At 35.4% G+C, this 288358-nt stretch overlaps 3 protein-coding genes across 13 annotated transcripts; 2 read left to right on the top strand and 1 right to left on the bottom strand.

Annotated features, from left to right (window-relative positions):
• Positions 1 to 86600: 86600 nt before the first annotated feature.
• On the top strand, positions 86601 to 107718 carry prtp (thioredoxin domain-containing protein pretaporter). Its single transcript, XM_089639495.1, has 8 exons — positions 86601 to 86872; positions 90561 to 90700; positions 92060 to 92175; positions 92283 to 92423; positions 95793 to 95948; positions 96742 to 96941; positions 97776 to 97908; positions 107294 to 107718. The coding sequence occupies exons 1-8, from the start codon at positions 86724 to 86726 to the stop codon at positions 107423 to 107425; spliced, it is 1167 nt and encodes a 388-aa protein (XP_089495621.1). The 5' UTR covers positions 86601 to 86723; the 3' UTR covers positions 107426 to 107718.
• Positions 107719 to 114922: 7204 nt separating this feature from the next.
• Positions 114923 to 148676, bottom strand: LOC149417868 (solute carrier family 35 member F3). Of its 2 annotated transcripts, XM_089639494.1 has the most exons (12): positions 148306 to 148676; positions 141848 to 141972; positions 140470 to 140634; positions 138056 to 138221; positions 135011 to 135189; positions 134518 to 134646; positions 134131 to 134320; positions 133500 to 133589; positions 131695 to 131824; positions 122115 to 122144; positions 118592 to 118678; positions 114923 to 117633 (listed from the first exon to the last, which is right to left on the bottom strand). In XM_089639494.1, exons 1-11 carry the CDS (start codon positions 148442 to 148444, stop codon positions 118618 to 118620), a joined length of 1404 nt encoding a protein of 467 aa, XP_089495620.1. In that variant the 5' UTR covers positions 148445 to 148676; the 3' UTR covers positions 114923 to 117633; positions 118592 to 118617. The 2 variants fall into 2 exon arrangements, 1 of the variants encoding a protein (XP_089495620.1); XR_016303146.1 differs by lacking the exon at positions 122115 to 122144 and having other exon boundaries at positions 118592 to 118757.
• A 3298-nt stretch (positions 148677 to 151974) lies between these two features.
• mask (multiple ankyrin repeats single KH domain) lies at positions 151975 to 245623 on the top strand. Of its 10 annotated transcripts, none has more exons than XM_089639488.1 (48): positions 151975 to 152315; positions 153208 to 153249; positions 156548 to 156689; positions 164702 to 164858; positions 165771 to 165942; positions 167072 to 167219; positions 169633 to 169784; positions 173150 to 173374; positions 174713 to 174820; positions 182528 to 182686; positions 183843 to 184109; positions 184553 to 184868; positions 187507 to 187680; positions 188180 to 188475; positions 189177 to 189302; positions 189424 to 189520; positions 192188 to 192250; positions 193068 to 193456; positions 194292 to 194549; positions 195893 to 196051; positions 196559 to 196691; positions 198213 to 198394; positions 199834 to 200014; positions 200690 to 200998; positions 201190 to 202251; positions 203052 to 203206; positions 204966 to 205141; positions 205654 to 205786; positions 207482 to 207811; positions 210056 to 210591; positions 211159 to 211344; positions 211937 to 212059; positions 213169 to 213318; positions 213828 to 213984; positions 219612 to 219819; positions 221107 to 221381; positions 223987 to 224178; positions 225087 to 225488; positions 228147 to 228290; positions 229104 to 229254; positions 230649 to 230759; positions 235252 to 235343; positions 237851 to 238003; positions 239108 to 239278; positions 240590 to 240910; positions 241688 to 241850; positions 243230 to 243340; positions 243973 to 245623. In XM_089639488.1, exons 1-48 carry the CDS (start codon positions 152127 to 152129, stop codon positions 243984 to 243986), a joined length of 9960 nt encoding a protein of 3319 aa, XP_089495614.1. In that variant the 5' UTR covers positions 151975 to 152126; the 3' UTR covers positions 243987 to 245623. The 10 variants fall into 10 exon arrangements, with proteins under 10 accessions (XP_089495614.1, XP_089495612.1, XP_089495611.1 ...); XM_089639486.1 differs by having other exon boundaries at positions 184553 to 184883; positions 195905 to 196051; XM_089639485.1 differs by having other exon boundaries at positions 184553 to 184883; positions 195902 to 196051.
• The last annotated feature ends 42735 nt before the right edge of the window (positions 245624 to 288358 follow it).

The raw sequence follows: 288358 nt of genomic DNA, 5'->3' as shown, positions 1-288358 counted from the left end.
AATATTAGTATTACATTTAAGAACACAACGATATGTATACAAAACGACATTGAATGTGATACAGCTGAAATTTTCTTAAGGCATAGAATGCTACAATAATAGAAAGCACTTCATTTAAACAGGATAAAATATACAGAAAAGGTGACTTGCCAACAGATATAATCTAGCAAAATATTATAATAGCGCAAATAGTAGTGAGTTTATTGTTACAATCAAATTTATCTCCACTTTGCCACTATGGCCGGCGGGTATGGAAAAGTAGCTTCAACAATTCAGGGCTGTCAGAGACTTGACAATTAAAAATAACATTTTTCATTAAAATAATACATCCGTTAGCCAACACCATAAGACATCTGAAGCAAGCAGTTTATATAGATGCTATACATATACATTTCACATATATGTATATATGTGGAATGTATATGTATAAGAACACCATACATATGTTACACATAAAGAAGAACATGTCAGTATGATGCAGTGCAAACAGATATTTAACATTTCACAAACATATCAGTTACATTCACAACCAAGTATTTTTGCCTTGATGCAAGACGGTGAGGTTTTGAAAATATCAAAAAGGTCTGTATACGTGTTGGCAGTGCGGTGAAAACGCGCCAACGGTGAATGATACAAATAGCTAGTGCTATGATTGTCGCTGTGGAAAAGGTGGTGAAGTCGAGTTGATTTAACAGGGACACGAAAATTTATAACACTTAACATTTGAGGGCAGTCTATGAGATTGTTCAGTAATTTAAAAAGTATAAGAATGTCATTAATAGTTCTCCGGGTAGAAAGAAGTGGTAGATTTAGACCAGACATTAATGTATTGTAGCAGATATCAATTACAAGCTGTCTCAATTTGAATTGAACGTAACGAAGAAATTTTCTTTGTACTTTCTCCAAGCGGTGTAAGTTACAGGTATAAATCGGAGACCATACAGGAGATGCACATTCTAGGTGCGATCTCACAAGAGAGCAGTAGAGTAATTTAATTTACTCAATGTTTTGAAAAGTCCTTGTGTTACGCATAAAAAAACCTAGAATTTGCATGGCCTTATTAGAAATTGTTTCACAGTGACGATCAAAGATAAGTTTTCTGTCAAAAATAACACCAAAGTCTTTGATAAATGGTACTAATGCAATTTCATTATTGTTAAATGAATACGATTTGGTTATTGGAGTCCGTGAATGGTAAAAACACATGTAGAAACAATTTTTGACGTTTAGGAATATTTTTTTTATTTCACACCAGCTAGCAAGTCTATCTAAATTATGCCGAAGGATAAGTGCATCATTTAAACATTTTATAATCTTAAAAAGCTTTAGGTTAGATAACCTAAAGCCTTAGATAAAGTTAGATAACCTATTTCGTAAATGCAGATGCAAATAGAATGAATTTGACATTTACGAAACATAAAGATAGATCATTTATAAACAATACGAAGAGAAGTGAGCCCAGGTGAGAGCCTTGAGGAACTCCCGATGTTACTTTAAATTTATATGAGACTTTATTATTTAATTTTACCATCAGTTCGCGGTTACAGAGGTAACTATTCAACCATTTTAGGAATGATCCATGTTTACCAAGGACTTGCAGTTTCGCGAGAAGGATATTAATATTTACTTTATCAAAGGCTTTTGAAAAGTCAGTATATTTTGAATCTACTTGTGCACGAGACGTGAAAGCTTCACAAATATAGTGTTCATATAATAGAAGATTGGTTGTGGTAGACCGACCGGTCACAAAACCATGCTGTTCTGGAGTAATAATATGCCTAAACTTAACGGCAATTTTATGTAAGACAATACTTTCAAACATTTTCGGGGTGGTAGACAGTATGCAAATTGGTCTATAATTTAAAACACAATTTTTATCACCTGATTTAAATACAGGTGTCGAGTGATTAAGTTTCCAAGGATCAGGATATATTCCAGTTTGAAGTGACAGATTGAATATGTGTTGAAGTGGAGCTGCTATAAACTGAGCGCATTCCTTTATGAATACCGGTGGAATTTTGTCAGAACCTGACCCCTTCTTACAATCTAGAGATCTGATCTTCGTATTAACATAATCCAGAGAAATGTGGCATGTTGATATGTCAGTTATATTGGTGTGCTTAAATTCAAGTATAGTTACATTATCATTTTTCTGTTCATAAACACTTGAGAAATGATCAGCAAAGAGGTCAACTATTTCTTGATCACTGTCAGCATGTTTTCGCCCTGAATACATTGATCTGGGACAGCCGTTGTTGTCTTTAAAAGAATTCACATAATTCCAAAAATGTTTTGGATTTGACTTGATAGTCTGCTCTACATCTGTAATATAATCTGAATAGCATTTTTAAGATAGACTTTTACATTTATTTCGTAAAACAGAAAAAAATTTATGGCAGTCAGTGGAGTTATTGGATTTAAAGTTAATGTGGGCAATTTTTTTTATATTGAATGAGTTTTTTTAGTTCAGTACTAACCCATTTTGGATAACAGTCGTTACGTTTTACAATAGAAGTTGGTATGCAATTTTCAATAGTATCATAAAGCTTTGAGTTGAACACGTTTGTTGCTTCTTCTACGTTTGTAGACATAAAAATGCGGGACCAATTGAACGAAGAAAGATATAAGCGCACTTGATTATAATCGGCTTTCTTGTAGTTTAGTTTGTGAACGGGAGGTTGGGGAGTAAGTAGTTCAATGGGTGCCAAATAAATGATCGCTTGTGAAGGGGGATGGAGAGAGTCAATGGATACTATTGGTTCACGCGATTCGCTGACATTACTATTATTTATGTTTGATATGACAAGGTCAAGAATTCTGTCATTTATATTTTTAACATGATTTAATTGTTTAAGGTTGAGAAAGTTGATGATATCAATGATTAATTGGGCTTTAGCAGAAATGGGATTTGAAGACTCAGTGGGTTGTACCCAGTTTACATTTGGGAGATTAAAATCCCCAAAAATTATTAATTTTGCATCAGGATATTTCAATTTCAAAGATTCAATCTCATAACAATGTTTACAATACACATCAGCACTAACTTGGGGGGGGGATATACACACACACAATAATTATTTTTGTTGCTTTGAGTTTCACTAATATAGCTATTTGTTCAATGTTTTTATTTTTTAGTTTTAATAGTTTTTAATGGAACATCTTTCTGATCGATATTAAAACCCCGCCGCCAGTAATATTTTCACGATCCAGCCGGTAAACATCGTAGTTAGTGAAGCCTAATTCAGGGGAAGATATTTTTTCATGAAGCCAGGTTTCTGTTAGGCAGTACACATCGTTATTTATCGTTGGAATATTACACCTTAGGGTGTTGAGCTTGGTGCGCAAACCTCTAACATTTTGGTAGTAAAATGTTAGTTTCGTGGGGAGTTTTTTGTATTTACAATAACAGGTTTATTGTTCTTATATTTGATTGTTAGACCTATTTCACCGTCTTGGGTTCTTTGGTCTAGGGTTAATCGTAAATTGGCGAGATAGTTTCTTTGGGCTGGAGTTTGGTCGGAATAAATTTTAATGCCAGGGTACTCTGTTATGCTATTTTTTTTTTCAAAATATCAATGGCTTGGGTGGGATTGTCAAGCATCACTTTTAGAGGTCTGGGTTTGTCTGTTTTTTTTTATTCCCAGACGAAGGGTTGTGATGTTGGCTTTAGTGATGGTTGAGTTTATGGCCGTTACTTTATTTGATATTCTTGTCGTGTCATCGGTAATTTTGTCAATTTGAGAGCATACCAAGCTTTCAGGAAAGTTGAAAATAATAATGTTTTTCGAACGTTTTTTCCTCTCCCCGAGCTCGTCAGCAGCTTCGCACATTGTTAAATTTAATAAATATGAAGATTCATGTTGTGAGGTTGATTCTATCAATTTTTAGGATACCATTTGTTCATAAGACTTAACTTATCCCTCGAGGATTCCAACTTTGACACCAACATCCAGCATGGTGCCAGAGAGGTTGGAAAGTTTGTTGAGTAATAAAGTCATCTGATCTTTAGTTAGTTTTAGTGCTGGATCAGTAATATTACTATATAATGCACTGAATTCTTCCTTGGCCTTGTTAATATATGATAGTGCATCGGTGGCACTCATCTTGCAAGTTAGATTTTGTAATTTATTATTTTTTATAAGATGCGGTGACAACCCTGTTCCTTCGTTGTCACTAACGAGAAAGTAGATGGGCGTTTTTATGTACTCTTCCTTCCTTCTGTACGGCGTTGTATGTGTGTGTCTATTGCACTCTTGTGACAGTTGAAATATAAAGTTAAATAATAACGAATTACCAGTTTGGCAGCTGCAACTATTGATACACAGTGTTAAATTAGACTATGGTCAAGCACTCGCAAGTGTAAATCACCAATAAATGTTCTTAAATCGATAAACAATTGTTAATTTTTGTGGAGCAAAAAAATTTACGTGATCACTGAGACACTTAATATTGTTGTTTTCTTGTAGATTATTTAAATTGTGGATAAATTCTTCTTTATTTTTTTTGAGACTCCGTATATTTAGATGAAGTATTTCTATACTGCAGAAATAATTATTAATAAATAACTATCAGTGATAATTTCGTTGCAATCTTAAATTGACTCTTAAATTCATTGATTCTGAAGCTGTTTTCCAGTTGCGTGCTTACGAAGTCGTCCATATTGCTGTAAATATTATATTGTAGATGGGTATTGAAACGATACCTTATTTACACCATTTTTTGTTCCAGGTCAATGTGATTTTTTATTTTAATTATGCGCGAGTCTTCAGCGAAAAAAATATTAGCGTCTGTAATTTGAAGGAAGATTTTTTTTTTGGCATCATCGTTGTTATTTTTTTACTTTCTTCTTTAAATTTAAGTATAAGACGTGGAGGTTTTGTATCAGTTGGTTTTAGATATTTGAATTTGTCCACTGGTTCTAAATTTATTCCAAAAGCAGAAGTAATTCTGTTTGCAATTTCATACGGCGCGCGAAACTTCAAATCCGTTAACCTCAACTAAGTTTTTTATTTCTCTTTGTTCTGATTCAGCTATTTTAATTTCCAAAGCAATGATTCTTTTTTCTTTAATTTCCAAGTCTTCTAAAATTTTTTGGTGTTTTTTCGGTAAATCGAGATTTTTTTTAAATTTTCATTGATTTCATCGTATTTTTCGCTTACAAATTGAGTAGTTTTTTTTAAATCGGCTAATTCAGTCTCGAATTTTGAAAACATTTGTTATTTCAACTCACCTAGTTTTCGATCAATGTAGTCTGTGAGCGAGTCCACGATTTGTTGATGTTCCATAGCAGATCTCGTTGAAGACATAGTGTTTGTTATTTAATTAAATTAATAATTAAATATCCCAGTAGCGAGTGGCGAGAATCAGGTAGCGAGTAGCGGGTTTAGTTGGGAACGAGCGGCTAGACAATGTGCGGCGTACCTTCACGTCGCGCGACAACACAGTGCAAGAAATTGAAAATGTTTTTATTTTTATTTTTTTTTTTTTTATTAGGTACAATATTTTTTACAATTCAATTTTTCCAGTAATGTAAGCCTCACTGGGTGGCTTGCCCGTGCTGAGGCCTTCATTTTATAATATGAAATATAAACTACATAATACATTTTATGAGAAAAATTATACATTTAAAATTAAAAATACATAATAATATATTTATAATTTAAAAAAAAAATAGTAGATTGAAAACAATCTTGTGTGTTTGTGAGTGATGTGTGTTTATATTGGTTTTGTGTGTTACGTGTAGGTTTTATTTATTGATAACAATCGTTAGTGTTAGAGATAATAGCTCACTGCACTTTTGGTCACCTCAGACTGTAACTTAAGTTAAAGTAGCACTTCACTGTTTGCTTTATATTATGTTTTATGTAATAAGTGTAGATGGGATAATAAGTGGTTTACAATATGTTTTATACGTAAGACTTAACCATCATTGACAATGACATGTGGCATATTATTTGATAAATTTAACTAAATTAAAAGATATTTTATGAGTCGGCAACACGTTATCTGAAGATTTCGGAGTCAGAGTGTGCTTTCAGTTTTACGTAAATATGAATTTTATTGAAAATGTTGGCATGGTTCTGGACACGTATAATACAATAATTATAACGATTTTTACTGCGCCGTTTTTTTTTTAAATTCACCTCACTATCGGTTATAACATCAAGAACTAAAAATTATGAAAAACGAAAATAACATGACTTAAATTCAGAAGATTGGTTAAATATAAATAGAAAGAAAGACCGATATTAAGTACCTAGGCATAACAATAGACCAGCGTTTAAAATGGTTCCCACATATAAATATTCTGGACAACAGAATAAGGAAACTAACATATATATTTAGATGTTTAAGAGATATTTTAAACGAAAAATTACTTAGAACCACATACTTCGCTTTCTGTCAATCAATTATACAATACGGCATTATAGGCTGGGGCGGTACATATAAAAATCAAACTCAAATAATTTACATATCACAAAAACTAATAATAAAAACCATATTAAAAAAAACCTTATTCATATTCGTCCGAACTTTTATTCAAACAATTTAAGGTCAGAAAATTAAGTGCATTATACATCTACCATGCAACATTACAAATTTATAAAAACTATATTCAAAATAAAATTGCACCCTTTAAAAATAACAGAAATCTTAGACAAACGTCAATACTTCCTACTCCTAAATGTAAAAAAACAATAGGACAGTTCAACCATGAATATCTCGGAATTAAATTTTTTAACTCATTACCAGAAAAAATTAGAAACATGAATGCAAATATAAACGAATTCAAAAGCCACCTTAAAAAGTATTCCGAACAGTTGAACTGAATCATATCAAATATAAACCAATATCACAACACCCCCATACACACAAGCCCTGCTTATTAATGAGGGTACATCAAATACTAATATTATGTAATTAATAACTGTACTATATTGTGTAATTGTTATATTATGTAATTCGTGTATCTTTTTTTTACTAATAAAAAAAAATAAAATCTATTCCAAAAGAGCCATAATTAAACTTTCTTATGACGTTGACTCATAACATAAAAATATTTTTTTTTAAACATGAGATATTACTAAGGAAATGTGACATACCAACTCGAATATTTAAAACTTTTGTGGGTTTGCTTCACTTTCAAATTATATGTACGAGTATATTAAAAAAAGCCCTTAAACTATTTCTGAAGCCTTGCCTAAACAAATTCTATCTTTTCCGTGATTTGTGTATCATTCTTTCATACTCTATGTTTAATATATTTGACGCGTAATTAGTAAGTACCTCTTACTATTAAATATTTCAATAGATTGAATGTTGCTTACAACCAATCATCTACCTGCATAAAAGGCTTTCATTGTCATTGGCAATATGGTAAATTGATTGTTATATTGAAATAATAGAAAGGGTAATTAAAAAAAAAGAGCGAATTCAAACAAAACATTTCATTAGCTAAAGTTAGTTTCTACAGTTTTATTGCGAAATACACCAGTGCCTACCTACATAGTTATCAATGGAGGATCAAAATCTTCCTGGAGATAAACGCTAAAACATTGCATCCACCTACCGCCCAGTTCCTATATTATTATGTTTATTTGGATTGAGTAAATTTACTTACGTTAAAAATAGGACATCGAAACTGGGAAAGTTGTCGTTATTATGGGCTGTTACTTCGGGCATTTTCAATATTTATGTTACCTTTATTACCAACAGGCTAAATATTAGTCAGACTTTTTTTGTATTATTTATTAACCAATACATTAACATACATTTTTTTGGTATAATCCACCTCACTAGGCTGAGCCTGTTCCGAGGTGGCGGGAGTTAATATAATTTTAGATAATGCGAATTTACATAGAATCAATGATATAAATAAAAAGAAATATAGAAAAGATAAGTAAAAAAGATTAATAGAAAAGAAAAATAATTAGGTAGATAAAAAATAAAATAAAAACATAAGAAATAATGAAAATACAAATAAATAAATGAGAACAAAAGAGAAAAATACAGGCGTAGAGTGTGCTATAATTTATAGTATTGTAGATGTTATCTGTACGCAGTATACAATGCCTTTGTTGACTATTCATGTGTGGATTTTGTCTTATATTTACACTTGTTGCCAGGTCTTTAATATCTTTTTCCATCAAATTGAAAAATTTTGGAGCCAGATTATGAAAATGTCTTTGTCCATAGGTGGTATTTATCTTCGGGGTTATGTGTTGATGTCTGTTTCTTGTTTCGTAATTGTGTTGTATAGTATGATGGTTAAGTTTGTCTTTTTGGTAATATAAAGTTATAATTTGTATGTAAAGTTGCTGTATGTACAGTACGGTGAAGTCCTTAAATAACTGCATTGTCGCGAATCTGTAAGGTTTTTTTGTGATAACTTTAATTAAGGATTTTTGCGCTTTAACAGGGGGGTCCATATTGGTTTTAGCAGCACCACCAACCAATTACACCGTTAGTGATAATTGATTGGGCTAGTGCGTAATATATTGTTTTTAGAGTCTTCGTTTGCATTATGTTTCGTATTTTTAAAGAAATATATCAGTTTTCTAACTTTACCCGCTGTTTTATTTATTTGTTCTGTCCATCTAAAATAGTTGTCAATGTAAATGACTATTTGTAGTGGTACGCAACTACTTCATTCGAACGAAATTCTAGAAGTCTCGATTTTTCCAAACAAGCTTCTTGGATGTTCTTTTATTTATTTGTTTGGAAAATTTTACATAGCAACCAAATTGTTCCAGAAGTTTCTTCACCTTTTAAAAGCGACAGCATGAAGAAGTCAGTCAGTCATCAATCTGCCATCAGTTAACAAGGTGCTCAACGAGTGATCAAGGGCTTCGCCCGTATTCATCATGGACTCCATCGGGATATCGTCATAGCGCTTTGGCCCAGATCGCCGTCCCTAGCCAACGCTACATGGATTACAGCGCCCTGGTTCCAGCGTCTCTGACCAGCGCTTCATCCACGTACCATGACCACCACGAGGACACGCAGCATCCTCACTGGTCTACTCAGTTCCCTCTCAACCGCCTACAAGGTCCACCGCACCTTCGGCCTTCTCGTCAGCACTGGAGTACTGATTGCCAAGATCGCCAGTGCCTGACAGTCGACGAGTCCGGTCACCAGCGCCCGGCGTTGACTCACAGACCCGCGATTGACCAGCACATCACAGCGAGCATCCGGAGAATACCACACCTGTCCTACGTCATCTCATCACGGCTTCCTGACTCATCAAATAAACACTCTGACCTTCACGACACGTCTTTCATTCCGTGCCTCCTCCACCAAGATCCCCAAAGTGGTGACCCCGACGTGATTTAATTAATTATTTATTTCATTAATTATTTATTATTTAATTTAATTACCTGGGTCCGTGTTAATGGGTTGCATAGGCAGTTGTTTTTATATGTGCAGTCATGAATGGTTAAGTTTTCATCGAGTCTTGGTTGTAGTCTGAGATCTTTGCTTAATGTCATGTTCTTTGTTTTGTCTATATTTAGTATCAGAAGATTATTGTCTAACCAATATTTAATCTTGTTTATTCCTTCAGTTGCATTTTTATATACACTTGTCCAAGAATCGGAAGTAAAAACAAGAACAGTTTCATCCGCAAAGCAAATAACATCTCCACTTATGTCAAGCTGACATAAGGAATTAATATATAGCAAAAACAGGATGGGTCCTAATGTACTTCCTTGGGGAACTCCCTAAGTTATGTATCTATTTGGGATTGTTATACTGTCTACTTTTAGTGAGTGGCTGCGGTCAGTTATATATGATTTGAACCAGTTATAAGCTGAATTTTTAATACCTATGTTTTCAAGTTTTGTAGGACACTGTATCAAAAGCTTTGATCAGATCCAGAAATACCGCAATGCAACTTTTTTTGGGTCAATTTTTTTTAGAATGGTCTATGTTACTCTTAATATTGCATCTTGTACTCCCATATTCTTTCGAAAACTATACTGGTTTTCTGATAAGATTTTATGTTTGTCTAAGTAGTCTACAAATTGGATTTTCACTAAATTTTCGAATACTTTAGTGAGCACATTTAAAAGTGAGATAGGTCTGTAGTTTGTTGGATTATTTTTGTCTTCAGATTTATAAATAAGCACTATGTTTGCACTTTTAAAATGGCTGGGGAATATACCGCTAGTGATACTGAGATTACAGATGTATGTGAAGGGAAGAGCAATTTGATATTTTATTTCTTTTATGTTTCGTGTCAAGTTTGTCGAGTCCAGTCGCACAATCGTTAATCAGTTTGTTTATGTGATGTATTATTTTTTTTTTGGAAAGTTTTAATTCTAAATGTATTCATTTCTTGGGTATTCGTGATGTATTTGTCAGCAATGTTCATCAGTGTTCATTTTATTCAATAGTTTTCGGGATAATGTTTGACCAACGTCTGCAAAGTAATTATTTAATGTGTTAGCAATATCAGTCTGGTCATTTATTTTTGTATCATTAACTTCTATTTGTTTGAATTGTTCTGCTGTTTTCCTATTTATGTTGTTAATTTCCTTTACTGCGTTCCATAATACCTTCGGGTCTTCTTTGTTTTCTTCAATAATATTCTTCTTTAGTTCGTTTAACTATCGATCGGCAGATATTCCTATATTTTTTGTAGAAATTTTGGAGCCTTATGTTATTTGGAGAGTTTGATGCCTATTTATGTAGCTTATCGCGCTTATGTAAGCATTTCACCAGGTTTTCGTTGATCCAAGGTTTAATTTTTCAGCTTTTAGAATAAATTAAGAAAAACGGCCAAAATATTATATCCAGGTAAGTGACATTTTATTGAAGCATTTCTGTCATAAAAAAAATTGATCGTTTAAACGTGTTTTTGCGTACGATATTTAAGTATATTGTTACTTACTATTATATTCACCGAGAAGCTTATTCTTTATGACAATAAAAACGGCCAAATTTATATTTTATTAATTTAACGTGCAGCCATCGTACAAATGTTTGCATTGCTCAGTGAAAACACAAAGGCTCAGCTAAAATGTGGCGCGGCACATTACATTACAGTAATGATTTATTATAACGCCTTTATTTTATTATATTCATAGAAATATTAGCTAAGCACCATTCAATTATTTATCATAAACCAGCAATAAATATTTGAATTCGTTGTGAAACGGGTTATTTATTAAAAAGTCATTTTATGAATGGAATATTGGGACATCACTATTGTTGCCGAAATTTCCTACCAAAGTTTCGTAACGATTTGTTTTGTTTAGTACCTACCCTCATCTCACCTTTTCAGGTTTCCAGGTGGTGCCCGTAGCAACGAAAAAAATGGTTCTTCAAAGCTGTGTGACCTGAGCGTTGGAAGTCAACAAAGAACTTATCTGTCTTCAAAACGTTTTGAAGAACGTTTTGGCAACACACCGTCATACGTCGGTATAATTATGTTTATTAGGTTATGGAGTAAAACTGATTTACATATTAGGAGAAATTATTTATTAAAATAATTTATTTTTTTATAATTATTTCCCAGGCTTGCCAGAAAAAATATTATAAAATATAGTACTGTACAAACAAAAAAGTGGTTTATTTAAATGGAATATGTTATGATTAGTGATAAATAATTTTTGTTGTCCCAAATATCGAGCCACTGAATAATAACTATGGAAACTGTCTGGCGTTGCTACCATCTTGGCAGCCATTTTTGTGCTACCGTTAGGACATAATTTTTTATTGGTATGCCAAGTCCTCTTGTAGGTATTTTATTTATTTTATTTAGTCATTGTGTGTAGGTAAAATTCCCATGACCTCTGTGGAGAGGGAACGTTATTTCTCGACATTCAAGAGAAGTAAATCATTTCAAGAAGCAAGCATTTTTGTCACAAAAATAATGTGTATAGACTAGATTTTGCAACTGCTCAAGAATTGTTGAATGAATTTCATCTACAAATAGACGTACGTTTTTATTTCACCCCCCTGAAATGTATATCGTCGTGTTGTTCAATGAATCTGGTCAATGACCGCAATTTCCAAGGCGTAGAAACATTATTTACCCACCCGATTTTTGTCACCCTCACTTTGTGTCAAACAAACCTTGTATGACAAACACCTTGAAATGACAGGTTAAAATAATTATGGGGACGCGTAATTCGTTTTGTTTACTCATAAAGCCCTTTAATTTTACAAAATGCAATTCAATTCCACAAGGCAAATAATAACATAAGGAAAGTACAGTGTGAACTTATCTGCAAAAAGGCTAACACTCGAGTTAATCACACGAAAATAACAAAATACATACAATTGTTCCGATAAACTTGTCAGTCGACGATGTGCATGCAGTCGTCGCAGATGGTTGTAATCCGGCTGCTCCTGTTCCTAGTGTAGATTGAACTATGGACAGGTCGTATCCATACCTTTTGAATTCAATAAAGGGAAAAAACAAAAAATTTTGACAAATTTTTACCATAAATTCCAACAAATATATTTTTACTCATTATAGGTATTTAGTATATTCACCTGAAAGAACGCATCCACACCGGACGACATGGAAGCTTTCGAAAATCAAGTCACTCCTGAAATTGGATCAAATTTTTTTTCAATGAATTTTGAAAAACTGCGAGGGAATAAAACAGCTCCAATTGTAATACAAAGCAAAGAATCGCCATCTAATGCAAACACGGATTTGGTATTTTTGCTTCGAGTTTGTGCAATCTTTGGTAAACTTACTGGAATGCAAAAAAATACATTCGCTAACAAAAAACTAACGCAAGTTAGTCTAGCACACAAATTATACGCTGTATCTTTCACCGCGGTGATAGTTACAGTGACGTTTAGGGCAATAACGCATGAATTGAATTTTTTTTATTTTTTTTTTATTGTTGATACATTTTTTTTACAATATTTTATATTTCAATTTAGTAATGTTGGCCTCACTGGGTTGTTTACCCGTGCTGAGGCCCCCATTTTATTATTTAAGAATTTATACATTTAAAAAAAATAAAAGAAAAACAACATTAAAATAAAGATAAATTTAAAATAAAAAAATAAAGATTAAAAATCAAAATATAATTATAACACTAAAAGAAAAATATCAAAAGAGAATGTAAATCGGCATTTATAATGATATATGTGTTTGTGCGTGTTGCGTGTTTTATATATTTTTTTTTGTGTTGCGAGTATATGTTTTATTCTTTTATGTTATAGTATTTTGGTAATCTTGTCTTTTTGTTCTTTAATCCATTTTTTTATTTTGTGTTTGAATTTATTTTTATTTTCCTCAATTTTTGTTTCAAGTGGAAGACTGTTGAATGCTTTAATAGCGTGGTATTTATGGTGTCTTTGTCCAAAGGTAGTGTTTACCGTCGGAGTTTTTATGTTTTCTTTGTACGCTTATCTGACCGGTCTATTAGTGATATTTTGTGTTTGTTGGGGTTTGTTTTTTTGGTCGAAAATGTAGTTTAGTAGTGTTTTAACATATAATTGGCGTATATCAAGTACGTCACAGCTTTTAAATATTTGGTCTGTGTCGGTTAGTTTATGTTTTTTGAGTATTACTTTTAATATCGTTTTCTGTGCGATTTCTATTTGAGCGATAGCTGCGTTTGTTGCTCCTCCCCAAGCAATTATTCCATATTCTATTATTGATTGGCATAGTGCATAATATATTGATTTCAATTGTTTTATTTTATATATGTTTCTTATGTTTAGGAAAATGTGTATTGTTCTGAGGAGTCTATTTGTGATTTGTTTGATGTGATGTGTCCATCTAAGATTATGGTCAATTAGGATTCCTAGATACTTTATTTGTTCTGTTTTTTCTAGAGGGGGGCAATCGCAGATGTTGGTGTTTATGCATTCGTGTATTTTTATGGTGTTTGTATTGTTTTTTGGCTGTCCTGTGTTAGTTATGCTGTACGTTGTGAATTTTGTTTTCGATATGTTTAGTGTGAGTGTATTTGAGTCCAACCATTTTTTCACTTGCGTGATTCCTAGATTCGCTATGTTATAAACCTTATTCCAATCCTTAGATTTAAATAATAAAACTGTGTCGTCTGCGTAACTAATTATTTCTCCATCTATTTCCATGCTGCAAAGTTCATTTATGTAAATTATGAAAAGAACGGGCCCTAGTATGCTTCCTTGTGGAACTCCGTGTGTAATCGGCAGTGGTTTGCTAGTATAGTTATTAATTTTGACTTGTTGTGTTCTGTCGCTCATGTAGCTTTTTAATAGTTGTAGTTCTTTGTCTTTGATACCCATATTTTCTAATTTTTTAAAAAGTGTTTTGTGGCATATTGAATCAAAGGCTTTAGCCAAATCTAAATATATCGCTATGCATTTAAACCCTTGATCTAAGTTGCTATGTATATAATCTATTGTATTTGCTAAAGCTTCTTTTGTGCTTCTTTTTTCTCTAAATCCATATTGTTTGTCCGAGATTAATTTGTTTTCTTCCAGGTATTTTATTATTTGGTTTTTTAATAGTCTTTCGAAAATCTTTGATAGAGAGTTTAACAAAGTAATTGGTCTATAGTTAGTTATTTCCATTTTATCTCCGGATTTATACATAGGGATTACCAGTCCTTTTTTAAGAGTATTAGGAAAGCAGGCATGTGTTATGCTAAGGTTGATTAGGTGTGTTATAGGTTTTAATATTTCATTTTTTATTATTTTAATGCAATCCGTTGTTATCTCATCTAATCCAGGAGCAATCTGGTTTTTTAATGTATTTATTATTTTGTTTAATTTCCTTTTCCGAACTTGTTTTTAATATAAATCTGTGTTGTGTTGGTTGGGTATAGATGTTTGATCTGTTTGTTTGTGTTAGTGTGTTTGTGCTGTGTTTTTTACGATTCGCTAAAACTTTCCCTATAGTTGCAAAAAAGTTATTTGCGTGGTTTGCCATCATTTCTATATTTGTTTTGGCATCTATTTTTTTCGAGTTAATATTTAGATGTTCGATAGTATTTTTTTGTTTGTATTTTTGTGTGTATGTAACTTCCTTTAATATTTTCCATATTTCCTTTGGGTAATTGTTTGCTTTTTTAAGTTTTTCTTTGTAGTACATCTCCTTAGCTACTCTAATAATTTTCGTGCATATGTTTCTATATCTTTTATAGTAATTAAGTTGTTCCATGTCATACGGTGTTTGTTTAATTTGTTTGTGAATTTTGTCTCGTTTACGAATACAGTTTAATATTCCTTGTGTTATCCATAGTTTAATTTTTTTTGCTTTGTGTGTAAGTTTTATATGTTTTATTGTAGTGTAATTATTTATTTCTTGCGTTAACGTATTTGTAAATGTATTCCAGGCTTCCTCGACATTATCTATTTGGTATAATGTATTCCAGTTTATTTTTTGGAGTTTTTCTTTTAAGTTTGAGTAGTCAATTATTTTTTTTGTAAATATTTTATGTTGTTTCGAAGTAGTGTTTTCGGTGTCTATTGCTATCATATTCATGTAGTGATCAGTGATTGTGCTTTCAAGTACTACTGTTTTGGTTTTTAGTTTTGTCTTGATCATTATATGGTCTATGCAGCTTTTAGTGTTTTGTGTGACCCGTGTTGGGACCTTTATTATTGGCTCCAGTCCGTGTTGTGCTAGTATTGCTAGGTATTCTATGTTTTGTGGGTGTCCGTTTTGTAGAATGTTTATATTAAGATCTCCTATGATGATGATATTTTTGTATTTGTTGAGATCATTTAATGTATTGTTAAGATCAGTTAAGAAATTTGTGATGTTGTTTTTGGATGGAGATCTGTACATAGCTAGGATACATGTTTCTTTTCTATATGTAATTTGTATGCAGTTGGAGTCGATTATGTTTATTTCTTGAATGGTTGTGTTATTTTTATCACTGACGTATATAACTATACCATCATTTTGGTTTTTGTGTATTTTTGTATGGTGTGTATTATAGTTTTTGATTGTTTTTGGTATGTAGTTGTCATTCAACCAGCATTCTGTCAGTACAATGACATCAAAATTATTTTCAAGCTGTTGGAGGTATATAAAAAATTCATCAAAATTTTTATTGATCGATCTAATGTTTTGGTGTAATATATTGATTCTATGTTTTTCTTTTGTGAATTTGGTCCAGAGGTTAATATCATTTGTACTTTCACAGTAGTGTTGATTGTCCGAATCTATATATTCCATGTAATCTGCCATGTTGGTGTGTATTTGTGTAAGTATGTGATGTGAGGTTGTGTTAGATGTACAGTCGTGTTTATGTCAGTTTATTAGATATATCGTTTAGGTGTTTTATTTCCATAACCTTTGAGTCTTTGGATTTTCTGACGAGAATTTTTCCTGATTTTACCCAAACATATTTGTAGTCTTTTTCTTGGGCTCTTTTTCTGGTGTTCCAGTGCAGATTTTTGTAATATTGGGTTAATGCCGCATTAAGATAAACATATTTGGCTCCTTCTCCGTTGAATTTTTTTATCGGGTCATTGTGTTTGGATGCTAACATGGTTTGTGCTTTTGTGGTATCCTTAAAATTAATTGTTATTTTTGTTTGATCATTTGTTTTGTTTGTTGTGACTTTGTATGTATCCTCTGGGGACATCGTAACGCCTGCGAGTTCAGCGATCCGTGTAACAGCGTGGACTGGGGATATGTTGTCCTGTAATTTTAGGCCGTTTATCTCTATGGAGTTCAGCAGGGCTGCTTGTTCTATATCCGCCAGGTGGATTTCTACCGTAGATAATCTGATTTCTTTATCCGCTAGTTCCTCCTTGATTTTGTTGACGGTGTTTGGAATGTCCATGATTTGTTGAAGTTTTTGTAAAATGTCATCATATTTGTCATTGATGAAGTTCGTGAAGTTTTTTATTTCTTGCAGCTCTGTTTCAATTTTATTGAGCATTACTGTCTTCATTTCCTCGAATTTCGTATTGATGAATTCAAATATTGATTCACTGTCTATATTAATCATAGATTGATGTGTCGCCGACGGTGAGTCCATAGTGCTAGTTTGTGGTGAAGATGTGGTTTTCTTCGCGCTGGAGAATTTACTGCGAGATTTAGACATGTTGTGTTGTCCTTTTTTTTTTTTTTTAGGATTGCTCCTGTTGGTGGGCAAAAACAATGGCACTCTCTAGCGCCTAAAGGCAGGCAAAATCAATTACACCGGTTATGTATTTTGAGGGTTGCGCCTGTTGGTGGGCAAACACACTGGCACACTCTCTAGCGCCTATAGGCAGGCAAAACCAGTTACACAGGTTGCGTTTTGGTTTGAATCCGTGATGGTAGCTGATTGTGAAGCTGTTTTTAAAATCCAAGTGAGAGTTTTATATTCTGGGTTGAGTATTATTTATTAATATTTATTATTAATATGTATTAAAAAAAAAGATTTTTTTTTTTGTTCGCCGGTCTGAGGATTGAACTTGTATCGACAGAATAGCGCGGTGCTGACGTTTTAGACCACTGAGCTATGGAGCCTTGGGTGAGAGTTGTGGGATACGTTTAAATATACTTGTGTAAAGTTCATTTAGTACTTGTTTAAATTTTGTTTATGCTCTTGGGTAAAAACATGTATTTATTGTTGCACTTGTAACGTTTTTAGCACTTTTTTATTTTGTTATTTCACTTTTTATCTTCACCGAAAAACTGTGAATTATTTACTGTTGTTCTCTTTGTTTTGTATAGCTTCTTGTCGAAATACAGTCTATATGATTTTAATTTTTAATGAGATTAAACTGTGCAATCTAGTAGGAAGTTTATTGTTTTAATTTCAAAACACTATTTTGATACTTTCGGGTGTTACAGTTCAGGATCTAAGATCACGCGATGATAGTGCGCGAAAAACTACACTGTATTTCGTAGACTGAAGTGATCCACTTAACTTTTTACTACACTTTTGATTAGATTAATGTTGGAGCATTTAAATAGTCGTCTGACGTTTATGATTGTTGTTGTTGATTATCATCATGAATATAAGCAGTATTCCAGTATCAATTCGAGTTACATCTATCCTCCAATATGTATTCACTATGATGGCTCATGTGCTTTTGGTCCTCCAAAATATACTAAAGAGTCTCAAATATCTCTAAAGATTTATGGAACACTCAGTGCCGTTGATAACATCCTTCATCCAAACAAGGAAGCTGATATAGGATGTTTCAAATGTGCGATCATTGCTATCCACACAGGGCATCTTTTAATTGAAAGTTCGCTTTTGATTTCATTCATGTTTCTCTGGACTGAGAGTGTATTTAGCAATATTGCTTGCACGTCTGCTTACATCATTTTAGGGGAAGCTCTTCAGATTACTCTAGAAATAAGTACAATAACTAGAAGATATCAATACCTGAACTTCAGATTGAAAAATGTGAGTGCTGTCTTCACTGGGGAAGAAGTGGATCAAGAACACGACGTGAAGTTTGACTTGAATGACGGAATTGTAATGTTTTGCTGGGGAAACAACGATACAATAATATTAAAAAATCAACAAAAGAACGATGCAAAACGAAAGATGAGGACGTAAAAGAACTTTTAGAAATATACAATAATCTTGGTGACATTATCGACAACTTCAATGCAATGCACGGATTAACGGTAACAATAATTATTTTACTTTTACGAAAATTTACGAAAATTTACTTAAGTCTTTTCGACACTTATTTTAACCACCGTTTTTAATGATCCAAATCAACATGTTTCGGAACCAATTTTTCCTTCATCAGGATACAAAATTCACAAAAAATTAAAATGAAATACAAGTAAATCAACTGTGGAAATAATTTATTGTTACTTAGGAACAACATTTTCTTTGATTTTTTTATTTAGGTTATACACATCAATTTAAAATATCATAAAAAATAGAAAGTAAAAAGATAACGGCCACAACTTGGAATCAAACCCAGAATTTATTGTTTTACTGGGACAGCGTCTTAACCATTCGACCATTGGGGCCTAGTCATATTTAGAACGTTGTGATCATTTAAAAAAGGTAGCTGCCAAAAATAAGTTGTGAGATGACATTGTTAATTCTGAATTTAAAATATGAGATCCTCAATTATGGTATATCTTTTCATTTTCAGAATATAGTTATTAAATTTTTTTTTATTTTTTTTTTATTTTTCAGATAATGTGTTCGTTCACCCACGGCGTTTTTAGCTTTCTAACTGTAATTACGACGGCTTTGCTTGTTAATCCGAGTACGCTTGCAGTAAGTTAGACCTTGACGCGTTAATACATATGTTCTTATCTTAAAACCCATAACAACACTTTTATTATTTTAGGAATATTTGCAAATGATCCTTCCCGGGGTGTGGTGTTTTTACCAAGTATTCATTTTGGTGTTTTGTACGACGGCTTGTGAAGTACTTCAACATGAGACGTACAAAACAGGAGTTTTCATCAATAAATTGCTGACTTCTTCTCCGGTTGGTAGGTATCAATTAATGTTAACCTCAAAAACATGGAAGCCCTTTATTCCATCGTCGGAACTGTGTTAGTGTTGAAAACTTTCATCGTCAATTATCGGTCGGTTATTTCTTGAAAATGACTTTCTTTTGACTATCTTTGTTAGCTGAATATGTTCGCTTGCCCATAATTCCTGGCCGAAGCCAGATAGATAATAATTTCATACTTAAGCCAAACTTCAAGCTAAATATAAACATGAATAAATAAACTAGCAAAGTAAGTAGCCTCTCCTTACGTTACAATTGGCGTGTGGTTCACTCCTTTTGATTTGCTTGAATGCGACCGAAGCAATGGTTGAATTTTCATTTTCCAGTATTGGTCCAAAATAATTTTGTTAATATTGTGATCATCTAGATAGCGAAAGCTGGACATTGTGCATTTTTTTTTAGTTTGTTATGTATTTTGTATGTCTTATAAATTTTATTTGTCGTCAGATGCAGACACCGATCTCCTAGAAGCGTTTGCCAGAGTGGTGCAAAACCGCCAACCGAGGATTATCGCCCAGAACTTATTTAATGTTAATTACCGTTTCCTGTACTCTCTTGTCGGAACCCTCATTTCCTACACCATTGTTTTGAAGCAAATTTCAGTGTGGTAGTAGAGTTTCAAGGGGTAGAAATTTGTTTCAATTTGGGACTCGGGAATTGGTACCGCCGCCCCGGAAACAATATTTATTGGACACCTCCGCCATAAGTCACCCCAAGTGGTTCGCTACGTTTGGTGACTTAGCAGGGTTGTCCGGGTTCAAGGGGAGAGTTTGTGCGTGGCCCGCAGGATCAGGCGAGGCTGGTTGAGGGAGACCATTTGACCTCTCCAGCAGGACTCTCTCAGAACATCGTCTTGCACCGCAATGGGAGAGATGGATTCATACGTTCGTCATTCCTAGACATACTTTCCGCAAGATTCTTACCCATCCCCCATACCTTTTTTCTTCCTAGAACTGCATCCACTTCCTTTCTTAAAAAGACCCTCCACACAGCATCCCCAATTATGTCATTGAACCCGAGTGGAATTATTTTCCTCAGGGCCGTCTGTGTGGAGCTAATATATATAAAAAAAAACAAAAATGCTAAGGAAATCTATATAAATAAAAATGTAGTCTATGTTCGTTTGTTCAAAATCTTAAATCTCCAAAAGTTCTTTACCGATTGCTTTGAACGCAACGTTGCATTCGAATACGATTGTGTTTTCTTTACCGATTGCTTTGAACGCTACGTTGCATTCGAATACGATTGTGTTTTCTTTACCGATTGCTTTGAACGCAACGTTGCATTCGAATACGATTGTGTTTTCTTTACCGATTGCTTTGAACGCAACGTTGCATTCGAATACGATTGTGTTTTCTTTACCGATTGCTTTGAACGCAACGTTGCATTCGAATACGATTGTGTTTTCTTTACCGATTGCTTTGAACGCAACGTTGCATTCGAATACGATTGTGTTTTCTTTACCGATTGCTTTGAACGCAACGTTGCATTCGAATACGATTGTGTTTTCTTTACCGATTGCTTTGAACGCAACGTTGCATTCGAATACGATTGTGTTTTCTTTACCGATTGCTTTGAACGCAACGTTGCATTCGAATACGATTGTGTTTTCTTTACCGATTGCTTTGAACGCAACGTTGCATTCGAATACGATTGTGTTTTCTTTACCGATTGCTTTGAACGCAACGTTGCATTCGAATACGATTGTGTTTTCTTTACCGATTGCTTTGAACGCAACGTTGCATTCGAATACGATTGTGTTTTCTTTGCCGATTGCTTTGAACGCAACTTTGCATTCGAATACGATTGTGTTTTCTTTACCGATTGCTTTGAACGCAACGTTGCATTCGAATACGATTGTGTTTTTGTTTATCTGTATTTTATAGATCTCACCTGTGACAGGTAAAACATGTTTTTTTTTAAACAGTGCCATCTGTTGGACGTAAAAGAAAAACGCTCTATTGACAGGCGGAGACGGGCGGGGTACAGCTATTACATGAATAAATGCACTATGTTCGATGAGATCATACAAATTTTAATTCGTGAAGGTGACTGAGTTGTCAGATACTTAAGGATTGTGTATTATAGATTTTGTAATATACATTCGAGTAAACTTTGATGTCTTGATGGTTCCTTCGAATAAATAGGAACTCTACTTCTTTTTTTACAAAATTTGGACGTACGTGGATCAAATACATGTTTCAAAATGGACAAATGTACAAGATGGATAGGTAATATGCGTAAACCAGCTATGAAATAAAATATATGAACAATCAACATCTTAAGATAATCTTACAACAACACTGTTTATTTGCCAAATAATTTAACAAGTATGATATTTTTATCTGATGCATAAAAGATATTTCTTCAATCCATCCATTTATATAAAGACGAGAGTCTGTGGCCGGGCAGGCCGACGGGAAGCTTGGATTTGATATTTATGCAAATTTACAGTTTTATTCAAGAGATTGGTGAAATTTCGCACACTCGACCTTCAAAACAAGAATAAGGTCTCATTGATGTATTATACTAGATTAGCCCTGTCTAGTTAAATCCATTTTAAAAATGACACCACATAGCGTACGTCACCAACCAGGTCTGAATCAGGTAAAGGACTAATAAATAACACAAAATGATTTTTATTTTCACATTTTAAGTTTTGGATTCTGTACACTACATATTGAACCAAAACGGGAAACTTACACATATTTACTATTGAGTAGAAGTTATATGAATTAACAAAATTATTTATTTAAAATACTATATTTTATTTTTTGTTTATTGCAGAAACAAACAGTACATAATTACATTGATGACAATAGTTACAAAATTATAAAAGTTAGTACAATAATTGGTACCAATGACATGTCGCTGACATATATGCATATGAGGTATATTATACATTTTACGGTTAAGTTACATTTTTAAGTTAAGTTAAATTAGTGTGCTGGGGAAGGAGAGAGGTGTGTGTGAGTGTTTGTGTGTGTGTGTACGTGTGCATGTGTGTCTGTGTGTGGTTGTATGTGTTATGTGGGCGAATTCAGTGTGCTAAAAAAGTTTTTCTTAAATAGAGGGAGAGAATCAAAAAATATATCGGTATTTGTGCTTGTTTGAATTGAGTTGAATGTTTGAAGGATGCGAGAAATAGGGGAATTGGCTGCATTATTATTATCAAAGAAATCGTTTACTTTGTGGCTTGACACTTAATCAAATGAAAAGTTATTTTGTTTTTAACCGCTTTGTTAGGTTTATAAGACATTATAAAAAAACTAGTCTAGGTACAAACATTAATAATGTATAAAATATAGTATTAAAATAAAGCGAGAGAAATCATATTAGACGAGGACAGAGCTTCAGAGAGGGTGTGGTGGGGTGAGACAAGGGAGGTTGGGGGTTACATGGTAATAATATCAATTTATTTATGCCCATTAAACAAGCTTTTACATTTTTACATTGTGTTTGTCTCCTTTTTTAATATAGGCACAACTTTACATATCTACGGAAATAATTGTGATTGTACCTTACTCCCAAAGATTGGAGTAAACCGCGCCAACAACCTTGCCAAATGCATCTCGATCGGACCGACATTTATTTCGTATATTAACTTCTATAATGTCATACGATTTCAGAGAAATGCCTATTAAGTTTATTTTTGTAGTGCCATTTTTGTGAAATATATAGATGGTGCTTAATAAAAGCTAGACAATAACAACCAGTAATCAGAAATGCAACCTGCAATCCCTTTTTTAAATAAATTATCAAAACTCTGTTCCGACATCGTGATAATTAATGTATTCGAAATTTACTAAAAGTTCAACCTGAAACCTGTCCATTCGTTCGTTAAAGGCCTGCAATCCGCTTTTTAAAAATAAATTAGCAAATACTCTTTTTTCCATATTTGTAAATATACAATGTATTTAATAAATATTACCCATTTATTTTCACGAAATTGAATCCGGATTGCTTATATCCATTTCTCAATTTTTTCTCGGTGTGTGGGGAAACCTAAGCGAAAATAAGACCTTTTAAGAATAATTATCGGAATGTATATAGAAAATATTTATTCCTGTACCTAACATTTTAAGCCTACATGAACGTTCGTTTTACTTGTAAAATATCTTCCACCACCTTCATCACCTCTACAGCAATAGTTATAAAAAAAGGAAAGTGTAATATATATATAAATACTTTGTAATATATATTTTTCAATGAAAAGAAAAATTTAATTAAAATAGTAAACACAAAATAAATTACTCAACGACGCAATTTTTTCATATAATTTAACAAGCAATATTTACAAATACAACCCTGAGACAAGATTAAAAAATAACCCATACTTCTAAAGTTTTTTGCGCGTATCAAGTAAAAACGCGTGATTTTAACCAACACATCAATAATTATATAGTACCTACAATCTAAAATATTTTGAACTGGCTTATTTTTGTGACTGAAAAAATGAACTTGCCCAGCATAGCTGATAAGCAAAATAGCTTAACTCTAGACCGACAAAAGGTAAAATGCAATGCACAGTGCTCATTTCGCATTGCGACACAATGCGTGCGCCTTTTCATAAATGTGCACGTGAACCAAACCAAAATTGTGTTGAGGTTATTTTTCAATGGTTATGGCTCGTCTAGTTGTATTTAGTCTATGGGTCTCAGCCTATATGAGATTTCGAAAAACTTCCCCATTTCCTTTCTCCTCCCCTTAAAGGGAATTTTTATACACTTTCAAAATAAGAGGAAACTTAACTATCTACATGTGATTTCGCAAAACTCTGGGGTGGTTTTTCGAAACCTCGTATAGACAGTGTCCTTCCTACTGTGTGAAGGCCATGTGTGCAAAACTTCATGAATCTCGGAATAAAACTGTAGATTTGTATATAAAACGAATAAAATAATGTGTAAAAAAAGATGTGTTGTTTAAAACTGTAGATGATCAAACAAATCCAGGCCGCCACAAACACTCTAATCTATACATATACATATTCATATCGTTGCGTGTTTGTACGTGTACGTGTATACGTGTTAGGTTCTAATCTACTAATGCACCGTTGAAATAAAACAAATAATAGAATAAAGCAGGTTATGTTCATAACATTTCCTTGGTCATTTTTCTAATTGAAACCTTTCGATGTTTTTTTAATATATTTTTTAATTATCTGATAGTACCTTCAAATTAACACGAACAATTAATTTGTTACAGGAACAGTATACAGCGTATAGGGACGTATTTCTCCTGGCAGATGCAAGCATTTGTGTGACATTTTTTGCACAGTTTTAACTATCATTTTATGATCTGACTAGCTTTGCCTTAATTTCATCAATACGCTCTTATCATGTTTTTTTCTAACTATACGAGGACTTAAAATGTAAAACAATTAAACAAGCTAATGAATTGCCGTTAAAAATTGGAGTATTGAAGATTACAAAGATTTTTTAGAATATTTCATTTTTGATAATATGTCGAAAAAGGGTATAGTCGTTTTCAGATAAAATTATCACGATTCAAAAGTCAAAACTTCTAAAGCCATACGGCCCACTATTCTCCCACAGTGGTCTGATTCTATCAGTAGTCCGCCCCTGTCAGAATAGTATTCAGTTTTTATTGCTCATTAGAACAAAAAACGTCAGCATGGATGGTTTGAAAAACAATTTCGTTGTCCCTGAAAATAGACCAAATTTAAAAAAAAACCGAAGATTTGAGAGAGCACCCCAACTCATACGTCAAATTGCACAATCTAAACCAAATACAGACTTGAATTTTTTGATCCAAGTATATGGACTCTTCGGAAAACTAACCGGACTTCAAAAAATTAAAATCACTAACCAAAAATGTAGACAGGTTGGAAAAGTATATAAATTCTACGCTCTATCTGTCACCGCATTCATCGTGGGAGCAACATTTTACGGGATTTCTTATGAAATTAGTTCATATGTCATTACAAAGGTGATTGCGATACATCTCCAAGCCGCATTTATCATGATATTTCACATTACTATCATCCTTAAAAATATACTGCAGAATTCTAGTATATCCATAAAAATCTACAAATCTCTTGGTGTGGTTGATAAACTTCTTCACCCAAACATGGAAGCTGAAATATTATTTTTCAAAATTTTTGTCATAGCCATCCACACGGTGCATCTATTAGTCGAGGGTGCTCTTTTCATTGCTTTCAAATTTCTATGGAAGCATATAATTTTTGCTAATATGTATTGCATATCTGCGTACATCATCTTTGGGGAACTACTTCACTTCTCGGTGGGAATTTGTGCAATATCGAGAAGATTTCAATACATGAACTTGAGATTGAAGAACATTCTTATTGACATGTGTCGGGAAACGGTGGATCAAACGAATGTCGTGAGTTGTGAAATGAAAAACGGAATTTTGATGGACCTTTGGGGAAAACAGCGATATCATCATATTTTCAAATCAACGAATCAAGTACACAAAACTGTTGATGAGGACGTTGAAGAACTTTTAGAAATTTACAGTAAGCTGGCTGACATTGTTGAAAATTTCAACAGAGTATACGGATTATCGGTAAGAACTATTTTTAGGCCTTGAAATTCAGTTGATCGTGAATAATATAATTTAAAAAAGTTCTCTCGGTTTATTTTCAGATATTTATTGCATTTATTCACAGCATCCTCAACTTTTTGTCTACAATTTCTTTGTATACCATACCGCTTACATCTGCGACCGTAGTGAGTTTATCAATTACTATTAGTAGTTTTTAAAAATCGTTTTCGTTACATATCTTAATTCCACAGTTTCTAAAATCATTACATTTCAGGAGTACTTACAAATGATTCTTCCCCTGACATGGGGTTTTTACCAAATATTCGTTTTGTTGGTTTGTTCGACGGCCTGTGAAGTGCTTGAACATGAGACGTATAAAACAGGAGTTTTCGTTAATAAACTGCTGATTTCTGCTGCCGTAGGTAGGTACCATCGAAATGATACCTCAGAAGACATTGTTCCAAAAATCTTAGAACTGGGTTTCTTGTTCGAACCTTTCATGATCTGACTTTAAATATGTCAGTTGAGTTATACAGACACTTCGTTTTCAATAAGTCTCGATGTGTCTGTTGGTAAGAGAACACTTGGATCCAAACAACTGTGTCATTGGGTTCACTAACAGACCTTAGATTATGTACGTCTACGGTGATCAGTCAATCGGCGCTGTCTAGCAGAAATAACGTGAACGGTAAATTTACCGTTCTTTTATTTCCAACCTAATGCGACCAAAATTTTTAGAGTTTCGTTGATTTTTCTTGATGAAAGTATTTTGCCAAGTTTGGCTTTTTACATACAGTTAGTTTTTTTCAAATAATGTTTCAATCTGTGTAAAAATAATGTTTTTGCAGATGCAGACACTGAACTCCTAGAATCATTTGCAAGATTAGTGCAACACCACCACCCAGTCATCACAGCCCAGAACTTATTTTGTGTAAATTATCGATTTATATATTCTCTTTTCGGAACCTTGTTGACTTACTCAATCGTTTTGAGACAAATTTCAGAAAAATAAGAAAAAGCATGCACTTATAGATATTGTCGTGACTTATTGTTGTGAGTAGAAAAAAAAAGTGTAAGAACGATATCTTAATTCTCTTAGATGAACATTTGTTTTTTTTTATATATCGATCCGCATTTTACATATTTGTGCTACAATTATTACACATATTTGTATTACAATTATTGTTATCTCTTAAAAAATGACTGTCCAACTAATGACATTTCCCCTCTGTACAATCAATTTTACACAAGTATGTCGTATTTGTGAGTAAAGTATAAAACAATATAGTTGATAATTAAACATGATGAATCCACATTAATAATTGAATCATTTCATTATACTTGATGTCAGAAAACATCATTTTTTATTATTGATGTTTCTGATGAAACCACTATTAGTCGCTTGTAGCGCGCCGTTTTTACTCTCGCCACTACACCATCTCTTTCCCCCGTACAGCGCCTTCCCGCTCACCCATACCTAGGCAAACTAGGCTGCGCAGACGCCCTCTGCGCATCTCCCACTCTCGAGTCGCCACATAAGCCACGCCCCTCTACAAAGAATGGCCTATATAAGGAGCGACACGTCCTAATTCAACCTGTTCGTCTGCAGCTCGCCCTTGGCTAGTACACTCTCTTAGTTGCGCCTCGTCCTTTGGCACGACCCTCTAAGGAGTATTCTACTTCCATAAGCAAAGCACCAACCAGACCCCGACTGCTACCTTAGTTGCGCTTCGTCCTATGGTACGACCCTCTAAGCAGACCACAGTCGCCGCCGCTCGACACCATAACGGCACGATTCAGTTTTGTTGTTTCCAAAGTCTAATCGGCAAGGTTCCCTCCGACCCCTTGCTCAGTTGATTATTATTGTGATTTGATACATTGTGACTATTTTACTATATGTGATCTGTGAACCTACTTTAAATAAATAACATTTACTTAACAATTGTGTTACACGCTTCTGATAACGGTTTAATTTTTTTAGATGAATTACAAAACGTTTCACCTTAAAAGGAGAACAGGGGCAAACCGGTGATTAAGTTACACTCTTTTATAAAATGAGACGGTTGACGTAAAGTTCTCATGAGCACTTAGATCATAGGCTCATTGTACTATCTCCCACTCTACCTCATTTCTTTAACACTAACCCAGTCCCTTTTAAAAGGTTAACCAGGGTTGTCATTGGATACGTGACTATGTATTCTGGTTCTAAAATTTGTCTTTGTAGAGCGAGATATTGGAACCAAAGATGAATAGAAGTTTCATCATCCTCTTCACATTTTTTGCATCTGTTGGTGATTCTCACTTCCAACAACTGCATGTGTCTCCTGAGATGGAAGAGTCCCGTTAGTAGTCCTATCATTTCCCTTAGTGAGTTTCTGTCCATATTGGTTAGTTGTCTGGTTCGCCTTGAGTCTGGTCCATTTATGGGTACTTTGGATTGCCTCAGTCCAGGTGCCCTTTCCCAATCCCCCTAGCGTCGGGCTTTGACCTACCTTTCAATATGAATTTTGGTGTGGCAAGTTGCTACTCTTACGTCCGGCTTGGATCCCCCAAGAGGTGCTTTCGCCCCTTTCCTTGCTCGTCAATCAGCCCGCTCATTACCCTCAATTCCTTTACGTCCTAGTACCCAGATCAGGGTTATTTTATTGATGGAAGCAAGTGAGTTTAACTTAATTTCGGGAAATTATTACTTAAATGGCCTATATGCTTTTAAGACAAAGAAGATCACAATAATAAATGTTATACTTGTATTTGGAAGGTGTGAAAAATTAAAAGTAATGTTAGTTAATTGAGGGTCGGCACAGGTACTTGGTGATTTTAGATATAATTTCCCGGGTAGTTTTACTTTTGGGGAAATAACGTCATGTTGCTCTTACTCCTACTTCTTTAAGACAGCGTTTCAGACAACCCTCCATTGTCCATCATCAAGGCAGAGTTTATCCGAAAACAAAAAGAGCTTTCTGATAAAATAAGCAATAATTGATCAAAGATTCAAGAGTTTCGAGGTCTGTTTCCGGCCCTGATCCAAACGAATAAAACATGAATTGCCTATAGCCGCTGAGTTCTCTTCCTTGACCTGTCACTGAAATTAGTATTCAGTAATATTCAATTGAAAAGGCGCATTTACAGTAGAGGATGGAAGCTTTCGAGAATAATTTTACTGTCCCCGAAACCGGATCGTTCTTTAAAAAAATACGTAGATGTAAGACAGCACCTCTTCTAATACGACCCCAAGAAGCACTATGCAAAAAAAATACGGACTTATATTTTTTGTCCGATTTTATGCCATTTTTGGAAAAGTGACCGGAACCCAGAGAATAAAACTATCTGGCCAGAAACGCACCCAGATTGGAACATTTATGTGTTTAATATCACTATACCATGTTTTAAAAAAAATATGTACATGTATTGTTAGTTTTAGTAAAATTGTACCATAATTGGACTGACCTGTCTGTCGTACGATAAAATTTAAAATATATATATATGCTACGCTCTATTTTTCACATTAAGCATTTTTGGAGCAACGTTTTGGGGACTCATTACGGAAATAACATTTGACACTGCCAATTTATCAACGATTGTTACGACACTCCTCCAATTCGGATTTCTAATGATTGCCCACATTGCTATCATCCATCAAAGTATTCAGAATAGCCCTCCGATTTATTTGAAGATATTCGATTCTCTAGGTGCCGTTGTTAACATCCTTCATCCAAACATGGAAGCTGATTTTCGAATTTACAAAGTTAGGGTCTTAGTCATCCACATAGTGCACCTAATATTTAAGAGTACACTTTATATCGGGTTCATTTTACTTTGTGAACATGTTGTATTTAGCTACGCTTCTTCCATAAGTGCTTTCGTCATCACGGGGGAAATTCTTCAGTTTTCCGTTGGAATTAGTACCATAACGAGAAGATTTCAATGTCTGAATCTGAGATTGAAAAATGTTGCGATTGTTGTCAGCGAAGAAGAATTGGATCAAGAAAGTTCAGTGAAGTTTGAGTTAAATGATGGAATGATTAAGAATCGTTGGGGAAAACGGCGATATAATCGTATTCCAAATTCAACGAACAAAGATTCTAAAACTTCAGAAAAAGACTTTTTTTTTTATATTTACTCCACACAGGAGGCCCTGAAGAAAATAATTTCCCTCAGGGCCTATGTCATCTTTGGGGATGCTGTGTGGAGGGTCTTTTTGTGGAGAGGAAGGAGTGAACATGGGTCTTGAAGAGTCCCATGTTGTAGGAGGGAGGAAACACAGAGGCCGGCAGTTCGTTCCACAGCCGAGCTGTTGAACTTAAGAACGAATCGTAGAAGCGACCCGTTCTCATGTGACAAGTGTCAACTGTGTACAAATGTTGGGCGCGCGTTTGGCGTGTATCCCGACTACGCACCGGTGCCGAAGGGATCAATGACGCTAGTTCCTCAGAGCATCTTCCATTGTAATACCGATAGAACAAGGACAGCATACCTACCTGACGCCTGTGCTCTAAAGATTGCAGTCCGTTTGTTAAGATTGGGGAATCTATCAAACGGACCGCCCGTTTCTGCACAGAGTCAAGGGTTTTTTTCAGGTATTTTGGGGCTCCAGACCAGAGATGGCTGCCAAATTCTATTAAACTATTAAAGTATCTGCGGGCCCTGTACAGTACGCCCAGCTTCTGAGAGGCCAACTTTACTCTAGCTTCGATGGAGCCCCCGTACCTGAGCTGGTCACTTATAGTTACACCAAGCATATCAATGGAAGGCCTGTTCGGAAGATTGCTTCCGTTGAAGGAGACTAGATTATCATTTGGATCCCTTTTAGACGTAATCAGACAGGATTGGGTCTTTGAAACATTAAATTCGACGAGATTATTTTTACCCCAGGAGGAAATACTCTCGAGATAACCGTCCATTCTCTGCTTAGCAGAGCTTTAAGAAATTTACAATAAGTTGGTTGATATTGTCGAAGACTTCAACAAAATTAACGGATTAGCGGTAAACATTATGTTTTGACATCAATTCAAGTACGAAAGAATGCATTCTCTGAAATATTTTTTCTCATTTTTATTTGGTTTTAGATATGGTCATGTTTTATGCATACCGTTCTCTATAATCAACACGTTTGTGGTGACGGATGCACCGGACACCACAGTAAGTTTTTTCTGTTATGTAGTTAAAATTGACAACTGATTTTATTAAGATATTACGTTTAAAATAAACATAACTATTTTAGATGTATGTATAAGTAATCTTTCCCGTGGCATGGTCCTTATTCGAACTATTGACAGTGATGTTTTGTACGATCGCCTGTAAAGTGCTTGACTTGGAGACAAAGAAATCTGGAGTTATCGTCAATAAATTACTGACGTCTTCTGCTGTAGGTAAGTATCGCCTAACTAAATACACATTATAGTTGTTTAACTAACCTTTTAAGGATTTTTTTAAATTTATAAATTAGGAGACCGGACCTTCATTCGACGTCTCAGCCCCTTAACTTGCTCTTCTATTAGCCCGGTTGTTGTTCTCGTTCATTTATGCCCTGGCACTCGTTGGGAGATTTTCTCCCTAAAGGCTTTCTGATTTCTTCCGTAATATCTGAATACGTGACACTACTACTACTTTTGCAATTTTTCTTCCTGCGGGATATTTTTTGTCTCCCAGCAGTTTTTCCGAATTGTTCCCTTAACGGCCTTAATAGTGTTGCCCGTGTGAATTGAGGAGGGCAAATGATCGATTTCTAAAAACTCTCATTGTTTTATGTGCGACCAGATTACCATATATGTAGCTAATTGTAAAAAATCACCAGTAATTTTACCAGTGTTTACTTTATGTATTTATTTCTCGACAGATGCGGATACAGAACTTCTAGAAGCATTTGCTAGGTTGGTGCAAACGCGTCAACCAAGGATCACTGCTATAAACTTATTTTTCGTCTCTTATAGTTCCATACATTCTCTGATCGGCACCCTCATATCTTACACAATCATTTTGAGACAACTTTCACCGAAAAAATGAAACAAAAGTGCAAACATAAATAATCTTAATAAAATAATTGTACGAGACAGTTATGTGATCGTACAGATACTGTATCGATAGGGGGACTGGACACAACTTGTCTCGTTACCATGTTACCTTTATTATTAAGGAATTTGACAATTCAAGTGCATTACCAAGCAAATTATTATTGAAAGACGGCCTTCTAGAATACATGAAGTTATTTGACCTATTGGCTGATAATATTCTTATAATTTTTATATCTCTGCCTTTACTTGCAGATTTAGTGTGTTGAAAACTCTTGATAAAGTAAAAGGTTCTTTACAATAATTGCGTTTATTTACGTACAATGAATAAGTCTGTATTTAGCTATACTGTTCATTACCCGAGGGTTGGTAATTCTCTGTTTCTAGAAGCTTGAAGTCTGACAATGATACCCCATAGGCAATTGCTACACTCTAGCGACATCTGTCAGACTCTGGAGTAAGCTTTCTGACTAGTGCCATCTATCGCTTGAATACCCAACTTTTTACCATACATCACAATAATTAATAACTTCTTCGGTACATCGGTATGTTCTTCAAAATGTAGATTTAGAATATCTTGTCGTCGCAATGCTTAAACATTTGAACGTTTATAATATTTTCGTAATTATTGCAGTTAATTTTCGCTACAATAACATTGTTTCTTCATTTCCTTTCAACGATGATCGGTTTGATACTGATCGACATAATAACTGAGTTTTATGTAAGTAATAATACTAATAAGTAACATACATCTTACCATCTTACTTTCTATCTTCCATAATTTTTTTTTAAAAATAATATATAATATAATAATTTAATACCATCAACTTGATGATTTATTGTTTTATTATCTTATTCACATGTTTGTGATATAAGTTCCCTTTTCAGGTTTCCAGGTGGTGCCCGTAGCAACGAAAAGAATGGTTCTTCAAAGCTGTGTGACCTGAGGGTTGGAAGTCAACCAAGAACTTTTCTGTCTCCAAAACGTTTTGAAGAACGTTTCGGCAACACACCGTCATACGTCGGAATAATTATGTTTATTAAGATCATCGTCTAAAAAGAATTTACATATAATGAAAAAAAATAAAAAATTTAATTCATAATTATTTCCTTGGCTTGCCAGAAAAATTATTATTAAATTTAGTATAGAATATGTTATGATTGGTGATAAATAATTTTTGTTGTCCCAAATATCGAGCCATTGAATAATAACGATGGAAACGGTCTGGCGTTGCCACCATCTTGGCCGCCATTTTTGTGCTACCGTTAGGACATAATTTTTTATTGGTATGCCAAGTCCTCTTGTAGGTATTTTATTTAGTCATTCTGTGTAGGTACAATTCCCATGACCTCTGTGGAGGGGGAACGTTATTTCTCGACATTTAAGAGAAGTAAATCATTTCAAGGAGCAAGCAATTTATCACTAAAATAATGTGTATAGACTAGATTTTATTCTATACTGCTCAAGAATTGATGAATGAATTTTGTCTAAAAACAGACGTACGTTTTTATTTCACCCCTTGAAATGTAAATTGTTCTGTTGTTTAATCAACGTGGTCAATGACCGCAATTTCCTAAGCGTAGCAACATTATTTACCGACCCGATTTTTGTCACCCTCACTTTGTGTAAAACAAACACCTTGCATTACAAACACCTTGAAATGACAGGTTAAAATAATTACGGGGACGCGTAATTAGTTTGTTTACTCATAAAGCCCTTTTAATTTTACAAAATGCAATTCAATTCCACAAAGCAAATAATAACATAATGAAAGTACAGTGTGAACTTATCTGCAAAAATGACTAATACACGAGTTAATCACACGAGAATAATAAAATAAATACAATTGTTCCGATAAACTTGTCAGTCGACGATATGCATGCAGTCGTCGCAGAAGGTTGTATTCCGGCTTTTCCTGTTCCTAGCGTAGATGGACACTATGGACAGGTTGTACCATGCCTTTTGAATTCAAAAGTGGGAAAAAACAACACGCTTGACAAATTTTTTATCTGCGTTAAAGAGTAAATAGGTACTATTATTTTCCCGATGATTCACTGGACGTAGCCGCTCTGATAGTGATAAAAAAGTTTTTTTAGTATATTCATTTGAAAGAACGCATCCACACCGGAAAACATGGAAGCTTTCGAAAATTATGTCGCTCCTGAAAGTGGATCAAATTTTTTTTCAAGGAATTTAAAAAAACTGCGAGAGAATAAAACAGCTCCAATTTTAATACAAAACAAAGAATGGCTATCTAATACAAACGCGGACATGGTATTTTTGCTGCGAGTTAATGCAATCTTTGGTAAACTTACTGGAATGCAAAAAAATACATTCGCTAACAAAAAACTAACGCATGTTAGTCTAGCATACAAATTATACGCTGTATCTTTCACCGCTGTGATAGTTGCAGTGACGTTTAGGGCAATAACGCATGAATTGAATATAAGCAGTATTCCAGTATCAATTCGAGTTACATCTATCCTCCAATATGTATTCACTATGATGGCTCACGTGCTTTTGGTCCTCCAAAATATACTAAAGAGTCCTCAGATATCCCTAAAGATTTATGAAACACTCAGTGCCGTTGATAACATCCTTCATCCAAACAAGGAAGCTGATATAGGATTTTTCAAATGTGCGATCATTGCTATTCACACAGGGCATCTTTTAATTGAATGTTCGCTTTTGATTTCATTCATGTGTCTCTGGACTGAAAGTGTATTTAGCAATATTGCTTGCACGTCTGCTTACATCATTTTAGGGGAAGCTCTTCAGATTACTCTAGAAATTAGTACAATAACTAGAAGATATCAATACCTGAACTTGAGATTGAAAAATTTGAGTGTCATCTTCACTGGGGAAGAAGTGGATCAAGAACACGACGTGAAGTTTGACTTGAATGACCGAATTGTAATGTTTTGTTGGGGAAAACAACGATACAATAATATTAAAAAATCAACAAAAGAACTATGCAATACGACAGATGAGGACGTAAAAGAACTTTTAGAAATTTACAATAATCTTGGTGATATTATAGACAGCTTCAATACAATGCACGGATTAACGGTAACAATAATTGTTTTACTTCTTCGAAAATCGCTTAAGTCCTTTCGACACTTATTTTAACCACTGTTTTTAATGATACAATTTTTTTCCTTCATCAGGATACTAAATTCACAAAAAAAATAAAATGATATACAAGTAAATCAACTGTAAAAATAATTTATAGTTACTTAGGAAGAACATTTTCTTTGATTTTTTATAAAGGTTATACATATCAATTTAAAATATCATTAAAAAATAGAAAATAAAAAGATAACTTGGAATCGAACCCAGAATTTCTTGTGTTACTGGGACAGCGTCTTAACCATTCGACCATTGGGACCTAGTTATTATACGTCATATTTAGAACGTTGTGATCATTTAAAAAAGGCAGCTGCCAAAAATATGCGAAAAACTAGTTGCGAGATGACATTGTTAATTATGAATTTAAAATATGAGATCGTCATATATGGTATATCTTTTTATTTTCTGTTTCATGTTTCATGTATATATTTATTGGTATTAGAATACAATTATTTAATTATTTTTCAATTGTTTTTTAATGTTTTTTTTTTAATTTTCAGATAATGTGTTCGTTCACCCACGGCGTTTTTAACTTTCTAACTGTAATTACGACGGCTTTGCTTGTTAATCCGAGTACGCTTGCAGTAAGTTAGAACTAAACGCGTTAATACATATGTTCTTATCTTAAAACCCATAACAACACTTATATTATTTTAGGAATATTTGCAAATGATCCTTCCCGGGGTGTGGTGTTTTTACCAAGTATTCATTTTGGTGTTTTGTACGACGGCTTGTGAAGTACTTGAACATGAGACGTACAAAACAGGAGTTTTAATCAATAAATTGCTGACTTCTTCTGCGGTTGGTAGGTATCAATTAATGTTAACCTCAAAAGCATAGAAGCCCTTTATTCCATCGTCGGAAAAAAAGCTCGGAACTGTGTTAGTGTTGAAAACTTTTATAGTCAATTGTCGGTCGGTTATTTCTTGAAAATGACTTTCTTTTGACAATCTTTGTTAGCTGAATATGTCCGCTTGCCCATCATTCCTGGCCGAAGCCAGAAAGATAATAATTTCATACATAAGCCAAACTTCAAGCTAAATATAAACATGAATAAATAAACTAGCATAGTAAGTAGCCTCTCCTTACGTTACAATTGGTGTGGTTCACTCCTTTTTATTTGCTTGAATGCGACCGAAGCAATGGTTGAATTTTCATTTTCCAGTATTGGTCCAAAATAATTTTGTTAATATTGTGATCATCTAGATTGCGAAGGCTGGACATTCTGCAATTTTTTTTCTAGTTTGTGATGTATTTTGTATGTCTTATAAATTTTATTTGTCGTCAGATGCAGACACCGATCTCCTAGAAGCGTTTGCAAGAGTGGTGCAAAACCGCCAACCGAGGATTATCGCCCAAAACTTATTTATTGTTAATTACCGTTTCCTGTACTCTCTTGTCGGAACCCTCATTTCCTACACCATTGTTTTGAGGCAAATTTCAGTGTGGTAGTAGTTTCAGGGGGTAGAAATTTGTTTCTATTTGGGATTCGGGTATTGGTACCGCCACGGAAACCATATTTATTGGATAACCCACACCTTCGCCATAAGTCACACCAAGTGTTTTGCTACGTTTGGTGACATAGCAGGGGTGTCCGGGTTCATGGGGGGGAGAGTTTGTCCGGGTCTTGACGACGGATGAATCTGCCCACCAAATGCGTGTCAGGCGAGGCTGGTTGAGGGAGACCAATTGACCTCTCCAGCAGGACTCTCTCAAAACGTCGCCACCGCAATGAGAGGGCTGGTTTCATACGTTCTTCACTCCTGGACATAATGATCCCCAGATTCTTACCCACCCTTCATATCTTTTTCCTTTCTAGAACTTCCTTTCCTAAAAAGACCCTCCACACAGCATCCCCAATAATGTCATAGAACCTGAGGGAACTAATGCAAAAAAAAAACAAAAATGCAGAGGAAATCTATATAAATAAAAATGTTAATGTTCGTTTGCTTTATGTCAACTGTAGGTATTATTAATATGAACATTATACCTGTGTACGTGTTAGTTTTTAATCTACTAATGTACCCTTGAAATAAAACAAATATAATAAAACCTTTCATTATCTGATAGTACCTTCAAATTAACACGAACAATTAATTTGTTATAGAAACAGTAAACAGCGTATAGGGACGAATTTCTCCTGGCAGACGCAAGCATTTTTGTGACATTTTTCGCGCAGCTTTACTAAGGACGGGTTGTTTCAGAGAATTTGAACAATTCATCAAATTTCAACGTTCATTTACAAGTTCTGTGAAAGATTTTTTCAAGTTCTGTTTTTATTTCAGTTCTGTCAAGCAACTAGCCTATAATGATATAATAACAGAATTTCAATAAATCTTTCACAGAACCCGTAAATGGACGTTGAAATTTGATGAATTGTTCAAATTCTCCGAAACAACCCGTCCTTATCAATTTATGATCTGACTAGCTTTGCCTTAATTTCATCAATAAGCTCTTATTGTTGTTTTTTTCTAACTATACGAGCACTTAAAATGTGGAATAATTAAACAATCTACGGGACGCTAATGAATGTTATTGCCGTTAAAAATTTTAGTAGGTATTGGAGATTACAAAGATTTTGTGCAATAATTAATTTTTGATAATATGTAGAAAAAGTGTAGTAAGTATAAAATTTTGTTGTCCCTGAAAAAAGACCAAATTCCAAAAAAATTAGAAGAAATGAGAGAGCACCCCAACTCATACACCAAAGTGCACATTCTAAACCAAATATAGACTTGAATTTTTTGATCCAAGTATATGGATCTTCGGAAAACTAACCGGACTTCAAAAAATAAAAATCACCAACCAAAAATGTAGACAGGTTGGAAAAGTATACAAATTCTACGGTCTATCTGTCACCACATTCATCGTGGGAGGAACATTTCAAAGATAATTGCAATACATCTCCAAGCCGCATTTATCATGATATTTCACATTCCCATAATCCTTCAAAATATACGGCAGAATTCTAGTATATCTATGAAGATCTACAAATCTCTCGGTGTGGTTGATAAACTTCTTCACCCAAACATGGAAGCTGAAATATTATTTTTCAAAATTGTGGTCATAGCCATCCACACGGTGCATCTTTTTGTCGAGAGTGCTCTTTTCATTGCTTTCAAATTTCTACGGAAGCATGTAATAATTTTTGCTTACATGTATTGCATATCTGTGTACATCATCTTTGGGGAATTACTTTAGTTCTCGATGGGAATTTGTACAATATCGAGAAGATTTCAATACCTGAACTTGAGATTAAAGAAAATTCTTATTGACGTATGTCGGGAAGCGGCGGATCAAAGAAATGTCGTGAGTTGTGAGTTGAAAGACGGAATTTTGATGGACTTTTGGGCATCATATTTTCAAATCAACCAATGAAGTACACAAAACTATTGATGAGGACGTTGAAGAACTTTTAGAAATTTACAATAAGCTGGCTGACATTGTTGAAAATTTCAACAGAGTATACGGATTATCGGTAAGAACTATTTTTAGGCCTTGAAATTCAGTTGATCATGAATAATATTATTTTCAGATATTTATTGCATTTATTCACAGCATCCTCAACTTTTTGTTTACAATTTCTTTGTATTCTATACAGCTCACATCTGCGACCGTAGTGAGTTTATCAATTAAAATTAATGATTTTTAAAATCATTACATTTCAGGAGTACTTCCCTTACAAATGATTCTTCCCCTGACTTGGGGTTTTCACCAAATATTCGTTTTGGTGGTTTTTACGACGGCCTGTGAAGTGCTTGAACATGAAACGTATAAAACAGGAGTTTTTGTTAATAAATTGCTGATTTCTGCTGCCGTAGGTAGGTACCATCTACATTATGCCTCAGAAGACATGCTTCCAATAATCTTAGAACTGTTTTTCTTGTTGGAACCTTTCATGATCTGGATTTAAATTAGTCATTTGAGTTATACAGACGCTTCGTTTATGCTCTGTCTCGATGTGTCTGTTTGTAAGAGAACACATAGATCCAAACTTCTGTTTCATTGGGATCACTAACGGACTATAGATTATGTACGTCTACGGTGACCAGTCAATCGGCGCTGTCCGATTTGAGACGATAATTAAAGGAAGAAATTAGGTATACGGTAAATCGACCGTTCTTTTATCGACAACCTAATGCGACCAAAATTGATTTTTCCTGATTTCCCAAGATTGGGCTTTTTTCATACAGTTAGTTGTTTTTCAAATAATGTTTCGCACTATGTAAAAAAAAAATATTGTTTTGCAGATGCAGACACTGAACTCCTAGAATCATTTGCAAGATCGGTACAACACCGCCACTTAGGCATCACAACCCAGAACTTATTTTGTGTAAATTATCGATTCATATATTCTCTTTTCGGAACCTTGTTGACCTACTCAATCGTTTTGAGACAAATTTCAGAAAAATGAGAAGAGCATGCACATATAGATGCTGTCGTGACCTATCTGCAACTGCGGGAACATTTTTGACATTTTAGAAAAAAAAACTAAAAAGTGTTAGAACGATATCTTAATTCTGTGAGATGAACACTTCTTTTTTATATCGATCCGCATGACATAAATGTGTAGTATAATTATTAAACAAATTTGTGTTAATATTACAATTATCTCTAAAAAAACTGACTGTCAAACTAATAAGATTACCCCTCTATACAATGAATATTACACTACTATGTCGTATTTTTGTGAAAAGTATAAAACAAATTAAATAACAATTCAACATTATGAATACACATTAATTACTGAATCATTTCATTATACCTAATGTCAGAAAACCATACAATTTTTTTTAGTGATGTCTCTGATTAAACCACTATTAGTCGTTACTAATAATGATATTAGCTTAAAAAGATCAAATTAATGCTTCCGACCTTAAAAGGAGAACAGGGGCAAACTTGTAATTGAGATACACTTTTTTATTTAAAGATGCGACGGTTGACGTAAAGTTCCCGTGAGCACTTAGGCCATAGGACCATTGTACTATCTCCCATTTTACATCATTCCTTTAACAGTACCCCAGTCCCTTTTATAAAGTTCACCAGGGTTGTCATTAGATATGTGACTATGTCTTCTGGTTTTACAATTTGCCTTCCCGGGTATCTGAGCCGTGTTCCCAACAGAGCTGGATATTCGCACCAAAGGTGAATTGGAGACTCATCATCTTCTCGCATTTCCTGCATGTGTTGATGTTTTTCACTTCCAACAACTGCATGAGTCTCCTGAGATGGCAGTGTCCCGTTAGTACTCCTACAAGTTCCCTTAGTGAGTTTCTGTCCATATTGAGTAATTGTCTGCTTCGTTTTGAGTATGGTCCATTTATGAGTTCTTTGGATTGCCTCATTCCGAGTGCCCTTTCCCATTCCCCGGTGCCAGGATATGACCCACCTTTCGAAATAAATTTTGTTGTAGCAAGCGTCCGGTTTGGATCCCGCAAGTGGTGCTTTCGCCCCCTTCCTTGATCGTTCATCATCCCGCTCATTACCTTCAATTCCTTTATGTCCTTGTATCCAGATCAGGGTTATTTTATTGATGGAAGCAAGTAAGTTAAACTTAATTTCGGGAAATTATTACTTAAATGGCCTACATACTTTTAAGACAAATAAGATTACAATAATAAATGTTATACTTGTATTTGGAAGGTGTGAAAACTTAAAAGTAATATGAGTCAATCGATCGGCACGGGTACTTGGTGATTTAAGATATAATTTCCCGGGTAGTTTTACTTTTGGGGAAATTACTTTATGTTGCTCCTCCTCCTACTTCTTTTAGAAAGCGTTCCAGACAACTCTCCAGTGTCCATCATCAAGGCAGAGTTTATCCGAAAACAAAAAGAGCTTTATGATAAAATAAGCAATAATTGATCAAAGATTCAAGAGTTTCGAGGTCTATTTCCGGCCCTGATCCAAACGAATAAAACATGACTTGCTTATAGCCGCTGACTTCTCTTCCCCTGTCACTGAAATTAGTATTCAGTAATATTCAATTGAAAAGGCGCATTTACAGTAGAGGATGGAAGTTTTCGAGAATAATTTTATTGTCCCCGAAACCGGACCGTTCTTTAAAAAAATACGTAGATGTAAGACAGCACCTCTTCTAATACGACCCCAAGAAGCACTATGTAAAAAAAATACGGACTTATATTTTTTGGTTCAATTTTATGCCATTTTTGGAAAAGTGACCGGAACTCAAAGAATAAAACTATCTGGCCAGAAACTCACCCAGATTGGAACAATATACAAATTCTACGCTCTATTTTTCACATTAAGCATTTTTGGAGCAACGTTTTGGGGACTCGTTACGGAAATGACATTTGACACTGCCAATTTATCAACAATTGTTACGACACTCCTCCAATTCGGATTTCTAATGATTGCCCACATTGCTATAATCCATCAAAGTATTCAGAATAGCCCTCCGATTTATGTGAAGATATTCGAATCTCTAGGTGCCGTTGATAACATCCTTCATCCAAACATGGAAGCTGATATTCAAATTTACAAAGTTAAGGTCATAGTCATCCACATAGTGCACCTAATATTTAAGGGTACACTTTATATTGGGTTCACTTTAATTTGGGAAAATTTTGTCTTTTCCAATGTTTCTTCCATAAGTGCTTTCGTCATCACGGGGGAAATTCTTCAGTTTTCCGTTGGAATTAGTACCATAACGAGAAGATTTCAATGTCTGAATCTGAGATTGAAAAATGTTGCGATTGTTGTCAGCGAAGAAGAATTGGATCCAGAAAGTTCAGTGAAGTTTGAGTTGAATGATGGAATAATTACGAATTGTTGGGGAAAACGGCGATATCGTCGTATTCTAAATTCAACGAACGAAGTTTTTAAAACAGCAGAAAAAGACATAGCAGAGCTTTTAGAAATTTACAATAAGTTGGTTGATATTGTCGAAGACTTCAACAAAATTAACGGATTAGCGGTAAACATGACTTCTTGACATCAAATCAAGTACGAAAGAAATGATTTCTCTGAAATATATTTTGTCATTTTTATTTGGTTTTAGATATGGTCATGTTTTATCCATACCGTTCTCAACTTTCTATCTACAATCAACACATTTGTGGTGACGGATGCCCCGGACGCCACAGTAAGTTTTTTTCTGTGATGTAGTTAAAATTGACAACTGATTTTACTAAGATATTATGTTTAAATTAAACTTAACTATTTTAGACGTATGTGCAAGTGATCTTTCCCGTGGCTTGGTCCTTATTCGAACTATTGACAGTGATGTTTTGTACGACAGCCTGTGAAGTGCTTGAGATGGAGACGAAGAAATCTGGAGTTTTCGTTAACAAATTACTGACGTCTTCTGCTGTGGGTAGGTATCACATAACTAAATACACATTATACTTGTTTTACTGACCTTTTAAGGATTTTTTAAATTTTATAAATTAAGAGACCGGACCTTCATTTGACGTCTCAGCCCCTTAGCTGGTTTTCCTGTTAGCCCGGTTGTTGTTCTCGTTCATTTATGCCCTGGCGATTGGGCGATTTTCTGTCTACAGACTATCTGATTTCACCCGTAATCGCTGAATGCGTGACTTTGCTACTACTTTTTGCAGTTTCTCTCCCTGCGGGATACTTTTTGTCTCCCAGCAGTTCTTCCGAATTGATCTCTTAACAGTTTTAATAATTTTGCTTGTGTGCACTGAGGGGGGCAAATTATCGATTTCTAAAAACTCACATTATTTTATGCGCGACCAGATTATCATATATGTAGCAAAATTTTAAAAAATCATCAGTAATTTTACCTGCTTTTACTTTATGTATTTATTTCTCGACAGATGCGGATACAGAACTTCTAGAAGCATTTGCGAGGTTGGTGCAAACGCGTCAACCAAGGATCACTGCTATTAACTTCTTTTTCGTCTCTTACAGTTCCTTACATTCTCTGATCGGCACCCTCATATCTTACACAATCATTTTGAGACAACTTTCACCGAGAAAATGAATCAAGTACAAACATAAATAACTCTACCAAAATAATTATAACGATTTTTATTGCGCCGTTGTTTTTTTAATTGACCTCATTATTAACAAAAAATTATGAATAACGAAAATAACATGACTTAAATTCAGAAGATTGGTTAAATTCTATTCCAAAAGAGCCACAATTAAACTTTCTTATGACGTTGACTCATAATATAAAAATATATTTTTTTTAAACATGATATATTACTAAGGAAATGTGACATACGAACTCGTATATTTAAAATTTTTGTGGGTTTGCTTCACTTTCAAATCATATGTACGAATATATTAAAAAAAACCTTAAATTATTTCTGAAGCCTTGCCTAAAAGAATACTATCTTTTTCGTGATTTGTGTATCATTCTTTTTTAATCTATGTTTAATATATTTGACGCGTAATTAGTAAGTAACTCTTATTATTAAAAATGTCAATAGATTGAAGGTTGCTTACAACCAATCATCTACTTGCATAACAGCCTTTCATTGTGATTGGCAATATGGTAAATTGATTGTTTTATTGAAATAATAAAAAGGGTATTTAAAAAAGAGCGAATTCAAACAAAACATTTCATTAGCTAAGTTAGTTTCTACATTTGCATCGCGAAATACACCGGTCCTACCTACATAGATACCAATGGAGGATCAAAATCTTCCTGGAGATAAACGCTATAACATTGCATCCACCTACCGCCCAGTTCATATATTATTATCGTTATTTGGATTGAGTAAATTTACTTACGTCAAAAATAGGACATCGAAACTGGGAAAGTTGTCGTTAATATGGGCTGTTACTTTGGGCATTTTCAATCTTTATGTTACCTTTATTACCAACAGACTAAAGATTAATCAGACATTGAACAGTAAAAAGCATCTTCCTGCTGTTACTTACATCATTCATGTTCTTCTAACGTTATCAATTTCAATATCTTCAGTGTTTAGCATCTTTGCCTCAGTTTGCGCTGGTAATCAATATTCAGCGATGATAAACAATTTCGAGACTATTGATGTCAAACTGAATATACGCGGTAGAAAGGAATACACAGATTTGAAATTCACGTTGTTTTGCTTTGAACTATGTGTCCTCTTAACTTTCATAGCTAAGGTCATCAATCAATATGTTCACAAAGTCGAGGAACTCAATGTGTTGATCCTGTATTTGTATAGCATGGAGTTTTTCACTGTTCTGCAGATGCTAGATTTCATTTGTGTTTTTTGGATTACCATAACAAGGTTTGAGAAACTTAATGTCAGAATGGAGTCTTTGCTAAATGATGTTATTGACGCCAACAAAATTGAAAGTTCATCTGACAAACTCTTCAGAAATGATTTTAAAACCATAACAAGAGTTTTGGAGAACCGATCAAAGGAATTTGACAATTCAAATGCATCACCAAGTAAATTATTGAAAGACGGCCTTCTGGAATACATGAAGTTATTTGACCTATTGGCTGATAATATTCTAATAATTAATAACGTCTTCGGTACATCGGTATGTTCTTCAAAATGTAGATTTAAAATATCATGTGGTCGCAATGCTTAAAATTTTCTACTTTTATAATATTGTCGTCTTTATTGCAGTTAATTTTCGCTACAATAACATTGTTTCTTCATATTCTTTCAACGATGAACGGTTTAATACTGATCGACAAAATAACTGAGTTTTATGTAAGTCATAATACTAATAAGTAACATACATCTTACCATCTAACTTTAAAACTTCCATAATTATTTTTTTCTAAAATTATTTAGATTTATTTCTATTATGATAATATAATACCATCAACTTTATTGATTTGCTTTCAAATCAACATTTTTCACCATATAATAATAAACCGGGACGCACGGGAAAATTATTTATTAACGGCCATAAAGCTTAACTATGTTTTATCCATGTCTATTCTTTTAGGTGAACTACACAAGTTTCATATTTCTAGTTGAACTGATACCCCTTTGTTCTATTTACGTGTTTGGTGTCTACCTGGCAGAAAAATTGAATGAGAAATTATGTAGACTCTCCTCCACAATTGATAAATTGACCATCAAACCCTCAGTTGGTAAGCTTATATGAAGTAACTGTTTTTTTTTAACATATCCTTTAATTTACTCATTTCACGTGTTTAGTTTAACGTATTATCTTGTACTGTTCCCTTTCAGGTGATTTAGAGCTTGAGTTATTGGAGTGCTTTTCCCAAATTGTGACAGCACGTAACGTCTTCATAACGGCTAAATACTATTTTATCTATGATTTCACTTTCCTCTGTACTCTTCTAGGTAACGTTGCCACATACTCAATTATATTGTTGCAAGTCAGTAGTAAGACAAATTAATTAGTTATACAAATAAATGTATATCAGTGGAAAATTAAAAAGTATGTTTTAATGAAATTCTTTTCGATACACTTTAAAATCATAATGGTTTATGTTTTTGAACAATTCTTACTGTACTGCACCGTTTGAATGTGCCCAAATGTAAAATCAACACTTTCTAGCAAAGCGAATATTCATTACCCGATCAATCCAGAAATTAATATCTTTTTTAATCAATAAAATTATACATGCATTAAACTTTCAGAATCTCAACAATTGCCGGCAACCCACAGGGTTTGTAGCCAACATTATTTTGATTGCAGATTGATATATATTTTTTTAAACAGAAAATTGTTTGTTATTTCGAGAAAGATGCTTATTGGGCTAAGAAGAGCCCAGTAGAATGAATTTTTCAAATTATCAATCCTGTCTGATTGCGAATAATTGGGGTCATAAATAAGCCATTTTAAAAAATTGCTTAGATATCACAAGAGAAAACTGAAAATTAATTACTTCGGATATATTGAATGACAGTAGTAAAAGCAAAACTGTGAATGATTGTTATTTAAGTAGATCAACACATATTATCTTATGAATACCTCGCAATCATATAAATATTAACGCAGTCATCACTCTCCTAACCAATTTCATTTTAATATATTAATGTTCGTGTCTACTTATCAATCAAATTGCTTTATACGACTGACTGGTAAATTTGGTCAATCGCATTATAATGTGTTTATAAAATTGTTTGGGAACTAGTCACTATGTTTTTTTGAGAAAGTGGACATTCAACAGCGGAATAATCTCTAAAAGATTGAAGGTTAATTTAGTCAGTAGTAGTTTTGAGTGTGCTCTGTAAGAAAACAGTAAATTTATAGCAATGACTAGAAAAATGACTCCAATTAACGCGCATGATAAATTTTCAAGTTCTTATAAAGTGAAAGAACCAAAAGTTGAAAAACAATACAACATGTTCTATGTCTACAAATCCAACAATTATCTCAACAAATTGTTTGGTCTCCAAAAGATCACATATGATGGTGAAACTCATAAGGCCATTGGAGGATTCGCCAAGCTGTACGCTTTGATAATTATAGCGCTAGTAAGCACTGAAGGTTACTTCCTCATAGGAGATTTGATGAGTAGAAAAGGTGTTCAGGCAATTGTCGTCGTGATAGACATGTTGTCTAACGTCTGTGTGACTATCACAACCATTGTATCAATATTAATTTCAGCTTTCTTGGTTTCCCCTTTCATGCTGAGGGCTTTGCAGGGATTTGGCCCCATCGATGAAAAACTCGGCATCAAAGGAAATCAAAACTACATTTTTTTAAGAAAAAGGATTATGTTAGCCCAGTTTGCACTCATCACATTTACCGCGTGTCAATTTTCCTACGAATACTACATTGGTGTAGTACAATGGAATTTCGGATATCGGGCAATCACTTTACATCTAATAGACTTCAGCGTATATGTTCAGATGTTTGACTTTGCAACTGTCCTTTGGGTTGTTGTCGTTCGTTTCAAAATGTTCAACTCTCAATTGGTGCAGTTGGTGAATGAAGAGAATGAATTTGATAAAATTTATAGTGACGAAATGACAATATTTCCCACTGAAATGGGATTCACCAAAGTTTCTGATTTCTTTCTGAGAACAAAATCTTACAACAAATCTAAATCTGACCAAAAGAACCAGTCTCAGAACTTAATGCGGCTAATGAAAGTGTTTGACGAACTGGCGGATGTTGCTAATATAGTGAGTTCGTGTTTTGGACTATCAGTAAGTAAAAACAATTTTCATAAATATGTGAACGGATTTAGAAAACAGGCGAGGGTGAAAACGTTTTTATTTTTATTTTTACAGATTCTTTTTACATCAACAAAGACATTTTTGTATATTATTTCTACCGTAAATGGATTAATCATGTACGAAGATCTACTCAAGGAAGACGTGAGTATTATTTTAATGATGGACTAAATTATTAATACCGTAAAACCTACTGGTTACTATGGTATGTTTGGTTTTATGAGCTTTTGGTTAAATCTAGTACTGCTTGTCATAGCGAATATTAATTTCCAGGAAAATCAAACGATTCCTTTTATAATTGGTTGGTGTTTACCCGACACCGTTTACCTAGTTGCAGCAGCCTATGTAAGCGAAATGATGAAGACCGAAGTTGAAAAGACAAACAGTTATATAGATAAACTCAGCATCAACACAGAATACGGTAAAAATACCTATATCATTTTGAAATTTAATGCTAAATATTTTATAATGTATTGCACTCCGTCGAAAGTGGGCACTAGTAAATTTAATGATTTTTCCAGGTACGCAGAACAGCGAGCTAATTGAGAATTTTTCGCAGCTTCTGTCAGTGAGGGAAGTATTTGTCACAGCGAGTAATTTCTTTCCATTTGACATGACATTCGTCCTGTCCCTAGTTGGAGCTGTAGCAACATACACTGTCTTGCTTATGCAGGTCAAGCCATATAAAGAAGGCTTTACTTCTAACAGTACCATCGCCGGAAATTCCACCAATGTCACAATTTCCTGAAGAGTTTAGATATTGATGATCCAAATGTGAAGATTTTAGACGTGCAATGAAATTGTCACAGGTTTAATATATGGATTTATGGAATTGCATCACATTTCATAATTTTATTTATTTATTACACGCCCTAGTGGGCTTTTCTTTAAAAAAAATACAAGCATTTTGTATCAGAGTAAACACTTAAAAATTAAAACAATAAAAAAGAATGTAAACATAATGGCAAAAATGAATCCTCACGCATATAATTGAATTTAAAAGATTCAACAAAACAAAATAGTAGAAGCGGAGAAGTTATATTTGTACATAGGTCTATTTGTGTCTAGAAGATTAAAAGTGATAGAATACACAACATTTATACTGATGTTGTATATCCTATCACTTTTATTCTGATTAGTTTTCAAAAATTACAAATTACTGATTACAAATTACTGAACAATCTCATAGACTGCCCTCAAATGTTAAGTGTTATAAATTTTCGTGTCCCTGTTAAATCAACTCGACTCCACCATCTTTTCCACAGTGACAATCATAGCACTAACTATTTGTATCATTCACCGTTGGCGCGTTTTCACCGCACTGCCAACATAACACGTATACAGACCTTTTTGATATTTTCAAAACCTCACCGTCTTGCATCAAGGCAAAAATACTTGGTTGTGAATGTAACTGATATGTTTGTGAAATGTTAAATATCTGTTTGCACTGCATCATACTGACATGTTCTTCTTTATGTGTAACATATGTATGGTGTTCTATACATATACATTCCACATATATACATATATATATGAAATGTATATGTATAGCATCAATAAAAACTGCTTGTGGATGTATTATTTTAATGAAAAATGCTATTTCTAATTGTCAAGTCTCTGACAGCCCTGAACTGTGTACTTATAATCCAATGTTTCACATTACTGTAAAAGCCTTTTATGGCGTTTAATAAATAAATAAATAAATGCAATATATCACCCAGATCAGAATATTTGTTTCCGAGATTGTGAAGTCTCGGAATCGGAAAATTTTGGTAAGCTAGTGTCCTGGTGTTATTGAAGTAAAAAGGTAAGAAATTTCGGCATGATTTTTTGGGAACATGGATATTGATACATTGAAGTAATTCGGGACAGTCAATTTTAAAATCTAGTATTCTTTGTAACAGTATTAAATCTGTGCTTATTCTTCTTTCTGAAAGTTTCAATAGAGACATTTTATCCAAGAGGTAATTTTTTTTTTAAATTGCCGGAAACCCGGGCGTTTATTGCAATTACATGTTTAATATTGTTATTTATGTTTTGTATAGGAATATGCAATTTATAATTTATAAACCTTAGAAACTTCCGTTGAATCTTTTCAATGTTATCTGAATGAATATTGAAAAATGGAGACCATAACGTAGAGTTATACTCAAGTTGGCATCTGACAAGGGTTTTATATAACAAAATAAATGTTCCTAAATTATTGAAATCTTTTGCAGCTCTCAAAGCAAAGCCAAGAGTCTATAGGGCCTTGTTGATAATATTATTAATGTGACATACAAAGGTGAGTTTACTGTCGAACATAATAATGCCTTTATATAATTATTGTAAGTGCACTTTGTTCCAGTGAAAATAATACACTATCTCACCAATGTAATAGGTGAGAAGTTGATTCAGAATAAAGACGTTGGCAACGGATTGATGGAAACGATCTTACATGGATTTTGTAATCAGATCTGAATAACTAGGTTTTCCTGGCTCTAGCTAACATGATAAATACAAAAAAAACTAAAGCTCAGTTTCACTTTGACAAGTGATGTTCCGAGGTTTTTCAATACACACGTGCAGGACCGACAATTTCAGTTTTAACAAAAGTATGGCTCATATATTTTGAATAAATAAATTGACACAACATCTAAACGTTTTTTAATCAATTACGCATTTAAAACAGAAATAGAAAATGTATGAGTCTTCGATATGACACGTGTAAGGTGATTTAATCTTATCAATATGACTCATCGTGCGAAATAAGTCTCAAAGGATTCGGCATCGTAAAATGTGTGATATCAGAATATTCATTTTCTCATTTATTTAATAATAATTAGGTTCATCCATCTGCTCTCCGGTACATTACCTATGATAACTCATTTTATCAATTTAATTTTAGCACAAGTAGTTTTACCAGATGAACTTAAATGTAGCATCATTAGACCAATTTACAAAGGTGAAAAACACACAAATGTACAAAATAGGCCAATAATAATAATAACCAATAATAACTCTAGAAAAAATACTTGAAAATACATTTCCATTGAACTTAACAAATACATAGAATTCTTCTCTCGTAAGGATTCAAAAAACAATTGCGGAAAAGCTACTTCAGGAGTGTTCAAAAAACAAAATTATGAATTAAATTTTTAAAAAACATGTGTTGGTTTTGTTCATTCATCACTCTAAGGCAAGGCTGCCCAACCCCAGGCCCGCGGGCCACAATGTGGCCCGCGAACGAATTATAAGTGGCCCCGCCAATACAAAACCCGCCAATCCGCCAATTTGAAAAAGTGTCGTGGGCCCGCAGTAAAACAAACAATGCAGCTTGCGCGCGGTCACCAGTGTTGCCAACGAAGGCGATTTAACGTTATTTAGGCTACTCAGAACGAGAATCAGCGACGAAAAAATCTAAAAGCACTCATTTTGAATTTTTTTTGTGGGGAATTATGTTTTATTGAAATTCTCTAACAACCCCCCCCCCCCCCATGGAAATAGGAACCGTCAGGTATTCAGTGGCCCGCCAGTGATTCAAAATCGTCAATTTCGCCCAACTGTTAAAAAGGTTGGGCAGCCTTGCTCTAAGGCATTTGATACAATTGATACAAAAAAATAGAAACAATGGAGGCAATAGGAATCGGAGAAAAACTGCTAGCTTCATAAAACAATTACTAACTCATCGACAAAAAACAGTAAAAATTCTTTAAAAAATTATCAAAGTAAAATATATCTCAACAGGTGTCGCGCAGGGGTTAATTTTAGTACCAACCATTTATATTATTATATACATTTCAATTATAAGTAAATAGTTTCATTCGTTAGACATTTTATGTATGCAGACGATACGGCTCATAAACTGTATTGTAAAAGCCATTTTATGGCGTTTGAATAAATAAATTGTTAGTTCCCAGATCTTCTTATCCCTCCTCTCCTTCCTTTCGTTAAAAAAATCCTCCGCTTTATTATTATTTTTCTTAGGACCTCCTGTGTGAAGCTAATGTTGTCGTAATCAATAATACTCGTATGGTATTTAATCCTCCAAAGAATTTTACTCTTTTTCTAATTTTGAAACAGACTTTTGACTTTTTTTTGTTTACACATATTTTTTTTATATTTACTTATTATCCAGTATTTTATAACTGTTCAAATGTAACAAAAATTTTCGCAGGCGATAAAAGTTAATCTCCAAGATAAAACCAATAAATAATGCTGTCGATTTTCACAAATCAAAAACATAATAGAACATGCATAAACATACTTAATATTGGGCGTCGGAATCAAAATACTTAAGACAGATACGTTGGTCGCGTTATCCTTTCATAGCCCTGCATTCCCTCTGGAATAAATAATTAGTGATTAACATCTCCATAACACCTCAAATCAAATTAAATCATTCCATTCACGGAAGTGCTTGTCAAAACATTTTAAAATTATATTCATTTGCATGCAAATTACTTTTTTTACATTAGTTCCCCACTAACTAATCACTCACACTCACTCACTCACTCTATATATTCATTTTCAACAGCTGTTTAATTTGGAAATGGATGTTGTTAATAATCAAATTGTTTAGTTCTTGAACTATAAAAGCAGTGGATTTCTCACTCACAAAAAGCACTGATCATTAGTATATATTAATATTTATGTTGATCAAAACTTTCTTGCCACTTTGAAGTTCATTGCACTTAACATCAAATTACTTGGAGACATTAAATAAAACAGACTGATGCTATACGTAGATCAAACGCGTTACCATGTTTTCTTAAAAAAATGTAAAATATAGTCACAGTACACAAGTTTGTCTGGCTAAACGTTCACTAAGCAATTACGTACCAAAACAGTTACAGAAGCCGGGATGTGTGTTCAGTAATCAGTGGAACTAGAGAACATTTATTTAATATCTGGAAGCAAAGAGAGTTAAAACAATGACCAGAAAAATGAGCTTGGTGAATCCGATTAACGCACCAGAAATAATTGACAGTGTCAGTAAAAAAGAGATAGTACAGAAAGTAGAAAAACAATACGACGTATTCTATGTCTACAAATCCAACAATTATCTCAACAAATTATTTGGTCTGCAAAAGATCACATATGATGGTGAAACTCATAAGGCCGTTGGAGGTTTTGCCAAGCTGTACGCTTTGCTCATTATTTCACTCGTAATCACCGATGAATATTTTCTCGTTGGAGATTTGAAGGACAGAAAATCGGTTCTAGCAATTGTCGTTGTGATGGACATATTGTCTAGTATCTGTGTTACTACCACAACATGTGTTTCAATTTTAATTTCTGCTTTCTTGGTTTCACCCTTCATGTTAAGAGCTTTGCAGGGATTTGGCCCGATTGATGACAAACTCGGCATCGAAGGAAATCAAAATTATATATATTTAAGAAGGAGGGTCATGTTGGCTCAGTTTGCACTTATCACCGTTAGTGTGTGTCAAGTTTTCTATGAAGACTATGTTGGCGTAGAACAATGGAATTCTGGCTTCCGGTACATAACGTTACACCTAATAGACTTGAGCGTTTATGTTCAGATGTTCGATTTTGCAACGGTTATTTGGATTGTCGTAACTCGTTTCAAAATATTCAACTCTCAGTTGGTCGAGGTGGTGAATGATGAAATCGAATTGGAAAAAATTTCTGACGATGAAATGGCGAAAAATTCAAATGAATTAGGATTCAACAAAGTGTCTGATTTCTCTCTGAGAATGAAAACTTACAATGAACTAAAATTCAACCAAAAGAACAAGTATCAGAACTTAATGCGGCTTATGAAAGTGTTTGACGAACTTGCGGATGTTACTAATATTGTAAGCTCAAGTTATGGACTATCAGTAAGTAAAAAAAAATATTTTTTTTTTTTGGTAAACTAATGTTTAAGACAAAAATTTTTATGCATAGCACAAAGGGTAACAATTATTTTTACAAGCAATAATTATTCGCCTGAAACACTCATCCACATTGAAAAATCTCCTGATAAAGATACATGACGCCAACGGGACACGAACCCGTGTCCCTTCGATTTCCGGTATATTTCCCTTCGATCTTCGATAAAAAATATATAATAATGAATATTTATGGAACTTAGTAGTAAAACACAACTTTTAAATGAAATTATTTCATTATTTAAATAATTATCTAAATTTAAAAAATTGACTACTTATATTGAAAATGTGGAAAACTTGCTAAAAATTGTCGGAAAACATGAAAAAATATTTAAAATCGTTGAGAAACACATTTAGATGTCGCCATAACAGATTTACATAAAATAAAATCAATATGAAAGCATTGATTCATTTGATTATCATTGTCTTGTATTTACACATTATACATTTTGACAGGCAAAAAAATATAGTTTAATATGTAGGTAGATACCGAAAACCATAATCCGTAATAAGGATAATAATTAACTGTTAAACTTCGAAGAGCTCTTCAGAGAAGTATAAATTAAAGTGTACAGTAAAATAAAAGACATCATTTTAATAATTTAATTCGTTTACTTTTTGCGCGTTTTCTTGGTTAATTGTTATGTAACAATTCTTAGTACGCCATAACTACTTCACTAAAGGGATTTTTAAAAATACATAAGACTTTAGAAGTACTAACTAGGGAAAACAAAACAGTCTAGTCTTTATTTTAGACGATAGCAATACTAAATATCATTTAACCTGACGAAAATTACAATTTCTTTATTCTTTACAACTTTCATACAACAGATCATTTTTAAATAATATTTAAGACACTATAGAAGCGTACGCACGTGATTCTACATTTCGATTGATCCGAAGTATCTGCTTTTTTTAAATTTAATCTTGAATGGCTTCACACAATTATAATATCACTCTGGGTTGTGGTAGAAATAAATTTAGTATTGTAAATTGATCTAACCTTGATATTTCTTCAGATTCTTTTCACTTCAACAATGACGTTTCTATATATTATTTCTACAGTCAATGGGTTAATCATGTATGAAGATCTACTCAGGGAAGATGTGAGTATTGTTATTGACTTATGGATCTTATTTTAGTTGTAAGTAGTATTTTTTTATGTGAGTCAGGTGTTTTTTTGTCGAGAAACGTCCATTCAGGTCCAGTCCACTTCCTCAACCTTGACAATGTTCAACCTTTCTGTTTCTCGTTTCCGTCAACCTGTCTGAAACTTTTATGAAGCTGAAGGAGACGTTATTATTCTATTTCTTATTGATGACAAGGAGCTCCTAAATATGTAGATTGGTATATTAAGTATTGCCTACTTCGTGTATCTGTGTCCCTACAAAATGGTTTGAGAACTCTTCAAATTTCAAAGATAATGTTTGCTTTTTTAAATTCTTTGCGTGCAGTTTTGTTGGACTGTATCATATTGATTTTGATTTTTCAGGCACATCATACTATTCCATTTATAATTACTTGGTGTTCTCCGGACACGATATACCTGATTTCAGCAGCATACATAAGTGAATCGTTGAAAAACGAAGTCGAAAAAACCAACCGCTATATGGATAAACTCACCATCAATGCAGAGCATGGTAATTGTTATAATAATGGCCTCGTTAAATTAATGATACTACGAAATATAATTGATAAGTTTTATTCTTTAGAACACACATCACTGGTAACAAAAACGACCACCCTCGAATTCCGTAATTATTTCATTGTTGTTATTGATCCGTTATTTAGAGAGAGAAGAGAAAGAAAATGGGCTTGCAAGCCAATTTATAAACTAATTCATTTGAATGTATTGATACATAATCACAATTATTGCCCTTAGTATATATTGCCCTTATAATTGCCCTTATAATTTTTTAAAAATAACCATAATATAAACAAAAAATAATTTGAAAAATAAACATAATATAAATATGGACAAATTAATTTGAAAAACAATCATGAGATGAATATGAACAAAAAGTTCAAAAATAAGAGAATCATAATATGAACAAGTTAATTCGATGTTCCTAGGTCATCCTTCAGGTAGGTTGCTAATTCTTCTCCTTTTTATGACTGCTAGCAAAAATTTGATGGTCCAAGGTCATCCTTCAGGTGGTTTGTTGATTTTTCTCTTGTTTATGACTGCAGGAACTTATTTATTCAGTCCGGGGGGTACATCGGGCGTCCCTGTAGCAATGCTTGAATCCCTTTCCATGGGTAATAAACATATTTTGCTGATAGGTCTCTTCAATGTTCCTTGTGCGGTTTTGAGGGTAACCACCCGCACTTTCCCGTCAGCTCCAGGGTGAGTAGCTAGGATCCTGGCTAGTTTCCACATATTAGGCGGCAGGTTATCCTCCTTTAGTATGACCATGTCGTCCCTTTCAACAGTCCTGAGGCCCTTGTCTTCCTTCCATTTGGTACGTCTTTGTAATTCTGCAAGATATTCCAGTTTCCACCTGCACCAAAATGTTTGAATCAGTGCATTTAATTTTTGATATTGATTCAATCGATTATATTGTATCTCCCGAACATCCTTCTCAGAGATAGAAACTATCCCTCCTCCAATCAGGAAATGATTTGGAGTCAAAGGATTCAGGTCAGTCGGATCGTTGGACAGAGGAGTGAGCGGACGTGAATTTAAACAGCATTCTACCTGACACAATAAAGTATATAATTGTTCAAAGGTTAAACTTGAATTATCGGTTATTCTTTTTAAATGATATTTGGCGGATTTCACTGCTGCTTCCCAGAGTCCAGCGAAATTCGGTGACCGTGGTGGAATAAATCCCCACAGTATTGACAAATCAGCTAAATATTTTTGAATCTTATCATCAGATTTCTTTAACTTATCATACAATTCTCTCAGTTGATTATATGCTCCCTTAAAATTGGTCGCATTATCTGAATATATTTTAAAGGGTTTGCCCCTCCGCGCAATGAAACGTTTTAAACAATTTAAAAAGTTGTCAGTGGTGAGGTCCGTTACCAGTTCCAAATGCACAGCTTTCGTTGAGAAACAAACAAAAATGCATAAATAAGATTTCACCAATGGAGCCTTCCTGGTGATACCGCTTTTCATCATGATAGGACCTGCGTAATCAATCCCGGTAACCTCGAACGGCCTGCTAGGTGTTATTCTGTTTTCCGGCAAGTCACCCATGATAACTTGACTGGTTACTGGATTTTTTCTGAAACATACTATACATTTATGCAATATTTGCTTAACAGTGGTTTTTCCGGCAATCGGCCAGAACTGTAATCTCACTAGAGATAACAAAGTTTGTGTCCCTGCATGTAAATGTACATAATGAAGATGTCGAATAATTAATTCTGTTAACTTATTATTTTTTGGTAAAATTATTGGGTGTCGTTGCTGGTATGATAAATGTTTCGCCTTTGTTAGCCTGCCCCCGACACAAATTAATCCATTATTTATAAATGGATTAAGCGACAAAATAACGCTACGTTTATCCAGTGAACATTTATTACTCAAAGCCCTGAACTCATCCTTAAAATGGTAGCGTTGAATTATTGCTATTAGACGATGCAATGTATTGTCCAGCTCCGGCACGCTTAACCTCCCGGTTAATTTACAGTTTTTTGTGTTACAATTATTAAAGAAACGCAATATATATGCAGTTACTCTCTTTAGCTTGTTGAGAGAGGAAAATTTTGAAAAGATGTCCCACTCCGTGACATTAGTAGACACGCATACCGCCTTGGTTTTTATCTCTGGAGGATTTATACAGGAATTTTCTGGCTTCGGCCAGCGATCGGCCTCTCTTATTAGCCAATCTGGACCCTTCCACCAAATATCTGCTTGTAATAGTTTGTTTGCTGTAACTCCTCTTGATAAAATATCAGCGGCGTTTTCCTGCGATGAAACATGTCGCCAATGGGCGGGATCGCCGGCCTCTTGTATCTCGGCAACCCTGTTGGCCACAAAGGTATTCCATCTAGCTGGCTGTCCTCTTATCCAGCATAGTGCGGTGGTAGAGTCACACCAGTAGTATGTATCCACCTCAACCATGTTGAGCGCTTCTTTGATGTTTTTTTAATAATTTCGTTAACAGCACCGCACCACAAAGTTCCAATTTTGGCAGGGATATGCTTTTTAATGGCGCTATCCTGGACCTGGAAGATATTAACTGAGAGTGCATCTTACCCTCGGCGTCCCTGGATACTAGATACGCACAGGCTCCGTAGGCCTTTTCCGATGCGTCGCAAAAACCATGGATTTGTAGGCCGTTTTGACCCCACAAGATTCTTCTCTTTATTTTCAACAGGTTTATTTGAGATAAATTTTTCATGTAATTTTCCCAATCTTTTAATATTCCCTCGGGTATTTCTTCGTCCCAGGAAGTCTTAGATATCCATAATCTCTGCATAATTAGTTTTGCTACAACCGTTACTGGTCCTAGCAGTCCTAAAGGATCGAACGTTGAGGCGATACTTGACAATATCCGCCGTTTGCTTTGTACGGTACATACTGGTTTTTTCACTACATATGAAAAGTAATCAAACTCACTGTTCCAGATTAATCCTAGTATTTTTTCTTCTTGGGGTTCTTTAGATATCAATCCTTGCATATCTTGAACTGGTTCGGAAGATAATTCTGCCGCGTTCGATCTCCATTTTCTTAGATTCGTCCCTGCAGATTTTAGTAAACTGATTACCTGTTGTTTTAGAAGGTGGCACGATTCAACGTCATTTCCTCCCGTTAATAAGTCGTCCATGTAAAAGTCGTTTTCAATGACATTGCTTGCTATAGGAAATGAAAGTCTATTTTCAATACCTATTTGCTTCAGGCATCTTGTCGCCAGGAAAGATGACGGTCCTAATCCATAAGTCACTGTCCTTAGCTTGTAATGCTTCAAATCCTCACCCTGTGAAAAGCGCCAAACAATTTTCTGTAGATTGCGGTCGCTTTCCTGCACGTTTATCTGACGGTACATTTTCTCTATGTCCGCAGTTATGACTACAGGATGTTTTCTGAAATGTAAAATTTGAATATTTAAATCCTTTTGTATGTTAGGTCCGACCATCAGAGCATCATTAAGGGAAATACCAGAAGATGTTTTTGCCGATCCATCGAACACCACGCGAACTTAAGTGGTGGTGCTTGACTCCTTCATCACCGCATGATGTGGTAAAAAATATGATCTCGCATCGCATTCGGATTTTCGGCACTCTTCCATATGACCCAATTGTAAATATTCTCTCATAAACATGCTATATTGACATTTCAATTCTTTATTGGTGGAAAATTTTCATTGACAAAGAACTCCCTAGTTGGTCTATACAAGGGCGGGTTGGTAAGGCTACCGTAAATCTGCCCTCCGTGTCTCTACTATGACACTCTGTAAAGTTGACTTCGCAAGCCTTTTCTTCAAAATTCTGAGGTTTCATGGCATCCACCTCTTCTAGTTTCCAGAATCTTTCCATCTGGTTACCTATTTTATTAATGGCTAGATTACAATTAATTGATACTGGCCTTGTTTTAGTGATGATATCGATCGCTCCGGAAACAATCCAACCGAGTTCAGTCCTTTGAATAGTTGGCCCGCCCTCCGTTAAGCGTATTCGATCATTATTCATTATTTCCCAAAAAACTTCCGCACCCAACAGGATGTCAATTGGAGACGTGACATTGAAATCCTTATCCGCTAGTTGCAAGCCAGATGGGATCTTCAACTCTTGTTTCTTGAAGGTCATTTGGGGTAGGTCGGTTGTTATAGCCTGCAATACTAAACAAGAAATTTTCTTATTATAATCACTATTCACTGCTAACATGTCAATTGTAACTCTTCGATTGATATGTGTGATGCGATTTTGTATTCCAGACACCGGCGTATTTATTTTTTCTGTTTTTAATTCTAATTTTTTTGCAAAACTCTCTCTTATGAAATTCGATTGGGCGCCTGAATCCAATAATACCCTCGCTTTGTGTAAACGGTTGTCGCTACCTACGATATTCACGATCGCTGTAGATAATAAAATTATCTATTCATTTTTATTTAACACCGTATGATTTGCCACTGATGTCGAGCTGTGTGCCTCTTCATTTGTGTTTTCACTATTTAATTCATTAACATGTATCAAAGTATTATGTTGATCACTTGCACAGATTTTACATTTGAATTTATTTTTGCAATCTTGTGTAAAATGTCCTACCCTCAAACATTTGAAACAGGCTCGGGCCTTTCTTAAAAATTCTAATCTTCCCTGGATATTTAATTTGAGAAATTTTTTACAATAATACACTGGATGATTTTCTTTACATAGGATGCATCCGTGTATGTTTGCTATCAATGAGACAGACAAATCTTTCTTGCGATCATCACGTGTTGTAACATTCTTGTAGGTAGGCCTTTTTTCTTGCAAATTTGCGAACTCCAGTACCTCAACACGTTTGGTTAGACATGTAATAAATTCTTTCAACGTTGGGAGTGCACCATCTATTGGCTGCTCTTCCCAAAATCTACGAGTTGATCCATCCAATTTATTAGATATTAAATATATCATAATCGCGTCCCAGGAATCAACATGTAATCCTAGATTTTTTAACGCTTCTAAATTTATATTAGCCTGATCAATAATATGCCTTAACGCGACTGGACATTCTTGTTTCATATCTTTTAACTGAAATAAGGATGCAACATGCCTATGAACTATTATTTTTTTATTCGCTTACCGTTCCTGCAGTATCTGCCACGCAGATTCGTAATTGTCGTGCAATATGGTCAAGGAGGCAATCAATTTAGCTGCGTCTTTTTTAAGGCACGATTGTAAATAAAAGAATTTTTGAGAATTGTTTAACGTATTATTTTCATGAAGTAGTGCTTTAAAGGTCTCAGCGAATTTAGCATAGTCAGTAATTTCACCATGAAATTCAATAATTATCAAAGTTGGTAATTTAATTACACATTTTTCATGATTTACTGAATTCAATAAACCTTTTGCTAATGCAAGTACAGAGAAATATTGATTTTCAAAGGATTCACGTTGACTTACGTTTTCTGCCTCGTCATCCGAAAGTTCTTCGATTTGAGATTGAATTTTTTCAAAGTCATCTAACAATTTTTCGACCTTTTGATAACGTAATTCTAGTTCCGTTATATCGAGTGTCTTAAAAATATCATTAAACCTTGTCAATTTCGCTTTCAAAACTCCACGCTTGTTGATTAACGGCTTTAACTTTTCCATCTTTAATGGTAAATAATAAACAATTTAACTTTTAACCTCAAACAACTGACAGTTTACGAATGAAAATACTGCGGTGTTAGTAAAAATGCTTGCCAGTGCCAGGGCTGACAACTTTTTAAATCAGAAATTCGCTGAAATTATTTTGTAGCGAAATTTTACCCGGTAAATTTGAACATTCGCGTGAATTATTTTTAATTAAATAAATCCAATGACAAAACTCTTACAATTGAGATGCTCATTTAACAATAATCGTATCAATTTGCAATGTAGGTAGCTATTAAAATTTTATACAACTGAAAAATCAGAAACAACAATAATTTTTTTTCAATCTTTGTTGCATATTTAAATATTTCATTTGGGATAATTTGAGATAGGAAGGATTCGGGATTCGGTCACAGTTTTGATAGGATGGCATTGGGATACTTATCTGATGATGATCTGCATCTTCTTGATTTTTTGCTGGTTCATATTTCGGCTCTTTCTGGTGCACGATGCGGCTCGATTGGACCATATGTTATAATAATGGCCTCGTTAAATTAATGATACTACGAAATATAATTGATAAGTTTTATTCTTTAGAACACACATCACTGGTAACAAAAACGACCACCCTCGAATTCCGTAATTATTTCATTGTTGTTATTGATCCGTTATTTAGAGAGAGAAGAGAAAGAAAATGGGCTTGCAAGCCTATTTATAAACTAATTCATTTGAATGTATTGATACATAATCACAATTATTGCCCTTAGGGGAGACATCTGTCGGATATTTCAATTACTCAATACAGATACAGGTGGCATTTTCGTTGGTTTGATTCTTGGCTAAAGTCGTATACCATATTTTACAATATTGGCCTCGTTAAATTAATGATACTACGAAATATAATTGATAAGTTTTATTCTTTAGAACACACATCACTGGTAACAAAAAATGACCACCCTCGAATTCCGTAATTATTTTTAATTAAATAAATCCAATGACAAAACTCTTACAATTGAGATGCTCATTTAACAATAATCGTATCAATTTGCAATGTAGGTAGCTATTAAAATTTTATACAACTGAAAAATCAGAAACAACAATAATTTTTTTTCAATCTTTGTTGCATATTTAAATATTTCATTTGGGATAATTTGAGATAGGAAGGATTCGGGATTCGGTCACAGTTTTGATAGGATGGCATTGGGATACTTATCTGATGATGATCTGCATCTTCTTGATTTTTTGCTGGTTCATATTTCGGCTCTTTCTGGTGCACGATGCGGCTCGATTGGACCATTTTTGTGATATTGAAAAACCTCCAGGAAATGTTACGTTATAATGTGAAGATTATAAATAATATTATTTTTATTCCCCTTGACTTCATCAATCAAACACAATATTTTTATTTGCAGGTACTGAGATCGCTGAGCTTATTGAAAATTTCGTTGAACTTCTTTCAGTGAGGGAGGTATTTGTCACAGCGAGTAACTTCTTTCCATTTGACATGACATTCGTGCTATCTCTCGTAGGAGCCGTGGCTACATACACCGTCTTGCTTATGCAGGTCAAACCGTATAAAGAAGGATCAGTTTATAACGGTACCGCCTTCGCCAATTTCACCGCCAACTTCACTAATAATACAAATGGCTGACGTGGCTATGACAAAATAAGCGGACAAGAGCGGATACACTATATTTAACATAAATTTTGCCATTTGAATGTTCCATTGGCAAATTCGTCACTAATCAAAAGTATTTCGAGTTTTGACACTTTCACACCCGCATTATTGTTTCCATATATACAAAATATGTAATGCTTGATTATTATTATTAGGTATTCCTCAGAAAATTATTTGAAATTTGTTGGTATTTGTTTTTTTTTTAACTATTCATTTCTATTAACTAAGTTAATTTGGCTTAACATTGAACGTCAGAGGGTATTTTTTAAATAGTAAGGTAAACTAAACAAAACACAAAAGTAATACAAATAACTAAACTAAATGACCGGTCAGTGGTTGAGTGGGCATAGCGCTTGGGTCTCACCCGAGCGTCGCGTGTTCGATTCCTCGGCTGGCTAAGTCCTCCATCACAACACAAGCAACATTTTCGGCTTTCTGTGGTGGTAGTGGGAGCTTTTCGAACATTGTTGGGTTATTCCGTAACCTGGGAATGTTTGTCTTTCTTTTTAAAAAAAAAATAAAAATTAAATTAACTGTTTCATATCAAAAATGCACATTTACAATGTAGTGATAATCACTGTGATTTCAAACAAATAGCATGTCCACTAAAATTCGTTCAGAGATAAAGAAATAATCTAGGATAATAAAATAATAATATCTTTAAAAACTCGCCATACTAGTCAAAAATATGTCCGTCACTACCAGTGTTAATTTGAATGAACATTGAAATTCATTTACGATATTCTGGCAAATGACTGTGAACAGTGAATTGAACTGATGTTATTATTATATAACACATATTTATGCGTTAAAATATTTGTAATTCGAGTTGAAAATATTGATATCTCACCTTAAATGAAGTAATCAATGACGGCAGAAATTCGATGAAACTCACAATCAGCAGATGTTTAAATGTTAAAATATTTATCGTTTTGTGGCGGGAATAAGCATTTCAACAGAGCGGAAAAAATAGACGCCACAGAAAAGATTACAAGCTATATGAAAACAAAAACATGACTTTTCTAAATCGCTACCGTTATGGTAAAAAAAAATCACAAAGTTCGTGTTAATTTAAATTAACACTGGGGATGAAAGGGTTAAAACAATTTTTACGGGGCAAAGTAATGCACTTTCGTATATACTTAACGTTTACAAATTTTCTCTGTAATAATAGAATAAATATAAGCTAATTCAAGTCTGGTCGGTACATTAGAGTTTTATTTATGTTTTTCCAATGTTTCAAATTGACTCAATATTCGTAATAAGTAGGTACTTCTCAGCTGAACTCATATCTTTTAAATCACCAAGTATTTTCAATTGCGTGATTATGTATTTAATTTATTCAATTAGGTACCTGAAGTATTGGATGAAATACAGATCCCCAAAAGAAAGTTATTAATAATTAATTAATTATTGAAGACAATATTAGCGGTGTCCCGGCAAGACAAGCGTCCTGGGTTCGAGTCCTAGATGTGACCGTATCCTTTTCTGATTTTTCTGTTTCAGATTTTCGATTAGAAATCGCTTATATTGTCTTCAATAATTAAATATTTCAATTTGAGGTTTTACTTAATAAAGTTATTCCGAAAAATAAATAAATCAGTAAATAAAATTAAATGTAAATTTGCTGCGCTGGCGATCCATCCGACAAAAAATGTCGGATCCGTTTTCAAATCGTGTCGGACAAGTGTGAACAGCTCCATACACCCACTACAGCCACTAGGGCATCCGTTTTTAAAACGGGACCCGCCTCCGATTTGAAAACGGAAGTGGGAACGGGCCCTAACACATCAGTTCTCGTCTGGCATCAATGTGATGTCCATTTCTTCAGCTGTTATAACTATTGTTGTTGGTGATAGAATGGTCACTGACAATCCATAACACTGTTACACAGGTTATGTGTCCTAAAACAGTGGGATGAAGAATTGAGAGATTTCTTCACATGCAAGCTGTCACCAAATGTTTTTGTCATTATTTCAAATGACAAAAACAAAATTCGTTTAATCGACCTGCTAAAAATAAAAATTGAAAACCATAACATTCGAGTTCTGCAAGCAGAGGTAGATGCCGAAAGGCTCATCATTACTACAGCTGTCACTTTTGCCTCTTCTTACGATGTAGTGTCAGTGGCCGGTGAGGACATCGACTTGTTGATAAAGCTCACTAGGATCTCACACCAATATGAGATTTTTTTCAAGAAATGTGAAAGAAGTAAAGCCACAGATGTGATATATTCCAGCATCTTCTCCACAACATACACATCAAATCCGGAGATTTTCCTTTTCATCCATACCTTCAGTAAGTGTGACCAGTTCTTCGACCAAGGGACCATGAAAATTTTGCATGAATTGTAGACAGATCTCACAGAAGACATCGACGATCCTGCTGCAGGTGTTTCCAGTAGAGAAACCGACGATGCTCAACCGGGCCCTACCAAGATGGCAAAATCTACTTAAATAGTATCAGTCTTCTTCTGTTTTTCATTATTATTACTATTAACTTAACTTAAAGTTTTAGTTAATTTTAAATAAATGTTTTGAAATTTAAATAAAATGATCATTCATTATTCTCGTTTTTTAAATAAGATCCCCACATAATAAGTAAAAGGAGCAAAACAATATTACGTGATAAATATCACGTCCTTTTCAGAATTAATGATATGGATGGAGAGGAAGGGGTTTATGGTCATGAAACGTTCAGACAAGGCTGTGATAATGTAACACAAAGAACAAGGAGTAAAGAATAAAATGAGAGTGGTTATCTGTGGGTCCCCTCAAACCTCTTCAATTGGAATATGGGGGGACATTTCCGGAATAAAATATTCCTACAGGGTCGAAATTCCCAAAGTAAAACAAAATATTGCAAGAGTTCGAAAAAAATTATAAATTTTGAAAAGCTATATTTTGGAAACCATTGGGTCTACAGAGACGATTTTAGGCTCTATTGTAGAAAAATGTTGTCTACTTTGAAAACGTGTGACATGGATATAGTCGAAAACTACTCGTTCAGGGCTAAAATTGCCAAAAACTGAATTAAGGTAGAAAATTTCAAGGTTTTTTGGATTTTTGTCAATGTTGCGTTCGGAAACTTGGATTATTCATTGGATCAGCATGATAAACAACTCAAAAAAAACAGAACTAGCGGATCTGACGCAAGGTCTATTTTTATTTCGAAATCATAATGTTTTCTATGTAAAAAAAAAAATTATACTAACATGCGGCTACTAGATAAGTAATCACGTAAGTACCTACCAGGGTATCTAGCACGTTCGATTGATAAAGGTTTTATCAACAATGTCGGTAACTTGTCATCGTTCCCGAGCATGACGGCAGATCGTCAACATACAAACATCTCACAACGACCAAGTGTTCTTAATTTATTTGACGCGAAATATTTTTAGCAGGTTAGTGATTTGCAATCGTGCTCGGGAAAGATGACAATTTATCGACATTTTCGATAACCATTATTATTTTTAAAAATTACAAATCTATAGGTACTTACGGCATCGGCATTAATAGTATAAAATAACTTTGAAAATGTCTTTTTTTTTCTTTCCTTAATTTTTTTTAGATTATTTGTGCTTAATTACCTACCATTAATTACTACACTTATTGCCATGAGTACAGAAATACACAACACATGAATAGGTATCATACAGAGTGCAGCAAAACAGACAGTGCAGTTTTAAAGAACCGATACATTCCGTGTTGTGGGGGTAGGAACCTGGGAGGGTCTCATTATGTCGGGAAGGTCGTGACGTTTTCAGTCGTTACCATGGTTTGGTCAGAAAATGGCCGTTCTTTCGTCGCCCGTCGCCACCCAGCGGGCCTTTCGGCTGCAATTTGCGACTTCTTTCTGCGGGGCTACCTGAAGGAAAATGTTTTTGAACATCGGCCTCACACCTTGGGAGACCCAAAGGATCCAATTCGGGAGGAAATCATCGATATGCCCGTCGAGATGTGCCAAAATGTACTGGAAAACTTCAGAAATCGCCTTCATCAATGTATCGCTGCTGGGGGCCATCACCTTTCTGGTGTCATCTTCTGCATCAAAACTGCATGATATACCAAATAAAATAAACCCCACTCCGGTAAGTGTATTACTGCACCGTTTATTATAATAGCCCTTCAAAACTGCATTGTCTGTTTTGCAGCACCCTGTATATCACAAATATTTTCCATTCTATGTATACTGACAATTTCAACAGCTAGTCAATTATTAAAAAGGTGATAATGTTTATAATCATAATCAATAAAAACAATTAGATTACTCAGTGCTTACTTAAAAAAGCACTATTATTGATCATCATTATTTATGTTGAGTGAAATATTCTTGTCTCTTATTTGAATTTCAGAATTACACAAATATTCATTCATATGCAGCTATCACTCCCATAACCAATGCTATTTCATTAGATTAATATCAATTTCAAGCTGTCCATCAAATTACTTAGGACGGGTTGTTTCGGAGAATCTGAACAATTCATCAAATTTCAACTTTCATTTTCAAGTTCTGTGAAAGATTTTTTCAAGTTCTGTTTTTATTTCAGTTTTGTCAAGTAACTAGCCTACAATGATATAAAAACATAACTTGAATAAGTCTTTCAGAGAACCCGAAAATGAACGTTGAAATTTGATGAATTGTTCAGATTCTCCGAAACAACCCGTCCTTAGAGATCTTAGATAAAAAAATACTGATAGTTTAGGTCAAACACGTCATAAATGTTTGTTTACTAAACTTAAGTGAAACCCTATTCTTATTAAAACACTCAATTATTCACATTGTTAGTTTGACTAAGCTTACAAAGCAATTACTTACACACAGAAGTTGTTATAGAAGTGTGGATTGTTACTTAGTAAGTAACAAGAACATTTCGAAAAAGGTCCTGCATTTTTCAGAAGCAAAGCAAGTTAAAGCCATGACAAGAAAAATGTCCGGCGTGAATCCAACATCTGTACATGATAAATTATCCAGCGCTAAAGATAAAGAGCGAGTTGCAAAACAATACGACATGTTTTATGTCTACAAATCCAACAACTATCTCAACAAATTATTTGGTCTGCAAAAGATCACATATGATGGTGAAACTCATAAGACCATTGGAGGTTTTGCCAAGCTGTACGCTTTGGTTATTATTTCATTAATAATCACTGAAGGTTATTTCCTCATAGGAGATTTAAAGAACAGAGAAGCAGTTCAGGCGATTATTGTTGTGATAGATATTTTGTCCAATGTCTGTGTGACGATTACAACCATTGTATCAATTTTAATTTCAGCTTTTTTGGTTTCACCTTTTATGCTAAGGGCTTTGGAGGGATTTGGCCCCATTGATGACAAACTCGGCATCAAGGGAAATCAAAACTATATTTTTTTAAGGAGGAGAATTATGATGGCCCAATTTGCACTCCTTGTATTTAGTATATGTCATGCTATCTATGAAAACTATACTGAAGTAATGCATTGGAATTCTAGCTACCGGACAATAACGATGCATCTAATAGACGTCAGCGTGTATGTTCAGATGTTCGACTTTGCAACTATAATTTGGATTATTGTCACACGTTTCAAAATATTTAACTCTCAGCTAGCAGAGTTGGTGAATGAAGAGAATGAATTGGATAAAATTTCTAACGATCCAATAACAATATTCCCAAACGAATTGGGATCCAACAAAGTGTCTGATTTCTCTCTAAGAGCAAAAACTTACAGCCAAACAAAAATCAATGAAAAGAACAAGTCTCAGGACCTTATGCGACTAATGAAAGTGTTTGACGAACTGGCGGATGTTGCTAATATTGTGAGCTCGTGTTATGGACTATCAGTAAGTAAAAAAGTACAAGATCGAAAACGTAACACATCAATATTTGATTAGTTAAACTGCTAATGCATGGGCGTCGACAGGGGGGCAGCCAAATTGGTGAACAAAAAAAAAGAATAAAAAACGCAATGAATGAAGGACTAGGACCCCTACCTCGGGGTGGGTTCGGCGCCCGGAGCGGACTTCTCCAATTGCGCTAGCATAGGGCCGGCGCGGCCCTGAGTACTTTTATTCTGAATACTTCCTTCACATAAGCTGCCCCCCTGCCAACGAACGAGCCAAAGAACGAGAACAGTTTATGCCTTGTCAGGGGCGTGGCCCATAATAAAAAGGGGCGTATACTGAAAATAGCAACGTGTAGCTACAGAGATAATATTTAATTTGATTCATATTTTTTCCAGATTCTTTTCACTTCAACAATGACATTTCTGTACATTATTTCAACAGTCAATGGATTAATAATGTATGACGATCTGATCAGGGAAGATGTAAATATTATTATAATATTATAAATAGTATGGATTTAATTATAACTTCTTTATATGGGTTTGAGTTTGTGAAATGTGTACTTCTTCTTGTGTTGCAATGTCTTCTAGAGATAATTTGTGTAATAATCGATGTGAATTTTCAGGCAAATCACACCATTCCTTACATAATTGGGTGGTGTCTTCCAGACACTATATATTTGATTTCAGCGGCATATATAAGTGAGATGATGAAGAACGAAGTAGAGAAGACTAATAGTTATATAGATAAACTGACCATCAACACAGAGCACGGTAATAATGTTTTATACATAATGTGACGAGTAGGGGGAGTACGGATATTATCGGACGCATAGTGTTTTTCATTTGTATTTTGTTGTTATTGCTTCAATATACACGATTTATGAATCAATCATTAGTGGAAAGGACAGATCTACATGATATGCTAATTTTAAAAATCAATAACCGTCACTGTTCCCCAAAATATAGATTTTAAAATTACGAAATTTTCGTTTATTATCGGAATTCGACGGGTGTTATCGGACAAATTAGCTCCCTGGTTTAACATTGTATTTTATTTTATTTTATAATAAAACGGTTTCTAAACATTACATTTAAAAGACTTCACATATATCAACACAATATCTTTATTTAAAAAAAATACAATTAAGAGAAATACAAGAAAAAGGGTAACAAAGTATTTGAAAGAATTGTCTATTATCGGACATCAAAGGTGGTATCGGACACGAAAGTAAACAAAAAATATTCTTTTTTTAATTAAAAAAAGGATTTAAAAAAAGTGGTATAACCGTGTTAAAAATTTTCACAACACGTTATGATATACTGAAAATAATTATTATTTCTCGCACAATTCACATTTGTAAAAATGCTGGTAAGATTCAAGACCTGTACAATTTTCATGGGCCCATCCGTGACAACCTTGGCATTGAATCCAGTACTCTTCGAAGCTTTCTCCACAGATTATGCAAACTTCATTTTTGTTGTAATCCTTATGAAGTTTTAGTTTATCTGCTTTCTTAAAATTGATGCTGTTAACATTATTTTCTTTGTTGTGTTTGGGCGGATTCTTTTTTGATTTACCGATTTGAAAATCGTTTTGGCGTTTACTGTTTCCTGATAGTTTTTCTTGTTTTATTTTGATTGGGAGACCCAGTACTTGTATTTTCGCTTCATTCTTTAAAATTTTGGAATTCTTTGGAAGTGCACTTAAATTCAACGGTTTTACTGAACTTCTTTTTATTTTAGTTTTATCTCCAGTTTTTTTCTCCTGCCCTACTTTTATACTTAAGTCTAATCTGAGTTTTTTGGCATCGCTCTTCTTTTCTTCGCCTTAGATTCATCGCGTTTATTTTCAAGATCCCTTTTATAGGGGCTCGATGTCAAAATTTCTGAATTTGTGCAACGCTTTTTTCTGGAATTTGTAGCAAAAGAATCCAGATTAATTCATTAATAATAAGCAGCTCGACGCTACTTAGGTACGTACTTGCTACTTAGGTACGTACTCGCAGTCGAAATCAAAACAGAGCAACCTACGTACTTCAAGCACCTACTTGTCTATTGGCGGCAATACTATCGCAAATCCGTCTTTCACATTACGAGAACTCGCCAGAAGATTCGAGTCTACCGCCTAGGCATAATTGCCGCGACGCCGAAAGTTCGCGAAAGGTCCAAATGGAGCGAGTGGCCTCGATTTAGTTGCCATTTAACTACCTATTGTTGCCATCGGCCGTATAGTATAAATAAGCCCGACGCAGCGAGTCAGTCAGTTAGTCATCAATTTGCCAAGATCGCCGTCCCTGGCAAGCGCTACTCGGATTACAAGCGCCCTGGTTCCAGCGTCTCTGACCAGCGCTTCTTCCTCGCCACCATGACCACCACGAGGACACGCAGTATCCTCACTGGTCCACGCCGCTCCCGCTCAACTGCCTACAAGGTCCGCCGCACCTTCGGCCTCCCGTCAGCACTGGAGTATTGATTCCCCAGATCGCCAGTGCCTGACAGTCAACGAGTCCCGGTCACCAGCGCCCGGCGTCGACTCACTGACCCGCGCCTGACCAACACATCACCGCAGCAACCGGAGTATTCAACATCTGTCCTACATCATCTCCTCGTCACGGCAACTGACTCAATAAACACAGTGACCTTCACGACACCGCCTTTTATTTTGTGCCTCACTCTCCTGATTCATTCTCCGTGTAACAGCATCATTTACAGGAGAAACTATTTTGATTAGTTCTATAAATTTGTCCTTTTCTTTTGAAGTTGATGGTTTTGGAGACGTTGGCGGGAAAGTGACCATTGATAATATTTGAGGTCTTTCATAAGGGGTAGTTATTGGAGTTGAAGCGGATTTCAAACGAAAGGTTTTCAAGATCATTGGTTCAGACGCACGACACGAATTAATAATGGGGATTATTTTCAAATCAGATGATTTCCCCAACAAAAACTTGAGCTCACTTAGTGACAGATCACGCAGTGAACGGGGTTGGTATACATTTTTGACGTTCGGTAGAATTATGTTTTGGGGTGGAATGATTATGAGATTTTCTACACTTAAAGAAGATTCACATGGTGGTAAATGCTCTGGGGATTGTGTTTTATTCTGTGAAACAATCTTCTGTAGCTGATTTATTTCATTCTGTGAAATACTCTTATGTAACTGATTTGTTTCATAATCAACGTCAGAAATATCTAAACCTTCCGATGGCAGATAGTCTATGTCTGTAAAAATATCAGGATTAAATGGTTCAATACCCGAAGCTGCGAAACCATTTATCGATATTTCCATTCGACATGTTTTGGCGAATGCAAAGTTGACTAGAGAAGCTATGTCATATTCAGATATTCTGGGGAATGGATTTTTACGCATCCACATAGTACAAGCCACATCGAACATGTTTTTGAAAGGCTTCATGAAGGTGCGGTCTAGTGGTTGTAACCTATTTGACGTGTGTGGAGGAATGCTTAGCATATGAACATGGTTTTCACGGGCAAAAATTATAACGTCATATTCCTTATGACTTCCGTGACCGTCTATTATCAATAGCACTGGATCTTGTGCTGTTGGTTTCACTATTTGCACGAATGCTTTGATCCAACTCAAAAATATACCCCCATTCATCCATCCACTGGGTTGCGCATGGAACGTGCTTCCTGCCGGTGCACCCATTTTCAAACGTTCAGCAATCTTCGCGCGGGGAAAAATGAAGTGTGGAGGGATGAAATGGTCACCAGCCGCGTTGATGCAGAAAAGAAGTGTTATCGTCTTGCCTCTTTCTGCGGAAGTCATTTGCCTTTTACCCTTCGTGCTTAGAACTTTAAATGTGTTCTTATGCACGCAACTTATTCCCGTCTCATCAGCATTGTATTTATGAGCGGCTTATTAAATCCAACGGCCCTCGCAATACTGGTAGATTCTGGGGTGCGTAACGACAATTCTGGATGTCTCTTCAGAAATGAATAGTAGAATTCATTGCCAGCCTTTTTCTTTTCCATATTGAACCGATGAGGAATTTTCTGGGATTCAGCCAATTTAAATACAAGTTCTAAGAACTCATCTTTTGTTAACGGAATCAAGCGGTTATCCAAATCCTTTACATGATCGACTAAACAGTCTTCAAAAACTTTTGAAAATGTGGGCTTATAACCACCCACACCGACGTGCAGCTCAATTGGGAATCCATTCTTCAATTTCAACAACCTGTCATTAAGTGTACTTTTAGGGACATCAAAAAATAAGGCAGCTTCTCGAATCGTCATCTTCTTTTCGTGAACATATTCCACTGCCGATTTCATATTGGAATCCTTCCATTCACACCGAGCCCCTGCTTCAATTTTTTTTTTGAATCTCGGCATTATCTGGAGAAATGGAAGAAAAACAGAATGAATTTTTGAAAATATTTTTTCAAAATCAACAATAGCAAACCGTTTGTCCATAGTTTTCATAGTACAACATACTTTCATAATATATATGTGAAACACTTCATTTGGTGTTTGTATATTAATTTAAATAAATAAATAAAAAATAAGAATTAATTCGTGTGTCCGATATCATCCGTAACAGCCATGTCCGATATTATCCATACGACATGGAGTTAAAAAAATAACCGTCTACCTGGTATGGGACACAAATTTTAAAACAATAGATCGTCATTTGATTGCCACTGAAATGTAGTGTACCGCCTTATATACACAAAAGTAATTAAATTAATATCGTACCTTTTATTTGTCTTCGAATAAAGCTGAGGACACAATATTCGGGAGTCAAAGTTCGTTTTCTGGGCACAACACGACAAAACCGGTCTTGGCGAGAGCCATGCAAACACTGGACACGAGGAATTAGTGCAGCAATATTATGAACTAACTTGCATCGCCCTATCTATTCGCCAGGAAGAGAAATAACACTTGGACGATAATATACGTTGTCCGATAATATCCGTACTCCCCCTATATAATAGAGTTCTTCCTGTTACGGCTCTTGCAGTGTGGATTTCATCAGTTTTCTCTATTATTATAAATTAAAACAAGTTCATGGTTTTAGGTACAAAGGACAGCGAGCTAATAGAGAATTTTGTCCAACTTCTGTCAGTGAGGGAGGTGTTTGTCACAGCGAGTAATTTCTTTCCATTTGACATGACGTTCATCCTGTCTCTAGTTGGAGCTGTGGCCACATACACTGTCTTGCTAATGCAGGTCAAACCATACAAAGAAGGCTCGGCTTTTAACATTACCATCGCAGGCAATTTCACTAATGGTACAACAGCCTGAAAAGGCTAAGATTAAGTAGACTGGCAAATTTGAAAGGCGTGGTTTATACACAAGTGGCGAAGATGTGACGCGGGCGCATGTCTCCTCCATAGACTTGGTGACTGTGCCACATCGCCTGTATAATTTACACCAGGGGTTCCCAACCTTTTTGTACTCTAGAGCACATTCTAAAATATCGGCAAGGTGCACAGTGGGCTGAAAATCGCCTTTCATAGACATAGAGACTTGAATTTTCAAGGGTATTTTTTTTGGCTAGAAATGGATTCTGCTGATCATTACTATGCTATAAAATTTCGTATGAAGCAATTGCGTGTACAAATGAAGGAGTTATAATTTTTTTAAGAAAAAATTGTATGGCACTGACATTAAAAATGAGGCTATCTCTGGAATCATAAGGTTGGCCATTATATTCTTACACACAGATATACTACTATTTATTTGTATTTTTTTTTGACATACTTCGTATTGTGGCGCAACTTGCGATTTTTTTTTTAAATCTTCATAGTTGAAAAAAAAACTTTTTTATGTTGATGATTCATTTTAATGCTTAAATGCTTTACATGAGTATGCTTTGTCTAGTTTACAATATTTTATTTACACTGCAAGCCAAAACACTGTGCACAGTGGGCTGAAAATCGCCTTTCATAGACATAGAGACTTGAATTTTCAAGGGTATTTTTTTGGCTAGAAATGGATTCTGCTGATCATTACTATGCTATAAAATTTCGTATGAAGCAATTGCGTGTACAAATGAAGGAGTCAACATTTTTTTAAGAAAAATTTGTATGGCACTGACATTGAAAATGAGGCTATCTCTGGAATCATAAGGTTGACCATTATATCCTTACACACAGATATACTACTATTTATTTGTATTTTTTGACATACTTCGTATTGTGGCGCAACTTGTGATTTTTTTTTTAAATCCTCAAAGTTGAAAAAAAAACTTTTTTATGTTGATGATTCATTTTAATGCTTAAATGCTTTACATATGAAAAACTTATTTCACTGTCGAATAGTGGCGGGCACATACGCATTGTTCCGCGGGCGCCATGGTGCCCGCGGGCACGGGGTTGGGAACCCCTGATTTACACCATACAAAGTCTACGAAAGAGACATTCGTCCGCGCCATATCTCCGCAATTCGCCACTTGTATATTAACCACGCCTCAGATATCTAAAAATAGTGCAATTAAGATTTTTGTCCTAATGACAGCTGTAAACTAATTTTTACAAGGTGTATAAACCGATAAAACCCAACAATCAAGACATATAGTGCCATACATGAATATATTTGTAATTAAAAACTAAACAATGTACTTATCACATTATTGCTCTGTGGAAAGAATTTGGGAAGCGGGTTTTGAGACCTCTCCATAATATGGCCTTTCGACCCGTTATCTTTCGCCGCAGTGGGAGAGAAATATTCATGTCCGTCACTCGTGAACACACTGATCCCAAGATTCCTACCCATCCCTCATACCTATTACCTTCCCAGAACTTCCTCTTCTTCCTTTCCTTAAAAATGACCCTCTACACAGCATCCCAAAACATTTCCTCAGGGCCTTCTGTGTGGGGTTAATTTAAAAAAAAATCTAACCCGCAACAACTCGACTCTAAGTCAAATGATTAATAATAATGACATTACCTACTCTACGTAAGATTTGTGCACTTTAACCGAGCTGTGACTACATCAAAGGTTGCAAAAACCATATTGTACCGTATATTCAAACATTTCATCAACTACAAGAGTTTTCCCTTCTAAGCTACCTACATACTCTTTAACAAAACGGTGTTATATAAGTTTGTGTTTTTGATTAACAAATAAATTATACTGTACATCCAAAATCATGGATTCTACCACCGCTTGAGCTCCTCACAGTATCCCCAAAGATGACATAGGTCCTGAGGGAAATTATTTTCCTTAGGGCCTCCTGTGCGGAGTTAATGTAAAAAAAAAACCCTCGACTACTTATAGCTCTTGACTACCACCTAAGGCTTTGATACTTCTTGTGACTTTGATAAAATAATAAATACATAAGGCCTTACTAATAAACGTGTTTTAAATTTTAAACAACTGATAAAAACCATTTTAAGATAAATGGTTGTTTATCAGCTGTGTACGATTTAAAACATGTTTATTACTAAGGGGGTATGTATTGTAATTTGTGTGTTAATAATATTGTTGAGTGATGACACGTCTACCCCACTTGCATGGGAAGAAAGGATTGGGGAGTTATGCACTCACTAACTTTATATCATTTGATAAAATAATAATATTATAAAAAAAACTAATGTAAGATTACTATTGCTAACATAATAATAAAATCCCATAATCATCATAATTTTCTAATGTGTGTTCCTTTTTTTCCAAAAGTGTGAATGAAGTGATCACAGCTTAAAAAAAAAGTTATTAAAATATGTAGTCTGAAAATACATAGTACAAGTGGGAAACTGGTGAATCTGCATCACATAGTGGTTTTTTTTACTGTAAATTTTTCAGCATCTAAAGGGTTACAAAAACTTTTGATACTAAAAGATGTTTTCAAAATTGACAAAAAAAAATTCGACTTCAGATGAAAGATGAAAAAAAAACTCGAAATGAACGCTCAAATAAAAAAAAAGTAATATTTAAAAATCAACTTCAAATGTGATGTAGGTTCACTAGTTTCCTGCTTGTACTACAAATTTTCGAATATTGTGTATTAAAATGTAAAACACAACAGCAGTATCTTAATAAACTGTTTTAAATATATTTAAGGAAAAAAAAAAACAATAACATTATTTCAATAGTAAAATCTTCAAAATAAATATTGAAAGTATTGACTCATACAAAAATAAAAACAACCATGATAAAGAAAATAACAAAAGATATGTAAAATTTTATACACTAGTTAATAAATATATACCTAGCACCCTTAAGGTGATTTTTCACAAAAACGGCGCTGTTTAAATTAGCCAAATATTATTATTATGTAATGAAAAATAATAGTAATTCACAAATCTTAAATTTATGCTATGCCTTGCGAAAAGAACCTAAATAAGGCATTTTTAATGATACAAACCCTCTACACAGTACCCTTGAAGGTGACAGGCCCTTAGGGAAATGATTGCGTGGAGCTAATAAGAAAAGAAAATGATTTAATCAATAAGGCAGCATCATTGTCAAGTCCGGACTTTTCGGTGTGTATCCTGATATACTGCAAGTTTATTTATATGTAGTGGCTATTCAAATTTGAATTACAATTTTGATTTTTTTTCATATTAACTCCACACAATCATTACCCTAAATCATTTTCCAAAAATAAAAAAAATATTCATCCTAGATTTGCAGAAATGTCAATAGATGTCGGACATTAACAAGAAAATAGGATATACATATTTATCCAAGACACTATCTAGATTGCAATTAGTTCGAGTTGAATCTTGCGATCATACATAAAGATAGCAGCTAGTAAAAATGTGCTGTTAGAAAAATATTATCTTCAGTAATTAAAGATTAAATAATTCTGACAATAATAATTGGCAGAACTTCACATGACGTTCTGTGACAATGACAATGACAATGGTCGCACTTAAGTTTATCACACACATATCAGCTCGGCATGGGATCAACATCGCCTCACCTCATTTCATGAGGCCAAGCCGTTGCAATGTCGATTAGTGTGCGTTGCAGTATGGAGTTTAACAAAAAGAATTCTGAAGCTCACGATTTGAAGCAATTTAATCCCCTAATTGGTGCCAGGGTGATATATGTGTGTGACAACCTTCATTGTTGTCACAATAGAAAATACCCTAGAATAGAGACAATACCTCCAATTCCCAACATATCTCATACATTCTGATGGCAGTAGCGGTGCGAGTTCTGCGGATTGGTTCTTTCATACATTTTAATGGATTTTAAGCGAAAAATTCTTTTTTATTTTACATTATCAAATTATAGATATAAATTCAAAATATAAATATAAATTCGTACGTACGTAACCAAATATGTTTTTTACATTGATCAAAATACGAATTAGAAAGCGCAAAACACCATAAACAATAAATTCTATTGTTTGCCGCCATCGTCTAGAAGGAATGTCACCAAGCTATACTAGCGCCTCTAGCGGTCAGCATTGGATAAATACTGCCAATATTTTACTTGGAGTTGGGCGTATTATTATTATTCTAGAGCAGTGTTTCCCAATTAGTTTTTCCTAAGTAAACTTTTCCTTGTGGCTAAAATGACCGCACAGTCCTTTACGCACAGCATCCGCACAGAGCATGCGCTACCATTAATTGAGAACCTCTGTTCTAAGGTATTCGACAAAAGTAATGTAGCTCTCTCTGGAGCTCATTATTCCACGACAAAACTACTGTCAGATGAAACCTTGTCATCCTAAGATGACAATAATTAGTTGATGTATATTAAATATAAAAAGACATTTTAAAAATTTCATAAAAGAATGAATACCGTGTTTAGAGTAGAAGCATGAAAGAAAAAAAAATAATAAAAATTTTGTAGTCATCCGTGTCACAAAATGAAAAAATAATGTTGGGCTGTTCACAAAAGCAACTAACATTATAAAGAAATAATATTAGGCCTTTCGCAAAAGCAACTAACATTATGAAGAAAATAATGTTAGGCCATTCTCAAAAGCAACTAAAAGATAAATTTTATTAAAAAAACATTAGTTTTATGGTAACAATCATATTTCAAATTATTTTTCACATTATAAATCTTAAAACTACAAATTAATAAAGTTTACTATATGTTTGTGAATAGTAAAAACGACTACTAATAATGAATATGTAGGATTATAATTAATGTTTAAAAGTAGGGTTGAAACATTTAAAGTTTGTAGCGTATTTGTTACAATAAGAAATTCCAGTCAATATATTTCATGAATATTAACATTTAAACTTAAATATACCAGTATTTTCTTTTAATAAATATAGTTTTCATAAAAAATTTTATGTCTGCCAAAATGATTGAAATCTTGCGAGGTGCGCGTGATGTTATACGTACTTCGGTTAGCACTAAGGCCATTCTTACACAGGTCGGTATGATATCAACAAATCCCAAAATAAATAGCCAGAATACAAAAAAATTATTAAATAATTTGTATACAGCAGTGGTGACCCATGTGCGAGACCACGCAGTGCGACATCGTGCAAAACTGCCTGACTTCTTAATGGATGCGGTCGACTGACCCATGAAGGAGCGGTCTAAGTTCTGTCAGAACTCGCTGACTACTCCACGATGCATTAAAGTCTTTTAAAATTTTAATCGTTTTTAAGTAAGGATTTATTGATTCTATGTATAATTGCATTTGATAAAACTTATATATCCAGATTTAGAGAATCACTTATAACTCACATTGGTACCATTAATAAGAAAAAGGGAATTGCATTGAGCAAAGATCAAAGAGGGGAAGGAGATGAGAAAGAGGAAGATGGAAGAGTACCTGGCTATTCAGATCTGGTCACCAAACACGGCTAAAGCCATTTCAAGCAAAGTTTCAATTCTGAATGGTGGTCTTACACCAGAGCGATACTGAGAGTATCTTCCGCTCTGGAACATGCCGCAAGTATAGTATACATTATATTAAATGAATAAATTGTAAAATAACACAAATCTATCAAATAAAATTTACTTGCGCACGCCGGGATTTGCACACGCGATCTTTGAATTGGTGGTCGAGAGCCTTACCCTTCGACCACGGAGGCCGTAGCTGTTTTCAATAAAATAATTATTATGAGGAAATAAAATAACTGTTCGACTGAATAAATTTCTGGCTGTATAGGAACCACACTGTAGGTCAATCATTGTTTAAAGTCATCCAGAAATGCCAAATCTTTAAATAATTCACTGGAATGTGGATGCAGATGCACACACGGATAAAAGCTGTATTCCCTCATACTCATATATGTATGTACAATGAAATCACCAGATTATAGGGTCATGAACTACTTTATGTTTCTTCAGTGTGTGCCTTGTCGAACTAGCATAGTCACACTTATCACATTTATGGGGACGGACACCGGTGTGCGTGAAACTGTGGTTTCTCAGGGAACTGGCTTGAGTCGTCTTGTAGTCACACAAGTCACAGTTGAAAGGTTTAACTCCAGAATGGGTCAAGAGATGGCGCCGTAACGAACCTGAATGTATACTCACATAACTACACTTGGGGCAAGGAAAAGCTTTCTTATCGCGATGAATGTTCTTATGAAGCTCGAGATGGTCGTAAATTTTAGTGGTATAGATACATTTGTCGCAAGAATACTCTTTATCCGTAATGTGTTTTCGCTTGTGAATTTTTAGAGAACCACTTCTTGTCGAAGTATACTCACATTCCTCGCACTTGTAAATAATAATCACATCATCTGATTGTTTTACATGCTTCTGTTTGTGCACTTTGAGTTTGTTGCTGAGTTTACACCGATAGTCACATAAATCACATTTAAATGGTTTCTCCGCTTGGTGCACAAGTTGATGCCTTTGGAATGCTGATCGAAGAGAACCAGAGTAGGTGCATAGTGTGCAGGCATACTGTATCTTTGGAGTTTGATGAGCATGGTGTTTTTTCCTATGAGACTTCATATTTGATTTCAATCTACAAGTAAAATCGCAGTCATCACACTTGATCGGTGTATAAAAGTGAATCTTCATGTGTTTTATTAGTTTGCTTTTTAATTTGCACCGATATGAACATTCGTGACATGCCAGTGGTTTGACATCAGTGTGGACAAGCTTATGCCTGGTGAGAGAGGAAAATCTTTTACCGATATAATCGCATTGATCGCAATTCAGATTTTTTATTTTTGGTTTTTTTTTATGGGTTTTGAGGTGTTGCTTTAAAATCTCACCCCGTGTACAACTGAAATTACAAGTTGTACAAAACAGGCTATTGTCATTCTTATCTATACCACATAAACTGAGGAGACCTTCGATTCCTATGTTCAAAACTCCCTCCTTCAAGTGTTTATGGAGGCAGGCGATGATATGTTTGCGTAAACGGAATCCTTTCCCACACATACAAGTGTAGATGCCTAGTTTTGGAGTTAAACAATCCTCTAACTCAGGATTTGAAAATTTGACAATGCCATGTGTTTTTTTATGCTGTTGGTACGTCAATAGATTGCTGCACTTCTTATTGCAGGTAGAACAGATATAGGCGATGTTTTCACTCCGTAGTTTAACAGGGAGATCGCCTTGACCATCTTCAAGAAACTCAGCACTATCTTCATGAAGGAACAACACTTTTTGAAGTTCCAAGTGGTTGGTGACTTCTCCGTGGTTGAGTTCGATTTTAATCGCTCGGTTCTTATTCAAACCTAAAGGGTCATAGTTTTTACTGCAACTTGCTGCTTCTTTTTCGTGATTGATTGTAATATGTTCGAAATTTGCCAGAGGCACTACTTCCTGAAAATATAAAAATTATTGGATGAATAAAATTAAATTGTGAAGTTTCCGAATTCCGCTGCAAGCATTTTTTTTTAAATGACACTTGGTTTCAACCTTATTACCACAAGAAACAAATATTTATGTCGGGGGCAGTCGGGGGGGATGGTAAGAGATGCATTTATTAAGTGTGAATGTTAGAATACACGCATAAACTATTTAAATAACCCAATCTAAGAACTTAACAACCTATTTTTTGGATGTATTACATCCAAAAAATAGGTCTAAATCGAGTGTTATTTTAGTTTATTTCGTGCAGCGGAATGCGGCAACTTTACAAATTAAACTACAGCCTAATAACTTTCTGGTATTTGTATTTCACACATTTTTATGACAAAAATAAAATAAAAAGTAATGCAAGTAGAAACTATTCATCACCTGATCTATAAATGTTGTTGGTAAATTATTATTTGTGGACAGGTGCTCCTGTTGAAGATAATTTGCATCTGATAAATCGATCTCTATCTTCATCATCCCACTCGCCGTCTCCATTTTTGGATGTTCAATTCTTATATCATTTACTTTAAAGGAAACAAAACATGACAGCACTATTTTGTTTTGACATAAGGGAATCTTAATTTGTACGCCTGCTCCCTTTTCCATTAACAGATGAGACACCACAGAATTCGATTTGATATTGTACGGAATTAGTGAAAAATGGGTTCATTTTCAAACAAATTATAATATTAATCAACATCAAACATGAACAATTCACGAAACCATCACGAAACGACGAAACCATAAATTGCCATAAATCATGACCATATATAAATAAAGCACTCGCGGACCAGTGTTGCCAACGGATCTTGGCCTAATGTCGCCGTTTTTCAAACATTTAGTAGCCTCAGTTGCAGTAATTCTAATGAACTCGCATAAATTCTGCCAACATATTCCCCACAAATATTCTACGTGAGCTTGATTCCCCCTTTTATTATTCGAAATCCATGGGGGGGGGGGTTGTTAGAGAATTTCTGTAAAACATAATTCCCCACAAAAATAATTCAAAATGAGTACTCCCCACAAAATATTTGAAATCCATGGGGGGGGGGGGGTTTTACAGAAATTCCATTTCGAAAAATTCCTCACATTTTTCCCGTGGCAAAAAATATTATATCAAATACCGGTGTATTTTTGTTTAAAAGGTAAGTTCAAGTTCTGTTATGTTTTTTTTTTTTTTAAATTATTATTTGTGATTTGGCTGATTAAAATAACTTGTCTCTGAAGTAGCCTAATAGGCGACCAGTCGCCTTTTAAATTTTTTCGTTGCCGATTCTCGTTCTGAGTAGCCTAAATGGCGATAAATCGCCTTCGTTGGCAACACTGGAGAGGCGTATTTATCGTACCCAGTAAAAGTACTGGGTATTTTCATGCGATGCTTTGTACTTGGAACAAATCTCTAAAATATCTGGTTCCAAAATACTCACAAGGATTTTATACTGGGACAAAATATTTATTACTTACAGGTATTTTTAATAGGTACTTTTACCAGTTGGTATTTTAAATAGGAACTTTTGATGTGTATTTTTAACGGGTACTTTTTCTATTATCATTGATGGGTATTTTCAAAAGGTACTTTGAATAGGTACTTTGAATAGGTACTTTTGATGTGTATTTTTAATAAGTACTATTAGTAGGTATTTTGAACAGGCATTTTAGTAGGTATTTTTTTTAATATGAAAAGTGTGAGGAATATTTCGACAGGGAATTTCTGAGCCACCCCCTCCCCCTCCCCCATAAATTACTTAAAAGTTGTTAGTTCCTCGGTCGGGGTACCCTAACCTTACATTTTTTAATGATTTTTATTTTTTATTTCAGCCGCCCGAAAATTTTACTATGTCGAGCTGTACTAACATCATGGGACTGTTTCGCCCTCTCCCAGTGGTGGTTAACTAGGCATATCATTTTAAAGAGGCCACGTTTGAATGTAATTGTGCACATCGAGAGTATCGAGAGTTACAAAAAGTTTTTCGAATTAATTTGGAACACTCGCCGGCAAACCCTTCTTAACCTGCTAATTCCCAAAGATTACTTGTTTTATGCGAGTATCGCGCGAGAAGGTTATGTGGTGCACAAATAAATTGTTGATTTCACATTATTTTACAAGATAATTTTTTTAATTTTTTAGTTTTTATATATTTTATGATGTTATGATGCCGACAATGGTTTTCATCAGTAGTCCATTTATACAAATAATGATATTATTTAAGAAAAATAAATTTCTGTTATTTGAAAAGTTAATAAAAATTTTAATAATTTTTTGAAACATTTTTTTTTCACCATATAACCTTTATAATAATTTTTCAAATTTACTCGGTTTTCAGCGCGCGCAAGGGTATGTGAGCCCTTAAGTTTATCAGTCAATTTATTTTAGGGTGCTATTGTAGGTAGGTACTTCTAACTTTATAAAAAAGCAATATATTTTTAGAATGAACAGAAAAAGATGTCAAAATTTGAAATTTTTCTAATAATTTACATATTTTTATTTGTAATTTGTTATATTGCTGTTGTTACAATACTTATTGATCTGCGTGGACGTGTGGCATCACTGGTTACATGAAATCCAAGCGGACGAAAAATCATAATGCCGAAAAACTCATAAGTTCCAAATCAAATTCTTATATTATGTTGCATCGATTGACAAAACCCGCATTTTTCCATTATGTCAGTGTCAAGAAAACGGAAATATTTAAAAAAGGTTTATGTAGTTTGTAAGTATTTTCATAACCACATTCATAACAATAACATTACAGACGAATCATTTGATTATAGTTTGGACAAACATAATTTTTTTCAAATTTCTGAATTAAAAAAAAATTTGTAAGCTTGTCTGTTACAATTCTGACAAGCTTTTTCAAGCAAGACGGGGACGCCCGGGGAAGACATGGCACGATCAAGTGTATCAGATACTTGAGTCGGGCCATGTCAAGAGCCAGAATAATATAAGAGTATGATGAGACGATGTATGAATGTGAATGTGGCAAGAAGTGTGTGTCAAGACCGAGTTGTTTAGCGGTCCATGTTCTCTGCCTACCCCGGCGGTGGAACGGCGTGATGGTTAGTCAGTTAGTTAGATAAACTTGTCAAGTTCCACCTCTCGCTTAACACGCAAAAAATTATTGATAGTACTTGGTTTCAACCTAATTACTACATGAAACAACTATTTATGTCGGGCGAGATGGTAAAATATGCATAGTTCTTTTTTTTTCTCAAAGTTATAGGACTCTACCCACTGAGTGGTTTATTTATGCTGACCACTAAAACGTATCGGTGAGTGGTTTATTTATGAATGTATCGCAACGCCGCTTGCAGTTTAGAGATGGGCGAAGCGGCTCAGTTGAGGGAGCCGGTTCACTGGGTCCCGTTCACCTGAAAGATCCGCTTCAGTGAACCGGCTCGATTGAACCCCCCCCCCCCTCCCTCCCTCCAAAAATAAAATAAAAACAAAGTTCTTCGCGATAAAAGAATACACACGTGTAGTCGTCGATATTATACAATGGTACAGATATTGAAACGACATGTGTTCTACACTCTACAGTGTCCTAAGATGTTTAAGATTCGCTAGTGAAATTTATTTTAATTGTACATTGTGACCGAAATCAAATTGGATCGTTTATTATACAATGTGCTATTTTTATGTTTTGGTGAAATTAAAAGTATTTATTATTTTTTTTTTGGTAAACTAATGTTTAAGACAAGATTTTTTATGCATAGCACAAAGGGTAACAATTATTTTATAAGCAATAATTATTAGCCTGAAACACAAGTATATATTGAATTATTTCGCGGATAAGAGATAAGCCGCCATAGCTCAGTGGTCAGAGCTGTCGACCGGAAATCGAAAGGACACGAGTTCAAGTCCCGTTGGCGTCATGTATCTTTTATCAGGAGATTTTTCAATGTGGATGAGTGTTTTAGGCTAATAATTATTGCTTATAAAATAAAAGTATTTAAACATGAAACCATGAGATTTCATTTTTCTTTTATAAAAGTTGCATTTTAAATATTTTTAGGGTTTTATGATGTTTCATAACAGGTTGCCTCTGACAAAGCTCCCTCCGGAAGAATGAGCTGAAAAGATAAATGCTTTAAAGGTCATTTCTCAGGACTGCGCTTCGTCAGATGGGACCTTGCTATCGTGAGGAAACATTCCGACATTTTTGCTTCTTTGGGAATATTATATATTTCGAAGACAAAATTTTTGCCCAGAAAAATCGATCAATATATCGTATATTTATGATTATATTCAAAGGGGATTCCCAATTTTATTGGAATACCCTTTTATTAGAATGAAAAAATGAAATCGAGAAATCTTTTGTTTTGTTAGGTTTTTGGTACAAAACGTCAAACTTCAATCGTACGGTAATCGTTGAATCACGTTTCTTATCGCTTTTTAGTTTTTTTTACCCGGAAAACATAATTATGAACTTTATAATAGCTTTAATTTAAATTTACCATGATTTTCACAAGAAAAAAGAGTGAAATTTGGAATCATTTTTCTGCGGCCACAAAAATTGTCAGATGTGTTATTTTTAAATTAAAATCTATAATCTATATCAATACTATTGAAAATATTTCTTTAAATTAAGTTTAAAAAAATCAATTGGTGAATGGAATCAAAATATAGAACAATGAAAATAAACTTAAATCTATTTTAAATTAATTCTGTCCCAAATAAGTGTAATAATAATATAAAAATTGTGTTGTGAAACAAAATACTTCGGTGTGAGAATAATAGCTAAACGTCGTTCATGTAAGTACTCAATGCCAACATTACTTTTTTACGATTATTTCGATATCAATGATTAACTGAAAATAAACCATGAACATAATATAACTCTTCCTTGTTCCTGTTATAATAAACTAAATAAGTGCCGACACAACAACTAAAATGTTATGCAAGCGCGAATACCAGTATTATTATGTCGTATATATGATCAATCCGGTCAGAACGTCAGTAGTGACCCGCGAGCCGTGAGATCCGTTGAACGATGTATGCGGATCTTCGTTCGCGAACGGGTGAGTCGGCTCTTCGGGTCTGGCGGGTCACCTGCTCACCGGCTCACCGTTCGCGAACGAGTGAAGCGGGTCACCGGGTCACCGGCTCACCGGCTCACCAGCTCTTCGTTCGCGAACGAGTGAAGCGGGTCACCGGGTCACCGGCTCACCGTTCCCGAACGGGTGAGTCACTACCGATCCGCGAACGAGTGAGCGGCTGATTTGGGAACCGGATCTTACGGATCGGTGTAAAGATCCGGTTCACTGAACCGACTCGTTCGCGAACGACTCACTTCTATTGCAGTTGCTTTGTTCCTTTCCCGTAATTCGTGGCTCGGTCATGCATGGTCATAGCATGGTCATGGTATGATACGTTGTATTTGGCAGACTCCTTAAGGTTAGGTTAGGAAATACACATAAATAATACACATAATTATTTAAAATAATCCAAACTAACAATGGTTTGCTATCATTGACAATCATCGATGTGGGCAATTTTTGATGTGGTCTTGACACAATAAATCAAATCATTCATTCCGAGATAATGTTTTCAAAAACATTATCGACGTAAATTAAGGTAGATCATCAGAAAAGCGGGACACGGTTAATACTCGAGTAGATTTTTTAGGCTACTTTTTATTTAAATTAATTTTGATTAAAATTAAACTACGAATCTATGAACCTAAAATAGGTTAAACAAGAGAAGAAAAACTAACCTTAAAATATTCACATCAAAACAATGGCCGTCAAATTAACACTGTGAGAAAGTGTTTTTTTTTCTTTTTAATATGCGTATTAACCTCATATACCGTGTTCCGCTTTTCTGTATATTTACAAAAAAATACGTTTTATTTTGGTCCATCAGAATTTTCATGTGAATAGCCTTAAAAAATAGAAATCTGTGTGATACTTGCACACGCAAGTATGCGACAAGTGATACGTCGTCTTTCCAGGGATAGTAGTTAACTTTTTAAGCAAACAATTTGAGTCGATATTAAAAAGTATTATTTTTCCTCGGTTATTTTTTTCCAATACAAGTGATCGTTTTTACCTTTGTGTAGAGTGCCAATAAAAAAATCTATTTTTGTGTGATCTCCTATTTAATTTTTGCGCAAATCGGGACTCGGCTCGTGGGTGTTTGGCGTTTGGTTACTGTTTTATCACATCACACATGTCATTTTAGTTTGTCAAGCCGGCTAGGAGGCGTTTTCCGCAACTTCTCCTTTCAAAATGTTTTCCATGTACATTTTATTACCTTTACTATTTTTCGGCACCGTTCTCTGTGTTGACGATGACCCGTTTACCGTCAATTACTCGACCGAAACTTTCAAAGAAGAGGTTCCGAAAAAGGATCACTTTGTGATGTTCTTCGCGCCTTGGTAAGTCTTATCACGCGGATAACATATTATATTTGTGTCAATCTTTCCGCTTAATTAATGGTTAATAACTTAATGACGCCTTACATACAATTTTGAAGTATTTTGCTTTAAAAAAAACGTCTTAAAATACACATAAAACTGTAATTTATCTCGGCGTTTGTTTGCATTGCCTAGATGCATTTAATAAGATGCTCATACGAGTTGTTATCCCGGTTTATTCAATCAGAGATCCGCCCCCTGAGTTTTCTCTTTATTAGTATGAATAATGTTATCATCACTCATCATTTTATGTGGGCAGGTGTTGAAGTAACTGTCTCTGTTTATCGTTTGCCTATTCGAATATCTATTGACCTCTTAGATAATACTGTACATTGCACAATTGCTTGGACTAAGAGTCCCAGCGAAATGAAAAACATAAGACAGTAAAAACCTTCATTAATTCATTTAATTTGCTTTGGGTCATTTTTACGAATGGTGGTGATTTGTGACCAATGACGAATTTAACAATATGGTTATAGGCCCCGGTTTAAAATAGGCCCAATCTTACCATGGCCTAACTTATAGGTGAGCAGACTCTTGTAAGCTAAGGTGAAGTTAAATCTGATATTATACTGCTTCTCTTCAAATCTTAAATGCGTTAGTATCTTTAAAAAGAATTACTAGTCGTTTAACACTTGAACTACAAACAGGGCCGGCCCTGTGCAAGTGCAATTGTCAATTGTGTACTCCGCTCCGGGCGCCTTCTTGCCAAAGCGCTAATAATACAGGGTGCAGCAAAACGGACAGTGCAGTTTCGTAGGTCCGTTACACCCGTATGGTGGGGCTAGGAGCCTGGGAGGGGCCTCATTGTGTTGGGAGGGTCGTGCCGTTTTCAGTTATTACCATAGTTTGGTCTGGACAAAACCAGGATTCGCCGTCCGCACGTTTCTTGAAAATGGCTGTTCTATCGTCGCTACCCAGCGGGCCTTCCAGCTGCAATTTGCGACTTCTCCCTGTGGGGCTACCTGAAGGAAAATGTTTTTAAACATCGGCCTCACATCTTAGAAGAACTTAAGGATCAAATTCGTGGGGAAATCGCCGCTATACCCTTCAAGATGTGCCAAAATGCAGCCGAAAACTTCAGAAATCGCCTTCTGATGATTCTTTTTATAATTTTTTTAAAACATACATAAGTTTCATTTTTTTAAATGTCACACTCGTATGTACACACGAGAAAACTATGTCATTTAATATTTTTATCCCTACGTGTAATCAACAACCGTCTACCAGTAAAGTTATTATGCTATGTCACACACTTAAGTGATAAGAAAAAACATTTGAAAAATGCTTGATTAATAATTTTTTTTAATTATGTGATTTGAATCACGCCACACCTGCTTTGGACATATGATTCAACCTATAAGATACAATCTTTCCCCATAAAATTAGAATGCCATAGCTCGGCTAGCTCAGTATCATAATATATATGTGCAGTATCATGGAGTACACGCAACGTGGGGTATCTTGGAGAACATACAATTGCTTACAATTTACCATTGCTTATATTACATCTAGAATTAGATTAGGTGTGCTTCTCGATCTTCATCTGATAAGCTGATTATGTGTTATAACAATTTTATTTGCGTTTATAAAAGTAACTGTTTTGTGTTTGTCTTGCATGCTTGTCCACACTGCACAAACAAAATAGTAGACTTAAATATTAAATACATTGTTTACGCCACACATTTGTACAAGTCACAGATGTTATTTCAAATACCAAATAATTTACCTCTGTAGCGTTGTAATGTAAAAATAATGTCAAGGTTTGACTTGACTTATTGAGTCGACCGACTTCTATTAATATCAACGAAAGTGGAACAAACCAAAATGCAGTCTGAAAACTAATACATATCAGGGATACTTTTGTAGCAGCAGGCCCCAGGAATAAGTTCACTACTGGTGCAAAAAACTCATCTATTTCTCATAAGGTGCTCTATACAGAGTATGACATATATAAAAGGAAAATTCGCCTCAGATATTTCCTCAAAAAATTGCTGGTCAAGGTTGAATAACACTGCAATAGAACTTGTTTCGAGAGTGTGGTTTCGCTAGAAGTAAGAAATATCTTGCTATAGTGTTAGCTTTGCATCCGATCATTTGGCTACAGCTAGACAATCTTGTCTTGTCTGCCAGATAAAAGGAATCTTATTTAGTAGACGCTTACTTAATTTTGACCCCTTTTCTTAATTGGACCATTTTATGCAGAAACTATCGAACCCACAATTTGTAAAATTTGACTTTTTGATGAAACTTCATCAATAGTGTGATATTTTTATTATTTTTTTTCTAACCCAAAAGATGAATACAATCTTTTTTGGAATTTTTTTTTAACCTTCAACAGGGTTGACATCTTTCACCGTTTTTCTCATTAAAATTATTTTCATACATAAAAAAATAACAAAAAATTTCATGTGGTTTGGATGTGTTCGAACTGTGAACTAGAGATTAGATAATAATAATAAACAAAAATTCAAAGAAATTACAGGAATACCGTGTATTAAATTTTCTTTTACCAATCCAATCAATAATACATATTTTTTAAATTCATCTATTTGAATGAAATTGAATCTTGGAAATGGAACTTAACCCTCTTCGCGACATTCGATCGCTCTGAAATTTGGCAGATAGATCATTATCAACAAATTTTTTACTTCGTTTATCTCAAAACATTTCCTAACTTCATACGACTAACAAACGATAAAACTAGGGTGACAATGCATTCTATCAATTTTGGTGGCACTCAATCGTGGTACACACGCAATTCTCTGAAATGAGATGACAATATAAAAATTTACAGTTAAAATACAAAATAAATTTCGATACTATCCAATTAGGATTTATTTGACTTAATTAAATGATAGCGCGGTTCATTCATCTTAGTCGGTCTCTGGGGAGGAATGTTCAATCCTCAGTAAAATCAAACATTTTTTTATTATTTTTTTTTAATTTATATAAATAGATGGTATTATAGTAAACTAGCTGACACGTAACGCCGGGAGTAATCTTTAGGAGATAGACATATACGGACCTTTCTGTAGGCCTTTTTAAGATATACATTTCAAAACATCGATTTATCTCTACTTTCCATACATATAATATGTATGGATTATATATGTAAACCTTCCGGAAGAAATTCTATAAATGATAGTGAAAACCCTATCAAAATACGTTGCGTAGTTTAGAAGAACTAAGCGCACAAACTGACAGGTGGGGAGAGCGATTTTATTATTTTATACCATTTAGAAAAGAACCTTGTTTTTTTACAGGTTCATTTTTTAAATGAATAATGTTTTGTAATTTCTTATTATTTTCTAATTTTTAATTTAGCTGAAACCATCCAACCTACGAAATGCCAAACTGTAATTTGTTTGACGATAAAATAAGAAAAATTTTGAATATGACACAAGATAATACTTCTTTATTGTAATATTTAAAAAAAAAAAACTCTAACTTCGACCATCTAACAAAGTGAGGTAAAATTTTTTTCATTCTGCAATCATCCAAATGTGATTATCTTAGCTTGCCGATTTTGTGGGTTGGATGATATATGCATAAGATGGTCCAATTTATTTTCACTCCATCAAGGTTTGACATAATGTAATAGTATTTTTTCATTATATGTGTATTAATTTTTTTTCTCCTTGTTTAGGTGTGGACATTGCCAAAGACTATCTCCGACCTGGGGTCAGCTAGCTGAACTCCTGAACGTGGGAGATGACTCCAAGGTTACTGTTGCTAAGGTAGACTGCACACAAGACAAAGAAATCTGCTCGGAAAATGGTGTCACAGGTAAACACAATCTTTTATTTATTTATGTATTACACGCACGCAGGGCAGGTCCTGTACAAGCGCAATTGGAGCAGACTGCTCCTGGCGCCGACTTGCCAAGGAGCCAATGATGATATCTAACACAGTGCCCTTGAGGTTTTCACTAGCGCCAGGCGCCGTTTGGCTCAGGGCCGGCCCTGCTCTCACGACACGACATAACCACAGTCATACAAATAAATTTCATCAATGATACAAGATTTTGTAAAAATACTATATTAATTTTTTTATTTTTTATTGTGAATACTGCACAAAAGTCCCAATTGCTCCCAACCATCTGGAGCCAATGAGATTATGGTATCCCCAATTGAGGAACGTTGTGAGGCTGAAGGTAGTGGGGAGGGGATGGAGATGGATAAGAGGTAGGTGGGGAAGTACCCGGCTATTCAGATCTGGTCACCAGACATGGCCAGAGCCATTTCAGCAATGTTTTCATTCTGAATGGTGATCTTACACCAGGGCGATACTGAGAGTATCTTCCACTCTGGAACGTACCGCAAATATTCTTTATATTATTTTAAGTGAGTAATTTGTGATATAACACTAATGAATCAAATAAAATTTACTTACTCGTGTCAGGATTTTAACCCGCGACCTCCAGCTTGCTAGTCGAAAGTCTTACCCCATGACCATGGAGGCCGTCAACTGATAACTTTGTTGAAACATTTCCCTATTTCTCCCAAACATATATAGCTTATAACAGAATTCTCAGTGACATGACCATATTTGTTACTACTTCAGTGGAATTGTGATCATGGTAACTTATAAAAACAATTGTTTGTGCATTTCAAACATTTTATTTTATTCCTTAGCCACTCAAGCGATGGAGATTTCAGGGTGTTCGGTTTTTGATTCAGCAATTCCTTTTAATTAACCCTTAAAAGTCGGAGCCCTGCAATTGGAGTGTTGAAGAATTGTACCCACGTACATCACGAAGCACCGCAATTGCAGTGTCGACCTTATACATTCATTTTGCCTTTGGATATTACTTCTACTGGATTTGTTAAACACAAAAATCAAAATGTCACTTTATGAAGTATGGTATTGTCTTCATGTTGGCCTTAACAAAAATGTATTTTTATTTATTGAATATTCTTGCCGGCTCCTACGGGTATCATACTTTCAAATATTAATATGGAAACATATGAACTGCTAACTGCGGTTTAAAGCTAATGAATCCACCTAAATTTCTCAGTTTATCCCATATTTTTAGGGTTTATAGAAGAAGAAAAAAAATCATTTAATTCTTAACCACCTACCTACATTTGGGTAGCTATCGCTCGAGTGATTAGGTTTGTATAACCATGTTGTATTTTCTTTCAGGATATCCTACCCTGAAGTTCTTCAAGGTTGGCGAACCTGAGGGAATCAAATTCCGTGGAATTCGAGACTTGTCTACTCTCACCAATTTTATCAATGAGCAATTAGGAGAACCAACAGTGAGTGTAATATTTATCGACGGCAACAAATTTTAGATGTTGTGTGATTTTTACCATATAATTTTTTTTTTCGAAATGTTTCTTATTTATATGTTGTTTTATTTCAGGAGGAAGAAGATGATGATGATCTCTTCCCCAAGATGGAAGTCAAGGGGGCAGTTGACTTGACAGAAGACACCTTCAACAAACATGTTGCCAGTGGCAAACATTTCGTCAAGTTCTACGCGCCGTGGTGTGGACATTGTCAGGTTTGTACGAGATAATTAAATCAGTATATCTACTTCACCTTTTCACAGCGTTCCTGATGTTTATAAGATAACGGTTATACACTACACTTTATCACATTCACTTATTTTCAATGCAAAATAAACACTCTTAATATATGTGCTGGGCATGCTTTATTCTCGCACATATTAGTGCCCATAGTGGTGAAGAGGTTAAGCCCCCGCATTCCCAATTTATAACACATTTCTCTTTATAAGTTTTATGTTCCAAAAAAAGTAAATGTAATTTTTTAAGCTAATAAATTCCCTCGATAGAAAAACATCGCATAGTAAATAAGCTCCGAAAATTATTAAAAACATGTTTTGTTCTGTTATTTAATATGTTATAGGAATGAAAAAATTCACAGTGTATCTTTAAATACGACTAAAGCATTTTTAGAGAGATTTTTGCTCTATTTCAAACGAGTCGTCTTTTATTAAATATTTTCACCATTTTCGCTTAATTATTACCATTCTTTTTTTAATTAGCGCGCTCCCTCTAACATTCGTATTTATATCTCGCTCCTAACATCTCTATATCTCCCTTTCAAAACATCTTTGAATGCTTACTACGGGGCCTTAAATGATTTATTTTTTTACTTACGGTCTTACTAAAAAATGCGGTGAAAATTTTATTCAATTGACTAACGACCGTGTGTGTGAAAACATTACTAATATAGAAACTGACGTGAAATAGTTCATAGAAAGATATAAAATATTTTTACACAGAGAGGGTTGTTTATCTGTTATATAAACTTGAAATTTATCATTGAATTTCAGAATTGAAATTTATCATTATTTCCAGGTATTTTAAATGTGCTATATATTTCTTCTTTTTGAAGATGTCGTAAAAACAAATACCATTTTAAGAAACAAGTTAAAATTACGTTTTAGATGTTTGTATTTGAAATAGACTTAAATATTTATAAATTATAATAAGTATTTTAATGTAACATGAAAAAAATTGAAAAAAATAAAACAAACATATTTTTTCTCCAAATGTCGAAAAATTGAGAGAATGCGAAATTTTTGCCATTTATTAAGGGAATCTGCAAGAAAACTGTCACCTAACCTCATTTTGAATCTCGCTCACACAATAAAAAATTATAAAAAAATATTATAATAATTCCCAGAGAACACAAAATTAACATAATTTCCACAAGAAAAATGAGATTTTGAATTCTTTGTTAGCGCAATATAAACATTGATTTATATTTACCTGCACACAAACATAAAACATCTGTGTTATTAAAAAACATCACTTTCATAGAATTCTTATTAAATTCACGCGGTAACAGTCAATTAAAGAATAATGTGTCCGAAATAACTTAAATTATCTGTATCTGCAGAAAATCCAACATTGCTATTTCTTTCAGAGCCCAGTTAAAGATATTTTTTATTAGTACCAACTCGAAACTAAGTTTTTACAGTCTTTATACAATGTGTAACAAAAACACCGTTTAACGAATGTGAAGTGGTTTTTCTTTAGTAAGGCTGTTATTAGTATTTATTATTCTTCATGTCACTCCTACAATGTTACTTTTTTATTTCTCAAAAACTATTTGAAATTTTAACTTGTGATTTTTAACATTGGAGAACAGGAAGAACCATTTATTCTATCATTTTGTATTTTTGTCTATATTGTTGTGATACTTTTTTTTTTTTGAAGATGGGTTCAAATCATTTTAAATAGCGCACATTTGAATGTATTTGTGCACACCGATGATTCTACTGTACATACATACATATGTATTAGGCTTTTGTAAAATTTTCATGAATGCCTGTGCGTCGCATATATATAAGTAATTATGTTGTAAAATATGGAACGGCAAATACTTAACACATAAAAAAACCCACTAAAATCATCATATCACACGTGTAATACGTGATTAATAGTTGAATTTTTAATAGTTGAAAAAAACTTTTTCATGCTTAAATGCTTTACATATGAGTATGCTTTGTCTAGTTTACAATATTTTATAGCATTTAAGCATTTAAATGAATCAACATAAAAAAGTTTTTTTTTCAACTTTGAGGATTTAAAAAAAAAATCGCAAGTTGCGCCACAATACGAAGTATGTCAAAAAAATACAAATAAATAGTAGTATATCTGTGTGTAAGGATATAATGGCCAACCTTATGATTCCAGAGATAGCCTCATTTTTAATGTCAGTGCCATACAAATTTTTCTTAAAAAAGTGATAACTCCTTCATTTGTACACGCAATTGCTTCATACGAAATTTTATAGCATAGTAATGATCAGCAGAATCCATTTCTAGCCAAAAAAATACCCTTGAAAATTCAAGTCTCTATGTCCTATGAAAGGCGATTTTCAGCCCACTGTGTGCCGCCCCTTTGTTTGTTACTACTTAGAAAATATTTCCCAATTATTAATAATTCAGAAATTGTCTTGACAAAATTATTTGCACGTTATATCAGTGTATCGACCTAGTTGTAGCAGCCAACAATTATATGAAGATAAGCCTGAACTAAAATATTGTTTTGTAATTGCTCATTATAACGTATATATCCGTGAACTCACAATTGCCGTGATCGTTATAACCTTCACAATTCCTCTACAATACCGCGTATTCATCAACCAAGGTCAAATCACAATGACACAAAGAAAATTCCAGGTCATAAAACCACATTCGGACAAAGAAATTATATTTATTTTGCGACGAAACTCCACAACATCCTACCCCCTGATATAAAGCGAATAGAAAATTTGAATGATTACAAATCAAGAATAAAAATCTGGCTGAAAGAGATTAATGAAAAAAACATTAAAAACGACATAGAAAACTAATAAAACAGAAATGAATAACTTTGTGAGGAGGACTAAGAAATACAATTTACTATACATATATTTAGTATCATATTTTGTATGTACAATGTTTAAATGGTTGCCATAAAAAAAAAACTAAGTTCGACTGTATATATTATATCACCTATATTATGTATAAAGATGTCATCTGTGACAGGGACAAATATGCTTTTTTTGAAAAACAGCGCCAACATCTGTTGGACGTAAAAGCAGCACGCACTATATTATTACTCTATCTGTACAGACAGACTGAGCAACAGCAACGCATGGCAGGGTGCAGCTAGTCTATATAAATAAAAATGTTTGTTCAAAATCTTAAATCTCCGAAAGTTTTTCACGGACTGCTTTGAAATTTTGACACAACGTTGCATTCGAATACGTACGTGTTTTTAATTGCTATTTTATATAGATGTCACATGTGACAGGTAACGCTTGGCAGGATACAGCTAGTAGTGTAATAAAGTTTTAACTGAGCAGTTTTAATTTTATATTTGATTTGGTATTTATAGTTTATGTATTATTCCAGAAACTTGCACCAACATGGGAGGAATTAGGAAACAGCTTGAACCATGACAAAACGGTGACTATTGGCAAGGTGGACTGCACACTACACAAGCCCGTGTGCACAGAATTCGAAGTCAAAGGATACCCCACTCTTCTCTGGATCGAAGATGGCAAAAAGGTGAACTTTAATATGTAATTTCATTTTATTTAACTTGACCGTTTGGCATTTCTTCTGCCTGTAAATTTTTTTGTACGACTTTTACTTTTCCGGTTTCGAAAATCTGCCGCTTTATTATTTAAATAAGCCTTACTTTGATTGTGGCTAAAGGTTATCGCACACATATCAGTTCGGCATTGAATCGGCACCGCCTCGCCTTATTTCACAAGCTTGTCCGAGGCGAGGCGATGCCGTTATGATGCTGATTAGTATGGAGTTTCATACAAAGAATTCTGAACGGTTCCAGCTGAGGCAATGCTGATCTGGTGTCGGGGTGATATGTGTGACAACCGTAACTTTGACTGTGTTATTATTATCATATTCAAACTTTCTTCAGGCAGGTATAACCACCATAAGTTTGAAAAAAGAATGATATTTTTTTGGATAAATTGTGTCCTTATTTGAAAATGTATTTTATTTTAATATTCCTTTATATGCCCTTGGGGCTTTTACATTGGGTACATATGGTTACAATTTTTTACACAAAGATTAATAATAGTTTATAATTTAGTAGGTAGGTATTTAAATGCCTACTTACAAATAATTTGTAATAATCTTCTATGGATATTATATTGACGATTATGATGGTGGAATAATATTCACAAAATGTACTTACATGTTTAATTATCGAGTAACAGATAATTAAAAAGAGACATTGGACAATTGGTTATTTATTTATTCTCCTTTCTTTCTCGCTTTTTCACGCCTTCATACTAGTCATGGTCGTTGCAATAATTTGTGTTTATTTGTATAGATTGAGAAATACACCGGCCAGCGCTCCCACGAGAGCTTGAAGGCGTATGTGGACAAGATGGTGGCGGGAACAGATGACGGCGATCGTATCGTCAAGGAAAAGCCCGAGGTTGACAACAGCCCTGTGGCCACCCTCACCTACGACAACTTTGAACATGGCACCAAGAAAGGATACGTGTTCGTCAAGTTCTTTGTCCCATGGTAAGTACTGTAAATTCGCAATCCATGGATGTGCTGAGTTAAATTAACAAGCCATTAATTAACTACCAATAAAAAAAAATTAAATATGCGCGTCTGTATGGCTTAGACTGCCCTTAGACGAGAGATTTTAGTTGCAGCGACAGTTAGAAACTATTCTAAAATTTAAAAGAACATCTCCCAATAAAAAAGTCTTTCGTGTGGCGCACCTCCAGATGATTTTCAGTTGTTCAGAAAGAAACTAAACTCAAATTTCCGGCTATGCCGGTTTGTAACTACGGCCCCACCGTTAGCTCCGTTTTAACCCCTCTCTCTCTATGTGCCATTTATAAAAAATATAGGGAGGTTACAACTGAGCTAACAGCAGCAAGTCTGATCAGTAATGCTTATTATGGTAGGTTTTTTTTTTTTTTCAAAATTTTTTATTGAATAAATAATTAATACATATCAACAAACAAGTCCTGCTTAGCCAATTGAATTGGCTTGTCAACAGGTGCTTAAAGTTTAGTTACATATACATTTTTATAAGTTATAATTTACATCTTATATCTACAGAATCAACATTTTTTCATACATATTAAAGTAAAAAAAAAAATTCCGATAGCCAATTTTTCACCATATATTTAAGCTTATTCATAGACTTACATTCTTTTAATAGATAAAAAATTTATCCCAGATTTTAATTTAATATCTTATATGACCTGTCAGTGGCTGAGTAGGCATCGCGATAGTTCCAATTCAGGCATTATGAGTTCAATTTCTCGGCTGGTTAAGTCCTCTATCATGACACAAGCAATATTTTCATTATTTAGTAACAAAAATGTAATATATTTTCAGGTGCGGTCATTGCAAGGCCCTGGCGCCTACCTGGGAAGAGTTAGGCCGCAAGTTTGTTGGCGATGAACGTGTCGTCATCGCCAAAGTAGACTGCACCCTAGAAATCAACAAGAAACTGTGTACCCAAGAGAGTGTAAGTATTGTTAACCTTTCCTCATCTGTGGTGTGTATTTACTACACATTGCTTCTAATAACTTTAATAACTCTATAAATATAATAAATTCTGGGTTCAGATTTTAGGTATTCCTCCGTTATACATTTATGCACTGTGTACCCGACTAAATGTCGTGTGCATACAGACTGAAAAAATAGGGGTTAGTTACACGACTCAAACGACTTTGTAAATGCCAATCAATTGACTTTCGTCCTGAAAAGGACGTTTCTGGAATATACCCGACTTTGTGCAAAATGCAAATCAATTGAACCTCGTCCTGAAAAGGACGTTTCTGGTATATATACGACTTTGTGCAAATGCAAATAAATGAAAGATTGCCTTTAAAAAGGCAGTTAAGTATGTCAGCTTCTTAAGCCACGTGGTGCCCGCCGGAATCTTGTCGATGCAGGATTCTTCAGTTGAAGGAGAAAGGCCAATAAAATTCTCAGAACTTGGCAGAAAGGGGCAGCGGCAGGTAGCTCGTAGATGCGGAGGTCCGAGGCGAGGGTGATCCAATGGAGAAAGAGAATTTAGAATTTAAAAATGCTGCTTTTTGTCAAAGTTGCGACTCGGCAACGGCACATAAAAAAAGGTCAGCCAAGGTCCAGCGGACCGTTTTATGGCTTCTCATTGGTCGGATTTCTATAGCCGTTGGAGCGTACCAGCCAGCCTTGGACCCCACACTTTCTAATTTGCTACCCGCCGGCCAATTGTTTATTGTTTATTTTTTTACAAGTTACATTTTTTACATTTCAAGGAATTTGACAATCTTAAAGCTAGGTACACAATGCAGAGTTCCGTGAATGTGGACAATTTCAAAATAGTTTATTAATGTCACATCCACGGATTAACATTATACGCAAACAATATTTATTTATTTCTTATAGTAGTAAATAGTAGCGAAAGATGTAAACAAAAACAATATAAAGTCATTCTTAAATTATAATGAACAAGCGTCCGATATACTCCCCCCGGTGCAGCCCTCTGCGCCAAGCTATTTGGGAGGACGTGAAGTGTTTCGACGATCTGGACAACCGGTACCCCTGGTTCGCAGTTGGACGGGCCGTGTTGTAGATGGTTCTGGAGTGGTGGATTTTGGGGCTGGCAGCAGTACGGCAATCTTAACGGCTGGCCGCACATATATCCCGGAAGCTGTTTGAATGCGGGCGGTCCTCACTTGACCATCAGCGGCGGGTTTTGCTTCGATGACTCGGCCGCGCGGCCAACTGTTCCGAGGTAGCGCAGGATCCATGATCACCACAAGGTCATCCTTTTTGATGGGCTCGGCCGGGTGGTGCCACTTCTGTCGGGCGCCCATAGTGGGGATGTACTCTCGGAGCCAGCGCCTCCAGAACATATCTGCAAGTTGTTGCCCGATACGCCATTGGCGGCGGAGACATACCTCTTCTTCTTTTTTGTCATACAGGGACAAATGGGGGCGCTTTCCGGCTGACCCCAGAAGGAAGTGGTTTGGTGTCAAGGGGTCTTCATCTCGTGGGTCAACAGAGACGTGAGTCAGTGGTCGGTTGTTGACAACAAACTCAGCTTCTGCCAGTGCTGTGCGCAGGGTCTCTTCCCTCGGCGCCCTTTCCTTTAAGGTAGCTTTCAAGGCCCGTTTCACCGACCGTACTAGTCTTTCCCAGGCTCCCCCCATGTGGGGACTGAGTGGCGGTATGAAACGCCACTCAATGCCTTTGGTAGCCATGGCGTCCATAATTCTAGAATCTTGTTTTAGTGAATCCAAGGCTTCCCTGATCTCAGCGTCTGCTCCATGGAAATTCGTTCCGTTGTCCGAGTACAGAACTTCGGGCTGACCTCTTCGGGCGGTCATTCTTTGCAAGGCCATAATGGCAGAGTCGGCAGTCAACGTAACAGCAAGTTCCAGGTGAATAGCGCGGGTGGAAAGGCAGGTAAAAATTGCCCCATAGCGCTTCTCCCGGTGTCTGCCAACTGTGACCTCCATTGGCCCGAAGTAGTCCAGCCCACAGTGAGTAAAGGGACGCACATGATGTAACAGGCGGTAAGATGGTAGTGCCCCCATTAATGGTGGAGAGGGCTTGCTTCTTCGTATGCGGCAAGTGGGGCAGTCGTGTGTTATTTTCCGGCTGATAGTGCGGAGCCGTAGAATGAAAAAACTGCAGCGCATCTCCGCCACTGTCTTCTCGGTGCTAGGGTGGTCTCCCTTCTCATGGTAGTGGCGTACCAGCAGCCGAGCGTACGGGTCGTTGCCATCCAATATGATGGGGGTCTTGGCCACGCTCGTGGTCTTTGTCAGGGCTCGTAATCGGGAACTCATCCGCAAGACATCATCTGGGCCGAGGAAGGGGGTCAAGGAATTAAGACGACTGCCAGCAGGTAGCGCCTTTCCATGTCGTATGGTATGCAGATCAGCTGCGAAGGCGTCTTCCTGGGATTTCCTGACCCATCTGATCTCTGCTTCTTTCAGTTCCTCTGCTCGTAATGTGCCCTCGGCGGGTTTGTGAGACCCCAATCGGCACCGCCTGACAAAACGGAGTATCCATGCTGTAGATCGAATTAGCCGGTTCCAAGATGAGAACCGTTTGATTAAGGGGAACGCCTCTCCTGTAGTGGTTATTAGGCCTACATAATGGGGCCTGACCTCCAATACGTCGTTGTCGGGTTTCTTGGTGGGAGATCGCTCCTTTGGCCACTCGCTTTCAGGTGCAGTAAGAAATGCAGGGCCGCAAAACCATCTTCCTTTTGGTGATAGATCAGGCACTTCAGAGTCACGTGTTCCGATGTCGGCGGGGTTCAACTTCGTCGGCACCCACCTCCAGTTAGGTATGCTGGTCATCTCATCTATTTCACCCAATCTGTTTGCCACGAATGCAGAGTAAGCGCGTGGATCAGTACGTAACCAGCACAGAACGGTTGAAGAGTCTGTCCAGAAGATAGTCCGGTTTATTAAAGCCTGGCTTTCTTTTAAGATGGTCTTGGCTAATCTAGCCGCCATGAGTGCGGCTTGCAACTCAAGACGGGGAATGGAGAGGGGTTTGAGTGGAGCCACTTTACACTTGCTGGCTAGGAATGTCGCGTGTAAAACTCCCTGCACGTCTTCTGTGTAGTATGCGACGGTGCAGCAAGCTTGTTCGGACGCATCGCAGAATAGGTGTAAGGTGACGCTGCTCTGCTTGTGCCGGAGGGAGCGCCTCGGCACCGAAACGCTGCTCTCGTGAAGCAAGCTTAGCCAATCTCTCCATCTCTCGGCGTGCTCAAGGGTGATCAAGTCGTCCCATCCAACACTCGACCGCCACACAGCTTGTAGCAAGATCTTTGACCGTATTGTGAGGCACGCGACGAATCCAACCGGGTCGAAGATCTTCATTACGATGGAGAGAAGCTGCCTCTTGGTGGGCCGTACAGCTTCTTCGGGGCTGACTGCATTTTGAAAAGAGTAAAGGAAGCAGTCAGTGGATGGGTCCCACACTAGCCCTAGTACTCGCTCCATCTCTTTGTCCCCGCTGCTGATGTGAACTGTGGAGCTCGCCCGGTCTCCGGAAGGAATGTCAACTATGGCTTCCGGACTGTTAGAGGCCCAGTTCGTCAAGTGGAACCCTCCCTTTGCAAGAAGGGCACTCACGCTTTGTACTAGTGCGGCAGCCTCGCTAGCAGTATCTACCGCATCCAAATAGTCGTCCATATAAAATTTGGAACGAACGGCTGCCGCGGCGGCCGGGTACTCGTGTTCGTATTCCCCGGCAACCCTGTCTCGTACGTACTGGGCGCTACTCGGCGAGCATGTGGCCCCGAACATCATTGATGTCAACTGGTATGTGTCAGGTTCGTGACATGTTGGTGACTTCCACAGGTACAGTTGTGACTGCAGATCATCCCTCCTTATCTTGATGCGCAGGAACATCTCCTGAATATCGGCTGCTATGGCAATAGTCCCTTCTCTAAAGCGAAGGATGTTCCCAAGAAGAGAAGACAGCAGGTCAGGACCGGTGAGCAGCTGGTCATTTAGCGAAGTCCCTCGGCATCGACTGGCAGCATCAAAGACTATTCTAATCTTTCCGGGTTTGTTTGGATTGAGAACCGCAAAATGTGGGAGATACCACTTCCGAGGGGCAGGTGTTGATATCTCGCGATCAGACAGTTTCCTGGCGTAACCTTTAGCTACCAGCTGACCCATTTTGTCAGTATAGGCCGCTGCTAGGCTTGCATCTGCTGCCAGCTTTCTCTCGAGGGACTGTAAATGTTTCAGGGCACAGTGGTAATTGTCGGGCAACGTGACTTCCGGGTTTCGCCATAATAGCCCGGTTTCCCACCTGCCGTTTGGTAGAGGACGGGTGGTCTTTTCCATCAGGGCTGTGGCTTTGAGTTCACTCGCATTGACTCTGGCCGCAGATGTTACGACGAGAGAGTCGACGGCAAAGTTGGATTTCACCAACTCTCTCAGGCGGATGTCTGCGGCTGTCTCCATCTGCAGGGCCAGGGTGGTAGCTGGGCCGTCGCTGCCAGGATCGGTACCACCGTGGGCAATCCACCCTAGTGCGGTCCGCGACACTATTCGCGTGGTGCCGAAATCTTCCCGCACGTCTCTTGATACTATCAAATGAGCATTGTCTTGCCCGATCAGTATCCGAGGGGTGACGCGTCTTCCTGGGACACGCTGCTCCGGTAGACTGAGGTCAGTCACTGTGTGAGCCGTAATATGATACTCATCACTGCTACCTGCACCTCTTATGGTTATTTTCACCCGGCGGGAGTGCAAGTCAGATGTGCACATTCCCTTTGCTCCATGAATTTTTAGCCCCTGGACTGGGCCGCTCGCGCCAATTTGTGCCGCAGTGTCAGCATCAATGAGGGTAACCGTGGAGCCTTCGTCAAGAAGCGCGAACACTGAAGCTTCATTTTCATACGAAGTGCTCAGTACTACTGGCACAATCTTCAGTAGTACACGGCAATCCGTACTCTGGCGTCATAGATTGACGGCACCACTCACGACGGTATTCACTGGCGCGGAAGCGGGCGCGGGGTTGTGTAGCAGCCTGTGGTGGGGGGCGCGGCAGCCTCCTACTCCACACCACACTTTAGAGGTGCACTCGCGGGTATAGTGTTTTTCTAGGCACTTGCGACACAAAGAACTCGCGCGCACTGTTTCCCAGCGGAGATCAACTGATTTCGCAAAGAATGCCGGGCACTCACGAGTTTTATGGTTCCCGCCACACTGCGCACAATTAATGTTTTCACTATTGTTTTTGTTTTTATTGTTCACTCTTGAGTTAGCGGGCACATTTGCATGAACTTGTTCGCGGCGCGGGGCACGTGCAGACCGTGCGGGGTCAACCATTCCGCTTAAGGGGATCGCGTTTGCAAAACTTTTCAAAAATACCGCGAACTGAGTTATGGTGGCGGGAACTGTTTGTCCGCGCACTTCCGCCAACCAGGCTAGTCGCAACGTGCACGGCATTTTAGATGTGACGTCAGACAGCAAGGCAGGATTAGTGATGTACCCGTCGGTCCGCAAGATTCGCAACGACGCCACGAGGTTCTGGATTGTTCCAGAAAAATCTGCCAGGTCTTCAAGTGATGCTTCGGCGGTGAGATGCGGCAGTTTTTTCACCTTCTCCAGCATCAAGGCAGCAATTGAACCCGAGCCGCCGTATCGCTGCTCAAGGACGGCAATTATCTCGGGGACTTGCGTTGGATCCATCAGCAGGGGGCCGACGGCCTCTCGGGCTTTGCCCTTCAGTGCACGCTGCAACCGAATGAGATTCTCGCTCGAAGTCATCTTGCAGGTGGCCGTGGATTGTGAATATTGGGCCATCCACGTAGGCCACTCGAGCGGGTCCCCCGAGAAGGAAGGTAGGTCCTTGGCGGTAGATTGCCTGGCTATTAGGGCAGCCATTCTTATGTCATCCTCTACGGAGGGACGGGGGCTATCCTCGGATCGCGAGGCGCGAATTGCATTTGTAATTGCAGAAGCAAGTTGCGCCACGGAGTCCGCGCCTTGGTGTGCCCACTCACTTGTGTGTCTAGAAGTCTCATCGGCAGTAGGTGGTGGTGGAAATATTGGTGAGAACTCCTGGCTGGAGGAGGTTTGATGCTGGTAACCAGGATGGAGCTGCCGATTGAGATGCACATTATACCCTGGCTGAGTAGGTATATCCGCATGGGACAGACTGGCGGGCTGCCCATTCTGCAGGTTGACAGACCGCGGCTCATTGTACGATGCGGCAAGGTGTGTTTGTAGATCAGGGCCCGGCGCATATAGTGGAGGCGCTTGCTGTGGGTGACCGATGTTAGATACAGGTCGTTCAACTATGGCAGGCTGCAATACCGTGTGGCCGACTTCAGGTGCCGGCTGCATGCCGTCGGTATAGCCGTAAACGGGCGTAATGATTGGGGCCGAGTTGTAGGCTGGCATTGTACCCCCGTGAGACACGAGTCGCTCGACTACGGTAGGCTTCGATACCGTGTGGCCGACACCAGCTACCGGCTGCATTCCGACGAATGCCGGGGTAGGGGCCGGGATGTTCACCGGCGTAGTTATTTCATGAGACGCCGCAGCCGGGACGATCACCGGCGTGGTTACTCCGTAGGACACCGTGGCCGGGACGATCACCGGCGCGGTGGTTGGTTGCACAGGCCTCAGGGCCGCCAGCAGGTCTGCGATCTGCTGGGCGTGCTGTTGTTGCATAGCACGCATTTCTCGACGTAACTTCTGGACGGTGTCATCGGTTGACGTAAGCCCAGGCGAAGCGACATCATCGGAGCAGATAGATGCGTGGCTCGGGGCCAGGGGGGCCGGGATAGCAGGGCCCGTGGCAAGGGGGGCCGGGACAGCGGGGCCCGTGGCAAGAAGGGCCGGGACCGCGGGCGCGGCAACATCGAGACCTCGGTTGGAGACAGCGTGCTCAGAAGAGCCCGAGGTAAGTGGGCCCAAGTCTAAAGGTGGCGAAGGCCCATCTGGAGCAGCGGGGACAGCGGGGGCGGGCTGGGATGTCTCTGAGGAGCTCGAAACGCCGCGCCCGCTGCGTAGAGTAGGTGACATCCTTCAAGAAGGCGTGAAGGCGTGATGACCTGAAGGCGTGTAGGCGTGTGGACCTGATGACCTGAAGGCGTGTAGGCGTGTGGACCTGACGACCTGAAGGCGTGTAGGCGTGTTGACCTGATGACCTGAAGGCGTGTAGGCGTGTGGACCTGAAGGCCTGAAGGCGTGTAGGCGTGTAGGCCTGACGACCTGAAGGCGTGTAGGCGTGTTGACCTGATGACCTGAAGGCGTGTAGGCGTGTGGACCTGAAGGCCTGAAGGCGTGTAGGCGTGTAGGCGTGTGGACCTGATGACCTGAAGGCGTGTGGACCTGAAGGCGTGTAGGCGTGTGGACCTGATGACCTGAAGGCGTGTAGGCGTGTTGACCTGATGACCTGAAGGCGTGTAGGCGTGTGGACCTGAAGGCCTGAAGGCGTGTAGGCGTGTGGACCTGATGACCTGAAGGCGTGTGGGCCTGAAGGCGTGTAGGTGTGTGGACCTGATGACCTGAAGGCGTGTGGACCTGAAGGCGTGTTGAATCCGGTTACCAGAAGGCGTGAAGGCGTGTTGAATCCGGTAACCAGAAGGCGTGAAGGCGTGTTGAATCCGGTTACCAGAAGGCGTGAAGGCGTGTGAACCCGGTTACGAAGGACCAATTATGTACCCGACTAAATGTCGTGTGCATACAGACTGAAAAAATAGGGGTTAGTTACACGACTCAAACGACTTTGTAAATGCCAATCAATTGACTTTCGTCCTGAAAAGGACGTTTCTGGAATATACCCGACTTTGTGCAAAATGCAAATCAATTGAACCTCGTCCTGAAAAGGACGTTTCTGGTATATATACGACTTTGTGCAAATGCAAATAAATGAAAGATTGCCTTTAAAAAAGCAGTTAAGTATGTCAGCTTCTTAAGCCACGTGGTGCCCGCCGGAATCTTGTCGATGCAGGATTCTTCAGTTGAAGGAGAAAGGCCAATAAAATTCTCAGAACTTGGCAGAAAGGGGCAGCGGCAGGTAGCTCGTAGATGCGGAGGTCCGAGGCGAGGGTGATCCAATGGAGAAAGAGAATTTAGAATTTAAAAATGCTGCTTTTTGTCAAAGTTGCGACTCGGCAACGGCACATAAAAAAAGGTCAGCCAAGGTCCAGCGGACCGTTTTATGGCTTCTCATTGGTCGGATTTCTATAGCCGTTGGAGCGTACCAGCCAGCCTTGGACCCCACACTTTCTAATTTGCTACCCGCCGGCCAATTGTTTATTGTTTATTTTTTTACAAGTTACATTTTTTACATTTCAAGGAATTTGACAATCTTAAAGCTAGGTACACAATGCAGAGTTCCGTGAATGTGGACAATTTCAAAATAGTTTATTAATGTCACATCCACGGATTAACATTATACGCAAACAATATTTATTTATTTCTTATAGTAGTAAATAGTAGCGAAAGATGTAAACAAAAACAATATAAAGTCATTCTTAAATTATAATGAACAAGCGTCCGATATACACTGAATTAAAAAATAATATATTACATAGTTTTCAAATTCAATAAAAAATCCGAGTTTTTTGTTAAAAATCGGGAACAAATACACCAATACAATCAACCATGTGATACTAATACGCGAAGAGTGTGCGAGGAAATGACACGCTATTGATGTCCCGCTTTAATTCGCTATGCGGGAACATGAGACATCCACACTTCTGCAGTTGTAGTTTTTGATTTAGACCATCGATACCTACGACCGCACAGCTGTGTTTGTGCCAGCTGCCAGCCAGTTGGCCGCGAACCGTCTTTAGATTTGGACCCCTCGCACGTCTCTTTAGCATCTGCCAATGGTTTTTTCATGTTTTCAGCAATTAAATTACAATTATTATCACTTTTGATATAAAATATAATAAACATAATCGATTAGCTATGAATATTCATATTTTTCCCATATTAAATCGCTTATTTTGAGATGTGTATTGACTACACAGCACCGGAATGCGTGTATTTTTTTAGCACAGTAAGGGAAAGGTTAAAGGTGTGTTAAATTGTTATTTTGATGAAATATCATGGAACTATTTTTTTATAACCTTAAAGATTTTGAAAAAGATAAAGCAATTTTAGTTTTAAAACTCCCATTGCAGTATTTTAGAAGCATTTTATAACTTTCTGGATGACCTCAATTATTAAGCTAAATCTTTCAAGGACGAAATTCTTCTCGACGGTCACAAGACATTGTACTAAACTATTATGTATCTATACAGCAGTGATAAACAACCTTTTTAACAGAAGGGTCAATTTACCTATTTTCCACTGACTCAATTGACGGGATATTGGAACTATTGTGAAGTGTTACATAAAAAAAACTAATTTTTCTAGGTTGAGAGCTTCCCATCGCTGATCCTCTTCAGAAGCGGAGTGAAAATCTCAGAGTACGACGGAACCAGGTCGCTGGATGATCTGTACGAATTTGTGATAGAGCAAATGGGCAAATCTCACGACGAGTTATAATAACAAAGTCTTTAAAGTAAAAGAAGCCAGAATTTATTAGAACTTCTTTTAGTCAAATAGTCATAGCATGTCCCGTTATCAATTGTGTTATTATTTGTATGTACGTACTTACTTCTCATTCCATTTTGCAATAAAGACATTTTTTTTGTTTGAATATTTTAACATTGTTGAAGAATTATTATTTGTTGACGCTGCAATATTTTGAAATTTTTGTACAATTGTCTCAGTAACCGCTGTGTGTAGGTACTCAATTTTTTATGTTAAAAAGTGAATAAACATATTGTTGCGTATAACTTTTATTTTTGTACTATCGCCATCACCTGTATCTCAATAAATGGAAGATGATGTTGTCTATATAAAACTTATACATAGTCACGCCGTGAAATATGTGATCAGCAGATCAGCAGGGTTTTTAACAAGTTCGTTGTTAAAAAAGCGTTGTTAAAATCACGCCGCACACGCTAATCTCCGAAACCGCCCAACCGATTTCAATTAAATTTTGTGAATGTGTACAGTTGTTTCCAGCTTGAAACATGGGATAGTTTTGGACCCGATAGGTGGCACTGTTGTCGAGATCAATTTTTTATTTTTTTTTTAGATTTTTCATCGAAAAATACATACAACCACAAATTTTAACTTCTGTACACCCCCCTTCAATATTTTTTAATGCGATTTTAAGGTTTTTTTTATGGGAAAAAAGGGTCGTAATTCATTTTGTTGTGTAAGCTTTATGTATACATATTGGCAAAAGACGGATTGACAAAAAATATTGTTCACCAAATCGCACTAAATTAAATAAAAATCATTACTATAATTTAAAACAACAATATTGTTTATACTTAAGAATCAATCTTTATTTACTTATTTATTTAATTTTTATTCATTATCAAATAAGAATTTTCATTTACTACACTTGAATATGAGGTGAAATAAAAAAAAGTATATCGAAAGTGTTTTCTATGGATCGTATTTGTACAGCAAACTGTGAAAGACATACTTCAAGGCCTTTTTAAGAGTATAGAACGGTACTGGTCGCTTTTATTTACCTATTTTCTATCATACTGAACCATAATCATAATCTGCTGAAATGATAAATATGTATCAAATGAAACATCAAAAAAATATGATTTAAGATTTTCACGGCCAAAAGTATTTTTGTTATTTTATGGCTGAAGAAGGAGTTAGCGCAACACGGCATAACACCCCAATAACAAATGTCAAAAAAATATCTACGATGGACGTGACTTGCGTATGTCAAATGTATAAAATATCTGACAACAGATAAGAGGCGGTCTATATAAAATGCAGACTACATAGAAGGCGGTCTGTAGGAGGACAACATCTGCCCGGGCCCACTAGTGATTTTATAAAATCAGATTTAAAAGAAACTGAGCAGTGTCTATAGAGTTTAAAACAAAAGTGGAAGTTTTCAAATGTATCAATCAGAACACAGGCAGGGATGGCCCTGAGCCTAGAAATGGTAAAAACCTCAAGGGCGCTTGTGTTAGGTATTATCACCTCCTTTGCGTCTTGGCAAGTCAGTACCTGGAGCGGACTGCTCCAATTGCGCCTGTACAGGACCGCCCCATGGTTCCATTCTTCAAAGGCGGTTTTATACAAACCTTGGAGGAAAATGATACATACAAACTTCTTATGTTTTTATAGAAATCTACAGTTTTATTCCGAGATTGATGAAATTTTGCACATTTAACCTTTAAAACAAGAGGAAGCATTAGAATTCGAAAACTCTACGTAAAGCCCGGGCAACGGCAGGGACTTCTGCTATTCAAAATAAAACTGGTAACCCTTTGCAACCGGCAAAAAATTTTAAAATTGTGATGGGCCACATTGTTAAAGCTCTTAGTTATGATCTCATAGGGCTGGGCGACTTACTGGTTGAAACATGTGCGCTTGAAAGTACCCTAAATAAGCAGCTCCCGCACGTTCAATCGACACCGGTTCCGTTCACAAAAACAAATTTATTTTCTGTCTTCAAACACAAACTCACTCTCGTGTGAAGCCGGTTGTAAAGGGGTAAGGTCACAAAGTTTACAACAAAAATGATTCTCAATTATGAAAAAGCAGATTTCTAAGGAAAACATAGAAGGTTATAAAAATAACATGAAAGTAAACACAGAAATTAAATGAAGGTATGTTTATTATGGTAAAGGGTTATTATCACATATAATTTAGTGTATAAACAATTATTAATACTAATCTAACATCTTTAAAACACCGATACAACGACTAGGTTCAATATCACAATTTTGTAGACTACTACACAGTAATTTCAAACAAACAGATTTTTTAAAGAACTTATAATACCACGTCTCAGGTTCACCACAAATTATACAATTTAGGATTTGAATATACATTAATATTATCGACAGTTGTTTAGTTTATATGTACCACTTGCCAGACCAGAAGCAAAATATATAATAAGAATAAAAATAACTAATTAATTTATATTATTTGCTTACAATCACAACTATTACAACTACAGCGGACCTAAGTTGATTTTTCACAAAAAACAGCGCTGTACAAATTATCCCATTATTATTATGATTATTAGCGGTAATAGGTAAGGTGCAGAGTACATAATAAAAACTCAATCAAACAATCCTTCTATTTTGAGATCACTATTTAGTTTAATAATCTATCTCCTAAAGGGGTAAGTTTTACGCAAGTGTTTATTTATCAAGAGCAGAAGAGCTTCTAAATAAAACTGGCAAGTGGGTTAGTACACCTACAAAAATTGGAATATCTGCCTTTAAAATATTGAATTAATTATCATTGAAATATTGTAAGAAAATTGCAATAGGTGGGTACTTAGTTCAAAGATTTTTCTTCACATTTGAAAATGTTCCATTTTTGAAATATATACATAAACCAAAGCATAGATTTTTATTAAAAAGAGATTATTGGGGGGAAACAGAGAAAGGTTTCAGACAGTTTCAGATTAGAGTAATGAACGATGAAAAATATGTAAAAAGTTTAATTTGAGGGTAATTAACAGTAAAAGGTAATATTTGTGGAATTATAATTTTTTAACAAAATAACCTTGTGCATGAAACACGCAACAATAATATGTTTATTAAGAAAATATGCCACATCAAGAAGTTTGGAAATTATTAAGTATTTATTTATCTCTTAAGGTGCAATAATTGCTTAATTGAATAAAATTTTAAAAGACCAATATTATCGGTAAATGTTAATTATACCAGTTCCACGTTTTTCAACTCGCAACAACTCTATTTAAAAACATTTTTAGATAAATCTTAAAGACCTAACCTATTCCAGTCTAAAGTTGAAAATTGTGGAAACGGTTTAAGAAAAATATACCTCATATACGAATAACAATATTATTTTCGCAAGCGAATCCCAGTTATAAATTCCCTTAAATTTCGAAGTGTTCTACTTGGAAATATCACACATCTACAGGACGAGAATTTCATTATTACTTTATTAAGTTATTTTTTTATCATCGTAATTTTAATTTATTTTTACGCCTAAAAAGTGGGTAATTCAGTGCACATTTAACTAATGAAGAACTAAGTCTATTGAAATTGTAAATAACGAATTTATTCCAGTCTTACTGCATTATGTATCAGTTTGTTGCAAGTATGTAGTACAGAGAATGAAAAATATTATAGATTTGCGTTTAATTTTTTTTTAATACATTTACTAACATGAAACCATTATTAAAGATCTGTCTAATGACTTTGAAGATTTTAGTATTTGCATAAACCTAAAATATCAAATTTCTTAAGGAAAAATAATCCAAGATAATAATTTTGTTTTACTATCAGAAATATTTGAATTATTTAACTTGTCTGTATATGTAATATGATTGGCAAAAGGGATATAATTTTCATTTTATTTATTTATTATTATAATTCATGTTTGAAGTATTCAAAAGGTATAATTTCCTTAGTTTCGACTAAAACACTTTGTGCCAATAATGTTTTACATTAATAATAATTTGATCTTTCAGGCAGTTCCCTCGTAGGCTAGTAAGGAATCGACAAAAATGTGGGTAAATTTGCATGATATCTCGTTGCATGGACTCGCACATGGGTCTGCATATGTCAGTATATTTGGAGATTAAACTGTCAATATTGGAGAATTCTGTTTTACTGTCCTGTATTTATCATATCGTCGAGTCGAAGTATTGGTTAGACCACGAGGTTAATGAATTTTACATTTATTCTTAATATTTTTTTAATGTTTAATGTGTAATAATTAAAAGGGTTATTTAATTTAAAAAAAAAACGATATCGATAAAAACTTTTAAGTAATCTAAGCGGTGATGCGATAATATTGAGAAGCTACCGCTAGAACACTGCTCCCACGCCGTGTACAGGCTCCATTAGAAATATATGGAACGGAGCGCTTTCTATGTTGATTTCTTACCGGCCCACGGGAGCTGCCTAAATAATAATTTTATGAAGAATTATTTTTTATTTTTTTTCATATTGTGCGCAACATTTAAAATACTAATAACGTAGAATATGTTCAAAGACAATTAAGTAATCAACAAGCTGTTGAAACACCAGATCTTTAATTCCTTCAATATATATTCAGGGTAGATTATGAAATTGTTGTAATTTTTTTAAAACATCTGAAAGTAGTACGATCATACATTATCAGCTCCATCAACAACAGTTTTAAGCCGCGAATACACATGTCAGTGGAAAAGCATGCTTTTGACGTGTAGCTGGCATGCTTGTAGGCAGTATACACACGCTAGTAGAGGCGGCTCTAGGGGTCCAGAAGCAGAAGGTCACTTAAAAAAATTAAATTTGCGACTAATCTTTTTAATATGTCAATGAATTTGTACGTATCTCATCAATTCAACCTAAATTACACTTTGATATTGCTAAACATTATTTATAATTTTCATTAATAAACACGTAACTTAGCATTTCGCAACTTCGTATGAGTAGTAATTAGTTACCTACGATGAATTAGGCATACCGAGTAACCCTGTAATATTTATTTTGAAATCACTACACAATACATTTCCCTGTCTAAAGAAAAGAAAATGTGCGATATATTACATATATATTGAATCTCCTTTAATAAAAAAATGTTTTAAATCAACTTAATTTCTATAACCGCCGAGAAGTGGTCAATGGTTACTGATAAAATTATATATTTTTTTTAATATTAAAATATAATGATCGTCACAAATTACAAAAATAGCAAAAAGATATTCCGAACTATCCAAATAATTTAAAAAAACGTTTATTTTACGCGGAGTACACACTTTGTATAACAACCTGACCTACATTTATAACTATCTCTTTCAAACACATTATTATATTCATAGTGTTGTCTCGTCAGTCCGTCTTGACCCAAAACTCCAGTTAGCGAAATTTCGTCTGCATAATATTAGGCCATAGGACTATAGTGTCATCTTATTTATTGTATGGCGCTTATAGAGACAAAAGTTGGGTCAGCGGGCTTTTTGACCGAGCGTAGGTACACGCAGAATGGGTAGAGCTTCTAACTGAAATGTTAGATGTCACTACTCGCCAAACGCCAATTTGTCGCTGCTCGCTATTTGGCAGTATTCATTTTGATTGTGAAAATATTATCTTGCAAAAGAGTGCACATACATTTTCATTCTACTGGCGCAAGAAAAATTGCTGTGCGATTGAGCTACTAACATGTGAGTTACTAGCAGCGATACGATACAAATGCCACAGGCACACCGAAGACAGTTACTGGCATGCTTTTGAGCGAGTTACTAACATGTGTATCTGCGGATTTATTCATGAAATACTTAAAATATCAACATAGTTAAAAACAATTGTTATTATAAATGAATGTTTTTACGCATTTATAATGTTGAAGTTAGGGGCTAATCAACATTCTGGAAATTCATTGTAATATTACGTAGTCAATAAACCACAGTATATAATTGAACGCAACTAGTTTTGGATGCATGGCATTCTTTCGCCCTTGAGGTGATTTTTCACAAAAACGGCGCTCTACAAATTATCCAATTATTATTATTATTATTATTATTATCATAAACATATTGATAGTAATAAAACTTAATAATTAATTCATGATAAAATGATAATCATGATGTGATCATGATGTAGTCATGATCATGATAAATGATCATGATCATTATGATAAAAGATCATGATCATTATGATAAATGATCATGATGATAAATTAGGTAAGTTTTTAGATTTTCACGGCCAAAAGCATTTTTGTTGTTTGTTTTTGGGGTGTTATCATCATCTTCATCATGTACATCTTCGGATCTACCGGATCTGCCCTGATGATGGACACTGCAACGCTGTCCGAAACGTCGGCTAAAGAAGGAGTTAGCGCAACACGGCATAACACCCCAAAAACAAACAACAAAAATGATGATAAATGAAAGTTGATGATAAATGATCATGATCATGATGATAAAATATTGATTCAATAATAAAACTTAATAATTAATTCATGACAAAAAATGTGAAATGGTTCTAATTTTTCTGTTTAGCAAATAGGACACATATTTTTATAAAGAGTTTACTTTGGCAAGAGATTCTCTGTAAATCATATTGTTAGGCCAGGGTAATGAAACATCGTAGAAAAGAATAGTTTCACTGACAGTAGAATATTATTCTGTTTTATGATGAGAATTATATCAGTTGCAAATCTGAGCAAAGTTACCGTAGCGAAAAGAGCACTGCCATTAGCAAGTATTCATAAATTATAAGAGCCCTGAAAAATTTATCTTAATCTACTGCTAATGGTTAAAATATGAAATTATAAGGTAAAACACTTATGGTGGTCTAAAAAATCAACATAATAATAAGTCATTTTTTTATAAATATTACTATATAATGATAATACAGGAATGAAATGACTAATCAATAATTATTATTACTACTCAAAAATTACCAAATTCCAAATCATAAGTTTGTCACAAGTTTTTATAAATTCAATGCAAATAGGGACCTCGTTTATAATATCCAAATAAACACTAGAAGTGTGATATAGATCTGTATAGACAGATTTCAAAGAAAACTGATGTCGCCAGTTTACATAAGACCTTTTGACTCCTAGGTCCCGGACAGACGGATGAAATTGATTATCTGTTCATGAAAGAATTTCAATATTTGAAAAATTTAGACCAATTTCACCAAAAGTAAGGAAAAATTAAGCTTACTTTCGACATTCCCACAACAAACTTCTATCGGTTTATTTCTCAGTGCATGTAAAGTAATTATAAAATATGAAATAGAGCAAGTGAAAATTCATGATTCGGATTATCTATTGAGATCGAAGAACTCGCTACGCTTTTAGTTGTGTATGTAATATTTTTTCACAAAAATATTCCACTATCAATAATTCGAAAACACATTGTATACATAGAAAAAATTTATTTTACCAACATGTTTCATGAGCGTTGCTCATGAAACATGTTGGTATTTATAAACAATAAAAGTGGTAAAAACGAAGTATTTTATTAATTTCAATTAAAAGTTATATCTTCAATTAATTTATAATAAATTGAAAGAGTAATTTCTATTCAACAATAGATGTTAGGCACTGATACAGAGTACACACATTTAGCATTGTAAGAACTGCATCGTGTGCTTGCCCATCAACTCATAATATCATCAAGTGTCAATAACTCCTAATATCAGAATTGAAATACGTATGACATTGGTAATTGCGTACCATAAGGTGATTTGAGTGTAACAGCAATTAACTTTTTTACAACTGTTCACTGAACCATGCACTATGAAATGTGATTATCGACCTTGTGATTTTATGTCACGCCTTACCACCCTAGCTGATTCTTTGTTAGTGACATTAAATCTGTGATTTTATGTACATTGTTGTAGGTCTGCAATTCCGTTCTCATCTCTACAGAGACCCCAAGCATAACTTATATCGATACATAGTAATTATATGTATGTGATTATTCTAATGATGTTACAAGGGACACAATAATTTGAATTTTTAATAACAATAAACAGTGTATATCTCATATTAAACAATTAACAACAATTATTTCAATAATAATTGAATATAATCTTTGTGACAACAATAATACTTTGGGAGAGGAATATACATACATCAAAATATGAGGAGGAATGTACATATTATTATGGTCCATGACTTCAAAATTGGATGCAAGACTTCTTTCAGAAAAGGAAAAATTCTTCATCAGAAAGAAAAATCTTACAGCTCTTTTTGGATACGACTTCTTATATTCTAATCTTTTATAGTAAATACTAATTATAATAATTATGAATGTAATTATATCTATTGCATAATAATAGTTTTACACACAGCTATTTTTACTATATCGTGTTCAATATAATATGACAGCAATTCTAAATATTAATTTACTATATATTTAGTGGACAGGGATTATTATAATTTTGATGATTTAAAGTTAAGCGTATGTAGTGACGCTACAGCCAAATAATTGATAGAAAATAGGCCGCATCAATAATAATTACGGGAATACATGGAGAGACATTTTTTTTACTTTTGATTAATTGAAACGGAGACGGTTTGCATGCTCCCGTAAGCAATCCGGTCATAGGACCGTTGTGCTCTCTCACATATTTTCAGTCACTCTTCAGAAGTAGCCAAGATGATCACCAAGGATGTAACTTTGTTTTTAACAACATCTCCTGATTCGTGGCTTCCACGTTATCTGAACCTTATTCCCATCAACGCAGGACATAGCAATATTTATAACTTAAACAATAAATTAACGATTAAGTCCATTTTCCATTAATAATTTTGCGCCAATACATTTACATAATAATATCATAATGTATGGACAAGTTTTTTTAAATATTTTTGTTTCGTAGAATGTATTTCTATACATTGTAATATATATTCTTCAATTGGTTTAAATTAAAGAAGTGAGTAGTACACGGATTGCGCCTTATCATTTGTGACAATGACAATAATTATTTTTGGTCTTGTATTTCAATATTTTAACCGCTTTTAAAGGTCAATTTTGGAAATTTTAATAGTTGCCACATTGTTATTTAGAAGCTTCTACAATTATAATACTTTTTTTAAACAGAAGTTACATAAAAAAAATACAAACTATATTGCAAACGTAAAGAGTAAAATTGGTACTTTTGCATTAATTAAAATATTAAATAATCACGTTACAATATTGCATTAAAACAACCTTCGACTATTTAAATCTACAAAGATAGTAAGTAGTGTGTTTTTGTTAAAACTGGAGAAAAGATTTACAAACCGAATACGTAATGAAAGATCAGATGCTTAACTTTTTTGGTAAACATAACATTAAAACACCACTAGGAGAATTTTAATTTTAAAAAGTGTAGCAAATTTAAAAGTGCCACCATTTCCGGCTCTCCCGATCCCCGCCAATATTATTTTTTTCCCCAATTTTTTGATTGAATGTTAATAGTTTGTGAGTAGTTACTATTATTTCGATATGTCCTAAATAATAATTCCATTTTCAAATTTTTTTTACTTTGCCGATAAGAACATTTTACTGCCAATCTGTTACATTTCAAAATAAGTTACTTTGCCGGTAAGAGTATTTTACGGCAAATCTGTTTCATTGTAAAGATAGTAATTTACTGCAAACCTGATTCATTGCAAAATCGTTACTGTAAATATTTAAAGTGTGTTATAAGATAGAGCAATTATTTTCTGCAAATCTGTTTAATTTCATACCCTTTGTTAACAAGAGTAATTTATGTATTGCTTATCTGAATTTAGTACATTTCAAATCTGTTACTTTTCGAAAGAGTATTTTACTGCAAATCTGTTACTTTGCTAATAGAGTAATTTATTGCAAATCTGTCACATTGCAAATTAAGTAACTTACAGCAAATCTGTTTTCTTTAAAATTTGTTACTATTTCGATAAAGTAACTTATTTCTCTTGTTACATTCCAAATTTGTTACTCTTAGGATAAATATTTTATCGTCAATGGGTCACATTGTAAAATATATAACTTATCTGTTACTTTGCCGATAAGTATTTGACTGATACCGTGCACACATATCGAAGAATGGGGAAGGTATAATATTTAGACGGGTGTGGGGAGCGCAGGAAGTTGCGAGGGTCACCTGACCTGCCCGCTGGGGGAGCGGAGATGGGAGCGGATGTATCCGGTGCGACAGTCCGCCAGCTCTCTACGGGCATCGCAGGACCTGGTCTGACTCCGCAGCGACCATCTGCGATATCACATCATCAGATTAGTATTTGCAAGGATTTATGAATTAATTGATGCACATACCAAAAAGCGGCATTGTAAAGACTTGTTTATTGGAAAATACAGACAGAGAAAATATATTATGTATGATTTAGGAATGATAGATTATATTATTTATATAAATTAATAAACTTCTTTCGAATAAGTCAAACAATGTTATGAATTTTTGCAAATATTTTAATTTCAACACATCGATTGACACTTTTACTAATAAAACTTTATTTAATTAAATGTATTCTTTGCAGAACAGAAAGAGTACTCAATCTATTTATGACTGCACAGTGCTAATAGATAAAAAGAAAAAAAATTAAAAGTAAAACTTTGGAATTCTATCGCACATTTATAAAAATAAAGTTATTTTTTTACCTGCAAAGACTGTGACGAGTGTGTCGAGGTTAATCCATACAAATAGATGTACTATCGCAGATTTTGTGTGATTGAATTACACATTAATTTAGCAAATCGGCCATAAGCGCAGTTAATATCTAAGTCAGCAGCAAAAAAAAATTAAAACCCCACTAAAATCATCTTTGGGTATCCATCCACCCAGTATAATACCCTATAACCCCGAAAATTGAGAAGAATTAATTTAATCTTTAATAATATAATTGTATGGACTTGGAAAAGACATCAGAAATGCGATCATTATTGTGAAAATTATGAAAATGTAATTTCTACCTCAAATCAAATTACTGCCAAATCAATAAGTGAATTTCTTAATTTAATTGATTCTAATAAATGCAATCATTCTAATTAACAGTGCTGTACGATATAAATGTTAAGTTAGTTATGGCCCGTCGACGAGATATCTGTTATGACTCTAAAATAATCAACATAGACAAAGAAATCAAAAGGATTATTTAACTTTGGATGAGTCATAGCAGATATCTTGGTGACTGGATCACACCATGATTACTTACTGGTGACGTAGTGTGATGGGACTAAACTAGCTTGGGAATGAATCCTGAGCAGGCAGGTGTATGTCTCGGTGATGAAAGAACGCAGGTCTTAAAGCCGCAGCGCGTCCGAGGCAACGGTTGGAGGAAAAATTACTCGTCAGTGAACAGGACTAAGCTTCACACGTATCTAACAATACCAAATCAAAAGAAAAACACTAGGTAAATAAATAAAAAAAGCAACTAAAAATGATCTGCAATTAATACTGCAAGCTCTCTAAGTAAAGTGAGTTCAAATTATACATCATGTGTCATACAGTGATTTATTTTTGGGGTATTACGCCGTGTTACGCTACCTCCTTCTTTAGCCAATGTTTCGGACAGCATTACAGCGACCATCATCAGGGCAGATGTGTAGTCGAAGATTCTGTAGGGTGAAGTGTGTGCTTATGTATGTAGATGTGATTGATACGGTGTTGCCTACTCCAAACCTCTAAGAGCTGGTATTACAGTATAATTTAAAATGGTTTTCTGCATTTAGTTTTGGTGTTGCCGTCAATTACCGGATACCAATAACTATTGACCTTATTCCTGTCATTATTATTAATATTAAGGCGATGCACTACGTCGCGTAATATTTTGAATCGAGCCGCTATCAATAATACACCCTACGTAGATGGCGATAAGGCTTAAATTCCCGCTTCACACCATGTTTTGATTTATGCAAGAAAAAAGCATGGCCAAAAAGAGCCTTTTATTTTATTTTGTGGATGTTCAGGCACAAATATTTAAATATTTTTCGATCATTTTATAAATAACTTAATTTGCCACATTATACAATAAAACCATAACCGAAAATGGTTTCGTAAGTAGGAGATTTTGAACTTTAAAGCAGTTTTCATAGGCCTATACATTATTTTTTTCTGGGCTTATAAAAAGACTTATCTAAAAAATACTCAATTATTTCAAGGGCCAGGATGTATTCTACTCGCAGTATTTAATTAAAGCATCTGAAACATTTCTAGGCGACCAAATTTTCAAACCAAAAACACATGATTTTAAATGACTACGTATTGCATCGCCTTAACGGGATTTTTATGTATTTCAAATGCCTCCGAAATTATTTTTATTATTTTTTTACATTAACCCCACACAAGAAGGTTGAGGAAATGAACTTCTCTCAGGGCCTATGTTATCTTTTGGGATGGTGTGTGGAGGGTCATTTTCGAGGAAAGGAAGGAGAGAAAGTTCTGGGAAGGTAAAAGGTATGAGGTTGTTACGTAATACAGTTACCCTACAAAATTAAAGGCTTGGTCACTCTGTAGCAACACTCGTCACCCCACTCTGACTGACCATGCGGCCAGATGTTAAAATCACGTGACAACCGCTAGCGGCTCTCACACACCCGCCGCGCTCGCCAGTCCTAAATCTACCGCGGTAGCACTAACAGTGTCCCGCCCGGAACAAACTGCAACGCTCGCGAACATGACGTGGACTCGTTCTTGAATATCACTAAATATTTCGCGCAGCCAATTAACAAAACATGTTTCGACACCCTAAGTTAACCTTTGTTCGACGGGACCCCGCTCCCGTCAAATCCTCAAGTGCCTCACATCACCACCCCGGTACCGCGGCCCTTTTGGGCGCGGGCAACACCAGCTCGGCGTGATGAACTTTACCTCACAACAAGGCGAACCGTAAGCTCTCCAATATACCCACTTTACCTGTGTTCAAAACAGTAAATTCTCTTTAAATTCCACGCTTCATCCTGACGTTACGTTAGAGAGAGAGTAGAGATTCCAATTCAACCCTGTGTTTCTTTAGAAGATGTTAAATATACCTGTGCCTTTTACTCATGAGTAATTATTGTGTTAACCTGCCCCAATCCCTGACCGATGGACGAAGAAATGAACTAAGAAGCTCCCCACCCCTGATTGAATTCGAGTTTCATCTGCCTACCTTTTTACTGAGCTAGTAAATTTGTATTACACCCTGGTTCAAGTCCAGATGGGTTTTAACCATTTCTTAGCAAGGTTTGGGTAGGAATCTAGGGATCAGTATGTCCAGGAGTGACATCCCTCCCACTGTGGTGGAAGGCGATGGGTCGAGAGACCAGTTGGAGAGGTCAAAGGGACTAGCCTCTCCCATTCTGCCATTGACACGCCATGCAGCTGCTGGGCAGGCGCATCTTGAGCACGCCTCAACCGATGAACCCGGGGACCCCTGCTAAATCACCAAACGTAGCGAACCACTTGGAGTGACCCATGGCAGATGTGTTTGTTATCCAATAAATGGTTCCCGGGGCGGCGGTACCTAAACCCACCTCCCAAATTCAAAATTAGGCATGCTCTATGCGTTTTGGGTCTTCTCAACTCCGGGAAAAAAATCCAAAGTAATGGCCAGTTTCAATTAAATCCTCAAAAAATACCCTGACAAATCTGCAAAAAAGGGAGGTAGCGCAATATTACATAATACCCCAAAAATAAATAACTAATACTTTTAGACATGAAAATCTCCAATCATTATGTGTTATGATTTTTGTTTGTGCTGTTTGTACTCAATGGTTTAGTTAACTTATGATGACTATTTAATTTATGGTTAGCAAGGGGTGCAGGTCATAGAGACTGTACAACTATGGTGCATGCTCTAAAAAAATGAGAATATAAATAAATTCAGGAAAATTTATTTTCTTTCTTCTTTTTTTGGGTACGCACAGTTTTACAGCCACTATGCACTACATGCTCTTAGTGGTTGGTAAACTTACAAAAAGTGTCAAGTTCAAGAAAAGTGTCAGTGTCATGGTTATGTACTTAACTTATGAAAAATGTATAACTTGTTAACTGATGATAAATGTCTGATTTTAATTCATATCTTTCTTAGAATGAAAACCAAAAATATGTAACTAAAAAAAATAAATCATGCTTGTTTATTTAACATAAAAAAATAAAACACAATTAAATTTAACATTGAAAATGTCACCACGAGGAAAAAAACTGTAAATATAAAGTTCAAAATATTAATACATTTCTAAGAATTATTGATTTTGCAAAGCTGGAATGAGAAAACACCAAAGAATTTAAAGGTAAATTCAAAATACATAAATTAAATAAAAAAATAATTTTTAAGAAATTAAGTCCAGCCAATTTAAATTTAGTAAAGAGTCATTTCTTAAATACATTTATTAAATATTTAAATTATATTTGTTATACATACAAGGTGTCCGGAGGGATGTTGTGCACAAACTTCGAGAGGTGATTCTACATGATAGTACAAGTAAAAAAGTAAGCAACTTTTTTATAAATACCAACGTTTTAAGGTAAAAAAATTGATTTTTTGTATGAAAAAAAATCTTCCTTGTAAATTTTTTTGTTGTATTCGAAAACACAATAGAATTTTTGAAAAAAAATATTTTTCTTTTTTACTTCTACCATCAAGTAGAATCATTTCTCGAAGTTAGTGCACTTTACCATGGACACCCTGTGTATCATTAAAACAAATTAATAATAAATTATAAAAATAAATAAATGTTTAATTTAGTGATTCTCACCTTGCGCTGTGACTCAACATGATGATATTTCTGGAACATTTTTTTTGCAGATTGGAGTTTTTGTAAATAATGAGAAAAGTCATATTGTTAGTGTTATTGAGCAGTTAGTCGGCATATGGCTAAATAAATCTGAATGGCTTGACATAATAATAATAGTAAATTATTATTTGTAACCATTGTATGTATAAGACTCTGTGAAATTGGTATTTTGTGTAAAACTGACTAAAATTATTTTTTTTAATAAAAAAAAAACTGATTAAAATTATTTAAAAAAAAAAAAAAAAAAAAACTTTTTGTGTGGAAAATAATTGCCTGGGTGTCATTCCATATGAAAGTTTTTTTTCTGAAAAAATCAGAAAAGAGTGAATACACACCACTGCCAAAATTGAACCACCAATGAAATAAATCTGAATTAGAAAGAGGAAATGATTTTAATAATCATTATCACTGTTTATATTTAAATATAAATTCCACACAAGAGACTGAGGTGTTCTTTCAGGATGTATGTATGTCATCTGAGTGAATTTTGAGTAAAGTTCTTTTACAAATTAATAAAGCCCATTGCGAGGTAATGGATGTGTGGATACTGCATTATTATATAAAATGGACAATAACTTATTTTCAGATATTACATCAGCAGCTGTAAAACTTACGCTAGAAAATACAATGTGCAGTTTACACAACATGACGTGTTAATTAATAACTAAATAATCAAACTAAACTATTATTTACATACATGGGCTTGTCGGAAAACACAATTCACACCTACTTGCTCTTAATGTGAATCAGCAGTTTAAAATAAAATGGTAAACAGGGGATGGATTATGAATTCATATCCACTGTTAAATTCGTAGCAGATTGAATGAAAATATGTTGCAGTCATGTTTTAACCACTGTAACTATGTATTGCTTTATATAATCATATTTTATTCCGAGTTTTTATTAAACTTATCAATCTACGTTAGGTCATAGTAAAATATATATTTTTCCAATATCACGTTAAGGTTGGGAGCCATCCTGTTAAAATGACCTGCCTGTTGAGTAAGTGTATCAAGCAAGGAACCAAAGAGGAGTGGAGAGGAGAGATGAGGCCACTTCCGTGAACTCCTCCCTTGAGGGCCTTCAGGGAACCTAAAGGGGAGTGGAGAGGAGAGATGAGGCTCTCTTCCCTCGTGGGGCCTTCAGGGAACCAAGAGGGAGTAGACTCCTCCGTTATGGGGCTGTTTCTGCTATCGTGGTACGAGAACACGCCGTCAGATGGAATGCAGGAAAACACTTCTTCTTCTTGACATATAAATTTATTAATTCACAATATAATTGCAGAGGATCTTATTTTCCTCTGCTAAAACTTAAACTGAAAGAAATAAAGGTCTAGTTTCCTTTATTCTTCAGTTTTCCCTAGGTTTACATAAACCTAGTAATTATCTCACGACTGACTGCCTAGGTACGCATGTACCTACCAGCTATAGCAACACTCTAATACTGTCCTTTTTCTGGGAGGTATCTGTATTTAAACTAAATTCTGAAGGACATTTTACCAAAATAAAGATGTTCCACCCGCTCGTTGGCAAACAACATTCTTAACATAAAATAAAATGCACTTAACTATTCTTAATGATACAAACGTGACTTAAACAATAGAAATATTTTAAAGGAATTATTTTAAAGGAGATGAAACTTTATTTGGGGTTTTTATTACTATGGGACAGGGGTGGGAAAGGTATTGGCAAATATTTTTAGGCATAATGGTTTAACTAGGGTCATCATAAACATATAAAGCGAACAGCCCTATTTGAAAGCTGCCGCCGCTTGCAGTAAAATGTCACTAATTCTTAAATCATAAATGATACACAAACAAGACAATATGTTTATAAAAATACCAGGCCAATGAATTGTTTTATTGTAGGGTCGAATCTGCAAATGTGGGAAGCTACACTAGCTTTAAAAATACGAACTGTGAGAATGCGCCTGAAGGCTAAATTTTACTGAGCAATATGTAATAGTCGCATTCTGGAAGATACATACCTCCTCCCGTGAAGGTACTTCACAAAATAGGCAAAGAATGCGACTGTTATCTTCATTAGGTACCTACTCTACTGCTTGTCTACGAAAATTACCAGTTAATTTTATTAAAATATCTGAAATACAAATATTTATGCTACTCTTAAAACTAGAAATTCCGTGGAATATGTAAATCTTATGACTAAAAATTGTGTAGAAGTAATGTCTTAAAACTAGAAATTCCGTAAAAAATGTAAATCTTATGACTAAAAATTTTGTAGTTGGTAATGTCTTAAAACTAGAAATTCCGTAAAAAATATTTATCTTAGGACTAAATGGTTGTAGTAGGTAATTTCGCATTCACCTCCCCCCGTGAATTCATTTCACCTAGCGGATAAAAAGAATGCGATGGTTGTATCTTCAATACTGCTACTTTAGTAGCCGGTCTGCGAAACGTACCGTGATTTGTTTGAATATCTACAACGCGAACTTGTCCATCGGCTCCGGGGTATACTTTTACTACCATACCCTTTGGCCAGGTATTCCGGGGCAACGTGTTGTCACATAGGATAACTACGTCGCCTACCTTTATAGGTGGTATCACGTCATGCCATTTAGAACGTTTTACCAGTGTAGGTAAATATTCTTTTACCCATCGTGACCAAAATTGGTCGGCAAAAAATTGTGCAATACGCCATTGCTTTTTTAGGCATAAATCGCCGTGATCAAAGACCCCTACGATTGGGGTGTCATATTTATAACCTAACAGGAAATGATTTGGTGTTAGACTTTCAAAATCCTTGCTATCGAGAGAAACGTGTGTGAGTGGTCTACTATTAACTATATTTTCTGCTTCTAACAGCAATGTGTGCAAAGTGTCCGGGCGTGGTGCTTGCTCGCGTAATATGGCGTAAAACGTAGTTTTAATTGATTTTATTAGACTTTCCCAGGAGCCTCCGTGGTGAGGAGATCCTGGCGGATTAAATTTCCAATTTATTTTCCTTACCGACATTTCGTTATTTAATTTGTCCTGGTTTAGAGATGATAATGATTCTGATAATACCTTATCAGCACCTCTAAGGTTTGTTCCATTATCACTCCAAATAGTTAGCGGGTAACCGCGCCTAGCAATAAAACGTCTGATTGCTAGTATGGCGGAATCCGTAGTCAGGGAATCCGCGATTTCAATATGCACGGCTCTTGTTGATAAACATGTAAACAAAACACCGTACCGTTTTTCATTTCTGCGCCCTATTGTAACTATCATGGGACCAAAGTAATCCATGCCTGTGTGTGTAAAAGGACGTATATGATGTTGTAACCTTTCCATAGGTAAACATCCCATTAGAGGTGCCTGTGGTTGGGCTCTCTTATTTTTGCAAGTTTGACATAAATATTTAATTTTTCTAATAGACTGACGCGCATTAAGTATCCAATACTTTTGTCTTATTGCATTTAAGACGTGTTCAACTCCACCGTGGCTAGACATCTCGTGAAACTGTGTAATTAATAATTGAGCTAACTTATCTTTATTGTCGAGAATTATCGGGAAGACTGTACTTAATTGTACGTCTTCAATCGCCGCAATTCTACCCTGTATGCGTATTATTCCATTTACATCTAAATACGCACTTAATTGTCTTAATCTACTATCTTTTGGCAATCTTTCGTTTTTGGATAAAATTATAATTTCTCTATGAAACGTTCTTTTCTGAGACTCTTTTATAAGAAAATGTTCTGCTGAAGTTAAGTCATCAGCAGTAAGAGAATTATTTTCTGCTTGTTTGCCTCTACATTTGTTAATGAATTTAAAAACGTACGCTGTAGCTCTTAATAATCTTGAATATTTGGAGAATTTATTTAAGTCTATGAAACATGCCGCCGATGTGGTGAGTAAGATAGCCGATGGTTTTAACTCTAATAGTTCTTTGTTTATGCTATCACACTGTTTAGCCAAATTCTCTTGCGGCCATACTTCTGGAGGTGATTTTAGGAATTCGGGACCAGAAAACCATCGTCCCTCTAATCCTAAATCTGTCATTTTAGTATCTCTGGTAGCCTCATCTGCTATATTATCTTTAGTTGGAAGCCACCGCCAGCATTCTGAACCAACTGTTTCATCCAACTCACCTAGCCTATGCGCAACAAAAGGCTTAAAATTTCTTGAATCAGATTTTAACCAGCACATTACGGTTTTTGAATCTGTCCAAAAATGTTTCGAGTTAAAGGTGAGCGTGTGTTCTCCGATTATACATTTATATAATCTACTACCTAAAAGGGCTGCTTGCAATTCTAAGCGCGGAATTGACATCGGCTTGATTGGGGCTACGCGGGTTTTGCTAGCAATAAAATTTACGAAGACCTGACCATTAGCATTTTGAACACGACTATAAGCTACACAACACATTGCCTTTTCGCTCGCATCACAGAAAATATGAAGTTGTCTGTCTACGGCGTTTTCACCATCGCATAAAATCTCGTAATACCTAGGAATTTTAACTTTACTTATTGACCTTAAGGCTTCCAACCACTGAAGCCATTCATTAAAATTACGATCATTTAATTTCTTATCCCAGTCAGTACCCGACCTCCATACATTTTGCAGTAGTATTTTAGACCGAACTGTCAGGGGTGCTAAAAACCCGGGCGGATCGAATATTGTCATAATGACTTTCAACATCTGCCTTTTCGTGGGTCTTTGCTTCCCAGAAATAATATCCCCGGGAATTTTTTTGAAGCTTAGATCGAATGACAATGTGTCTGAATTTGGATCCCATTGCAAACCTAATGTTCTCTGTATGTTTTCCTCACCTTGTTCGAAACAAACAACATTCTTCGACCTGTGGGCTACGGGAATGTTTTCTAGCGCCTCTGGCGCGTTACTTGCCCAGCCGGTGATATTAAACCCGCCTTGAGCATGTATGTATGTAATATCTTGTATTAATTTCTTCGCACTTTCTACTGAATTTACACTATCTAAATAGTCGTCCATGTAATGTTTTGTTTTTATTGCTTCGACGGCCTGGGGAAACTGAGATAAAAATTGATCCGCGTTTTTATTTTTTACGAATTGCGCCGAACAAGGTGATGATTTTGCGCCAAAAATCATTGAATTCATAGCGTATACAGACGGGGCTACCTTACGATCTTTTCCTCTCCATAAAAACAACTGAAACGGTGTATCTTCATCAATAATTTTAATTTGTAAAAACATTTCTTGGATATCGGCGGTAAATGCAATTTTATTTTGCCTAAATTTAAAAAGCATTCCTAGCAGAGAATTATATAGATCGGGCCCGGTTAAAAGCCTATCATTCAAAGAAATTCCCTTTGATTTTGCCGCCGCATCAAATACAACCCGCAGCTTTCCTGGCTTATTTGGGTTGTAAACAGCAAAATGTGGTAAATAAAATTTATCCGAGCTATCCGGATACCTACCACTGAAATTGAATTTTTTTGCATATCCTTTATCTAAATAATGTTGTATTTTGTTGCAGTAGGCTTCCGCAAATTCAGGGTCTTTGTCCATTCTCTTTTCTAAAGTTTTTAATCTATTTTCCGCAACCTGAAGACTATCAGGAAAATATCTTTTTTCTTCCTTCCACAGCAAACCCGTCTCCCAATGACACCCCTGACTAGCGCGTTTTGTGGTACTTTCTAACAGGGAATATGCACGTTTATCATCTTTGCATATTTTCGGGCTCACTACTCCCATCTCGTCTATCTTAAAACTCTCTTTGATAATTTCATGCAATTCGCTATTTTCGTTTTCCTGAACATGAAAATTGAATTCTACACTATTTCCCGTTTTATTTGAAATATGGCCGAGCGCGACCCAACCAAGCTTTGTATAAGATAATGATACTTTATTTTTATCTCCCTGAACTATTTTTCTGGAAATAATTAATTCCCAGTTGTTTTGCCCAATTAACATTTGGGGTTTTACATTCTTATCAAAGCGAGGAGCGTTCTTTAAGTGTTTATTACTCGCAATGTAAGAATTAGATAGCGCCATTTGAGCTGGTATCTTTAAATCCCGAACGGTTCGAGCACTAGCTATGTACGATTCTACTTCGTTTTTACCTTTTATTTTTACATTTATTGACATAGAATCCGCGTTGTTGGAACTCATTTCATTGACTCCATGCAATGAGAGGTCACTAACTGGTCCAGACAAACCGATTTGTTTGGCTACTTCTTGGTCTAACAATGTGACGGTTGACCCATCGTCTAATAGCGCATGAATATCTCGGCTTCCGAGTGGCCCGTATACCGTAATCGGAATAATTTTTAAAAGTACTTGATTACTTTCCCACGTGTTTGTGACAACTTCATCGGTTTCCACCCGATTGTGATTAACCAATAAATCATGAAATTTTTTGTTTGGTGATTTTAAATTTACTTTACAATTAAAACGGGAATGTCCGTACCCTAAGCACTTATAACAAACATTATTATATTTAGCAATTTCCCATCTTTGCGTTATTGGGACATTTTTAAATTTCTCACATTGCCAAATCTGGTGTTCTCCTTTGCAAACACAGCACGGTGGTTTTCCATTATTAGTGGTGTGATAAAGGAATTTTTTTGACGTATCGTACGGACGTTCGAAATGATTATTTTTGGATGCATAAGGCCTATTAAAATTTTGTTTATTTTGATGTTGATTAGCTTGCCGTGGATGATAATTATTACTATACTGCTTGAAATGGTTATTGGAAGCGAATTTAGTTTCGTTACTGATTTTAGAATTAAAACTTATTCCTGAGTCACGTGAATTAATGACGATTTCTTCCAGCCAAAGTGATAAATAGCAGAGTATTGGCTGTGTTGTGTTCCGCCTATCTTTGTCTGTAAGCCACAACGTTCGTAGTGTACTAGGCAGTTTACCGATTAATGTCGACAACAAATCTGGATTGTGCAAATGTCCGATATTTTTAAATGATTTTAACATAGAAATTAAATTTTTTACTTTACAAGAAAATCGAATTATGGCGTCTGAACTGGTATTCTCATCTAATTTACTTAAATTTCGGATCTCACCAATAGTTTTTTGTATGATGTGATCCGTGTTGCCAAAAATATTTTCTAACGTATTTATTATTTCCTTGACATTGCAAGGAGATAATAGAAGGGAAGAAACCGCGTCACGCGCCTCTCCTTTTAACGCTTTTTGTAATCTATATAAATTTTCGCTGTCAGATACTTTTAAGAAGTCTGTGGTATGATGGTATATTGATTTGAACGCAATCCATTCAATTGGATTGCCGTTAAATGTGGGAAGATCATTAACTTTGGGCCTGGTATTATATAAAGACATTGCCTTACCAATTGATTCCGCGAGACGGTCTTCAGTTATAGCAGGTGTTGGTCCCTGGAATCGGCCCTGCGACTCTGGCCACTGTTGCCCGTCGCGTTGCTCTGCTAAGTTGAATGGCTGCTCTGATGTAGGCAGCTCCCAGTAGCTACTGCTTGGATGCTGAGGCTGCGTCGACTGCAGCTGAAGAGATTGCCCTACCGAGGGCTGCTGATGCGATGTTCCTCTGGGTGGGAGTAGCTCGTACCGCCCGCCCTGCTGCTGCTGCTCCAACCGCTGTCCCAAGTGCAGCGGAAGAGTCTGCTCTGCCCGAGGCTCCAATTGCGATGGGAGAGTCTGCCCTGCCAAGGGCTGCTGCTCTGAGGATCCTTTTGGTGGGAGTGATGTGTACCGCCCACCCTTGTTCTGCTCCAACCGCTGTTCCAATTGCAGCGGATGAGCTTGTTCTACCCGAGACTCCATTTGCGACGGGAGAGTCTGCCCTGCCAAGGGCTGTTGCTGTGCAGTTCTTGTGGGCGGTTGTAGTGATGACCGCCCATCATGGAGCAGTTCCTGTTGCTGCTCCATTTGATCTCGAAGAGGCTGTTCATCGTGATTTCCAAGTTCTGATGATGAACTGTGATGTGACTGGTCCACCCAGTCATTGACTCTATCCTCGAGAGTCCGTTGCGAAGTCCTTGATGCAGCTTCTAAAACGAGCGCCGCATGTTGCTCCTCTGCTTCCAAGACTGACATTGCTGCAGCCATCTTTGCTTCGGCAGCCTTTGCTTCAGCCATCTCCGTAAGTAGGCGGGCCTTTTGTCTCGTGATGTGCACCTTGGTTGCTGAAGCTTTTATTTGAGCCTCCATCCAGCTGCTGCTGGTTCCCGCCTTGCTGCCGCAGACAGATGACGTCTTTGAGTGCTGTCCCGCTTCCATGATGCTGCTGTTCCCGATGCGGCTCGAAGGACCATATGTTTCTGCTATCGTGGTACGAGAACACGCCGTCAGATGGAATGCAGGAAAACACTTCTTCTTCTTGACATATAAATTTATTAATTCACAATATAATTGCAGAGGATCTTATTTTCCTCTGCTAAAACTTAAACTGAAAGAAATAAAGGTCTAGTTTCCTTTATTCTTCAGTTTTCCCTAGGTTTACATAAACCTAGTAATTATCTCACGACTGACTGCCTAGGTACGCATGTACCTACCAGCTATAGCAACACTCTAATACTGTCCTTTTTCTGGGAGGTATCTGTATTTAAACTAAATTCTGAAGGACATTTTACCAAAATAAAGATGTTCCACCCGCTCGTTGGCAAACAACATTCTTAACATAAAATAAAATGCACTTAACTATTCTTAATGATACAAACGTGACTTAAACAATAGAAATATTTTAAAGGAATTATTTTAAAGGAGATGAAACTTTATTTGGGGTTTTTATTACTATGGGACAGGGGTGGGAAAGGTATTGGCAAATATTTTTAGGCATAATGGTTTAACTAGGGTCATCATAAACATATAAAGCGAACAGCCCTATTTGAAAGCTGCCGCCGCTTGCAGTAAAATGTCACTAATTCTTAAATCATAAATGATACACAAACAAGACAATATGTTTATAAAAATACCAGGCCAATGAATTGTTTTATTGTAGGGTCGAATCTGCAAATGTGGGAAGCTACACTAGCTTTAAAAATACGAACTGTGAGAATGCGCCTGAAGGCTAAATTTTACTGAGCAATATGTAATAGTCGCATTCTGGAAGATACAGGGGCCTTCAGGGAACCAAAAGGGAGTGGACTCTTCCCCCATGGGGTCTTATCCTAATCTCTTGGGGAGAGGAGAGATTAGGCTGTCTTCCCTCGTGGGGCCTTCAGGGAACCAAGGGGGATTGGAGAGGAGAGCTGAGACCTGGGAAGACACATTGTGGAACCAGAAGACATAGCCACATATACAATGACAACCCTGGTGAACTTTATAAAAGGGATCGGGTGACATACAAATGTACAATGTGATATACAAATATTGTCCCCGTGAAATGAAATTTCAGAATCCCGTGGTGATGTAATATTCACAGTTAAGAATTTGTAATTTGACATTATCCAACATTAAGTTACAGTGGCTAAAACAATTTTTAAAAAAACTCCCGCAATTTATTTTCTTCTAGTTACAAATTTTTCCGCAGCTAATTTAGCTCCCAGATATTAATGAATTTTAATTTAGGGGCTTGGTGATATTCTCAAGAGTGTGTTAATTTATCAACGAGATATCACTCACCTCAGCAGCCTTGTGATGTAGTCCGGCCAATTGTCTGGGAACATGACGAGGAAGAATCCCACAGCGATGAGAATGATCCCCGCCAATTTCATGCCAGCAAAATTGGCTCCATACAATACCACGTCCAGTGCTGAAACAATGTTTATTATAAGTCAACCAGGAATTTTTGCTAACTGGGCAAATGATTTAAGCCACTGTGCTATCGAGGCAACTTTAGATCCACCATAAATAGCCATATTTTTTTTTTAATGTGTCAAGGAATATAAAAAAATGCTACATTCATACAAATGATGACGATTTCTCAATTGAGTTGGGTAGTTTAAAAAAAACCTTAGCCTTAAACTTTATACAAAATAATAAAAAGAAATAAAAATAATAGATTTTGATGTGCATGCATGGAAAAAAAATAAAAATGATTCTTATCAATTAAGATTTAATGCTTAGAAGTTTCCAACTGTAGGTTTTCACAAAGAGGAAATAAATTTATTTAAAAAAAAACTCATTAAAATTTGTCAGTAAAAATGTTCTCCACCACTGTATTCATTTCTTCAGCTTGTGTGAAATGCCACTTTTGTAAAGCTTAGAAAGTTCTTTCACGACAATTGTACATAATCCCCATTCAAGTGCGCATCTTGTGGAGCACTTGTGCTGGCGAATTGCCAATAGGATCAAGGTAAAGCTCACTCAGGGAAAAATCAATATCAGCCAATGAGAGGGAAATAACCTTGTGTATGCTTTTTACGATAATCACCGTGATTTGAAACAAAACTCTTAACAAACAAGCGGTCGATACTTTCAAAATGGTGGATACTTTCAGTTTCGCCCTGGTGAAAGATAACCACTCAGAATTGAAACGTTGCTTGAAACGGCTTTAGCCATGTTGTAATGTAGTCACTCTAATGTGAGGAAGCGCCTTTACATTATGCAAAGACAATGCAGTTGGCGGAACTGATTCGGTGGAAACAGGAGAGCGGTCAAGATGGCCGCAGATGTGCTATACGTAAAAGTGTCTTCCATACAAATTTTAATCAAAACAAATGTTCCATTTAGCCCAATAACCTGGCGCTCTGTCTCACTTACACTCGCCTGACATTGTAGATCTCTATCCCAGTTGAATTTTGTAAACACAGTTTTGTATAGGAAATTTAAGCCCTAATTGGACAAATATTTGGATCACGAAAAACATCTCAAGATATTTCTTGTGTTCTTCTTTATTCTATGCGCTTCGCCATCTCTTTCTCCTTCCCAATACTTTCAGCCTAACACGTAAGGCAAATGGGTATGTTATAGTCCCATTGGCTCCGCACAGTTGGGACTCTTGCGCAGTATTCATATAAATAGTAAAAAGTTTAAAAAACCCTCTGCAAACAAGCAAAACTTGGTTTCCGTAGAATGGCGAGATTTCATAATCTTAATGGCACCGAGGGAGTCACAAATATAGTATTTTTCCGATTTGCGATTGAATAAAGTATTGACGGAGCGTTGCAAAGTCCTGTTTTAATTTGATCGTTATGCATTCCGTTTATCTGTAAATTTGTTTGTACGTTCCGTTTCTGTTTTTTTTGAGATGGTGTGCATTTTAATGGTTCAGATTCTTTTTTCAAATGTGAAATCATTGAGTTTATTTGGACTTACTTATTCACTTTTTTATTTTCAATTTGTGGTACCTACCTTGCCTGAAGAAAGTTGGAAAAAGAATTATCATTGATATAGTAACATTTCTTTGGAAATAATTCCTTATTTTTAATTTAAAAAATGTTACATAAAATACAGACTAATATGTAATTTAAAACAAATTATCATACCTGCTGACACTGGAACTGCAGTTATTAGTCCAAGAGTGATGAATAGATCATAAGTGACAGCTTTCCCGAAATGGCTCAGCAAATTAAAAGCTGAAACAAAAATATTACATCAACATACACAATAAATAACCGTTTCATTAAAATATTCGGAAAACAAAAGAATTAATCTGATTTTCGTGGTGCTTTCTATCAAAGGACAGGAATCATTTGCAGAGTTGTAGATATTCTTAGTATTGCCCATGTGAACTACCACCATTCATAATCAAAATTTTGCTTGAAAAAACTTGAGCTATGTTGCCAGACACTTTCTAAGTTTCTTCTTCCCATCTGCTTCCCCTCCCCACTTCCTTAAGCCTCAAAACATACCCAAATTTGGGGATTCCCTAGTCCCACTGGCTCTGGATAGTTGAGACGGTGTTAACATCTAAAAAAATCTGTTTAAGAAATCTCATCATTATTTTTAGCAAAACAACTATGTAGTTAATCGCCAATACTTTCGAAAACAGATTCTCGAAAGAGAGGAGAAGAAACTAGTAGATTTTACAATAAAAAGGGGAAAAGCACAACACTTAGCGGCTAATCAAAGAGATTATGTATGTACTTAGGTAGGTAAGCAGAATAAAGGCCTCACCTAGAAACATGCCACTTGCAGCCAGCAGTATAGGCCAGGAAAGCCTCTCCCAGGACAGGGTCTCCACCCCAGTAAGGTACAGCGTCAGACAAAGAGGCCACATCAGCCATGCGTTCAGGAGACCCATTATCGAGAAGAACAGGGACACCTGGCCATATGTGGCGTCCCCTATCACTTTGCGAAACAGGACCTAAATAACAAAAAAAAACTTTGATTACTTTGTTCACTAATCATAACTTGTGTTGGAGAATTATATTATTTCATCTATCATACAGAATCACATCGCGAAGCTACTGCACCATACTCCCAGACATCTTGAATAAAATCCTTAGAATAATGGGCTCACAACAAAAGTGGTAACAGTGTTGAGTAATTACAATAGCGTACCTTATATACAGCATATCCTGCGGCAGCTGAAGTTGCCATTACTACTCCGCCAAGTGTTGGACTGCTGGTTATACCGTCCATATAAGCCAGTAGAGCTATTCCAGTGTCGCACAAAATTACAGCCACAATCTATTTAAGAAACAATAAAAGAAAATTACTAGCCCAGTTTTATGTTTAAGCTGAATTTTGCCATGTTGTTTAAACTGTCTATATCTTTATATTATGTTTACAAATTGAATTGCCTTTGGTCTTATTTGTGTATTTTATAATTTTAATAACAATATACAAGTTATCTGTGAAAAAAAAATCTATAAAAAAAAACATAAACAACTTAGATAAGCATGAAGATATGTGTTTGTCATATCTTGTAAATACTCAGCTGGACTAGTCCATGAATTCTTGTCATCTCATGTCTCATTAATTAATTACACTAATATTTAATAATTTATAAATTTGTTAAGAATATAAAATTTGTTTAATAGCGACAACTTACTCGAACTCCAACAAACTGCTCGTGGAGAATTACCCAGGAGAGCATGTAGACGCAAGAGACGTTTGTGGCAAAAAGTGCCATTGCGTCCGTTGCAAGGAGAATGCGTAAAGAGTGAAGATACATATAAGTAGTGGCCACCCACAGGAGACAGAATAGACTGCATCTTGTCAAGAAACGAGCTGTGAAAAACAGAGTTCAATGATTAACCTTTTCAACTCAATATATCCCAACATGCGGCATGTAATGTATGTGTTTCAGTGAATCTTCGTGGCCCACATAATATGAAACATAGCCTCCAGTGGACCTCCACGTACATAAGGTTAATACACTTACGTATTTGATATACTGTGCGTATTGGAATGAATTGCATAGTAAAAGAAAATTAATTACATATAAGCAAATTTATTTATACTAGTGAATACATTCAGTCTGAATCAAACAAGTTTATTCATTTCTACTAGCGAATCAATTCAGACTAAATCACCACACCAAGTAAATAAATTAATTTGTAGAAGTGAATTAATTCAGCCTGAATCATTACATCAAGGTAATAATTAATCTATATTAGTGAATCAATTCAGTCAGATCCCCACACCAAGTAAATTAATTCACTTAGAAATGAATCATAGTTATAATAACATGTACATATTGTTGTATAATGTACAGGGTGTCCATAAAAGAATGTCCCGGTTTCAATGGTATATTATAAAAGTTTAATTTTACAACAAATCATACATCAAATTGAACGTAAACTAACCTAGTTTTTCTTACAAATGTTCAATATGTGCACTTTTAGTTATACGCTACACATCCAACCTAAAGTCCAATTCTTCCCACTCTTTGGTTAACAAGTCCGGTGTAATTTTTTTTTTTTTTTTTTTTTTTTTTTATTAAACGCCCATAGGGCTTTTACCTATAATAATGTACATCTTTATTTTTTAGTTATACAGATTACATATAAAAGTGTTAACAAAATACAGGTTACATAAAAAAATATCAGAGTTGACAAAATATGTTACATAAAATATAAGAATTTTAAAAATATAGGTATGGATAGAGTAAGTGAGACGAAAAATATAAAATCTTCCAAAATCCACAAAATCAACCATAATGATAATAAGAAAGTATAACAACAGTTTACAAATTAGGTAAAAATAGTTTGCACATACTCCGTTTAAAGTTGGCCAAGTTCAAATTATTGTCAAATACATTTATATTATTTAAGTATTTGTTACCAAGACTGTGTAAACGTTGTATTGGAGAGTGAAAACTATAGTTGGAATGAGATGTATGTATGTAAAATGTTGATATTTGCCTAGTTGTTCGTGTAGGTAATGGAAGCAATAGCCTCTTCATTCTGTGTCTGAACTCTGGAAAATCATTAGGAAGCGGCGGAACGTAGACACAATCTTTTATAAAACCCCAAAGAAAAAAAAGCATGACGTTATGTCAGGTGAACGTTGAGGTCAGCGAAAACGAGATCTATCATCTCGACCATTACGACCAATCCAACGGTCAGGGATTTCGAGATCAAACACTCTCGTATTAAGAGATTCCAAGCTCCATCCTGTTGCCAAATAAAGTATACAGGTTCAGCCTCTACTAATTGGGGAAAGAGCCATTCTTTCAGTATATCCAGATAAACCAACCCTGTTATGGTAGCTTCAGCGAAAAAAAATGGTCTTTATGCTTGACGTCGGGACACAGTGCAGAAAACATATAATTTTGGGGAATCTCTTTGGTGTTCTACCAGTCCATAAGGATGTTCTGACCCCCAGATACGAACAATATGGGTATTTACCTTCCCACTTAGATGAAAAGTTGACTCATCACTGAACACCACACGATCAAGAAAGCCATCTTCCCGCTCCAACACTTGACTTAAGTTAAAACATACACCATAGAAACTGTGATATTCTTTTATGGACAGCCTGTATTATACACGCCACCAATGCATATAATGTAAAAGTCAATTATATTTATTATACTTTCATTATTTTATTTTTGTATTTGTTACTTGGTTCTGCATTTTTCTGTTTTTGTCTTTCTATACCAGCGGTCGGCAGACTTTCAAGTAAGAAGTGCTAATAATATATCAGAGAGCCATATAATGTATCAGAGAGCCATATAATGTATCAGAGAGCCATATAATGATGGCTAGATAAATCTATTTATATTTTTTTAAAACTGTGTGTGGCGGGCGGGCGGCGTGGCTTTGATCTGTTTACAAATATAAAGTTTTATTCACTGTCTACGTCTGATTTCTCTTTGTGTAAAGCCCGGGCAACGCCGAGGACTTCAGCTAATTCTGTGATAAAAAAAACGATTTCAACACAGAAGTTGGGTTCTTAAGACAAATAACTTTTAAATTAGACAAAATTATTAAATTAGACATTTGTAAACTTGGATGTACAAATGGCCGAAATAAAACTAATAAATAAAAATAAATTATCAATTGAATGAATCCTGTACAAAATACAGGGCTAGAATATCTGAAATATCTGATAGATATCTAAGTTAGCAATATCTGAAGAGGCGCAAACACCATTGCAAAGAGCCACATACAGTCGCGAGCGGTGCTCTGCTGACCCCTGTCCCATACTATTGTACATTATATTGGTACGACTGTTTATGTCCCTTAAATAAATAAATAAATTCTGTCTGAATAATCATACCAGTGAATTAATTCATTTATGCTCGTGAAACAATTCAATCTGAATCATCCCACCAAGTGAATTAATTAATTTATGCTAGTGAAACAATTCAGTGCGAATCATCCCACCAAGTGAATTAATTTTTATATGCTAGCGAGCAATTGACTCTGAATCACCATATCAATTGAATTAAGTTTTATATACTAGTTAATCAATATACTGTCTCAATGACCACACCACGTGCCTAAATTCATTTATACTAGCGAATCAATTTAGTCTGAATCACCAGTGAACTAATTCATGTATACAAGTGAATCAATTCTGTTTGAACGACCAAGTGAATTAATTCATTATTCAAAATCAAATATGAAATATAAAATGGTAGGTGTACCTGCAGTAAATCCTTTATCCCTGAAATTCCTTAAACTCTCCGAAATTATTTCACTGGGAGAATCACATCTGTTTTTGATCATTCTTCCAATGACATAGATGGGGAAGAACAGAATGCTGAAGTTGGTGCAGAACCAGGTGGTAAAGAATGGTGCATTATAAGGACTCTGCAAAAATAAAGAAATACAACTCTGAAATAAATAACCAGATATTTCCCAACATTCCCGTTCTCCGTTCCTTTAGCCTTAAGCCCTCAAGCTAATTTGTTAGTTTTTGGGAATAGCTCTTATGGTCTCATAGAAATCGTTCTGTCTCCTTTACCTATATATTATCTAAATGGTGTTAGAAAGCGAAAACACCATGTTTTATATTCAAATCCAGAAGTTTCTGACCGCAACTTGAGAAAATCTATGAAACTTTTATTTGAATTTAGATTTTGTTTTTATAAATAAAATAAAGCAAATCTTGGAAGTGGAAATTAACCCTCATGCCAACATTCAATCGAGCTAAAAATAGACACATTGTCGATTGCACTGCATTCTATAAACTTTTAGTGGCAATCATGCATACACAACGTAATGGCGGCTATTTCTAAGGAGCGTTGGAGCAACGCATTTCCAAAATTACACACGGTATCGCACAGACGTACTTAACACGTTCACGGGCAGTGAGACACCCTACTTTGGCACTATTTTTTTGTATTAGATTTTTGCGATTGCTCTAGCATTTCCGTCATGATACGTACCAACCAACACCATCAAGAGCGACGCGAATGCTCTAGCAGACGTATCTCAATACATTTGACGCATGCTATAGCATACGCCACCACGCGGGGTACGCCGGGCGAGCTGTAGGGGAAGGGGTAAACACTGTTTTATCTTTGTGTGCAGAAAAGGTCTCATGTGACAGTAAGCGATCTGTGGTTGTGTCAGCAGTGACAGTAAGAAATAGACTACCTATATTTTATAAGGATAAAGCAACTGCTCAAGCATATCTGACAAAAAAACTCAATAAACTTCGAATGCTATAGCATCCGCGACATAATTAAACTATCCAATGCGAATGCTATAGCATGCTCATCCGGGAACGTGTTAAGCACACATTTCACCACTGTCAATTACACATCTGCCCTGATGATGGACACTGTAACGTTATCCGAAAGAAGGAGTTAGCGCAACATGGCATAACACCCCAAAAAACAAATAACAAAAATACTTTTGGATGTGAAAATTTTAATTCAAGAGTAATACTATTGTTACTCTAAGAATATCATAAGAATTAAGTTAAATTCAACCGGATCAAATTTTCGTTTGTCACGACACGTGATACAAAAAAACAAAATTTATTTTAGCCACGTGGAGTGAGCGTAATCTATATCGCTCATCGAGAAACGTCACCCGGGATCATCAATCATCTATACGCGCAGAGCGTGGATGCTAACCATAGTATTGAAATTTCTCCGAAATGTGAACGGCACTCGCCAATGCCTCAAACTCTTCGGTGAGATTGCGCCACTTTAGTTTCCAGTTCGCATACTTATATCATATGATCCCAGCAGGTATGTATAAACTTAAAAATTTCTATTTGCTAGTGTCCTTCACCGCTGAAAGTTTACCTGACCTGACGCACGGATAGACTGGCAATATTTTTAGCGCGCCACCCATTTTTGCGAGTACAAGCCGCCACTGATTACAGCAGTTAATATATGAAACAAATTTCGGTCCTACCAAATCGAGATTTGGCACAGTTGTTAGCGAGGTTGACAGTCTCTGGGAGGAAGGTTCAATCCACAGCCAAAAAAAAACTATGTTTTAAAATTTGACAGCAATTAAGAGCCAGTCCCTGGCTCTAAAAAAAAAATATAAGTACATACATATATATTTACATAAATTTTGTAATTATTTATTAACAAAAATAGACATATTATAGTAAAAAAACTTTGTTTTTACAAAATGATTTTTTTTTTTTTTAAATTATTTTTATATTAAATGAACAAAAAAATAGGTGACAATAATATTTATAACAAATTTGTCTGAAAAAATGTTTTCATTTTCAGTATTTTTAGTTATGATAGTTGTTTAGATGAAGTGAACCATTTTTAAAACTTTTACGATTGCATTAAAAAAATATATATTTCATAACTTAGGTTTTTTTCTAATAATAATTTTTAAAGGCATATTTCATCGCATTTCAAAAACAGTTTTAGTTTTCGAATACATTCAGAACTATGCCATTTATTTGGATTTTATTGCAAAGCGGAAACACTCTGACCTTCTGACAATATGACAGAGGTCTGGGGATTAAAACATTCCACACAAAATAGGGATGGAATAATTCCATTGGTTCCGGGTAAATGGAAGTCCTGTCTGATCATAACAAAAAAAAACATGTCTAAATAAAAAAAAAATTACTTACATAGTGCATAGCGTGCATATTGCTGTTGTAGACTGATTGATTTTTGTTCTCAGGAATTCCCAGACTTCGCGATGTTATCAGCCGCAAGTATAAATATTTAATACAGTGCGTAGAGCCCACCCATGAGGCAGTTAGCAAAACAGTCACACATATGCCAAAGTACATCTGAAATGAATTCAGAGGTTGGATTTACACTGATAAATATTTAAATAACACATGAGATATGTCTGGAGACAGACAACAAATAATATTGAGAAGCAGTCACGGAGCATTAACCCCAAGGGGACGGAGCCCTGCATTTGCAACGTTACAGAATGGTGGCCACGCACGGTATGAAGCACTGCAATTGAAGTGTCGACCTTACAAATTAATTTTACCTTTGGATATGACCTTTAGTGGGTTAGTAAAAGACAAACGTAAACATGTCACTTTGGTTTTGTCTACATGTTGGCTTTACCAAGATTCTTGCCGCCCCCTACGGGTTAAATATTGGAGAAGGAATGCAAAAATAAACATATAATTAATGTAAATTCAGCTTAAAAATGAGTTAAAGTATTGTGTATAATTTAACAAGATATCCAAGGAAAATAGTACCCATTTCAAATACATCGAGATAATAATAATAATCCTACGAGAAGACGCAGAGATTTTAGGCTTCCCAAAACTAAACTTTCATGCACACAAAACAGCACGTTTTATAAAGGGCAAAAACTTTATAATAACCTACCAAATGTCATAAAGGAAGCCACAAGCCTTAGCACTTTTCGTAGGACATGTGCTTTATATGTAAAAAATAATTTTTGATTGTTGAACATACTCACCAATATTATTTTAGTCACCTAGATATCTTATATAATATAATTTTGTGTATTTATCTTTTTCTCTTAAAATGTAATTGTTAATTTTTGTATTTTTTATATTTTCCTACTAGATGTATGAAAAAATTTGCGTACATCTAAATAAAGATTCAAAAACAAACAAAATATATTTATTTTCTACTTTTTACCATGTTTGTCATTTACTCTGTTGTTTATTGTTTAATTTAATATAATTAACATTCATGGTTATATGTAAACTGATTGTAACCAAAATGATTGTATACAAAATGATTGTAACCAAAATGATTGTATACAAAATTATCATATACAAAATGATTGTAATCATATGATTGTAATCAAATGATCGTAACTCTCAAATGATCATAAGCAAATAATAAGCAAAGGAATAAGCAAATGATTGCAATTCGGGCGCCACTGTTAAAAGGTTAAGTAATTTGTAAGCAGATTTTATTTTCCAAGTTTTAAAAGTGACAATGCGGTTGCCTGTAAATATTGAGTAGGAATTTTAAGCAAATTCATAATGAAGAATAATACGGTACCTTTTGAGCAAGCTCTGAGCAGCAAGATTTCCGACAGAGCAGAAACTGGTGTCCGATACCATTTGCCCCGGCCAACTCCGGAACATCAGTTTGCAACTCACTGGGGTCATGTTGACTACTGACAACTATTGAAATAGAAAAATACAACATTATAATTATGCTAACCTGTACCTGGGAAAACATTATTCATCAGAAGTTAAGAATTAAATATACAGTCAAACTTGGTTATAACGAGCACAAGGGACCCATTAAATTTGCTCCTTATAACCATTAATCTTTACATCCAAAACGGGTTTTTTAAAAGTCGTATATACTTACCTATCTCGCTGCCTTAGTTCTTGTATGTTCTATAGACCATTTAGCAAATTTAACAGGAGACGTTTTTTTTTGTTTTTACAGGCAAATTCTAAAACATTCTCGATTTTGGTCATTTCGTTTAATACATATGTGTAACAGGAAATCATTAAAGATCATTTTTCGAAGATTGAAGCTATAAAAATGATGAATGATTATTTTGGATATTGAACATATCGTCTGGAGATTGAATAATTCGGCTCCCAAAAGTTTGAGGTATTTTTTGTTCAATTAGCCAATTAATGGTAAATTGCATATACAGGGTGATTTTCAGATTTCAAACACTTTACTTTTATCTTAGTTAGTAGTTGACTTAAAAGTATTACTTTAAAATATACAAACAGAGTCCTTGAGTTGATTTTTCACAAAAACAGCTCTATATAAATCATCCGATATTTTGGAAGTTTGAAAACAATGCACAAGTACAAAGGTACCTACCGCTAATATACTGCTATCGGTTGTCGGTGAATGCGTGATGTGAAATATTCTTACATCGTACGTATTACGGCCTCCGTGGTCTAGGGGTACTCTTGACTAGAAATCCGGAGGTCGCAGATTCAAATCCCGGCGTGCGCAAGTAAATTTTATTTGACTCATTTATGTTATTTTCACAAATTATTCATTTAAAATAACATATAGTCTATTTGCGGCATGTTCCAGAGAGGAAGATTTGGTGTAAAGACCACCATAAGAATTGAAATGGCTTTAGCCGTGTTTGGTGATCAGATCTAAATAGATACTCACATACCATCTCTCTTCTCCTTCATCCTCCTTCCTCTCTTTCTCCTCTCCATCTCCTTCCCCTCCACACTACCTTCGGCCTCACAATATACTAATATACCCCAATTGGGGATTCCATAGTCTCACTGGCTCCAGATGGTTGGGAGCAGTTGAGACTGTGTGCGGTATTCCATAAAAAAAATCCCGTGCGTAAAACTATTGAAGTTCAATTTTCAGTTGAAAATTTGTTTTATTTTTATTGTTTCGTTACCTACATTTGATAAATGTAATTTTTAAAGTTTACTTACTTAAGAAAGATTTTTTTTTTCTTTCGAAAGGTCTTATTTGCCGTGAGCTTATTATTTATGTTGATTATCGTGAGTAAAATATTATTTTTTTAAATACTTTCAGCTCTTAAAATCCTAAAATTATAATATCCCGCGATTTGGGTTATGGGTGTGCGCTATTTAACATTACATTTATTGTTGTTAGTTGTTTGCCTAGTTGGTTTTATTGTAGTTCCTACATAAGAATATGTTTATTGTTTTTTATGTGACTAAAAAAAACAAAAAATCAGAAACTTTTAATTGAATGAATTCAAAATTGAAATATTTGGACTTCGTTTTCATCAGCGATCTCAGCAGTGATAACGGACTAAATATGTGTCGTAGATGTCTTTCAATCAGACTATGAGGACAGTCGACTTTTTGCACATTTCCATGTTCTGGCTCTTTTGTTGTATTTCTTGAATAAAAATAAGTTTTAATGCACTAATATAATTTATTAATACTAATTTTAGGTAAAAGTCCTAAGTTTGTAAATAAATAATTGAATAAATAAATAATAAATGAAGCATCCTGTATATTTGCTTAGCAAATTCAAGAAGTACATGTAAAATATGGTGAAAAAGCCTATAAATGACATAATTTTAAGACTTACCTTTCTATTTGAGCTACTGTTCTAAGGTTTATTGATTCTGGAGTCGGTGAAGTCATTTTTTAGTTCAATAAGAGTATATATTCGCAATTAAACGTATTTTTAGTGGAAGTGAAAACAACTAAAAATCAACATGGCCGCTCATTTTAACTAGCCGGCTCCTGATTGGTTGACAGTGGAGATTGAACATTCAAGACCTCAACGTTCGGCGGGATGTTGAACAAATATCTATGAACTTTTTAAAAATATTGTATTCATAACTTTGAGTGTTTGAATGTTCAATATCCAGGAGATTGAACAAATAAGAACTGAAACATTATTCCGTGAGTAGATATTGGCACTCGAAAAATGCTTAAAATGTCACTTAAAAACCAAAAAATATGTTTTTTTTGAGCTTCATTAATGCGCAATAGGCTAATGAACATTATTGGCATTCATAACTCAGTTTTGCAAAAAAAGGTCTATTGAACATACAAGAACTAGGACAGCGATCTATCTCTACTATCAATATATTCACAACAGTACAGTATATTTTCAAAATACAAGTAGGTATCATGTTAAAAAATAAATTAGAAAATACTCTTATATTACTCAAATTTATTATCAATGATTGTTTTAAAGATTTCGCTTTCATGCTTCCCAATTTCTTCTTCAAAACAATCAATGCATTATAACTATCATCACCTGGTTCAAGGTTTCCATGAGAAGTATCACTAAATTGTATATCTTATTATCTCTATCTTGTGCGTACTGTTCCTACCGCTTGTAAAATAGCACTTGTCATAAATAACTACCTTGCGGGATTGTTTTGGTTTTCGAATGTAAAAATTTAACTGTCACAAACCAGTGATGCACAACCTGCAATCCCATTCTAGCAGCCCGCATGTCAATTTCATACGGACCACTTGGCTATAGAGAAAAATCTAACTGTTTGGGGTAATTCTTGAAAACCCTGGCTGAAAACATTTTTTAGAGTTTTAGTTAATTTATACAGCATTTCCTAAATGCAACTTAATTTGAACCAGTTTGAATAGCACAAAATTCAACAGAAACCTTAACTCTTGAATTTCGCTGTCAACCCCCTCCCCCTCAACGAAAACAAATCCGCTTGTAAAATAGGCAAAGCGGCCCCAAAAGTTGTGCATCACTATCATAATTCTCAACTATTTTTTCAGACCCATTCATGTATTCAGAAATTGTGTTGACAAAATTATTTTTTTTAAATTTATTTATTTTTTTTTTTTAAAGAAAAACAAACATTCCCGGCTTACGAATAACCTGACAATATTTGAAAATCTCCTACTACCACCACAGTAAGCTAAAATAATAAGCTAAAATAATAAGCTGAAAATGTTGCTTGAGTTGTGATGGAGGATTTAGCCAGCCGAGGAATTGAACACACTACGCCTGAGTGGGACCCAATTGCGATGTCAACTCGGCCACCGACCGGTCTTTGGCAGGGTATATCAGTAAAACGACCTCGTAACAGTCAACAATTACTTCCCCAACTTCCTCTTTCACATCTCCTTCCCCTCCCCACTACCTTCAGCCTCACAACATACCCCAATTGGAGATGCCGTAGTCTCACTGACTCCAGACGGTTGGGAGCAGTTGGGACTCTTGTGCGGTTTCAAATTAAAATAAAAAATTTAAAATAATACAAAAAAAAACATATGAACTTAACGTTGTTTGAAAAAATTTTAAACATTTTTTAAATTATTTCTTATTAAAATAAAAGACATTTGAAGGTTTCAAAAATATCACCGTATGCAGAATTTCATTTTGTTTTAATTTGTGTATGATTTTTGTGGATTCACATATGATATAAACAGTGTTAGAGAGAACACCAGATATTGTATTCGCATTTGAAAGTTTACCATAGACGCTTCTGAAACATTTGATATAAATTAAGGAAAAAATATTTATCAAAGTTAATTTTAAAAGTTACAATAACTTTTATAATTAGTGAAGTGACAATTACCTTTGTCTAATTGTCTTATTAGATACATTTTTTAGTTTCGTGTAAAGTGGTAATCACAGTTTACATGATAAAAACCATCGAAGCGACTCTAAAAATTTCATCTATGTTTATGTTTATGTTTGCGACAAAATTTTAGTATTTTTAATTGCATATGACGATTGTTATAGTAAAATCTGAAAGAGTCTTCCATCTGCTTTCAAAAACAGTGTTTTATTTTACATATACGCATTAAAAAACAGAGAATCTATTATAAATTGAATGCCAAGCGGGAATATTTTATGACATGATATTATTTGTCGTGGTCTCGGGGGGTTAACTACGTTAGGTTAGGGTAGGATTTGGGTTTAGTTTTTTATTCATCACTTTTCAAAAGTGTTGTGATTTGTCGCTGTTCTGATTTGTCTTAGAACCATTTTTCACCCAACCTGAGTGAGGAATGTCATACGCAAGAAGTTAAAGTCGTCAAAGTAGCTGAAGGAGTGAGTGGGGGGTGAGGCGCAGTGTTGTGTTTAGCGTCGCACCGGCGGGAGACACGTGCGCAAAGGTAACTGGGGTATGTCACACCCAACCTCATAGTCGGTGTTGCATTTTTGAAGTATTTTTATAGTTATAGTTATTTATAGTATTCTTTCATTTATTTTAATATTTCTATTTATAATTAGAATATACTATAACCAAAGAAGTAGTAATTTTGTTAGAATTTGTTGGAAATGTTAAAATACCAAAAATAAAAAAGAAAATATAAACGCTTCTAAATCTTACAAGTAGTATTTTATTTACTCAATTTTACTTAATCCAAAATTATAGAATCAAAAATTCGGCATCAAAGTATCGTGTATCTCCTACCCGCTTCAGAGCTGATGTATAATTTCTCACCTCATTCACGCCAGGTTAATATGGAAAATTGCACATAAAAAAATGTTAATAACAACAGGTAAGTTTTTAGATTCTCACGGCCAAAAGCATTTTTGTTGTTTGTTTTTGGGGTGTTATGCCGTGTTGCGCTAACTCCTTCTTTAGCCGACGTTTCGGACAGCGTCACATCTTCTTTCACATCTTCGGATCTACCAGATCTGCCCTGATGATGGACACTGCAACGCTGTCCGAAACGTCGGCTAAAGAAGGAGTTAGCGCAACACGGCATAACACCCCAAAAACAAACAACATTAATAACAACATTTTACATGAGCGAAGATTTTTATAACTCACAAGCTGTTATTGTTGTTGAAAAATGAAAATATCGGAGTGTTTAATATTTAAATACTTTTATGGTTATCCCAACAATCCGGTTCCTACCTAAATTGTCCTCTCCCTTGTTTTTGTTCCATTTCCTAAAAGTGTTACTTTCGAAAAAAGCAAGTTAGAAGATTTGAAAAAATAGAAGCCAAAAGTATGTGTCATTTGTTTTTTATGTTATTTTTATCGTTGCATATCATTGCATATTCGTCGCTCCCTCGTAATAATTATCGTAAAACATTACATACCAGCCCCAATCATTATACATTGAATAAATTTTCTATATTATCGTGAGTGATACAAAAACCGTTCAAGTTGTGAAACAATACTAGATGAACATCTATTAACTATATATCTACAGAACATTCAAGACCAACATCAGAACTTCCAATTGAAGCAACATTCACAAGGTAAAGGTATCCTTTCCCACTCCTATATTCCTTGTGAGAAACGCGAATGTTTAATCTTATTTTCTCATTCAAAATTACAGTCCATTCCGATAACTTGAATTTTGAATATTTATTGAGAAATTGAAATTGTAATAACGTCTTTTACCATCTCCCCCGACATAAATAGTCGTTTCTTGTAGTAATTAAGTTGAAACAGTGTTATTTAAAAAAAGTGTATTATGCATGTGGCGGAATTCGGCAACTTTACTTATTGGGTATGATTAAAATTTTAATTCACAAAAGAACAATAGTAAAACCCATTAGATTAATCACTGAAATAGTTGAAATTTATAAAATATAAATTAGGTCAGGTATTTAATAATCTAAAAATTATAAGAGCTAATCTTAAAAATTGAAAAATTCAGTTTCGAAAATCGATTAAATTATTTTGATCACTTGGACTACATATAATAAAAAAGATTAAGAGAACCCTGATCAAGTAGAGGGGTTAAATAAAAATAACCTTGTGTGTAGCCTTGAAAATCTTAGGTCAATGTCTGAGGCCTTTTCAAGGCTAATACAATACAAATTATTCAATTCTTAATGTACCAGTGACAACTACAATTCATAAAAAACTAACGACAGATAAAAAATTGCTAATCTTTCCACAATTAACTCCTATTTTAGATTGTATAAATATATTTTTTAATGTAGATAACATATTATAACATCCAATCAAAATTTAAAAGGAGATGAAAATATTATGACAACAAAATAAAATGATTGACATCAAAATGCTGTTATATAAATTACTAATGTTTTGTATTTCAATCATTATTCACCTGAATCTGCATGATGTATTTGAGCAATATTGGCGAAGGGCCCATTAATTCTGCCATCGGAATCGCTAGTGACAACCACCGAAGGAGCCCTTACGCGCTTTGGATTGAATATAGTTGGAATATCCCCATCTCGAGTCATTTTTAAGTAAATAAATATTCAACCACAAGAAAAAGAATCATAATGCAAGTGCGTTAACAGTATTAATGAATGCATCGAGATAAAGTGTCAACGCTCAAATAACAACATTATCGAGAACGAGAACATATCGATTTTGAAATATTAGCGATTAGCTAATCATTTAAACGCACTAAAAACATTTTTTCAGTAAAATAGGACATTATCCGATGAAAAAATGTCATCTGTCACAAAAGTCGTTTTGCTTTTGCAAATTTCTATGACTTACTTTACATGGCCATAGACATGGTTTCTATGTTGAGGTAGGGAGGGGCAAAAGTGGTTGATCGACCATAAAAGAGAATCGATTTTACGTTTGCGAAAATAACAACTCACTTGGGAAAAACCACACCTGATGCACACCTGTTATGTATACTCCTAGAATTTCGCGATCTTTCATATACCGGATGCCTAATATCTTATGTATTCGCCACTCTCTTTAATGAAATTGTCCATTTGTCGTTAAAACTACATAATTTTGAACGCAAAAAATTATTATTCTTACCATAAAAGTATTATATTTTTCAGCTCATAAAGAAAACGTAGGTAGGTATGACAGTCAAAAAGAGTCAAAATCTCATTTTTTATTTTTTACCATGGTTTAATTATGTTTATACCTATCGCGTGGCGAAAAGATTGGAGAGGAACCATAAATAGTAGTCGCAGAGAAAGGTTGTGCTTATGTCATTTTTTCCTTCTCGCATATCAAAAGGAAAAAGAGAGGCGATTCTGGAACGATGACGTCACGTACGGTCTCTTCTGGGATTAGTAAACATAGAAATACAGGAAACCGTCCACTATACAGGGTGTCGAAAGGTAACAAACAGACAAATAACTTTTACGATGATATTCCGATGTTTTTTCCCCATACAAAATATTTTTCCATAAAAGATTTTTTTTGTCCATAAAATAAATTCTATGTTGTTTTACATGAAAAGTATATTAAAACGTTGGGATTTATAAAAAACTTATTTTTATTTTTGACTAAGGATGGATTGTTTCAGAAAATTTTAACAATTCTTCAAATTTCAAAGTTAATTTTTAAGTTCTTTCTAAGAAAGATTTTTTCAAGTTTTATCAACCAACTAGCCTATGATATAATAATAAAACTTGAATAAGACTTTCACAGAACCCGAAGACGAACGTTTAAATTTGATGAATTGTCTGTTTAAGTAATGTTTTTTAAACAGTGCCATATGTTGGACATTAAAGCAAGACGCGCTATTGTTTCTCTATCTGCACAGACAGACATATCCACAGCAACGTGTGGTGGGGTACAGATAGTGGAAAATAAAAATTAACCAAGCACGACGATTGTTGGTTGAGATAATTTTATACTTACCACATGTATAACATTTGTACTTGTAATAGTAGAAAGATTTTTGGTTATAGAAAAGAGAGACCATCAAAAAATAAGAATATGAATGAAAAAAAATTAACTCTAATTTTGTCATACGTTACTACCATAGTAATATCGTCTTGATACATCTTCCCGCGAAAGGTATTACTTTTTTATATTTTTTGTGTGAGTATCGCATAAGAGTCCCAACTGCTCCCAACCGTCTGAATCAAATGAGTCCGTGTCATCCCCATGTCGGGTATATTGAGGGGGTGAAGGTATTGGGGAGGGGAAGGATTTGGGGAAGAGGAAGGTGGGGGGCACCTGGCTATTCAGATCAGGTCACCAAACACGGCTAAACCAAATTTAAATCAACATTTCAATTCTGAATGGTGGTCTAACGCCAGGGCGATACTGAGAGCATATTCCACTCTGGAACGTGCCGCGAGTAAACAAAATATAATTTCAAATTAATAAATTGTGAAATAATATAAATTAAAGAAATAAAATTTACTTAATATTGCGTCCGGGATTTGAACCCGCGACCTTCGGCTTGCTAGTCAAGAGCCTAACCCTCAACCACAGAGGCCGGTATTACGAGTATATTACACACGTATAGGCATATATGTGCAGTGGCGTAGCTACATAGGGGCTACGTGGGGCAGTGCCCCGGGGCCCTCAAGCTCAGGGGGCCCTCGAATCCTTACCAGAAATCTCGATCGAACTGAACTTTTGGAAATTTCTCCAATTTTCAAATTCAAAATAAATATGACAGGTTGCAACTTGCAACTCCACTTTAATCATGACAACTCAGTAAAGAGAAATTCAAAAGTTATGCCTAGGGAATTCCCCTAAATTCTTTCTGTAGGTTGGCAGTGTTGTCAATTTGACGGATAGTTATATGTGCCTCATTCCCCAACGACACTTGTAGCGTATTAAAATATAGATAAAAAGAAGAAACCCAGTGGTGCATTTAAACGCAAACAACGCCAAGAAAGAGAAGATAGTAAACAAAAATTGCCCAAAATTGACAAGATTTGCAAGTACATCTGGCCAAAATATTTCTATTGATAGTGACTCAAATAATGTGGTAACTGCAGTGTTGGTTGAGAAGCCTACTGAAGAAGATTAGACAATTATTGCAGTTGGAGATACCTCCGCCGCCGAACATGTGAACGTGGATGATGTTTGCATGACACACATAAGAGCGGAGGGTTTGGAGGAACCACATTTCATATTTTTATTTGATAATACCTAATCAGTTTACATAGCAGTGGGGCCCCATTTTTTAATTTGCCCCAGGGCCCTTGGTTACCTAGTTACGCCACTGTATATGTGTGCCCATATTCGAAATCAATATCGAACGTTTATGTATACATCAACAAAAAAAATGATTTTTAAATCTATACAACATTTTGAAAAGTTTAATGATAAGCACAGGGCGGCTCTAAGCGCGCACAACTAGAGCAATATTCTCCGGGCGCCTACTTGCCAAAGCGCTAAGGTCCTGATATGGTCCTGATTGGTCCTGATGATACCTAACACCCGACACATCGCTCTTGAGATTATTTTTCGTGAAAACGGCGGTACAGAAACATACAAATCATAAAAATATTCGCGCCAGGCGCTGATGATAAGCACCCCGCCTACATTCATTTCGTGATATGTATGATAGTATACAATATACCATACATACCGCGACACAAAATTCTAATATTTATTCACCAAACAAATGTGTGAAATAATCTTTCTGAAAAATCATAAAACTTGTGCTAAAATGATTGCAGACGTTTGAAGTTTGGTTCCTTCTACGATTATGTATGATTTTATTTCAACATTGCACAAAATTCTAAAAAATATTTTTTTTTCTGCATTTTACTGACAAAAACTAAAACAAAAAAATAATATAACAGTCGACCACAGTGAAAAATCTTTATTTACACTTTTAATAGACAAAAATGTTAATGATAAGAATTTAATAGAAAGTACCTACTTTTTTCCGTCCTCGTTTGAAATTGCGCATTTTTACGCACTCAATACCTAAATATTTTAGCCACAAAAAATTATCACTAGAATGCAGTACAATCGCTTTTAAGTTCGAGAATCTACCACCAGGGTAAATTTGTTCGTAGCCCACTTGAAGCATCCGGGAACTCGCCATAGTGGACATTGTGGTAGACATGGCGGGCATCAACCTGGTTAAATGACGGAGAATGATTTGTTTAACCGAATATATTATAGTGGTGTTATTGTGAAATAGTATAATCTATACCCTAAGGATTTTTTGTAGTTATCTTAGGTTGAAAAATGCAGAATGTTGGACAATCTGAAAATCAAAATCGTGATAAGGTGAATGTGCAACTTGATGTAGTTAAATCGTCGACTCCCCAAAGTTATACGTCGAGTCCGGCCAAGTCCGAAACGGAAACTTTTGCAGAATTGCAGCCCAGATTCATGACGGATTCGTCGGAAAGTGAGGAAGATTCCGTTTCTGAGGTAAATCTTGTTAGTATAATGGATATAGCCACTAACAATTATCGAAAATATTGGTACCGCGAAGTGAGAGACATCTTGCGTACATGTTGTCTGTCCTGTGAATACTTTTCTTGCAACGTAACTATTTTTACCTGGTAAAATATAAATACTTTCATAGCACAGTGTAGCGTGTGGCTAATTATGGCTGAATAAAGACAATTTTATTATCTCATGCCCTCAAATACTTAGATAGCACTTCAACGTCGTAATCACATTATTCGGTTTTTGGCAGAATAACACGGTCGGTGCCGCCGCCGCCGAGAATAAGGAATGATGGCACAATTCCCGATGATAATGTTACTGGTGGAAAGTGCTGACCCTTGTATCGGGCAAATAAGTCACAGAAATGCATTCTTAATGCACACATTATATAAGTCGGTGAACAATTCGGCGTGAGTAGAAAGAAACGTATGACAGCGTACCTAGCGCGAAGTCGGATGAAAGTATTTAAACACATAATTTCCTTCATTAGTGACAAGCTGTCACTTTAGTAATGTGACCAACGCGCCAGAGAACCACGAGAATATTTCGAACAAAGAGCAGCACACTATCGAACTTGGTGTTTTCATTTCTTATGCAGGTGATATAGGATGTCCTTGCATCCCAATTCTCGGGGTTTCTGTTTCTATGCACTTGTTTATTTGTACAGGCGATGAATCACGTTTTTCTAACACTCAAGTTTTACATGTAGTAAAAGTTAGAGACTTGTATATTTGCCAAGACGATCTTTAACTTGCATTGAACTATTGAACTAACAGCACAGTCACAGGGGAAGATACTAATATAATATAACCATAGGGCACACTGTATCGTCTAATTGACAAGATTCTAATGTTTATTCTGATGTTTGTAGATCTTGCTGGCTTGTTTGTGCCTTAGCAGGCCAGACCTGTTGGTAAGTCTCGAGGATTTCCTTTCATTCAGTCCTAAGCTAATGTCTCTCCTAATAAGCTAAAAGCTCTGATAATATTTGTTTGTGTCTACACTGTTCCTTTTTCAATTGTTTATAAATCACTTAAAGGAATGTCATTATTTGAATTTTGATTTGTGTCACTAAAATTTGTTTCAGTTTGATGGACACAGACAGGTCTTATATTGAGAGGATTGTATTTTTCACACTATCCAGTTGTTTTAACACTTGTCTCCCTTTTGAAGTGTTGTTATTTCAAGTTAACAACGCATTGTGCATATTAACCAATACAATTTGTTGTGTTCTCTCTTGGCAAATATACATACCTGTCTGCTTGAATAGTGATCGAAATTGTACAATTTATTATTAAACAGTTTCAAATGTTGTGGGTGCAATTAATGGTTATGCCTTACCGTAAAATAAGTTTCCTAATCAAGCATTACTTTCTACAGAACAATCATTCCGAATTGCTGATTTTCCGTGGGTTGAATTCGCATGTAATAAGATGATCCATATTATTTTAACAGTTTGCAGTGTTTTATTTTCACCTACCCGTGATAGAATTGAATTTGTTTTGTGTTATTTTTACTAAACTTGTCGAATTCCGCTGCACGGTTAATACGTAAAAAAAATATAAATAACATTGGGTTTAAACTCAATTTCTACATGAAATAAATAATTGTGGTGGGAGGTGGTAAAAGATGAATTAAAGTTCCATTTTTTCTCTTATCAAGGTTAGGAAATATGCTTAAATTTTTAAAATTACCTAAACTAAACCCTAAAAACCTATTTTTTTAATGTTTACATAAACCCCCCCCACTTGAATAGTTGTCTTCATCAAATGAAAAATCAAGTGTTTTTTTAACGAGCCTTTGCATGCAGCTGAATTCGACAAGTTTACCTTATTTTCATTCCTCATCATTAATTGAGCAATATGGCTTTTAATGCATACGTTTTTTTTTTTCAAAATACACAGATCCTTAAGTATCTACCCACAGTAATCCTTTTGACAGCAAGCTCAAATGTTAATTTCACACAAACAATATATTTTTCCTTAAAGACTTATTTAATACATGAATCTTTTGCTATTTTGATAAATAAAAGCACTAAACACCTTAACATACATTTAATTGCTTCCAATTAATCCTGCATCATGTAATAATTCCCAATCTAAATAATGAGGATATATTTATAATTTAATCTATTTCAGTGAAGGTCAGTCATGTGAATTGTTTCTTGTGTGTGTGTTTACATTTATTGTTTAATAGTTTTAGGAAAGGTTGTTTCACAAAATTAGAACAATTCATAAAATTTCAAAGCTGATTTTCAAGTTCTGTGAAGGTTCTATCCAATTTCTGTTATTATTTCAGTTTTGTAAAGCAAATGGCCAATAATGTTATAAAAATAGAACATGAATAGAACCTTCACAGAACTTGAAAATCGACTTTGAAATTTGATGTATTGCTCAAATTCTGTGAAACAACCCGTCCTAAGTTCTTTTCACATAACTTTATATTATTATCATTGTCTCTATTGTAACTGATAAATAAATTTTAGACTATTAGTTTCTTCAAAAATGTATTACCATTATGCTGACCTCATTTGACTTTGTGTTAATTAATGGTTTACTAACCGGTTTATTAAAAAGGCTTTTTTCTAATAATTGTGATTAAAATGTCCACGCCTTAATTAATATAAATTATCTTTCTGTCTTTCTCATACTATATTCAACACTGTCTGTAACTATTCACATTGCGAAACTACTGCTTATAACTGAACTATTTATAAAATTTGGACAACTTTTCACGAAGACATAAAAACAAAAATTTCACTGCTGTTTGGCAAGTTACTTTTACTGATGGCGAATTTACTATACAATGTTTTAGCTAATAAAATTGATTTCTGGAAACGCCTTTCAATCAGTTTTCTTTGAAACGGTTACAAAACTAATCTCTTGGAGAGTTTGTGTAAGTACATTGCGTCAGATTTAACAAGTTTAGTGAAACTGTTCAATTTTTACGGTTTGATAATGTGCTCGGTACGAAAAAAAACCTTTTGTTATGAAAATACAACAGTTAGCAGTTGCTAGTCTTACAATGTTTTTATTCTTATCATTCTGTCTGAGGCCAAATTAATAATGTAGGTAATAATTTATCACAAAGATTGTGTTTTCATTCAGCAGATAAAGTGACATCAGATTGTTTGTTCACATGTTATTAGTATACACACAGATAATTGCATTCATTACTGATGCATTTTTTATTATTTCTCACACAATGTCAATAGTACACTATACTGATCTTGATCTTATTGATTTATTTCCAGCATATTGTGTCAATCACGTTTAACCCTTAGTTTTCAATACTTTTTTTTCTGCAGTATGTTATAGAAAGGTCCGTTAAGTTAATATTACTGAAGCATTTATAAGATTGTTTTGGTGAATCTGATAATATATAATAATAATAATGATCCAATTGATTAATCTAGAGCAAGTGTGTATTCTACACAAGTGCAATAGAAAGATGTACTAAGATTTATGAACTAAGGCAATACAAATATCCATTTGGTTAATCTTTAGCCTGGTTTCATTAGAATATCTGATATACGGAGAGCAACATATCTATGGGAAGACCGAAGGGTTACTTTTATTTGTGTCTAATGCTGTGCATACACTTGCGAGCCGAAGCGCGAGTTATATCACGAATCATGCACGGAGAAAACTTACTGATAAAAAATAGTGCTAATTCAAAAACCTGGTTAAATTATTTGTATTTCTGTTAAAAACGGGACTGCAGGCCTCTAACAAATGAATTGACCGGTTTCCTAACAAACTGTTGGTTACACATATATGTTATGGGAATGTCGGAACACGTGTAAAAAATAAAAATTCTGATATTTTCACATTTCGTCTTTATATTTACTAGGATAAGCGCAGCTGCGTGAACTCTTGTTCAGATATATTCTGAATTTACTGATATTTTGGTAGGAAATGGCGTGCCATCACATTTTTACCAAGATTTTAATAAATTAGCCACACTCATTTTTCTCTGTGGGAAGGAATGAACGAAATGCAAACGATGGTTTGCGGTTGGTTCGTTACTTTCCCATAATTCGTGCTTCGGCTTGCTAACATATATGCAGCATTATGTGTTCTTTATATTCCTAAATATGATTGTGTTTATATTTGTCCATGGAAAAAAGACAGATGGAGCTTTCAATGGACAAATTTGTTTTTTATTGTTGTCTGGACTTTGCAATTGACATCTTGTTTCTGTGTTGCCAGGGCGAACTTGATGAGGACGGAGAGGGGTCGGAAACGGGCACCGCTGGTGACAATTCCAAGTTCCAGCTGTCCCACGATGACCCTGAACGGACCGTCGATCCCGAGACACAAGCTCGCCTAGAGGCCTTACTGGAAGCAGCGGGTAAGGGGATATTCATTCATATTATATATTACTGTAAATACCAGAATTACTTATTGTATGTGCTTTGAGCGTATTCTGTAGTGCTATAATGAAAATCTTTACTTATTGGAATGTTACTATGGATAAATTTCAATTATATTTTAATATATTAAATTATCACTCGCTAATCGGAGGTTTAGGATCACAGAAGGCATATCTCTGTTTATTTTGCTTTTAGTTAAGGCCCTTTTGATTCTAATCCCCCCGAATGTATTCTTAAACTATAACCTCAGAGTGATTTGTTCGCTTTTGGTAACAGCACATATGATCTCATAGAAATCCCTTACTGTCATGGTGAAAAATATGATCTAAACGGTGTTAAAAAGAGAAAACATGACGCTTTATATTTAAATCTAGAAGTTGACCACAGAAGAATTAAAATGTACACCTCTTTGAAGCCAAAGGGTCCGACATTAATTTAAGAAATATTTATAACACAGAATTTTTTTATTGATTCTTCAACATGAAATAACAAAAAAGTGGGTGACCAGTGAAGGCTCTTCTATGGGGGTCATTTGGTCAATGACCTCCCAAAAATATGCTACGAATATTATTAATTTGAAAAATAAGGATTTAACAAACTACCCGATTATTATTAATTTAGTTTTTATTTGTGCAGATCGTACTTCGTACAGTAATATGTAGCGGGTTCCAGCATCATTCTATATACCTAGCGTAGGTCACTTTAAATTTTGTCCCCAAATTTATCTCCTTTCTTTCTCTTAGCTATACAGACAAAGGAGGTAAACACTATCATGTTTGATGTATGCTTAACATAATACAAAATTTATTTTAAAGGTGTTTTCGGACATGACCACGGTCCGGTAGAGTTATCTACGACAAGGTAGTAGAGGGAGATGTCGAGAAATGTCACTTGAAAGTTTTTGTGTGATAAACAATAGCCATCTCCAACTTGAATATTAGTGAAATTATGTTTATCATGGTTGACGTAATTTGCATGGAATAATTTAAAACGTCAAATTCTGTGGATATTGTATTGAAAGAAATCACAAACCATTCATTGGATCGTGTCAAACGTATTCAAATAAATAGACAATTAGTTTATGCTACAAGAGGTTAAAAACGAAAAGTTAATTTATAAGTGGATTTGCGGGTGCTATAAAATGAATGTATTGGTACTTTTCATTGTTTACTTTTTAAGTCAAATGATAAACAATGGACTGAGATTCGCGTTACTGATGTTATAAACGTTTGAAAGGAAAATTAGTTATGTGTGTAAATAATTAGATAAATAATCTTAAATTAAACAATATTGTTCTACCGGCTTTAGAATAGGTGAGTACCGGCAAATTTATCACATCCATTGGCATTTTTATAATATTCACCACGCATTCGCTGTATGTATTAACATTTCATAATCATTTTTTTTTGATTGACCTTCCACTTACCCCTAGAGCCGCCTCTGGAAGGTGACAATAATCTATATAAATAAAAATGTTAATGTTCGTTTGTTCAAAATGATGTGACAGCTGTTTCGCCTTCTGAAGGGATTATCAAACTGTGGCAGCCACTTTACCGAAAACGTATTAATGTTATGTATGGAAATAACATAAATACATGGTCGCAAAAGTGGCTTCATCACAGTTCGGTAATGCCTTCAGAAGGCGAAACCGCCGTCACATGTAATAATAATTACACAACAGGACGCGTTTATAAATAAACAGTTTTTATATTTTGAATGATAACTTTATTGAACATATAAAAAATACACATAAAATGGAGTTTTACATTAAACTTCATAACCATAAATAAATAAGATCCCCTTTTAAATAATTAAACAGATTTTTTTTTGCTGAAGTGAATTTGAAAGGAAATTGGATTTGATTGCCAAATTCAATTTAAAGTACGAATATGTTGACATGTAAATTTACGATTATAAACATAAAATAGACTTATTTAAAATTGTATACATATTGTTATTGTATACTTATGTATGCAATTGGGGGCGTTGCTACTGTTGAAATTGCGGTTACTTTTGCAAAACAAATGAGTTTGTTATTTCCTCTTTCGGCTGCCTGAAAAAATAAGTTCTTTAAATTTGTACAATGAATTGAAAATTTTGTTTCGTAAAACCCCATTACTATATCATAATTATAAATTTTTTTGTTGAAAACCAATTAAATGCTGCTTTTAATTTGCTATCGAAACAACATCCTATCTACTTGTGCCGCTCTTCTTCGGATACTTTTAGACAATAAAGTAATATAATTTCATCATTAAAGGTGTTTTCGTACAAACAAAGTTACTTTTTCAATGAAATTACTATTCAGATATGATTATCAAAGTACTATTGTGTTGTGCACCACTTTCTACTGCACAGTCGGCACTTGAATCGATGCTCAGGAGCCTATTAAATTTATACATACATCTTTTTATGCTGGTGATATAATTTTTTTTTACCTTATTGCGAGCTGAAAAAATTTCTAGTTGCCCACATGATTCACACAATGATTGACATTTTGTAAAGTCAGATAGAACCGTAGCATGCTTCTTGCCTGACAGGTGTAATTCATTTAGCTAAGCAAAGGTAGCTTTTGATAGCTGCTGTTGCATATTTGCAAGGTACTTAATATTATTAATTATTCCTTGACTTAGGACGGGTTGTTTCGGAGAATTTGAACAATTCATCAACGTTCATTTTCAAGTTCTGTTTTTATTTCAGTTCTGTTCATAGTTCATAGCCTATAATGATGTGAAAACAGAACTTGAATAGGACTTCCACAGAACCTGAAAACGAATGTTGAAATTTTATGAATTGTTCAAATTCTCCAAAACAACACGTCCTTTATTTGTTTTAACTCGGTGAAATCTATGTTGAAAAATCTATGTTTGACGGCCTCCATGGTCGAGAGGTAAGGCTTCTCTACTAGCAAGTCGGAGGTCGCGGATTTGAATCCCGGCATTCGCAAGTAAATTTTATTTGATCAATTTGTGTTATTTCACAATTTACTCATTTAAAATAATATGTAGTATATTTGTGACTTGTGAATACTCTCAGTATCGCCCTGGTGTAAGACCACCATTCAGAATCGAAACGTTGCTTGCAAAAACGTAACTTTAAATGGCTTTTCAGATCTTGACCAGATCTGAATAACCAGGTATTTCCCCATCTTCTTCTTCCCCATTTCATTCCCCTCCCCACGACCTTGAGCCCCATAACCTTCCCTAATTGGGGATGCCATTGTATCACTGGCTCCAAAAACGGTTGGGAGTAGTTGTGTGGTTTCTCATAAAAAAATGTATTTTTATGAGAATCAATCCATTGGACTACACATTCAAGAATTCTTACCTTTACTATGCATTTTATATTCTGTACAGTTTTAAAACAATCTTGATCAAAGTCCAAAATTTATGAACATTCTCAATATGAACACAGATTTTTTTTTTACATTACACCACACAGGAAAATAATTTCCTTTAGGGCCTAGACCTAGGTTTTTTTGTTAAGGAAAAGAAGAAGAGAAAGTTCTGGGAATGTAAAAGATATGAGGGGTGGGTAGTAATCTAGGGATCAGTGTATCCTGGAGTGACGGACATATGAACAAATGAACACCAGTTGGAGAGGTCAAAGGGCCTCCCCAAACCATCCTCTCCCGATCTGGCATGCAAAGCAGCTGTTGGGCAGGCATATTCTGAACACACCTCACCCGATGAACTCGGGCAACCCTGTTAAATCACCAAACCTAGCCATAGGATGTATGCCATTAATGACAATGTAGATCTTCTGTCAGAACTTTAACATAACATTCAATATTGCTTCTGTTGCATAATTATTCTGCAATTTGATTTTATGTCGGGAAGTTGCAGGGTTCGATTCCTGCAGCAACACAAAATATAATACTTTAAATATGTTTTTTTTTTTCTTTTCATTTTTTGGCCATTATCTTTTTTAGCTTTAGAAGAGATTATTTGATCTATTTATCAAAGACCTGCCACATCTGCTGTGAGTACAATTATATGTTACAATGAAACTCCTCCCAGGTTCCCACCTCAACCGCACGCGATGTACCGGCCCTTCAAAACTTCACCGACTATTTTGCTGCACCCTGTATACAGGGTGTATCGGCACGTACCCGACAAACTTTAACCAGCTATTCCTTAGCATATTTGGAGTAAAAAATCTTATGTGCACTTTGCTGTCCGGTAACGTTTTTTTTTAATAAAAAATTTATTATTCATATTTTCACCACATGTCACCACTGTTTTATCCTTTGACAGAGTTTGAAAACCCATCTGGCAAATATTTTATTCGAATTCCGTTGAATAATGCACGTGTGTACCTATATTGGCGCACGTTTTCAGTCACAACGAAATAGCACGGCACCATTCGTCTCATTTTTAACTATTATTATTTAGTGTGTGCGAAAGAGCGAAGACGCTTTTTGACATACTTGCTTATAACAGCTGTTTAACACGAAACGCAATGCCAATGACAGTGATGTAGTGTGGAAATTTTAATTTTTTTTATTTTTAATTGAAAAAAAAATGCTACCGGACAGCAAAGTGCCCATAACATTTTTTACTCCAAATGTGCTAAGGAATAGCTGGTTAAAGTTTGTCGGGTTAGTGCCGATACACCCTGTATAGTGTCACATTTTGTCAATATAGAGATTAAAATTACTGTATATGTCTTAATCAATAGTATTTTTTTGTACATAGCTTTTTGCCGATATATTTGGTTTCTAGAATTGGTTTAGGAAAATGCAAATTTATTGTACTGTAGGTTTTTCTTTACATATTTGATTAGTGGTACTGTATCCAGCAGAGTGTTGGCCATGTTCGGGAGTCAGGATAAAGTTGACCTCTTTTCGGTATCAGTGTGACGATGGTCAATTCAAAACAGGATAAAGTTGACCTCTTTTCGGTATCAGTGTAACGATGGTCAATTCAAAACCAAAATTAATATTCTTAAAATCCTCTTCGGGACCTTCATTCCAGGATTTCCCTCAAGTAAATGATCATGAATAACGCTGTGCAGGAATATGTAACAAGAAGGTCTGCCTTCTTCATCTTCGTATTATGAGATTGTCCTCAGGTGTTATAAGATTGGGACAAATGTTATTTTGTAATGGTTGATAATATTAATTATTATTTTTTTGGTAAACTAATGTTTAAGACAAGATTTTTATGCATAGCACAAAGGGTAACAATTATTTTACAAGCAATAATTATTCGCCTGAAACACTCATCCACATTGAAGAATCTCCTGATAAAAGATACATGATGCCAACGGGACTTGAACCCGTGTCCTTTCGATTTCCGGTCGACAGCTCTGACCACTGGGCTATGGCGGCTTATCTCTTATCCGTGAAATAATTCAATATACAGGGTGTCCGGAAACTCGTAGTACAAGCGGGAAACTGGTGAATCTACATCACATTTGGAGTCGATTTTGTAGTATTTTTTTTTTTTATTTGAGCTTTCGTTATCGAGTAAATCGAGTTTGAAGTTGATTTTTTTTTTTTTTTTTTTAATCAAATTCTTATAAATTATTACTGAAGATCAAAGTACCCAACTAATTAAAACTATTTGAAAGTAAAACAAATGAAGAAACTCGGATTTGAAGCATTATTTTGAAATCACCCTTCATTTAACCCGGTGTAATCATAAAATATTTCTGCTCTGCAGGGTTAAAACATCTGTTATTCAACCCTAAACACCAGAAAAAACTTTAACCCTAAAATAGCCGAAAAATATTTTTTTTTGGTTTTTTTTTTTTTTTGAAAATGCTCAAATCAAAAAACTTTATGTTTTTTTGGGTTCCCCATGTGGTGTAGATTCTCCAGTTTCCCGCTTGTACTACGAGTTTCCGGACACCGTGTATACTAGTGTTTCATTCAACAATTACTGCTTATTACATTTTTTCACCTGAAAACAACCAACTTTATTTTATATGAGAAAGGCATTGTAAGTGCTAACTCTCTCACTAGATGGCGTCGAGACAAATTGTCTACATTTTTAGGTGAAATACTAGAACTTGTCAAATATTAATTATTGGCATCATGTATCTTTTATCAGGAGATTTTTCAATGTGGATGAGTGTTTCAGGCGAATAATTATTGCTTGTAAAATAATTGTTGATAATATTATTAATGGAAATATTTATAAAAACTAGTTCATGTGACAGTTTCACATAAAGCAATGTTCAAACAGCTGGCACAATAGTCAGCAATTTTACAACATTTCAAAGATTTAGCCTCAATGGCATCCTTCTGACACAACCGTGCAGTGTTTGAACAGGAGAAATAATTGTAATGCAACTGGGCATTGAAAACTTGACGTTGAACAATAAGCTCTCTTATACAATGTGCTCAGACATATTGTGTTGTCATTTGTACAGAGTATCAAAGTAGTATAGAATGCACTAGAAGAGTTTTGCCTAACAGTATTAAAAAATTATATATGTACGTACTATGTAACAGCAAAATTAAATGACTGAAGATGGCACTCACCTCAAAGAAATAGTGTAGGCCTTTTAATATGAGTTGTCCTACATAGTATGTATTCTAGGTTTGTGGTTAAACTTACATTTTATTATCGCTAGGATGGTGATAGATGATAGGTGCATCCGAATTTTTATGTTGACCTAAATGCTAGCTTAGAATTTGATAAAATTAATTGTTTCTGTTGAAATTCATATTTAGAAAATTATATTATATTTTAAAAAATATTCTAGAAATTTTTTTTTGATTACTCTTTAAAAATAAATGTCACATTTTAATGTGTGGTTTGGTGACATGGACATGAAACTATGAGGTACCAACATTTACAACTCATTACATACAGAATATTATTTAGTTAAGCATCACCATACACCCAATGACAATATTAATGGGACTACGGTCAAAGGAATAAAGTGGAAAACGGAATTATGACCCGAGTTCTTATGGTATGCAGTATGTGTATTCTTATTGATGTGGAGATTTTTTTTTAACATTAACTCCACACAGGAGGACTTGAAAGTAATTTTCCTCAGGGACTACGTCATCTTTGGGGATACTGTGTGGAGGGTCTTTTAAGGAAATGAACTAGAGGAGGTTCTGGAAAGAAGAAAAGTATGAGGGGTGAGTAGGAATTTTTGGGTCAGTGTGTCAGACGTATGAATCCATCCCTCCGGGTGCTAGGCAATGAGTCGAGAGAGTCCAGCTGGAGAGATGTAAGGGTCTCCCTCAATTGGTCTCTGCCAAGCAATTGGTGGGCAGATGCATCCCTCTACTAAGTGACCAAATGTAGCAAACCACCTGGGGAGACCTACGGCAGAGGTATTGGTTATCCCAGGGCTTCCCAAACTTTTTTCAACTGTGACGCCCTTGGGAAGTTACCATATTTTTGCGACGCCCCCCCCCCCAATTTTTATCTTTGGTATTAATGAGAAGGATGTGCTTGCTTTTCTGAGCATAATTTCTCAAAACGAGGTTGAAGTTTCGAAATCGCCACTCTCGTCTCGGCCTCTAAATTTATTTTTGATCTGTACTTATTCTTAATGACTGCAACTGCAGAGAAACCTGTCTCACACAAGTATGATGTCGCAAACGGTAATAAAACCCTTAACGCTGCAGTGCTGATGGAACGATATTCTCGCTATAAAGATTGCTCCACGACGCCCCTGGGATGATCCCGCGGCGCCCCGGGGCGTCGCGACTCACAGTTAGGGAAGCCCTGGGTTATCCAATGTATGGCTCCTGGGGTGGCAGTACCCATACCCGCCTCCCAAAATATTTACGTAAATATTTTGCCAAACCATAAATATTTTAAACCAAAAATGGATTGGGGTTTCTTCAACCCCCTTCCAATTTCCTACAGCTATTTTTTTATCACTCTCAACAGCTGCATGTGTCTCCTGAGGTGGCGATATCCTGTTAATAGTTCTACTAGCTCCCTCGGTGAGTTCCTATCATTGTTTCTCCCTCACGATTGCCATCATTTTGAATATTTTCCTCTGTATTTTGTAGGTATTGGCAAGTTGTCGACCGGGGACGGCAAGCACTTGGCCGACCCCGAGGTGCTGAGGCGCCTCACGTCCTCCGTGTCCTGCGCACTGGACGAGGCCGCCGCCGCTCTCACGCGCATGCGCACTGACCAGCCGCGCACTCACAATACTGACAAAGGGTGAGCACAATTCTGTCATATTCTTAATTACCTGCATATTCTCTTTCAGTATCCAAACCTTGTATGGTCCTGCCGCTGAAAAGCTCCCTTGTAACACTTCCTTCTGTCACATGCTTTGTTTATGAGGAAAAGGGAGATATTACAACAGAGCTAGCTATTAGCGATATGTCTTTCTGAAGGGTCGTACTTAGGTAAATTATTTTTAAATAATTGTTTTGTCTCCACAGTTAAAAATAAATTATAAATTTTTACAACTTTTTTCTTTATAACAACACATTTCTTAAATCTAAATCATGGTTCTTTTGAAAAAATATTTTAATTTAGTCACCCGCCTAGTGAAAATTATTCAATCCCATTCCTCATGTTTCTTAGTTAATATTTATTGGTGTCTCTCATTATTGTTATTAACACTAACATGTTCATCAATGTTGTGTTTGTCTGTAATTAGTGATAGTATCAACCAAGTTTAATTAGTGTAATTGAATTTCGAGAGCTTTGATATGAATCACTGTTGACAAACCTAAGAAAAAAAAAAAAAAAAAAAAAAAAAACACATTTTACTCTTTAAAATCTTGTATTTTTTTTGTCACAATTATTTCTGTATCCCGGGAGCACATAGGTTAAATAGAGTACATTTATGTTTTGTATTTTTGAGTATTCTAGACTTTGAGATGAGTTTAAATGAATCGCACAGCGCTATAGGTGACATAGAGTGCAATCACCTTCCAGTCTTTGATGCTTAGTTGTGATTATCAATATATATCTCAGGAGCGCAAAGGTGAAATAGGGTCCATAAACATATCTATCCTACTACCCAAACTTATTAACCTGTGATAAAATAATTTCCCAGGAGCACAAGGTTAACCAATCTCCTGTCTGTGTCTTATATATATGTTTGGTTGCATCTTCCAGAGGAGGAGGCAGTAGTGAGTGCGCGCCCAGCCTCGCGGAGGCGTGCTCGGACGGGGACGTTGGCACGGTGCGGAAGCTTCTCACTGAGGGTCGGTCGGTCCATGAAACAACAGAAGAAGGAGAGAGTCTGCTGTCACTTGCCTGCAGCGCTGGGTACTACGAACTAGCACAAGTATGTCTTCAATCCTATATTAGTTCAAATCACTCTGATGAGTAAGAAGAGTGCAGATGCAGTCTCACCCAAAAATGCAAAAGTATTCAGCTGCAACTGTTACATCTAAAGACAGATTGCATACAGAAATATTAAAAATATTTAGTTTTAATATTTCTATTTTTGATACTGACAATCTGTTGTGGAATTTCATTATAATGATATATTGAAACAATTTTAAACTATTTTCCACTATTTTTTTACCGTTACCTGTTTCAGCCTATTATGACTGTAAGGTGAACATTCAATTAAGGTATTTGATATTTAGTAAATTAACCTATAAAGTATGTAAAACCGAAGCCTTCTGGTAATAACCAAATAATGGGAAATTCAGCTGTGAAACATGGGATAAAATCCATATAATTTTAATAAAATCATTTCATACCACCCCTGTTAACCCCGCTCCCCCAAATTTTGTGTACATAATCCATAGTTTAAGGAACACTTATAGTGGAAAGTTTGAAATTGTTTCAATATATCATTAATATTTAGTTTAATTGTAATATGTCTTACATTTTTTTCTGTTAGTCTTTGTTTTTTGTTTGTTAATCCTGATAATATTTCTTCATTGCCCTTGAATTTTATCCCTTGAATTGAGTTTCGTCTCCCCGACTTAATCAATATGACCCACTTATAATCAATTATTAGTCTGCATACAACACAAAAAACTACTTAATTATGTGTATAATGATATAAAATTTACATTTCGCATAATCCAACCGAAACACAACAGCAATTTCAATTCAAATTAGAAATATTTTCATTTTTATTGATCAGGAATATTGAAATGCACTGGTTAACGGCATATAATTTGAAACTTGGACTTCCAGGTGTTATTAGCTATGCATGCAAACTTGGAATAATAACATATCAAAGAACCTGTTCAATGCAAGCAAACCAATCTTTATTTTGATTTTCAACAAATAACTTCTACCAGAAGAACAGAAATTCACTGGTTAACACTATATGATTTGAAAATTGTATGACATTCTCATTTATTACATGTAATCCAATCCATTTAATCAGAAATAACTTGAATCAGGAGCACAGAAATTGAGTGGTCTAATTATAAAGTGGTTTGACATTCCAGGTGTTACTGGCAATGCATGCGAATGTGGAAGACCGTGGAATCAAAGGGGACTGCACTCCCCTGATGGAGGCTGCCAGCGCAGGCCATCAAGACATAGTGCGGCTGCTCATTGCGCACGGGGCCGATGTCAACGCCCAATCCTCATCAGGTAACCTAACCTTAATTTACTAAAAACCATCACGGGTTCTACAACCCTCCTTCTCTTTCCCTCCAATTCCTTATGTGTTGGCCTCTACACCATCCAGTCATCTACTGCGTGTTTTACTATGAAACCCATAATTCATTTTAACCTGTTGAAAGTCAGAGCAGAAAATCCCCAGAATACACCCAATCGCCAGACAAAAATAAATGGAGCTACATATATGAAAATTACCTTTTTGCTCAAATATCAGAATTACAACTACAATTTGTATTCTGTTTACCAGATAATATATATTATTATTCAAATATAAATTTCTAGTTTATATCGTAAGACGTTTCCCTAGAATTGTTAACCTTATCTAAAAAATAAAAAGAATATCTCATTTGGGAGACTGCAGAAAAAAATATTTGTATGAGTATATAAAAAATTGGTTTTATTATTTGTACATAAACATGAATAAATACCGTACACGAAAAAATGATCTAAAGGTGTTTTCAATGAAATAATGCTAAATGATACGTTGTTTTGTTTTCTATGCGGTCAGTGAGGATTTAGTTTTAGTCCTCTACACAGTTTTCAAAGAAAAGGTTACAATTTAATTGTAAAAAAATACTAGCATCGATAATATTAGAAGAGTCTATCGGCAATTTTAGTCAAAAAAAAATGTCTCCACTGCATGATTTGCATTTGACTCTTTAAGGCTGTTCATATTGAGGCCTTTTGAGCTATTTAGATTAACATTGTACTTATTGTAAAGTTAAGTTCACATGACATAATGTTTATATCATGTAATGTATCATTTTGACAGCCGGCATAGTCCAGTGGTAACGCATTGGACTGCCATTCCGAAGGTCGCGGGTTCGAACCCGGCGTGCGCAAATAAATTTTATTTGATTGATTTGTGTTATTTCACAATTAATTAATTAAAATAATATATAGTATATTTGCGGCACGTTCCAGAGTGGAAGATACTACCAGTATCGCCCTGGTGTAAGACCACCATTCAGAATCGAAACGTTGCTCCAAATGGCTTTAGCCGTGTTTAGTGACTAGATCTGAATAGCCAGGTACTTCCCCACCTTCCTCTTTCCCTTCCCCACTTACCTTCAGCCTCACAACATCCCCCAATTGGGGATGCCATAGTCTCACTGGCTCCAGACGGGAGCAGTTGGGACTCTTGTGAGGTATTCACTATAAAAAAAAAAAAAAAATGTAAATGCTTATTTATTTGTAAAATACATGATAATTCAATAAAACGTTTCTTTATATATGATACATAAAATCACCATACTAGGCGACTGCCTGTTTCATGAATATTTCCACCAATGGAATATAGTTATGTGAGGTCTAGTGTGAACATGTGAACTAAATATATAAACGTGTTGAAAATAAGAAGGATTACACTAGAAAATTTATAACGGAAATAGGAAACATAAAATAAAATAGAAAACAGAAAAACGAATATAAAAGAGAATAAAGAAGGATAAGACATGCTATTATAAAATAGAAAACAGAAAAACGAAAATATTTATATAACCCCACTTTGTGCAGTCCTTAATCTAAGATAACCGCACTTATTTCTAGCCTTTAACATCTCTTCTAACATAACTTTTATCCATATTGATGTCTAAAATCTCACCATTCATGTTTGTACAGTCCTAATATGGACCTAACCTCAATATTTAATTCACTTTTCTCAACTAACCTAATAATTTATCCCTGACCTATCCTAACCATGTGCCACTTATCTAATTTTCATTAATCTTAATCTTTGTCTCTAATCTAATCTGATTTGATATAATTCGTAGAATTAACCATTCCTCCTTTATATCTGTCAATGACCTAACCTCACTTCTTTATTTTGTATTTAAAACTAACCTCTATTTTTTAAATGAATCTACAAAAAATAACCTTCCTTGGGTTCCTTGTTACAGCTATTATACTATTTTATAATATTGTTCTGCCTTTTAAAATTTATTAAATTATTTTTCATTTTCAATTCTCGGGAGAATGATATTAAAATAAAACGATAGGTTTGATAACATTTGAAAGAAATTTATAAATGATTGTAAGTATATTATGTACTGGGTTCATGGGGTTTTTACATCCGGCAATCTAATCTCAATTTACAATGCACACCATGATTAATTCAAAGTTATGTTATTAATATTATTCAGTAAACCCCCAAGTCCCCCCGTAAAATAAGTTTTTTAATATAATTTTAACACTTGATTATTTTTATATTTTCCATCCCCCCAATAAATGAAATTAGAGTGGCATAATTATTGATTCTGATTGAATTTTTTTTGCTTATCCCTTGAAAAACCCTAGAGTTTCACTGTACATCCATCAATCTCACTTGTAGGTTTTGCGATCTAAGTTGTTGGTGGTAATCTAATCTGATGTATGTGTTCCTCAGGCAATACCCCCCTGATGTACGGATGTGCCGGAGGTCATGAGGGAGTGGTGGCGGCCCTGCTGGAGGCGGGGGCCAACGTCGAGGACCACAATGAGAACGGTCACACCCCTCTGATGGAGGCTGCCTCCGCTGGTCACGTGCCCGTGGCTAAGGTAAAACAACCTCTCATATCGATACATACATATTGCTGTTTCATTTTACTTTAAGTCATTTTAGAATTTTATGTACTTAAAACAGTTTTATAGGTTTTGAGATATTCTTGAAATACTTTTGCTAAGCTTATATATCATGTTTTCAAAATGTTACAAATTGTAGTTCACACATAGAATGTTCAATCTCTAAAAATAAAGGAGGAATTACATTTTTTTCAAGGTTTTCAAGGTTTGGAATTTAGCTCTGCAATATTAAAAAAATTTTGTTTTATTATATCTATCTATATAATAAAAAATGTAAATGTTCCTTTGTTCAAAATCTTAAATTTACTAAAGTTCTTCACGGATTGCTTTGAAATTTTGACACTTCGATACTGTTTGTATATATCTATATTATATAGATGTCACCTGTGACAGGTAAAACCATGCATTTTTGAAAAACAGCATCATCTGTTGGACGTAAAAGCAACATGCGCTATTGTTTCTCTCTCTGCACAACAGACTGAGCCACAGCAACGCGTGGCGTGGTACAGCTAGTTGAACAATAAACATGAAAATGTAAAAGTAATAAATTTGTGGTTATGAAAAATTATCAATTTTATGTGAAAAACGTTGATTATAACACTTGACAAAAAGAGTCACAATTTTTTTACGCAATCAATTTTCTACCTTTTGGAAAATTCCTTTTTGTGGATATAAAAATCACAGTGCACCAGGTGAAAATGGTAATTAACTTCAGTTTAAAAGTAAGAATTATTATTTACATGTGTTACGTTAAATCGAAATAGAAACTTGGGTGTGAACAACAATTTTAATATAATTTTTGTAAAGCATAATATTGAGGTCTTGATACATTCTCAACCCATTCAAGGACATCTATAAACAGTGAGAAAGGCCCTGATTCAAGGGTAATTAATTTGAATGCATTTCAGTGGGTTTCATTCTTTCTACAATTCCAACCCGTACAGAATATTATAATTAACTTTGACTTTGCTGCATTTTTAGGTCTTTGAATAAATTACACGATCCTTTGAACTTCTTCAGCTTATGCAACCCTCCGTTGAGTTATTTTACTGTATGAAATATTGATTTATGCCACAATGAATTTATTGATAAGTCATGATTCACACGCTGCCCTGTCCTTAAAATGAAATTATTTTTGTTATTGAAATATGCACATAGATATAAATTTTAGAGAACTTTTAACTATTTAAAAAATATAATAATTAATTAATTTGGAATTTATTTTGGTTCGCAACTGAAAATTTTTGTTCAAACGATTTGTAAAAATTCAATTTGTGTAAAAATTTATCACATCATTTCGTAAATCTGAATCTGACAGATCTGCCGTGAGATAGAACATCATCCTAATTTGTATTATTATTTCATTAATTTGAATCTGACAGGCTGGCCGCACCAGTAATCGACCTCGGTTTTTCCATTTATTAATGTTTTATTTTTACAAATTTACGAAAACAGTGTGCAATATAGCTGTGAATGAGGAATACTTGGAGCAGGTGGATGAATTTGTGTATTTAGGAAGCATGTTTACGAGAGATGGGAAGGCTGACAGAGATATTGAAAGAAGAGTAAATGCAGGTAACTCCATTAATGGAGGACTGAACGCAGTTGGCGCTAACAAAAAATTGTCCAAAGAAGCGAAGTTAGCAGTCCACAATGGAGTGCTGGTACCTACCTTGATGTATGGAAGTGAGGCATGGAACTGGCAAAGAAAGGATGAAAGTAGATTGAATGCTGTTGAAATGAGATCCCTGAGGCGTATGTGTGGTAAAACCATGTTTGATCGTGTGAGGAATGTGGATATCCGCAAAGAGTGCAAGGCGTAATGAGTAAGATCAAGAAAGCCATGCTTAGATGGTTTGGGCATGTAGAGCGAATGAGCGAAGAAAGGAGTGTAAGGAGAATATACGATGCAAATGTGAATGGTAGCAGAAGTAGGGGACGCCCGAGGAAGACATGGCACGACCAAGTGAATCAGATACTTGAGTCGGGCCATGTCAAGAGTCAGAACAATAGAAGAGTATGTATGAGACGATGTATGAATGTGAATGAGGCAAGGAGTGTGTGCCAAGACCAAGTTGTTTGGCGGTCCGTCCTCTCTGCCTACCCCTGCGGGGAAACGGCGTGATGGTTAGTTAGTACTTAGAATATCTGTCATTGAAGGGTGGGCTGCGAAAATTGGATTTAGACGAGGATAAGTCATATTATTACATCGAACTTGAGGTGATTTGTCACAAAAACAGCCTCTTATTACTATTATTACAAATTTACTTTGAATACCTGAATTTGAGGGGGCGGCCACTGAACTCAAAATTACAAAGGAATTTATAAATTTGGTTTTCAAAGTTCCTTGGATTTAGTAGTTAAGAAAATTTTTCCATAAAGTGCCCGCCGAAAACTATGTTTTATAATAATAGCTAGTTGTGTCAAATATTGATGACTGGTTTTATATTTTACCTATGTGCAAATTTACATTAATGGTCGAAGAATACAAGCCAAGCTTTATTCTGAATCAGCTAAAAGCTTTTTTATTGCTGCGGTAGACAATAATAATTATTCAAACTTGTGTTCCATGTTGTCTCATTTCCATAATTTTCTTTAGTCAATGCTGAACTCTTGAGAAATACAGAACATTCTCATATTCGCCAACATCTTTTTGATAAAATGACTAATATCAGCATCATTTGATTAATTCAGATCATAAAACTTCACTCAATAATTTGCAGTTTAGTATTGCTTGTGTTGGTTCACTCACTGATTAACCCTTTGCAATGGTCCATGGCAGGATGTGTTTTATAGCAGTGTCTTTTATTTATATGCATTGTGCCAACCTCTGTCGATTAGTTTCCTCTGTATGTTGGGTAAGCACCAGATAATATTGTAAAAATATTGGGGTTGGTACTTTCTTAGTAGATTTTCTTTCGCATTTGAATGTGTTCCATTTTGAAGTGTAATTCAAAAAGCTAATTTGGTTTTGAGACATGAATTATTGGAGGGAAAACAGTTAAGGTGGAAAAAAATTGTATGGAAATAGTGGGGATATTAGAAATGATTTGAGATTGGTTTTAGTTTAAATTAATGTACTGTGGAAATGAAATTGTAACTAGTCTAATATAAAATTTCTCCAAGCTACACTATTTATTACATGAAAATAACTTCAAATCAATTTGCTGTTTGATTCATACTATAGGAGGAGGCCGTAGGCCACAGACATTGCTATTATTTACTGAAATATAATCCTCATTGGTCTGCTAATATGTTTCAAGTAAATATTTTTCATAATTTGGTTTTGAGTGCGGAGTTGTTCAATTCAAAATTCTAACGATGTTTTTTCTTTGGTCTAGATCTTACTGGAGCATGGTGCCGGCATCAACACGCACTCCAACGAGTTCAAGGAGTCAGCGCTCACGCTAGCCTGCTACAAGGGCCACCTGGACATGGTGCGCTTCTTGCTGGCGGCCGGCGCGGACCAGGAGCACAAGACGGACGAGATGCATACGGCGCTCATGGAGGCGTCCATGGACGGCCACGTGGAGGTGGCACGCCTACTGCTCGACAGCGGGGCCCAGGTAATACTTTTCTCTCCTGCTATTTAACCCTCAGGATCCGAACAACTACAATAGCAGTTCAGCGAAATCATGACTTCCTTCAGGTGCACTGCAATGTGCAGTGTGCAGAACTAGGTTTTAGAAGTTTTTTGAACGCATTTTAATACTGTCCATGAAAATTCCTAAGTAAAATATTGATATTGTAGATGTCTGTCAATTATTTCATATATAATTTTCAATATTATATTTGTCTTTGAGATATTTACAAAATATTACCCGGCTTCTAAGGGTTAAAGACAATCTGTCCAAATTTCCTTACTCTACTGCCGTACTCTTCTCTTTTCTGTAAGCCTGGTATTTCAAGGGATATTTCAAGGGGTATCTGTCTAACTTTCCTTAGACTATTGACGGCCTCCATGGTCGAGGGGTACCGCTCTCGACTAGCAAGCTGTAGGTCGCGGGTTCAAATCCCAGGGTGCGCAAGTAAACATTATTTGATAAATTTGTGTTATTTCACAATTTATTAATTTAAAAATAATATATAGTATATTTGTGGCACATTCCAAAGTGGAAGGCACTCTCAGTATCGCCTGGTGTAAGACCACCATTCAGAATTGAAACGTTGGTTGAAATGGCTTTGGCCGTGTTTAGTGATCAGATCTGAATAGCCAGGTACTTCCCCGTCTTTCAAACCTCCTCCCCTTCCCCACTATCTTCAGCCTCACAACATACTGCCATTGGGGACACCATAGTCTCACTGGCTCCAGACAGTTGGGAACAGTTGGGACTCTTGTACTCCCGATACAATACTTCAAGGGGATTCCGTATAAGTTTCCTTTGTTAGATGCTCCTATTTGCATTACTCCTGGTACACATTTCAATGAGAATCAATCAAAGACATACAATGCATGTGATTTGATAGAATTTTTCCTACAATAATCTGTTTTTGCATATGAGGTCTTCTTTGAACTAGAATTATTGAAAACGTCGGTTATTCTATGATCTTCAACATCTATGTATCGTTGATTTTATACAATTGTACATAACTTTGATTTTGTAACGTAACAATTTCTTCCACTTCTATCTTCTTCTTTCATTTTGATCTTGGTGCAATATTTTGTTGACATCATTATCCATTGCCAATTTGGGTCCAAAATTGTTCATAGATTGTATTTCTCTATCCTACCGGTGACAGTTCTGTTTCAGATTGTACTGGTTGTGTGTCTTCTATCATTAGACCATCACTCTTTGATATTGTTCTGAATTTCTTGATGTAAGTCACTGGGAAAAAGTAATAATGAATGCGATACCCAACAACACTATACCTTCTTCAGACAATAACAATATACTTTTCTCCAGGTAAACATGCCAACTGACAGCTTTGAGAGCCCCCTGACTCTCGCTGCCTGCGGAGGTCACGTGGAACTAGCCATGCTGCTGATCGAAAGGGGAGCTAACATCGAGGAGGTAAGCAAACCAATTTTAACTTATATCTTTGTTCTAACCATATTTTGACCTTTTTCCATTGTATTTATTTTTGGCCAGACCAGTTTTACTCTGCTGCAGAGGTTTCCAAACTGGTTAGAGTTTTAAATTAACCTAGGATATTTATAACATCTGGGTCAGGGGTGTAAAACATTGATTATGTATAATATTGGAAGAGTTCATTGTTTGAAGGGTGTAAACTTGTTTAAAAATTACCCATTGTTTATTGCACTTTTTACCAGGAGATAATATCGGACTATCGTAGTCAGCATTTTTTACTGTAAATTTAGAATTTCTAACCTGAAATACTGCTATATCTATCCTGTAACAATGCGTTCAATTTGACCTATACCAGTCTATTATAATCTGACCTAACTTGACCTTTCCCGACCTGATTAAAGGTTAAAGGGGAGTAATAATTATAATTAACTAGTACCTCTTATTCTTTGCATTTTTCCAACTGAAAATATGTTTCTCTTGTGCTCAAAATACAGCTAAATTGTGGTATTTTTGCTAGGCAACCAAAATAGCTGATGTAATGCCAGTAACAAATGAATAATATTTATGTTAAACAGAACCGGGGTATTTGTACAATCTAGTTGCTGGTGCATTCCTTTGTAGATAAATGAATGACACATACAGGTGTTCAAAATAGCTTAGATAATTCACCAATCATTTTCCATGCTTTGCATAGTGTTTAAAATCTTTTCACTTAAAAAATAAACTACATGTCGATCCACATCTGTCCTAGTGGCTAAGAGATGAACAATACTTATTTTGTTATCTATATTATATTTTCACAGCCACATCTCGCTCGGCATGATGATTTTCAAGGGTAATCCACTACTTCTAAATAGGTATTCTAAACTCAAAATTTCATTGACCCCCAATATGATTATTGTAAAGCTGTAATTAATTGATCTCAATTAAAATAATCAGTTTGGAAGAAGAATCCATTAGTTTATTGCAGATAATATTATACATAATATATCCATAGACAACAGTGGGTAGACTAATTCAATAATCTCAGTAGGTAATCACTCTAGTGATGGGGGGTATTTACTAAATAAGTGCCACAAGTGCTCGAGATTTCCAGGCATTCGATTTTGGATTCGACCACGCTCATTCAAAAAATCATATCTCCCAATATTAATATTGAAACATATAAACTGCTTACTTTGGTTTAAAGCCAATGAATCCACCTATATTTCATCATTTATCCCATATTTGTAGGTTTTATAATTGAGATATTTGCGGGAATTTACAAATAAATTCTGAAAAAATCGTCTACATAAATTTATGCAGCCATTGCTCAAGGCCTAGAGCGATGAGACCTAAATATGGTTAGCCATTGTTTGACTGGTTAATGACTGGATAGAATTTAGGTTCAACTGCAAATGGGGGTCAATGGGTCAAATTAAGAAAGTGTTTTATGGTTGATCAAGAATTAAAACTGAATGGTTTTATTAAACGAATTCTGTATCTATTAATTGGATTTCGCTTAGAATTTTGGTTGCCTCAAGCGGGGTCTCCTGCAACTGTTTCCACAAACACTACCTCTGAAATGATCACAAACATGCAAAATGGGGGCGTGGCCGTCCACATTTTTGCTTGCAGACCAAATGTTTCTGTTTGCCGTGGCCGATTGAAAATATTCTCTGCCCAGGTGAAACAGGGAAGACTGGGGAGGGTATCGTTTCATTTTTGACAACCACCACGCGGTGCAGTCAGTTACAGAGCATAAATTGCACAAGTTTTTGAGGTTATGTCACTGAGTGAGCTTAATTAATAATTATGAGTTAAATAAGTTGTAAACGAATAATGTCTTCTGTTTCTATCATGAAGTCACCTTTAAATAAAATCTTTCAGGCTATTGATTAATTGTTTTTTTTTTAAAATAATTCATTTTAAAATGGTTCATTTAGCTCGTGTAAAAATCGCTAGTAGCCATTATTTATATAATAATCCCTGAAAACTATTAAAATTTCGAGGTAGTAAGTGCTGTCTATCTCGAAATCTGTGTTTTCTCCTTGATGTAGCCATCCACAATCTTATCGCTAAAACTGTAAGCATCTCTTCCTCATTAGTCTCATTAGAACTCATTTTGACATCCTTTGACGCCTACGTAATTATTTACATAGATGTCAAACATCAGGTGTGTGGTGCGTAGATACGCAGACCATAAATTAAATTGTATGTGGCCACACTCACTTGCTCCCCAATGCTTCAACAGAAGGGGGAGACAGAATGTGGATGAAAACAAATAATGTTTGCGCTAATTATGTGGTGATGTTTAAGGTATTGTTTGTGGTAACTGGTTGCAGGAGACCTGCCTTTATTATGCTATGGAAGCTATTATATTATGTCAACTACATATTAAATCTGTCAAATCAAAATAATTTGTAGACAAATTCTATTACAGTTTAATTTGTATCAGTCAACAAGCATAACCTTGGTTTAAACCTTTTTTAATTTTCGCTTTTTGTTAATCATTTTTGTACTAAAAACAATGTTTTATAGTTTCCTATATTTAAAAATGTGCATCTAACGAAAATGCATTTGTCATAGCTGAGGTCATTAACCCTTACTTGAGTTATTTACTTTATCAGCAAAAAGTCTAGTGAATGACTTGAATTATCAACAAAATTTTTTTGCCATTTCACACAAAATCAATTGAATTAACATTTTTTTGGCAAATATAAAAGTTAATGACCAAAGAAGCAGTTTATTATATCGGGGATTATTAAAAATAAAAGACTGTTGACTCCGAGCTATGACGTTTATTGACTGCCCGCACACTCGTTATAATCTCCCACGTGACGCATCAGGACTGCCAACATGGCCATACATAACATCCTTTCCTCCTTTATTTTTTTTTTTTACAATACCAAATAAAACTTAAACATAATCACTATGACTAAATCTGACAGGAGGTTTCACCAATCTGCCAGCCCTAGTTACTACATCAGTTTTCCCACTAGTGCTGGGTAAAGGCTCACTATCATTTTTATTTTCTTGACTTCCCAAGTCATACCATTTATCGGGATTTTCATAATTTGATTTTAACTTAATGCAACTTTTTTTTATTTGGTTAACATGGACCTTTTTTACCTCTCCTCCGATTAAAAGAATTAAATACACCCATGAACTTAATTTTAACTTAATAGTTCCCTGAACCCATTTTATAGGACCTTTCAAATGTCTTAAGTATACCAATACATTATCATTTTCCTCATACTCTGTCAATGCATTTTTACTTGATTGCTTACTTTTATTTACATTATTTTCTTCTGTCAAAACATGAAGAGGTGTACGTGGCTCATACGAAAATATTTTAGCCATAGGAGACAAACCCGTGACAGAAGTAGGGGTGGAACGATAAGTATACAAACAATCTATTAGACGTTGAGCTGGTGACAAAAATTTTGAATTTTTTGAAAACATAAATTTAATTAAAATCTTTTTGAATGTTTGAACAGATCGTTCTGCTAATCCATTTGACTCGGGATTATATGGTGGAGAAAATAATAATTTAATAGATTTTTCTTTACAAAAAATAGAAAATTCTTTACATGAAAATGGAGGACCGTTATCACAAACAATAGTTTTCGGAAACGCAAATCTGGAAAAAACTTCACTTAATTTTGATAACAAATCCGAATATTTAGTATTTTTCATATAAAAACATTCTATCCACTTTGAATATGAATCACAAACTAACAAGTATTTGGAACCTTTTAAGTCAAAAAAATCCAAATGGACTCTTTCCCATGGACTTTCAGCAATAGGCCAATTATGACGCACATTTTTGTTAGCTTTTTGTACCGACTGACACATTTCACATCTAGAAATAATATCTTCAATATCTTGATTCATACCTAACCACCAAACATAAGAACGAGCAAGAATTTTTGATCTGACTATACCAGGATGACCATAATGTATTAAATTTAAGACTTTAGACTTAAGAGATTCTGGTATTACAATTCTGTCACCAAATAAAAGACATTTTCCCTTGACCGACAGTAAATTTCTGAACTTGAAATATTTTTTAATTTCTGGACTTGACAAGTTTTCAATCCAACCGATTGAAACATACTTAATGACTTTAGATAACATTTCATCTTTTTCAGAATGACTTTCAACTTCTGAAAATGGAATTAAGGGTGTTGACATGTATACAAAATTACATTCCTCTACATTAAATTGTTGTTCACTTGGCAAACGTGACATCACATCAGCTTGAGGAATTTTCAGTCCATTTTTAAAAACTAATTTATAATTGTACGCGGACAATATTATAGACCATCTTATGAGACGTGATGCAGCTAAAACGGGGACTTTTTTATCTTCGGCAAATAAAGACAACAATGGAGCATGATCAGTATATATAGTAAAATGACGACCAATTAAATATTTATGAAATTTCTTGATTCCAAAAATAACAGCAAGGGCTTCCTTGTGCAATTGGCTATAATTTCTTTGAGCTGAATTTAACGTTGCAGACTCAAAAGCTATAGGAAATTCTTGATTCTTTACGACATGACTTAAGACACATCCGACACCGTATGCACTGGAGTCGACTGTAAGACACAATGGTTTTGACGGATCAAATAAAACTAACATAGTTTTATCTGACAAGAGAGACTTACTATTTATAAATGCTTTTTCGCATTCATCAGACCAACACCATTCTACATTCTTTCTTAATAAATTATGGAGTGGTTCTAGTACAGTAGGACACATAGGAATAAAATTCCTATAAAAATTCAACATTGACAAATACGATTTTAGTTGAGTAACATTTTCTGGACACCCAGTAGACTTAATTTTCTCAACTTTCGACAAAGACGGACTTTTGCCTTGACCTGACAAAGTAAAACCTAAAAATTCAAAAGAAGATACAAAAAATTCACTTTTTGACACATTAATTTTTATATTAAACTCATTTAACTTTGACAAAACTTTTTCTAAAGTATTACAACACTCCGTTTCATCTTTACCACCTACACAAATATCATCAATGTATGCAGCACAGTTTTTTATGCCTCCCAAGACTGTATCAATGACCATTTGAAATGTGGCAGGAGCCGATGACAACCCAAAAGGTAAACGATTGTAAACATATAAACCATTACATGTATTAATTGTAAGTAATTCTTTACTAGAATCTGACACAGACAACTGTAAATATGCATTTGTTAAGTCTAATTTACAAAATACTTGACAACCTGAAAATTTATTAAAAATATCCTCTGGACGTGGAATAGGATATTGATCAATTCTCAATTGTGGATTAACTGTAGATTTTAAATCTGCACATAAACGTATTTTTCCATTTTGTTTTGGTACACAAACTATTGGAGAAGACCAAGTACTATATTTAACTTTAGAAATTATGCCTTCGCTTTCAAGACGATCTAGCTCTTGGCATACTTCTGCACGCAGTGCATAAGGGACCTCATATGCTTTGTGGAAAACAGGAGTTGAATTATTTTTTAAACTTAAATTTACCGAAAACTCTTTAATTGGTATGTCGTTATTCGTTTTAGAAAAAGAATTTAAATATTTTTGTGACAATTTTTCGACAATGTTTGATTTATTTTTTCCACTGACAGACACTGAATTTACAGTATTATCATTACCAATATTTGACATAAAAGAATTTATAAATGTATTTTCCCAAGACGGATTCAAAACATTTATCCAATTCCTACCAAGAATAGCTTCAGACGATAGATTTTTAATAACTAATACTGGTAAATCCACGACCAATTTAGAATCATCTTTTACACTTACTTTTGCAATAAAAAATCCAAAACAATATAAATTTTGACTATTTGCTGTAAACAAATTACCATAGAACTGACTTAATTTACAAGTTTTGAAAAATTTTATGTACATTTTGTGACTTATCAAGGTCGATGAACTCCCTGTGTCAATCATGAAGGACATTTTCCTACCGTTTACAAACAAATCAATATTAGCTGTTTCAGACACGGACATATTTAAAACATTTATATTACCCACACATTTTACATGATTAATAACAATTGATTTTACACTAGAACAAAATTTTGACGTATGACCGTATGTATTACACTTGTAACATTTCCAATTCCTTGACGGACATGACTCTGGTTGATGACTGATAAAACACCTCTCGCATCTTTTTCTGGGATTTCCACGTGATGGAGATGAAATACGACTTGATGACATTGAACTCCTTTGACCTTGTTGCGGACTAGTACTCCTTTGATGTGACGTTTTCGGCTTTACTTCGAAAACTCCCGATGAAAGATCTTCTTTGTGTAATATTTCTGCAGAACAACTTACTGTCTCCATATTCTTCACAATTTTTTTTGCTTTTTCGAAACTCAGCGATTCATCTTCAGACAGTAATCTTATAGTCATGGCTTCATTTTTCACACCGCACACCAATTTATCCCTCAAGGCTTCATCCAGAAATGCTCCAAAATTACATGATATTGACAGACTTTTTATTTCTGAAATGTAATCATCAATTCCCTCGTTCGACTGTTGCTGACGATTATAAAATTTATATCTTTGGGCGATCGTACATTTTTTTTCTTCATATTTATTTTGAAGTGTTGTTACAATCTCGTTATAAGTTAACTCTTCAATATTTTTTGGATGAACTGTTTCTTTTAAAATTTTATATTTTTCCGCACCAATAATTATACAAAGATAACCAATTTTCTCTTTGTCCGTAATATTAATTATTTTTAAATAAATTTGAACACGTTCTAAAAACATTCCGAAGGTTTCACAACTCGACTCGTATTGCGGCACTGGCAAAGTACTCGTAGACATGTTAAAATGATTGAAAAAAACACAGACGCAATCACTGTTTTACACTGGACTATTAAATGAATATTACTCGTTTTTACATTAAACTTTTTAGATTATCCTCGTCGCCAATTATTATATCGGGGATTATTAAAAATAAAAGACTGTTGACTCCGAGCTATGACGTTTATTGACTGCCCGCACACTCGTTATAATCTCCCACGTGACGCATCAGGACTGCCAACATGGCCATACATAACACAGTTATAAAAAGATTGCAATGATTTCTGTGTCGTAATTCTCAATGTCAGCATTTAAACTGCAATGCAATCATAATCTGCATTGCATTATGTACTTATACTTTTGGGGCTTAGTGCTAGTACCAAAGTTGATTTTGTTTAGTACACATTTTTCTCTAAAGTTTTTCATTTTTACAACTACTGATACTCCGAACATAATACAGCTGAAAGATATAGACGACCATGCTAATTTTGAGATTAATACTGTCCATCTCAGAATCGACAATGTCTAGTGAGGCAGATAACGTAAATTTACAAGGAAAAATTAAATGAAAAATCAACGCCCGCATTGCCGGCAATGTCGAGTGAAGTCAAATAAACAATGAACAACCTACATTAAAAAAGCTTACAAAAGAAATCATGCAGTTTTTTTTTTTTTCATTAAAATGTCAATAAGGTTTACCTGACTCCCAGAGGCTTGCCACGAATGGGCTAGACATTGATGGAAAGGTCCAAATATATTATTGTGGTCATTTTTCTTAAACACACATTTAGCTCTTTTGACGGCTTAATTATTTATTTCCTAGTTGGGAATGTGTGTTATGTCTTCTCTGGACTGAATTAATCTGTGATTATCCAGGTGAACGACGAAGGCTACACCCCCCTGATGGAGGCGGCCAGGGAGGGCCACGAAGAGATGGTGGCTCTGCTCTTGAGCCAAGGAGCTAACATCAACGCTCAGACCGAGGAGACGCAGGAGACGGCTCTGACGCTGGCCTGCTGCGGGGGCTTCTTGGAGGTAAATACATACTCCATCACACAAACTGTATCCATCCTTGGACATTAACCTGTTAACCGGGCGGGACGTATAAATACGTCAAACGTAAACAGTATCGGGTACGCGTAGGACATATGTATACGTCCTTGTTGCGCCCTGGAACGAGCGGGACGTATATTTCAGAGCATTTCACACGGAAATTGAGTTTTAAATTTTTATATATTTTAATTTTTTAAACTCGATGTTTCTCTTTTATCTGTGGGCTTTTGTTTATTGTTCTGTAATTAAAACCTTTTTTATATTTTTTGTAATCTTTATAATTGTTTGTAAAATTTCTAGTTTTTTAATTTGATGTTTTCATTTTTATAATGCATAAATGAAAAAAAATAATAATATGAAATTACGTCCTCCTGGCGTGACGTACTGGTACGTCCTAGTGAAGGAGTTCGCACCCGTTATATGCTGCATAATTCAAAACGGAATTCCCCGGTTAACAGGTTAAAGGCTTGGAATATTCTGTCACTCATATTCAACATGCTATAACTTTAAAACTAGGGTAGTTGGTCAAATATTTTTTCGTTCAATAACTGAGCAAGTATAAAAACAATACGTTGCGACAGTTGCCGGATTTTCAGTGAGTATTCGAAATTATTTTGTCGTACACGCCAATTGGCGGGTGCGGAGTTGGCAGTGAACCTATTAAAAGATATTTTCATTCCACTATAATGAGCACATCTCGTCTTTGATGTTTTGATTCAAGTTTAGTCTGTAAGTTTCTATTGATCATAATTAATCAAAGTTTTTTTGAAGCTGTTTTCAAATTTCATGCATTGTTCCGTCAAATTTTTAAAATCTGCATTTTTCCGTTTCTGGTTAAATTATATTTGATGAATCTAGCTTTGTTATTTCCTTGGTTTGGTGTTTACTATACTAGTCCCAGCGAGAGATCGTACGTGACGTCATCGTTTTAGGATCTTCAGTCTTTTTTGTTTTCAAACTAGATGTAGGACAAGGAAGAGGACAAAGGTTGATGAAGTCCGCACAAGCTCTCGCTGGAACGTAGTTTATCACTATTTATGTATTTTCTCGAGTTTTAAGTGATTCAGGGTAAAATCCATTAAGTCAAAGCACAGTTTACACGTGTTATCCATGTACTATAAATGTGCACTGTTTCCAGGTGGCGGACTTTCTGATAAAGGCAGGCGCCGACATGGAGCTGGGCGCGAGCACGCCGCTTATGGAGGCTTCGCAGGAGGGCCACCTGGAGTTGGTACGCTACTTGCTGGAGACGGGCGGGGCAGATGTGCACGCGCAGACGCAGTCGGGCGACACAGCGCTAACTTACGCGGCGGAGAATGGCCACACGGACGTGGCTGACCTGTTGCTGCAGTACGGCGCTGATCTGGAGCACGAGTCAGAAGGGGGCAGGACGCCGCTCATGAAGGTAACCTTCGCCAGACACCGCTGAGAGACCTATCGTTACCTCTTTTTGTGTTTACGTGCCTTTGCTTTTATACTCCTCATTTTATACTATGTAGGATGTTGCTAGTCCGTTATTAATCCGTTAATTCCAAAGAGTATACAAAATTAATTATTTGTTTGGTGTAGAAAGTTACAATTTGATAAATGCTGCTGACCGGAAAAAATATATCTATCCAGAATCTTCATCAAAATGGTTTGATGGGAATTAAAAGTTTAAATTATCCCAAAATATATTAAACCTTACTCTGCTTTTTAAAGACGATTGACTAGAAAACTACAGGTCTTTCTTGAAAACTAATGGTCTGAGAAGAGTAAAAATATTTCTAAGGTCGTGCTGAATGGTATTCATGCTACTTTAGTGGAAATGATAATTCCTTATGTAAATCCTGCTAATGTAATTTGCAGGCATGTCGGGCGGGCCACCTCTGCACCGTGCAATTTCTGGTGGGCAAGCGCGCCAACGTGAACCGCACCACCACTAACAACGACCACACGCCTCTCAGCCTGGCCTGCGCCGGTGGTCACCAGGAGACGGTCAAGTTCCTGCTGGCACACTCGGCCGACCCCTTCCACAAGCTCAAGGACAACAGTACCATGCTAATTGAGGCGGCCAAGGGGGGCCACACACCCGTGGTGCAGTGCCTGCTGGACTACCCGCACTCTATCATGATGGCGCCTGCACCCCCCCCACCTCCTCCGCCCCTGCAGATCATACCTGGAGGTGAGGAGCTTGATTGTAAATATATTGCTTTTTCTATTACTTATGGTGTATGGGATTTTTTAACAGGTCCATCCAGTCCGCACAACGCACCTAAACTATTCCCAACTAGCAAATCACTGTACGCAGACCACACAGCTGTTGGGTTGCGTGCCCCATATGCTTTGCGAGTACATATAAATTTAAATGTGTCGCATTCAGGGGCACCTAGCATCGAAACATCACCCTTTTAAGAGTTAAGCAGTCACATCTATGTTGTACACGGGCACTTATAGCTGACATGTACCCGGAGTTTCTCAAATTTTCTCTACTTTCTATAAATATAATATGCATGTATTATATATGTATATCTTTTCTTTTTCCGGAAGTTTTTTATATATATATATAAACCTTTCGGAAGAAATTCTCTAAATGATCAATAATGTCAAAATCAGTTGCGCAGTTTAGAAGAACTAAGGGCACAAACAGACAGACGTGGATGGCGACTTTATTTTATACTATTTTAACACATTTCTGGTGGGTATTTTTTGCGCTGGTGCTACGCTGTCTCCGGGCGAAAATAAGAGTCCCGCGTGAATTTCTTTAATTTTGTTTTAAATAGCTATATCTTCGAAATAATTAGAAAATTTTAATCAAAATTTCTAAGTAGTAACTCGGCATACCCCAAGCTGTAAAAGTACTAAACGAAAATCGAATATTATTTGAAATGTAACTCAATTAACCTTGTATGTTTATTACGGTCCCCCCATCGGTATTTGCCCATACCTGCTTTCTTTAAATACGCCCGACATCTCTCACACGCTTGCACACAGGAGTTGAGTGGGTGCGGAACGGAGAAAGATATTCAAATCGGGTTTCAAAGTAATAAAAAATCATTCGAGAAATTGAATTGTTACAATAATGAAATATTTTAACTAAATAATATACTATCCTTTTGTTGAAATACCGATGTAAATGAAAGGCACGAAGATAAATATAAAAAAAAAAGACTTGCATTACGATTCGATAATTATGTACATATAGTTGGGGACCCTTACAAAAAGATTGGTATATAATATTCATATAAAAACATTGAATAATTCCATCTTTTCTGCCATTGAAATGAGGCCGGCGCAAAAGGTAGAACTACCCTTCTCGGCCTTAAGCATCAATCGACCGAACAGGTAGAATTACCTTTCCCGGCCGAAGTGTGTTAAGATATTAAATTTGCCGTGTGTAACTAACTACCTACTTTAAGTATTAATTAAATTATTTGCTAGTTGGGAACATCTCATAAGCTAGTGAAGCCTGGATGAAGCTACATTATTTTTATATGTCAAAGGAGAAATTAGAAGATTTTGCTGAGTTTTTTTTTAACAGCTTGCTTAGTGGCTACTAAAAATTATCTACAGTTGGAGTATTCTCTATACAAATAATTTGATTTGATTGAATTAAATGCAGTTGACCCGCGGTAATCCAACAAATGTTTTGCAAGGCGGTGTAGTACTGCCACCGATCCCTTGTAGTCCTGAACTTTTTTGAAAAGGAGTACCTTGTAAACCAACAAATTACACACTCGTAAAAATGGTAAGATCAAATCTATATGTACTACATAATATACTATATTTGATAATGACTCTATTTAGGATGCAACATTAGAGAGTTTTTCTCCCGTCACAGTCATCAAACGTATTGCATGACGACTATTGAAGCGTTCCAACCATCCCTTGCTAGGTACAAAGTCGTTATTTTCATGGCCAATATCAGTCCAAAGTATGCCTGTTTTTATTTCCTGAAGAAACCACACGTACAAAGCTTCTTCAACCGCTAGATTTTCAGCTTTCTTGAGTGTCTGCCTCTTGCCTGGCCCACAATCAGTGGTTGACACGAACTTTTAAATCCGCATAGGTAATAAAAAAAATTTAAATCATTCAAATAAGATTATTTCTCTAACATTCCAATTTAGATATCTCAAAACTTGTTCATGTGGATTGGTGACTTTATCCTGAAGAGCAACGTGATGACACATAAAAATAGCCTACCAGGTTTAACATTTTCTTTTAAGATTGATAAAAAGCGACCTCATTTTTAGTTGTTATTATTTAAATTTTCTCTGAAATTAAGTAAAACAATTAACATTCAATCACATTAGTTTCACATTAGAAATAGGCCAATATTTCGAGAAAATCCCAAAGTAATCCATATGAATGATATACTTCTCAAAAATTCATTAATTTAATCATTGAAGACAACATTAACAACTCTCGAAGAAAAGACAGACAAAGATTCAATTCCTGGGTTCGATTCCTAGATGTCATTGAATCTTTTTCTGCCTTTTCTATTTAACATATTTCTTTTCAGAGCCGTTCATTTTGTCTTTAATGATTCAATATTACAATTTAAGGTTTTACTCATTACATTATTCCACAAATATTAATTAATCATTTTTTTTTTTACTGACACCTCTAAATTCTAGGACATTCTACACATTGCAGAGCGAGTAAGGTAGGCCTATAATTTAATAGAATTACACATCGCAGTTGGTCGCAATCTAGGGAGGGTTAAGGGGTAATAAAAGCGTAAGGCAATAAAAGCGTTTGGGCAGCACACCACATAATTGTTGTTACAATATCTGACTAATATTGTAATTGTTTTTTAATAGTGGAGATCGGCACCGGGGTGGTGGGGAGTGCGGCTGTAGGAGAGGAAGGGGTGGTGCCCGTGGCGGGAGGGATGTACTCCCCCATGGGCTTCCCCCGCTCCCTGCAGCCGCTGGTGCCCATTCCCCAACACCTGCTGCCCATGAATCCCGAGGAGGCCCAGTACTATGTTGAAGGTAGGCAATGCCTCTATTCAGGTCTATGGAATCCCCTCAGTGTGCTTGCTCATTCTCCCACCTTGTTTATCATTATAAATAAATGTTTTCCTTTTGTTCATCGACTGCGTACAACTGTGATGTGTAGTTCAATGTGACTGCAATGTGTAGTGTGAACTGATAGGATTAAAATGGTTTTCATTTTTATTTTCCAGCAAAACTAAATTTCAGTGTTACAGAACTTACATTTTCTTAATTTTTATTTTTTATTTTTTTCAGTTTTGGGAAATTTTGAAGTATTGGCCCTTTCTTTCGTAAATATTTTTATTTATACATTATGTTATAATAATTTGCATTAAATGATGAATGCATAGCTTTTTAAAAATAATTATGAGGTAGGTTTTTTCAAGGATTTATTATTCTCATTATACAGTCATTCGCTAAATCATGATGTCATGTGCATTGATTAATCACTTGAAAGTTACATCAATTCACACATGATGTTGACTACATGTTTCAGGCTGGAACGATGGCTTCCTGTACCTGTCCTCTCCGCAGAACGAGGGTCCTGACTCGCCGCCCGAGGTGGGCGCGGGCCCGGGAGGTGGCCCTCCTGCCCCCCCACAGCAGATGGTGGTGCAGCAGCACCAGCTGCAGCAGCTGCAGGCTCTCCAGCAGCAGCAGCAGCAGCAGGGCGTGCAGGCGGGCGGCGGACAGGCTGGTGGCAAGCACAAGATGGTGGTCCGCAAGTCCAGGATATCTCTGGCGCCCGCTGCCATGCAGGATATACTACTCCCCAATCTGGATTTGACACAGGTAAATACCACAATCTTGTTCTTTTTTGTACAAAACGACATGTGTAGACGACATCTCTCATCCGCAGGACTAAGGTCTTCCTCCTGTTGTTGTCATTGTTCACCAAACCCAACTCTTTTTGGGTTCGGCTAGCATTGAAGTAATTTAAAAATATGGACATATTTGTGGCAACTATCAGACAAATTTGCAGATCTGACATTTCTTTGGGTGGAATACAACACAAAGATGATCTTCTACCATAACCCCACATAACTTGTATAAATTACAAAAAAAAATCGTTAAATTATGATTTTCGTATCAGATTGGTGGCGAACACAGACGCGTATATAACAGAGGAAGTAGGAAATAAATTTGGCCCGGCAATATTGTTATAATATCGGTGGCCGAGCAAACTCACCTATTTTTCCCTTTTTTTTTTATAAAGAAACACAAACATTCCCGGGTTACGAATAACCTGATAATATTTGAAAATCTCCTACTACCACCACAGTAAGCTGAAAATGTTGCTTGTGTTGCGATGGAGGACTTAGCCAGCTGAGGAATTGCACACACTACGCCCGAGTGGGACCCAATTGCGATATCAACTCGGCCACCGACCGGTCGAACTGGTTGATTTATTAAACAATATGCAACATTGCATTACCAGTAACAATCAATCACTTATAACAACCTGTATCTTATCAATAATTGAATTTCTACAGGTGGTACGAATGCACCCAATGGGAACCGACAGTGAATCTGTAGCCCCCATTACGCAAACCCAAGATAAGAAACCATCTCGAGAAGAACAAATATTCCAAAAGCAACAAATATTGGAGGAACTCCAGGTAATTTAATTATTTCCTGTCATTTTGTTTTTATTTTATTTGAACACCGCAAGCTATATTATTGAAAATTGTCAATATTTGTTATTTATATTTGACAGCATTTTGTATTGTTTTTTTCCAGAGGGTGGAGAGAGAGTTGGCTGTGAAGGGGGCCAGTGGTCTCAGTCAGGTGGATGTGAACGCACCCATTCACAATCTGGAAATCCCCCCCAATCAAGGTAATCTACCAAACAACCAGTTCCTGCTGCCCTGATAACTAATATCCAAGCACTAATACATTTTATCATCTAATCTGTCCTGAAAAGACTGTCAATTGCCCTTATATTAATCCTTCTACTCCTGTTTTCACGATACATTAGAACCCCGTTAATTCGAAGCCCGATAAATCGAAAATTATCACGTAATTCGAAATTTTGCCAAAAAAAAATATTTTTTTCCGTACAGGAAAATTTATTCGTGTAATTCGTAAAAATACAATTTTTCCAAAAATAAATTATAAATTTCGTAATTCTGATTCTTGCAGACTCTCTTTCTAATTTGCGTTATTATTTTGTAAATCTACATCGATTTACACCGGAATGTCACATGTCACTTTGAATATCAAAATCTGCTGGACCGGATGGTATTCCTCCCATATTTTTAATAACTTGCATTGATAGTTTGATATATCCCTTACATAAACTTTTTAACAAATCCTTAGCGTCTGGCTGTTTTCCGGCTCTGTGGAAAAAGAGTTATTTAACGCCCATTCATAAAAAAGGCGACAAAAGCGATATATCTAACTACAGACCTATTTGTATTATGTCTGCTTTACCCAAACTTTTCGAGTCATTAGTATTAGATACCATTGTAAAACCTATCAACAATATTATTGTTCCTAACCAACATGGCTTTATCAGAGGTCGATCTACCTTAAGTAATTTAACTATCTACAATAATTACATATCTGAATCGCTCAGTCTGAAACAACAAGTGGATTCTATATACACCGATTTCAGTAAAGCATTTGATAAGGTTCGACATCATATTCTTATATCCAAACTCCGACTGTTAGGCATCAAAGGTAGTTTATTGACATGGATTATTAGTTACCTCAGCAATAGAGTTCTTTGTGTCAGGATTAATTTTATAGAATCCTATGTATTCGAGGCCACAAGTGGTGTCCCGCAAGGGTCCCACCTTGGCCCAATATTATTCTTAATATTCATTAATGACATTGTAAACATATTTAAAGATGTACAAGTCCTACTTTTTGCAGATGATCTAAAATTGTTTAAAAGAATACGAAATATATATGATTGCCTAATTTTACAAGCTAATTTAGATAAATTTTTTAAATGGTGCGAACAAAATATGTTATTTTTGAACATTGAGAAATGTCAAGTAATACGATTTTCCAGAACTCATTCTCATATCTTACATGAATATAATTTAAATAATGTTAAATTAACACCAGTATCACAAATTCGTGACTTGGGAGTTATATTCGAATCAAACTTAACATTCACAGCGCATATAGATGATATAACTAATAAGGCTTTAAAGATTCTTGGCTTCCTTTGTAGAACCCTAACTGATTTTAAGTCATTGGATTGCATGAAAACACTCTACATTTCACTAGTTAGAAGCCAAGTGGAATATAATTCACCTATTTGGTCTCCTTTCTATAAAGTACACTCTAACAAATTAGAACGGGTTCAACACAAATTTCTTAGGTACTTAAATTTCAAGCTTAAAATTCCAATAGAAAACATTAATTATGTAAATTTGATGAATGGACTTAATTTAATTACGCTGTCTGACAGAAGAACCATTTCAGACCTAATTTTATTATACAGAGTCATGAACAACCTTATTGACAGCCCTGCCATCGTTGCTGCTATTAAACTCTATGTACCGACAAGAAATACTAGACAAAATACAACATTCTTTTGCGACACATATAAAACCAACTATCAGTCAAACTCACTTACCAATAGGATGCATGATTTGGGCAACAAGTTTGGTGGTATTATAGATATATTCCATGATTCCCTTTATAATCTTAAATTCAAATTAAACCAACACTTTGTGGAATCATACAAATTATTGTAATAGATTTAACGATTAGATATGTTATTGTAATGTTTTATATTATATTTTGTTCTTTGTTATTGTTAAATATTATGTTGTTTAAAATGTTTCTTTACGCCATATTCTTCAAAAACTACTTGTATATTTTTTTAAAATTCTTCACTTTTATAACTCTTAGTATAAATTCTAACTCGATAACTTATGTAAAACTTATTTATAATCTATGTAAAAGCCCCTATGGGCGTATAACAACAACAATAAACAATAAACAATATCTGAGTTTGAAGGGCCGGCCTGAGCACAATCGGCTGAGAAAATTCGATTTACACAGGAATAAGTCGTATTATAACGAATTTACTCTGAACAACCTACCCGAATAGGGAGGGGCGGCCGAGGATCTCGATTTTCGATGATTTATTTTTCTTAATGTTTAAAAATTCCTGGGAATTCGTTAATTTGATTTTTGATATCCCGTGGATTTCGAATTAACAGGGTTTGTATCGGTAAAATTTCTGTTTTTTCTGAAATTATTGATAAAATGCTATTTTTTATCACCTAATCCTTTACCCACTCGGGCCTCTTACAAAATAAATGTCTCGAGCGACACAGATTTCCGGGCGTTTGGTTTAAGATTCGGCAACGCTCATTCTAAAAATCATACCTCTGAATATTAACACGAAAACATAAATTTAAAGCCAATTATAGCACCTATGTTAATTTCTATTTCACATTTATCCATGATTCATTAATCTTCTGTGATCATATAACTGTTCTCTTTTATTATTGAACAACGTCTGATGATATCTTTGCAGGTATGTTGCTTGCCAGTATGGGAGTAGCCCCCAGCTTACAAGAACTCCAAGACTATGCTCAAGGTATACCATTTTTTTTCTGAAACTAAAATAGATAAATGGTGCTTTTCGATTTATAAAGTACACTTAATCCGTTTTTTGGGAGATATTTCTCCCAGCCTGACATGGACTCGTAAAAGTCATGCTATCTCATTTTGTATTACGGTCAGATATATATATATTTTTTTATTATTTTAATATAGATCATATAGGTTACATACATACATATTTTGCAAAATATAATATTTAGATTCATAATTGGTCATGTATACCTTATCAGAAAAGAGGAGCTCTTGTGCCTGATAAGGGAGCCACGATTCTTACTTAGATTCTTAAATGTAAACTATATATAATAATATATATATTTTTTTACTATATATTTTTTTTACTCTAAATTTTTACTAATTTTTTTAACATTGTTAGAAAGAGAGAACACCATGCATTCAGTTTGGTTACTAAAGTTCACCATCGACGTTCCTGAAAATTTTTAAATAATTCTATATAAGTAAATGAAAAAAAGTGAAATGTTGTTTATGTTGTGTAAAGTAGTAATTACTGTTTACATGATAAAAAAACTATCAGTAACCGCCTTTAAAAGCTTTATTTATGATTGCATTCAAAATTTTTAATAGCATATGTCGATTTGTAATAATAAAATATGAAAAGAGTATTTCATCAGCTTTGAAAATAGTAGTTTATTTAAAAATAGTTCAAAAACAGCGAATCTATTTGAAATTGAATGTCAAGCGGAATATTTGACGACATGTTATTATTTAGTAGAGGCCCGAGGAATTAAAAGGATTTTAGCACTTAGGTGACTGATCCATTTGTCTGTTTGCAGGATTGAAGGCAGGCCGGCAGCTAGCGCGGCAGTACTCCACCGCATTCCAGATACCTCCGCACCAGTACACGTTGCCCACGTCGCTGCAGCAGCCACCCGTGCCGCAGCAGCAGGCACAGCAGCCCCCCGTCCCCCAAACGCAGCAGCAACTGCACCAGGTGCTGCAGCAACAACTGCAGCACCAACAGCAGGAGCAGCAGCAGCAGATGCAGCTTCAGCACCAACAGTTGCAGCAGCTGCAGCACTTGCAGCAGCAGAAGCAACAACAGCAGCAACAACAGCAGCAACAACAGCAGCAACAACAGCAACAGCAGCTATTCCAACCCGTTCAGCAGCAGCATCACCCCCCTCACCACACCACTCCCAACACCGCCAGCCAAGTCAGCCAGGTGAATCTTATTAACTATTTATATAAAGGATTGTCTGTGGTTGTGGCGGGCGGCGTGGATTTGATTTTTATACAGATCTACAATTTTTCCCAGATTGATGAAATTTTGCACACTTGACCACATGAAATTTCGAAAACTCTGCAAAAGCCCAGGAAATGCCGGGACTTCGCTTACTTTATGTTACAAAAAGCAAATGACTAAGATCACTGAAGAGAAAATCAATGGTTGTATGGTCTATACCAAGGCCAAATTGACGATTTTGAATCACTGGCGGGCCACTTCGGACGCAAAAAATACTATATGAAAACCGGTGTATTTTTGTTTAAAAAGTAAGTTCAACAGGTTAGATTTTTTCGTCGCTGATTCTCGTTCTGAGTAGCCCAAATAGCGATAAATCGCCTTCGCTGGCAACACTGGTGACCGCGCGCAAGCGGCATTGTTTGTTTTACCGCGGGCCTGCGACACTTTTTCAAATTGGCAGATTGGCGGGTTTTTTGAAAATGGTTTACGCGGGCCACTTATAATTTGTTCGCGGGCCACATTATGGCCCGCGGGCCTGGGGTTGGGCAGCCTTGGTCTATACCGATTAGAAAGAAAACTGATGTTGCCAATTTACATTAGAGCTTGCGACTCCTAGGCCCCCGAGAAGTAAAATTTTGATGTTTCATCTTAAGTTAGATAAAGTTGACCTTATTTGGGCACACAGACACATCCACAACACACTTTTATCTCTTCACTTAAAGAAGAAAAGGTTGTGGATTTTTCCAAACATTTTGTCCCCAACATCGTCCGGTTAAGATGCACCGTTTCAATTTGATTTTTTTTTTTTTTACAGAATACCGCCATCCAAGATCGACCGAAAGCGAAACCCGTCTCGAAGAAGGAAGGCAAGAACGGTCGCAAGGTGGCCGTCGCGCCCGTCACCGGCCCCGCGCCGCCTGTACTCCCGCAGCAGTCACAGGAGACGTCCCAGCTGCAGATGGCCACGCAACCGCCCGGAGCCACCCTGCAGCAGCAGATCACGCACGCCACCACCATCTACCCCCTGCAGCCGATGCCGTTGAACCTTCCCCAGCCTACCAGAAACCTCAAGGTATTGAATGCATCTCTTCTTTCATGCTTTCTGTCAACTAAAAATCTTGATTCTCTTTCATTCCCTGTTGGAAGATGATGACTTTCATAAGCTAAATTATCCACAATTTGGGACACAGGCGGAAGAATGACTTAGGTTAGGTTATTTTTACTCTAGTCAGTATAACAGAACTGGAGTCGCAAATATTTTATGCGAATCAGTTTTTGGATTTATTGTTATTATTTTTTTATTGTTTAACTAACGTTGACCATGTAACTTCTAGGTGTAAAAATTGATCAAAATTTAAAATGGACTGAGCATATAAACTATTTGTATAATAAAAAAGAAGTTATTTCTTCAAAACTATCAGGAGTGCCCTCAGTAAAAATGACTTAACAAAGATCTACATGGCTCTTTGCCAATCGCTCTTAGAATATGGTATAGTGCAAACGACAATATCCTAAAATCACTCATTAAAACCCAAAGTAAAAACTGAAAGTCCCTGTAAGAACTAGCACTGACGAAATCTTCAACAAACTCAACATCATGTCAATTAAACAATTCTATTCTAAAAAAATTCTTCCGTACATTCATAAATACAAAACACAAGAAAACGCAAATCGATATTATGGCCTTGAGGGACACTGCGGTGATCACTGCACAAGCTTCCGTAGTAATAATCAATAGACTCGAATTAAATGCACTTAGAGCACATAACATGTACACTACACAGCTTTTCTTAACAGACTGGCGATGTATAATACGTTGTTGCAATGTCACTGATTACACACTGTCAGGCAGGGACAGGTAGTTAGTGGAGGTGGAGGAATGCAGGAACAAATTTTAAAGAATAAATAGAGTTGCATCAACAAGAACAGTATACACAAGAATTGGTTTTTCAAATTATTGTCAGGTAATTCGTAACTCGGGAACATTTGTCTTTCTTTAAAATAAATAATAAGTTAGGCCCAGTTGTTAGAATTCCTTTTGACATTGTCATCAGATCAGCCATCAGTGCCATTTAGATTTTTTTTACATTTGCCTCTCAAATAATGGTCCTTGTTAAATGCCGATTCTGGCCTGTCAGTGTTTGGTCTAATTTTAATTAAGTATGCTTGACAGTTGATTTTTGACCAAACGCTGACGGGATGTGAATTGGGAGTTTGAAAAACTGGTAACTGGCCCCTTTGTAATAAGGAAAAGATAAGGAATCGACATAAACACTACGCTGCAAACCGTAGAAAAGTTTACTTTTGTAAGCAGGGTTTTACAGCAGTCGTTTTATGTTGATACCTTACGGGACCGTCGGAAAGCGGGCTTAGTTCCATTGTTGTTGATACACCCCATTCAACTAATGGATTCAGTCTCCCCAGCAGCACAGCCTCGTGGCGCCGCCGGGCCTGACGTCACAGCCTGTCCAGCAGCAGCAGCAGCAGCAGCAGCAGCAACTCCTGGCCATGCACCAACAGCGGAATGCCCTCATGCTGAGCCACCATCACGCTGTTCTCGAAGATCATTCTAAGGTAAACAAACTGTTACAGCCTGCACTCGGCCCATTATTTCCCATGTTTTACCTTAACCCCTAAACGTTAGCCCAGTCTTCTGTTGTATTTGATGGGCTTTCAAGCAACAAAACATTTTACAAGTACTTGAATCTCGTAGCCTTTTTAATTGCTTTCCGCAACTGATGAATGCATTAACATTGCTTTTTCTCACCGTTTAAATTGATTTCGATTTGCTATAAATTTCAATTAGTCTGAGAATGTCCATAATGGCAATTATAAGGTGGTAAATTTGATATTAATTTGTCTGCAATAAGAATTTCAACATGCATTTTAAATACACTACACTTCAAATTTCTTTCTCCTACTGGAGTTTGAGCAACGCCATGGCTTTTTTCTCTTCCTGATGCAACTTCTCTAAATAATGAAGTGGTGCCACAACTGAATATTCGATCAAAATAAATGAATGATACTAAGGCAGCCACAGACTAAGTAATTGATCTTGACTAATCTCTTTCTGCATTCTAGATGACTGCCTCTGGTGCCCAACTGATAGCGTCCCACACGCAGGTCAGCGTCATCACCAACATCGCAGCCACCCCACCTCCGGCCACATCTTTGCAGACTACAAAGCAGCAAAATCAAACACCAACTCAGTCTGGTAAAAATAACACTTATCTCTCTGTCTATTTGGTGTTAGCACGTCATTGGCCGATATTACATTGGTGATACTGTGCCTGTCTCCCTAGGAAATCCTGTGGACAGCGCACTTTATATCATAAGCAGTTTACAATCAATATGATGACACAATATTACATTTAAAACAAAAGACAATTAGCACCGTACCATTGGAAATACATACATACTTATAAACAGGTTTTAATAAAATCCTTGACGTTTGATCTGTCTTGGCTGATGATCCAAGATTCGGTGTCTAATTTATATTTAGAATAATTTGTATTCTGTCTAATAGCCCGTGGAAGTGCATTGTATAACTTTGTTGCAAAGTATCTAAAATTTCTTTGGACATAAATTGTTTTAGCGAAAGAGATAAGTGAGAGATTATGCCCTTCGGGTCTAGTATCGTGAGCAGTTGGGACATTGTCAAAAACAGTTCTGTATTTGAAGAGGTATGCATGTGTGTGTATGATCGGTTAGTGGCCGAGTTGGCATCGCATCTGGGTCTCACCCAAGGCGTTGTGAGTTAATTTCCTCGGCTGGCTAAGTCCTCCATCACGACACAAGCAACATTTTCCACTTACTCGTGTTAGTAGTAGGATATTTTCAAATGTTGGCAGATTATTCGTAACCTGGGAATGTTTGTCTTTCTTCAAAAAGAAAAAAGGAAAAATGTTTTTGGCGGAAACTTGCCTAATGTCCGAAACACAGATTCTCCTAAAGATTTCATCTGAACTGCTTGTGATTCTTAGTTTGAGAATGATCCTTATAATTAGTTTCTGATTAATATTTTAGAAGACATTAACTCCTCATTAAAAATTTAATGTATCAGGTTTATTTTTTAAATTTGCCTCTAAAATTGACAATTTTTAAAAATTATTTTATTGCAAGTTCTGTGAAGGATGATTCACAGTAGCTTTTATCTATCAATCTCAAATTCAGCAGAACATTGTTAATTTGAAATCCATGGGACATCAAAAATCAAATAAACAAAATTTTTTTCTCAAATTTTTGTTGTTTTCTCTTCATATATGTAAAGAAAAAAATGCCAATAATTTGTAGAATTGATTGCTCTGCTCTTATTGACTGAACGTATCGAAGTCCTATTTTAACTTGACCGTTTGGCATTTCATCTGTCTATAAATTTATTTTTACATTCTGTTTTAAAAACTCTACTGCATCCACTTTATTTTTTAAGCTAGCCTTGCTTTGACTAGGTGGCTATCTTTGACTGAGCTTTTGCATATTATGGTACAATAAAAGTCATTGAGATAGTGACGTTTTTGTGGATAAATTGTATAATTCCCTACTTGAAATAAAAAAATGTTGCTTAAAATATATGGTTTATAATTAAGCAGGTAGAAGTACCGACTTACAAATCTTAAGATTTCAGAGGAAATTTTTGTTTTGATAGCTAGCTAGCTGCCTTTGTGATAATAACTGAAGTGAAGTAGTCCTAGTCCTTGTCTTCCATACTAAGTGTTGTGTTTGATTCCTCCTGCAGTGACGGTGAACGCGGTGGTGGGCAATAACAACAACGCCCTGTCTAACATCCCCTACCTGAACAATGTGATAGCTTACCTGCAGAAGAAGGTGCCCTCGCTGGTGAACATGCCCCCCTTGCAGCTGCGCAGCCTCGTGCTGCTCATCATGCAGCAGAAGAGTCATGAGATCCTTCAGGAGAAGGTAAACATTCTTTTACTATTGCTGTACATCTCACTGAAATAATATTATTAAGGCCACTGAAACAGTGATTATTTAATTGTTTTAATTATTCCCATTGCTACTTTAGACACTTGAAAAGCTACAGGATGCAATACAACATTATATAAAATCGCAAGGTTAAAGGGTTTTACTAAATTTTTTCAACCCGGTCAATATTTACTGAGATTGAAACATATTTAACCCTCGAATATGCCAGTTTTACTGTATGTCATATTTAACCTTTTCTATCATAAAAAAACACCATAATCATCATAGCAGATAGCTCGATGTTTAGAGCAGACACCTGTAATGTGAAAGGTCCTTAATTCAAATCCCTGTTGTAGTAATAACAATAAATACCATCACAGTAAGCTGAAAATGTTGCTTGTGTTGTGATGGAGGACTTAGCCAGCCGAGGAAATGAACACACTACGCCCGAGTGGGACCCAAGCGCGATGTCCACTCGGCCACCGACCATCCTAATATAGAACATCCCGATATTATATCGGGATGTTCTATGTTAGCGCCGTCCGAGTATAAATTTAGGCATAATCAAGTTTTAAAAATAATTCAACAAAGTTTGGTAACTAAACATAACTTGTTTGACTGCCGTAATAGAGTACCATATTATGAATACGAACCAAATTCCTTTTTAGAAAACGAATTTTATAAAATATATTATGATAAAACTATACTAACAGACTGAACGATTAGTCATAATAGACCCGATATTGTTTTACATGACTATTCCAAATTTCTGTAATATTCAAAAATCTGTTTCTGAAAAAAAATAAGAAAATACACAGATTTAGATTGAAATCAAATGAAATTAAAAGAATTGGCATTCTCAGACTATAAAAATATTACCATTTGTTATTTCGGCTACTGGCATTATACCTAGCTCTCTCATTCAAAATTTAGGCGTATTAGATCTGTCAAAGAATTTATACATAAAAATGCGAAAATCAGTCATTTTAAATACATGTAGGATTACGAAAGATTTTTCAAATAATTATATTGAGGGATCAGTAGGATTTATAGGTCCAATTAGAAGTTCTACCGAGCCGAACCCTTTGATATGAAAATATCTGGAGTCGGTGAATTATTTTCCCTTTTGATCTCTGGTGATTTGACATGTTGTTTTTGTATTTATTATGCTTATATAATGCACTTTCATAATGTGGATTGACTTAGATGATCATTTGTGGAAAAGTGTGTGGAAGGGTTTAGTTTTAAGGGAAGATTTATCCTGGACATAAAGTCTGAAAAATAAAAATATAATTGTTAAGTTCTGCAAGTATTTTTTGTTTTTTTTTTTATTGTTACAGCTGTTTCGGCTTTCAAGGCCATTTTCAAACTGTCTTTCAAACTTTTCAATGTGTTGGAAAATTGTAATTGAATGCTGTTTTGTGTGGTTTCAGTGTTCTGTGGGCGGTATAAGTCTCGCAGAGCAGCAGGCGCGTTGCCAGTTGATTGCAGCCGCAGCAGAGGAGGCCCTCGCAGCCCTGGCCGCCTCCGACTGGAGCCCCCCTGCACCCCTGCCCGCCCTGCAAGCCCTGTCTAACACAGACGAGCCCTTCAGTCTGGACGACGTTGCCACAGGTTAAATTATAAATCAATCCTGTCTTGAAGTTCATAACACCATCCTATCTTCACATTAATATAACCCATCTTATCCGAATATTCATAACACCATCCTATCCTGATATTCGACACGCAGATCCTATCCGGACTTTCACAAGACCGACCCGTCTTCACATTCATAACACCCGTACTATCCTGAAATTCATAAAATCAATCCTATCCTGATGTTCATTGTAACAGATTAGCAGCTAGTGCAGCACATTTTATTTCAAAGCAGTCGAATAGCAATTATTGGCGATTAGTGTTTTCTAAAATATAACAATATTTTTTGTGATATTATCATCTGAAACTTTACAGCCAGAGGATAATTTATTATTTACACCTTAAATATATTGCGCTGTTCTACTTCTGGAATAGAATATATTAAATGTCAGTGTTTTATACTTTTTATTGGTTTGATTCCTAAATATAATAAAAAATAAGTAGTACATTTAAAAAAATAGTCTCAGTAATTGTTAAAATGTTTCAGATTTGTGATATGAAGTGTCAAAATAGAAAAAAAAATACATAGATTTGTACATAATATTATTGATTTTGGTTATTACGGGCTACCTTTCAAAATATGATACTCAATTTTTGTCGCCTAACTATTCATGGTTATGAGTTTCTAACATTAAAATGTTTTGGTTGTAGCAGTGGCAGCAGCGGAGCAGAAACTGGAGGGCGCCAGCTTGGAAGAGGCCCTTGAAGCCATGGGTCCTCTAGAAGCCCTGGACGGTTCGGAGTGCTCTCCCCTGGAGCTTGCAGATTTCCTGGCGTTGCCCCGCCACCACCTGCACCCCGTCTCCGTCCTGAAGAGGCTGCACGATGAACCCGAGCTGTGCGACCTTGTGTTGGAGGGCAAGCAGCAGGACCTGATTGACAGGATGATAGTCAATCAGCTGCCGGTGCATCAGCAGGTGCAGGCCACCCAGACCCATCATCACCACCACATCATGCAGAGTGAGTTTAATTTATTCTGCTTTTCATTTGTCAAATATCCAATGATACTATTGATTAGTTCACAATTATCAAAATTAAAATTGACATATACTTACTTATTCAAGAAGAGAAGTTGTTGAATGCATTGCAATTCCAATTTTGTGTGAATGCGGAGAAACACTTTACTAACAAACCTTAAATTTTTCTATTAGGCCAGCAGTACATGAGCAATCCGCAGTACATCCCCACTGGCACTGCCCAGCACCCTCAACAACAGCAGCAGCATCCTCAGCACCAGCAGCTGCAGCAGCCTCATCCTCAACAACAACAGCAGCAACAATTACAACAGCAGCAACAACAACAGCAACAACAACAGCAACAACAACAGCAACAACAACTACAACAGCAACAACAGCAGCAGCAGCAACAGCAACAACAGCAACAACAACAGCAACAACAACAGCAACAACAGCAACAGCAACAACAGCAGCAGCAGCAACAGCAACAACAACAGCAGCAGCAACAACAGCAGCAACAACAGCAGCAACAACAACAACAGCAGCAGCCACAACAACAACATCAACAGGTGCAGCAGCAACAACAGCAGCAACAGGTGCAACAACAACAACAGCAACAACAACAGCAACAACAACAACAGCAACAACAGCAACAGCAGCAACAGCAGCAGCAGCAGCAGCAGCAGCAGCAGCAGCAGCAACAGCAACAGCAACTTCAACAACAACAGCAGCAGCAACAACAACAGCAGCAGCAACAACAGCAACAGCAACCGTCATGCATGGACGTGGACAGCGAGACTGACTCTAACCACGATACAGCACTGACGTTGGCTTGCGCTGGAGGACATGAGGAACTTGTGGAGTTATTGCTGTCGAGAGGGGCAGATATTGAGCATCGAGATAAGAAGGGGTTCACTCCGCTTATCTTGGCGGCTACGGCAGGTCATGACAAGGTTGTGGAAATCCTCCTGAACCATGGTGCAGACATCGAAGCCCAATCGGAGCGCACCAAGGACACTCCTCTGTCGCTGGCCTGCTCGGGTGGGCGCTATGAGGTGGTGGAGCTGGTGCTTAACCGCGGCGCCAACAAGGAGCACCGCAACGTATCTGACTACACGCCCCTGTCCCTGGCCGCCAGCGGGGGCTACGTCAACATCATTCGCCTGCTGCTTAACCACCAGGCGGAGATAAACTCCCGCACCGGCAGCAAGCTGGGCATCTCACCTTTAATGCTGGCCGCTATGAATGGCCACACAGGTATGATACTACCTACTTTTTCAAATCTTCTTCTTTTGTTATCTACAGTGATACAATTTATCTGTCTACAGTGAAACAATCTATCTATCTATTGTTTTTGAAGGGTCCTATTGAAATAAACTATGGATGTTGTTTTTCGGCGGGATTACTTAAAGAGTATGCACTTTTTTCACTGGAAGGAATGTTAAAAAATTAGAAAGGCAACCGCATGCGCGCACATCTATGTTAGAATGTCTAATGACAACTAATGTCAGAAACGCCTGCCGGCAGCAATCAATCGAGTAGTAAAATAGTACAAAAACTGCGTACTTTAAACCATTGATGCGGTAAAACTATGCATAGAGGAACAAACGATGCTATCTATTTTTGCAAATTTTTTATGAAATTAATTCAGGACTGGAAGAAATAAACGACACATGGGAAAACGATTATTCGAGAAACCATCAATTGAGATTTCACTGTGTATACGCTTTCCCATATACATAGATCAATGTCGGCGTTTATATAGGAAATTTCGGTAGAAATGAGCAAGTTGATAAGAATGAGAATTTATCTTTTGCAAATTCAGAATCCGTGATTACTTGTCCCATATGTCCCTCTGAAGTAGTCTCCATCTAGAATACTTTTACCTTTCTTCTGGAAGTCTATCGCAAAGGCCTTCAATCTTGAAATCTTTTCAGATTTCAGTGTCAAAACTTCTTTTCTATAAAACCTTTCAATAAGCCTCTTTTGAGCGAATATCAAATTTTAAATTAAATGTCAAGGACAAGAGTAATTTAATAGTGTTTTAATTTCCCCAGCCGCGGTGAGACTCCTCCTCGACATGGGCTCGGACATCAACGCCCAGATTGAAACCAACCGGAACACGGCCCTGACGTTGGCCTGCTTCCAGGGCCGCCACGAGGTGGTCAGCCTCCTCCTAGATCGAAAGGCCAACGTGGAACATCGAGCCAAGGTAAAACACACGCATAGCACGCCCCTTACCCTTCCAATCATAATGAATCTCTATTCATCTGCCTCGTAGTTAATATGTACCTGATGTGTCGCTTTATCTTGTTTCTAATAAGAAGTTTTCAATAATTGTTTATAACTTATAAAAGACACTATTTACATTACTATTTATGCTGTCTTATCTATTTGAAGACTCATTGTTATTAAATCTTTGCACGCGGCCGTATCAACTGTTGTTACGGCAAAAAGTCTATACTCACACGCGGCTGTATCAACAGTTGATACGGCAACTTTGACGGCCGATATTCCCGCTCTCTTTCGTCATAAATGTATTTCTTGCTCACTTGGACATTTGTAGAACTATCACGATGCTGACATCTACAAGAATTTCTCAAAAATAAAATTGTATTTCATAAAAAAAGATCGATAACCAAGTGCGCCTCTTCGCGCCTTTTAGTCCTTTAGTTTACATTTTTGTCAACGGATGGCGTTAGTACTAGTTTGTCATTCACAACTTTTCATAACTAAGAATGATAAGTGATCATGGTGTCCCACTTGTGTCTATAAACACAGTGGCCTAAGTACACACACACACCGAGAGTGGTTTATTTATGACGCCGAGTGAATGGCGGGACCACATTCAAAATATACGGTACGTCTTTGTATGAAATTTGATGTTTTTGTTTTTATAAACATCTAAGAGTGTTGACACACGAGGATTTGTTATCATATTGTGGAGAATAATCTGTTCTGTCTATATAGTCCAATAAATCATGCCAGAATGCTATAATTTGACATTTAATTGCGTGCATAGGTATTTGAAAATATGTACCGCGTACGGGTATAGATAAAACGGAGCAAATTAACGCGTTCAAAAGGTTAAATATAATCAAAGTTGCAAATTCACTTTACAAGAGTGAAATGAAAGTTTTACAGTAGACCCTGTTAATTCTAACCTCAAAATAATCCCAAATTCTGAACCAGATAAAACAAACAAAGATGTAATTTCAAATTTTGTCCAAAAAGTTTATTTTGTATCTCTAATTCAAAATTTGTTAATTCTTATTTCGATATATATTTTGGTCCGCGCATGAATTTTTGTGGGGTAGTTGAGAAAAATTAGATTTTTGCAAAAATATGTAAAACATAATGTAAATCTAAATCTGACAAGACAGCAGAGGCAGTAAAATGCTGTGATATTTTTCGATTTACACTGGAATTTTTACTAATTAAAATAAAATATCTGAATTAGAAGGGCCGGCCTGTGCTTGGTTAATCGGCTGCGAAAATTTGATTTCCCTGGAAAAAATATGTTGTATTTTTACAAATGTAGGTAGAATATTGAAATTGAAGAGCCCACTCGGAGGCGAAATTTAGATTTATGCGGAAATATATTGTACTTGTAATGGCAATCAGCCGTGAAAATTCGATTTACTACGAATTTTCTTTAAATGGCCTACCTGAAATTGAAGGGGCGGCTGAGGAACTCCATTTTAGGCAATTTGTGTTTTCTTAAAATTTTGAATTATTTGCGCATTTGTTAATTCGAAATTTGGTTTTTAATGTCCTGTGGATTTTGAATTTTATATTTATGAATATTTTCATACCCGTGACCAACACACGAAAGATTTTCTATTTTCAACTACAATATTTTTCACAAAAATTTTAAGAAATGGCTCTTTCTATTCCAATCTCGTAATTAAATTGAGGCTTTCTGATTTACATTCCTGTAAATAATTAGATGTGTTTTTTATATTCATTAGACTGGACTTACCCCTCTAATGGAAGCAGCGTCAGGTGGCTATGTGGAGGTGGGGCGGGTCCTCATGGAGAAGGGAGCGGATGTGAACGCCACTCCGGTGCCCTCCTCAAGGGACACAGCCCTCACCATCGCCGCGGATAAAGGACACTCTAGATTCGTGGAACTACTCCTGCAGAGGTAAGACTGATTTCTTTGTAAGCTTGTGAAGATTGTATTGATTATTATTATTTAATGAGCAGGCTCCATTCTGCTGATGCGCTCATTTCTGATTTCACAATAAGTTTAGAACTGATTGAGTTATGTTCAATTTAAAAATATGTTAATCCTTTCTCTCCAAATAAGAATCCAATTGAGCCTTAAATTGATTTTCGTTAGCAGCATCATCAGTGACATTGTTGTGGATGTTTATTCCATGCTTCCACTTCTCTATTTGTAAAGAAGTTAAATTTAAGCACGGAGATTAAATTTTTGTTGGTGGTGAAGATTTCTTGGATGCCAGGACCTATAATGTCACCCCTTTCTTTTTTTCTTTTTTATTTTTATTATTTTTATATCCTTGGCAAAATATGGACTCCATATTTTGAAAGCATATTCCAGAAGAGGTCGCGCATATCTTTTATATATTTTTCAAGATTGTATTTCCATTGAATTAAAAATCCTCATTAGTCATGTCTTATTGTTAATTGCAGGGGTGCCGCAGTTGAAGTGAAGAACAAGAAAGGAAATTCCCCCCTCTGGTTAGCAGCTAACGGAGGCCACCTCAGTGTAGTGGAGATGCTCTACAATGCTGGGGCTGACATTGACTCTCAAGATAATAGAAAGGTTAATTATCTATATTAATTACAGATAACAATAACGCATCAAAATTCTGGCTTATTTCAAGCAAAATACTAAATTAAAAATTAAAAAAAGACTATTATAGTTATTGAGGAAATAACAAAATATTCATTTGAAAACATCGCAAATTCTAGCACTTCTAACTACACTTTGGAGTGTACCAGACAGGCATAATTTTCCTGGAATGCTTTTGTAGCAATGAAAACAATACTGAATTTGAAATACTGAAAAAAATATACAGTATAACCCCTATTTTACGTTTTTTAAAGGGACTGAAAAAAAAAACCTAATTGGAGGGAAAATGTAAAAGGGGGGTTTGAAAAAAAAGAACATTTAAAGTTTGTTTCTAAAAAAATAACGTTTTATTAAAAACAACATTCAATTTTATTTATTTTTTATTAAAAAAACTTGTATATTAGTTTGTTGCATTTTGGTTTTTTTGTTATGTAATTCTCTTTCAAGACTATATAAAGATTTCAAAATGTCATCTTGAATATCAGCACAGCTTGTAAAGTAGGTTTTTAAACCCTCGATGAACCTCATTGCTTCTTCTTTTGTTGGAATATCACCCTCTTCTTCATCAGACAGTTCTTCAGCAGACAAGTCTGCTGGTGTTAAATGACAGTCAACAATGTCATCAACTTCCACCAAGTCTGATGTCATAATCCTCCAGGGGTTGGTCTGAAATTCTTTCCCAGCCTTCTATAACACCACACTGGACATTTTCTTGGGTAATATCCAACCGAAAGCAATATTAAATAATAAACCGCGAACTAGTAGCTTGTAAGACTGATGACAGAATAATTCAAAACACAAACACATTACACAATACCAAAAGAAAAGATGGCAACCAATGGACCAATCACCTTATTGTGCGCCAAACTCGGGCCAATCACAGCGTCGCTCGTTAACCAATCACCGTACGCCTTTTAAAAACACGGAGTATTCCCTCCAATCACCTTACGCTGTTCGAATGTCACGACCCAATCATTGTCAAGCGCGCGTAACTCGCATATTTTGAATATTTCCGACGTAAATCGCGGGAAAAAAAACGTAAATGCGGGTATTAAATGTACTGAAATACATCGGGACTGAAAAAATTACACGCAATTGCCGGGAAAACGTGAATTCCGGGCACGTAAAAACGAGGTTATACTGTAGTGCTAAAACACTGATCCCAAACATATTTTTACTTCTACCCTCATATGAAGACTATTCGCTCAATATTTTCTTTTATATTATGTATACATATCGACTACGGAAAGGCAAAAGGGTGTAAGCGACAATTTAGTCAAAATAGTTTTGATTAGATTTTTTGTATAATCAAAACTGTATGTTTTTTTTGTTTACTAAATTGTCACTTACGCCCTTTTGCCTTTCTGGCATCGATATATTTTTGGTTATATGCTGGGGCGGCCGAATAATAACCAACGACATTTCAGACATTCAGAGTGGTAAACACTCTCAGTATTGCCCTTGTGAGAGACCACCATTCTGAATCAAAATATTGTTTGAAGTGACCGTGTTTTGTGACCAAATCTGAATAGCCGCGTACTTCCCAACCTTCCTCTTCTCTTTCTCCATCCCTTTTCCACTCCCTTAAGCCTCACAACCTACGTAAAGTTGGAACTCTCAAAATTTGTATAAAAAATATATATCAACGGGTTTGTTAATTTTCAGGTATCGTGTCTCATGGCCGCATTCCGGAAGGGCCACGTCAAGACCGTCAAGTGGATGGTAGGCGTGGTGACGCAGTTCCCGTCCGACCAGGAGATGACCCGCTACATCTGCACGCTGTCGGACAAGGAGCTGCTGGAGAAGTGCCACGAGTGTGTGCGCGCCATCCGCGCGGCCAAGGAGACACAGGCGGCGCGCGCCAACAAGAACGCCTCCATCCTCCTGGAGGAGCTGGACCAGGAGAGGTCCCGAGAGGAGACCAAGAGGTTGGCGGCCGCACGCCGACGGGAGAGAAAGAAGAAGAAGAAGCTAGAGAAGAAGGTGAACCTGAATGTAAGTAAAATCTATTCATTGTTGAATATTGCAATTTGTAATGAGATACCTTAAGTGAAAGGTTATTTTAAAGGTAAGGCGAGAATAAGAGGAAATCTTCCTCCTATTCTCGGAATAAAACAGTAGATTTGTATAAAAATCGAATCCGTGTTGCCCGCCACAGATATTCTTCTTTTTGAAGTGAAACTTCTTTACGCGCGTCATGCAATTTCGAGGACCGGAGTAAAACCGACTCATGACCGAAACGAAAATGCGGGACCACCGATTAAAGTTCATTTGATCTAGTCAAAGTTTTGAAGTAACATATAAATGCTTCTTAGCTCATCCCGACAACTGGCGTTGGTGGTGTAATGGTCAGCATAGATGCCTTCCAAGCAGTTGATCCGAGTTCGATTCTCGGCCATCGCACATTATTTTTTTGTTTTTAACGCCTTTTTCATTCAATATCTTATTTTTTAGTAGGTCAGAACATTTTTTAAAAGAAAATAATATTGCAAAATAATAAAAACACTTATCTCACTGTGATAAAACATTACTCCGCTAGAGCGCGCTTTGCGTTATTGTGTTGGATTAAAATTATTATCTAATCCGTATATTATGATAATTGTATTACATTTATTTAATTAATTTATTTATTTTGATAATATGTAATAATTTACAGAAAAAAAAATTAAAACTATCTCCCTCTGATAAAATATCCGTTCGCTAGAGCGCACTACGCGATCTTGTGTGGGATTCTATTTCTGTACATTGTACATTATTTTTAAAAATATATTATATTTTGGGTGTGATGTAGGTAACATTATAAAACATAACAAGCTCTCATATTTTCAGAACCTACATAATATAATCAATTTATGCGGCTTTGCTTACAGTTGGTGCTCAGCGTGGTTGGCTTTCAATCAGTTAAGCGAGGTTCGATTCTCGGCTGTGGCATTTTTGAAGTGAAACCTTGTTGAGGTGGGGGAGCCGCTCACGAACGTTCTCTCTCTTCTCTTCTTTCCTCTCTCTCAGACACCAGCGAACTGCGCCACGCCAAGCATCAGCTGAAACTAGAAGTTTCACTTCTGTCTTGCGTAGGCTTGACACACCCACTTTTTTTATATTTTTTAATATTATATAAACAGATTAAGGATGAGTTGTTTCACAAAATTTGAATAATTTATCAAATTTCAAAGTTCTAATCAATATATAATCTGTTATTATTTTCTTCATGGGACAGTTGTTTTACTGTACTTGTATAGTGAAAAAACTTCAATGGGATTTTCACAAAACTCAAATATTATGATGGTTTACTCATGTGTTTTTGTTACAGTTAAGGGTATACTTAAAAGAATTCATAATCTGCTCTCTCATAGATGGCGATAATTTAATTAGTTTAGGAAAAAACACATTTCAAAATTAATGCTTAATATGAAGATGAATATGAATTATTTGTTAGCATATACGCAATATGAATATGAATTGATAGTTTTGTCAGTATCAAACTCAATTCTTTCTAGAAAGGCATACAAATACAATATTGGAATGAATCACAGATACAATGTTGTATTTGTATGCCTTTCATAAAAGAATTGAGTTTGTGTGTGGACGAAACTATTTATTCATATTGTATATCTACAGACGCAAACAAATAATTCATCTTAATATTTAAAAAAAGCGTTACTTGCAAAAAGTATTTTACCCAAAATATTTTAAGTCGCGTCATCTATTAAAGAGCGGATTATGTTATTCTTTTAAGTTATACTCTTAACATTCCCTACGAGCCGCCACAAATTAAGGCAGCTAACTTCGAAGGCCTTCCCTCCTAGCTGCCATAACAAAATATTAATTTTTATGTAAATAGTTTTTTTTTATTTATTTCTAAAAATTTGTTGAAAAAACTTAAAATAAATTTGTATTGTATTATGTCACTTTTACTACATCAATAAATTCTGGATAAGTTTGCAAAAAAATGAATTCAGTTGGTGTGCAGTTTCAATAAAAATAACTTTTGATGGGGTGGTTTAATGTGCTTTTGATTACCACCCTTCCAAGTTACAATTCAATCAAACACATACATTGTTTATTTTCAAGCTCAAGCTGTAAATTTTATCTATTTTTGTATTTTCATTCAGAATTATTGAGGGTTAAATTCACAAAAAGTCTGCAAGACTATTTGGGGATTGCTCATACTAAAGATCTATTGTAATTATAGTAATGATATAAATATTAAATGTGACTATTTTTTTACTCTCTTCCCAGGAGGAAAAGCGCAAATTCCACGAGGAGAATGAAGTGAATGAATACAGCGAGAAAAATGAGGCGGAAGAAGAAGACAGTGACCGAGAAGAAGTGGTGGTCAGCCGAGTGGGTGCAAAGGGGGCTGCTAACCCCTCCCCTTCTCCCGCTCCCCACGACAAGGAAGAAGGCGATTCCGGCATCGATGCTAACTCCCAAGGCTCCTGTTCCTCCAGCGACGTGAAGGCGCAAGACAAGACCAAGAACAAGAAGAAGAAAAAAGCAATCTCACCCGTCACAACCTCACCTGTCGCCTCTGCCATCAAACAACCCGAAGTGATCAAACCCAAGTTGGGTCTTATAAAGGTGGAGAAACCCGTGGCGCTGACAAGTGTCCAGGTAGAGAGCGTCAAGGTGAACAAGCAGGAAAAGGAGAATGTGGCGCCTGTTACGTACGCACCTGTCGATGACATCAACAAGCGAGCCAAGCAAGCAGATAAACTGGTCAAGCTAGCCGCTGAGTTGGCTTTGACCGAAAACAAGAGTGAAAAGAGAGAAAAGTAAGCCACCCATTTCATGTATTTTTTGTGGTAACTTACAATAATGGCCTTTTTGATATGTTAAAACACATTTAGTTTGAAAATTCTAATTTACATTACTTTATTTTTATTATTGATTCAATAACATTACCTATTTTCAAACATAGTTTGATAACGTGTACCTCACTGGGTGCTTTGCCCATATTGCTAATGTTGATGATGGTCAATTAGACTCTTCAAAAAGCTTTATTCTGATTGAATATGGAAGTTTTAATCACACAAAAAAGGCTAAGCATGAACAACATAACTTTTTAAATGAAGCTTTCTCTCTCTCTCTCTCTCTCTCTCTCTCTCTCTCTCTCTCTCATTCTTCCTGACAATTTACTGCATATTTTATTATAAATGTTTAAATTAAATGCCACAGTGGGAAAATATTTCATGCCCCCATTATGTATGCATTTGTTTTAAGTAATAAATTTACGAATGTCACACATACCCATTATCTTTTATTTTTTACATATGTATGTAATTGTTATTATGAAAATTTTACGAAATTGTTTACTCAACCCATTTTTAAATTTGTTCCAGTAGAGAGGATGAAGATCTGAAGATGAGCAAGTTGAAGGGCAACCTCAGCGTGCACCGGAAGGGCATCATCTTTGAATCTAGCAGACACCCGGCCGACAGGGAAGACTTTGAAGCAACTGGAAATGAAAGCCTGTTTACTTCCCCCAATTGCAAGGGAAAGAAATGCCAAAACATTGTTTCCTACCAGTAAGTAAACTAAAAAACTCTAAAGACTATTAAAAAAACAGCTTAAAAGTAAAAAAAAAAACATTTTAAAAAGCTTAAGATTTTATTTCGGCGTAGTGGGGTCTTTAGACAATCCAAATTCATTCGTCCTAGCCACAGGAAACTTGTCGGAAGGCACCACGATGAGACCCCTTGAGCCACACCCAAAGATATTAGAAGAACGAGATGTGCTATGAGCAATTCATACTGTGTGGAATTGTTTTGCCCAGTGTCGCCGGTTTTGTTCACCAATACTACTGCTCACTTTCGCTTACGCTAAGGACGTATCGTTTCAGTTGGCACTGATACATAGAACAGATTTCTGTGCGTACACGTCCCGATAGTATTCAAAGTACCCTAATTAGGTAGTACTCCGCCTAATATCCGGCGGCCAACATAGCATATCTCGTTCTTCTAATATCTTTGGCCACACCTATTTTCGGATCCCGTACGACATTTTTTCTTTAGGATGAAATTGAATCATCTGTAGGTGTATTTAAGATAAACATATTTATACACATTTACTTTGTTTTAACAAAACTAAATGTGTAACAATAAATGCATATTGTTTCAGCTATGAGAATGACATAGTAAACGCAACAAGAGTTCAGCTCCCCAAACAGAGCGGAAAGAGAGAAGAAGGTTGGAAAGAAGTGGTTCGCAAGTCCAGTGTCCAAGTGTCTTCCGTTGACCCAGGGTAAGGAACATTACTTCATTTATAGCATGTTTCCTCTAAGGTGTTTGCACATGCAGTCCGCACATTTGTTCAAAATTGTCCTCACACATGTTTTCATCTTCCACACATATCTTGAAGAAAGGAATGTATCACCAGGTTTTTGTTTTGCACAAGTGTACACAAAAATAACCAATATTTTATGGTAGGTTTCATGGTTCAGACCACAATATATATTACGTATTTTGAATATTGTTTGTGTTTTAATTTGAATTTTGTAGAAGTATAAACCAATGTATTAATCTCTTTTTACTTTAAATGTTTCATTGTTGTGTACCTTTGTAGCTGAGAAAGAATGGATATTATCTTTCCAGTACAGTAGAACCTCGGTAATTCGAAATCCACCAGACATCAACAATCAAATTTCGAATTAACGAATTCTAACGTATTTCGAAATTTTATAGGAAAAATAAATTTAAAAAAGACACTGAAAATCGAGTTGCTCGGCCGCTCCTTCAAATTGCGTAATAATCCCGCTTGAATCGAAATTTTGCGGCCGATTTCCGTTGTGCGGGATCTTTTAACTCAGATATTCTGAGTAAATTTAGTAAAAATAGGATATATTTCTGTGTAAATTGAAATGTCGCGTCCGATTTCCATTGTGGCCGCCCTTTGAAATTCAGATATTCGAAATAAATTCGTAAATATGCCATATATTTACACGTAAATCGAAATTTCGCAGCCAAATTCCAACGCGGCTAACCCTTTGAATTCATATATTTGGTGTGAATTCGTAAAACTATGACATATTTAGTTATTTATTTACATTTGATTATTTCAGTTATTTCAGTTTTTTCAAGCAACTTGCCTATAATGATATAATAACAGAAATTGAATTGGACTATCACAGAACTTAAAAATGAACGTTGAAATTTGATGAATTCTCCGAAACAACCCGTCCTAAGTTATAAAACTGAAGAGAGAGTGAATTTATAGTTGTATTGGTTCAAAAGAAAATAAGTAGAAAATTAAAGTAACAAGAATCATAGAAAATAAAAGATAATGCAGGTTTTAAAATTGTTTTTTTAAATTTTTTTTTAAAGAATTATTACTAACAGTTTGTTGTCCTCCAGGTGCAAGAAGGTGTCAGTTCCGCTGCATGCTATCTCGCGTGTGATTGGACGTGCGGGCAGCAACATCAACGCCATCCGCGCTGCCACCGGCGCACACATCGAGGTGGAAAAGCAGAGCAAGGGCCAGGGCGAGAGGACCATTACTATCAAGTGAGTGATCGCCTAACTGATTTTTGAAACCCCTCAAAATATATCAAATTTGCCTAAACTATTTTTTCCGTGAATGCGACAAACTCAACCATTACGCTATTTGTCCCACTCCCTCACTCGTACATACTCTTCAATTATTCCAACTCTTTACACGACCTGAATCAAGTGTTTGATTCACTTCGTTTTGTGTCTTCATTTCCGAATTCTTCTTTCATCTACTTTCATATCATATTATATTCTCCTGACAATCCTGACTTTTTGTGTGTCCAAAAAACTTTACACATCAATTTTCCTCAATTGTAATTTTGTCATACATGGTTTTACCATGTACGAAAACAGCGCTATAGAAATAATCCAAATATTATGGTCTCATTTCTACTAAAATCAGTCTACATACTTTCTTCCTTTATGTGCCTCACAGATATCAGTGTTATTACACAAACATCACTGGGACTGTTACCATTTGTTCCTTTAACATCTCATAGCTAATGATATTTTGTATTCACCAGGGGCTCAGCGGAAGCAACGAAGCAAGCGCATGTCCTGATAGCTACAATGATCCGGGATCCCGACGTAGACATTATGCAGATGCTCCCTCGCACTTCCAAACCGCTTCCAGTCCTTGTGGCCACATCTTCGGTGTGGGACAAGACTCATACGCTGTCTGTGAGTAACCTTTTTACTTACATACTTTTATTTCAGCTTATCGTCGCCAACTAATACGGAAACCACACATCGCTAGAATTGTGAAAAGAGCAAATTCACTAACATATCTAATCAGGAAAACCTTCCTTGACCTAACACCGGACATGATGTTAAAAATATATAAAACATGTGTGCGACCTCTCCTGGAATATGATTTCTAAATATGGAGTCCTTACTTCGCAAAGGATATAAATCTGTTAGAGAGAGTACAGAGACGTTTCACTAAAATACCAAGAGCTCTGAAAGATCTACGATACGAAGATAGACTCAAGGAACTAAGATTACCAACCTTACAAGAAAGAAGAGAATGGGGTGACTATTAAAAATTATTTTCGGGCGCTTACATTGCTAACGCTGGCTAAACCTTAAAAGATACATAAAAATAATGTACTACGGAATTGTACATCTTGAACAGGCCTACAGAAAAGTATGCAATGGTATGTGTTTTATACGAGGGTGGGTCAATAAGTCCTTAGAAAAAAGCATTAAAACAGTTTGTATTTTTGTATTTTTTTTTTATTTCTCAACATAATCTCCTTGGAGCTCAATACACTTGGTTAGACGTTTCTCAATTTTTTTTAAACCGTCAGAAAAATAAGTTTTCAGAAGGTCCTCAAAATAAGCATTTGTCCGATCGATGACTTCTTCATTTGAAAAAAAACGTTGTCCACTTAGCCATTTTTTTAAGTTTGGGAAAAGGAAAAAGTCACTGGGGGCTAAATCTGGCGAATACGGTGGGTGGTCGACCAATTCGAACTTCAATTCTTCAATTTTAGCCATTGATCGTAAACATGTGTGAACACGGGCATTGTCCTGATGAAAGAGGATTTTTTTCCTGTTTAAATGAGGCCGTTTTTCTTCAATTTTGTTTTTTAGCTGGTCCAATAAAGATGCATAATAATCCCCTGTTATTGTTTTTCCTTTTTTCAAATAGTCAACGAAAATAATTCCACGTGCATCCCAAAATACAGTAGCCATAACCTTACCAGCTGATTTTACGGTTTTCGCCTTCTTTGGACATGGTTCGCCTTTCGCAATCCACTGCTTTGACTGTTCTTTCGTCTCGGGAGTATAGTGGTGTATCCATGTTTCATCTACAGTCACAAAGCGACGAAAAAATTCATCCGGATTGCGTTGCATGAGCGACAACAGGGCTTTAGAGGCCACCACCCTATTGCGTTTATTGTCGACTGTGAGCAAACGCGGCACCCATCTTGCAGAAATTTTTTTCATGCCCAATTTGTCATGTAAAATAGAAATGACGCTTCCTTTTGAGATCCCTGCAACCTCAATTATCTCACTCAACTTTAATCTTCGGTCACTTAACACCATATCGTGGATTTTATTGATCATTTCTGGTGTAGTCACCTCTACAGGACGTCCTGAGCGTGGTTCATCCTTTGTTGATGTACGACCACGTTTAAATTCATTTAACCAGTTATAAATAGTTGCAAGTGAAGGAGCAGATGTGCCGTGAACTAAATCCAACTCATTTTTTATTTCCTTTGCTGTTAACCCTTTTATATTAAAATGTTTAATAACAGCTCTAAACTCAATTTTCTCCATTTTTGTAAACAAGCAAAAAAAATTTTTTAAATGTACGAGAAACACACAACAACCCGACCAATCTGCTTGAAACTTCGCAGCATACTGAATCGGTAGTGCCGCTGCATGAAAACAAACCGCTTACAGTACTAGTCGCGCCACCTGTCGGCTTTTCTAAGGACTTATTGACCCACCCTCGTAGTTTAATAAATAAATTATATAAAACTCAAATAAATAGCCTAACATAATATTAAATCAATTTTCAAACTGATTGATGTGTAATTTTTTCTTCTTTCTTTTGTCGTCCTAAATTATTAATTCTAAAAATATTTCAAACTCAAATATATTTTTTGACAGTTGCATTATAGATGCTTAAAGATTATAAGATGATTAAAGTCTGCAGTTATAAAGCATCAAATTTGTACACATTACTAAATATGAATTAAAATTCAAACACATGCCTACGAATAGAAAATAAAACACCATTGGCCATGGATTTCTCAAGGATTTTTTTACTACAGTAGAACCCCGTTAATTCGAACCCCGATAATTCGAAAAAACGCGTAATTCGAAATTTTCGCAAAAAAAATTTCCGCTGAAAAATTTTTTCATACAAAATTTTTTTTAATTCGAAATTCGTTAATTCGTAATTCGAAATTTATTTTTGTCCGCGCACGAAAATTTGTTCGTGTAATTCGAAAAAATTTGATTTTTGCGAAAATAAATCATAATATTTCGTAAATCTGAATCTAAAAGTCAGCCATGGCGGTAAAACGCCGAAAATTGTATTTTTACGTGGTTATACATCGTCCTAATTAGTATTATTATTTTGTAAATCTGAATCGATTTACACTGGAATGTCGTATTTTTTCAAATTTATTTCGAATATCCGAGGTTAAAGGGCCGAGAAAATACATTTTACGCGGATATATCGCACCTCCGGTGCTAAACTGTCACTTATGCAAATAATGTAATTTTTCAGGAGAAGCGTTTGAAAATTCGACATCCTATTATGATGTATAGTTCTTCTTGTCTAAAAAATGAACTGGTAATTATTTAAACTACAACTTTAAACTTCATATCAAAGTAAAAGCAAACGTCTCACAACTTTGTAATAAAAAAATATAAACATTTTAAATTTACAACCCTCCCAGAAGTGACGTTATGGCACTAGAAAACAATTTACCAGGCAATTGTGTCATAACAATCAAAACACGATATCATACTTTTCTAAAGTTTTATTAATTAAAAAATCAAAGCAGTATAACAAACTTTCTTAATTCTACATATAGAACTTTACTACATATTAATCAGACTTTTTAATCTCAGTCTTCTTACCATTTTACGAACGGTTTTCAGCGACGTTTCATATTAAATCAGTCATTGGTCACGTATTGTACCTATTTAAATACTATAATTACGGAATTAACAACAGTATCAAACAAATACAATTTCTTTTACTTATTATTTTAATTAGCATTAATTTTGTACTAATTGGGTACTCTTAAAAAATCAAAAACCTTTAATTTATTGTCACATTCCCATGAAAATCAGGGAGTCTTTAACACTGCGGTTTCAATAAACTTGTTTTCCTTGCAAGTGGAAATGTGACTTTATAGAATGTTAGAAGTACAAAAAATGAAATGAGATCATTGTAGAATCTTTCATAGTATCTTAGTATGATATTTGCCTCCACTAATTGCAATAAATCACGCTTTTTGCGTTCTGTAATTGGTATTTTTGAAGTATATGCTTGCTTGAAGGGAATTTCATCTATTCTTTGGGCGTTGCCTCTACTTCCGCGAATTTTTTTTCCTCTTGGTTGAATTATAGCTTTTGCTTCCTCCCAGTTTTCAGTTTTGTAAGTTGTTCGATATTGGTAATTTTCACAATTCTTTGTGAATTTAATGCATTTAATATCACCAGTTTTGATTACATCTCCATTTAAATTTTTTGCTATATTGAACTTCATGTTTTCCTCAAGTGACTTCAAATCAAAGAAATCATCGTAATTCATTTCTTTTACCACAAATGGTTTACCAGTCTTCTTCGCCCCACGAATCAGTGACATGTATTGGTCGGGTACATAAATAGATCCAGCATTTTTTGCTCTTGTTACAGCTTTTTCAATAACCGAATGCTCTACGTCGCCTTCGTTTTGCGTATGACCTCGAATCAAAAAGTTATGTTGAATGGAATTAATGTCAAACTTACTGACTGCATAATAGTACATCGCAAACATAAACATGTTCTTTTGTTGGCCACAGCAATTGTCCGAGTAAAGAATTATATCGCAGCCATGACTTTCAAGTGCAATCTGCTCCAGGTATTTATACACACACGATCCTATTTCTATGGCTCCTCTATTGCCCAAGCCTTCGTGCCAAAAATAACAGGTTGTTTCTTTCTTTTTTGGTATAGACATTGTGAAATTATAACAATTTAGTCTCGATTTGTAGTAAAAAGAGCTTGATTTGCCAACAGGACAGGGTAACACTGCTTGTAAGTCATAGATGAAAACAATTGTGTTGGTGTCAGGTTCATGACACTTTTTCATATGTCTTTTTCAAGTCTACTTATTTTTTTTTCTTCCTGATGTAACTTGAACCTGTCATGTAACATTGTCACAATTGTTAATCGAACGAAAACTTTATACCATAAAACATAAGGATTGGGGTAACAATGTCACTACGTACACAAGTATCTTTATTATTTCAAGAAAAAAATGTCACAACAAACTTAAGTGTTGTTATTGCTCCAAAATCATAAAAATGAATTGTCACAATTACCTTAGTGGCGTTGTAGCTTCAGGAGACTGCTACTCGTGCGGGGTGCCGCGCGCAACTAACCAATCAAACGTTGTTTCTCCCAGTGGAGGTTAGATTTGCACCAAAACCATAACGACATAACTGCCCTCACGCGGAAATTATACGCACTACACAAGCGACGATGACACACCAAGTAAAGAGGTACATTAGTTATTTTTTCTCATACTCAGATCAATTTTGACAAAACTTGCATAAGTGACAGTTTAGCACCGGAGGTGCGATATGTCGTAGTTTTACGAATTTACGCCAAATATCTGCATTTAAAGGGTCGGCCGCGACGAAACTCGGCCGCGTAATTTCGATTTACGCGTAAATATATCGTATTTTTACTATCTTTACTTCGAATATCCGCGTTGAAAAAATACGGCGCGACGGAAATCGGCCGAAAAATTTCGATCCATGCCGAAATATGACATATTTTTACGAATTTACTTCAAATATCTGAACTTAAAAGGCCGGCCGCGACAAAAAACTGCCGACAAAATTCGATTTACGCGGAAATATTTCATATTTTTTACGAATTTATTTCGAATATCTGAATTTGAAGAGCCGGCCGCGCGGGGAATTCGGCCGCGAATTCTCGTTTTACGCGGAAATATATCGTATTTTTACGAATTCAAATTCAGATATTTGAAATAAAGGGCCGGCCGTGACAGAAAATTACCGCGAAATCTCGATTTACGCGGAAATATATCGTATTTTTACGAATATCTCAATTTAAAGGGTAGACCGCGACGGAAAATTACCGCGAAATCTCGATTTACGCGGAAATATATCGTATTTTTACGAATATCTCAATTTAAAGGGTAGGCCGCGACCGAAATCGGCAGCAAAATCTCGATTTACGCGTAAATATATAGCATTTTTACGAATTTATTGCGAATATCTGAATTTACAGGGCCGGCCGCTACTGTAATCGACCGCGAAAATAAAGAAATAATTGGTATTAATACGAATTTACAACTAAAATACCACCCGGATTTGAAGAGGCGGCCGAGAAAATCGATTTTCGGCGTTTTTTTTTTTTTTTTTCATAAAATTTCGAATTACGTGGGAATTCGTTAATTCGAAATTTGATTTTTGATGTCCGCTGGATTTCGAATTAACGAGGTTCTACTGTACCACATTATTTCTTTGATTACAAATAAGTCGGCCTTGGGGTACCATCTCATTTAGTATTCAAACCAGCTACTTATAAAATAATTGTTTTACCAGGTGAATGCAAAGACCAAACTGTCTGTGCACCTTACGGGGAAGGTGCCCGGCCTTCTGTCGCTGGCTGGTGCTGCCACCAAGCCTGTGGTGGGGAGCACCAACCCCCTGCCCCCCGTGGTGCCTCCCAAGACCGTGGCTCCCCTTCAGCACTTCCCCCTGCCGCACCACACGGTGAGGGCAGCAACCGCGCCAAGACTGATTGCCCAAGGTAAGAAGAAGCGGATTAAAATAAATACTTTTTATTCATTGTTTTCATAAGGTGTTTTGTTATTTCACTTATATTAATTTACAGTTACGATATATAGTATAATATATTTAAAGTACAAACTGGTATGAAGGTTAGAATGGAAAATACTCTAGAACATGCTATTTTACATTGTGCATTCATCATAGACATAATCTCCAACCTCAGACCCATGAAGTCTATCATTCTGTCCTAGACAAAATAAAAGAACTTTATGCAGGGTGGTTTGGGGCTTTGGTTTAAAAATAGAAAAAAAAAATTCAGCTCAAAGTCAACAAAACAAACCGTATCCATTGATTTTTAATATCTTGATGTCAATGAGCCCATAGGTACCTTCTCTCTTCTTAATTTGAACTGTCATTCCAATTATACAGTTAACCTCTCAGACATAGAATTTTATTTATTATGTGTCCCTTTGAGAACTGTCAGAATGTGATAATTTTTGTGTTATTTACGAGTTTTACTAAAATCTTCATAACTCACGTTTTGAGAAACGTAGCCTCATTCTAAAAAATGTTTTGGAAAGATTATGAAATCCACTATCGCATTGTGTTGTTATACGTAAATATTTGCGTTTCTAAATATACATTTTATGAAAACGTCAAAAATATGTAAAAATCGCTTACCATTATTTCAAAGCCTTGAAAAATGTACTTTTTTCTGAGTAGCATAAAGGAATAACAATTTATATATTGAAGAAATATATTTAAAAACTATAAGTCACCTCAAAATATTAACCGTCCAAACTAAAATATTTTTAATAAATTATTTAGAAACGCAATAAATTATTAACGAACATCTTGACAGTTTCAATCGGCTTAGATAATGCACCTCTACGTTCCATAGATATTCTTGAATACAGACGCGTAGCGTTATTCATTATCGATACTCTGTTTTTTAAATCATGGCAATCCGTATACTAGTAATGGAAATAAATCAATTTTTGTAAAATTTCGCGCGTTTACGTGAAAAGACGTTCTAATCTCTTGACCGCTATTATCATATTTACGTCTTTTGACGTTCTAATGTTCTGAGTGGTTAAACCACACATAATAAGTCCATTGAAGCATGAAATAAAAAAAAAGTGAAATACTGGCAAAGAAACTCAAATCAATAAACCAAACTTTTGTGAAGCTTTTACAATAATCAGTAAAAAAAATCTTGATGGTTGTAATTTCAAGTAGACTTCAGAATGCATGCATTTTTTGTCACTTTCAACCAATTATCATATAAGCTCTCTCATCTTTGTAGCTGAAAAGCGAGCCGCATCGGCCACGGCCCCTCCCCCAAGCAGCACGCCCGCACCACAGGCTGGCTCCACCAAGACCACCATGTCCTATACCTCTGCCATCATGGCGTCTGGCCGCCAACAGCAGCAGCAGCAACAGCAGCTGACACCCACTACCCCACAGCAACAGACGGGCAGCCAGCAGCCAGTCCAGCAAGGAACGTTTGCGGCTAAACTGTCTGCGTCAGCAGCTGCTGCCTCTGAGGTCAGCAACCGCGCCTCTAAGCAACACTCAACGGTTGGTTTATTTTTCCTTTTATTATGGTGACATGATTGTTTGACTCTGGCAGCAAGATTCCGAAAGCTGCTCCACAAATCTTACCTAGACATAATATCAATATACATACATCAAATCTTTTTACTTTAACATGCCACACTGACACTATTATTTGGCTCTGATCATTTTGCTTATGATTTGCTCATGATCTTTTTGCTTACGATCATTTGACTACGATCATTTTGTATATGATCATTTTGTTTACGATCATTTTACCTATAAACATTATAGATGTGATCAACTGCACGGAATGGAGATACAAGACAGCTTCAATAACATACCTCTTCAATAACTACCGATGTAAAAATTTTATACTAAATCTAACACTCAGTTATGTTTGTGTGAACTATTTACTTAAGTAGTATTAATATACTCCCGTATCTCTATTATTATTATATATCGACGGCCGGCATAGTCCAGTGGTAACGCATTGGACTGCCATTCCAAAGGTCGCGGGTTCGAACCCGGCGTGCGCAAATAAATTTTATTTGATTAATTTGTGTTATTTCACAATTAATTAATTAAAATAATATATAGTATATTTGCGGCACGTTCCAGAGTGGAAGATACTACCAGTATCGCCCTGGTGTAAGACCACCATTCAGAATTGAAACGTTGCTCCAAATGGCTTTAGCCGTGTTTAGTGACTAGATCTGAATAGCCAGGTACTTCCCCACCTTCCTCTTTCCCTTCCCCACTTACCTTCAGCCTCACAACATCCCCCAATTGGGGATGCCATAGTCTCACTGGCTCCAGACGGGAGCAGTTGGGACTCTTGTGAGGTATTCACTATAAAAAAAAAATAAAAAAAAATATCATACGTTATGTAAAAGCTTATTACTTCTTTTTTTCTTTTTTTAACAGTTTCCGACTTTATGTCCGGGTTAAATCCTTCCACACACTCTTCCACAAATGATCATCTAGTCAATCCACATTATGCAAGTGCATTAAATAAGCAAAATAAATACAAAACAATACAAGAACAACACGTCAACTCACCAGAGATCAAATGGGAAAATAATTCACCGACTCCAGATATCTTCATATCAGAGGGTTCGGCTCGGTAGAACTCCTAACAGGGCCTATAAATCCTACTGATCCCTCAACATAAATATTTAAAAAATCTTTCGCAATCCTACATGTATTTAAAATGACTGATTTTTGCATTTTTATATATAATTTTTTTGATTGATCTAATACACATAAATTTTGAGAGAATGAGAGAGCTAGGTATAATTCCAGTAGCCGAAATAACGAATGGTAATATTTTTATTGTCTGAGAATGGCAAATTCTTTTTATCTCATTTCCTAAATCTGTGTATTTTCTTATTTTTTCATTAACAGATTTTTGAATATTACAGGAATTTGGAATAGCGACATCAACGATATAAGTTATTTTTTTAATTTTATCATGTAAAACTATATCGGGTCTATTATGATTAATCGTTCGGTCTGTTAGTATAGTTTTATCATAATATATTTTACAAAATTCATTAGAAATGAATTTGGTTCATATTCTATTACGGCAGTCAATAGGGAATTCTCTTCACACCAAAAAATCACTTATTATTAATTATTCACATGTAGAAACACTTCAGACACAAGAATACATAGTTTTTATAATTTTCAAAAATCATTTATTAAAGTCATAATGACTTTAAAAACAGGGGCGAACGAAATATTTCAATGCAGCTAAAAACACCCGGTGATTGATCAAGCGTTCAAGGGCGAACGATGACGTCACTGTTGACCGGCCCGAGTAGATCCTGCAAACCGATGGCACGGGCAGCGGCAAAGGTGTGACGTAGCACTTGTGACGTAGCGGTCAAAATGGCGCATGACCGTTTTCAGAGCCGAAATAGCACGCAATTTTTAAAACAACTACAAAAAATTGAAAATGCATTTAAAAAAAAAGAAAAAAAAGAGGCACATAATAAAATAATTATCTTTATTGAAATAAATTATTTACAAAATGCACGAGAATTCCCTATTAAGTTATGTTTAACTACCAAACTTAGGTGAATTATTTTTAAAACTTGATTATGCCTAAATGTATACTCGGACGGTGCTAATACAGAACATCCCGATATAATATGTTCTATAGTTTCCGGAAAAGCCAAACATTTTCTACATAAATCGTAAAAAGTATTAATGACTATCCTGAATGGCAATTATTGTATTATAATTTATATCAGTTTTTTTTAAATTTTTTAATTATTTCATAAACCATTTAACATACACACATCCATTCTTTTTTGTTATACATGTTATGTTCTGTTTTGTATTATATTCTATTTTGAGTATTATATGTTATTATATAAATATATTCTGTTATGTTATTGAAGGTATTTATGTTATTATATTCAATTTTGAATAAGTTGGTGGTGTCTACTCTAACTGATGAAGGAAGGAACATTTAACTTATTACTGTTACAATTTTGCCCTCAATCTAACATATTCATTTTATTCTTAAATTATTTTAAAATTAATCTGTTAATGAATCCGTTGGAATCCATCACAATTTCAGTTCACTATATAAATTTTAACCTGAGGTTTATTATTCTAGTGGGTGAGCACCAACAGCAGCAGCAACGGCAGCAGTGGCAGTCCGCCTCTGAGCCTGGCTCCCCTGCCCCACCCCCCGGCACTCCCCGCACCCACTGCCCCTCCTCCGCCAGCCCTCACCGCCGCTCCACCACCTGTCTCCGCCATGGAGGACACGGTGAGGAAGGTACACCCGCAGTTGCAAGCTCATCAGGTAGGGATACTTCCCTAATTCTCAATGGAACACCTCTAAAAGCAGTGACGTTACAACAAGACCTAGGAGTTACCATATCACAAGACTTGAAATGGGGACCGCATATTGCTGGGATTGTCAAAGAGCAAATTCAATAACATATTTAATCAGGAAAACCTTTCTAGACCTGACACCGGACATGATGTTAAAACTATACAGAACATATGTGCAACCTCTCCTGGAGTATCCTGGAGTTTGTTATATGACAGCGAAAATTCCGCAAACTGTCAAAATGTTTTTTTTTTCACTAGAGGGCGGTAGTTGTACATTAATGAACTTGTTAAAATACAACGTCAAATGTGCGTTCAAAGTGATGTGTCGCAAGGCAATCAAAGTAAAACAAACAACTTCGTAAAAAGGTATGACTTATTTGCAGAACTACTATTTTGGTAAAGCATTTAATTTGACTTTTTTTATAATTGTTTCTTCATTCACTTGCTGTTGTCAAATCTAATTAGATTTGAACGGCTTTTGGCTTTACGACTCGCATTTGAGGAACATTTCCGATACAAAGAAAGTTTGTTTTACACGTTGTTCGGAAACTTGTAGTATAAACGGTGTAACTTGTGAATGAATCTCCCATTCATTTAAAGTCAATTTTGGGTTATGAATTTTTTATTTGAGCTTTCGTTTGCGGTAGTTGTACATTAATGAATTTGTTAAAATATAACGTCAAATGTGCGTTCATGTCGCAAAGCAATAAACGTACGCAATCGGAAATATTAAGTTGAACAAACAACTTAGTAAAAAGGTATGACTTATTTGCTGAACCTACTGCTTAATGCTGGCAAGAAAAACCTGCTTACATTGAAATATTTAGGTACATTCGTAAATTAAACTAATATGTATTGTATTTCTTTAATTTTCAGAGTCCTGTGGCTGCTCCTCAACCCCCACCGGTTTCCCAACCGTCCCCAGAATCCATCACTTCTTTCAGCCCAGTTCCCACGCCCCCCATGATACAAACCCCCATCAGCGTGCCTCCGCCAGCGCCCATCCACACAGCGCCCCCACCCCAACTGCCCCAGCTGCAGCAACTGCAACAACAACAACAGCAGCAGCATCAGCAGCAACAGCAGAGACAGCAACAGGAGCAGCAACAGCAACAACAGCAACAACAGCTCTTGCAGCAACAACAGCAGCATCACCAGCAGCCACCGCCGCAGTCGTCGGCCCAGCAGCAGGAACAGCAGCTGATGCAGCAGCTCTTGAGTGCCGGACATCACAACACCGCGCTCACCATCAACACCTCCACACAGTTTTCCAATCATGTAAGTCATTTTCATACTGTCCACTTTCTTATTCTCGTCAAGAATCTTAGATGAATTAAAAGTGAGGACAGACTACTGTGACAACGCGCATATTTTCACAGAACTAGGTCCAGTGGACATACTCATATAGACAGTGGATAGACTTACGAGGGTGGTCTGAAAAGTTTCCGATCTAACAATGAAACAACAATTTTTTTCTTAAGTTTTTTTATTTATTTTTCTATATAGTCTCCTTGTAACTCTACACACTTCTCCCAGCGATGCTCCCATCTCTCTAACCCGTCCAAATAGTACTCGGCGTTTTTCTCTGCAAAATAATGGTTCACAAAGGTGATTGGCCTCCTCATTTGACAAAAATCTCTGTCCTCCGAGCCCAGTTTTTAGATTACTGAACAAAAAGAAGTCGCTTGGGGCTAGATCTGGTGAGTAAGGCGGATAGTCAAGCAGTTCAAACCGTAATACATGGATTTTGCCATGGCAACCGCTGAGGTGTGAGGCCTCGTGTTGTCTTGGTGAAACAGGATTTTCTGCAAATGTGGCCATTTTTCCTTCAGCTTGTCAAGTAATGATGCGTAGTATGATTCTGTAATAGTTTTTTGTTAGGAACAGGAACGCATATTGAATGTTATATTTTACACGTTTCACACTTGAAAAAATACAATGCGACAAATTTACATGAAAAAAGAGAATTTGTGAGTAGGGTGACTTGGTCAACAGTGGATCACTTTTTTTTGGAGGCATATAACTTCAACATCAGTTGAGGCATTGTAATGAAAACTTTCACAATGGTTCATTGTTTATCATTCTTGTAAATTGTAATAGTTTAAACTCCGCCATTAAATGGGAAGAAAAGTAATATGTACTTATTTGCGATGAGGGAAAATGATCCACTGTGGAACTTGGTGGTACACAGTGGATCAACCTATATTTAACAGTGGATCAAGGATGGGATTTCTTTTAATTAAAAAACTAATACTAGAAATAAATCAGTTTTTATTATTAAAAAGGAAGAACAAACAAAATAGCCCATGGCTAGATAAAAAATAACTGGATTTAAAAAGAAAAAAGAGAACGAAAACAATAATCTAAAGAAGCAAAATAATTTTTTTAAACTCTTGAAATAATTTTTGAGAATTTCTTCTTGTTCCTTAGAGAACACCATATTCACTTCATAGTTAGGAACAAATCGCATATTTACTACATTGGGCGAATTATTTTGTTTTTCTTTTATACCGCTGTAACGTAGTAAAGGCAATTTTTGTATGCTTTGCCGCTCCACGGATGCTTGAGCCTTCTGAAATTATCTTTAATCCCTCTTCTATTTCCGCCTGTGTATGTTTGCCTATTTTTCTTTCTTTCGTCCCTTTTTGAGGCATCCTATAAAACAAAAAAAAAACAAACAATCAAGACAAATCAGGCATCAGTAGTACACAGTGGATCATGATCCACTGTGTAAGGTGATCCACTGATCCACTGTAGAACAACACTCCATTTTTAACTAAACATATTATTCTGACAACCCTTTTGAATAAGACATATTTCTGGGTGTTAACACATGTTGTAATAACTACTGATAACAACTAAAATAAGCAAAAATGTATCATGGAAAAAATAATGAAATGGTACGCAAAAATATACTTACGTGATTTTTTTTCTCCTACCACAAAAACAATAAATACAGCACCACACGTCTATTCGCCTGCGCAGCCGGACAAGTACCGACTTGTTTAGTAGCATGAAGGAACACCTACCTAAGAGCCGAACACACATGCAAACACACTAAGAACTTTCGAGATATTGGAGTGATCCACTGTACCATACCGATCCACTGTAGACCAGGTCACCCTACTTACTGTTTTTGTAGCTTCCTTAGATTATTGCAATGGTTCAAGTGAGCCGGTATACAACTTTTAGACCCATTAGTGAAACATTTTGATGGCATTTTCGAAATATATACGCCGTCAAACACGGAGCTTATAGTTTCACCGCCATCACCGGGGGCTTCTATCCCGGAATAAGTAAAACACTTTGAAATGTGTTGAAAATTTGGTGCAAGATGAAGTATTTATTTAATTGTTAATATCCACAGATATCATAATGATAATAAGAGTCCGTACTTCTACAGATGTGTGTATTATATACATATTTTAAATTAAAAATATTGTGTAAAATTATTATTAACGCGATAATCATAGATCGAAGTTTTAAAAGTGGGTTTTATGGTGTATCAATGTTTTTATTTTTTATGGTCAAATGCCTACATCAACCACAAAAAAAAATAGGCAGACTGAAAAATAATAGTCCATTATTTGGAAACAAAAAATATGAAGTCTGAGAATGACATACGAAAGGTAGTATTAAGCTGTTTTCCTTTTTTTTTTTTAAATTTTTTTTTTAGTGCAAGGTTAAATTGTTCACAAAACTGTTATGTAGTAATAAGCTAGGTTAGATTAGTGTAAAAGGTATCATTGAAGCTCAGTCCATAATGGGAGTATTTTAGTGCAATAGTAATTAGACATTGTTTGGGAGAAGGTTAAACACCATTAATTTGATCATGTCCAAACACCAGGAAGATGTTCCTTAGATATTTGGGTACAATACAACATTCTGTATTTGAATGTCATGGAATTGATATTAATTTTTCTAATTAATTTTCAGGGGAATATTGGCAGTGGCGTGACCGCACCCTTTGAGTATTCCCTATTCAAGAATTTCTCCAGAGGGATGATGTGGGGAAGCTCGGGAGAAAATAACCAAAATGCTGAAAATACCCAAAACAGTAATCCTAACCCTCCAATTCAGGTAAACACCCAAAATAATTCAATTTCATTATATCTAACCTAATCTTAAATCTTTTATGTATTGGCACGATGGTCAGCATATTGTGAAAGTAGTGCGGCAGGCTGGCCGCAGATGCAGACCTGGAAATTCCAGAATTACCGGGGATATTTGCTGAGCTGGGATTGTCCGGGAATTGAATTTTAAGGATATGCATTAGAGAATTCTTGTTATTATGCAATTTGGTACGTAAAACGAAGGTAAATTGTTGTTCGTACCGAGAAGCGGCTTTTTTAAGGTTACCCTTATAATGTTAAATGGTGGGTTGACAGAATTGAAAGGTCACAATAAGGTTGTGGAAATATGCATGCAGTTGGAAATTCAGAATCCTGTGCAGGCACAATTGGAGCAATTCTCTGGCATCTTGGCAAGACAGCGCCAAGATGCCAGCGAATTGCGAAGGAGCCAAGCAGCTGATAGAACCTAACACATCGCTTTTGAGGTTTTTACTAGCGCCCTGTCTGCCTGTGCTACCCAACCTTGCCCACCATGTGAGAGTGATTTAAGTCAAATTATTAGTGAATAATTTATTGAATTACATTACCTGAACAGATGAACGGAGAAAGAAGTAAACATGACACGAAAGTGAATGGTATAAGAAGTCAGAACGTCCGAGGAAAACATGACACTATCAAGTACTGATCCACTTGATAGTGATATACAGAGTTGAGTGAAGGTCCTTCCTCTCTAGTCTACCCGTTAGTTAGTCAGTACCAAAACAAAATAGCTTCGTTAAATGGATGTGTTGGTTGAATGTGTGTTGTGTGCTGTTTCCAGGTGGACGCTTCCAAGGCCCCCGGCTACAGAGGGACGGCGGGGTGCTCTCCCGTGTCGCACTCCTCCCGCACCAGCTCCCACAGCAGCAGTCCTCCGGGCCCGCCGGCCCCCTCCAACCCCTACCAGGGACAGTACTCCGACCTGCCACCAGGTGTGTACCATCCACAACTCTTAAACATACTATGATACATACTAAACAGAATATTGAAGAAAACAACTAACCGACTTAACCTAACCTAACCCATTCTTTATCGTGTTCTACTTTATACATGAAATATTATCATACAAAACAAAACATTTTGCGTCATCTCGACTTGAACCATGAAAAGTTCTCTATTATCAACATTTGTTTAATTCTTTTTACAGTATGTAATCAATTTAAACTGGAAGGTTTATTTTTCATCGATAATAAACTTTTTTTTACATTACATAAATATTATAAAAGCACATTTTAACCCCTATTGTGCGACTGGCTACATTTGCAGTCGAATGAAATTATGACTACCTTAAGGTGCACTGCAGTGTGTAGAAATAGGTTTTAGAATTTTTTTTGTGTTTCTTTATACTGTCCATGAGAATTCCAGTTCCAAGTAAAATGGTTTACATTGTAGAAGCATTTCTACAATGTCGAATTTTTTATATTTGGCTTAGAGATATTTACTTAATTCTACCTGTCTTATGAGCAGTGGCGGCTCGTGACTTTTGGGTGTACTAGAGTGCTAATATTATAAAAAATGGAATTTCCGATGTTGTTATAGCTGAAAACGATTTTTAATTTTTTTTGAAAATCGATTTTTTGTATGAAGATTTTCAGGAAATTTCAGTATAGCCGTGCGCCGCACGGAATTCCTGAAAATCTTCATACAAAAAATCAATTTTTCGAAAAAAAATAAAAAATAGTTTTCAGCTACAACAACATCAATTAAGCCATTTTTTGTAATATTAGCACTCTAGTAACCCAACAGTCACGAGCCGCCACTGCTTATGAGGATACAAAATAAAATTGCCACAAGAGAGAATCGAACCCCGAAATTATAATGTAAATTTTCTGTTGTAACGTTTTCCTCACTGGGATTAACCATGTTATTCAAACATACACATTTTAATCAATCAGTCAAATTTATAGCAAAACTGTGAATAAAGTTTGCTCATGTAAAGTTACACACTCTGTGCATATTCAACGAAGAAACAAGAAGATTCTTCCATCAAATCATCATTCAAACAATTAATATTTCTTCTAGATGCTTTAATTCCGTGATTGTCATAATTTTGTCAAACTGTTTACACCAGGAAATTAAATGATCTTTCTTTCATTATTTGGTTTCTTATCGCCCTGTTAATGGATTACCAGTAAATTCCTCTCACGAAGAGCTCTGTTGTAACCCCGTTTCTGTTTCATATCAAATATAAACCTCTATGTGTGCATTCCAATTGCTTGCCTGAAAATGTGTTATGTATTTACCAATTTTACGACATGTACTGCTATTTATCTGTTCATTTTTGGTATAGGTCAACTAACTGAAGAGTTGTTATCAATTAATTCAGATTATTTCCTTCCAGGTCCTCCTGGCGGGGGCATCCGGGGCGCGGGGCTTGTGTCCCTGGGAAGTCTGGCGCAGGGAGCACCCTCCATCGGGGCCATCAGAATGCCTGCTGGTAAATCTAATTTATTTTTATAATTGCAGAGAAACATTCTTATAAGGTTTTCCAAGGGACCAGGAAAAACTTCTTTTGGGTGAACCTTATAAGTGGATTTTTAAATATTAATCTAGAAATGTGCTTGACAACAACACTTTCTTTGATTTAGAGATATTGTGCAGATTATTCTACTAATAAGGAATTCCAGTGAAAAATATAGTGGAAATAAAAAGGGTTTTTAATTCAACAAATGCCGATTCTTAATAAAAAAAGTATATGTATATATATTAAAAGTTTATTTTATGTGTAGAATTAATACACTTCCAGCGGGAAGGGTGGTTCTGTACTACTTGAATGGCTGTATAAGCTTTGCTGTCCGATAATTCTAAACGAATATTGTATACCTATCTTTTTGTAAGGGTCCCAACCATAAATAGGTATTATGCATAAACAATGGGATACAAGTCCCCATTTTCTTATTTTTTTTTTCTTGTGTGGAAGAATATTTAATCAAAAGGAAACTCTGTAAAATGGTTAATAAATCCTTGCATTTATGACTCCGGAGATACAAAATCATCATTATTTTTGTAATAATTAATGCGAAAGTGAAAACCGATATTTTGAAATGTAATAAAATACATACATTTTTTACACATAAAACAATAAATGGCCCAAAACTGACTTTAACGTCAGTTTATGGAATTGTATTACAAAGTACGCTTTAATTTCGGACAGTACTATGACGGCCGGCATAGTCCAGTGGTAACGCATTGGACTGCCATTCCGAAGGTCGCGGGTTCGAACCCGGCGTGCGCAAATAAATTTTATTTGATTAATTTGTGTTATTTCACAATTAATTAATTAAAATAATATATAGTATATTTGCGGCACGTTCCAGAGTGGAAGATACTACCAGTATCGCCCTGGTGTAAGACCACCATTCAGAATTGAAACGTTGCTCCAAATGGCTTTAGCCGTGTTTAGTGACTAGATCTGAATAGCCAGGTACTTCCCCACCTTCCTCTTTCCCTTCCCCACTTACCTTCAGCCTCACAACATCCCCCAATTGGGGATGCCATAGTCTCACTGGCTCCAGACGGGAGCAGTTGGGACTCTTGTGAGGTATTCACTATAAAAAAAAAATAAAAAAAAGTACTTTTATAGTTGGAGTTGTGGTGACTACTATATCATTTTTTTTTAAATTCAAATATATGTATTATTTTCAAAGATACAGCAGTTTAAAGCAAAATCCATTTTGTCGAATGCGACCCTATTTTCACCTGCTTGAAGTGTGTTAATAAATCATCATAATGAATAAAACACCATCACATCATGGCATTACTGTATTGGCAGCTTCTGATGTCATAATGTTGAATATTCCTCCTCATTTTTAACCCTACAATACTTTCATCACTTTCGTACAGTTTGCAATTTTTTCTGTGTATTTCAAATGCGCTATATACATCTTATTTTTAAATTTTCCATAAAAACAAATACTGTTTTAGAAACTATATAAAATTATCTTTGCGGTATATGCATTCAAAATAAACATTAATCTTCTAAATAATAAAATTTTAATATCAAACGTGAAAATTTTTGTCAAAAACGCTAACCACATTTTTACTTAAATTTTTACTCCAATCATAGAAAAATTGAGAGGACTCGTTATTTCAAAAAGCCATTTGTTTTGTTTGGGGAATTCGTTTTTCGGGAATTCACTTGCTTCTCGTTCACATAATAAAAAATAACAAATATTTCTTAAAGTTAAACCGATTGTTACGATAGCGTGAAATACGAATTATTCATTTTGGCTATTTGTAGGATTTTATTAATGGATCCTAGTATAAATATTTGAGGCAAACTGGAAAGAATGATTATTTCTCTTTCTAACATCAAAAAAATTAAGATTTTCCACATGATAGAAAAAAAGTGTTCCATGATAACTCATCAAAATGAGAATTCAACAAAGTTAAAAAAGTGTTATAAGTTATGAAAAGTGATGAAACAAAAATTAGGTTACATATACAGGGTGTATCGGCACGTACCCGACAAACTTTAACCAGGTATTCCTTAGCACATTTGGAGTAAAAAATGTTATGGGCACTTTGCTGTCCGGTAACATTTTTTGAAGTGAAACTTCTTTAGGCGCGTAATGAATTTTCGGGGACGGAGTAAAACCGAGTCACGATCGAAACGAAAATGCGGGTACCCCCACCACCGATTAAAGTTCATTTGATCTAGTCAAAGTTTTGAAGTAACATATAAATGCTTCTTAGCTCATCCCGACAACTGGCGTTGGTGGTGTAATGGTCAGCATAGTTGCCTTCCAAGCAGTTGATCCGAGTTCGATTCTCGGCCATCGCACATTATTTTTTTGTTTTTAACGCCTTTTTCATTCAATATCTTATTTTTTAGTAGGTCAGAACATTTTTTAAAAGAAAATAATATTGCAAAATAATAAAAACACTTATCTCACTGTGATAAAACATTACTCCGCTAGAGCGCGCTTTGCGTTATTGTGTTGGATTAAAATTATTATCTAATCCGTATATTATGATAATTGTATTACATTTATTTAATTAATTTATTTATTTTGATAATATGTAATAATTTTCAAAGTTTTGAAGTAACATATAAATGCTTCTTAGCTCATCCCGACAACTGGCGTTGGTGGTGTAATGGTCAGCATAGTTGCCTTCCAAGCAGTTGATCCGAGTTCGATTCTCGGCCATCGCACATTATTTTTTTGTTTTTAACGCCTTTTTCATTCAATATCTTATTTTTTAGTAGGTCAGAACATTTTTTAAAAGAAAATAATATTGCAAAATAATAAAAACACTTATCTCACTGTGATAAAACATTACTCCGCTAGAGCGCGCTTTGCGTTATTGTGTTGGATTAAAATTATTATCTAATCCGTATATTATGATAATTGTATTACATTTATTTAATTAATTTATTTATTTTGATAATATGTAATAATTTACAGAAAAAAAAATTAAAACTATCTCCCTCTGATAAAATATCCGTTCGCTAGAGCGCACTACGCGATCTTGTGTGGGATTCTATTTCTGTACATTGTACATTATTTTTAAAAATATATTATATTGAAGTGAAACTTCTTTAGGCGCGTAATTCGGGGACGGAGTAAAACCGAGTCAGGATCGACACGAAAATGCGGGTACCCCCACCACCGCTCACCGTTCACTGTCCCTCTCTCACCATATGCGCTTGTTGAGGTGGGGGAGCCGCTCACGAACGTTCTCTCTCTTCTCTTCTTTCCTCTCTCTCAGACACCAGCGAACTGCGCCACGCCAAGCATCAGCTGCTTGGTTAGTATACTGCGTCGTGAGTGTAATACGAGTGAAATACGTAATTGATTGTGGTTCATACGGTTTAACAAAAGAAGTTTCACTTCTGTCTTGCGTAGGCTTGACACACCCACTTTTTTTTTAATAAAAAAATTATTATTCATATTTTCATCACATGTCACCAATGTTTTATACTTTGTCAAAGTTTTAAAACCCATCTGGCAATATTTTGTTCGAGTTTCGTTGAATAATGTACGTACGTACCTACGTTGGTACGCTTTTACAATCACAACGAAATGGCACGGCACCATTCGTCTCATTTTTAACTATTATTATTTAGTGTGTACGAAAGAGCGAGGACACTTTTTGACACACTTGCTAATAACAGCTGTTGAACACGAGATTCAATGCAAATGACAGTGACGGAGTGTGGATTTTTTTATTTATTTTTTGTTTTTAATGGAAAAAAAATGTTACCGGACAGCAAAGCGCCCATAACATTTTTACTGCAAATGTGCTGAGGAATAGCTGGTTAAAGTTTGTCGGGTACTTGCCGATACACCCTGTATAACTATTTAACCTAATTTTTGTTTCATCACTTTTAATAACTTTATAACACTTTTTACAGGTGTGTTGAATTGTCATTTTCATAGTCATCCAGTCACCGAAAAAAAGATAAAAATACTTATATAAAATATATGCCCTCAAACGCCTGGTCATATACGACTGGTCATATATGCCCTCAAACGCTGGAGGGGTTAATAAAAAAATTAATGTGTTAATTTTATATTCATTATAAATGCACTTTTTTGGTTTTGGTGAAATTGAAACTTAATTTGGGTGACTTTAGCCTACAATATTGTTGTTAAATATAAAAAAAACTATCATCAATGACGGAATTGAAAAGCTTTTCAGGAACTGTTTGTCTTGTTACTGTCTCATGTACCTTCTGGAATGTAAATTGGAAATATTCATTTAATTGCCGGCAATGGTTCATTGAATTTGAATACATGTACATTACCCACCTCACTAGACGATGTCTATTCTGAGATGGTGACTGAGATATTACGAAACCAGTTCTGTATTTTCCTTCTGGGTTCCTTTGGTTAAAGATTTCACATCACATGATATTTTTTATTGCTAAGTAAGTCTATTTAAGTTTTGATTGCCCGTTTCTTATTTGTTGTTATTTTGTGCAGGAAATGGAATAGGATCTGTGGATATGGGGAACATGGCTCGCAATGGGCCGTGTTACCAGTCCGACGCACCAAGAAACAGTCATAATTTAATGGTAAGTTGTCTTTCATTATTTATCTTCTTCAACCATTTCTGCACAAGTCACAATCGCCACATTCGCCAGAATTAAAAAAAAATGAAATTGCACCGGCGGCAATTACAATATATCGGTTTATGGAAAAAAATTTTTACTACAAAGTTGTCTGGAAATCGAATTGAAATTTCTAATATCAAATAATTTAAGAATATTAGCCCAGTGATGGTTACGCTTGTTTTTCTAATGTGATTCTTCATGAGTTATGGTTGAGTGCCCTTAGAGAATAGTGCACCAGCATGACCGTCGTGAGATTTCCTTATTGCGCCGAAGACCCTCACCTCGTCAATATGGAACAGCACCACCAGCAGATCTTCACGGAGGAAACTTGCCTTTTCGTCAGGAGCTATCGTTGAGACTTGATTTTGCTGTAAATCAATCAGTCTTGACAATAGTTTCTGGGGAGAGAGCATTACTCACCACTACGGTAAATTTGATCTACTGGGTATAACATTGCAAATACCATTCATTGTAGGCCTTGGGGTGTGTTGTTACTTTTTGCAATTTTATAGAAGAAAGTAAAATAGAAAAACTGCCACTAAATAATGACATTCCTTCATTTAAAAGGTTGGGATTTGGAAATATTGATATCCCTTCATTCAAAAGGTTGGGATTTGGAAAACAAATCTTTTCATTTATCTCGACTCATCTTTTTTCCAGTTATATTAGTAATCTGAAAAATGACAAATCCACTGAAAATAATTAGTTTTTTTTTAAAATTTCTTTCAAACATGGTTCGCAAATAATTAATTGTGGATTTATTATTTTCTGAAATGTGTTTTTAATCTCCTGGTTTAATTAACCATCCACTGCTACTTCCCCCTTATAATATGAATTTTTGTTTTTTATTTAAATGGAACGAGGTTATGTTATATCAACAGAACCAACCCCCTCTTATACATTTTTGTGTATTTGCATATACAGTAGAACCCCGTTAATTCGAACCCCGATAATTCGAAAAAACGCGTAATTCGAAATTTTCGCCAAAAAAATATCCACAGGAAATTTTTTTCATACAAAATGGTTTTTTAATTCGTTAATTCGTAATTCGAAATTTATTTTTGTCCACACACGAAAATTTGTTTGTGTAATTCGAAAAACTTCGATTTTTGCGAAAATAAATCATAAAATTTCGTAAATCTCAATCTAAAAGACAGCCATAACGGTAAAATGCCGAAAAGTGTATTTTTACGTGGTTATACATCGCCCTAATTAATATTATTATTTTGTAAAACGGAATCGATTTACACTGGAATGTCGTATTTTTTCCAATTTATTCCGAATATCCGAGTTTGAAGGGCCGAGAAAATTCGTTTTACGCGGAAATATGCCTTAGTTTTATGAATTTACACTAAATATCTGAATTCAAAGGGTCGGCTGCGACGGAATTCGAATGCTAAATTTCAATTTACGCGGAAATACGACATATTTTTACGAATTTACTTCAAATATCTGAATTTAGAAGGCCGGCCGCGATGAAAATCTGCCGAGAAAATTCGATTTACGCGGAAATATATCGTATTTTTACGAATTTATTATATGTAAATATCTGAATTTAAAGGGTCGGCCGCGACGGAAATCGGCCGCGAAATTTCGATTTACGCGTAAATAGATATATCGCATTTTTATGAGTTTATTTGAAATATCTGAATTTCAAAGATCCGGCGCGACGGAAATCAGCTCCGAAATTTCAATTTACCCGGAAATATATCGTATTTTTACTAAATTTACTTCGAATATCTGAGTTAAAAGAGCCGGCGCTACGGAAATCGGCTCCAAAAATTTCGATTCACGCGGAAATTTAACTTATTTTTACGAAATTTACTTCAAATATCTGAATTTAAAGGATCAGCTGTGAGATTTCGGTTTACGCATAAATATATCGTTTTTTTCGAATATCCGAGTTTAAAGGACTGGCCGCCACGTTAATCGGCCGCGAAAATTTGATTTACGCGGAAATGTGTGGTATTTTTCTTATAATATAATATAATATAATGAATTTGCTTAGAATAACTGAACTTGAAGGTCCGATCGCGACAGAAATCGGCTGCAAAAATTCGATTTAAAAGGGAATAATTTGTAATACGAGTTTACTCCAAAGATACCACCCAAATTTGAAGGGGCAGCCGAGGAACTCGATTTTCGCCGTTTTTTTTTTTCATAAAATTTCGAATTACGTGGGAATTCGTTCATTCGAAATTTGATTTTTGATGTCCGCTGGATTTCGAATTAACGAGGTTCTACTGTACATAGTATATGTTTGTTGGAAGTAACAATTTTAAATATCCACCTTATAAGTTCCTAGCATATTGTTGTCTTTTGCAATATTACACCTGGTAAATGTGTCATATATTATTCGTATACATATTTTATCAATTTTGTTTTTTTCAATCAATTAACAATCAATCATTATTTCTTTCCGATGGTGTTTCAGTCGTAATAACCTGGTGTTTATTTAATTCTTGTAGCAACAAGTCTCCATGTCAATGGGGGGTGCTTACGAGACAACCGGGGGCCTTTCAGGCTTCCCCAACCTTCCCGGGGGCCCCTCTAGACTGAATCCTAGAGCACCTGACTTCAGTCAGCCACCACAGAACAACCTCATGCAACACTCGTCTCAGGTAAACATCTCTGCACTTATATATTATATTGGTAAAATTTTACCTACAACTATTGTTTTTAATACGCATTTAAAATAAAAAAATCTATAATCCAACTTAATGGCAATAACTTTTTGCATCTGCTAACTGACACCATTGTGGAAGGTTTTTTTTTCGAAGTTAGTTTTTTTTTTAAATACTCGATTCGAGCATGACAAAAAAAACTATACTATCTTTAACTTTCATCAAATCGCAATTTTTGATACACATCCAACCAAGCAATGAAAAATAATAAAAAAGTTAAACATAGAATTATAAAAAAGTATTATAAAAAACTACAATAATCTCCCTTCCGAATTGCGCTGTATTACGAACCAACAAGAACAAATCAATAAAATCAAACTTTTTTTCAAAAAAAACTTATATTAAAAAATATATGGATATATTATATTTATATTTTACACATAACATTGAATCACTGAAGTAAGAATCGTGGCTCCCTTATCAGGCACAAGAGCTCCTCTTTTCTGATAAGGTATACATGACCAATTATGTACCTAAATATTATATTTTGCAAAAAAATTTATGTATTAATGTAACTATGATCTATATTAAAATAATAAAAAAAAAAAAAAAAAAAAAAAAAAAAAAATCAGTGGATAAAAAAATAGTTTTAGTTTTATGAGGAATGTTCATTCTTCTGCAAGAATTTTTACTCTCCTGACTATAATTTGGAAATCATTATGTACCTTTCATAAATAAATATGTATGGATTCTTTTCGGTGATAATAATACAGGATGTACGGGGGTAAAGTGCACTAACTTTGGGGGTGATTCTACATGATTTTAGGAGTAGAAAATACAAATAACTTTTTTCGAAATTCCAACATTTTAAGGTAATTTTTAGGCAAAAAATTTAATTGTTTATATAGGAAAATTAATATTCTTTTTCAGAAAAATATTATATTATAAGAAAAAAAAAGTTGGAATTGAAAAGTTATTTATCTTTTTTACTTCTACCATCATGTAGAATCACCTCCCGAAGTAAGTACACTTTGTCCCCGGTCACCATGTACTTGTTTTTAATGATATAATCATTAAACACTGATGAATTATTGTTTCCAGAACGCCATGTTCCCATCGGGCTACGGCAGCGGAGTGGGGGGAGTGAACGGAGAGTGCAGTGGAGCTCTGCACCAACTGCTGATGTCCACCTACAACAGCCAGAGGCCCCCTCCGCCCTCCACCCCACCGCCCAAGCACCACCAGCCACCGCCAATGTTCCACCAAGTGAGCGTGAGTTGCTTTCTGGCCTTATTATTACTCTGGCAGACTTGTCTTTTTGCTGGCAAACTTATCATTACACTGACAGACTGATAATTGAGAAGCTAGATGCAATAAAAACTTATCATGAAAATTGTACTTTTGGGTAAAACACATTCAAAGTTTTTTTGAAATGCGTAATATTCACTTGTAACTTGGTTTCAAACTTCCATTAGTGTAGAATCTACATAAATTATATTTACACAGTGGATAAAGACGGGATTGGAGATACCAAATAGGCGATGGGAGCAAAAACAGTTTGTGCGCGTTTAAGTTGTTATTAAAGTTATTATCCAGCTTCTCAATTGCAGTGACGGACTTGACATACACTGGCAGTTGTGTCATTACATTTCGTTTTCTGTTCACCTTTCTAGAGAAAATAATTTGGCCTATTAGCTGTTGATTTCTTAGCTGCCAAATGGTGCATATTTTTGAGACATGTACAAGTTTTCTTCTTGCCTTCAGACCAGTTCATGGCAACCCTTAAAGTATTAAAGTATGAGTCGGCAAGTAATTTCCAGTGGGGTTGCATTTCAGGGAAAACAGGAAAATCTGAATTGCACCACAGGTACTTTTAGGAGTGTGATATAACTGTTCATGGCAACCCTTAAAGTATTAAAGTATGAGTCGGCAAGTAATTTCCAGTGGGGTTGCATTTCAGGGAAAACAGGAAAATCTGAATTGCACCACAGGTACTTTTAGGAGTGTGATATAACTTAACTACAAATAATAAATAATATTTGACTACAGTAAAATAAAGATATTTTGGGGGTCCAGTTTTTTTATATCCTTCGCGGTCTGGATGGCATCCGTTGCTTTAAAGAATGAACAGCTTTGGATATATTATAGCCACAAGTATTTGTAATTACTGGTAGTGTGGTCTTTTCAGATTTTGTTACCCTGTTTATTCAATGTCACAACTACAGAATTCATAGCCTCTGCAACTCTTATTAGTGGCAATTACACATCAACTTCGGAGCGTGAAGTAGTGCAGAAAAGTAAAGTTTGAAAGTAAGGTAATGATTTGAAGCGCAGTGCATTATGAGGTACTGTCGCTGTACAAAGTGTATGTGTAATTGCCGCTTTTGAGGTCCAGATAATTGAGGTCTTTAAATTATCATAAAGCTTCCCCTTTGCATTCAATTTATGCTTTCACTTTTCTTATGTTATATTATTGCTAACCAATAATAGTACCAAGCTGTTGGAGAAACAGAAACGGATTGTATTGAGAGATTACATTTAGAATCATAATGACATAAGTAAAGGGTTTGTTGTTATCCACAGCCCGCTCGGAACCAGATGTCTGGCAGCATGGGCGGTCTGGGCCGCTGGACCTCCTTCGGCGGCTTCCAGGGCCCCGATGACGCGCCGGCGCCCCAGGCCAACGGCGGGCCCGAGGATTCAGGCCGCAAACCCCGACCCATCGGCACGGAACGCGCATGGAAGCAGCAGCTGGGCACCAACCTGGGCGACCAGGCCGAGTGGGGTGCTTTCCCGGGTCCGCCTCCCCTGCTGCACCAACCTCCGCCACCCCAGCCGCGCCTGCACCAACAACCGCCTCCACACCACCAGTCTTACGACGACATGAACGTAGATAGATACCAGGTAATTCTCTTTCCTACAATTCCAGACTGATAGGGCTACAGAATGAATCCGGCAATGCGTCATGCGTCATCGCAGTCCTCTGAGGGAACTGATAGGTGACACTCTTCTACAATATGCTCTGTCGCTCAAACGATAATTTAATTAATTAATCGAAATTGCTTTGCTTACGTTCTTTTAAAATTTTCTTCAAAGGTTTTTTTTAATATTGACACTACTACAGAATGCCTGCTTTCTACTACTCTTTGATCATCGAGGTCAGATAACCAAGCTCCTTATAGTAACTCTTTTACAATGTGCTCTTTGGCTTAAATAACTACATATTTACATGCAGAGTCCTTACGTCCCCATTTTTGCATCAATTACGTACAACAACTATGTCTGTTTTGGATGCAGTTTACGATTGCACATGCGAGAGCGTGAGAACCACAGATCCAACTTTATACTGGGATCTGCAGATATTTTTCAACTGACAAATCTTCAATTGAGCATTCTGGCTTTGGGTAATAAGACCTGCAAGAGTTGAGTCTCCGTAAAATGGGGCACATTTCAAACCAGCTTAGCTCATTGGTAAATCTGACGCTGTTTTTGCGACCACATAGCTGGATGATTTATTTATTAATTGATTTTATTTTTTGACTACCACATGCCCGTATTACCTATATAGGGGTAAAACACCTAATAGAAAAAGTGCAGGCACCATGCCGAAGTTGAGAGGAATTTTCATCTTTTAAAGGCATTCATATATGCAAAGATCGTGGTTACGCCTTCCGTCATTAGTTTCAGGAATTTGGAGCAGGCCAATTTTTTAATTGCTCCACTCCGGCTCCGCTTCGACATCAAAATACCTGCTCCAGCTCCACTTCTGCTCCGCTCCATGTTCAGCTTCATTCTCCGCTCCATACGCTCCATCCTCAGCTCCATGCTCCACTTCACACTCCAAGTAAAAATTTTAATTCGAATTACCAATGACAATTTTTGTTATCAATGTACCTTACGGCCACTGAATAGAAAATTCTTCAAAAATAAATGCTTTCCATGTAGATTTGAATGGAAAGCGATGTGACAACTGATTCAGTATTTTGACTATTAGATCAAGACAGCCAATCAACATTGCATACTCTGTCCACTCTAATCCTGCCATTACAAGCGTCGGTATTTTGAAGCAGTATTTACAGTATACTAATAGCAGCCGTCACTATTTGTATGCCATTACACAATCTTAGAATGCTGACTTAAGTAATGTTGCGAGAATCCCGCACAAGATGCTTTTAATGTAATGGATCCGAACAGGAAAGCCTGCGTTGCTATAATTTTGTTGCTCGGTACAAAGAAACGAGTGAAGCGTAAAGAAAAATTCTCACATTTGAATTTAATGGATGAAATTTTGCTGACTATAAAAAAATATTTTAGGATAAGCAATGAGAATTTCAATAAATTGCTAGATATGGTTACTTAAAACAAAATACATACATGGGAGCTTCAATCACGCCAAGAGAAATATTATCTATAGCTCTGCGTTTCTATGCTAACGGCAGAAGTTTTGAGGATTTGAAGTTTTCGGCGATTCGGTCTCCAGCAGCAGTAAGCCAAGCAATATTGTACACAGCCCGATTTCTCTTGAGCGTGTTTTTGTAGTCCTTGTGAGTCGTATCCCACAGCAGATCACACGTTTCATACGTCTCTATAAGTGTCGCTAGGACGTTTCCCTTTGATGGCGGAGGTTCGACATCAATGTCCGGCATAGCTGCCGGCGTTGGATGTGTCGGAGCACTACGCTCTGCAAACAAGGCAGCGCCGTCTTTCATGGCATACAAGAAATACTGACATACTGATGATAGTGAGAGCACACACGCGTCAGTACACCCACCAGTATACCCATCAGTATACCCACCACTTTTTGGCCAATCTCAACATCAGTAATGTTGTCAGTATGTCAGTATTTGCCAATACACACGTCATGTAATGGGGGTATTACACTGCCTGATATTATATTCGCCATTTCATTTGATTTTGTACTGACAGACCGAATTTCTGTATTTGAAATTTAAGGTATGATCTCGAAGACTTTTGGATTTTTTTTGCCCACATTGCATTTCTTGTATTCTTTATTCTATGCTTACGGATATTTGGTATACCTTTTATGGTCCTTCCGCTGAGAGTTCCGTTTTAACCTCCCTTTCTGATAGAGGTGGCTTAGATTTATGAGAAAGAGGGAGAGGTTACAAGGGAGTTATAGACGGTAAGCCTGTACATTAGTCCCAAATGGAAATGTGTTTAGCTGAGCATGTGATGTAATAAGAAATATGTATGTTGCTGCAGATGGAGGCATTTGGAGCGGGAGGGCTGAACCACCACCCCTACATCACCACCAACCAGCTGCCCCCCCCTTGGGAGGCGCCCCCGCACCACCACACCCCGGAGAAACCACAGGTAGCAAACAATTCTATTGAACTCCGCATTATATCCACAACCCACCTACATATCCTACCAAACCTACATAACTTTCAAGATCTCTATGACTTCAATAACCTGTAAAACCTACATAACCTACATGACCTACAAAACCAACATGACCAACTAGACCTACACGACCTGCAAAATCAGCATAACCTACATGACATAAATCTCACAGCATCCTTGAGATGATTTTTCACACAAACAGTGCCATACAAATTATCCAATTATTATTATTACAACCTACAAAACCGACATAATCTACATGACCTACAAAACCAACATAATCTTCATGACCTTCAAAACCAACATAACCTACATGACCTACAAAACCAATATAATCTACATAAGCTACAAAACTGACATAACTCTCATTTGTAAAAACCACAATGACAAATTATAAAAAAACAATGATTCTTAATAAAAGTCCAATTTTATCCCTGAAAAAATGGTGGTGAAATTGGTTGAATTTAAATGAATTTTTTAAATAAAAATGTATTATTTATTAAAATACTCAGTTCATCGCTGGTGATTTTCCCAATCCTAGGACAAGGTGTTAGATGATGGTACTTGTATAATATGATATATTGTTTGTGGTTACGTTCCAGGGTTGGCACAGTAAGTGGACTCACTAGCAGTGCTGGAGCCCCCAGCCAGTCTCGGTAGGAAGAAGACACTCCCTGAAGTCTCAGCCAACAGACCACCGATACAATTGATTGCTTCACATCGCTTCACTGGATTCTAAGCCCGATTCAATAAATAAATAATAATAATAATAAATTTCGCATTTCGACATGCTTCGTGTATCCATTAATGGGATAATTAATTATTTGGATGCTTTACTAGAAGAATTTTGTTACCCGAGTTAGGTGGGTAGATGCTTGTTATACGTGGCCTCGGTCCTCAGTCCTCAGTCCATGATGGCGCAGGAACAGTACAGTTACATACCAACACTATTCACTGCCAATGTTTGCTCGTGTAAGCGAACAAACATGACTATTATAATTATAACGGATTAGTCATATAATGTTAAGTTGACAAGACTCTGTTAGTATTTATACATTGTTTGTTGAGAGAAAGGGGAGTGAAGAGAGATAGAGAGAGGGAGAGGGTAGGAACCAGCGGGACGGCGGCAGAAGAAAGATGCTGACTTGTTGTTTTTTAACTTTATATTATTCCTAGTGGGTGATGAGGATATGGACACTTCAGAATGTAATGTTTCGCTATGGAGGACTAGAACATAGAAAGATATTATATGGATTAAAAATATTAAAGATGGCATTATTGAATCTTATTTACACTCTAGCAGTGGCTGTAGTTATTATGAAAAGGATTTTGGTTCATATATATAAATTTGATTACATATTATATTATCTATTTACTCGAAGGGCGGCGTAGTTCTGCAGAGACCTCGCTCTAGTATTGCAGGAAGGCGACTTGATTTGCATTCTTTCCATACGCTAAACTCTAGTACACGCCCTTAAATTTAGTAGAGGTGTGTATGGGAAAATTTCCCCTTATATAATCTGATGTATTGATTTCTCCTTAAGACCATGTATCCCAGTTTATACTAGATATATTCATTTCTCGGAGAAAAGCGGAATATTTTCAGACTGCTAAAAGATGTTTGGCTTTTAGAACACTATTTAGATGAGCCTTTATTTTTCATTAGATTTTGATATAATTTTTGGGTCGACACATTTGTTCACTGTTGACCCTTATAGTATGTTTTGTGCCGAAGGTGATGTTAAGGATAATATACACTTCCTGTTCTTTATTGTTTTTTGCGCGACCCTACGCTACGTTAGCGTGGAGAGCTGGCGCGCCCGCGGCCGTCTTCAAACAAACAAACACGTGTGCTGAATTCCTAGCACATATTCTACTCTAATTGAAGTGGACACGTTTTGCTGTTGATGCTGGCATTTGATGTGTTAGTTTAATGGGGAAGTTAGGTCAAGACTCGAGCTGGAGGAAGGGGGTTCCACCGTAGGGCGGGGGCGGACCCGGGGGTGCTTGCTGCGGCACGCCCGTCCTCTGCACCCGCCTACATATTGATTATGACTGGCGCCCAAATCAAGGGCAAATGACGTTGGGCGTCGGTTATTTGCCTCCTTGCGTTCATTCATTATATTTTAGAATAAATATTTGCATAATAATGAATTGATTTTGAGATGATTTAGATGATGACAATTTCGAATGTAATATTACTCTGCTTGTACATGAAGACTATTAAATAATATAAAACTTTATGCACCGTAATCTGTTTTTTTATTTGTGTTATTCTGCATTGTCTCAAGGTAGAAATGGCTTGATCGAGATATTCACTACGGTGACCGGGTATGTCATCAAAATGACAATTTAACACACCTGCAAAAAGTGATATAAAGTCATGAAAAGTGATGAAACAAAAACTAGGTTACATAGGTAACTATTAAACCTAGTTTTTGTTTCATTACTTTAATGACTCATCACCTTTTAAAGGTGTGTTGAATTTTCATTTTGATCAAATATCATGGAACCATTCATTACACAATCCCAACAATTCATTAAAATTTAATTTGTTGTAATGAAATATAACATATTTAATGATTATGTACCTAATGCTAAAATTCAGATTAAATATCATTTTGTTTCTAAAACGACGATGCTCCAACGAGATAATTTTTTTTCTGTCTCAATTATATATTTATTCTGCACTAAAGCAAGTAAAGTAAATAAGTTATTTTTATAATGCATAATTGAAGACATGAGCGGATGAATTTACAAAATGGAAGGAATAAATTTTTTTTTCGCATACATATTACAATTCAAGCAATAGTTTGTCAAAAGTGGTTATTTAAAGTTAACGCAATATGTATCAACGTCTTGAACACTTGACATTTAAAATAGGGGGAAAGTTACCGTCTACATCTGATTTCGCAAAACTGCTAATTTTTCTGAACCCCTCGCAAAACCGAATTAACAATTTGCAATCATTAAATGCATTTATTTCATAGACATTTCAACAAAGTAGACATGTTTTTTTATAAAGTTTTTTTTTTATTTTTTTAAAAAGACAGGTTACATATTTGTATTTATAAATATTGTTAGGTTATTACCTAACAATATTTGAAAATCTCCTACTACCTCCACAGTAAGCGGGAAATGTCGCCTGTGTTGTGATGGAGGACTTAGCCAGCCGAGAAATTGAAAACACTACGCCTGGGTGGGACCCAAACGCGATGTCAACTCAGCCACTGACCGGTCGGGTATCATTTCAACGAGATGGAGGCAAACCATGTGACCATATTTTTGGCACCAGGAGGGTTTAGAATGCTTTGAATAAACTACAACATTAATTTATGTTGATCTCCGAAGAGTGCACATTGAAATAAGCAGACCCTGCGCAGAAAAGTAAAATTTGCTAAAATAAGGTAACGGTTTCAGCGCAATCCATTCTGAGGCTTTCCTTCGCAGGGTCTGAATGTTCGTTTTTAAATGAACTGTACAAATGGGTGGCGCAGCGACACAAAAATGAGTGAGGTAAGTAATTATAACACATTTGTAAATGTGTATAGTGAAGTATTAAATTTTTTAAATTTTTTTTTATTGTACAACAGAACATTCATTCCAGTTACAGTACAATTTTACATCATATCAGCATTTAGGAAGTGACTCTTCAATAATTGTTTTAGGTCATTTAGAGAACAGTCACTTACATCCAAATTCTTTGCTAGTTCGTTCAACAGCACCACTCCCCTCGTCATGCTATACTTTGCCAGGATGTCGGTTTTGCCTTATGGTACTCTGAATAAGTCATGGTATCGACTTCGGCTGTAGTGGTCTGGTACATATAAATCATAGCATCCCAAGAGGAATTGGCTATCAATAAAATTGTTCCAAATTTTGAAAGACATAATAGCTAGACTTGCTTTCCGCCTAGTTTCCAGACTCACAGAATTAGTTTCCTCAACTAAGTCGATATGGTGCATATTTTGTAAACAAGCCTGAACTATTGTGTACCCGATTTGGGATTTTGCAGTAGAGGTTTTACGCAGCCAGCAATTTGCGCCCCGCTTTAAAAAAAGAATACTTATTTTGTAAGCAGATTTTATTTTGGAAGACCAAATACTGATAGGACAATGCCAGTTGCCTGTATACTGTCAGATTAATTTATTGACAACTCATGCTACGTAGAAATAACTGCGAAATTCCGCTTGCGGTTGCTTTGTTCCTTTCCCATAATTCACCACTCCGCTCTTGGAAATTTTGTCCTGTTTGTACGCACCCTTAGAAGGGAGCCAGTCACGCCACCTCCACGCTTAACTTGGTTTGTTCCTCTTTCTATTATGGGCAGGTCCATTGTTTTGTATGTATTTTTGTACAACTTTTTGATTTGACTTTCATTTTGAAGCAAATCAAGTGCAAAGTTTGAATTTTTTGGTCAAATTTTGAAAGAAAAAAACTTTTTATTATCTTAAAATGCATCGAAATGTAGACCCTATTCCAAGTGATTTTAACCCCTAGTTGGCGAAAAAAATGGTAAAATTAAAAAGAATTGTACACTTTGCATCCTGATGAAGCAACCATTGGTTTTGAAACATGATTATAGTTTTTATTAAATAGTGGTACACACAAAGTTAGTTGTTTTATTTAATTTAAAACGTTTATTTAACTAAAAATATTTAAGTGTTTTGGGATTTTTCCGAAATATTTCTGGCCTTCACCTTTCAAGGGTGTTCTAGGCCACCCTAAACAATAATGGCATTTGCACCAATCATTTTTAACAATGATACGTTGTGGGGGCTAGAGGTCCCAAAAATCTTTCATTAAATGTTTCTTATTCCTCCTCTCGCCCGTGGTTCTTAGGTATTGTATTGTGTAGCCCCCTAGACAATTTGGTGATAAAACAATTAAAGGAAAAATAAGACGTTCATAACTGGCGCCAAAACCACGAATCTGTTATTTTTTTATAATAAATGTGACATGTTTCGGGCCAGATACAAACGTAATGCGTCGTCACAGGCGAATCATAATAGGAGGATAGGACGTAGGTTTCTTTTAAAGCAGAATATGTCGTCTTTGGGGATGCAATGATAATGGTAAATAGATTCCATGATATGTCATCAAAATTAAAATTCAACACACCTCCAAAAAGTGATATAGAGTCATGAAAAGTGATGAAACAAAAACTATGTTTAATTGTTACCTATGTGACCTATTTAACCTCGTTTTTGTTTCATCACTTTTCATTACTTCATATCACTTTTTGGAGGTGTGTTGAATTTTCATTTTGATGACATACTCGGTCACCTGGTAAATAAAAGTAATTTTTTTTTAACATTAACTCCACCCAGGTTTATAATATAGGAGGATAGGAAATAAGTTTATTGGGGATGCTATGAGAATGGTAAACATTGAGGACACAGGAGGATAATACATAAAATTTTACATGGGTCCCCAATGTCGGAGGGGCCCCGGCTAGATGCCAAAATGATGCACATTTGATTGTGCGATGATGGAGGACTTAGCTAGTGGTTAGAACTCGCGACGCTTTGGTGGGAATCCGACGCATTTGTCCACTCGAATACTAGCTGGTCAAGCTAATATGTTTTCCGTTTTAAGCAATTCTAAAAGATTTTCGTCTAAATATTTGTAGGGAAAATAGAAATACTCTCCGAAAAATAGAAATCCAAAGCATTTGTTAATTTGCCCTTCGACCTGGATTGTTTTTTGGCTGCTGCGCTCTTCCAGTGTGTTTGAGGAGGCCACAATTCATATTCCACTCCCTTCACCCGCACTACATTCCTATCCCAATAGGGGATATATCCCAATAATTCGCCTGCTGCACTTTTTCCGTGTGTTGGTAATTGCAATAATTCGTATTCCACTCCCTTCACCCGCACTACATTCCTATCCCAATAGGGGATATATCCCAATAATTCGCCTGCTGCACTTTTTCCGTGTGTTGGTAATTGCAATAATTCGTATTCCACTCCCTTCACCCGCACTACATTCCTATCCCAATAGGGGATATATCCCAATAATTCGCCTGCTGCACTTTTTCCGTGTGTTGGTAATTGCAATAATTCGTATTCCACTCCCTTCACCCGCACTACATTCCTATCCCAATAGGGGATATATCCCAATAATTCGCCTGCTGCACTTTTTCCGTGTGTTGGTAATTGCAATAATTCATATTCCACTCCCTTCACCCGCACTACATTCCTATCCCAATAGGGGATATATCCCAATAATTCGCCTGCTGCACTTTTTCCGTGTGTTGGTAATTGCAATAATTCATATTCCACTCCCTTCACCCACACCACATAACGGACCCAATTGCATTTTTCATGTGTTTATATATGCAATAATTCATAAAAATAATAATATTTGGATGATTTGCATAGCGCCGTTTTTGGGCAAAATCACCTCAAGGGCGCTGCACAAATATATGTAATATGTTTTTACAATGATCCATGTTATTACTAACTATATACTTGTCAAATTATACGTATACAGGGTTTTCCAATAAGAGGTGTTATTTTGAATAGCCCGTTATTTCGGTAGATGTTACTTTTGAAGCTGTCATTTTTTGACATTTGACAAGTAGAAACTACGCCATTAATAAATATGGAACGATACACGATTCAACAACGCATTGAAATTATTAAAATTCACTTGAGTGAATAAAATGCAAATCATCTTGAGTGATGAGGCCCATTTCCACCTCAGTGGCTTCGTCAACAAGCAAAATTGTCGTATCTGGGGCTCGGAAAACCCAAGAGTTATTGTTGAAAAGCCTCTCTATCCTCAACGTGTGACTGTTCGGCGGAGTTATTGGACCCTACTTTTTCGAAAATGAGGCTGGAGCAACAGTTACGGTGAATGGATTGCTATCGAGAGATGATTAATAATTTTTTATGGCCGGAATTGGATGGTATTGATTTGGACAACGTTTACTTTCAACAAGAGAGCGCTACGTGCCACACAAGCAACGAAACCATCGATCTTTTACGATTGAATATCAAAATAACACCTCTTATTGGAAAACCTATACATGACTTACAAAACTGACATAACTCTCATTTGTAAAAACCACAATGACAAATTACTATAAACAATGATTCTTAATAAAAGTCCAATTTTATCCCTGAAAAAATGGTGGTGAAATTGGTCGAATTTAAATGTTTTTTTTTAAAAATAAAAATGTATTATTTATTAAAATACTCAGTTCATCGCTGGTGATTTTCCCAATCTAAGGAGTAGGTGATAGATGATGGTACTTGTATAATACCTATGATATATTGTTTGCCCTGTATATTCCACTCCCTTCACCCATACCACATACCTACTACCTACCCCTGGGGATACTATGGAAAAAAAATCGTCTGCGGGACTCTTCTGACTCTTTATGAGAGTTGTAACAAATTTTCAACTGCTTTCTCTTTCGTCACTTATTTCAGTTGGGGATGCCATAGTTCCACAGGCTTCAAACACACGAGGCACGCGAACAATAAAATAATGGAACAAAAATATGGTTCGGTGTTTTTCTGTAAGTTTACGGGTTTCAAAGAGGGCTCCCGAACTTAGTATGCTCCCGCGCCCTTTCATGGCTTAATACGGTCCTGTTCATAACCCCAAGCAACGCCGGGGTTATGAACAGGACCGCAGCTTGTATGAAAACATTTCTAGTTTATTCTACTACTTCATTTTATTTTTATTTTTTTATTAACTTTCAAAAATACATTTTTTTACAATTAAGTCCCGTTAAACTAATTGATATCAGTTTGTCAACGGGTTCTTTTAACAATTACTTTTTAAATACATACACAATTTTAACATAATTACATTAGTACAAAAAAATTCTTTCACATAACCATTTTTTTAACATACATTTCCTTCTGTGAGTCAATTCACAGCTTTTTATTGAGTTTGGTAACATGTTGTAAATTATTGGAACGAGGTATTCTAGAGTTCTTTGACCGAATTTATTCAGGTATCTGGGAACTGCAAGTCCATCGTTTGCAATTAGTCTTGTATTATGAAAATGTATCACTATTTTATTATGTTCAGATTGAGATGTATGCTGACTCGCAATTTTAAGCCACAATAAAGCACGAACAGATAATAAATTTACAGAATTGTATAGTAATGACTTTGGTACGTCATTTCTTTGTTCGTATTTGGTTTTGTTTAATAATAATTTTACCAAAGAATATTGTACATTTTGGACTGAAAGAAGATTTATTTTTGTTGAATGTCCCCATGAAGTTAATTGTGAGCTCTATTAAAAATTTAAGCTGCCCCCCCCTAACTTGGAAGCTGGCGGCGCCCCTGTTTCTACATATGATGCATCAATACACACAATCGTAAGTTTATGTTGTCCGAGTCAACTCTAAATGCGGGACCTAGGCATAACCCTACTTACGAAAGAAAATCACTACCGTGAAGCAACAGCTACCGAAACTCTCAGAAGATGATAAAAGTAACCGATACTAAGTAAGTATATGAGGTGTATAATACTTCTTCGGTTTCTTTGATAGACATAACGTAAAATTATTGCTGTAGGGTAAGGGAGGGCAAAGTGGAAGGGGCGGGCAAAGTGGAAAGTTCATATAAAACAAAAAATAGCGACTTCCCCCCCCGCTACGCTCACTTACCGCAAGTCACGTGTTGCCCTTATGCCCCTTCAGAAATTTAGTATAGCTACGGCGACCCAGCGCGGTGCACGTCTATGTTGAGTGATTTGTGCAGATTCCTTACGAAAACATTCAAACTTCAACGGTTGATTTTTCATTGAAAGGTAAGGATTTAGTTACATGCTATTTATTATTATATTGCATATAAGTATAATTCAACGTTATTTTAATACGTCTGTAATATTTTGATACGATTTTTCGAAATATTAATTTTTTTGTTCCTTTCACACCATTTGGGCAAAGTGGAAAGTTGTATGTGAGGGCAAAATGGAAACCTTTCCACTTTGCCCGCGCTCGTGATTTCTTAGAGACATCCAGTTTTACTCTAACGTAACCATTCAATTTTATTTTTTTATTTTCAGATGGTTAATAAATATATCAAGCGAAGCAATCAGGGTTCATGGAGCGAAGAAAACATGAGAAGAGCCATGGAAGAATCGAAGACTACTTCCCTATCTGCTGCATCTAAAAAATATGGCATACCTCTTGGGACGCTGCATCGGCATTTGAAAAGTGGAATATGTACTAAAAAATTAGGAAGATTTCGTACTGTATTTTCCGAAGCTCTAGAAAAGCTAATTTGTGAACATGCCAAAGAACTGGATAGTTGTTTCTATGGGCTAACAAAGGAATCCTTGCAAACTTTAGCCTACCAACTAGCTGTTAAAAATGACGTGGAACATCCATTTCAAAATGAGAAAGCTGGTCGAGCATGGGTTACAGGGTTCATGAAGAGGCATCCTGAACTAGCATACAGAATCCCGGAACCAACATATATTGCACGTTGTGCAGCTTTTAACCAGTTCCAAGTGAATCATTTTTACGATAATCTGTGGACAATGTTGGCACAATATGATTTCATCAACCGCCCTGACGATATTTACAATATGGACGAAACTGGCGTCAAGACAACTTCTGAAAGACCTCCTCGAATAATATCAATAAAGGGTAAAAAACAGGTAGGAGTCATATCTTCCGCTGAAAAAGGCCAGTTGACTACACTTGTGTGTTGTTGCAGTGCTACAGGAAGATTCATCCCACCATGTTTTATTTTTGGAAAAAGAAAAAGGATGAACGAGCGGTTATTGGATAACGCTCCTAATGGTGCACAGGCATGGTGTTCGGATTCCGGCTGGATCGTCAATGATATCTGCAAGTTTTTATTGAAAAGTCAAAACCTTCAAAAGAAAAACCCGTTTTACTTATCATGGATAATCATTCCACCCACCAAAATCTGGAAGGATTAAATATGGCTCGCGAAAAGGGCGTTATAATTGTAACCATCCCTCCACACACTAGCCATAAACTCCAACCTCTAGATGTTTCAGTCTACAAACCATTCAAAGTTGCCTTTGAAAGAGCTGTGGACACTTTCCAAAAAAACCACCCTGGAAGACGTATAAACCAATTCGACGTCGCAAAACTTGTTCGATTTGCCTTCGAAAAAAGTGCAACAATAGAAAATGCAGCAGCTGGTTTTAAAAAGTGTGGCATTTTCCCATATGACAGGAATCTTTTCACTGATTTAGATTTCGCTCCTTCTACGGTTCACTACATAGCGGAAAACACTGAGCTGACCACGAACAATGCCACATTGGTTGAAACCGTGACAACATCTACAGTTCCAACGTCTGTAGAACTGGAAAATCAACAGCCCACCGAAACAACTTTGCTGAATTTAGAAACCAACGATGGAATAAGTTTTCAAAATTTATCTTTGGACTTAAACATCACTAGCCCTACGAGTCCAAGCAGAAAAACGTGCGATATACCCCCAGATGAAATAATTGCTGTTTCTCCGAGAGACTTAATTCCAATACCAAAATTTTCTAGACCAGTTAATGAAAAACGTGTCAAACGGCCATGTCAAAAGTCAGAAATTCTAACCAGTTCGCCCTACAAAAATCAATTGGAAGAAAAAATAGCCAACAGGACGAAAATTATCAAGGAAAGAGAGCAGAAATTAGAAATATCAAAGAAAATAAAAATTGAGAAAATGGAAAAGAAAAAGAAAATTTTTAAAAACAAAAAAATTAACAAGAAAGACGAAGAAAAGATTTCTCGAAGAGAACCAGTCAAAGTGAAAATTAATTTTCAACCTCAGCCCGGCACATCGAAACAACAAAATTTGACACTTTGCATGTTTTGCCAAGAAATTTACATTGATCCTCCAACTGAAGAATGGATTCAATGTAATGTCTGTCAAGAATGGGCACATGAACTGTGTGTCGATATTGACAATGATGGAAAATTTACCTGCTTTAATTGCCAATCCCATTAGAGGAATCATTCTATCGCATTCTACATTTTATTGTTCTATATTATAAGTTTCCACTTTGCCCTTTCCACGTTTCCACTTTGCCCTGCTATGCGGGCAAAGTGGAAAAAAGTGAGGTTTTCAAAACTGGGTCTCCATTACTAAAACTGTTCGTTTTTATTATTATTTTGTTTCAATTACCAAAAATATGTAAGTTCCTTATTTTAATAAAATTTTAAAAACTTTAAAAAACTTACATTTTCTTAATTAATCTGTAAGCTAAAGTTAAGTTTTCCACTTTGCCCCCCCTTCCCCTATATGGGAATCTTCGAACAGAATTCCCACGGAGAACAATGCCGCTTTTCCAAATCTACAAGTTATCTTAAAGACCATCTGACACTGGCCATAAACGCCACTTCGCAAGATAAACCAAGTTCATGATCTCACTGTACAGAGCAATAAATATGTAAGTATGGCCATTATAATACTTTAACAAGTGTTGTGTATTAGGAGTTTTCATAACAAGTGCAGACATTTTTGAGGTGTCTATATTGCCAATTATTGCAGATTGCTGACACGACTAAAATAAATAAAAAATAATCACCGGGGAAATATTTTCATAATAAAATACAGGAATAACCATATACATAAATAAGCCACTCTCGGTAGATATACGTTACTACTATTGGGTTTTGAAATGGCATAATATGGTTAGTTCTTATCGTAATGTCATTTATTCAGTTCCTACCTTTACCTAACCCTCACTAGGTAGATAGATACTTATTTGAAACTGTTTGAAAAATGGGACAGGAGATTGCGCTAGTCCGAGTGATTTTGTTTAGAAGCAGGAAAAATATCATCGGTTGTTACAGTATCTTTTCCCATTTGTTTATCGCTTGATGACAATTACCTCGAGCTATCGCCGTGTGAACTATTGTTGCTTTCTTCAAAATCAATAACCACATACGTACAAGAAAGTTATTGTGTTTTGTGTGCTCGAACTAAGACCTTAGGTACCGTAAGTGGTTGGTTATCATCCCCCCCATACCATGTATTGTGCCCTACATCTACTTTCACTCAAGTCCATCAAAAACCATTTCGTCATTTAGAATTTTGTTGTTTTACAATTCATTTTCAAGTTCAGCTGGGCGCCGACTTGCTAAGGCGCCAAGGGGCTAAAAGACGCTGTTAATACTTAACACTTTATTCTACGTATACATACGCGAGCCAAACTGCCGAACTGAACCTCGACTTATGGGAAAGGAATGAAGCAACCGCAAATGGCGCGAAACGCCACTTGCAGTTGCTTCGTTCCTTTCCCGTAAATCGTGGCTTAATTCGCGTTTAAGTTCGCAAATGTATACGTACCATTTTACATTGCCAGGCGCCGTTTAGCTAACGGCCTGCCTTGTCTGAAGTGGTATTTTCGTTACCGTACGTAGTTTTGGATGCATAAAACAGGTAAAAAAGGGCCCGAATTTTTTTTTGTTTTTCAGACACTAATTTGTGCATTTTCACAATTAATTAATACAATATAATATACAATTAACTTTTATAAAAAAAATTTAATGGTGACGGGTTATTCATGAACATTAACAAGTTTTCTGAAGTGAAGACTCAAATTTATTAAAAAATAATAAAGCCAATGGATAAATAATGTTGTGATATTATTCTGGTACTGAAATAATTAAATTTATTTGTTGTATGTTCGCATTTAATCGTAATATCTGCGAACACCGCGGAGTGCGATTTTTCCGTTGCATTAATTCAAAGTGCATCACAGTGGTAGATTCTGGATCTAATAGCGAATAACGCACGATATTGGTCAGGAATGTATGATGCGGTTGCGCGTGCAGGTGTGCGTGCCGGCTTGCGTGTGTTGCGCGTGCTCGCCAGTGTTGGAGGCCAGTGGCGTTATCGAGTCGCTGCAAGGTTGAGGGGCAAAAACTGGCAGCCGCCTTCTGGGAACTGCCCGCCCGACCAGCACCAGCCTCGGACCTTGTAGGGCCTGCTACCCCACTGCCCCCCTCCAACCGCCCGCAACCCACTAGGCCGGCATGCTCCATCCAGCAGGCTGATCCATCCATCCTGCATCCAGAAGACCGTAAATGTCAACATAGGACTTATCAAAATATAGATAGTTCACAGATATATCACCCTTATTCTTCTAAGAAGGTGTCCTCGTTTATCTTTTATCGGAGACCTAGCATCTTGCATTCTGCATCTGCACTCGCACCAGTCATGTAGATTTCGAAGTCACTCAGTAAGTCGTCTTCCTGCATCTTCCATAATTCTTCCTCTGACTTATCAATCAGGTACTCGTGTATTTTTTAATTCCATGATAACTCAGCACAATGACAAACAAACGTTTAAACAGTGATATAAAGTCGCTAAAATCGATGAAAAAAAACTGACATATAAACCTAAAGTAAGTAACCTATTTTTTGTTAAATCATTTTTCACAATTTTATATCACTTTTTAAATGTGTATTGAATTGTCACCGTGTGGAGTTATTTTTCCTATTTTTCATTCCTTATCATAGTTTTACCAAGATTTTGGAATTTTCTTCTTTTTATAGTTGCTACCATTTTAGAATTTTAGTCAGATCGATTGAGAACTTCTAAATTGGTGACCGTATCCATGCAGGGTATTTTAAGGGAATGGATAGTTGCATCCCCAAAAGGCTAAATGATGTGGCAATGGAAAGAAGATGGGGTAGAGAGAGGTCATGGTGTACCAATAATATTGTACTAATCAGATCTTGTCTTTTTTTAATGTATATTTTATTTAGTTATAAAATTTTACATCTTATACATAATATATCATTATCTATGACTACTACAATATTATTTACTACTTACATACTAAAATTTAGACTTCACAACATTGAGACATAATCCACGAAAAACTGCAAGACTTTTAGCTTCCTTAACAATTACCGGGAGTTCATTGAACATTTTAAAACCTGTATAATAAATATTGTTTTGTGTTCCCGATAAATATGTTTTAGGAAGCCTAAAATCGTTGCAGTTTCTCGTAGGATATAAATGAACTTTGCTATTAATTCTAACATTCTTTGACATATAGTCAGGTAACATTTTATTTTTTAACTTATAAATAAACACTTAGGTATTATAAACTACCTAATGGTTGCCACACACTTAAAAGATTGAGTTGACATTGCATGGTTTTTATTCTGGTGTACCTGCTACAACACAGTGTTGACCTCATGCCTCTGTTCTGGATTACTTCCATTCTCTTAATTTGCGTTTTGTTACTTAGAAATATTACACTTGTACAATAATTCAGATGGGATGCTACAGTGGTATTGTAGACCAATATCCTTGTTTTAATATCCAACTTTCCTTTTATCCTACTTAAGAATATTTTTTTTTGCTGATGATACTGCACTAGTTGTCTCTAATGAAAACCCTGAAATAGCTATTCAAGAATTACAAATTGACTTTAACGAACTACTTAAATGGTCTCATGATGTAGGATTAATTATTAATGTCAAAAAAACTAAATGCATGTATATAAGATCACCGAGCTTGAAAATGTGGAACTTACCTAAAATAACTGCACATAATTTTGATTGTATACATAAAAAAATGAATAATATTTGCTGCTGTGAAAAAATTGATTTTGTAAACGAATATACTTACCTTGGCATAATCGTAGACAATAACTTTAAATGGGACAAAAGTGTGATCAAAATTTGTAACCAGCTCCGATGTTTGGCGAGTAATTTTTATAAATTAAAATTTGTATTGCCTCGTTGTACTCTCAAACTTATATATCATTCTATGGTCGAATCAATACTTAGATATGGAATTCGAACTTGGGGACACTCGAGTAATATTAATATTAAATACATTCAAAATATACAAACTGCTATAATTAAAAAAAATGTTAAACCTAGCATTTACAAACAAAGAAACAACTTAAAATTACTGTATGGCTCTGAGGGCCTACTCCCAATTAAAGGGCTTCTCTGGTTTATTATAATTATGGATAATGCGGGAGAAAATGCGTACAAAAAGCCATTGGTGCATAGTCACAAAACAAGATTTACTGAAAAAAAAGGCCTAAAAATTCCACTAATATCAAATAAGTATGGTAGCAGAACACTTGACTATTTGATACCTGTGATTTATAACAAATTTAACGAAAACTTTAACTTGAAAAATAATGAGAAACCCTGCCCTAAACTGACAAAAAAGTGGTTAGTAAATAAACAAAACGTTTATCTATCCTAAACATTATATTTGGTATTAATATTTAAACTTAAGCTAATGTGTAATATGTTATAACATTAAATGGTAGAACCTACAGACAAGCTGATTGTCACAGTTTTGTGGGACTACCCATATCTTATATTGTATTAAATGTAATTATATTAAATTTAAATAAATAAAAAAAAATAAAAAAAACCTATTTCGCAATTTTTTTTATTTAAAATTTCAAAGTTTGTGTTAAATTTTAACTTGTTATCGATTATGATTCCCAAGTATTTAATTTCTTTTACTTCTTCAATATTTTGATTGTCTATATTTAGGACAGTATGTACGTTTAGTCTGAAGCACAACCAATATTAGATGAAAGTGTCTTTCATCTGGGCGATACTAATTTATCGTTAAGTGACTTTGAACCCGCGACCTCAGGGTCCAAAGTTGCAGCACTACATTTTAATTATTCATATAGCTTCGTTTTTGTGAAAAATCACCTCAAGGTCGCTGTACAAATATATAATATATTCAAATAATGCCCTATCTTATAACTAACTATAGACTAGACAAACTATTATAAAAACTTACGGCTAACATATCTCATCCACCGGTTTGTCGATCACTAATACAATTTTTTTTTATTTTTTTTTTTATTTTTTTTTTTATTTTTTTTATTTTTTATTTTTTTTATTTTTTATATATACAATAATATTATTATTGGGTTTATAAAAACAGTTTATTTTTAAACAAGTTCTGCTGTGTAATTATTATTACGCGTGACAGCTGTTTCAGAGGGCGAAACAGCTGTCACGCGTAATAATAATTACACAGCAGAACTTGTTTAAAAATAAACTGTTTTTATAAACCCAATAATAATATTATTGTATATATAAAAAATAAAAAAATAAAATGGAGTTCTACAAATTAAACTTAATAACAATAAATAAACTAATACAAATCTATGTGTACAATGCATTTGAGCAATGAACGTGGTACTCCATTAAAATGTACACACATTATTACATATTTATATTCTGTACAGGCAGATAATATCCACAGGACCATGTTTACCTGGGAGGTCACTTTAGATTAACGTTGTTTATTGTTTATTGGAAAAATTGGGATATATTTCGCACGCAGACGTCACAATTTGGATCCGAACATTTTTGGATTTCGTCATATATATGATGAGTTATATGCCTTGATTGTGATGAATAATATACGATTCGTTTATTACTAAAAGTTTATCAGGAAACCTGTTAATTCATTCGTATGGCCTGCAATCCCGTTTTTGAAAGAAATTACCAAAAATTTGGATTGTGATGAATAATATACGATTCGTTTATTACTAAAAGTTTATCAGGAAACCTGTTAATTCATTCGTATGGCCTGCAATCCCGTTTTTGACCGAAATTACCAAAAATTTGAAGAGATACTTAATAAATTTGCAACGGTCTTAATAAATTTGACGGCCTCCGTGTTCGAGGGGAAAGGCTCTCGTCTAGCAAGCCAGAGATCGCAGGTTCAAATCCCGACGTGCGCAAGTAAATTTTATTTGATTAATTTGTGTTATTTCACAAATTAATTATTAGAAATAATATAAAGTATATTTGCGGAACTTTCCAGAGTGGAAGATATTCCAAGTATCGCCCTGGTTTAAAACCACCATTCAGAAATGAAACGTTGCTTAGTAACCACGTACTTCCCCACCTTACTCTTCCCCATCTCATTCCCTTCCCTACCTTCAGCCTCACAACATACCCCAATTTGGGGATGCCATAGTCTCACTGGGTCCAGACGGTTAGGAGCACTTGAGACTCTTATGCGGTTTCACAAAAAATAAATAGTCATTTTTCTCTGTGCGTTACAAGAACATGATTAGAATTTATCTTCCCAAAGAGACAGATTGAGTTGTAAAATGTTAATCCAAGTCTAACATAATATATGATATCAGGAACAGGACCGATGACTGGCAGTAACCGGAACAGCAGGATCCGATTTGTTCCGGTTGAAAAGATTATAGAAAATGATAATTTCATGGGTCTGCACTAGTCTTATAATAAACAATAGATCAAAAGTGGCTTCAGAAGAAAATCTATGGCCCCACTTCGTGTACACAACTAAACAAAATGGGAACACTCGATAGGCCGTTTTCTCCACGATAAGAAAGAATATATTGTGGGGTTACTGCCAAAAGTTGGTAACTAAAACATGTTTTGGAGTAAACTCGTAAGCATGTTTGTATTTTTTTAAACAAACATGATTATTTTGGTAAGAACAATTTTTAAAAGCGGGACACAGGGAGACACGTAATTGACAGAATATTGCAACTAAATACAGACTGATTGAAATGAGACAACTGTGTATTATCCAACTGGTAAAAGTATAATGAAAACAATATATATTAACTTTTAGATCTACAAACTGTTCAGTTTTAAGAAATACAAACAATTGTAGCACATATTCTAACTAGTATAATAGGTATTAGAGTATATTAAAATGTTACTCGTAGTTGAATAAGCAAGATAGAGGGTCGCAGAGGGCCTGGTAGGAGACAAATGTCTTGGCTGCGAAACATACGAGAGTGGACCGGCATTAGAAGTGTGGAGGAGCTATTCCGGGCAGCGCAAGACAAAGAGACATTTTCTAGAGTGATCGCCAACGTCGGGGGGACCTGATACGGCACATAAAGAAGAAGAAGAATAAAAAAATAAAAAGAATTGGAAAATGTATTCCTCATCACAGGAAATCCTAGTGGGGAAAACATTATGAAATAAAATTATGTCAATACAATTCATAGTATATAAATAAATAAAAATATCTAAAAAAAATTCATGTCCATTAATTGTAAAAAAATGAAGTGACAAAGTTTAAATAAAAGCCTTAGCTACAATCCTACTTAACGACATAAGAGGGGACCGAAACTTATTCCAGATATTGATTTTAATACTTAAACATTAAAATCATCGTTAACTCAAAATACCAACAACTGTAGTTACCAACTTTTCGCAGTAACCCCACGATATTATGTAATATGGAATTCTTTATCACTAGGCAAACAGTGAGAACGTGCAATGAAGACCGTAGCCCATTCTGACACTACACTTAAAGAGACACCATAAACGTAAGTATAATATATTAGGTATAGTACCTACCTACTTTCAGTATCATTTCCTCATTGCTGATGATCGTAACCACCATCAAGAAAATGATTTGACATTATGCATTGTCATCGACAACTAGTTTATCTGCTGAGTTTCAGCTCGATCCGATATCGGCAAGTGGGTTAATTTCCGCTTCTAAGATTTGCATTCATTCATCACCGAAAACAAAAGTGAAATTCAAATGAGTATAACGTACCTATTATATATAATGGTACGTATATTGGTGTAAAAATGTACATAACTGGATTTAACCAGTGATTTCTGACATTGTAGTGACAAAATGTGAAAGTTATTCTTCTTTGTTAAAAAAATTTTAAAAAACATCTGAAAAGTCGCCGGAGACCAAAAGTTCATTGAAAATTTTTACCCCAAATAATGTCAGGAATCACCGGTTAAAGTATGTCAGGTTACGCCCCTAAACATTCCGTATAAAGCCACTTTTGTAAAGTTTATCGAACGTAATATCACCATCATAATATCCAAAATGACAGATCAAAAAATGAGTACTTACCTGTACACCACGCAGTAATAATTACTAGCGTGAATATTACGGAAAAATTATATACCAGTGAGAAAATAAATATATAAATAGGAAAAATTAAAAAAATGTTTTTTTTTTCTATTTCCATTCATTTCTTCTGAAGCGAGAATTTATTGTGTAATTTATTTGGGCTAATATCGAGGGCTTGTGATCACAAAAGAGCTGGGATGAAGTCTTCCAAGATGTCTACTTCTAAAACGTAACATGTTTTTTTCTAAAATCTGTGTCTGTAAGTAATATGGTTAGGGAAAAAGATGGAGGTCGGGAAATACTTGGTTGTTAATAGATCCAATCACGCAACGCAATTTTTCTATTATGACTGTCTCTCACCAGGGCGACAGAGATAATCCCCAAACTCTAGAAGAAAGAACAGCATAATAATAATAATATTTTTTGTTTATTTCAACTTAACAGAGCCGGTTAGTGCAACACTGCCATATAAGAGCATACACAATATAATTGAAATACAAGATATAAAATTGAATAAAGATTATTAAATCCAAATAAATTGTAAGGTATTTAACACTTATATTATGGTGGCTTGAGATAAATTCTCTATCTTTGGTGTAGGGGCGCGCCCTGCTACTGGGCGACGGCCTGGATGAGAGTATGGCGCATCAAAGCTAATCAATATAACTTATCTATTTTATTTATTACATGAAGTAATTCCTATATTAATTCGTGATATTAAGGATTTTTCTTTCTTCCTCCGCACTCAAAGTGTTTCGCAGAGCCTGTGATTGTCCGAAAAAACTTCGCCTTACCATATCTGGAGACAATGTGCTAGGATATAATTTAATGAGAAAACCTACCCATTTTGCATACGCCGCCGTTAAATCTTTGTCACGACCATCTCTTCCTTAAATAAACCTTTCCAACGTTATCTTTAGTCCATGTTACAGCGCTTTGTTCCAAGCAGAGTACTTTACCCATAAGAAGATATGGTCGCGGAAAGGGGCCCACTGTTGCACACATTAAATTATCTTAATGGGCCATTATTATGGAACTCAAATGAAATGAAACGGATCGAGGATTTTCTTCGCCTCGTAAAGATGCCCAACAATACTCCCTTAAACAAATAATTACCTGTATTGTACGGATATGGCAGATGGTAGAACCTTTAACACATTATTTTATGACTACGTTACTATTTGTTTGTTTTCATAGTTGTTAATTTTTCTAAGCTATTAAGAAGCGGTTAAAATGCTAGGTTCTAATGTTAGTTACAAATTTTACCATCGTAACATTTCATTGATTTTCCCTACTTGCTACGGCTAGCTTAGACCGTGTTTTAGCAAATGGTCTACGATTTCACTTTAAATAAAATAAAAATAAAAATTAAACGTGCATATAATAATAATAGTTATTATTAAAAGAATAATGTTGTTATATTTGTATTTGTATATTTGCGGCATGTTTCAGAGTGGGAGATACTATTAGTATCGCCCTGGTGTAAGACCACCATTCGAATTAAAACGTTGCTTGAAATGGATTTGGCCGTGTTTGGTGACCAGATCTGAACTACTTTCCCACCTTCCTATTCCCCATCTCCATCTCATCCCGATTACCTTTAGCTTCACAATATCCCCAATTGGGGATGACTAGTCTCACTGGTTCCAGATGGTTGGGAGCAGTTGGGACTCTTGTGTGAATTAATATAAAAATATAAAAGATAAATATACACATTATATAATAATGAATGTTTTAGGATTAATGATAAAAAAAATATTTTATCTGAACAACAAAAAGGTTGTCGCAGAAAACATATGGGATGTAAAGAACAATTAGTTATTGATTCTGTAATTCTAAAACAGATTCAAACTCGAAAACGTAATTTACATACTTGCTATATAGACTACCAAAAGGCTTTCGATAGTGTCCCGCACTCGTGGCTGATCAAAGTATTAAATATATATAAAATTAACCCCATTATTATTAGCTTTTTGGTAAATATTATGTCCTTTTGGAATACCAATTTACTTATCAATTTAAAAGGTAAGAAAATAGTAACACCGGGCATTTCAATTAAAAGAGGAATTTTTCAAGGAGACTCATTGAGTCCTCTTTGGTTTTGTTTAGCATTGAATCCTCTATCTAAAATGTTAATTAAAAGCAAGTTTGGAATAAATGTTAAGGGTAATAAAAGGGAGAGTAGTACAATTTCGCATTTATTATATATGGATGACATAAAATTATTTTCGAATTCTGAACAAAATTTAGAGAAAATGATCGAGGTAGTTAATAACTTTTCAGATGATATCAAAATGACCTTTGGTTTAGATAAATGTAGAACGATCCATATAGAGAAAGGCAAAATTGTAGATGGGGACGAGAGTATATTTAGAAATTTCCAAATTACTAGTATGAAAAGGGATGAGGTTTATAAGTATTTAGGATACCCACAATCAAATAGATTAGACCATAGTAGTATTAAAAATGATATTAGGATTAAATTTCAAACTAGGATCAGGAAAATTTTAAAATGCAATCTATCTGCTAAAAATTTAGTAAAAGCAATAAATACTTGGGCAATACCTCTATTAACGTACTCATTTGGCATAATTAAATGGTCTAATACAGATTTAGATAACTTAGAAAGATTAATTAGAACTACGCTAACAAAGTTTAATTGCCATCATCCAAATTCAGCTATAGAACGAGTTAATTTACCTAGAAATTTAGGAGGTAGAGGTATAGTCAAAATAACTTCTTTGAAACATAATCAGGTAGAAATGCTAAGAACTTTTTTCCATAGGAAAGCTCATAGCTCAGAAATGCACAAAATAATTTGCAAGGCAGATATAAATATTACACATTTAAATTTATACGATGAGAATGCCAACATTTTTATAAATCCCAACCAGGAATTATTAGATTCCTGGTCAAATAAAATTTTACACGCAAAACACTTCAATTATCTCAACCAAACGTATGTTGACAAAATTTCGTCAAACAAATGGTTGAGTATTGGAGAGTTGAGCGCAGAAATAGAAGGATTTATGCTTGCCATTCAGGATAGAGTCATTAATACTAAAAATTATAGAAAGCATATAATCAAAGATACAAATCAAATTGATGATTTGTGTAGAAAATGTTTGGCTTTTCCGAAAACTATAGAACATATTATATCGGGATGTTCTATATTAGCACCGTCCGAGTATACATTTAGGCACAATCAAGTTTTAAAAATAATTCACCAAAATTTGGTAATTAAACATAACTTGATTGACTGCCGTAATATAGTACCATATTATGAATACGAACCAAATTCATTTTTAGAAAACGAATTTTATAAAATATATTATGATAACACTATACTAACAGACCGAACGATTAGTCATAATAGACCCGATATAGTTTTACATGACGAAATTAAAAAAATAACTTATATCATTGATGTCGCTATTCCAAATTCCTGTAACATTCAAAAATCTGTTAGTGAAAAAATACACAGATTTAGGAAATGAAATAAAAAGAATTTGGCATTCTCAGACTATAAAAATATTACCATTCGTTATTTCGGCTACTGGCATTAAACCTAGCTCTCTAATTAAAAATTTAGGCGTATTAGATCTATCAAAAAAATTATATATAAAGATGCAAAAGTAGGTCATTTTGATTACATGTAGGATAACAAAAGATTTTTTGAATATTTATGTTGAGGGATCAGTAGGATTTATAGGCCCTGTTAGAAGTTCTACCGAGCCGAACCCTCTGATATGAAAATATCTGGAGTCGGTGAATTATTTTTCCATTTGATCTCTGGTGAGTTGACGTGTTGTTCTTGTATTGTTTTGTATTTATTTTGCTTATATAATGCACTTACATAATGTTGATTGACTAGATGATCATTTGTGGAAAAGTGAGTGGAAGGGTTAAGTTTTTCCTTTGGGGAAGATTTAACCCGGACAACTAAATCGGAAGTTAAAAAAAACATATATATTATGATAAATAATTATTAATGAAACTTAATTATAGATCAACAATAAAATATATTTTTCTCTCCAATAATACACAACCTTGCAGTAACGGCGTACAAAATTCTTAATAATTTAATAGATAGCCCATACCTTCTGGAATGCTATAAGTTGTTCGTACCGAACAACTACAGCCAGGTACGGCACCATGATCTGCTATGTATCCCACGTGGCATAACGGACGTACTGGCTCGGCATAGCATGACACAAGGTATGGCGCAGTTAAACAACGCCTCCAAGACTATCGATATTTTTAATAGTAGCCTTGAAAAATTCAAGAGGCATGTCAATGCCAAAAACCACCATTTATAACTTGTTATTTCTATTCTTTTTTCTTTCATTGTTTCGTATCATCTATATGTAGTTAATGTTACATGTGTATTGTAAATGGACACTCAGTCTGTAATACACAAAAAAACATAAAGACAATGAGGGAAAAATATACTTTACATTACATCTTTTGATTTTCCGAGAGCATTCCACTCCGCCTAAAAACTATAATAATATAATTCAAGCAGTGTTTCAAGTTTTCACTAGTGCGATACCGAGAGTATTTCACTCCGCCTAAAAACTATAAAAATATAATTCAATCAGCGTTTCCAGTTTTCACTAGTACGATACCGAGAGTATTTCACTCCGCCTAGAAACTATAATAGTATAATTCAAGCAGCATTTCAAGTTTTCACTAGTGCGATACCGATAGTATTTCACTCCGCCTAAAAACTATAAAAATATAATTCAATCAGCGTTTCCAGTTTTCACTAGTACGATACCGAGAGTATTTCACTCCGCCTAAAAACTATAATAATATAATTCAAGCAGCGTTTCAAGTTTTCACTAGTGCGATACCAAGAGTATTTCACTCCGCCTAAAAACTATAATAATATAATTCAAGCAGCGTTTCAAGTTTTCACTAGTGCGATACCGAGAGTATTTCACTCCGCCTAGATACTATAATAATATAATTCAAGCAAGTTTTCACTAGTGCGATACCGAGAGTATTTCACTCCGCCTAAAAACTATAAAAATATAATTCAATCAGCGTTTCCAGTTTTAACTAGTACGATACCGAGAGTATTTCACTCCGCCTAGAAACTATAATAATATAATTCAAGCAGCGTTTCAAGTTTTCACTAGTGCGATACCGAGAGTATTTCACTCCGCCTAAAAACTATAATAATATAATTCAAGCAGCGTTTCAAGTTTTCACTAGTGCGATACCGAGAGTATTTCACTCGGCCATAAAAACAGTAATAATAGCGATTTCGCTAGTATTTCACTCCGACACGAAAACCATAAAATTAACTCGTACGTTTTAAAACGTGGTTTTTCGTACGTTTCGGTCTTTTTAGGGAAAGGAAGGAGAGAAAGTTCTGAGAAGGAAAAAGTTCGAGTGGCGGCCCTACCGCTGCGGTTTGAGGCGAAAGGTCTAAAGAGTCCAGCTCGAGATATCAAAAGGTCTTACTCAACAAGTCTCTCCCGATCCGACAAGACCTAGACAAACCTCATCCCAAGAACACGGGAACCCCTGACCTATGGCAGGGGTGTTGGCTATCCAATTAATGGTTCCCGGGGCGGCGGTAGCCATACCGCCTGATTCCCTACCCATAGGGTTTTTACAAAAAAAACGTTTAGAGAATTTTTCCATTGAATAAGACTATCATTTTTGGCACGAAAAATAAATTTCTCTCATATTGATACCAAAGAATTTTTACCAGTCCGTCCCGTAAGGACCGAAAAATGAGCTGAACGTTTGTCCATAAAATTATTTTTTATTAAAAATTTTTCTCTTTTTGGTGACTTTTCATTGAATGGTATTCAGACCATCATTCTCTATACGGCCAACACATTTCAACAAGTTTCGTCCAATAAAGAAGGAGAAAAGAGCGGTTAAAGTCCGACGCCAAAGCTCACTTTTTGCAGGGAATAGAAAATTTCAACCCGATTGTTCCAATACATATTCAGATATGGATTCGTATTCAGACGAATTCCCTTGTTAGGAAGTCAGAAGTTCTCTTCACCGGGACTCGTGGATGCTGAGGAAATGATAATAAATGTCCAATTCCAAGTTCAATTCCGACAAAACGTTGGTAAAAAAAATGAACGGCGAAATTTCAACCCGATCGGTTCAACAAAGATTTAATCAGATGGTAAACATTACAAATCCAACAAAATTAAGTAAACAACAAATGAACGATATCATTTTAAGCTGGTACAGTTTCTTCACCACCTAGGATTCTTGCTGAAGAGTCTCCATTTTCTATCTTCGTTGAACGTCACAGCGGTGCTGTCAAGGTCTGGTATCTATGTGAGGATATTGTGTCAGCGATTTATTAGCAGCAGACACATACCTGGACGGATGACAAACCTCGTGTTGGTACTGTTGGTGGACGCGGTGGATTCTCTCGCTGTAGCAGCTGGTCCAGTTTCTTCACCACCTAGGATTCTTGCTGCGGGGTCTCCATTTTTTATCTTCGTCGAACGTCACAGCGGTGCTGCCAAGGTCTGGTATCTATGTGAGGATATTGTGTCAGCGCTTTATTAGCAGCAGACACATACCTGGACGGATGATGAACCTCGTGCTGGCACTGTTGGTGGACGCGGTAGACTCTCGGTGCAGCAGCTGGTCCAGTTTCTTCACCACCTAGGATTTTTGCTGCAGAGTCTCATCTATTCCTGTTCTTCATTTTACTTAACTTAACTTCACTTTATTTTTGTAATATTTATATTTTTTGTAATACCTGCATCAACTGTAAAGCGCCCCTGAGGTGATATCTCACAAAAGCGGCGCTGTCCAAATTGTCCAATATTATTATTAAGAATTTATTTCTTGTTTTATGTTGATTTCCTCTCGAATTCATTTTAAAAGCTCAAGGGCATATAATAATTTATATTTGTAATGGTACTATACACGCGTTGCTGTGGCTCAGTCGGTCTGTGCAGATAGAAACAAACAATATCACTATAACAATAACAATATATACGAACATTTTTACTAATATGGATTATACAAAAAATAAATCCATACGCGCTAGACTCGGTGACGACATATCGGTCACCTGGGGGTTACCTGTTACCTGTGACTTACGACCTGTGACCAATGAGGTCAATGATTGCTCCTATCGTCAGTAACGGTGAATCGGGTGACGTATACCCATGTTCGATAGGGTGGGCAGTCTATGTTTGGAGTTTTTTTTGAGATTTGTATCTCATTTCCATCTGCAACAATAATTACGATATTTGCGGTTTTCAGATCTATTAGGTCTATTGGTCATCTAATGCAACCCGAGTGTGTGAAATTTTAAGTGATTTTGCAGTGCCACAAATAATGGGTTTTCATTTATTATATTTTTCATAGTTCTGCATTATACATGCTACTGAAGTCTCGCGTAAAAGATACAGCACGAAAGCTATACCAATGTTGTAGGTATAAAGAGTTTGCATGGGTAATTATCTATATTGTGTTAAATACAGTATATTGACTATTATTCCGTAATCACGATATCACAGTAAAACCATCATGAGCTTTGAGACATATATGGCTCTAGTGTAGATAAAGCATAAGAATTATAGAGTTATCCGAAGTCACTGAAGGTCGGTAGTACATAGGGTTGGTAGGGTTCCATGATGGCTACCACAAGGAGCCGTGATGTTTCGATAAACAGAGATTTAGAAAACAGTTATTGGACTCCATATCGTCCCACGCACTACTAATTAAAATAGATTTTAGTCGAGATAAAAGACAAGTAATTTGTTGTGAAAAGATAGTTGTTATTATTAAAAACCACTCACAACATTAAATATTGTGATGTATGGTAATAAGTTGGATATTCAAGCGATAGATGGCACTTACTCCAGAGTCCGACAGATGTCGCTAGAGTGTAGCAATTGCCTGTGGGATATTATTGACAGACAACAAGCTTCCAGAAACGGAGGATTACCAGCCCTCGGGTAATGAACAGTGTAGCTAAATCCAGACTTTTTAAAATACTATTTATTGTAACGTAAATAAACACAATTATAGTAAAATAACCCTTTACTTCAAAAAGAGTTCCCAACACAGAAATCTGCAAGTAAAGCAGAGACATAACAAATAAAAATTGGCATCTATTTACATAAATAAGAGTTCTGTGATAACAGGAAAGCACCCGGGCGGGGAATTTGATTGTTATACAAATCTATGGTTTTATTCCGAGATTGATGAAATTTTGCACACTTCACCTTTAAAACAAGAGAAAGGTCACTGCCAACCCGAGCTTCCGAAAGACTACCGTTTCCTATTTTCCCACTCCTTAAAGCAGAATAAAGCCCGGCAACGTCGGGTGGATCAGCTAGTTAAATATAAAGTTCTAATATAATAGTTTTACGTTAGTGCATAACTTTTACGAAGCCTAACTTATTTAAATACGAAGATTTGTTTGAGGTTCCACCCTGATGTTCATTGTGCCCGCAGAGTACTACCAATATCCATCAGTCGTGGGAAAATAATGACCATATTGTTTGAGTTCTGTGTTTGACTCGCTTTTGATGTGCAACGGCTAATGCTGTGGGAGGTAGTACGAATACCTAGTAGATGTAGGTATGGAATTATACAGTTGTACAGGTCCCTTGTTGCACGTAACGGTGAAGGGAAATAATAGTCAGGGGCGCCTGTTGACCAATAAAGGTCACTGCTCATTTTATGTTATTTTGTTTTTGATGTTAACACCGAAATAATGTATTAACTGACCCCGCTTTTGGAATATTAATGATAAATCAAATTAACAATTTGAAAGGGACTGAGAAAGGAAACAATGCTTTTATTTTATTCTATTTTATAGAATTATTGTTGTTATTGCTGCACGTCGCGCAATTAGAGTGATATTATCGGATTGATTGTGGGTATTGTTGCATATATGTAAACACTTCCGACGGTTAAGTGTTTGCGAAATGTCACCGAGAAACAACCCTACGTCAATTTAGTATATAATGCGTAGAATTTTTATTAAATATTATAATACCACCACACAGGCCTATTAAATTATAAGTATCTGATGAACAAATAATCTCGGTATTTTAACAATTTGTTTCGACCAAAATTACGATATTTTTTATTTATTTCGTGCATACGGACATACCTATAATACAATTCTATGGTATTTATCTCTCCAGTGGCTCAGTGGAATGAATAGCTTCCTTGGACAGTTCATTAAAAGGTGCCGACTTCTGTAAGGTGCATTATGGCGTTTGAAGATGAATTACTTGAAAAACCTGGTTTCTAAGGAAGAATTTCTCATGCATGTTAGATTATTTTATACTTTCTTTGAAAGCATTTAAAAATGCTTGCAGTGCGTTAATGTCCACATTTTTCTATCTTTCAACCATAAGTATAGTTCGTTCGTTATTTTGCAATGCACTTAAGGCAATTCAGATAGACTTAACACGGTACGTACGTGCATCAATGACAGCAAATAATGCAACAATGCACATTAAATACCTGAACACAGTTTGGAGCCAGAGGCGCAACTGATACTTGGGTGGCCCTCGCTTTTGCCCCGGGTACCGCCTCTTCTCAATAACGTTATGAAACAAATCGTGAAACATGTTTTAAACCACGATAGCTGTGTAACATAGTGTCAATTTTCCTAAATAAATAACCTTAGAGTTATTATTTGACGTGATTCCTGAATATTTCAAAGACCCATTTAATTTTTTCAATTATAACTTGGTCTAAGAAAATAATACTTATTTTAATTAAATTTTTTAAAATCTTGGTAACTTTAATATTTTATTTAACTTCTTTTATTTATTTTGTAACTTCACAAATCAATATACATAATGTATCGAAAATACATGTACGTAGTACAAGTCTATCGTCAATAAAAGTAAATAAAAGTATATTTGGTAAATTTTTAATAAATTAAAAATAATCAATTAACTGTTCAGATAACTGTACAAACTTCTCATACACACAAAGAACAGAAAAAAATCCATTGTTTTGATTGCACCTACTCATTATATTTAGCGAGAAAGGAAGAATAAGTTTAATCGTATTTTTAATAGTACCCCCAAACTTTTTGCCCAGATGTTACATTTTGTCTTGTGTTCCTAGTCGGCACATGGAACAGTCTGAACATAGAATAATCTTAACATTTTCAGAAACAATATTTTGAAATGAAAGATTTGTTTATGTTTGTTTTAAATATCGAATTTGTTATTTTATAAATGTCGATATTATCTGAATATTATTTCTTATAAACTATGTCGGCGAGAAAGTGGCGAATTTGCTACATAATTTGTTTGTGAACAGTTATAATGAAATAGGTCCTTATACCTATTGTGTCGAATAGGTAGGTACTCTTATATTTTTTTTATAGTGAATACCTCACAAGAGTCCCAACTGCTCCCGTCTGGAGCCAGTGAGACTATGGCATCCCCAATTAGGGGATGTTGTGAGGCTGAAGGTAAGTGGGGAAGGGAAAGAGGAAGGTGGGGAAATACCTGGCTATTCAGATCTAGTCACTAAACACGGCTAAAGCCATTTGGAGCAACGTTTCAATTCTGAATGGTGGTCTTACACCAGGACGATACTGGTAGTATCTTCCACTCTATTAACTAGACTCAGGAGTTCACAACAGTCGAGCTACGAATTTACATTTCAAATAAGGAAACATAAGTCCATTGTTCTTCGTCGACCCCAATGTTAATATGAATTTAAGTATTTAATAAAAGTGTAATTATTTGTTCTAAGGGAATAATCATCTTAAAATTAATAAATCGTAAAAACTGAATTCTTTCCACATTTTTAATCTGAATTTCGTGTTGAGGTGACAGCGAAATTATATTTTAATTGGCTACGAAGTAATGAGACAATTTGTCGTGAACAAAAGTTTTTAAGGCGATGCACTACGTCGTGTAATATTTTGAATCAAGCCGCCATCAATAACACTCCTTACGTAGATGGCGATAAGGCTTAAATTCCCGCTTAACACCAACCAGCTGTTTTGATTTATGCAAGAAAAAAAAGGTTCCATGATAACTCAACACAGTGAGAATTTAAAAAGTGATATAAAGTCATTAGAAACGATGAAAAAACATTTTTTTAACCTAACCTAACCTAACCTATCCTACTTAACCCAGTTAATAAAGTTTTTGTTTCATCACTTTCCATAAATTTATATAATTTTTTAAAGATGTGATGAATTATGAAAAAAACATGGCCAAAAAGTGCCTTTTATTTTATTTTGTGGAAGTTCAGGCATAAATATTTAAATGTTTTCCGATCATTTTATAAATAACTTAATTTGCCACATTATACAATAAAACTATAACCGAAAATGGGATGGTAAGTAGGAAATTTTGAACATGAAAGTAGTTTTCATAGGCATTATAAATTAATTTTTTCTGGGCTTATAAAAATAAACTTATGACTTATGTAAAAATACTCGATTATTTCAAAGGCCAAGATGTATTCTACTCGCAGTATTTAAGTAAAGTATATTAAACATTTCAAGGCGACCAAATTTTCAAACTAAAAACACATGATTTTGAATAACTACGTAGTGCATCGCCTAATGTTTTCATACTATTGTTTGTAATGTGATTTATGTGATGTACAAATTCTAGTTTTTCATCAAATACAACTCCAAGGTCTCTAAATTTAGTTAATTTCTCCAGTTGTATATCGATGGTCTATCAAATGTGTTAAGTACAATTTGAAAATTCAATTTCTAAGAATGTATCATATACTAGATGTAAAGCAACAAAATTTATGAGAATATCCATTTTTTATTATCATATTTTATTTTCTTGATGAAATTTTTACTTTAAACTTTCCTTAACACGCGTGTGAGCTAGGCTATTGATTTTTAACTCAAAATTAACTTAGAACTAGTTGATTCTACAACATACTATTTTTGGTTACATAAATATTACCTACACACAGGTAGTGCATGGCTTGCTGGGTGAGGCCCTCGCCTAGCAAGCCAAAGGTCGCGGGTTCAAATCCTGACGTGCGAACCTAATTTTTATTTGATTAATATGTTATTTCACAATTTATTAATTTGAAGTAATATATTATAGTAAACTCGTTACAGAGTGGAAGATACTCTCAGTATCACCCTGGTGTAAGATCGCCATTCAGAGTTGAAACGTGGCTTGAAATGGCTTTAGCCCTGGTTGGTGACCAGATCTGAATAGCCAGGTACTTCCCCACCTTCTTCTTCCCTACCTTCAGCCTTATAACATACCCTAACTGGGGATGCCATAGTCTCACTTGCTTCAAATGCTTGGGAGCAGTTGACACTCTTGTGCGGTATTCACATTAAAAAGATAATATAATACAAACACACATACATAAATGAGACTTAATGAATTTTACATGACATTTTATTTCATCTCTCAACATTTTGTGGTTAATTAACTTTTTTCTACAAATTTCCTAAATTTGTAGAAAATTAAATTTACAATTTGCAATTTTAAAATCTCTTTATTCTACTCGTACGTTGCGTTACTTTCAGTTTTTAGATACTTATTTTGAAGTATCCATGTTTCACGTCTCTGTGTTATCAACGATGTACTTGAATCTATTGTTTTATAAATGCACCAGAAGTAAGTTTCAAATCCCCCATTAGTCCATGTTTGTTGGAAGGTAACAATCTGTTACCTTCCGTTTACAGAGGCAAACTGGTAAACATTTTATATCCCCGTAAGAGACATGGCACGATCAAGAGAATCAAATACTTCAGTCGGTCGTGCCAAGAGTCAGAATACCAATGTGAATGAAGCGAGGAGTGTGTGCCGAGAGAGAGAGTTGTGTGGCGTTCTATCCTCTCTGCTTATCCCTGCGGGGATACGGTTTGATGATTAATTAGTTGATAGTTAATAGTGGTGTCCTTCTTCCTTCGTGATCTAACGATTCGTAGTGAACGGCCTTGTTCATCATCAGGGCTTACACACAGAGAAAACTTACTGATATGAAATATTGTTATTTTCTTAAAAATCTGTTCAAATTATTCGTTTTTCTGTTAAAAACGGGACTGGAGGCCTATAATGAATGAAATGAAAAAATTCATAACAAACTATCGGCAAAGCACTGATATGTTAGGAGGAAGTTCAAACACGTGTTCTTAAAAGTTATAATATTTTCGCACATCGTCCATTATATTTTTTCGGACAAGGCCACCTGCATAAACGCAGATATATTCTCAATGAGTAATATTTTATAAGGAAGTGGTCATGCAGCATATTTTTAACAGTATTTTGATACAAAATCCGTACACGTTTTTCTCCGTGCACGTAGAGTGGAGAGCGTAGAAAAGGTTTATTAATTTTAATTGAATATAATTTTATTTTGTTATGTTAGGAACCAATCAGTTATTTATGAAATAACTAGCTGAAGTGAATCCGGCGTTGCTTTGGTATGGTTTAAATAATAAAACTGTTAAGAATTAATAAAAAAAAAACATTTTTTAGGTATTGGATTTACTTGATTGTGTTTTGTCTTCCTCGAGCGTCTACGACCTCTTCTACCATTCACTTCCACGTTATATATTTCCATTGCGCTCCTTTATTCGTTCATACGCTCTTTATGTCCAAACAATCTAAGCATCCCTTTCTTAATCTTATTCGTTTGGCTTACATCACCACTAAACATGCACCTCATTTTATCACATATAGCAGGGCTTCTTCCGCGGGATCATCCCAGGGGCGTGGTGAGGCAATCTTTAAAGCGAGAATATCGTTCCATCAGCACTGCAGCGTTAAGGGTTTTATTACCGTTTGCGACATCATACTTGTGTGAGACAGGTTTCTCTGCAGTTGCAGTCATTAAGAATAAGTACAGATCAAAAATAAATTTAGAGGCAGAGACTAGAGTGGCGATTTCGAAACTTCAACCTCATTTTGAGAAACTATACTCAGAAAAACAAGCACATCCTTCTCATTAATACCAAAGAAAAAAAATCTTTTTTTTATCTTTTTTGTTTGCTTCCATTTTTGTTTTTATGTTGTGTTCTTTATTTTCTAGTAAAAAATTGATACTATTTGGAGTTTTTCTGACGAATTGTTATTAGGTAACGTACCCATACTACGTGACCCGTTCAAGGGGAGGGCTTCAAAATACTACGCTTGGTACAAATGAGCGGCGGGGGGCTAAGATTTTTAGGGGGGGGGCGTCGCAAAAATATGGCAACTTCCCAAGGGCGTCACAGTTGAAAAAAGTTTGGGAAGCCCTGACATATAGTATTGGTTTGACTTGATCGTGCCATGTCTTCCTCGGACGGTCTTGGTACCATTCGCTTCCATGTAATACACCGTACGCGTACACTCCTTTCTTCGTTAACTTACGCTCCTAACCTAAACATAGGGACTTAATTCCTAACTCTCACAACGAGCAATTCTGAAAAAAATTGGATTCAATGTTTTGATTCTTGGAAAGAAACCAAGGTGTGCGGTCTTAAAAAAATTGTACAGATCGTTTAGAGATGTTTTTGAATAAGTTATTCTTATTTATTTTTATTTAAATAATATGTTATATTTATGCATTAGTGCACCTTTGACATTTTAAGATAATTGGATTCAAAGTATCAATTCTGCTGTTTTCTGTCTTCAAATTTTGTACAGTTTAGAGGCGTGATAGTTTTTGATCAGGTATTTTATATGTAGTTCAAAAATTAACTGTATAAGAAGGTTTTAACTGATTTAACTGTTTAACTGATTGTTTCACGTAATTTAAACAATTCATCAAATTCTAAAGGTGATTTTCAAGTTTTGCGAAGGTTCTATTAAAGATCAAGAAAGGGACGCTTAGATGGTTTGGGCATGTAGAGCAAATGAGCGAAGAAAGGAGTGTAAGGAGAATATACGATGCAAATGTGAATGGTAGCAGAAGTCGGGGACGCCCGAGGAAGACATGGCACGACCAAGTGAATCAGATACTTGAGTCGGGCCATGTCAAGAGTCAGAACAATAGAAGAGTATGTATGAGACGATGTATGATGTGAATGAGGCAAGGAGTGTGTGCCAAGACCGAGTTGTTTGGCGGTCCGTCCTCTCTGCCTACCCCTGCGTGGAAACGGCGTGATGGTTAGTTAGTTAGTCTATTAAAATTCTGTAAATATCTCAGTTTTTTGTAACAACTGACCAATAATAATATAATAACAGAACTTAAATAGAAACTTCACAGATCTTGAAATGAATTTGATGAATTGTTCAAATTTTCTTCAACAACCCGTCTCAAACCCGGGCCAAATAAAGTGCGTGAAAAAAATTGTAACTTTAATAGTGTATTCTTCCCATCATTTTTTAATTATTTATTAACTTGCTTGCTAGTATGCGGATATTAAATCTAATGAAATTATCGGTTACTAATCCACTCCTGTATCTTGGTATCGGAGTAGCAGAAATCACCCATTGATTTAAAACAATGAAACTTACCAATTGGCCACGGATTTTCCGCAATCATTAAACAATCTCATTTTTATGATTTACTGGAGACCGGAACGCCCGAACGCCGCGGTAAGTAATGTGAAACTGAATTTATGTCATAATTAAGGGCATTTTTCAGAAATTGGCTGTGGGATAGACATTATTCCATTGTCTCAGAATAATTGTTTTTTAATAAAGCGATGTTTTCAATGGCTCCAAACCCAAAACGCGACGTTATCGAATCACCGCCATTGTGTTCAGGAATTTGGGAATTCGGAAAATTCATTACGGAATATCTTATACGTGGGGATTGAATGAGATTAGTAGCAATCTAAATTGGATTGTTTTTTCACATCAATCGTAAAATCAATTCTTCAAGTTTTAGCTGAATTATTCCACGATTTGATGATATAACTCTTTATAGCTATTTAAAAATTCGGCAAACATTTACTATACCGGTTCTTTGCAGTGGGACTTTCTTTAAAAAAACAAACATTCTGATTTTTAAATAGAGTTAGAAGAGTTACGATTTTTTAAAATCTTATTTGTGTTATATTTATTTTCCAAACAGTTATTGAATATGATAATTATCTCAATATATAACTATTAGTTCCAGTTTAATATTGAAACACTTTATGGTTTTTCCAACAATCCGGTTCCTAGCTAAATTGCCCACTACCCGGTTTTTATTAAATTTCCTAAAGGTTTATCGTTCAAAAAAAGAAGCAAGAAGACTTGAAAAATAGAAGGCAAGTATCTTTTACAAGTGCCTTTTGTTTATCGATGTTATTTTCGTCGTGTTGCCTATCGTTGCACATTTGTCGCCCCCTCGTAATAATTATCGTAAAACATTGCATATCAGCCCCAACCATCATAAATTGAATAAATATTGTATATTATAGTGAGTGATACAAAACCGTTCGTATTGTGAAACATTCAAGACCAAAATCAGAACTTCCAATTGAAGTAACAACTTTCACAAGATAAAAGCATCCTTTCCCACTCCAATTTTACTTGTGAGAAACACGATTGTTTAATCTTATTTTCTCGTTAAAAATTACAGTCCATTCGCCGAGTACCAATCGATTTTGTACGCAACAGTTCCATTAATTAAACATTTCATACATACCTGCTGTATTACAAAATAAAAACAAAGGAAACATAAACAATAAATACTATAAGAACAGTAAAAAACAGTACAAATAAAAAACAGTACAAATTTGATAAATTTAGTCTGTTTACATGTTTTCAAGGCACCTACAGTTGAAAATATCCATATATCGTATGTAGTGGCGGTTCGTGGAATTTTTAACTGTGGGTTTAGAAATTTAAGAGATGATATATTTAACCAACATGTACTTACTGTGGTTGTTGGTGTATACTGGAGAAAGATCAACACAATATTCCATAACTAGACAATACGGCATTTTTCGAAAAATTTGTAAAAGCAATTAAAGAATCTTATCGTCTTATCTAAAAATAGGTTGAATTTTAAATAAGAAAACATAAGTATAGATACATTAAAATCTATTCATTTTACTAGTAGATTTACGACAGATCTAGGGAAATCTCTGTGACAGCCGTCAATCTCCGAACGTCAGGCGGCATCAAACATTATGCTTCGCAGCGCAAAATTATAGTCTTAATTTGGCATAGGTTTGCGATAACAGTGTAGTCGGGGCGATTGTGTTGTTATGATTTTTGTATGAAGCATTTTGTGCTAATTCTATATCGCACAAAATGGGAAAATCGGTTTGATCGATCGTATTTTTCGTTCGCCTGGATTTGAAAGGCGGAATTCTAATGGCTTACTGTTTATAATGTGCTGATATTATTAAAATGAAAGTTTGACCCAAATTAATATTTTTCATATTATTATTGACATAGCACAGAATAATACAAGAGATGCGATGTGTTTCATTAACACCGTGTTCCATACTAACGTGAAATATTTATTGACATAGCATGAGAAGAACACAAGAAATGTTCCATCAACATCATGAATTTTTCATTTCAATCAAATGGGATGACGATATTACATGATGTTAGGCATGTTAACCCTTGCTCGAAGGGTAAGGCTCTCGACTCGCAAGCCGGAGGACGCGGGTTCAAATCCCGGCGTGCAGAAGTCAATTTTATGTGTGCGATTTCACAATTTACTCATCTAAAATAATATAAAGTATATTTGCGGCACGTTCCAGGGTTGAAGATAATCTCAGTAGTACCCTAGTGTAAGACCAACATTCAGAATTGAAACGTTGATTAAAATGGCTTTGGCCGTATTTGGTGATCAGATATGAATAGCAAGGTACTTCCCCACATTCCTCTTCCTCATCTCTTTCCCATCCCTATAACCTTCAGCCTCACAACATACCCCAATTGGGGATGCCATCGTCTCACTGGTTCCAGATGGTTTTCAGCAGTTGGTCTCTTGTGCGGTTTCTCATAAAAAACAAAAAAAGCATAAGAGAACAAGAGCGCGTGCTAAACGGACTAGAACCAAAAGATACTAAGTCAATGGTGACATTGTATTATATCCTCTATGGGATGTGTGGGATTGCACTAACCTCCCCACATCCTGGAATAAAGAATTTATTATTATTATTATTGGTCTCACTTCAAATCTACCCTTAAGGCATTTCTAGTGTGTATTATATTATATTCAGTGGTTATTGACTTAACTGACACAACTTCTTATAATACCTAACACTAAGGACGGGTTGTTTCAGAGAATTTGAAAAAGTCATCTAATTTCAAAGTTGATTTCCAAGTTCTGTCAAGGTCCTATTGAAGTTCTGTTATTACATCAATATGGGCTAGTTGCTCCACAAAACTGAAATAATAATATAACCTGAATAGAACATTCGCAGTTCTTGATAATTAACTATGCAATTTGAACAATTATTCAGTTTCAAAGTAAATTTTCATGTTTTGTGAAAGTTCATTTCAAGTTCTGTTATTATTTTATTTTTGTCAAGTAAGTGGCCTATAATGATATAATAACAGAACTTGAATAGTACATTTACAGAAACCGATAAAGAACGTTGAAATTTGAAGAATTGTTCAAATTCCATGAAACAACCCATCCATATAGACTTAAATTCACTTAACTGGCGCATATTATCATAATAATGCAACGGTTAAAAAGTGGGTCACTTTTAAAGTAATTCTGAACACATTATTGTAATGGTGGTGTTAAACTCTAGCGACCTCTCTCAAGAGGTGTTTTGGGATAAAAGAGGCAACTCACGACATAGAACGACATCTGGCGAATATGAAAAGATGTGACTGGGAAAATAACACAAATGCAACATCATGCCAGATTGTCTATGAGGGGAATGGTGCCGTTACTGTGAAAGTACAAAGATAGATAATCAGAATACAATTTTTTTTGTAAATCTTGTCCATGATAATAATTATTGTTGTACTTTCAAATCGTAATCTATTAATAGCCGTCCTCCATATACAATACGCACTGTAAACGTAGACTATTTCATCATGAATTCCGACTGTTCTCCATATTACACCAACCTGTGAAATACAAGGAGTTTACAAACTGAAATTAAAAAAAACTAAACTGTAAACTGTATTGAGTTGAACGGTCTCAGAACAAAATGAAAGTATTGTTAATGTGCATCATACAAGGCACAGGTTCTCATACTAGTTAAGGGGCTGATTTATTCAGTGTCCCGGCCTTGTGATTTAGGTGGTTTTGATTACAGTGACAAAATTTCTCCTGGAGAGAATTACAGCTATTTTAATTAACCCTACTGAAATTAAACACAACAAACAATTCTGTTTTAAAGTTAAAATTTAGAGTTTTAGTATGCGGTAAATAAAAATTTTTTTGAGAGGTTTTTAAAAAATCTTAGTTTTTTGACGTGTGTAATTATCTCAATCATTTCAGTCCATTTCTCTCAGTTTAATATTGGTAGTGGAATTCACGCCTTTATATCGTTTTCTTGTCTGACATTTCTGATGCAAATTCGATAAATACGTATATACAGGGTTTTCCAATAAGAGGTGTTATTTTGATATTCAATCGTAAAAGATCAATGGTTTCGTTGCTTGTGTGGCACGTAGCGACGTCTTGTTGAAAGTAAACGCTGTCCAGATCAATACCATCCAATTACGGCCATAAAAAAATCATTAATAATCTCTCGATAGCGCAATCCATTCACCGTAACTGTTGCTCCAGCCTCATTTTCGAAAAAGTAAGGTCCAATGACTCCGCCGGACCATAAACCGCACCAAACAGTCACACGTTGAGGATAGAGAGGCTTTTCAACAATAACTCGAAGCGTGTATCGTTCCATTTTTATTAATGGCCTAGTTTCTACTTGTCAAATGATAAAAGATGACAGCTTTTGAAAACTCCTACTACCGTCGTTATAAGCGGAAAATATTGCTAGCGGCGGATTAAACCAAGACGCGGGTGAAAATCTGACGATTTTGTCCACTCAATCATTAAGGCGATGCACTACGTAGTAATGCAAAACCATGTGTTTTTGGTTTGAAAAATTTGTCGCCTAGAAATGTTTCAGATGCTTTAAACAAATACCGCGAATATAATACATCTTGGCCTTTGAAATAATCGAGTATTTTTTACTACAAGTCTTTTTATAAGTCCAGAAAAAAAATATTTAAAAGGCGTATGAAAACTGTTTAAAGTTCATAATTTCCTACTTACGAACCCATTTTCGGTTATGGTTTTATTGTATAATATGGAAAATTAAGTTATTTATAAAATGATCGGAAAACATTTAAATATTTGTGCCTGAACATCCACAAAATAAAATAAAAGGCACTTTTTGGCCATGTTTTTTTCTTGCCAAAATCAAAACATCTGGATGGTGTTAAGCCGGAATTTAAGCCTTATCGCCATCTACGTAAGGAGTGTTATTGATGGCGGCTCGATTCAAAGTATTACACGACGTATGGCATCGCCTTAACCAGTTAACTTTTGTGTGGGCGTGAAAAATATTATTTATTTAGATCTTAGTATTGTTCTCTATTCTATCTGCCCACGCATCGGATACACACTGTCAAAGACTAGTATATTTTTAACTACTTTGTAAGATACGAGTAATTACTTACATAGTTAAATATCGCCGATTTTCTATACAGGCATGAATAATGTAGTAAGTAGTCGCTACACGACTCCCTACATTAAAATGAAAACAATATTTTTGTATGATTGATTTAACTATGTTTTACTTACAGATAGGCGGATAGATTCTATGTGGCTTCTTATTAAGTGGTACGATGTTTACATTGTTAGTCAAATAGATAATAATATTACGAAGATCGATGTTTTAGAAATTATCAAATTAGATCATGTCGAATTTTTTATAGCTGTTATTAATTTGTGAGCAATTTATTCATTTTTTTTATGAGTAATTAATTTTTGGTAGTTAACCCATTTCTATTGTGTACAATATATTTTTTAGATCTATTGGCTAACAGCTTCTTTTCAAATCATACCAGTGTTAGATTACACCAACAATAAATAAACAATATTTAGAAATATTAATATTTAATACAAAAAATGAAACGTTATTTGAGTAAGGGAAAGGAAAAGTAACAAAAAATGAAGGCAAGACTTGAAAATATATGTTCCAGAGTGTTATAACTCAGAACTCACTATTTCGAGATAATTTGCTATTGAGATTTTAGTGAAAGTTAAGAACTCACTAGAATTCTATTTTTTAATGAATTTCCATGAAATTCTGGAATTCTAGAATTCTACGATTGCTATACAAGGTTTTCCAATAAGAGGTTTTATTTTGATATTCAATCGTAAAATATCAATGGTTTCGTTGTTTGTGTGGCACGTAGCGCCGTCTTGTTGAAAGTAAACGTTGTCCAAATCAATATCATCCAATTCCAACCGTAAAAAATCATTAATCATCTCTCGATAGCGATCCATTCACTGTAACTGTTGCTCCAGCATCATTTTCAAAAAGGTAAGGTCCAATGACTCCGCCGGACCATAAACCGCACCAAACAGTCACACGTTGAGGATAGAGAGGCTTTTCAACAATAATTCTTGGGTTTTCCGAGCCCCAAATGCGACAATTTTGCTTGTTGGCGAAGCCACCGAGGTGGAAATGGGCCTCATCACTCAAGAAGATTTGCATTTGATTCACTAAAGTGAATTTTAATAATTTCAATGCGTTGTTGAAGCGTGTATCGTTCCATTTTTATTAATGACGTAGTTTTTCGTTGTCAAGTGTCAAAAAATGACAGCTTCAACAGTTACATCTACCGAAATAGCGGGCTATTAAAAATAACACCTCTTATTGGAAAACCCTGTATTTGTTGTCAATATATCTATGAATGTAATCCTTAAAATATATCTATATTGCAAAATGCATCATTTCGATTTGTTACAGTGTTGAAATAGCATGTTTAAAAAATAAATTTAATTCCAAAAATATATTTTATGGAAACAACAGCCAAAGCCGCATATTTTCGTCTTGGTGCTCTTTGGAACTGATTAATGTATGTATTCTGGACTACTTCTCATAAACTCAATACTGCCAAATTTGGACTCGTTGCACTCTGGAATCCTTATTACTAATAAGGCCTTAGAAACATTACGCTATATTATGAGCGCATAAATTGGGCGTGGCATGTAAAGATATAAAAGACATAATGTAAAAAAAATGGAAAGGCGTAATTCAATAAAATACAACTCAACACACCTATAAAAAATTATGAAAAGTCATTAAAAGCGATAAAAACTTTTCATTACTTTATATCACTTTTAAATGTGATTGTCATTTTGATGAGTTATCCGTTCACCATTTGAAATACCTTGACTTAGTGATAAATCACATGTAATAACTTTTTAGAAAATCCAGTAAGAGACAGAGTAAGGAGAAAATTAGAAAACACCTAGAAAACAATTTTGAAGTGAAACTTCTTTACGCGCGTCATGCAATTTCGAGGACCGGAGTAAAACCGACTCATGACCGAAACGAAAATGCGGGTACCCCCACCACCGATTAAAGTTCATTTGATCTAGTCAAAGTTTTGAAGTAACATATAAATGCTTCTTAGCTCATCCCGACAACTGGCGTTGGTGGTGTAATGGTCAGCATAGTTGCCTTCCAAGCAGTTGATCCGAGTTCGATTCTCGGCCATCGCACATTATTTTTTTGTTTTTAACGCCTTTTTCATTCAATATCTTATTTTTTAGTAGGTCAGAACATTTTTTAAAAGAAAATAATATTGCAAAATAATAAAAACACTTATCTCACTGTGATAAAACATTACTCCGCTAGAGCGCGCTTTGCGTTATTGTGTTGGATTAAAATTATTATCTAATCCGTATATTATGATAATTGTATTACATTTATTTAATTAATTTATTTATTTTGATAATATGTAATAATTTACAGAAAAAAAAATTAAAACTATCTCCCTCTGATAAAATATCCGTTCGCTAGAGCGCACTACGCGATCTTGTGTGGGATTCTATTTCTGTACATTGTACATTATTTTTAAAAATATATTATATTTTGGGTGTGATGTAGGTAACATTATAAAACATAACAAGCTCTCATATTTTCAGAACCTACATAATATAATCAATTTATGCGGCTTTGCTTACAGTTGGTGCTCAGCGTGGTTGGCTTTCAATCAGTTAAGCGAGGTTCGATTCTCGGCTGTGGCATTTTTGAAGTGAAACCTTGTTGAGGTGGGGGAGCCGCTCACGAACGTTCTCTCTCTTCTCTTCTTTCCTCTCTCTCAGACACCAGCGAACTGCGCCACGCCAAGCATCAGCTGAAACTAGAAGTTTCACTTCTGTCTTGCGTAGGCTTGACACACCCACTTTTTTTTTTTTTTGTCGAATCCTGAATCCTTCGTGAAATCAGGTTCAATGAGCCGGAAATTTAAAATTGGCACTGAAGAATTCAGATAATAAGAATAATATTTATAACACATTTTTAAAATTGGAACAGATTTGCCAAGATTTCAGATTTATTGATTTTTTTATGTGAAACCGCACAAGAGTCCCAACTGCTCTCAACCGTTGTGAGGCTGGAGTTCGTGGGGTAAGGAAAGTGATGGGGAAGAAAAAGGTGGGGAAGTAGCTGGATATTCTAATCTGGTCACCAAACATGGCCAAAGCCATATCAAGCAAAGTTTCAATAATGAATTGTGGTATTACACCAGGGCGATACGGAGAGTATCTTCCCCTCTGCAACGTGCCTCAAATATACTACATATTATTTTAAATTAGTAATTTGTGAAATACCAATGAATCTAATAAAATGCCAATGAATCTAATAAAATTTACTTGCCCACGCCGAGATTTGATTTGATTTGATTTGACTATCACATTATTTTTCACTGGGCTATTCAAGTAAGATATAAACACGGTAAAATAACAAATTTTTAAAATGCTAACCGCCGTTTCTTCATACGCTAACAATAATAATAATGATGTATTGCTTACTCCATATTACCGTGCACCATATAGTGCGGTCGTCCGCTCCATATGTGCACCATCCGTCACAACCACCACACACTGGTAACGTTAACCGCCGTTCAGCGAATAACTCTGATAATACGTAATGAATAATTTACACATTATTAAAGTGCTGCCCACTGGAGCTCTTAATGGTAAACGCAGAACAATAAGCCACTCCATCAAATGGTACAGACCTGTATCAGATTGTATCTCAATCAAATGAATTTTTGACAGGTATATTGGATAGGTTTTTGCTGATTAAAGATAATTAAAAATATAGGCTTAGGCCATTATACTGTAATATAAAGTGAATGCCCTATGTTAACTATCATTCAAAAAAACTTCTCGATCTCAGTGGTAAAATTTTACTGGTTTTAAAAATTTATTTATTAATTTTATTTTAGACATTTGTACCTACATCCAAATTTAAAAAAGTCTAATTCATTTTTAATTACATATATATTTATTATTAATTATCGCATTTTCTTTTGATTAATATGGCTCCTGCAGTCCAGCTTGAATCTATCATGTGGTGCAGACTTCATGCTTCCCGACAGCGCATTATAATATTGTAATCCTTTGTATAGTAAACTATTTTATGTATTGGCTTTGTCCTTTTTTTTGGTAGTCGTGTCTGTGAATGTCCTTGTTGTACATAATTCTGTTTCATAAGTATTTTAGTAATAGGTTTTTTATTATTAAAATAGTATTTTCAATTTGTATGGATATTTCAGACGACTAATTATTGCTTATAATAATTTGTTTTAAAAAAACCTAGTCTTATAAACATTAGTTTCTCATTAAAAAATTTAATATTCGACGAGTCAAAATATTTCACCAACAAATATAGATATAATATGTCTCAACGCCATCTAGTGGGAAATTTAGCACTAACAAAGCTTTTCCTACAAAAATAAAGTTTGTTGTTTAGAGGTGAAAAAATATAATAAACAGTAATTGTTGATTGAAGTACTAGTACATATTGAATTATTTGGCGTGTTGGGAATAAGCCGACGTACTTCAGTAGTCCAGAGCATCTGACCGGACATCAGAAGGTGCTTGTTCAATTCCCGTCAGCGGCATTTATTTTTACACGGGAGATATTTTCAATTTGTATGGATATTTCAGGCGACCAATTAATGCTTATAATAATTTGTTAAGTTTTTTATTATTTTATGTATAAATATCATCGCGTTCGAGGACAGCATCTGATTCACTGTTAGCTAATTTAGTTCCTTTAACATTTTAATTTCTTTGCATTTGTAATTTACTTTGAAAATTTGGAGAATGTGCCACTTATTCTGTTCTCGTTACACCAGAAATGAGTCGTTGAGCGGTAGTTAAAATATTTAAAATTTGATGAATTGTTCAAATTCTATAAAACAACCCTTCGTTAAAAATGTTTCGGTGTTTTATAGCGATAAACTGTATCAAAATTTTTAACCGTTTTACAAATATTCTCTGCCGATGTAAGGAAACACGTATAAAAATAGTTGCTAGGATGGTTTGGACATGTAGAACGGATGAACGAAAAAAGGAGTGTAAAGAAAATAAATGATGCAGAAGTTAACGGTAAAAAAAGTCAAGGACGACAAAGGAAGACATTGTGACAAAGTGAATGAAGCAAGGATTATGTGCGGCGGCGGTCTATCCTATCTGCCTACCCATGCTGTAACGGCCTGACGTTAGTAAGTTTATAGTTCGTTACTTCAGAACCAAAAATGCATCTTTGGATGCACAACACTTCTTTGAGTTATAAACCATCTTGTTTCGAATATAATTATGCCTTTTTCATAATAAATCTAATGACAAAAAGAAATCATATAAATTATATAAACCTCCCTTATATAACCTTTAGGGCTATATTTTAACCCACAAATTACTCGCCCCATTTAATGATAGAACGTCCAAACCCTTGTCCTGCCGGAAGGAGCTTCCGGAAGGACAATTCGACGAGTGTGCGTCCTGCCAGCAGTACGCAATTTTTTGCGGTTTTTGTATGAATATAAGAGGCTGTCCTTCTAGCAGTACTCGACTTTTATGCATGTTAAAAATAGGCAGAGGTGACAAACTTTCTGTATTTTATTTAATAAAATTAGATATGGGCGCTTATTAACATAACAGGGTAGAAAATAAACAAGAAAATGAAAAAAAAAACGAAAGTGAAAATTGTATTTATTTTGAGAAAATTAAAAAAAGGTATAATAAAATAAGACATGGGCGCTTATTAATATAACAGGGTAGAAAATAAACAAG

Source organism: Hesperophylax consimilis, chromosome 14, assembly GCF_061612785.1.
Source record: "Hesperophylax consimilis isolate HC1 chromosome 14, BYU_Hcon_1.0, whole genome shotgun sequence".
NCBI classification, from domain to species: domain Eukaryota; kingdom Metazoa; phylum Arthropoda; class Insecta; order Trichoptera; family Limnephilidae; genus Hesperophylax; species Hesperophylax consimilis.
Note: the sequence above shows the minus strand (reverse complement) of the source record. Positions and strands in the feature narration are given on the sequence as shown.

Excerpts from the sequence above, each read along its gene's own strand:
- prtp (XM_089639495.1), top strand. The coding sequence starts at position 86,724 with ATGTTTTCCATGTACATTTTATTACCTTTACTATTTTTCGGCACCGTT. Across the intron at positions 92,424-95,792 it reads CGTGGTGTGGACATTGTCAG|AAACTTGCACCAACATGGGA; the intron begins GTTTGTACGAGA and ends GTATTATTCCAG. Across the intron at positions 97,909-107,293 it reads AACTGTGTACCCAAGAGAGT|GTTGAGAGCTTCCCATCGCT; the intron begins GTAAGTATTGTT and ends TAATTTTTCTAG.
- LOC149417868 (XM_089639494.1), bottom strand. The coding sequence starts at position 148,444 with ATGACTCGAGATGGGGATATTCCAACTATATTCAATCCAAAGCGCGTA. Across the intron at positions 141,973-148,305 it reads AATACATCATGCAGATTCAG|TTGTCAGTAGTCAACATGAC; the intron begins GTGAATAATGAT and ends CTATTTCAATAG. Across the intron at positions 118,679-122,114 it reads ATGTTGAGTCACAGCGCAAG|ACCTGCGTTCTTTCATCACC; the intron begins GTGAGAATCACT and ends TGCGGCTTTAAG.
- mask (XM_089639483.1), top strand. The coding sequence starts at position 152,127 with ATGCAGAATGTTGGACAATCTGAAAATCAAAATCGTGATAAGGTGAAT. Across the intron at positions 167,220-169,632 it reads CAACGCCCAATCCTCATCAG|GCAATACCCCCCTGATGTAC; the intron begins GTAACCTAACCT and ends TGTGTTCCTCAG. Across the intron at positions 182,687-183,842 it reads GCTGCGGGGGCTTCTTGGAG|GTGGCGGACTTTCTGATAAA; the intron begins GTAAATACATAC and ends CACTGTTTCCAG.